At 38.1% G+C, this 281,396-nt stretch overlaps 2 protein-coding genes across 13 annotated transcripts; both read right to left on the bottom strand.

Moving 5' to 3' along the window:
* Positions 1–10,287: 10,287 nt before the first annotated feature.
* On the bottom strand, positions 10,288–63,736 carry CGNL1 (cingulin like 1). 5 transcript variants are annotated; one of them, XM_032194903.1, is made up of 19 exons: positions 63,688–63,736; positions 47,726–49,334; positions 46,955–47,049; positions 45,904–45,997; positions 44,758–44,859; positions 43,677–43,825; positions 43,044–43,179; positions 42,182–42,394; positions 27,357–27,563; positions 27,051–27,155; positions 24,799–24,951; positions 24,190–24,360; positions 22,486–22,647; positions 21,594–21,683; positions 15,768–15,851; positions 13,786–13,910; positions 13,185–13,293; positions 12,141–12,304; positions 10,288–11,535 (listed from the first exon to the last, which is right to left on the bottom strand). In XM_032194903.1, exons 2-19 carry the CDS (start codon positions 49,313–49,315, stop codon positions 11,394–11,396), a joined length of 3,891 nt encoding a protein of 1,296 aa, XP_032050794.1. In that variant the 5' UTR covers positions 49,316–49,334; positions 63,688–63,736; the 3' UTR covers positions 10,288–11,393. The 5 variants fall into 5 exon arrangements, with proteins under 5 accessions (XP_032050794.1, XP_032050796.1, XP_032050791.1 ...); XM_032194905.1 differs by lacking the exon at positions 63,688–63,736 and adding an exon at positions 63,352–63,389; XM_032194900.1 differs by lacking the exon at positions 63,688–63,736 and adding an exon at positions 62,858–62,914.
* A 38,837-nt stretch (positions 63,737–102,573) lies between these two features.
* Positions 102,574–259,328, bottom strand: TCF12 (transcription factor 12). Of its 8 annotated transcripts, none has more exons than XM_032194529.1 (22): positions 259,308–259,328; positions 258,197–258,291; positions 257,381–257,453; positions 215,527–215,600; positions 212,673–212,741; positions 202,426–202,528; positions 169,110–169,174; positions 152,262–152,397; positions 149,124–149,176; positions 131,141–131,246; positions 129,815–129,954; positions 129,339–129,483; positions 127,864–127,928; positions 123,528–123,606; positions 118,841–118,914; positions 117,780–117,851; positions 116,860–117,066; positions 110,884–110,998; positions 109,866–110,037; positions 108,326–108,558; positions 105,014–105,167; positions 102,574–102,887 (listed from the first exon to the last, which is right to left on the bottom strand). In XM_032194529.1, the coding sequence occupies exons 2-21, from the start codon at positions 258,269–258,271 to the stop codon at positions 105,025–105,027; spliced, it is 2,199 nt and encodes a 732-aa protein (XP_032050420.1). In that variant the 5' UTR covers positions 258,272–258,291; positions 259,308–259,328; the 3' UTR covers positions 102,574–102,887; positions 105,014–105,024. The 8 variants fall into 8 exon arrangements, with proteins under 8 accessions (XP_032050420.1, XP_032050418.1, XP_032050421.1 ...); XM_032194527.1 differs by having other exon boundaries at positions 259,189–259,323; XM_032194530.1 differs by having other exon boundaries at positions 108,326–108,555; positions 259,189–259,323.
* Between the last annotated feature and the right edge of the window lie 22,068 nt (positions 259,329–281,396).

Here is a 281,396-nt window from a genome sequence, read left to right as displayed (position 1 = left end):
CATTTTAGTATAAAGGTGATCCTTTGATAGCAACAGAGGGACCTAGAAAAATAGCAAGTTGGAACACATAATTGGAAATTTGGCTGAAGTTTTGACCCCAGTGGGAACCTGACATTAACTTCCTCATCCCTAGGGTGGATTTTTGCAGTGCAGGACAAGCACAAACAGGTACAGACTAACATCAACACTAAGGATATCTGAAGTAAGTTTGGTGGTTGTTGCTGTTTTATTTTATTTACTTCCTATTAGCCCAGTTCCAGAGCCTCCTTGAGCATATATTGACAACCACATAGTTTTAAGATAATTTGGAATCTACTTGTGCTGGCACAGGTCAATTGTCTTTCATTTCCCTGATCTACAGAACCTATACAAAGTCTTCAGTTTTTAACCTTTTCTGGCTGATGTAGTTCACTATTTTTCTATTAATACCACACGTGCTCGGTGTATTTTCCACAGATTTCATCAAGTTCTCTGCAAGATTTTCAGCCTCTGGTTGGATTGCTCTTTGTCCGATAGTACCAGAAATAGCTGAACTATATAGGTCAGTTTTCTTGTCTACCTTTAAGTTACCCTAATTTGGTACCAGCAACAACTCTGCAACATCAACACAAAGGTTATAGTGCAATGACTTACCCTGTTATGTAGATATAATTTGGAATTCCAGTGTTTCTGTAGCCAGACATGGTCTAGACATTTGTAATTGCTTTGACTGAAAATTTAGCTGTCTTTTGGTCAACACCATCTGATCATTTTAATGTAAAATCTTCAAAAAAGATTAACTTTTAGCTTTGTGGAAATTCTGAGTTTTCCTTTGGACAAGAAGAGCATGATTTTGTACAGAACTCCATGATACAAACAGGGGAACCTGTTCAAGTAGAAACTGTGATCTCAATCACCTATTAAACATGACAAATTCCTGATGACATCGCTAGTGTAAAACCTGTAAATAAATCATACTCATTTCACCACAGTTCATTACTGTCTTGTGTGAATTCTAGAAAAGTGGAATAACTTTTAGGGTCCACACAGAGAAATGGCGACCCCTCAAAATTCACTAGCCTGCAGAGGTCATGTTCTGCACATCACAAGCAGTATCTTTGCAAATGGACCGGTCACTGGTGTTGATCCATATTCCAGTAAACAAACATCAAACAGGTCTTGGTTTCTGTGAAAGGGAGAGATACTAGGATCGTGTTGTGTCAGATGAAAAAGGGGGAAACTTCTGAGAAAGATCACAACAAAATATCCCCTAACAAAAGCTCAAACACACCTACTCATACTTTTATTACTTTGCTGATACCTTTCTAGGTCAGTGCCTGAAGTTAGATGGAATGAACTCAGATCTAAAGTGATACTGGAAATCATTGTTTGAAAGTACCTTGAAGTGTTGAGGCAAAAGACAACTCAGTTTCCGAGACATTCTGGTCACTAACTACCTCACATTGTCTCTCAGATCATCATTTGCTGTTATACAGAGTAGTACAGATGCTCAGACTGCATCAGAGCTGTCGAACTTGTCAGTGGCCAGGATTTCCTGTTTCAGAGAGAGAGACGTAAGAACTCCACAAGAGACAGATATTAATTATCTTCCCATTCCCTCCAAATATTTCCCTGGATTTCTAATCATTACAAATTAACTTACTTTCTGAACTATAGGTTTAGTAAAGCCTACTAAAGTAGGCTTTTGTTTGACATTCCTTACTCCCTTCTAGTGATTGTCTCCTTGTCAGTGTTACAAGACAGAGTAGAGTACATGTTGATCAATGCTCTTTCTGTCCTTCACATCACATAATGTCATCACATAATACAAACCTCTGAACAAGTTCAGTATATCCAGGTGCTCTTCAAATTAAGTTCTCCAGACCCGGGACTGTCATCAGTTTTCTGTGAATCTGTTCTAGTGATGCAATAGTATATTTGAGTACTTCTTACAGCAGCAGCACTTTTATAGGAAAGCATCACACCCCTTTTCACTTTAGTCACTTCACACACCTTAATATCTTAAATGCTATTTTGACTATAGTTCTTTACTGAAAAGGATCATTGTCGAGCAGATCACTTTCTGTAGGGCATACTTTTCAGAATGGCAGCCTGGCTTTGTTCTGTCCTGTGCTACATTGGTGGAGAATTGATAACCAAAGAGAATGTTAAATATCCAAGGAAGATTATTAAATAATATCCTCCAGCTTGCAAGAAATCTGTGCTACGGCTGGAGTTCAATCGCAAGTTTCCTGAGCTTCAACATACACTTCAGCTTCTCTAGACCTCCTTTAGGTTCATTTATATATGAACCCTCTTTGCAGAGGGAGTATAACAGTCAGCTCCACATGAGCTAGTGTATACTATTAGACCATAATTAACAGAAGTCATCAAAGAGGATGCAATACCTCATCTGGAATGACAGTCACAGCAGGACTTCCTAGCTGCTTAGCAGTGCTAAGGGATGACTTTTACCACCTCATTATACTGAAGGATGTCAGCAACAAAATAAGGCAGCAGTGCCACTGGGCAAATTATGACTGCCGCTGGTAGTGGTCACCAGCATCACGGATCCAAGCGTGAGATTCTTTGCAACAAAATCCTGTATTTTGGTAAATGCATACAGTCACAGTACAGAGAGTGCATTATGTCATTAAATACAATTCATGATGTATTAAAATATACCTACAAACTGGGATTAAGATTTGCATTGGCAGGACGTTTGGGACTATTACTGCCTGCTCTCTGCTGCCACCTGCGGGGTGTGCTCCCCTACTCTCAGCTTCCTTTCCTCTGAGGTTTATGGCTCTTCTCCTTGTTGATGAGAACAATTCATCTGAAGCATCTTGCAGTCTTGACTGCAGTTCCCATGTTTAAGACTTCTCTCTGGAAAACTTACATCGAAACTTTCCCTGTTCCGTGGCGTTTTGTTTCATTTTTCTCAAGAGCCAAGAATGTCAATCTCTGCTGAGCAATGAAAAGTTTCAGAGGAGCAGCAAAGTTAATGAGTACCAACCTCCCTTTTTTCCTCCATATTATTTCTAAATTTGTAGAAGTTATAAATGTGATGAGAACCATTGCACTGACTAGATAAAGTGCCAATCAGAGCTATAAATGTGCTGCTTTTATGTGATTCTCTGCACTGCTGCAGTGTTCTCGAAGGGCCTTACAGGTGGTCTGGGGCAGCAAACAGCTGTGCACACTCAGGTTGTGATCAGCAGCACGTCACTGCCTGTATGCTTTGGGAAAGTGCACTTGCAGTTTGTGTCATAGGTATCACCAGTACGTCCCATGGCTAGTTGGTATCCTTATGCTCTTGAGAAGAAAAACTAAAACTGCAAGATTTATAGGAGTTTGTGAAATCAGTCTGATGTTCCCGGCTAAGCAGGTGTAGGAGGTAGGGGTTTAATTACTCAGCGGGTAGACCTACTCTACCCAGGAGTTACTCATCCTGCGTGGTAGGCCTGACACTGTACAAAACAAATCTAGGCAGACTTCCTGCCCCACTGAGCTTCCAGGTGCTCACTTGCCTTCTGCCACCTGCACTACCCCCTACCCTTCAAATAAAACTGCTAATATCCTTCATTTGATGGCACACAGACATCAACAGATGCTGCAGTTTACATATGGGATCCTGAGGCTTATGTCATAAGCACATGACTTCTTGGAAACAGCGCTGCTGAAGCTCTGCAGTAAAATTCCTCCAGGTGAATACAAACATTGCAACAAGAGGCTAGGTAAGTGGTAGTTACATGACTCCAAAAAGCTCATTATTTTGCTCAAACAAGCTGAATGGTAGGTGCTTAAGGCCACACCCACAGTGCATCAGGACATCTCCAATACTACTGCTCTGATGTCAGGCTGGATCACAGATACTGCCTGCCTCTCATTTCATGTGTGGACACAAGCTAAAAGCCTAAGTAAAATAAAATCCTATACGTGTAGTCAAGATTCCTGCCATGAAATGGGGGCAAGTCTGATGAAAAGCCAGTTTTGTCTTTGAAACAATGCCTTTATGGAACCTATTGCAAACACACTTATTGATATATACTTGTCTTTAAATGGCAACTGTCTCATTTTAAAAACAAATAGTTGAGTCTGTAAGCATATTGAGCTGGTCTGTTATATATGTGCAAACTTAGTTACCTTTCTCCTGCAGAGAGGATATGAAGGACTCTAGCTTAATGAGTAGGTATTTCCCAATGCCACTATTGGTCACTTTCTTAGCAGAGAATCTAGCAAGAAGCAGGGGAAATTCAGGGGAAAGGTGGTTGATAAAGTATACCATAGCATGCATACAGGAGATTTATTGGGCACACACCTGTATAGACTCCCTTCCCCTCATACGGGTAGGGGCTGTAGTGGCCCTATTTCTTACTCATTCTTTTCTCTTCTCTGCTTATCCCACTGTCCCACTGTGCTTGTTAAGTTAAGTCCATTTGAAAAAATTTCATAGCCAAAGGATGCCAGGTGAACTGACGATATGAGTTCTCCTGATCTTTAGAGGAGGCTCGAGCTTTTGAGGAGGCTCAGGCTGTCTTAGATGTCCTGACAAATATTTATCTGTGTGCACAGTCATATAGCACCACATAGACCACAGCCTTCCATTGTGACTCTTAGCAATGCTTAAGAAGTTCACAGCTGGGAGAGATATTTTGATCTGAATTGTGAATCTGATCTTATTGTTAAAATAGCTGGATACCACACACAATATGTACTGAAATAACACGGCACAGTAAGCTGTGTTTAAAGTAAACATAGCTCAATTCAGGAAGCATCCTTGCTTTGGTTGGCTAAGGTTACAGCTTTTACATCATTTTATTAGACTTACTTTATTTTTTTCCTTCCCTCTTTTCATAACCATTCTGCCTGTAACACAATAAACCATTTTGTTTTTGTCTGAAGAAAAACAAACTTGAAACTGCCCCTAAAGCAAGGAAATCTAGACATAGGGCTTTACCTCTGCAGCAAAGACATTCCACAGATCCTGCTGGTTTTTGCACAGCCAGCACAAGAAGACCTTCAGTCTCAAATGTGTGGCAAGTGATATAGTTCCCTACTTCGGGAGCATTGCAGCATAAGAGTCTGCAGGGCAAAGGGCTAAACAGCACAGCAAGCAGATTTGCTGGAAAATCAGATTCACTGAACAATAAGATTCTTGGCATTTCCTCCTAATATTTTTATCCATGAAGCTTCAACCTAAACACAGTATAAAGTTTTCAAGGAGGTCTACTGTTGTGTGTCATCTTCTAGGCATGTTTACAAAAATACAAAGAGGTCAAAGAGTGAACCAGTGAACCAGCAGCTCGAATTGATTAGAAACCAAAATCCTCCTGGCTCCCAGTGTTCCACCCCAACTGTTAAACCATGCTGTCTTTTCTGGACGGTTCAGCTTCCTTTCTTTTCCTTTTGATAAGTATTTGAAAGACAAATGAAGAGGATTGTTGGGACTCTTTTACATACACAATATCCAAGAATCTGCCTTGGCTAAAAGTGCTCTTCCCCAGAAAGGATTTATACTAACTATAGTGTGACAGTAGCTACTGAATTGCAAGCAGGCACCAAAACAACTGATACAGCACTCGCAGAGATGCACACCTAGCTCTCTGCCTTCAGTATGTATGTGTGCATTTGCTTTTGCATGCTACATCTGTTTACATGTATATGCAATTAGTCCTTTTTACTTAAACAGGATTTGCTCTACTTTAACCAAAAGACTCGAAGAACAAAATTAAAAGTATACCAAGCTCAATCTCATCTACAGTACAGAAATCACATGCTGGCAACTTCACTCAAGTCAAGTTCTAGTTCTCAGTTCTTATCTCCCAGGAAAACAAAGGCCAGCCTGAGCTGAGGATAGCTAACTCTGTGGGTCTGTTAAGTGAATTTTTAATCAACATCTCAACTCTCATACGCAGAGTAGAACTGCTTTCTAGAAAAGTTAATGCTCATTTCTGGCACAGACTGAGTTTCAGAGGGCTGAGTCCCAAACAGTCTCCTTTTTCTTTCCACTTCATGGGCAGCAATGCTTTCCTTACCTTGCCCAGAAAAGCAAAGCAGGAAACACATCCATCTTCAAACAAAAGCCAAACTCAAGAAAAAGCACAGAATTACACATACAATTTCTTTTTGAAAAAAAAAAAAAAAAAAAAAGATAAGATACAAAGAGTGCTGTGCAAATTAGGTGCTTCTGATAGTGGCAGGTACCTCGGCTTCCCAAGGTCTGAAGGAGTTCTGCTTTGCAGAAATACCCACACTGCACAGCAGTATGCAGTTAATCAGTCTCCATTAACAGTGAATCCACAGAAATATACACATAGGTTAAAAAAAAAAAAAATGCTGCTCTGTTTTCAGCACTATCATTCAACTTACCTGTACTTTCTCGAGAATCTTTACTGCAAATGCATACAGGAAATAGATATTTCCTAATGATATTTCAGTACACTCCCTACAGTCCCTTAATCTTGAAACTTCACAGGGTTTTCCCTGGAAATAAAATCTTATATCCATCCAACTTGTTAGGTATCTGTTGGTTTACGTTGGCTTAAGTGATTTATTTCTAGTACCATTTTTTTTTAAGGGGAGTAAATGGAAGGTCAAAATCCAACGGACCAGAACTGCATCTTGCATTGATCTTTTTCACCATCTATATTTTCTCCTTTACTTCACATTATGCTGTTGTTAGGTTTCATCCTATTCAGACTGCATGCAACTAAATAAAATAACTGCTTGATGCTAGCAAATGTATATATATATATTTTGTATATGTAAATGTATATATATATATATATATATATATATATACACATGGGGTTACAAAGCTATATCATTATTCACAAAGCTGCTGAAGAAAGAGAAGTGTAGAGAAAGCATAGAAAAAACTCGTTACCTGTAGTGAGTCCCTTCTCTGCACTTGCCCGTAAGTGTTCCTACTGTTTCCTGTTGGCAACTTGGAGACCTTAAACTTTCATCATCCACCTGTGCTCAGAATTTAACTCATTTTTATTCCTTGCCTGTTTTTCTGCTAATATCATAAAGCTTCAGAATCTGAATAAAACAGCAAATTGTTGTTAGAAGTAGAGAAAAGATTGGATGTTTCCTCTTACACAATGCACGCAGACCCTTGCTGACCTCACATGAAGTTCACTGGTACTAAGCAGTAAAGAGCTGTCACACTTCTGTGGAGGTAGGTGAGCCCAGTTTGCTACTGCCTTTGACCTTGTCTGTTGAAATTTACTCCCTTTCTTCTCCTAAGTGCTTCCTTTCTTACACGTTAAGAGAAAAACATCTACTATTAAAAACCTTCCTGTTAACATTTCTGTATCTTTTTCTCAATAACCCAGTTCTCAGGAATAAGTTTTGAAATAACAAACAAGTTTTCCCCACTATATCACAGTTGGGTCGGTAGGTCAAACATATTACCTAATCAGCCCCTTTTACAAATAAGAACAACTTAAATGTGTAAAACCCCAACAATCTCTACAGAATGTTGCTCTTTCAGCAAAGTCTTTGAATATTCTGCAGTGTTACTTGATAGCTGCAGTTGGTAGAAATGAAGCAGCTGAAATGTGTTGCTTCAGTCGCAGGATCAAAAAAGCTTCAATAAGCTAAAAGCATCAACATTTAATTACTGAAATATGTTGTGTAAAGCAGAAAAGGCCAAAACGCTGCAACTACTGCACTGCGTAGCTCACTCAGCAAAGCATACAGCTGGTCTGTAAAAAATGAGGAATGCACATGGCTTTTAGAGTAGTTTAGAAAATCAGTTGTAAATCAGAACAGATTATTTATCTAGGAAAAAAGGAAGTTGAAAAGAATGAGTATAAATCAGAAGAATAAGGCAGATTAATCAACAAGTTATAGTCTCATCACCGGGAGATTGTACAGGACAGACGACTGCCTGATAATTGAACCACCAAAAGCAACTAATAATGTTGAATTATGAAAGGATTTGTACAGTATAGGGTTTTCCTTAAATCAGGTGAGACGCAGGAAAGCAGGTACAGAGGACAGCATGAGGAAGAAGACTTTTTCCTTTTTCTTTTTCCATACAAGAAAAAGAGACAATCTCAAAAAAACCTTAATTCTTTAATGAAAAGAGATGACTTCCAAATTCAAAGGCACTAAAAATCCATTACACATGAAGAATACCCTTGATTTCATTACTTGGATAGCGAGTAAAAAGTTTGTGGAGGGCAGAATAATTTTGTTTGCTTCTTTGGTTTTGCATTTACATATTTTGCATTGTATATCAATTGCCACTGAAAGGTCTTGGAGCAGTTGTTAAATTCTAGTGACTTAAAACAAAATAAATCACTCCTGTAGAAGTCAACTATTCTCCAAACTACAAAAGTAGAGCCTCATGCTTTTCTAGGCCTACCATAGTCCAACATCCAGAATTCACGCAGGCAGAATAGAACTTTAATGGGAGGAAATATTTTTATAGGAGGTTTCTCTCTCACCACATACCAGTAGTCATAATCTCAGTGGGATATGAAAGGCCATTAATTCCACAGAGGACACAATGTGCAATGCTCATCACAGATTACTTACACTTGAAAGAGAAGTATTCACTGTATCAGGCATCAAGTTAGGTTCACATCAAAAATGATCAGGCTTAGGTCTGTTCGTTATAAGATACTATGGTATTGTCGAAGATTATTACAGCTAATAATTCAAGTAATTATTTTGTAATACACCAAAAGCTCTGATGTTGTACAGTGTTCTAGGAACTGTTTCAAATCCATGGTTCTTCACATATTCTCCTATTTCCAGCTTTTATGGTTCAAGAGCCTTGATGATTTTGATCAAAATCTGCCATGAGATGAACTGAATAAAACACACTTCCTTGAACTATAACTAATACTTTTTGTAGCAATCAAGATCAAGACCCTGTCCTGACCATAGCTACAATGTTTATCATGCACAAAATGCAGGTCAGTGAATGGATGATGGTAGTTGCATTTTGGTAACAAATGATCTGACAAGTAAAAAAAGGCACTTCAAATACAGAGGTGACAAAGCATAACTTCCAGAACAGAATACAGTAGGATTGTCTGACCTCCTTGGAAAGACTCTTTAAATAAACCAGCCCAAATTACCAATGGGATCCACTTCAGAGAGCATCATGTATTGAAACAGAACAAGAGATTTTTTTTTTTTTTTTTGTGAATGAGTTGAAATGCCCTTTCCAATGTTTTAAAATTTTCTTTGATTTTAGGCATATCATTAGAGGAAATGCCATTTCCAAGTCTAAAGGAAAAAGCAAAGGACAGTTCTTTTGATGATGACATAGCAGGGAGTGGCAAGGTGTAACAGGCAGGATCTCTCCTGAAGCCCTTTCAAGAGCATTAGTGTTTCTCAGATAATTATATTCTTGTTCTATTTTAAACTTACACATCTTCCATATGAAATTCAGTTGTCATATTGAGCTAAATGTACCATACAAAGAACAGCGGCAGCTGTCTTACTCTTTATTTGAAGTGAATTTTTCTTTTACAGTTTAGTGTAACTGGAGGTAGCTGCAATATTATGTGATTTTCTCCCAGTGGTTTGAAATAATAGTTATCTATGAACATTAGGACAGAGTACCAGAACAGAACTGAAAATTGGAATCACTTGATTAAAGTTAAGTCTACACAAACATGTTAATGAAACATAAAATAAATCACAGCAGGTTATACAATGATTGTCAATACAGTATAGTGCAGATCTTTCTGGAAGAAGAGCTGTTTTGACCTTGCCAAAATATTAAAGCTGATACTGCAGCAAAATTACACGACCATAACTACTCAGTTCCTGTTAGTTCCCATATATCTCAATCCATCAAAATCAATTTGAAGGGAATTATATGGCAACAGAGTCTGTAATCTGCTGTGTATGAATATATTTCTGATCTGCCAGGCAGGAGTTTCATTTCACATAATCATATGAAAATGGATGCTCCATTGTCAGAACTTTTGCCTTAAGCAAGGTTATCCGCCTTACTTTCAGAGCTGTTAAATTTGTCTTCTTCAGTAGATACTGCTGTGGGAGTAATGGAAGCTCCCAGGAACTCCAGGTTAAATATTTTTACAGTTACAATAACTAATAGTGGGCACATTCACTGAAAAAGTGTTCAGTTATACGTAACTGGGGACCAATACTAATAACAAGAGGGAACATAGCTATGGTTTATTAATAAAATAACATCGCAGTGCCTTTCCTTAAAATTATATTTTGCAAAGGAGCAAAAATGATGTAAGATAAACAACAAAAATATTTTTAGCAATAAAATGGAAAGCGCTTTTAAAATTAAATCTGCGATGCTTTTTTTTTTTTTAATTTCCCACAGTTTGTTCAACAGATGGATCATCCAAAATGCAGATATTTCTATAAATTGAAATACTAATATGTATCTGCATACATGGCCATACATTGCAATACGTTACAAATAGATGCTCAAGAACAGGTTAGAAAGAAAAATCAGATTACATACTTTTGTTTCCTGGATGCAATTTCTTGTAGGACTCCTCAGAGACTTTAAGATTAGCCTGTCCTCGTGCCCTCAAATGAGCAGGCATACAGTCCTGTGCGCCCCTTGCAGCATGGAGTCCATTTCAAGAAATGAAAAATGCCAAGTAGTAACTGACTTCATTCTCATCCCTCCCTCATATGGACAGAAAGCTTCCCAGACAGCTTACAAGAAAGTAGTAGGCAAGCCTCACTTGTCATGCACATGTGATGGCCCCTTTAAAGTCAACAGGCAGAATTAGCACTTGATCTTAACACATACACAATAAAACTTGCACTGTTTTTAAAATTAGAATGTACTTCCTGGCTCAGGAACAGTGAATCTGCTCTGTAATGCACAAAAATATATTCTTTTTCTTTTTGTTTTGTTAAAACCCAAATATAATATTCAGTATACATTTAGATATTTTACATATGAAACTGATTTATATAATTTTTGAAGCTTTACAAAGTAGTACTAAAGTAGTCAATAAAAAGATCAGATTTAAAATATTTACATTCTATACATCATTCCTTTGTACTTACAATTACTAAACAATTGTCCGTGGCTTCTTTAATTTTAGGGGAAAATATTTTAATAACTACAAGCTAATTTTAAATTACTTTCAAATGGCTCTTTACTTAAACCAAATTTTAGCAAAATCACATTTCCAATGTGAAACATTATCCCCGTGTTTTCAGTAGTAGTTATATATAACCAAGTTTTATAGCTGTTTTATAATGCAATCCTGTTTTCTATAATAAACAGAGGATATCTAAATAAGAAAATGGCACAGTACGAATGGAAACATTAAATTCGCAGGTCTTACATCCCTTTATGGCATTTGGCTTCTAGAATATTCAGTTTCTTGATAATTGAGGTTATTCTTCCACCAGTTTCAAGGAATCATAGATTCAATAGTTTAGTTTATTGTGTCATCATCTTTTGAAAAGTTATTTCCTGAAGGCACTTCACAGAGACTATCGCCATCCGTGCTGAACTCATCATCATCGTCATCATCATCAAAATCAGTCAGCATTTTACTTGGTGACTTCTTTCGTCTACTGAAACAAAAATACACACACTTGTGCTATTAAACTGCACATCTGTATGCAGAACACTTTTGCAAAGCACATAACATTGACAGGTAGTGTTTGCTTTTTTTAAAGGATGTCAGAGACTTGTGCTCTTATAAAGGCAGTTTAACATAGACCATGTCTTACATAAAAAAGAAACATGCAAGAGAATGAAGATCAGTCAATCATATTTTCAAGCAAGTCTAACTAAACTCACAGCTAGGGGAAACTGTACGCTTTGCACATGGCAGTGTTAAGTGATGCCCGAAGAAAACTAAACACAGGATAGCTGTTCCTCCCAAACATCAGCAGGAAATTTTTGTCACTACAAATGACAGGAGTGCAAAGTCCTACTACTTTTTTCTACTTTTTATCCCATGCCTCAGTGACTATACAGCAGACAGACCCTGAAAGGAACTGGAGAAAGTCTGTAGGATAAGGAAACATGGAAGAGTTTCACAGCTCTGCCTCAAACTCTGTCTGCTTGTAACAAACTTGAGGTCTGTTACAGGAAGCCTCCTGCTCGGAGACTAACGGAGCAAGAGATCAAGTAGCAAGTAACACAAATTGTACTGTCTGCCAAATCATCCTACCTTAGTTCCTTCTTTGCAGCATTAAGTTGTCCTTGCAATTGTTCATTTACGTCTAGTTGCTCTTCCAGTTCTCTCTGAAGTTTCTTTTTAGCACTTTCCAGTCTGTCTATTTCTTCTTCAGCTTCTTCAACTTGACGTTTCATTGCTTTCAAACGCAAACTCAACTGAAATATTTACATGTCAGCTGATTAGAGGACTATTTTAATAAAGAATTTTATTCTTCCAGCATCTATGAGAGGGAGAGTAAAGACACAACTTTGCCAGTGTAATGACACTGCAATAATATGCTTCAGAAATATTCAAAAGCCAACATTAAACTGAGAAAAGTTTTGATGGGATAGTTTTTGTTTGTTTGTTTGTTTTAAGAAAAAATAACAAGCAAATATTGCTGTGATAGAGTAAAACAGCAAGATGGCCAAGCAACTTTACCAGACAAATACTATAAAGAAATATATAATTTTAAGCCCAGAGAATTTTACAAGATTGTTCCCACAACAGATGTCTGCTTTTTGAAACACACTGTTCATTCTCTAGGCATGATATTTACTACTTGACTCAAATACTGAAACAAAATATGTTTTAAGCAATGAATCAACAAAGACCACAGAAATGGCACAACACTTTGTTATGAGAATATCTCTATATACGTAATACTTAGAGACTGTATGTAATAATAAACAGCTTCTTTCTTTAAACAAAATTTTATGGTCACAATATAGAATTTATAAATATAAATAAACAATATCATATAATATTTATATTGCATCCTATCACATACAGAAATTAAGCTATTGGCTTAATTTCTTAAAGCAATTACAGTATTGCTTCTGTAAGTGCTTCATTTTCATAATTTTAGAAATTAGTAACTTAGTACTAGGCAAAAGAACATGATGACAATGGAAACTGCATATCTCATTAATGGGAACTTCATAAAGAACAGAATAATCAGTATCTACCTATATTCTTCTGCAATATCTTGTACATACGATGATTTATGCAAATATCTGATATTATTCCTAGTAGCATATTAGTCTTTCCCTCTACCTGGTCCTTTTGGTCAGTCAATGAGAGATGTTCATCATCTACTTGCAACATTAACTCCTTCACTTTTCTCTCAAGTCTGCGGTTATTCAGTTGGAAATTAGCCCTATCCCTGGAAAAACAAACAGCGGACAACCTTGTAAGAAAAGAAGCTGAAATACTTCTAATCCTGCCAAGATAACTTCTTAGCAATATTATAAGAGTTAAATAAACACTCATGACCATTGTTTTGATTTACTGATGCCTTGCAATATTTAGATAAAGAATATATTCCTCCAAGATTAAACAATTAAGTGAATGTGACAACTGAAATGTTCAACTATAGTTAGTATTTCTAAGTTTGTTACTGATATCAGACATTGATACAATAATGAGGTATGTAAAAACATTATCAGTGTGCACAGTTTTAAATTTAATGCAATTTCTAGTCTGTTTTTTTTTTTTTTTTTTCCAAAAAGAAAACCTGCAACACTTACATGAAACAGTAACCACTTTGTTGTTTGTGAAAAAAAGTCAAATTAGTTGTATTAGATATAATATTAGCAAGAGGCCATATTAGCATACACAAACATACATGTTTTAATCTTAACAGAACTAGCTTTACCTCTCTTCATTTTCAAGACGTTCTTCTAGCTCTGTGATCCTTGCTTCCATTTGAGCAACAAGTCCCTCTTTACTGGATCGGTAAGAACCTTCCAGGTGAAGGATTCGGCTCTTTAAGTCCTTGTTCTATGATTGGAACATATATGATTACTACATACTTTTCATATTAAGAAATACCACCTTAACACAAAACAAATTGCTTCAGAAAAACAAAGTGAGTAGAAATTTTTTGATTTAGTAAATACAGAAGGAGAGCCAAGGAGATTTTACTGGAGGTCTAGGTAGCGAAGAGTCAACACATCCTCTATTTTATTGTTTTATTTAAAAGAGCTTAGTGCCAAGCTGGAGACAAAATGTTAGGCTTAAAGGGCCCCTTGAACTTCAGATGGTTCTAACCCCCTTCCACTTGCATTGTTCATACGCTAATATTTTTCAAATAGTTTTAGACCCGTCTTATTTTCCAAGCTTAATTCTTTTTTCAGATCTTGTATTCCACACCTATTGTATGGATAAAACACATAGACAAATAAATTATTTATATCCAATAGCACTTTACTGTATCAAATCTGCTCCTGTGTTGTTGTTGCTTTCCTTTCGATCCAATGTCTCTCCTACTAGCAAAGTAGTTTAAAATATATATATAATCTTTGAAAGGTGCAGGATTCATAAAAGCAGATTTTTTGCTCAGATTTGCACTTTAAATCTTTACAAGGCATGGGGGACCTAGCCCTGTTTTCAACGAGGATTTTATAAAGTCTCAAGGAAAAAGGAATAGGTACATGAAGACCAGAAAATAAAACTTTTTTTTTTTTTTTTAAATATACAAACTTCAAACTATGATCTCAAATCTCAAACACTAAAAAGCTATAATAGAAAAGTCACAGATAAAAATAGAAATGTGCATGGGACATACCAGTAGGTGGCATTCTTTCTTCTCAATTAATTAAAATAGGATTTACTTCACAGAATTTAAGCCACCAAGTTAGGAATTTGGTATAAACATGTTCTGTTTGGTATAAACATATTCCCATTACAATCTGTTTTCTGTTCTTGAGACTGTCAAGTAAAACTATCACTTGCTAAGATACCCTTCCTCTCTATCTCTGCTGTGGGCTGTGATAGTCTTGCTTTCAAAGACCACTGAGCTGCAGAATAGACATATTGCAAAAAGCTAAGTACACTTTCCATCACAGATATTGAAACATATGAATTCTGTTCCTTCCTAGACAAGGAATAGCAGTTCTCTATCAAATCTGTATCTTTTCTTTAAAAGGCATACCATTTTTTCACTTGTTTGCTCTTAAGGAAAAAAAAAAAAAAAGTGTTCAGCCAAAAGTTTGCTTGAAATTACAATCTACCTTCAACAGTGTTTCTGAAGTACTGTTAAGAGGTTGAAGGACAGCTCCTCCAAAAGCAGTCAAAGAGTTGATAGTTAAATTGGATAAGTGTATTTCACTTTCTACAGTCTTTTCTGCACATGTTCTTTTTTAAAGTTTCTGTGTTGATAACACATTTTTAATTTTACAAAAAAGTACACCAGACAACTGCCACATTTCCAATTTTTAATTTCTTTGACCCTCAAATTTATAGACAGAATTTGTGCAGTAGAAAGATGCCTGTACTTACTGCAATACAAAGGTCTATTAGATTGCATAAATAGATGAATGTATAGTACGAGTCTTTAGTATATAAAATATGTAAGCTGGGACAAACCTCAAACCAAAAAGGGGGTGTACAGAAAGAAGAAAGCATACTAAGGACAAAATTAATTTAGGATTATAATATTTTCTTTTGAGCATCACTGCTAAGGTACTCGTAGCTTTTAATCTATGCTTACTAACGCACACTTCCAGCAGTGCACTCTGGTGGGATAGTGCCAGCTACTGCATACTGCATTCTTTAAACACTTAGTTGAATTTCCTAATGAAGACAGCCATCTGGTTTGTTATCTTGTTAATATGATGGTATGGCAGCCATAATTACCTGTCTTTCCAATGAAATTTTGTCGCACTCCAAGTCTTGCTTTGTAGCTCTTTCCTGAAGTAGCTCTGTCCTCATTTGTTCAATCTATTGCAGAAAGAAAAGATGGAAATTTTAATAAAAGATTTAATTTATATATTTCTATACAATAATGTGTATATATGCGTGTATGTATATACTTATACATATGTAAGTGTGTATATAAACCACATATACCTACACAAAGAGAAAAATGTTGCTCTTTCTTAGAAATCAAGACATATAATGATTTCAAATGAAGTTTACATTTACTATCTTAGACAAAATTTTTCCCCTTGGAGAAGCCTGTGTTATTCTTAGTTGTTTTTCTAGGCATCTTCCAGACATATGGGTTACTGCTGCTGATATACATGTACATGTACATCATATATATGTATTATATACATACTTACATATATTCTGTAGCAGGGAACTCTAAAATATCACAGAGACAAGTCATGTGGCAGGGTGCTAAATTCCAGACTGTCACATCAGTGTTCAAACACCTTCTACAGTTGTTTTCCTCATACTTAAGTCTAAAGCACTGATTAGCATCTTACATTTAATCTGTTGACAAGTCTACTTTAAAGTTTGACCTTACTAAGCACATAAACTGGTATCCGCAGAAAAACTCTACAATTAGTTTTCTATGCCTGTGTAAATGAATAAATTAAAAAAGCTTTTTCAATAGGCTCTGATGCACACTGGATATTAACATCTTTCCCCCCATTTAAATGTTCAGTTGTATGTCTTGCATATAACAGGAAAGCACTGATTTCTGGATCTGGTGGGTGAAGTGTTGCTTGCTTATTTGTTTTAAAACAAATACCTTTTGCTACAGTTTTTGTAAATATTTCAGTTGCATATTCAATAACCAAAAGGAAAATATATTCTCCCCATGTAAGATGATTAAAAAAACCTACCTGTTCCATACAGAACCAACATACAAATACAGAATTTGTTTGCTATATCTCACTTTTGACTTGACTGAAAAAAAATAATCTGAAGATCAGAGAGAAACTCTAAACTGCCTGACACCTGTTATTGAAACTTCTGGAGTAACGGAAAAAGTCTGCAATGCTGAAATACTTTTTCTTCCCTCTCATTTCTGCTGAGATTGCCTTCAAGTCTTCACAAATGCCTTTGCAGGCACAGCTAATGTTACCAAAGCATTCGTGCTGTTCCCTGCACAATGTTTACTACAGTACGTATCACCTGGGGAACTCAGTGAATGTCTGTGTCAGCTACAGTAACAAAAAAATTAGCCAAGATTTCAGTGGCCACAGCATTCTACTCTAATTTACAACAGTTATGTAGGAACTTGCATAAACACATCACCAGTTAGATAGCTCTAAATTACGCATTTATTCCACTAAGCAAAAAAAAAATAAAAAAAAAATAAAAAAAAAGCAATGCTGAAAATATGAAGGTTAAATAAACAGAGCACACGAAATATTAGCCTAGGCTACCTTTTTTTTTTAAAAAAAAAAAAAAACAAAACCACTGTAGTATTAAAAGGCATATTAACAGTTAACAACATGTTTAAAAGAAGTAATTTACATTGCTTCTATAGCTTTGAAACCAATATACGAATACAAATAGTGGTGGTAATGCATGCAGTTGCATATGTTATGTCAGCATATTTTCAGAGCAGCAGAAGGCATTCCTGAAAACTAAGGTCATACCAGATACTGGGCTACAAATGTTAGCACATGGCTGTGCTCTGGCAACAGCTGGTTAATTTCCTAAAAGCTTTCATTGTTGCTCAGAAGCTGAGAGACACTGACTTCTCGTTTTCTTTAAATACACTAATTAAATATCAGCAAAGTTATTTGATGACAGAACACTTAAATCTTTACTCTCCTATGCTCTATGAAAATATCTTTAAAGGGGCAATTACTGGATCAAGTAACTTACAGATAACATAAACCCATCTTGTTTAAACAAGGATTTCAAAAAGAGCCTTAGTCAATCTGCAAGAGCTGTGGTGATACAATCCAGCATTTCACTTATGGGAGAGAATGAGCACCAACACATTCTGAAAGACTATTTCATGAATAAATGTAGCTCTTATACATTACTTATTCTATTTTGTATGTGTGTGTTTATTATATATTCATGTAGATAGATTAGATTACATTTGTAGGTAAACTCTCACATACGAGCTTATTTCCAAATACATATATTACATTTTTCCATGTATATGTTGATGTAGACACATATACAGAAAAAAAAAAGTAAGGGATTTTATAGACATTTATTCTACTGAAACTGCTTTAGCCAATGAAGACAGACACAGAAAAAGTGAAGCAAAATTTGCAGTAAAGTGAATGAATAATTAAAAACTGAAGAAAGGGTTTTTGTTATACTTAGGAACTCATTTAATGGACCACTCTGAAGTTCTATTGCGCTCTTACTGTGCTCGAAAGCTGTGACAAATTTGTGCAACCTTCCCCAGACCTCAAATTAAGGAATTATTTAGAGGACAATTATAATTCCAAGAAGATTGCTGCTGTTGTTGGACACATTATTTTAAAAGAAATTTCATTAAAAAAAAAGGGGTAGAGTGCAAAAGCACTGTATCTGATTAGGATCACAAAGCTAGGTGGAAAAATATAAAAGAGCTTGTTAAAAGAGAAGAGGAGCAGGACAGTTTTTGCTGGAGGAGATGGAAACTGTTTTCAGTTATCTCCTTGTACTTTTCTTTAGTAAACACATTATTAACAAGCACCAAGGAAAAATAGTTGTCTGCTACAATGAGCTCAAACATTTCACTTATTTCACAGCAGTTAAGACAGGCTCTAGTTATGCACCATGCAGAGCTTTGTGCTTCACGTTCTACCTTCAATATATTCTAATTATGTTAAAAGAATAAACTAGCTCTGTAGCTTAAGGCAACAGTTACCACAGCTGGATTTGAAGAATGCTAGCAACAAAGAATTGAGAGAAGCATCAGATTCTACAAAGTTTTATTGAGACATAACAGCATTTTGTGCCAACTTTAGGATTAGAAGCAGCTGTTAATTTCATTAACATAATTTGATTTTTAATATTTTAGATTTTATTACCATCTCACACTTGGTTCACAGCCTATGTTTCTTGTTAGTAGGAAAAAATAAAATATGTATATATATGTATGAATATATATGTGTATATATATATTAATCTAGTGTGTAAGCTCAGTTTGCAAGTATATAAAAAGTATTTAACAAGAGGCTAAAGGCAAACAAAACCTTTTGATCCTTCGTAATTGAAAAGCAACCTTCATTTCCCCTTTTTCATTTGTTTGCCTCCCACACCTGGTGCCAGCTAAGGAGCAGGTGTACAGCAAGCCATCCATGGGGAATGCTTTACTAAAAGAAAGTGGATGATCCAAGTCAATGCAACTTTATCTTCCTGAATTTGTTCTAAAATTGCCATGGAAACTAAGTAGCCCATATTTCACACTTCCAGGAAACAACTCTGAAGTTGATAGATTCATGTTTGCATTTCCACAAAATACATTCATTGATGAGGCTATCTTTAGTGTTTTTCAATTCTGTTTGCAAAAACAAAACGGTATTTCATTTCACTTGTTTGTGGACAAAAACATCAGGTATTAAGATACGTTCTGTTTCTGCTGCTTTCAGACTCTAGCTTTCTATGCATGTTTGTTAATGCTGCTCTTTCCAGACCTGCTAATAACTTATGTAAAAACCAATAGGATATGATCCACCTTTCTTGAAAAATCTCTTATGTTAAAGACTTCCTCCCAACAACAGAAAGGATCTAATGCTTTCTTCAGTAATGAGAAGGGTCCAAGAATAAGTTAGGACCAACTTCTACAAAGCTGAAGAAGATGCAACAGGGGATCAAGATCATGTTTCTGCAGTTACGATTTTTTTCAAAACGTAATAGCTACAAGATATTAAAGGTAAGATAAAGTTTTGCAATAAAAAGGATACTGAAGTATTGAAGACACGGATTAGAATTTTTATTTTCTTGGCATATTTCTTTTTAATATATTAGAGACTCACAGTGTTACTGTAAAGGACTAAAAGTTACTGAAAATCTCACCTTTAAGCTAAATCAATGCAGAAGTGAGCAAAGTTAGTGGCACTCACTCCAGAGAATTTTTAGTATGAGTATTTATTCACAGAGGTAGATGGAGACCATTTCTTTTCCACAAGCACTTTCCTATCTTATATAAACAAATTACAGCTGAAGAACAGGATTCCTTGTCTATCAGCAATGTCATAAGAAAAGCAGAAAGATGGAATGATGAATCCAGATCAGATGAATTTTCAGTGAAGCTCATGGATTTTTTTAAAGTAAGAAACCAGTAAAAATTGAAGTTTCCACAACACTGTGGTACTTCTTGAGAACGAGGTAGGGTAGATGAGAACACCTCATGCAGCCATTCCCAGATTCAAAAGGGTATTTAAATTAAGAAAGGGAATAACATTTCACAGTAAATGAAATGTGAACCATTAGCCTTGGCAGTGTTTATTCAAATGTTTAGCTTTATGTAAAATATAAGTAGTCATTTCAATTTGTTTTTAGTAGAAATTTGAGTATTATACTTCATTATCAGTATATTAAAAATATATTTAAAATTGAAAAAAAGTTACAGAAACACAGTTATTACCAAAACAAATCCATTATCATTTCTCATGTCATTATAAATGCTTAGCAGACCCTGAAATACTCTTTAGTAATTTGACTACTTAGTCATTCTGGCATTAAATCAAAACAAAGCAACCTTTGTAACTCATGCATGAAATGAGAAACTCCAGACCTCAAAATAAACATTTATTTTACTCATTATGTAACGCGTTTGTCACCCATCTGTATTTTAGGTTTCTATTTAGCTAGCAAATTAAGCTACTATGGTACTCACTAGTGCAGCTATCAGTAAGGTTCTTTTATCCCAGGCTTACAACACAGGCAAAAACTCTACCATAAAAGACTTCCCAATTTAACAATAGCATGACCCGAGATGATTATGCGTCCTTCACATTCTATTTCACCCACTAACTGAGTCTGTACAATACCAGTGAAATAATATCAAAAAAATAATATCTACTGCAGTCAAACAGAATCTCAGTAACCTGAGTACCAACAGAGCAGTATGGGTGCCTCAGTGTTTCAAGGACGCATGAAAGGAACTATAACTAACTTTAAAACTCTGTCTCAGTGGAAGAAACAATTCAATTTAAAAGACTGAAACTAAGATGTTATTTTCTATTCTCCCTCTGAAACTGAAGCTATTCTGTAGAATTTCAGCAATTATTTTTTCTACAGAAAGAAAGAAAAATGAAAACAGAATAAGACAATCATGGGTTGTACCTCAGTGCATATCGTCTCCCAGACTTCTAGGAAATCACTAATGAGATACGATACTTAATACAAAGCTACAGTAACAGACATGCTGTAATGAGTTATACATGTTTCATATCTTTCAGAATTACACTAAGCCACACTACATTTACTAGGCCCTCATATATAGGCCTAGTACAGGCTCAGATTAAGTTTATCTTCTACTTTACAGTGCTCTAACAGATTGAGCTAGCTCTATTTCAAAAATTGTGTGGGTAAAACACTACATACTTTTCAAAGAATGTACAGAATATGAATGTTTACAAGAATAAAAATAAGTCAGGGTTCTCTTTATGATATGAAATTACTTTTGTGGATGAATCCTGGGCAATTAATAACTCATGTGTTCCTTTTTTCCAGTTAAGAAAATAGGAAAAAATGTTCTGTGATGATATAGAGGAGTATATTTAATAGTGTTTATGAATCTTGAACAACGTAAACTCATTTGAGTACCTGTTCTCTGCATCTACTGATCCTCTCAGACAACAAATCCGAATTATTCTTTTCTTCATCAAGCTCAAGTTCCAGGTGAGATAATTTGTCCTAAATGGAACAAAGAAAAGTAATTTCAACATGCTATTCTCCCATCCTCTTTGGATGGCTACCAGGCCATTCTTCCTTAAACTTTAAGGACTCAAAACTGTTTGAAAGAATAGACTTGAAAAGGAAAATGTCTCTGAAGAAAAGTACTGAATCTAGGAAAAAAAAAAAGATGGTAGTAGATAAGACTTTAAAAGAAAATTGTTTCTCTGACAGAAGCAATAATATATATATAATTTTCTTAATCACTCCAAACAATTTCAAGAAAGTAAAAGCTTGTAATTAAAGACATGTTTCTAGTGACTGTTTTTAGACTTTTTAAGTTTTATCACACATTTGGAAGACAAATTTATTTCCATTAATCACAATGAGTAAAATGTATAAAAGCATTTGTTTATGAAAGTTAAACGACAGTTTAATTAACCTGAACAATTATGAACCTAACCCATAACAACACAATTAGAATAGCTATGTTATTTAGGCTCATTAAATGAATCAGTATTAAATGCTAAATAGAACTTACACTTCTAAAAACTTTTGAAGTTCTGAGGGGCCTATGAATGAAAATTTTAGAACTTTGCCTGATTAATGAAAATTAGTTTAAAAGCAATTTAAAGTAATGAAAGAACAAGTGCAATTTAGAACACACTATACTATGATGAATTTGCTAACAGATCTCCTTCAGAATATACCAAAAAAATCCTGCATTACTACTTCATGAATTTTCCACAATGTTATTTTGTTCCTTCTGACAGGATTCATATGAAATAACATTATTTTAATCAACTTTAATATGGTCTTTTACCTCCATTAATTTGATCTGTCTTGCCCGATCGTCTTTTAAGTGGTTTTTGACCTCCAGTTCATATTCCAAGCCTTTCACAGTCTGTTCCAGCAGCTGAGTTTTTGTTATTGCTTCATCTTGAGCTCTCTGGTGGTCTCTCAAGTTTTCTTCCATGAGACGCATCTGAAACAAAAAGATATCACGGTAACCCGCTACGTACTACATTTTCAATAAACAAGCATTGTCAGTAAAGGGGACTGACTACAATCACAACAGATCCAAAAGTGTAATTGGAATTGCAACAAATGACATGCTTTTCACAGTAATTTTTGTTGTATCCACAAGATGGCACCAAGAATATAAACATAGATTGAAGTATCAGTTCTAAAGAGATGTTTCAAACTACAGGTTTTACAGTCTCAATTCTGCATAGTGGTATATTTATTGATTTATTTATACCCAATTACAGCAAGCCCAAATTTTACAATTTTTTAAGTAGCTATATATTTGGAAATTTTGCAATATTATTTTTCTCCTTTTTAGACTACCAATATTTCAGCTTTTAAATATGTAGTTTATTCTGTCTGAGGTATGTCAGTAACAACATTAAACCAATGCCACAATTACTAACATACCTAGGTACGTTAGTTGTATCAGGACTATTTGCTGAGAACAAAAGTTTCTTATTCTAACAAGATCACGTACTCAATAAAGTTATCTGAAGTACCTTTATGGCACTTGAAAAAATGAAAGTAGTGGAAGAGTTTTTAGGTGAGACTGCATTCATTCCTTATTCTTGTAACTTAACAAGCGGCAATATTTTGTCCTCTATAGTTCTGATGATCTTTTAATCAAATAATGAAGGTTTAATTTTGTTGTTTTTCTTTGTAATGGGTCCTGTAGCTATAACAGAAAACACTAAAAGTATTTTTCCTAATTGTTAATAGTATGTATACATATATATATTCATATATATATATATATATATATATATATATTCACATACATATATTTCAAGCTTTCATTTATTCAACTGAAGAGACATGTTCTCAATGTCCCAATTTTATCTTTCACACTTCATTATGACTCTCCATCCTCTTACAAAAGCTCTCCATCACTGAATGGAATGTATGCAGATGACAATAATATACAGGAACCACACTTTATTCTATAACTTCTGCTTCTTCTCTTACTGTTCTTTTAAGCCAAATTTCAAACAAGTTTGTTAAGGGGAGAGTAATATAGCTGCTGTTTTGTTGTGGTGCTGTTTTTTTTGTTTGTTTGTTTTTGTTCTGTTTAATTAAAAACACTTCTATATTCCCATTTCCTTCAGTAGAGTAATATAGCTGCTGTTTTGTTGTGGTGCTGTTTTTTTTGTTTGTTTGTTTTTGTTCTGTTTAATTAAAAACACTTCTATATTCCCATTTCCTTCAGTAGCAGGCATTAAAAGAGCAGCAGGTCATCAATGGAATCCTTGTCATATCACTTAGAGACATTCATCCATTAAACACTGCAGTTATCTGTCATATCTAGGAAGCCATTTCCCTGGCAGTAACACACTGATCATCATTATGAAGAACAAAACACAAAAGCACATTGACTGAGATCAGTCCCTCCTGAGAAGTATACAAAAGCGTAGTAGCAAGCGGTCATTGTCTTGAAAATTATCTGAGCAGAATTTTAGGTCAAAGGTTAAAATTTGTCACTGAACTTATGAGTCATTACCTCATCCTGCATTCTCATGGTTGTCAGGCGTGATTTTTCTACCTCAAGGTTTTTCTCTTTCAATTGTCTCTGCACATCTGCAAGTTCCCTGCGATTTTTCTCCTTGTATTCATCAAGCTGGCTCTGAAGCTCCAGGGTTGATGTTCTTGAGACTTCTACTACTTCAGCCATCTGAGAAAAATGCACACTTTTTTTTTTTTCTCCTTAAAACAGTGCTACAAAAAGTTCTGTCATGATTAATACACCAAATGTTTTTTGTCTCCAGCTTCAAATAAACATTCCCAAAGAAATGAACTGTATAGTCACACTTCAGCATATCAATGTTAAGCTGTATGATTTACACACAGATGGTAAACTAAGGCTCTAATGCAGAAACAATTTGAAAATCAGCTGTCAGTCTCTGAAATACAGCTGATCAAGAACTGGCTTTGGTCTGTAGTATACATTAGATCTGTACGCAAATCTAGGATCTCATTTTGACAAAACAGAACTGTTTTACAACGGCATTTTAAGGTAAGTGTTCCAACTACCGTTCCAGCCCCGCGAGCTTGTATCAATAGTTTCTAGGTTGAAGAGACTAATAGCAGCCTCTTCAAAGTGAGCTCATACCTCTTCCTTTAACTTTTCAATGGTCTTGTTCAATTGCCATTGTTCATTTTCCATTTCACTCTTTATCTTCTTCAGCTGTTCCTTCTGGTGAATTTCATCTTTTAACTCTTGGATTAACTGCTGCCGTTCCTGTGAAATACATCGAATGTTCTCCTGCAGTAAATTAGAAGATACATATAATGAAAAAGGACCCTCTTTTTTATGGTTTTAAAGGAACATTATATAGCACTCCTGTGCAGCAGTAATACCACCCGCTCTTGTAACTTTAACACAAAGCTTAACTAAAAAAAAAAAAAAAAAAAATGTTGGAACCCTCACTTCTTCATTCTCCCTTCATAATAAAATACCTTAATGGCCCTACTGTAAACAGAAACTACAAGATTAAGAAAAGGGTTTGTTTTTTTACGAAGTCTGAGAGGTACAATTAAACTGACTGAAACCAGATTACAAATAGTTTAAATTGTTCCAAAAGAAAAACGTAAATAATTAAAATCACTGTAAGTTATAAAAAGCATTCCAAAACACAGTTTTAAATTTTAGTTTTATTATTGGAAATTTAGAGTTTTGCTGAATATCTAATATTGATGGTGCCTACTTCAGGTAGCTTTACACTTTAAAAACCTTTAAATGTGCAAACACATTAGCATTTCTGTAGGCAAGATAGATCAGAATCACAAATAAAATTGTATTGTTATAAGACAAAAGAAAGTACATGATCAAACATTAAAAGTTAGAGATTTCTTTAAATCTGTTCTCTTTCTTACCTGCCTATTAACAAAGGCACCTCTGATACAAATAGGAATTAATGGCAGGGGCCTAAGGAGCGTATGCATAAAACTAAAAAATGCTGAAGGCTAATAGATATTGTTTTACAAAGCCTAAATCTATGACAGAATTACTTTAGATTGCACCAAAGGATTTTAAGAACCTTGAAAAAGTTGAACTTTAGCACTTTGGTTCTAAAAGCTGCTGAATTCTTGGGACTGGGCTAACATGCCATATTAGAACAGGCTATAAAAACATCATGTGCCCCTCTCCATCAGCTTTTCACAGATCATTTAACTTTACTGTTTGTTTACACATCCTTGAGAAACAAGCCGGGCAGGCACAGATCAGTGAACTGTATTGCAGCAGAATAATGGTGCCAATGGGAAGTTTTTGCATTTGCAGTATGCTGAAAAGGCTTTAAACATCAGAGGTAATCTGATCAGTCTTTCTGTTCCAGAGTTATGAAAAAAAAAAAGTTACTTATATGAGAAAAAATAAATCTTCTGCTAACTAGGTCAATTACCAAAGTATAGAACTGAATAATGACAATATTTAAAGAAAATAATAATTAGGAGGCTTGACGCGAACAGTGGGTCACCTCGGTTTTCCTCAGGTCTTGCTAACTTTTGCCTGATTTCCAGATAATGTAGCAGACTGAGACCCCCAGGACTGAAATAATAGCTTTTTGTCTTTTGAGTTATACTCTGATGTCCTGAAAAGAAAAATTGTACTTCTCATGTATTGCATCTTCCTGTTTCCATCCTCATTTATTTTCACTGCTTATTATTAAGGATCAGAAAACAAATCTTAAGTACATTACTAAAAATTAGAGAATGCTGTGAAGTTTTAATCATAATTATTCTAATAGAAAATGCAATTCCTAGATACCAGACCTATTCCAGGGAAAGATTTCCATTTCACTGAGTTTGCTTTTAGTTAGTTCAACAATGAACTTACAGTAGCGACTCTGCTTCAGAATACCATGGGAATTGAATTTCAGGTGTCCATGTTCTCATTTTCCCACATCTGTTGAAATCTCTCATGCCCACATCTATCCTGTAAATCATCATCTTATCTCTTGAGCCAGCTGATGTACCATAAAAATCACAGGACTAAGCATTTCCTGGACCCTGTAAAGAACCTGTCACCTTCCAGAATCTCCTTCTGGTAGACTACCTTTTTCAGTGACTGGAGAAAGCAAAAGCTTTTAGTGTACGTATTATTATATCTTGGTGTATGTATGTATTATCATTTCTTACCAAAGAGCAACAACTTTTCAACTTACATTCAAATGGTTTGTATGTGCACTGTGAGCACAATCACACTCCTTGGGAAAGCGTATAGTGGCTAACAGTTCTCTGGGCTTGATTAATTCTAGATGTGTGTGCGCAGAAAGTTAGCGAGATGTCAGTGTAGAAAGCAATGGTGACTCAGGTAAATAGAAAATTGAAAATTTTAGTATTTCATATTGCTCTTGCTCTTACCTGCATATCTTCTAGCTGGCTTTCCAAAGATTTTTTTAACACCACCAAATCTTTTGCCTCGTTTTCAGCATGTTTCAAAGCTTCTTCTAATTGTTGCTTCTCTTCCTGCAATTACATAATTTGATACAGTTAGATACATACAAGACCTCTAATCTGACATCTAAAGACAAACAGACAACCAGTATTACTTAACAAGTGCATATAAAACTACAAAACATTCACTGGCTTCCTTATATGTCCCTTTTACACTTCCCTACATGACAACAGGAAGGAGACTACTTTAGGGGGCTTGTTTTCTCAGCTTACCTCACACCTCTTTATTTTTTCCTTCACTGAATCTTCTTCTCCTTTCATATTATCAAATTGTTTATGCAACTCTTCATTTTTACGCTCTAGCTCATCAACTCTTCTTTTCAACTGTTCATTTTCCTTCATCAGCTCCTTCACTTGATTTTCTGTACTATTTCGCATCTCTTCTGCAGTGTTTCTTTCACTAGCAAGGACAGCAGCATTCTAGTGAAAATAAATTATGCAATGTTTTTAAAAAAGCAAAATTAATGGATGGGATGTTCTTTTCCAACAGAAGTTTCACACAGCACCACAGTAGCTAGGATACAGCATTAAAACATCAAATAATCGAAATTAAAACCTGTATAATTACAAAAATGTATTTTCAAGATCACTGTAGGAGAACACACAAGGAAGGTGTTTTTTTCCTCTGGCATGGCTACATGCTAAAGTAACCGTACCCAAACAATCTCATGCCTGCCATTGCATATTTTTACTTAAACTACTTCTTTATTGCCTTCAATTACTTTAATGATCACATCCCAGTGTTTAGTATTTACAAGTAATCTGAAAAACTCAAACAGACATCAAGAGGCATGACATGTGGGCCTTGAAGAAATAACATATTGATGAAGAGTGTCTCTCCCACAGCAGCACAAAATTCAGACCGTCTTGCACCATTGCCCATTCCAAACACAAACGTACAGCACTTTACATTCAGCTATATCTGGAGCTGCACAGTGAATCAGCTTTGGGAACAGAAGCAACTTTAAGATACACATATGAACATGTATTTGTATATATGTATATAAATACACAAGTGTATTTATAAATAAAGAAATTATCTTGACTGAGATAAAAGGGTGGGTGCAGGTAGAGGTGTTACTGGAAGAAATGACCCAATCCACCTCAAAACATGGTTCCACAACAGGCAATGCCAGCACAGCACAGCAGACTGAGCAGGCACAAGCAAGCAGCAGAGACTGGAAATACCTTACAGTGGTGTTGGTGCAGCTCTATCTGCATATCTTACAACCCACACTTGGGGCTATGCTTATTCAGTAGTTCTACTTGGTTTCCAGTCACTGCCTGAGGATGGAAGGAGTTTAGCTATTGAGTTCACCTTGTATTCAAACAGATACACTTCGTATATTATTTCAGAAACAGAAATAAATACACAACACAAAGACAAAATTAAACTAAACAACTTATCACATTTTATCACATGTAGCTACAGACTTTTTGGCAGGGCAACTGCCTAAAGTTGCAGCATGCAACTTCTCAGAGTTAATTATCACCTCTGTCTTACCACTTACCCTCTCCTAAAACACACTCTCCCATTTAAGACTGTGCATTTCATTTGTTACTATTGTGGAAACTGTAAGTCAAGGTATGTATCTATATTGCCATACTACCTATGCTGTTATACTACACAGACCAGGCATGTACTTCTAAACCCCTAATTCTTTGCTCTTCATTGATTTATTAGTAAGAATCCCATAAAAAAAAAAAATGCTTTTTTCCTTTTTGCTCTTGAGCTTTCAGAGTCTGATACAAAGTGGTGACTCCATACAAAGATCTGGTTCTTGTGTACAGGCTCACCACCTACTGCATTAAGACTTTAAATAATAGTAAGAACACCAGAACAACCGTATGACTCAGTCTAGACCAGTATTTTCTCCAGTAGTGGCCACAGCAGCTGTTTACGGAAAAAATGAAACTGTAAGTAGAACCATCACACACTCCTACATCCCATTTTTACCTACATGAATGCATCATCCACTAATTTCTCTCATCTTTTCTGAATCCATTTATAACTTTGGCCTCTACATTATCTGGTGATTAGGTAATTACACGTTAATTACCAAGGCATAGCATTTTTGCACGTGAAGTCATGTTTATCCGAGTGAAAACAAATCCTCCAGGGTAGCTTAGTAAGACACTACTTTGTGAAATATTTTAGGAAAGCATGAAAATCTCTTTCAGTTATGTTACTTTTGATTATAGGTCCTGATTCTCCCCTCCTCCCTTCCAAAGGGATAAGCAAAAATCTGTAAAAGGGTGTTTACAAAGCGTGCCCTCACTAGGTTGTTTTCTAGCAAGCAACAGCTTTAAAAACATGCAAATTAGTTTGATAAAGCAGTAACTCAGAAAACACTCAGACTGTCTACAGGGTCAATGAACTTACACAAAAACGGGCAGCATAAGCAGGCTGACAAGTTCTAGTCCTTTGAAAATACTGAAAAAACTTGTTCTTCCGAGTATATGACAGTTAAAAGGCTATGAAATAGGTTTCTGCTGATGCTTTAAGTTCTCACATCCTTTTCAATAGCATTTATATATTAATTTAGTTTTTGCTTTTTGCATACAGCAAAGTTTTACTAATTAGCAAGCACTCTACCAGAGGCTCCTTTTTGTCTGATTTCCCCTTTCTGCAGCTGAGTGAAAGCAGCTGAGGCATGCTGGGGAGTTCAAGGAAAGGAATGTTGATTTGTCTGTTCTTTTTCATCCAAACGCCTACGCTGGGCTGTGCAGCGAGAGGACTGCAGCAGACACATGCTGTACCTGATCTATCATACCCTCATCTACTCTGTTTTGATCTGATTTCCCAACACAGGAAGCATTATTTTCCTAGAAGTACACACACAAAAAAAAAAAAAAAATAAAATAAAATAAAAACAGCCCCCTCAAATGTAGATACATGCACATATATTTTTAACCTAAGAGGTTCAAAATTAATTTCAGCCTACACTGATACTGTGATATCTAGAGATCTTTTCCCCGTTTCTTGCTGTATGCACTGAAGATACCCACTAAAATTAAACTGAACTGGTATTCTTCCTCCTTTTTCATGATGTATTTCAGTAAATTCCCAAGATTACCCATAAGCCTCATATAAAATCCTGGAAACCAATTTGATATATGTGTAAAATCTAAAGTTTGAGCAGCCTGTGTGGCCAGTACTCAACTGGCACATCTCCACAGAACTCCAATGACCTTGGCATTATTACAAGGGTTACACTTTCACATGAACATACTATTCCCAAACAAACTCTGACATGTTAACTCACACATACTTTTTCAAAATGTTAGGAAAACTCTTAGTATATATGGGGAGCTTTACTGCATTGTAGTCAGTGTCATTTTTCTTACATATCTTTTGGGGAAAGACATTTTCTTCAAAATTCAACTATCACAATACATTATTTTTCAATATCTTTTCAACTAGTTTGAGATAAGCCTGAGAAGGAAAACAGAAGCATTTACCCTACCCTATTTTTACCTTACACTACTGTACATGTAAGGCATGAAACAGCACCTTTGGGATAACATTCATTAACACGCTATTAAAAAATCGACAATAATAGCATTTTCAATTTGATAGTGAAATTTAAATGAAGTCAACCTATACAAATAGAATTTAGATGGTCTTTGAGTAGAAAATGCACATGTAGCACCACTTCTCCAAACCACAGATGGGTTTAGATATGAAAAAAAGCCTATGGCTATATCAATGAATTAAGCATGGATGCCAACAGTAGTCAAGACTTCAGAATTGTTATAATTAATATTTGGGGACATTGGTAAAGTTTTGTCAATCATTTTAACTGGAGTTTATACAAATTAAGCCTATGGTAACAGAACAGAGTAAAGGTCAGAAAGTACTCATTTAAGGGCAAAATGAAACATTAACAAACGTATTGTTAATATAACACGATCTTTTGTTCACTGGATTGTGGATGACCCTCCTCAGGGAGCTGAAATGGGATTATGTATGTAAACACATGCAGAGCCCAAAACAGATAAAACTGGTTAAGCAACATTCTTCAAAACAAAACCTGGAAGGAAATACTGTATATTCAGGAATATTTGCCATAAAAAAAAAAAAAAAAAAAAAAAGAGGAGGTGGAGGGTGTGGAGGGTGTTAAAAGTATTGAAGTGAGTTTTTTGGATCTTAAAATTATCACATCTCAGATCCAAGATTAGTTTCTTCCTTATGTTATGTTATATAAAACATGCTTATGATTCCTTATTCCCCCTTACTAATTTTTGCAGTATGTTTTAATAAACAAATTTCTTACTAATAAGTGTAATATCATTACATTTATGTAAGATAAAAACTCTACAGCATTTTCATTGTGTTTGCTTGCCTACATTTTCATCATCTTTCCTTCCAATTTGTCTATCCTCATTCAGTCTTTCAGGTCATTCAGTGTCTCCTACTCACTATGTTTAGGCTGTTTTGCACCCAGATCCCCACCTTTTCTGTCTTTGAAAGAACACCTTCAACTTAATACCTGTTACTTGTAGATTTCTTACACACATTCATACCTTCTTCTTATTCACATATCTGAACACATGAAACATTTTATTGTACTTTCTCATTTTATTATGCTTTCTCAAACTGCAGTTTTATTGTGTTTAAACTCATGATTTAAGACTGAGCAAGCCTTATCAGCAGATTTAAGCTAAAGACATTAGGTAAAAAGTTGGAAACGGATTGCAGACTTCTGAGGAAAAACTGGAAAGAAAAAGAGAAGAAGCCTATCTAGAAGAAAGTAAACAGTTGTAATGATGTCCCACAATGCAAAGTCCTCTGTGACTGCCTAAAGATAAACTACATCTGTATTATCATGGTTATGGGCACTCAGCTTCTTTAAAAGAAGGATTTAAAGGAAGGAAGCTTGAGAGGTAAAAGAGATTTAAGTGGTAATGATTTGATTCTTACATCTAATATCACACAGTAGTGAATATAAATCACAAGCTACACATGCAGAGTGCAAAATCATATGAGGTATCAGAAAATACCTTGACTTCAATAAGGCTTTTAACACTGTTTCCCACAGCATTCTCCTTGAGAAACTGGCTGCTCGTGGCTTGGACTGCTGTATGCTTCATTGGGTTAGAAACTGGCTGGTTAGCCGGGCCCAAAGAGTCGTGGTGAATGGAGCCAAGTCCAGTTGGAGGCCAGTCACTAGTGGTGTTCCCCAGGGCTCGGTACTGGGGCCGGTCCTCTTTAATATCTTCATCGATGATCTGGACGAGGGCATCGAGTGCACCCTCAGTAAGTTCGCAGATGACACCAAGTTAGGTGCGTGTGTCGATCTGCTTGAGGGTAGGAAGGCTCTGCAGGAGGATCTGGATAGGCTGCACCGATGGGCTGAGGTCAACTGCATGAAGTTCAACAAGGCCAAGTGCCGGGTCCTGCACCTGGGGCACAACAACCCCAAGCAGAGCTACAGGCTGGGAGAGGAATGGTTGGAAAGCTGCCAGGCAGAGAAGGACCTGGGAGTGATGGTGGATAGTCGGCTGAATATGAGCCAGCAGTGTGCTCAGGTGGCCAAGAAGGCCAACGGCATCCTAGCTGGTATCAGAAACAGTGTGACCAGCAGGGCTAGGGAGGTGATCGTCCCCCTGTACTCGGCTCTGGTGAGGCCGCACCTCGAGTACTGTGTTCAGTTTTGGGCCCCTCGCTACAAGAAGGACACTGAGGTGCTTGAGCGGGTGCAGAGAAGGGCGACGAAGCTGGTGAGGGGCCTGGAGAACAAGTCCTACGAGGAGCGGCTGAGGGAGCTGGGCTTGTTCAGCCTGGAGAAGAGGAGGCTCAGGGGCGACCTTATCGCTCTCTATAGGTACCTCAAGGGAGGCTGTAGCGAGGTGGGGGTTGGTTTGTTCTCCCACGTGCCTGGTGACAGGACGAGGGGGAATGGGCTAAAGTTGCGCCAGGGGAGGTTTAGGTTGGATGTTAGGAAGAACTTCTTTACTGAGAGGGTTGTGAGGCATTGGAACGGGCTGCCCAGGGAAGTGGTGGAGTCACCATCCCTGGAGGTCTTTAAAAGACGTTTAGATGTAGAGCTCAGTGATATGGCTTAGTGGAGGACTTATTAGTGTTAGGTCAGAGGTTGGACGAGATGATCTTGAAGGTCTCTTCCAACCTAGATTATTCTGGGGTTCTGTGAAAATACAGTACTAAGTACAAAATCTGCCACTGAAAAAAAACAAAAGCTCACATACTAGATGCTGTACTTGTTTCCTCTCACTATAGCAAAATACTGCATTTCTAAAACACCGGTGCATCACTGAACAGACATTACATTTGTAATAAAAACAGAAATTTACAGAACTACCTCGTGGACAAAGCTAAGGATTCTGAAAACTAGGAATGCAAGTTACACATTTCTGTTAAAATTCCTTGGGACGCACAGCCCATGTTTTATACAGGCAAACTTGTGCTTTTGTGGTTAAAGCCGGTTTCACTTCACCTCACAGTAAGGGAAGCAAGATATACTGGTAAACTTCAGTGTACTATTTCTAACACACATATCTCGATCAGGGTAACACCTCTTCATACACCGGCTAGTATGGCCTAATTTTAAATTTGCTTATCACGGTTTCTAAAATTTCTGAAATTAAACTAGATTAAGTCATCACGTAGACTGAGAGACTTATAAATGATTCTTTCAGTCACATAGTAGGATTAAAGGTAGCTATTCTAAATACTCGAAGTCTCATCAAGAAATTTTAACCTAAATGACAAGTGCATTTGAATGGATCTGTGGGTTTCACAGCAAAATGTCACTCACTGACCTTGCAGTTATGTGGAGAATTTAAGTTTGTGAAACAGTTGACATAATTTTGTGTCTGCTGAACAAGTTTTTATTAGTATGTACTGAATGGAGGAACAGACCAAAGTCTGAACAATGTTGATAAAATATGATGTTAGAATATTTCATTCAGGAATACAAAGTTACTTTTACTTGTAGCTGATGAGAATAAAATATGAGAATGCATGCACATGTGTACTGTTTGATTTGGTACGTATAACTGACTTATGAAGTTTAACCTGGCTTAGGTCTGCTTTTCTGAGCCCACACAGTCACAGCCACTAGAGTTCATATGCATTACACGTTCAGGTTTCAGCATTTGGCCTAAGAAGTTACTCTCCATAAGGGAACTTCAGCAGTGGAATTCAATTCTCTCACTTCTTTCAGGTGTTTTGCCTGACAAAAAAATGAGTTTAATAAAGTTTTCTTGTGTGTCCTTTCATATAATTGTATGCATGTGCAGAAATATTTTTAAATATATTAAAATTAGTCAAGACAAAGTATAAATAAAGCAATAAATATTTGTGTAACAAAAGAGTCAGAACACTTTTGTTAAAGCAAATGCATTTATGTACCATCCTACTCTCAATTTTAGTGAAAGCAGTAAAAAGAATCAGAGGTGGAGCTCAGCACAAAAGATACCAACATCCTTCCCACCACCTATTGCTATGTCAAACCTAAAGAAACTGGACAGAACACACAAACGTGGTTCTGGAGATTCAACTGAAATACTCTATTTCCATCTAAGTAGAGAAAAAAAGCTCTTTGATAGGAATGCAGAAAATGTTCTGTGGCTCCACACCTTGTTTTCTACCACACCCTTAACACTGGCAAAAACATGAGTGGTTGTGTAACTGATCATTTAAAAAATGGTTTTGGCTGACTTAGGTGTTTCAGCTGGTGAAATTCCCCTTCAGCAGTGACTGTGCAGTGCAGGGCCTTTAGAGACCTTTTAACACAATATGGAAGGGGCTAATGAGGGGAAGCTAAGTGTCTCATTCACAGCTTATTAAAACTGTTATATTTTGTCTACATTCAATGTTGATTAGGCACAACTTAGCCAATTTTTCTGACTACACTTAAATTTCAAACAATTTTATATTTTATAAAATTTCAAAATTTTATATTTTGAATAAAATTCAGCTGAGTAAAACTGAATTCAACCAATTAACTGTTCATTCTCTAATCACCATACTTGAAGTACAAATCTAAAGAATCAATCTCCATACAAAATGAGCTACAGCACAAATAAAGGTTTTCTAATGGAAATAACAGGCTTTCAGATACTCTTTTCATATCTATACGTTATACATGTGGAATCAAAGTAAATGACACGATAATCTTCCAAAGCCTTCTGAAAAAAAGGGAATGCTGTGGCTGCTCCCTTCACTTTGTTCCTGGTGTGGAACATTTAATGTATCAGGGAAGATATTCTCTGTTGAAAACACAAAAACTTGTGGGCCACCTTTTCAGGTTGGTGCTGGATAAGTTATTAAGCTTCTTGAACTACGTGTAGAAAGATTTACGTGACTTCACAGATTCAGATCTACCCAGTTCCCTCAGGTGATGCTGAAGGAGATGCAGAGAAATCAATCTACTTCCTTTTGTCCTTTCCTCTCCTTTTTGTGTGTAAATCAATCAAGTTTAAATAAAACAACTAGACACTGTTTTTTTCTAGCTAACACAGTGTTGTTTTCAAAAGAAAAAAAAAACAAAACTAAACAACCATACCCCAAAATATATAACCAAGGGAAAAGACATATTGAAAAGGGGTCTAAGCAAGAATGAGCTTAGGGACACAGGGACAGCCTTTTGATTGTTAATTCTTATTACCTCTTCAGTAAAGAAAACTTCTGAAATGTGTGTTGTTCAGGTATGGTCATCTATTTTTTAAAGCTCGTGAATGTAAATAACAGGTCTTTAATTCTATTTGTAGTTCTGTTTGTAGTTCAGGTATTTTTCCCACTTCGGCAATTCTTTTTACCGAAGGCACTATTTCTTATAATAGTTGCAGGTCCCTCAGATGAATGATATAGTAACACTGTTTAGCAATAATAATAAAATCTCTTAACTCTTAAAATGGAATGTGAAAGCCATAAAAGCAAAATGGAGTTTTATGGCTACCAGAAAGTAAAAAATGTGGAAGAGACTAAATTGTCTAACTGGCTTTACTTGCTACTTTTCTACCTTGAACGGATTATATTCATTCTTTCCATAATTTTAAAAGGAGGTTTAGCCTACTTGTAATACATGGCTCGGCCTCTGGAATTTAACTAACATTAGTTACATATTAAAAGGGTCAGTGTTGTGTTTCAGTGTGGTTTTATCTCACAGTGAGCTACACTGCAACCAACCTGAATCCTTAACTGTACTTCAAGACATTACTCAGTAAGGAAATGTACAAATTTATAAACAGGGTCAGACTATTTTTCCTTTCATTTCAGCTAAAGTCATTCTATTAATTGGATAAAAATCATTCACCTGTGACAGTTTTGAGACAAGACTTTCCTTCTTGCCAGGCCGTTTTCACTGATCTAAACGGTATAATATCCTTAACACTATTTCCAAAACTATTTAATTTTAATTTATAAGATGTAATGAAAGATTTAAAGGCCTACATTATAAAACTGAGAATTAAACTCCTTTTTACAGAGAACATGCTAAACAAGATTTCCCAATTCAAGCACAACCTAATGTTTACACAGTTACAATATCCAGAGCCAGGAAAGCATTAACCTTTCAACAAACAGCTATACCCATCTCCTATTATCCTCTTAGCTATGTATCATGACATACTCAGACTGGCTTATACTAGCAGCTTTTTTCAAGGTCAGAAATTGTTGCAAAGACTAGAGTAAACATTAACTGGTTAGGTGTTCATATTTTGCTACACTGAGTGGACTTGCATAGTCCAACACTTCACACACGTACATAAAGAAATATACACTTTTACAGGGCAAACCACCGGAATATACATACACTGTCTTCTGCTGGTAAGGATTATAGATTCTCTTGATGGCATTAAGAAGTATCTGACCCCACAGGCTCTCACCAACTTGCAAAAAGAAAAGAAAAATGAAACAAAACAAAACAAAACCTACCCGTTCCCAATCCAGACTAATTGAAACGGTCCTGACCAAATCAGATTCACAATGCTATCAAATGACTACTATAGATAAAACAGATTTTTCCTCCACTGTGTTTAGATATGAAGCAATACAGCTCAGAGAACTTTACAGGACAGTTTTGGTCAGAGGCTTTCTTGACTCTACATACAGTGGAAAAACATCCATCTTTGGCATGCTTTACAGGCATGTTTTTTATTCTTGTTGACAACACAGCCAGTATTCCACAATTTGTTTTGCATTTCATTTAATGGATGACTAAAAACATGCATGATGCTACCACCAAACAACTTCCTTTCCATGCACAGCACAGACACAGCAAAACAACTCAAATCTGTCTCCCAGATTTTCCATGTATCATTTCCATGTATCAGGGTGCTTCCAATACTCATCCCTATTTCAGGAGTGCCTGCACCCTTCCATCTACCATAACACTTCTGGCTGTGCATTCTCCTTTTTCTCACCATCCCAACTGTTTGCAGAACCACACTGGAAATTGATCAAAAACGTACCAGGCTTTTAGAGGGCTAGAAAAGGAAGGCTGAAAATGAAAGAGTGGGAAGGGGGGAAGCCAGGTCACAGAAGAGGAAATACTGACTTGGACCAGTTGCTCCACTATCCTTTGACTCTGCATACAGTTTAGAGCTGTTAATAACTGGCCTCTATCAGCTGGATTCTACCATATAAACCAAACCCAGCATTATCTCAACATGGCAAACGCTGCCTCAGGCAAGCAAAGGAAAGAAAAATCCACCAGTGGTATCTGCAATCCTAGCCAATCTTCTCTCATTTTTTTTCCAATTGTTATGCAGATTGTCTGAGGTGAGCAGGTGAGACTTGGACATAATGTTGAGGGTGCAGACTAGAGATGAGTCATGGATACATGAATACAAGGGCACAACAACGTTCTTATGTCCAAGTAATTCCTGTTATATAATTTGTTCTGTTGCTATCAGTAAGATGTGTTTACAGAGCTATTTATTATAACCCCAAGATTTCACCCTAGCATGGCACCAGTTAGTTGGGAACCTATTATTTTTATATGAAGAGCTTGAAATAATTTTACGTGTGTACCATTTGACAGTTTATATAAATTAAATTTACTTATCACTTTATGAACCGAAGCATCTCTGTGATGCTCCACCATCATCTGATGTCTTCTTTTTACCCTGAGTCACTTGGACAACCACCATGTGGTGTTTGTATAGCATTATTCCAAAAGAGGTTCTGAGAGTATAATAAATTTAACTATGTTTTATTTTACATTTATACTGCATATGCCAAGCCAAGAAGGGTATACATGGTATATGTCAGTATCATTCATGACAATCTAGTTTCTCTTAAGCTTCATTAAAGCTAATAAATTCTTCCACGTAGAGCAGAATATATTATCAGGTCAGGTAGAAAAGATATTCTATTCACTTTCATTTCAAAGTTCCTTACAGCTCTGTGCTAAATTTGCCTAAACTCACAACCACTCATACAGATGGATGAAAAAAAAAAAAAAAAAAAAAAAAAAAAAAACACAACAAAGCTGTCTCTCATCTGTGACATGCAGAATTTTATGATTTTGTGTCTTTACCTATTTTAAAGGAGTAGCATTTAGTTTGTAACCTGGGAAGAAAATAACCATGTCTTTTGCTGTTCCTACCACATGCTCTGCTAAAATTCCTTCTTCTCTTTAATCATATCACAGCTTAACACATATGCGTCAGTTAAAGCTCACATGACCGCAAGCTTCACTGCATTCTTAAATGTGTTGATAAAGGAATCTGCTTCTAAAGGTTGAGAGTCTGTTCTAGCACTCTGTGAATGAGGTCAGAAGTATTACAAACCCTGAAGAAATCAGTCAAGGTCAGCCCTAGACTGTTGTAAGGCAGTCGTAACGTGATCACTACAGCTTTTTTGGAACAACATAATTTGTGCAGCCTGCTTTTCAAATTCCACCGTTCTGTGTAGTTTGCAACTGTACTTCCCTGAGCTGGTTGCAGTTTGCTACAACTTTCTACCTACAGTGTTACATTCCAGAAGTTATTTCCAAATTTTACTGAAACAGTGGCCCTTCATCCACTGACTCAGCACTCCTGGTTAAGTAGTACAATTCTGTCCTATGGTGTTGGAGGTTCAGATTAAATATAAATTTTTGTACTACATTACAATGGTGGAGATTCATACTCATTTATTCTCTAGCACTTGAAGTGATGAAGTCATCTCTTGTTATTTAGAAATATATTATTTTTTAAATTTTCTTACTAAATTAAAGATATGTTATTCTACACAGGTGTGTTAAGGAAGCGGAAAACTTTTACTAAATGGAAATAGTCTGATCTCAGTCTTAATAAACATGCAATGAAGATAGGAACGATCACAGCTATTTCAAAAAGACCACAAGCAGAAGGCATAACACAAAAATGAGTTACCTTGGTAAATTGTATCAAACAAAATGAAGATCTTAAGATCTATGGCTTTATGTAACTATCTCTATGGAAAAGCAAACAAACAAAATCAAGAAAATACCATATCACTGAGCACGAGACAGAATTGCACATGACAAATATTCCCCTCCCCCCCCAAATTCTCTCATCAGATAACCACGAGTATGTTTCTAACATGATTTTAAACAGATCTGGAAGTCATTCTAATCACACAGAATGAATATACTCTGCACCATTGGCCAACCAACCTGATACCTGCAGTAGCTGAAAAATTCTGCTGATTTAACACTGGCACAAAAATTACTTTGTTTTTCCCTGCAAATATTTTATTTTAGGCCTAAGGTACATCACAAAACAATTTCATTCAGTGTACCAATTTATGTAATATAGAAGTAACATAGGAACTAACAACCTGGTACATATAGGCTTCAATATACTCCCATCTACTAAATATTGGTATCATTTTCTGCATAAGATACACTATTTACAAACACTATTTACACACTAGTTTTCCTCATTAAATAAAACAGAACGGCACTTTTCACTTATCTTTGATGTAAACATCTTGTATTCCACCATCCAATATAAATCTTTCCATCTTGTAATAATGTTAAAAAAAAAAGTACTTAACATATCAATCAGCTTCAATTCTATAACCCATGATTTTCACATAGTGCTTGGTATTCCAGATGAATTATAAAACCAATAATTAATACCTTATGTAAGATCACGGCAGATCACTCATCCATCTCCCTACAGGGATCAGTTTTACTTTTCTGATAGATAATTTATCAAACACAATGAATAATCTCAGTCAGCAGGCATACAGATAGTACTGGGTTTCAAAAATAATTAAGGATACTAAAACCTTCCCATTAAGCATGATTGAAGTTTTTCTTAGAATAAAACCCAAAGATGACATAAAGTAGAACTGCAAGAGCAAAACTTGTGCTTAGAGAAACATTAATGAATTAAATTTAACTTTTGAACATCTGATTATATATTATTATAGACTATAACATGCCAGCAAAAAAAAAAATCTGAAGGAAACGCTATTTAAAACTATCTAAGCTACAACAACCCAGCCATTGAGCCATTTCCCAGACTGTTATTGTTATGCCTAACAGACTACTCTTTCATTTCTTGTCGATCGTAATTACAGTTCCATAATTGAAATACAGTAAATCACCAAGCAGTAACTTTGAAAGATGGTTCACTGAGGTTAAGCTGTCACTACAATTACTGTATAATAATAATAGAAAAGTTAATTTAAATGTTCTAGTTCTCCCTCAAAGGAAAAAAAAAAGAATTTGTTTCAAGCTCAGATGAGTCAAATATCTTCATGATGATGTAAACAAAAGAGAAACAACACGTTTAAGCAAAGTCAAACAATCTCAAGTAGAAGTCTTAGGCTGCATATACAAACCAGTGCATATAAATTTCTCTAACTGCTGAACAAAACAGGACATTTTAAAACAATTTTAAGAATACTCTCTCTCTGAATTCAGGTGTGCATTATCTATCCAGCATCTTCTACACAAGATCCTATTTTGCTCATAAAGCACACAAAGCTTTGGAAACTTCTTTCAAGTTTCCAGGTTAATTTTAGTTCAGTTCTACACTATGCTTACAGCCATAACTAGCACAGTAGCTGCAACTCACCCAACACCACTGAGGTGGGAGAAAAAGGTATAAATTAGCCCGAACACTTCTAAGCATAAAATTGGGCCTCCAATGTTGATACATTGGTCAAGCACAGCTTGCTTTCAGAAACTTTGTCAAATATTTTACACAAATAAAATGAAAGAAAGTGATAAAGACAAATAATTATCATTGTAAAAATAATTTCACAAGACTCGTTCCTTTACAAAAAAAAAAAAAAAAAAACAACACACCTGTTCCTAGCTGCTGTCTTCTGCTATGATAACTTCACAAAGGACATATATTGAAAAACAGTACCAGATAAGCACTTCAGAAAACTACTACATTTCTGCTCACAAAGACTCCCTGCTGATGGTGGAATGGAATTCATTCAGTCCCTTTTCTCCCTTGCTGGTTTGAAACACCCACTCCCCGCTGTTTCCCTTGTGCTGACACACATTTGGCCACCCAGTAAACAAGATTAATCCAATAAACAAAATAAAACAAAATAATACTACTAAGTAGTTAAAGGGGCAGGGTGGGACAATGCAACCAAGGAACAGAATGTGACACAAGGAGCTGATGGTAGGAACAGTAGGCTGTAAAGAACTGCAGATAACTGCTTGAAGATTCAAAACTGTGATTTCACCAGCATCACTGGCAAGACATTCTGGTGCTCTTTGAGGCATCCTCAGGGTTTTGATGATGCCATTCTACCCAAGACAAGCAAGTGCCCATCTGTACCATAATCTTGTCCATTCTCTCCTAAAGTATGCAATGAGGCAACATTAAGCATGTCAAAAAAACATGTTAAACAGTAGAAACTTTGAAGAAAGGGTCACAAATTATTCAATGCTTTGATTTTTTGTTGCAGCTAAAGTGTATGAAATAAAACTCGTTATCAGCAGCAAAGAATCTCCTAGCCCAAATATACCTATTTATTTTGCTAAAAATATTAGGATCTGAAAGCATCTACTATGGGACATCTGTGATATGTATTTTTCCCTGTAAAGATTAATTGTAATCACTTCTTTCACCTTTGTTGCTTTCTCCAGGCTCTGCTGCAGATCGAGCAGTTCTTTATCATGTTGCTCTTTAAGTTTATCCATCTCCATGTCATGGCTAGATACTTCTTCTTTTAGTGCTCCTTTTAAAGCAGTAAGCTCTCGCTCTCTCTTTCTCAAAATTTCTTCTTGTTGTTCTTTTGCTATTAATACTTCTTGCAGATCCTGCTTCATTTGCATCAGCTCCTAAAGATCATTAAAATCAAAAATAAACACAGTTGTCTTATAGATGGCTCTGATGACTGTTCTTTTTGTTTCAGAGAGGGAAGGCAATTAAGAATAAGCTTCCCAGGCCAGCTTCATTTCTTATGACCTTTCTTATTTCTTATTGTTTGCAACCTTATTACAGAATGCTAAAAATCTACTAGAACCCAAGATTACTAAAAATGCAACACAATGACCCATTATATAAAACATCAAGTTATGTATCTGATGCTACAGAACTGTAAAAAGACTAATGCTACACTTTTCAGTTAGTCTTGATGTTAGTACCCTCAGCCTATATGTATACTCTCCTTTCTCTTCTCTCAGTTCTTCTTGTTGGCAGCTGGATTTAAGAACTTACCCCACCCCTTTTATTCATTGTTTCTGTCTTTTAAACAGGTATTTTTGAAACTGTTCCATACTTCAATTCAATATATGGCATTTATAACATGCCATGGCACCAAATGCATTTCCCATTTCTCCTGCTGTCATCAAGTTTTGAAATTACAACCTTGACTAAAAAGAACCAAATAGTTAGAATTTGGGCTTTATTTTTGGATCACACATGGACTTACTTTAATTTGAAGTTACACTAAGTAAGTTATCCTACTTCTAGTATTTTATAACTAACCTCAATCAGAACCTCTTTCTCCCCTTCATCGGTATGTTTTGCATTATCCAGTTCATCATGCATTTCAGAGAGCTGGTCTTGAAGATCTCTGATCTCAGTCTGGTGTTGTTCCTGTTCCATCTTCACTTGAAAAAGCCTCATCAGGAAAAATGAGAGAGGATTTTTTCTTTTAATGGCAGAAATAATGATTGGTTCTTCCAAGTACTAAAAAGATACAAGTATCTATTCTCATGTTGCCCAAAGGGAATGGGATATATGAGGCAGAACAATGAAATGGCAGAGGTGGAAAAATAAAAACTCTTTTAAAGTAGATATTTAAATAGAAACTTGCATTATATTTTAAACCTGGTACAATATTCTTGACTAAATCACTCTACGTTTTCTGTATTTTAGAGTTTAAAACTACATACTATGACTATGAAATATTAAAAGCAACTTGCAATAAGAAGACGCCTATAAATCATCAATCTTTCCCTTCAAGATATTCAAAAATACGCTATTTTTAAACAGTAGAAACATTTTCTACAATAGCAAACGTCCCTGTCTGATTCCTGCAGACCCAGGTACGTTTAAACTAAAAAGTTTAAGTAAAGGTATAAATTCCAATTAATAAGTTCTCAAAAATGCACTCACTCCTCTAGGTTCTGCCGGAGTTCCTTCTCGTTTTCTTCCAGCTTCTTTTTTAAGGCATCTCTTTCACATATACTTTCATCAAGTTGGAACTGAAGATCTTTCAGGCTTGCTCGTGTAGCATCTCTCTCCTCTTTTGTGTTTTGCTGATTCTATTTTTTGTACATCAAAAGTTAAGCAAGATAATATACTAAGCATAAAAAAATAAATTAAAGACTATTTTATTATATGAAAGGAGCCATTTCAAGGCTTTGATATTTTTCTTTTGCAGAAGTATTTATTGTTATGAATATTAAAATCTTGAAACTGTTACTAAAACACACTAACCACAGCTTTTCAATTTTTGTGACAAATGTGAAGTTTCCTCATCGGTTTCAAGTACATTGACTTTTATTAGGACTCAAAATGCAAACTGAAAGAAACCAGTCTGTCCTACCCATGTCTTCAGAGCATGGCTATACTTAATTACTTTGGATTCAGCACTGAAGTAATGCTTTAATTAATAAACAGCTTCTGAGTAATACGTTTTGTCTCCCACCCCATATAGGTCTCCCAGTGAACAGATTAAAATCTCCCTCAGCAGATACCTAAGAAACTTTACGTATGTCTGCCTAGTATTTATATTCATGGCGCCAAATTTCTTCTCAAGTACTACTAAGAAGGAAGTGATTTCCTAGAAAGGGTAACTGTTATGAACAATGACACTTCAAAAATCTGTAAAAGCATAGGTACATCTGGACAAAAAGAATACAAAACAGAACAGCTTCTATTATTATACCCAGACACATTTGGCCACTCACAGAGGAATATTAACAGGTTTTTCCTAAAACTTACTGGCTTTCATACAGAACATTTTAGAACACATGCACTGCACATTGCAACAAGCACTGAAAAAAATATTATGATTACGTAAGCAACAACAGTTTACAAAACATTCCTCATATTTAAATCTCAAACAGAAAATTCACTGGAAAATTGGACAAAAGATACCCTTTTCTAATACAAAAAATCAACTTGTTGATCAGTTGTCACTTACTTAGAAAAGTATATTTGACAAAAACTTTATAACAAAAAAGGGCAATACCCTGATTTCTAGATCCAGTTTTTTCTGTAATTCTTCCACTTTCCTTTCAAGCTCTGTTTTTTGCTCCACCAACGCTTTTACTTCAGCTGAAGAATCAGAAACCTGCAATTAAATAGAGATACTTATTCCCACAAAGCCAAGACATTCTTTGACAATTTCCTTTTAAAATCTAAAGTGAAACTACAGGCAACACTAATAAAGTGTGGCATCAACTGCCTGAGCTCATCTTGGACTTTTCATACGGGTCAAACCAAGCTAACATTTTCAAAAGAACCACAACTTGATTTTCATTAAAATTCTTAATAATGGCTCAAGGTAGGTTGCCAACAACACAGAGAATATTACAAACCTAAAAATATTTAAATAAGTCAACACCTAAATTAAATCACTAGTAGCTGGGGACAAATTTCACTGAGATACCACCACACAAAACAGACATCAAAGGGATGCATGCTCATGTGTCAAAACAGATTTTCAAATTAATTTTCTGTAACTTCTAAAAATGTGTTTTGTATTTTCATTTTCACTAATTATAGCCCAGAATGAAATAATCACCAAAAGCAAGCATTTAGCCTTTCTTATGCTATCACTTCAACAACTGGACATTTCTTCCCATTGCTTTAGAACTGAAAAAGCAGTGTACCACATGGCAGGAAACAAAAACATTTTAAGAAGGCAACTGTCAAATGATATTAGTGTAATATAGCTTTTAAACAATATCCTAGCTTACTGGTTTTCAAAATTGCACATTAAAACACTCTCTATTTAGGTATCTATTTACATCATTATAATGAGAAGATGTTCCAAGATTATTCTTAAAAGCTACACAGGTTGGCTTTTTCTTCGATCCAACAACCTTTTGATGTCTGAGAGATTTATTGTTAAGTTTGCATCTCTTTTTTCTTGTAATAATTGAACCCCGAGACAGTCCTCATGGCAGACTCCTTTACATTCTTTTTTAAATTGTCAAGAAAAATCTTTCCTATAAGGCACTTCAGTGCATGATTAACATTAAGCTACACCACTGGGAAACTACAAGAATGGTCTCATTCAAGTCAGTGAGGGGATTCAAACTTTCAAAGCACTGTTTGAACACTGCATCACTATGAAATAAGCCCAAACATTAAAAAATAAATAAAAATTTACCGGTGTCTTTCCAGCAGCTCTTGACTTTAATGTCTGAATTTTCTCAAAAACCAAGTTGACTTTTCTCTTTGTTGCATCATCATTATCAGCACTTCTAAAACACAGAGAAGTAAGCAATGATGTGATCAAAGGCACTATTTCATTAACATCAAAACAAATTCAAAATAAGCGTCCAAACTGTTGAAAATCACAACCATAAAAATCTACTATAAAAATAAGTCAAACTATCTCAACTATGATTTCATTAAATCTTCTGAAGAAAGGTTGTTAACAATTTAAATTTCAAATATTTTCTTTAAAAGTATCACTGAACTCTTTAATTGCAGCTCTCTTCTACACGACCATAGCTGTGGAAAGACAGGTATTCAGCATATATATTACTCAACAAACATACAGAAATTAAAAGTAATTACTACTAGGTTTTTCAAGTCCTGACTACTGCACCATTAAAACATTAAACAGCTGCCAAAAACTCTTAAACAGCTGCCAAAAACTGCTACATCTGTACAGTTGTACCTATGACAGTTCAGCAATGCAAAGACATTTGAGTGCATCATAGGTATTTTAATTCATTTGTCCTTCCTTCCTCACCTTTTAATAAGTTATCATTAGAAAATATCAAGTAACAAAGTTCCTGGTGGAGAAGGTATTCTGTGCACAGCAAGAGAATTTCTGTAAATTCTTAAAATATATTTTTTTCTGTTTTATAAAGCACAAGCCTAAACTCCCATCAGGCATTATTTGAGTTCTTCATGAACATCTGTATCACATAAGTTTAACAGCTTAAGTATTTAAAAGTCAAAACATATTCTGAATCACAGATTTCAAGTGCTTTTAATCAAATCTTGAACAATATCTTATGTAAGATATATCCTGACTAGCTAGGTATTTTGAGATCCTATAATGCCTTAAAAGACACAGTTGAGATACAAAACTATGAAACAGTCGTTCCATTTAGCTTTGATTTTACAATTTCAGATTTTAAATGTAATACAAAATAAATGTTGAGAAAACATAACCTCCCCTCTAAAAGTTAATTATGCTTACTGACCCTTCTTTAAGGTAATTGTAAAGTATCTGTTTAGCAGTCTCTTCATTTGTTTGCTGTGCAATATCTTGCTGGCCTTTTAAGAGATCAGGAGTTGCCTAAAAGGACAAAATACAATGTCAAAAAGTATAACCCTATCAGAGTTGTAAATACAACCTTTCCAGTTGAAATTCTCCATTCTGTTCTATTATCACAGAATTTCTAGGTTGGAAGAGACCTCAAGATCATTGAGTCCAACCTCTACCTAACGCTAACAATCCCCACTAAACCATATCCCTAAGCTCTACGTCTAAACGTCTTTTAAAGACTTCCAGGGATGGTGACTCCACCACTTCCCTGGGCAGCCTGTTCCAGTGTCCAACAACCCTTTCGGTAAAGGAAGCAGCTTATGTACTGTGGACCTCAAGTTCTCTAAGAATCATTGGAGTTTTAGCATACTGCATGAAGGAAGCATACACTACACCAAAAGATAGAACATTATTTTGTATAAAGTTCCACAGATTTCAGCATTCTGCTTCAGAAATATTACAACATTATTTACAATAATCTTCCTTGATCCCACCATCTTCCTTCATCCAGGCAAGAATAAGATTGTTTTTCAAAACACATTTTCTATAGCCTCACCTACAGGAATAATTTTTGTATTTACTAATTAGAAATAGTACCTTACTGGATTTTGTTCTAATAAACAATAGAAACACATGCGTCTAATGATACAAGAACTTTAGTATGTTACAATGCAAAACATAACTTAAAGAGTAAATTCAAAATTACCTGTGTATTAGGGACAGATGAAAATGTCTTTACAGAAATCTTCTTGGCTCCTGAATCTGATGGAATTGTGATACGGTTTGGCAACAACAGAGTAGAAGTTACTGTTTTAACTTCCTCTCTCTTATTCTGTCCTGGGAGCGTGGATGACCTAAACGTGAAGCTCTCAGTATTAGCTCCATTTTGTTTATGATACTGCAAAGAACTGAAATGACTGTTCTGAGAGTCTTTATCAGGCATTTGCAGTTTTCCAATACTTCGAGCAGAAATTTTCATGTCTTTGGAAGGTGGCTTTTGCTCTCTGGATAACTGCTTGTGAAGGCAAACTTTAGATGGTCTTAGCAAGTGCTCAGCTGATTTACCCAAGCTTTTACTGAATTCACCTAAATTATTTGAGTTTATATCAAACCCTAATGGCAAGGCACTGTCAACACTTCTTGATCTTTTACGATCATCTGGATGAATTCTATTCCTTTTTCCTGACCTACCTCTTCTGTGAGGATCAACTTTCTTGTCAAACTTCTCAATTAGCTGATCTACTCCTGGAAGGGAACCGGTGTCAATATCACGGCCAGTTCCAGGTAAAAATGGGATGTATCTTCTGTTTTCATGCCGATTAACATTGTCTGCATAGATTGCATACTCTTGGTCATCAAGTAAAAATCTGTACAAGGAATTTGCAGAAGTGGGAGTAGCTGATGAGGACGATGATCTTCGTGAGTCATCTAACACCGGCCCAGCTGAATCTTGTCTGCGGAAGGGAAGAACATCTGGTCTAGGTTTTCTAGTTTCCGGATAAGCAATAGGACTAGCACACGGGGATCCTCCTGTAGATGAAAACGATTCTGAAACATGCACTTCACTTGGGCTGATAGTGCTACTGGGACAATCTAACACCTGCTTATTTTGGTCTTCTATGTCTACTGCCCTGTTTAAATGTACTTTTTTGGAATTTGCTGTGGCTGACTCTGCAAGATATGTATTTGTTTTCTGTAGGGACACGACTTTAGATGAGGAAATCCAAGGCTTTGCTTCAGTTTTATCTTCTTTTGCAAAAGATGTAGATTTACTGCACATGGAAGACTGGTAACTATCCAAGCTCAAGTTATTCTTCTCAGGATCATAAGGCTGTAAAAGCTCAGGATGTCTTTGAAAGTTCAACAAATTGGAGGATTTTGGCAATCCATCTCTAAAATCCGATAGTCCGTTTTCCTTTTCATCCAGATTGGTTATCTTGAGGCTTTTAAACATACAGGGTTGAACAAGCTGTGTTGCAGGAAACTGTGTGTGTTCACTGTTTCTGTCCTCCAGTTTAAAAGCAGTATTGGATTCTGTGGATGGCTTGCTTGCAGTCTGAGAAATAACCTTCTGATCTTTTCCAGAAGGAGGAGGATTTTCTGACAAACATCCTTCTGTATTGTTTAGTACTATGTAAGGATGTCCATCAATTCCTTGAACTCTAATACTGACACCATAAGATCCCGTCTTAGAATTCTGTGCATTCCTATTCTTCTGAGTCTCCTCACTCGCAAGTTCAAGAGTAACTTCATAGTCCTGCTGCATGTGCTTAAAACCAGGAAAATACGGCTCCATGACTGCCTGAGGATTGCAGCTGAATAGAAAAAAGTTACCAAAATCAATTGTTTTAAATACTTTAAATTATTTCATTAATTGCTTTAATCAGTCATTCAGTACAACTCTGAAGACAATAAAATTAATCTATAAGCTATACAAGGCCCAAAGCATATGCATTGTTAAACAAACAACTGACTGACCAGTTCTGGGTGAAAGATACTGTTATTTTATGAATGTAAATGTTACGAAATAACAACAGTTAAGATTACCTATGCAGACTTGGTGCTGGTTGCTTTGGAATCAAATGACTTCACATATAACCAATCCTAGTGCAAATTTTTATTTTATTTTTTTGATTCAAGACAGCTTTTATTTTGGGTATTGCCGTTTTATGTACTCAAAGATTGTTCCCTTCACAAGCCAATGTTGATTTTGTAGCCAAAAGTTAGCATCAGCTGTATGAATATGTAAACATAATCCCAGGAAAGCAAAACACAAGCAGGCAGTTTTAGGTTGTGAGTTTTATGTACCTAAAGCACTGCAAGAGAAGTCAATATCCTCATGCCTTAGAGTTCCATTTGTATGTACTTTGTACTTTGCTTTCAACAGTTGTTTTCAGAAGTGGAAAGGTCACTGTTTCCCCTAACTTTGTCACCCCATGGCAACTTTATGTCACTCTATCCCATTTCACAGCAAAAAAATATGCTTCTAAAGACATTTGAAAATAAACTTTTTCATCTCTCAGTCATCCACAACTGTAAACTTTGCTACAAATAATTTAACAGTCTTCTAGCTGTGGGCTTGTTTCAGAGAACAAGCTGATATTTTAAAATAAATACTTTGCTATGCAACAAAAATGGGAAAATAATGCTTGTATTTCCAAGGTTGGTAGTATATTTTTCTCAGGAGCAACAGGAATGTGAAGTCCAGGCTGTATGTGCCAAAACTGTTTCAGTTCTAGAAAACAATAAAATTAAATGCTACCTGCACTTTTAATACTAAACTCCATTCATTCCTTTCTGTAAGAGCTGCTTTTGTGTGTATTTTTACTTCACTGTCTGTTGTGTATTATGAGTGTTTTAGTAGTTACCAGTAGCAGAGGCAATGCAGACACAGAAAGAGCTGTGTCTTTAGAAGAATGGAACTCCAGACTCTGTCAGACTGATGCAAAACCTGAAAGGAATAAACTTTTGAACTGAGCTGGAGAGCTGAGTAATCACTGAAGCTTGACAAAACCAAGATTACTAAATGACAATGAATAATAATCAAAGGGAAACTGAAACAACAGGATGTCTCATTGAAAAAAGAACAAGCCTCTGCAGCAAGTTTCACCCACCTATGCATCTGAGTGCGAATCGTCTCCCTCAGATATTCTAAACAACAGCAGATTTTTTGTTGTTTTTCCTGAGAGTGTATTAGAAAGTTTGGTTGAATATTAATAGTATGCTAGTTTCTAACCATTTCTTCTTTCTCCCCTCAAAAACCTTTTCTTCTCCCAATAAAAACAACTCCAGCTCTTCCTCAATAGCAGGCTCACTTCATCTGAAAGTACAATGAAATATGCTACTCTAATTACAATGCTACATAATAATTGATTATTTTGATGCAGGACATAAAGAGCATTCTTCACTATTGAAGTTTTTCTTAGATACAAAAAGATGTAGTGAGCTATGTAGTGAGTTATCACAGGGGTTAAGATCACTTAGTAAAGGGAAATAAATTGAAACTACAAATTTGATCTCTATTTAAGACTTCTTCGAGTAAGAAGAGAAACATAATGAAGGGAAAAGCAAACATGAGCCAGCAAAGACTACAAGAAGTGGAGAAATGAAGGAGGGAGAACACAGAAAGGAAACCACAAGTACCAATACATTTCATTATCTTGGGCTTCTGGTCTTTGTATTTTTCCATATCACTTGACTTTCCTTTATGATTACTTGTAACAGCTCACATTAATTACAGTGTTTCTGTGTATAAGCAGAGACAAAATGACAAAGTAAAAATAGCAAGAGCTTATTCTAAACACACAGAAGTCAATGAAGTCATCTCCATTGATTTGGTGGGTTTTTGACCAGAGCACTGAAATCAGCTACTCAGCTGCACTGATGCTAGCTATGAAAACAATGGAGGAAAAAAGGAACAGGACAATACAGATCAGCAACTCAGCATATACACTATAGAGGAACCAAGCTATGCTGATCTAATAAATGGTAACTGGAGATTGGAGACGAAACCAGGGTCTCCGCTCCATTCTTTAACCTGTTGAGATCCATCTACATTTATCAATGCCTCAAAATTGTTCTTTGTTTGCTCAAGGCAACAAAAACATAAGTATTTTTTAAAGTTCAAAAGTTTTTATCAAATAAAGTTAGCACTTTGAAGCTTTTATGCTTTCCATTTTTATATACAAAGTCTCTTTGGGAAGAGACTTTATCAGGGAGTACAGTGACACAGGGCAAGGGGTTTCTAAACTAAATGACTAGATAGCTTAGACTAGATAAGGAAGAAATTCTTCACTCAGAGGGCAGCGAGGCACTGGAACAGGTTTCCCAGTGAAGCTGTGGATGTCCCATCCCTGGGGCAAATAGTGGAAACAGCAGTTAGGTTAACAATCTAGTTAAAAGTAACCAGTAGTATTTTTTTTGTCTCTTATAGACTACAAAGAAATAAGTGCTTTTGTCTTGTTTGTGAGTATTAAAATACTTCACTTTATTATATAAAATGATAAAACCTTGTGGAAAACGAAGTTTAGAAACATATTTAAATAAAATATTTTATTTTTTCATAACTGAAAAACATATATACAAGAAAGTAAGACAGCTGGCCCAATCATTCAAATATCTGAAGGCTTAACTTAGAGTTCCTGTTTTATTAAACATCCAACCAGTGAATGAACTACCTAATATCAAAATGTTATTTTACAATACGTGAAAACATTGTTTTTTCAATATTATAAACTTTTTTTTTTTTTAATTAAAAAAAGTCTAGCATGTTTACTAATACACACCCTTTCCAAAGAAAACTTAAAACCTCTAATGATGTTAATTGTGTAATTATAGTCACAGTCATTTTTACGCACACATTACATAGTTGGCATCCCAGACTTTGGCAGGCTTACAGCAATAGATTAGGATGAGAGGACTGACGCTGTGACTCCACCATCTGTCTACCCCACTCCTCTGATGGACGTCACCATCTCCCAAACAGGAACTCCTGAACCATTTGTGTGTGCACACCTCTGCCATGAAAATTTGCAGCTTGGCACACTAGGTGAATGCAATCAGCCTGGTTTTCTGTACTACAAATGAAATACATTCTGACCTGACAGAGGGGAGTGGCAGGCAGCTGGGGGCACTGACAGCTAAAACTGTCTAGTTTTAATCTTCTTTAAGGCTGCCAAAGCTCTCAAATGTTATGACAGAACAGTCTGTTTACTCTTAAGCTTATGAAGAGAGGTTAGATATTTTAACAGTACTTAAGAAGAGATTTTTCCTATTTGTGTGGCTGCTTATTTCATTGCAGCTACTTATCAAAAACAGAAAGTGTTTTCTTATTATTTAGGGAGACACAAATTTTGAGTCCAGGTTTTCTGCCACACTAATACTTTCAATTTTGTATTATATAACCTTGTCAGTAATTATTTGCAGTACCAAAGGATTTTTAAAAAAGAATACAAAATGAGAGACTTTCGTTTCTTTCCAGAAAACAGAGTTAATGATTATGCATAAATTGTTAATTCAGTAGGACACTGTCATATTATTTTACAAAACCAGTTCTCCTGTATGTCACAACAGCATCTACAAATTAATCAGGACATATGAAATAACTGCTTCAAGAAATTATTTTATTCTGAAAATATTCCACTTGCTAAAATGACAGAGAATATAGTCAAGGACATGCAATCGCCATTATCTTTCAGAGATGAAAAGTTGCAGTTCAGAACAGGGAAAGGATATTTACATCTGCCTGGTAACTTTATGTGCTCCTCACACCAAGTCAAACTATTGAGCAACAAAGTTTTACCTGTAAACTTGCAAACACTCCAGAAAAGAGTCTAGTTTTCTCCAGTTACACCATATACACTTAAGCAGCTGGATTTATTGATCAACAAGCTCGATAAAGCCACTTGCATCTCAAGCAAGTCCAAAAGAACAGAGAATTAAAGATGCAGGAATCACAGTCAGACACAAGCAAAGCAAATCTGCTCCATGCATTATGTTTTACACGTGTCATTAGAGAGGATTCACTGTATTTCCCAAGTCATTACCTTTAGTTCAGATTTCAGCAGAAGAGTCATTTTCAATCAAGTATCTCCTTGCAAAGTTCAGAACACATTGCTGTGAAGGATGCTTACTCCATTTCAACGTTGTGTTTCAGCAGCTGCCTTAGAACAACACAGGCCATGACACTCTACCCCATAAGAGCTGCTGTTCTGGCATCCCGTTATCTCAGCTGTACAAACCCCGTTCTTTTTATGACAAAGCCAACAGCCATGCAGCTGCACAGTGACCCAGACCAGCTTTACTGATCCGGAAAGAAAAAAGGCAGTTTTCTATCAGATCAGCAAGTGAGGGAATAATGAGATCACCTATTCTGGCAACAACATGGCCTTGGTGCAGCTCAAGCTTAACACTTCTGCAAACAAACAAAAAAGTAGCACTCAAAGCTGTTCAGGCCTTTCAGTTTTTACGATTTCTTTTTAAAAGAAACCTTTGTAAAGACTTTTAAACGATCATTTTAAATACTGGCCTCAGTTGGTATGAAAGCCCCATATTTTATCATTTCTGAGAAATGGTCTCATTTTTCTTAACAACTTATTTTTGCCAAAAATGGAAACATTGCTGTTCAGAAAGGGAACTTGTCGGGAGAGGGCCTAATGCCTGAAAATCCAATACTCTCAATGTTCTTCTGTAGCAGTTTGTTCTTCAGTGTTACAATACTTTGCAAAGTACCACAGGAGAGGAACACTGAAGATTTAACTGTCAAAAACATTTTTTATACTGCCTCCAAAACATGTCCTTTCACAGCTGATGCCACCTATTTTAATGCTAGCTACCAGGAGTTATTTGAGACCAATGTTACAAAATAAAACCCCTGTAATTTGGAACCCCTACTGTTCTCCCTGCCAACACAAAGAGAAAAGAGTGCTTTTGAGAAGTGTATTTCTGTGCCAGAGATGCCTGTTTGCTCCAGCAGCTCTGCAGCCTTCCTAACGTTACCACATCACAAAGGCATGGAAATGTGTCCGCTCATCCATTTCGGTTCTCCTCTAGACAAATCTAGAAGACAGATTTATCTAAAACCATGGTTTCCCAATCTTGTTAAATGCCATGCTCTGCATGTGAAGCTTGCTCTTCTGTTTCCTGTCTCCTACAGCCTCCGTACTAAGCATGCCCGTAGCATATCCACAAGAAAGCACCTCTCAGTTTCTGTTTCCAGCAGGCGAGCCGACAAGCTGCACTGGATAGACGGGGGGGGGGCTCCTGGGACACAACCCAGGGATGCTGACTGGCATGTGGGTGCACACTGCTACTGCTCCCACCACCAGATACATTCCCTGCCCCTGTCTAAGAGCCACAGATCTTTCACAGGTACTGTGTTGCAGTACGTGTGCGCTCCTTTTGCACACATCCAGTGAAGAAATATGGGAGAATAAAAGGGATCTCTCTCTCTTCTCCACTTTTCCCATTGCACTAGGACTCCTCCCTGGTTCTCTCGATGACAGAAATACACAAACTCCAATATTATAAGCCCGAGACTCCTAAAACTGAATCAGCTAAAGATTTTTCATTAAAGGAGGATTAGGGCATACCATTATCTTCTTTGTAGAGGAATGAATTTAGCTAAATGCCCTTGCCCTTGAGTTATTTGGCTTTTCACTAATTCTTGCTCTTGGATGAAAGAAAATCTTAAAGCTATAGAATGACTTTTGAAAACCTTGAACTTACACAGCCCTACCCATAAAAAAAAAAAAAAAGAGGGACGTAACAGTTGATGGATGCTTAGTTCAGATTTTTCACACATGCACAGCAAAAAGACAGGAAGGAACTGTAAAATATGTACTCCAGCTTTACAGAACACTGAGTTTGCTCTCCAGCTGACAGTTCAGAAAGCACCATCAACATCAGACAAAGACAAAGTGGGTGTTTGGTCAATACAGTGCTATGAAAAAAGGACAGGAAATAACTTGGGGAGAGAAGAGGAAGGAAAACTTGCATACTGTGAAGGTACAGCAAAGGAAGCAGACAGGATAATTCATGGAAAGACCAAAACTGTAATGTTTTTACACTTGGTGGAACACAATCTCATAAATACACATTGCAAGCATGAGGGGAAACTACATCACTGTCAATGCTGCCTAAAATCTGAGACTTTCTGCAAGAGGAAAATGGGCCTGGGCTGCCGTCTGTTCCTTTTAGTCTATAGGGAAAATAACTCTGGTGTAGCTGAGTGTTCCTTGGTCCCCTGCTTACAGGAGAGTGGAAGGGAGAAAAGAGAAATTTGAAAGTTCTAGATTTGGGACTACAAAATGAGATAGTGAAACACAGTTCTGTGTTTCTGTGCAAACTGATAATATTCAAAATAATTTGCACACTTCTGACCTTAAAAACAGCAATAACAAAACTTCTTTCTCTGAAAATAATTCCAGCCTCCAAACCAGGAAACAAATAGGTTTGTACCTACAGTCCAGCCAGGAAAACTGACCCACAGAGAAGTGCGGGGGACAGAAGGAAGTATGCTATCACTGCAATACATTTTAGTGTGTGGGGGGAATTCCAATGTTTCTGAATCAATTACTTTCATTTTTGTTCCACGGAAAATATTCTCTGTCCAGATTTCAGACAGAACTAGGGATGCCATGCCAGACTTCCCTACAGGAGGAAAAACTCAAAATAACACTTTTCTTCCACAGCTGTTAGTGGAAGCAAGCAGCTGCGGGTAGGCTAGCAAGGACTGCAAGTATTACTTTATAAATGTATCCTGGAAAGCAGTATAGTACATTGGTAAGTCTAAGATCTGCTGCCTTAGAAATAGGGATTTCAGTTTCACAATTCCACCCAAATATTAATTCAGATGCTCAACCGATAAACCAGAATATTAACAGCCACCCCTTCAAGGACCAGAGAAGAGCTGTATTTAAGAAAGATTGTGAACAGAAAAAAATGAGTAATAGCAGTTAGAGCAAAGGCTGGGCCTAACAACACTGTTCCTTTGCTTACCACTTGGTTCATACTCCCTCTGGCTGAAAAATGTTGTATGTGAGGAAGTCTCGATGTCTCAAATGTACAACATATTGTTTGTCCTTTGAAAGTATGTGACAGATCAGCTAAATGCTTGAACTGTGTGACAACTAGCAGGTTTTGTTTGTTTATTTATTTATTTATTTTCAAAAGGAAAATCTGCTTCAGTGGCTGTGAGTCAACAACAAGATATTTTGGCAGATCCTCAGGTCTCATAAATTGTCAAAGTTTGAATGAAGAAAAGGAAATAGCATATAGCCCAATTTCTTAATCTGCTATGCCTGAACTCAATTAGTCATAATTTCACAGGATTTATCCCCAAAAGAAATATGATATGACCTGAAAACCACCTTGCTTGCTGAACAGAAATCAAAGCCTTGATTTTTCTTAACGACAATAAATACTAAGAGAACTCCAAATTCCTCTATTTTCACTATTATAAACTGTATTACCACCGCAAAACAAATTCTGTATTATTAATTAAAAAGCTGTATTTTTCTTTACTGAGATAATAAGTTTCGAGATTCTCCCAAACCCTAAGCAATCAATCAGAAACTAGAAACACATTAAAATGCTACTAATGCAGAAGACAACAACCCATATCTGAAGTATGGTTTCAGGAAATCAATTCATGCCTGCTGTCTCAGCTTGTCCCAGGTCACGTACAATATGGTATTCAGTAAAATCACTGGAGGAAGATGGAGCATTACACTTGTTTTTTTAATAGTCATGTTTGTAAAAGCTTTATATAGGCCTAAGTGTATTTTTACCGCTATAGCGTTTTGTGTCCCACAGAGGCTTAGAGCTGTACAAACTTCTTTGCCAGTAGCACTGAATCCAATCTACTGGGGCTATCAGCTTGCCAAGTATCCTGACACCACTGCAGTACAATTAACTTTTATAAACTTTAAATTCAGAGAGAAAGCAAACAACAAAACCTTGTAAATACTTATCTCAGAGTTGATACGACTACACTCAAATTTTCCTTGTTTTTATGACAAACTCACAACAGAAAAGGTTAAAAAAAGTCAGGAAATTGAACTTTTATATAGTCTCTTCTAGTTTATCAAATTGAGTGCTCATATCTATAGAAGAATTGACAGGAACAACAGATGAGTAACACAAGGATACTTATAGATTCTAAAAGCAGTTTGTGATTTCAAATACAAAAGCTGGTTTGTATCCAAACATCTGATGTGATCAGGCTCACTCCACAAGAGATTGTATGTTGTTTCACTACATTTTCCTCCAATTGTCAGTGTTAGAAACTTTGTATTTTGTTCCAAAGGAAATTATCTTATTACATCCCAATGACACCATTATTGTTTAAATAGAAGAGGGTATCCTGTTGATAGCTTGTACAGTCTCAGGCAAAAATCTCAGCTCTGTTAAAATTAAAGTGTCTTTTAGAAGGCCCTTCTCAAAACATTAAAAGAGAGCAACCTTCATTAAAAAGTTTTGCCAATGCTTCAAGAACATAAAATTATTTTTAATATTCCTTTAAAAAAGTGTTCCCCTACTCCAAAATTATTCCTTGTCTTTAGATGTCACATATCACAAGATCACCTTCAGTATTTTCACACAAAAATGTAACGTTCGCTGTACAGCAATACAACTGATCTACAACAGATGCAACCAGCGTAACCTTGATTTCATAAGCACAGCTTATTTCTAAATAAAATTAAGGAGGCACAATACTAGTAAAACTGCACACAGAGACCAAGATGTACTAACTAACCTATATGAAGACACACACAAAAAGCTTTGTCTCTAAGAAGATATTCATAAGCATTTAAGTACAAAAACTACATATCAGGTAGGCTTTAGGAGTCAAATTTTACTCAGCCAACACAGGGCCACAGCTTCACCTGTATACGAGCCGGTTATGGCTCCCATATTTCTATTGTTAAGCTTTGTCTTAATTACATTGTATTCTTTAGACACTTGGCTTCATACCCATCTAGCTTCTTTCAACTAACTCAACCATGCATTTTAGAATTTAAATACACAGTCAGAACTGTGGGTGCTGAGCCCAGCCACCACAAGACAACAAGATGATATCATCGCGCTCGGTCATAGAGGCATAGGCAGAGCCTAGGGAGCTCCACGGCGAGCTGGACTGCTCCGCCAGGACCACATCACTTACAGGCCTACAGAGCCCACACGGCCAGAGCTGCCCAGTGCAGACCGTGCTCCTCCGCTGAGCTCAGGCTTCACCCGCTCCCACAACCCTCCGCTCTTCTCGTCCTTCCGCTGGAGGGTGTGAAGCTGGGAGGGAATGAGAGGTGGGCCTGCTTCTTTATGAGGGTTAAAGTGTTTGTGGAACTGTAACATAGCATTACATACCGATTGTTCGTGTAAATAAAGGCTGCTGCTGTTGCACCAATTAGGGGAACAAATATCAGACATTTGTTCCATAGCTTTTTGTTTGTTTAAACAGCTAATGGTCTGCAAAGGACTGTGTGAAGGCAAACCCCAACCCATTCACAGCTTCTAAAGGCCTACCAAAATATTCTGAGCTCGATTCACATAACCTCTATATCAAAGCTCAAATTTTACCCTCTTTCATGTTACGCTTTCTGTTGAATCAGATCACAAATCAGTACCCACTTTTGAGAGATTTTATATGAATAAAACACATTTTCCCCTTTCACTGAACTTCAACAGCTCTTAGAGGTAGCATTCAATAGAATCGCTTATACGCTATCTGCAAGTGTCTGTCACTTTATGATGAAATGTCACTTTATGCACGCACACGTGCACACCCACAGAAATGGTATGTGCACGCACATACATATGAAAGCGTAACCAAAGCCAGCCCAGCCAACCAGTCCCCTGCTCATAGTATATTCATAGTTTCCAGAATGCCATTTTAGCTCCATTAAAATGGTGTAAGTAATTTACATATAACTGAAGAGTTATTAAGCTCTGCAAATGCCTGGAGCCAAGCTCTTGTCATGCTCAGACTGCTTAGAGGCATGAGGCTATCTGAATGGTAACGCTCCTGGCAGTGCTCCTGGCGTGCTGGCCCCACACAGCAGAGACCCTCAAAGAAGGGGCAGTGGCAGTAATAAATGAGGCATCTTCCAGTCTTACCAGTCTTGCCGGTGGTTTGGGTTGTTTTTTGTTGTTTTTTTGTTTGTTTGTTTGTTTTTTGTTTGTTTGTTTGTTTTTGTTTTTTTAAGTGGAAGTGCTTTCTAAAATATTTTTCCAATCACCTCTATTCCTCACTGCTCTCTGATTTTAACAAAATAAAAAGAACATGAGAAAATTATTACAGAACTTTCAGTTTAGATCTGTTACTGTCAATGGGGTTACTGGCTCTTGGAAATACAAAAGATGGATTAATTTCATTTAAAAAGCATAGTTCATCCTGGCTAAAAAATTAGTTAAAGGCATACAAAGAAAAACTACACTAGGTACTTAAAATGGTTGGCTGTGGATTTTGTCATTCATTCTGTTTCACATAAACCAGAAGGATTTAAGGCTACACTTGGATAAACTCCTTCAAGGAGGCTGCCAGCACTGTTGGCAGAGATGGTTCAAGGTCACAGCAAACACACTGAGCTCTAATCCCAAACAGTAGTGACTCCATGACTACCACTTCACTAGATCTACCACACATATATTCCTAACATGTTAATTTTTCAGGCTTAAACATTAAATTGTCATACTCGGATATACTGAAAAATGTTACCATTTAGGTTTAACTAACTCTGAGAATGGAGGTCAAAGCAGTTTCTGAAAGGTGTTAATGTTTCCAGATAAACATGCCTGAAACAATCACTCCATGAATACAAAAAGTACTTTCCCTCAAGCAATTTTAAAGCAAAACAACCAACACAGCATTCAAGACATGCAAAAACCACCGGTGAAATGCCAAACCTAAGCTGAGTATGCATCAAGACCACCATATTCCCCAGGACACTGTTAGAAATTCCAGTATCTTCACCACATCCTGGCCATTCAAGACACAGTTGGTCATTAAGCCTGCTTTATCTGAACACCAAGACGGTATGCAGCTCTATAATTTCTGCTGCTGTTCAGCATAGACATAGTGCAGAGGTGGGAAAAATGTCCCCACAATTTTAGTGTCCATTGTCATTTTTCAGAAACCTGCTAGCATCAGTGATCTTGACTAGATTGCTACTACATATTAAGACAAATAGACACTACGTGTCTATTAAGACACGTAGACCTGTCTTACTACCCTAGGCTGAACATCATTTGACATAATCAGGTTTGCATACATGACAACAAAACACACAATTTCAGCTTTCAACATAGTAAAAATGGCAGATAATATCATCAAAATCACTACAACTATGGCTTTAAAAAAGCAGAAGTGGTAAAACACCAGGCTGCACAACGAATCTATGCTGGACTACTTCTGGTTAATTTCTAACATCAGCAGAATTATTAGGCCCCCAAATCCTTAAGGCAGCTATTTTTAAATTAATAACCTGTCCACTGTAGTCCAGGCTTAATAAATTCATTGCAACAAAGCTCTGCAGGTATGTTCATCTCACATTGCTCCACAACAATTTAAAAATTCAAGTTTGAGGTCACACCATTTCACCTACACATTTCAGGTGACACTGCACACTCCAGACAAACCAGTTTCACCAATACTGCCAGAAAGATCAACTTCCTATTACGCAATACATAAGAAACAAAATATTGTTACAAATTCTTTGTTTCTGCTCTGGCATCCTTTTAGTGAGGTAAAATTCCCCGCACAGGAGTTTTACCTCAGTACCTCACTCCACCACTGCATCAGGTAACATTTTTACCACAAATTAAATTCCACACCCGCCATGCATACCCCATCAGAGGAACCCTAAGTGCATTCTCAGACATGTTACCAGTGACAGTGAGAATCTAAACAACGCAATTAACAGAAATTATACTAAGTTGGTCTGCTTGAAGGCAATTCAGGCAGTCTAAAACAGTCTGTTTGGGATATCATCGCAAATTCTGTGAGCACATAGATTAGCAATGATTACCCCGGCTTTTTCATTACTTTCATAACATAATGGATATTAGCAAAAAATAATCCTTTCCAGTGTGCATTTGCTCTGAAGTGGGCTTAGAAACAGTCATCAAATGCAACTTAAGGTATATGTAAATGAATTATATATTTTTTTAATCAATGATTAATACATTTGAAAAACATCCCTATACCTTAAAAAGCATATGCAGAATACCAGTTGATTATAAGAAATCTCAGTATTAACCTGAAAAAAATCTTATAATAATGATTATATTCTATTACGTGAAAGATAATCCATCTTACTATCTTACATCAATTTTAAATCTGAAGTAGAAATATTGCTTTCTAATATTACTGAGTTTTCTGTTAAAAACTTGTGAACAGCTGCACAGATAATATTATACTCTGCTTAAGACCATAGATGCAAATATTGCTGTTTCTCAGGCAAACAATAATATGCAATAAAAAGTATTTTAATTGCCACTCATAACATGACACACTTTTTTAATCCCTTGGTATAACATTCTGCTTACCACACTACCAATGGTACACCCCAATACCGCATGCAAGTTTTCTTTCCTTTTATAATCTTTTCACAAAAATGACTGGAGTTCTTACACTCCAGCACTCCAGTAAAAGAAAAAAAATAAAGGCAAAAAAAAAAAAAAAAGTATTAGCTACACTGTATACCTTTATGCTAATCAACAGTAATCACACCTGGTTTAGTACTCACTGTGTGCATAGGGGGATTTATTCTGAGTGACAGAAAAAAGAGAATTTAAGAAAAGAATGGCATTTATAGACAAAATAATTGCTAGCAAAACAAATTTTCATAAAGCACTTTAAAAAAGGTAATCAGTGCTTTATCTTTGCCATTTTCATACAGCTTTTATCAAAGTTTTAAAGGTCTGTTAAAACCAGCCTTATAAGTGAACCGTAACGGTGAGATGTGACACCATTTGTTGTCAAAAACAGCATCAGACACTGAATCCCCCAAATTCTCACGAGTATCTGCCGTACAGATCCCACAAATCATTACACCCCAGGGGGCTTCTGGCTCATCTACAGGATTCACCTTGTGTGAACGCATGCAAGGAGCTCTTCAGATAAACAAAACCACCTTCCAGGAGAGGTTTCCACTATTTCTACCTTGATAATTGCTCCAACTGTACTGCAGGGAGTTTTTAAAAATATTTTGCCTCCAAAAAAATAAAAAATCGACAGCTCGACACTCACGCAAGCTTATGTGGAAAAGTGGAAAACAGAAGGAAGACAAAAGCTGTACAACTATTCTTTCGTCAGCTGGAGCTGCTAATCCAAACTCACCACAAAGTTTTATCGCAGTCCTGATCTCCCCGTGAAGTTGTCATCGCACGGGAGGGACGCGAGCTGTATCAGAGGCGAGGTGAATTGGGAAGCAGGGCGAGATGGCTGCACCGCCGCTCGCAGCCCTTCCCACGGAGCCGAGCACACCCGGCGCGGACACACCCTGTCCCCAAAATACGCTGGGCCGGGGCGTGAAAGGGAGCCGAAGGAGCCCGAGTGACCCCGGCTGAGGAATGCCAGGAATCCCCCGAGGAATGCGGGCGGCCCCCGGCCCCCCTCAGCGCCCCCTCAGCCCACCTGAGGGCAGGGCTCCCGCTGCCCCCCCGCTGCCTCACGGCCGGGCAGGGCTCGGCGCCCTCGGCCTGCGGGGGACGGCAGCGGAGCCCCCACGCGGTGCCGGCCCCGTGAGGAGATCCCTGAGGAGAGATCCCTGAGGAGATCCGCGCGGCCGCCGCCCCCCTCCCCGAGCTCCCCGGGCCGCCTCCTCTCCTCACCCGTCCCGAGGCGCTGCCCTCCGCGCGGGATCCCCGGCAGCTCCGTGTCGCGCTCGCCGCCCGCCCGCCCCCTCGGCGGGGGAGGGGGCCGGGGCCGGGGCCGGGGCCGGGGCCGGGCCGGGCGGAGCCCCGCGGGGGCGCTCCCTCAGGTGAGCGAGGGGCGGCCTCGGGCGCGCGCGGCTGTTTCCCGCCCACGGGCGGCCGTTGGGCTCCCTGAGGGGAGCGCGGGCCTGCCTCAGGCCGGAGCCGCCCGCAGCGCAGCGCACCTACGGATTGCGCAGGGCGGAAAACAAAACGCAAAAACAAACAAACAGAACCACGCGCGGCTGCTCCTACTTCGTTCAGGCTGCGGGGAACGGTGCCGGGACGAAAAGGGGCGGCTGGGGCAGTCCGCTGCAGCTGCAGCCCAGCGCCGGGCCCAGGTACCGCCTGCTGGGGCCGCTCTCCCCCCGCAGCGGGAGGAGCTGAGGCGGCTCCGGGCAGGGCCGGGCGGGTGGAGGTGAGAGGGAAGGGCCGAGGGGCCGGGCCGGAGCAGGCAGCGAGAGCACGGGCACCGCCACCTCGGGGCACGCCGAGGCTGCCTTGTTTTGGGTGATTTTCACGATGTCTTCGGTGAGACTGGAAATAGCCCAGAAAGGTCTGCGCAGATTTCCAGAACATTCTACACATGGAGCGAGAAGCGAAGCGCTGCCTCGCTGTGGTGTGTCCCCCTTCGCCCGGGTGTGAAGGAAGGCTCAGTGCTAAGGACCCGAGTTTGTAAGTGTTGTTCAAAAAAAACTAACAAACAAGAAAACCTCAAGTGACCATAAGCAACTCACAAGTCGGGCCTCGGTTAGTATTTTACGCTATCAGAAATTTGCTCTCAAGATTTGAACCCCCTAAACCAAGCAGCATTGTCAGGAGAAAAAAAAAAAAAAAAAAAGTTATAGCAAATGTACAGGGAAAGAAAAATAAAATAGGTCTATGTCAAGAATAGACAGAGAAATACAGGGCAGCGAATGCAAAAAAAAAAAAAAAATCAGTATTTAAGTCATGAAAACCACTTACAGACTTATTCTGCTGGAGGAGCATGGATAGGCATGTGTCTTTCAAATGCAGCTGTACAGATGAGTGCTCTTCGCATTTACACCACAGCTGCTCTGCTGTTACATATATGTCAAAAAAAAAAAAAAAAACGCCTAGTTAGCAAATGCCTACAATGCAAACTTCAAGGAATCGCATGGATTTGTGGTAGAGGATGCCCCTGTCTTAGGATGTGTAAAGAGAAGAGGTTTAATGAGAAAAGTGACTACTCGCAATACAACATTAATAAAGGCATTTCTGGGGCACCTGATGCAGTTTTAGGTTCTGTACTGGAAAAAAAAAAAAAAAAAGCTGAAGTTCACACAAATCTACAACACATTAAAAAACAAGTGCACTTTGAGAAGGTAAAAAAATACATTCTAATATTCTAAGTCTGTATTTGTACCTGCAAGAACAGCAAAATTAGATAAAGCAAAAATAAGTTGATAAAGAAGTAGCAATATGACAGCAGTAGCTTGTAATAAAATACTATACTGATGGTTGATCAGTAGACAGAACTATCAACTGTGGTAATGGGAAAAATTCTAAACAATTTTCTAAAGAACTAACTAATGAGGCGTTTGCAGACATTTAAATGTTTTCCTTTGCTAAGAGGATGGAAGTATTAGGGTGACAGGGTCTATACAGACTGCTGTTGTGGAAAAATGCGTCTATACATAATGTGCTAAATTCATTCTTCAAACTGCTTGTTGAAAGGAAAGCCATAGTTGTACTATTTCAGATTTTTCTGCTCATGATGTATTAAGTTGATCTGACAAAATGCATATGAGCCAGAACTTGTTGCCACCTTGTTTTGTTTTGTTTTGTGTTTTTTAATGTATTTTGGCACTTGCTTTTCATACATATTTTTTCACATAACCAGAGCCCATTACTAATACTGGAGCTTTTTAAGTAAAAGGTTTATATAGTTTGCTTAGCTCCTTTCACTGCTGTTTTCAAAATGTACACAAGGTTTACCTTCCAACCCCCCTCTAATTGGTAAAACTGAGAATCAAAGAATGGGAAAGAAACAAAAGTAATTAAACCGTTTTCCTCAGAGTTACATGAACTACGTGGCAGATGTCAGTCAGCTGAGCTCACAGATCCGCGTACATATGTCTGTATTTTATTAGAATTAAAGTGTGAAGAAATAGGCTGACAGTTTGTTCAGTGTCTTACTATAGTTTTGTAATGTGTGACGGAACTGTATAGGCAAGAAAATGCTTCAGTAAAGAGGTGCGTACACCTATAATTTTCAGGTTATTGTTAGAAGTTAATTAAAACAGGTGCTAATCAACAGTGTTATACAATAACACATTTCCATTGCACTGAGAAGCAAACCAGAAAACAGCATAAAATATTATTTTCTAGCTAAAACAACCAAGTTATGATGACTAATAGCCATTATTATGGAGTCTATAATAATTTTTTTTTTTCATGATACATTACATATCAGCTAGCAGCTCAGGAGGCAATGCAGTTGCTATGTGGAATGCTCAGTATTAAAGTGCTTACGAAATTATCCTTCTGTTCTGCATTTCTGAGTTTCATGGAAGTTGTTTCATGTTACATATTTTGTATTTTAAAAAGTCAAAGATGGGACCAGCACAACTGCTAAAACTCCCATTTAGACTGTGAGCACCCCAGACTGAAAAAGAGAGCTTTCACTGGATTTTAACTCAAAATTCTATCCTAAACTTTATATGCCCTTGCGGAAAGATTAATCTGAACTTTTAAATGTCCATGAAAACTATAGTTTCAGTCAAACGTTTTGCCAAGCAGTTACTTACAGATCTTTGGCATACTCCAAACATGAGTTATAGGGCCACTTGGTGTAGTAATGCTGCAAAAGCATTATGACTTTGTTCAGTAAGAGCTATAGTCCAGCTGGAATGCTGCAAAAAGACAAGATTGTCTGGCGAGGTAAGAATTTTTTGAAGGAATGCATACAAATACAGTAATCAGGTAAAATTGCACCAAAGGTGGAGTTAGGTCATACACAGAATACCATCTCAGTGCAGGCTACCATTTCCTTTCCCACCCTCAGCCACTTACTTTTTTCTTCCTCTCCTTTAAATAAAGGCTTTGGTCCTTGTTTACAAAAATGGCTCAACACTATGATTAATGTCTCTCAGTACAGGCAGTGTATTATCAAGCAGTTGTGAAATACAATACAAAATGGAGTATGCAGCTAAAGCAAAAACAAACAGTAATGCTGTAGCAGCTTGTGCTGTAGATTAATTCCAGCTGCTAGCTACTCCAGCACACCTCGGGTATTGTATAGCACTCACTAAATTCAGCTCTCTTCTCTACAGTCAGACTGTATTTAAGTTTGGTTTTACAGGGCCATGCTTGGTTCCAAGTAATATGCACCTCTCTCTCTTACCATTAGACTACACATTGAACTGAACTATGACTTTTTGTTAGCCTTCTGATTTCCTCAGGAAAGGATCTGATTCAATAACCACAGTATATAAGTACTTTGAAGCAACGTTTCTGGCTTATCTTTTACAATATGTATTACAATTTTCTCATCATAAAAGTCTAGATGTCTGTTGCTTAAGAAGTAACAAAATTATCCCTGTTATTAAGTGTATTCAATATTAAATAGATATTTTCACCTATTCCTTGTTTCAAGAAACAGTCGTCAAAATTCATGTCTTCTTTCTAATCCCTAACATTACTTTCACTGACTTAATATTTTATCTTAAGCAGAATGTTTGCAGAGTTGATTTTAAAATTATATCTATATTTATTCTCAGCCATGTATACAAATCTAAGGCACTTTTGCATGAAATGAGCATGCGACAGTATTCTTTTATAAAAACTAGACCACTTTGGTTAGCACAGAACACTGAGGAACAGCTGTATTTAAAATATTAAATTTACCCTGGTATAAATTTAATTCCAGAGGAGAATTTGGGTTGTTTGAAGAAATTTAATTTTACACTTTTACCAGATGGTTTTTAATGTATGCTCTCTGCTTCCTGATGATTAAAGAGAGGCCATTCTTCTTTTCCCACCTTTCTTATTTTTCCCCCTCTTTCCTTGGTGGTGAGTTTATTATTATTATTATTATTATTGTTGTTGTTTTCCCTGTCTTTTACATGTGTCGTTTCCTATTTTGCTCTAAGCAGCTGTCAGGGTACTACTGATGCAACCCAGACCACTAGGTTCCCTCTGCCTCTAACCCAGGCACGTGATGTGGAGAGGTGTGCAACAGTATTCTAAAAAAGCCTGAATAATCCCAGCCATTATGGCAGCTATACAAAAACATGTGTATATTGCAGGACTTTCTTAAGAGGAGAGTAAAACGTGGCAAATAAGACGTCTGAAATTATAGATGAAATTGTAGAACAGGAGATTAATGTTTTCAGATGTTTTCAGAGGGGAAAATGCAAGTTTTTAATTTATGTTAGTTAATCCCTGGTGAGGAAAAAGTTAGGAAGTAAAGATTTAACCTGTAACTTGTCATCTATAGAATTTTATTTAATTTTAGTTAGTTGAAGTCCATGAATACTCTTCCTACTGTACACAAGACTGTACAATCGTTAACCTTATGCACCTAAACATAGTATCTCACTCTTGATTTCTAAGGGTGCAAGGTCAGTGGAAGGTGAAAAGAAAACAGTTAACTTTAACAGCTGTTGACAGGAAAATACAGCACGAAGTTTGATCCTGTGATAGTTTCAATTCTAATTACTAGACTATATGTTAATTTTTACATTAAATGAATAACCAGTATTGATATGAACTTCAGCTGAAGTTTTTCAACACCTCTATATCTAGCCATCATGAGGCTTTCTGAACTTCCATTCTTCTCTGACTGCTTTTGGCTATTTGTACCTTTCTTCCCTTATACCTTAAAGATGGGTGGGTGGACCCACTAGCCTCATTCAAGCAATCCTAGTAAAGACAAAAGACTTTTTTTTTCTAAGAAAAGCCTGTAGAAATCCTAGATACTACAAAGCGCATGTACATTAAAGTTCCAGAAACCACTGTAACTGTTACCTGCTCTCCTGTTGTGTACAGAGCCCTGTTTGGACAAGGTCAGCCTTCCTGCAGTCAGCTGTGCCCATGCTACAGAAACTTTTTTTTTAAGCAGGTAGCATAGATGGGGTTTCCATTTTGCACAAATATGCAAAGTTAATAATTTAATAGCATTATCAGTGTCTTTATATGAAGAAAGTTTAAATGCAGCATTGTTTCAGTCATTGCAATCATAAATATTGGTTACTTCATCATTGAATTAGCTAATGCTAATTGAATGGCTACAATACTCTTTATGGGTGTAGCTCTCAAAAACTATTGGTCTTATCTGCTTTATAATAATGCCCTCAGTATTAGGACATCTTACTTGGCATTCCTGAGCTCCAAGCAGATACACATCCATACCTCAAAATGGTTTTCAACTTAAGTAGACAGAAGATTTAGTAACAAAAAAAAAAAGAAAACAGAATGTACTATGTTGAAGTAAAAATGTATCATAGCAAGACAATGCAAAGACTTTCTGAGGAATTTAACAGTTTTGTCCATAAAACAAAAAATAATACTCATGTGCCTAATGTTGAGAAAATATAATCATTTAAAGTTTAGTCTAACATAAATATTTTCAAAATTAAGGTCTATATTCTTAAGTCTGGCATCCAAATATTACATTCTGGAGAATGAACATACTCTGTGTTTCTCAGAAATACAAGTTTCTAATTGTATTTTTATCTTTATTTAAGTAACTTTATTTTGTTTGCAATTTATATAGATTATTTTGTTTTAGGGTGTGCAGGCATTTAAAAACATAACTAGCATATCAAGGAAATTAGAATATAAATTAAAAATTACTACTGTCATATTTTAAAACGTACTGTAGCTATAGGAGTATGAAGTTAAATTTACATAATATATGTATATGAATTAGTCCTGTAAGTCACATGAGGATTTGCGTCATATTCAGCTATCTTAAAGATGTGATCTGCCTTTGATAAGAGCTAGGACCAATATCCAGACAAGACTCTCAATTTCCACTGAAATTAAATTATTTCAATAGAGAGGTAAAACGTTAACTATATTCTTTAGATTCAAGTAACTTTTGGAACGGAGAGAAAATTACCTATACTCCATGTAAAAATATGTTGCTAAAATCATTCACTCCCCCCCCCCTCCCATAGGCATTCATTAATATTTTAATTACTTCTTTTTGTTCCCCGACTTCTGGACAAAAATAAGGAAATATTTTCAAGCCTATGGAAGTCTATGGAAGCATCTGACTCAAAACCTTTTGACCTAACTATTTTGGTATGTCGGCAAGAATACTTTTATGATGTTGTGCAATAGCACCACCTGGTGGGTGTAATCGTTTTAACCATTCTGTTCCTTCGACAAACATCTTATTTAGGGGAAAAATTTAGGGGAAATTTTAAGGGGAAATTTAGGGGAAAAGATAAAAACATCTTATTTAGGGGAGAAAAAAAAAGACCAAAAAAAAGCATTATTTTTAATATTCTTAAGATTATTATTTTTTTTAGTCTCTAGCTACTCCTTTTAATCAGGTGAAGGAAGACAATATAGGCAGTTTTATTAATCAATATTTCAGAGCAGATACAACATTTCAGAGATGCCCAATATAAGAAATATTAAGGATCAACTCACAAGGATATTGGTCCTCCTATTTTAGAGGTTACACATCATTCCTGATTCTCATGCAGTATCTTAACTACCAATGCACTGAAGATGAGAAAATATCAGCATCTTTGTAAATTTAGGCAAAACCAGGAAGACATACTAATAAATATAGGTCTCAGAGGATTGGAATTTTCAACCTTTATAGGTTTTTCTTGTCAGGTCTTATGCAGAAGACTGCTCAAGCATGTACTTAAAATTCCTTCTTCAATCCCACTCATTTCAATATGACATGAACAGTTATTCCAACTTTAACATGGAAAAATACTGGAAGCCCCTTGCTTTTTTCTTTTTTTTTCAAGAAAAAATAAAACGAGGTAATGACATACAATTTTTATTTTTATTTTTTTACTCACTTGGACAGTGAAAGCCATAGCAGAATAAAGTCTACTGTCTCCTAACTGAAAACAATATATTCTGTATATATTTGAAAAATTAATAAGCAACAGATGAAAGATTTTATCTATTAAAAAAAAAAAAAGAGTTACACTGCAATAACAACAAATAATACCACCATAGTGTCAGATTCACCGTGTTCAGAGCTGCTGGAAGGGTTTGCGTGAAATTGAAAGGTTGCTGAAGGGAAGTATATAAAAATCTTAGAGACACACTAGCCTCCCTCTCCTCAATTTGTACTTCCAGGAAGGACTTGTAATGTGCTTTATGAGAATTGTTAACCAAACCTACAAATAAAGCAAGACATAAGTATTTGTACAGTAGAATGTACATTTGTATAAGCATTTTATGGATATTTTTTTTTTCAGTTTTGATTGTGATCTGAAATAATTACCTATTTTGTACAACTCTTACAAAAAGTATTCTGTGAACTAAAACCAGGAAAAAGCAAATGACCAGACTCAGGGAAATTAATTCTTCTTGGCCTTGACTGTGGTTTATTCCTTGCCTTCTTTTGAAACAAATACCAACCTGTGTTTCCATTTCAGATCCCACAATCATCCGTCGTCTAGAGAAGAACTTTACAGCCTAATTGTGAGTCAGCCCAGAACATTTAAGGTATCCTCAAATCCAGAGGCTTCAGTGATGAAGTAGAATCTATCTTTGACACTCATGCAAAGTCTGCTTGTCTTTACCGGGGCTTCAAACACTCATAAAGATCTGTTCATAAAGATATGACGCTACGCTGAGAAACTGAACCGATACTCCAGTTTTCAGTTAATACTGTCTACTGTTGGCATAAGTTTGTCTGGTTAAATAGCATTTTGTGACTGTAGAGGGTGCTCTTAAAGTACTAGTGATGGTAGTAATATACTGCAATCAGTTTCTCTTTCTGCAAAGTTTATCAATGGTAGGATGTTTACATTTAGCAAAGAAAATTGTTACACAGCTAGTCTTATTTTGTATGTAGGCAAGAGTCACTGTCCACATCTGTATCCAAATACATCCCTGGAATTTTTTCTGGAGTTAGTTTATTTTTGCAAGTATGTTTTTGCCAAACAATGATAGTATCTTCTGAGAAAACTATTGATGCTGTCTTAAACAAGTTGAAAGAAATACTAAATAGAGTGTATTTTTAGATGCAAGGCCATTCAAACCTGGATAAGAACTTAAAGTTCTAAAGAAGTCATTTAAATATTCACAAAACTTCTTTAGTTAAGTGAAGTTGATGCTCCCACATTGTGCTATCTGGAATTCTGTTGGGAAGAATTTCACTTTATTTTATTTTACTTTGGTTGGTGGATTTACTTCGTAGTTTGTTTGATTGTTCCACCATTCTTCCAAGATATGTTTTTTATATCCCTTTAACTGATTTACCAGGGAAAAGTATCCTAGATGCAAAGTTTGTCCTGCTGTTTTTTTCTTCGACCTTTTATATATATATATGTATACATATATATACACACACACAAGTATACATTTACATTTTAATATAGAATTCTAAGTTCCCCTCATTACAGCCAATGAACTAGTTAATTCAATACGCTTGAGAAATGTTACCTCTTTACGGAGAGGGTAGAGCCTGCAAACATGTAAAGATAAGAATTTGACTTCAATAATAAGAATTGCATTAAGCTAGCTTTAGAGTTAAGTTAATCTTTCTGAGGTCTGGACCTTTTCTGTGAGACCATGACTAGGTTGCAAGCTTCTGCCAGCACTGCCCTGTCAGTCATGTAGGTGATGCGGTGTGATCTTTGCCATGACTGTTTCAAAAAAAAAAAAAAAAAAAAAAAGGACTATACTGTTAACATACACTTAGAACAGCTAAACTACTCTTTCTGTTGTATAGGCAATTATGCTTGGAGGAGATGAAACATATGCTGCAGAAATACAGCGTTCCTAATCTATTTTTTTCCTAATTACTTCCCTTCTTATATTGGATTTGTATATCTATCCTGAGAAGGTACTTTTAGATATGGCCTTAGCTAATTAAACTTTTACAGGTGGTCACTCATTTGAGACCATGTCAGCAGAAGATATTTGTTATAGTTACAGTGTCACAAAGGCTTTTACTCTTTGCATTTTTTTTTTATTTTATTTAAAAAAAAAAAAAAAAGGCTCTACTATAAGCTCTGTTTAGAGCACACAAGTCAGTGCAGCTTGTTTTGTCTAGGGAATCCCTCTAAGCTTTTTTGAATAACTTCAGCAGCATCTACTTTAGGGAGACTTTGCCAAGATTACTACATTAGGAAACCTTTCAAATGCAAACCAAGCCTAACAAATGTTTGCTGGCTTCTAATGAGGTCTTGGCCTGTTGCAATCCAGTTTCCACATCAAATTCATCGCTCTATCAACTTGCGTGTTAGGGCATGTCCCTTAACATGTTTGAGTATTACATCATAGAAATGGGACTTTAGGACTGTGACTGCAGGCTTGCCACGTGAATAGTCAAGTGAAATTCTGTCTTTGTGACAGCTGGCAATATTAACTACCCCATGTATCAGGTAAGTCTCCTCTATAGAGGAAATGACAGTGTCTGAGGTCCTGTGTTGGAAAATACTCCTAATACAAGTCATGCAAATGCAACTGCAGGGAACACAAAGATGGACTGAAGACAGGGAGTTTGTCTTACATGGCTTACCTTCCTTAGGATTTAGTACTAATTTGAAGAAACAGATGTCTAGGCTTCCCCCAGCTTTGATGAGTGTACTATTAAGATAAATAGTCATGCTTTGTTCTCGTTCCATTGAAGTATTTCTAATGGGCAATGTTTTCACTTCTGTGGGAGTATCTAGAAGGGTATCACCTAAACATCCCATATACTGGGTTTCTCAAAACAGGAAGTTAGAAATGCAAATCTAGTGCCCTCAAGTAAGAGACAAGACTTGAACGAGACTTATTCTAATCACTGAGCTACTAGATAAAATATTTGTGATAAAAGGTTGGCATGCATTTCTAATTGTAGGAGAGTTCAGAAATATATTTTGGAGATTTTCACATCTCTACAACTCACATTAAAGGACTTGAATGTCAGAAACATATGGAACTCAAGACCCATCACCCTTTCTTCAGTCTGTAAGAATGGCCAGTCTGGGTATAACCTATCAGTTCTGGTCATTTCTGTGGTAGGCCCTCTGTCACCCAGTGCAGAAAGAGGTGATGCCATTTAACTGTGGAGTAAAGCATTACGATACCAAAGTCTCTCCTTACTTAACCTGTAGCCACTCACAAAAGTTACCCAACTATCTAAATTGAACTTACCTTTACTGGTTCCTTTTTTTTAAATAGTCTACAATTTTAGAAGAACGTAAGAGCTCAGACAAAGATCTCGCATTGTACAGTACTTACATATTTTAAGCAGTGAAAGCTGTAAATGATGCATATGTTGGAATGATAATAAGACAAATGGAACCTTTCACTGGGAGAATGCAAACCAGAAGACAGATAGCTTGTTTTGCTTTGGGCAAGGCATGAAGGCAAACATTTAAAATGGAGAAACTCCTCTTTCCTTCTGTGGCCCCTCTGAGCCATTACATTAATTACTTGGAACTATTTACCTACTTCCCTTCATCTAGGCCCCAGGTGTAGACACTCTGGATACTGAAAATGAGTTTCACTCTTTTCACTAGGATGAAAAAAAGAGTATGTGGAAGCACTCTTATCTTTTCCTTTCTGAAATCCATGAACGTGAGGTCATATGGCATCCTAACATATATATCTTATACTTGCTTGTTTTTTTGTTGTTGTTGTTTTTTTTTGTTTTGTTTTGTTTTTTTAAACAACCCATAATAAAATACAAGAGTGGTAGGGGGGTCAGTGATGTTTCTCTTTCAGAGTACAATGAAAATATTTGTTTAGTGTTGTTGAAACAGCAGGGGCAGCTGGCAGTGTCTTCACATTTGTGTGTCTTCTAACACTTCACTAAAGAGATATCCCTAACCTTTGTAGAAAGACAAATATCTACTTTTGCAAATTTCCTAACCTGTACTTTTCATGCAGTGCCTCTGACAGTGTTCTCTTGTGATCAGAACGTTAGCCTGTCTTTAAAATATGTCCTTAAATTACAACCAGACAGATCCAGGCATACAGTTTTGCATATGTGAAGCCAGAGTATTAAAGGAGGCATTATTTATTTAGAAAATAAACAGTCAATCACATTAGAAAATTAAAAAAAAAAAAAAAGAGTCACCACAGCAGAGGTTCAAAACCTTAATTTCTAAATTAGCAGCAAAGAGATCTAAGATTCTTTTTGGTAAGCTGTCTCAAAGCTCTTGCTCAGAGTTCCCCTTCCATCTTCTCTCAAGGAGGAAAAAAAAATGAATTACACCTCTTCTTGTGCTCTTACAGAGAGGTTTTTCTACTATTGATTGTTTTGGAATACAAACAACAGACTGTGGGACACTGACTGTATACATATCTTTAGATAATGAATAACAGAATCCGTGGCTATTTGCACAAAGTGTATTCAACTTCTCCCTTACCAATAAAGAATATCAGTCAATCCCAGGGTAGGCTAGGTCATCTAGGGGTGGCTACTGGGGCTGGCTCCCTCCTGTCACAGCTGTCTGGCAGTGGGCCCACCCTCAGGAACAGCCAGCTGGCTGTGCTGTGTGTTTCAGTTTCCTCCAAGTTTTCATATGGACTTGTAAAGCTGTTGAGCTTATTTTTCCTGATCAGCTTATTTGTTGTCAATCCAGAGAGTTTTCCCATTGCCGTGACTGCTGCTGATGCAGTCACTTTGCACTTAGAGTTTTCTCCATGGCTTCTCTGTCATTTCTGCTGGTCTGCACTGGCTCTTCAGAAAGATCAGATCTGTTTTGTAGATTTTGTTAGGTTTCAGGTCAGTTTAGCACTTCTCTGTTCTGATCTTATCACTTGCCCAGATGCACAAGTTTCTCTTCTCAATCTGCTATCTTCATTAGAGCAACAAATGGCCTCTAGCAGACTGAGACTTTGAGAAAAAAGAAACCTTCCTTCACTTTCTCTTGTATTCCAATAGCATACCTGCCAAACTATATAAACTGTTATAGGGTAACCCTTCATTTAGAAGATATTCTTAGAGCACAGACACCTGCATTCATCATTAATGATATATACAAAACTTCATTTTAGTCAGACGTATAAAACTTCTATGTAGAACTGTGACCAATAGCAAAGCAAATAGAATTAACTTATTCTACATTAATCTTCTGGTGTCAAAAGAAAGGTGTAAGTAGCATCTGTCACAAAACAAAACTTAGAATTCCAAAAACATAGATCAACACATTCAAAGGTTTTCAGAAGCAGTATTAGGAGTACCTCACTATAAAGAGTGAGTAATCTCAGAATAAAGAGATGACTTCCCAGACATTTGTCTTCCCTCAAATTAAAAATACAATGCATGACTAGAGTACATAAAGACTTTCTTTATATTCCCAACTAATAATCAACGTTTTTTCCTCAAGAGAAAGATATTTGGCAAATACAAGAAGATATTGTAATTAATTTAGTTATTTTGCTATATTTTAATCTCACTAGATTAATATACTGTTGCATTTAGTTACCCAGATGAGTGAAAGAGATATCTTGTAAAACTTTATTTTTTTATCCAATCCTTTTTTACTATATGCTGTCTTCTTTTTCAGTAGGACAGTGCTAATATATTTATGATGATATTCATTGCTTTATGCAACCTCATGATCTTAGTTACTTACAGTCTCAGCTCAGTAGCACCAGGTTTCACACATCTGTTGCGTGAAAGTCTCTCCATCTTGTCTTTAATCACTCTTAACTTCTGGACTTTTTCTGTGATTGCAGTATCCTTACTGAGATGGGAATTTGAATGAGGAAAAACGGTCCATTTCCAGGGGAGATGAATTGAAGACCCTGTCATGTGTCACTGGTGGCATCTCTGTGCTGGGTTACTGGTAAGTGCAGAAGAGATCATTACTCCAGCTTCAACCACTCTTCTCAGATTAAAACAATGGTAGTCACAGGGATAGCAAAAGACATTCAGCTGTTTGAACAGCTGTTTCTGTTCACTTCTGAAGAAAGGCAGTCAAATCAGGTGCAGTCATGCCTGCTGGCTAGGTTGGTATAACAACCACTTAGTCATATAAACCATGGCCATCATCACATCTTCACGTTGCAGACTTCATTGTAAAGGCACTAACAAATTTCATTCAAGTGCTATTCAAATCTGTACCAGTTAATAGAGTCATCTCATTCAGTGTGAATTATTTGGTATTGAGCTAGACTCAAATTCATCTTCTTTAACAGCACACAATGATTTATTTATGCCCTATGACTAAGTTTTTCAGAACCTTCTTAAATCTTGTTGCAGCTTGTCAGGAGCTTCTTCCATGGGTGTAGTCCATGTTAACATACTAAAATTTGCTGGCAGGTAAATTTATTATGACTGAAGTCAAGCTGGCATCTGAGCTTGTGTCTAACTCAGGATGTGCAGGATTACTTAGACACTTGAAGCTACTAGTACTATTCCTGCATAAGCAACTTCTTGAAATGGGGCCTCATCACCTGTAAGGATGAACAGCTGCTGAGCTGGAAAAAAGTAAACAAATCCTCTGGTATGGAAATCTGTTTTACATTCCCTACTTAATGTGTAATACTCAACTAATTCTGCCTATACTGCGTGCACACATTCTGATTCTAATTCCCGTTAAATGATGTCCTGAAGTGTTGAAGTGGAGAAGTCTATAAAGTTCTGAAAAAGATAATTATTTTAAAATATGTTTTCCTTGAAAGTGATTACATTAAGCATGAAATCTGTGTGATTCTTCCTCTTTCTGATTTTTGGTACAAATGGAATTAGGCGGATTGTAAAGAATGTTACTGAATTCTTCTGTGTGTTAAAAAAGGAAGTTGGAATTTTTGAGGGATGTGAAGTGTTATCACTGTCACAATATTGGGGGAGAGGGAGGCTAAAGAGCTGAGACATGCTTTCCAATAAATACAGTGCTCTTCAGGCACAAAGACTTGGGAAGGAAACAATTCTTTCTAATTAGGAAAGTAATTTTAAGCAGAAAAAGATGTAAAAGCTTAAGGACTGTTCTTGTCAGAGAGAGATGTTTCTGAGAAGAATTAGGGCAATAGAGGATTATTGTTTTGTTAAGCCTTTGATTGAGATCTCAGACTTTCATCAGTTCTGTAACAATACAGGCAAGAGATCTAAGGCTCAAACACATCTCCAGAAAGGAGATCTTGGAAAAAGAAAATAGAAATAAACCCAGACTTGGATTTGGCTGGTGGGTATTTATAACTCACAGCTGAGAGCCAAGGGGAAGTTTTTCCATGATCACCCCATTATTTAAAAAAAATGGTCAGGAAGAAATTTTGCTTTTGTTTCCCCCCAAAAAAAAACAAAACAAAACAAAAACTCTTAGTTATTTGAAAAATTCCAAACCAGAACATAAAAGATCCTTTAGAGGAAAACTCTGGAGTTGTCATTTAAAGGCCACTCTGACTATAATCAAGATTAGAGCTTTTAATGAAGGCAAGGCTCATTTATCTTATCAGATCCTAACATAATGGTCTAGCATGTGATATTATTCTATATAAGTTACATAACACTTTTTGTTTAAGCACACGCTTTTCCTTCAGTAGCATGAACAACATTTTTAACCTGTTCAAATCCTTAAGAAATGTAAACAGATTTGAAGAGGAAAAATGGTTATTTATTAACAAAAGGGAAAAAAACAAATATACAAAAACAACCATGTCACAGAAAGTTGTTGTTAAGATGAAAGCAAGACAGGAAACTAATAAAGAGGATCAGAGAACCTAGAAATAAATGTTGACAGACTTGTGCATGGGCAGTTTAAAATCACATACTATTAAGCATTAGCTTTTTGATTAAGTGTTTGCACACAAGATTGCTTTTCCCTAGTAAATGCTAGAGATTATCCACAACTCATTTGTGTTTGCAGGTTTTCTGTGAGTATGTGTGGGTACATCTTACCATTTATCAGCCACCATGCACAGAGGTCACAAGTCCCCTGCCTCATTAAAAGACAGTGAGCCAATTGAAAAACAACTCCGTTCTCCCTTGGGGCATCTGAACATATGGTGCAGGAGTAGTATGGTTAATTTTGAAACAGTCAGATCTGGGAAGAGGCTAAACAGTTGGACAAAAAGTGGGTAATGTAACTAGATACTCAGAGAGATAACTCTTGTCAGCCAATTTTCCTGTTTTGTCAACAGAATTGGTAGGCTACAGCTTCAAGCTTCTCAGGGTGTCTTATGAACTGAGAAGTAAAGACAGTAAGTTACAGTGCTAAAAGCTATAGTGGAACAATAAAAACAGAAATGTGACCCTGCTCCCATGTGGAAATGTCTCAGAGCTTCATAAAATCAACAGCAACTGAATATACAGTGCTGGCATACAAAGATGCAGAACATGATGTAGGAGCATTGTAGCATCAGCATGTTTGTTACAGTCAGAAAACACAATGACAGAAGAGAAATTTGTTGATTGACTCCTTACAGATCTGCCACCTTAAATGTTAATAAATTGCACAATGCAGGCTTTTAACATTTGCCATTCCACAACTTACAGACATTGACTGAGTAGGAAGGGTGCTGGCTGGTATAACGTTTTTTGCAACGACATGAAAATATGTTGCCAATTCCTGTTATTCAGATTACTTTTTTCTAGGACCTTTTTTTTTTTTTTTCTTTTTTTTTACATGCAAATATTCAAAAAAAAAGTTAAACTTCTTGCTGCCCTATTAATCCTTCTTTTATGCTAGGAAGCTGCTGTTGTGTCATGAACACGTTTTGTCCATGAGAATGTCTTTGAGCTATCATTCTGTATATCCTTTTCCAAGCTAAGGAACTGCAATACTTTCATCCAGCTTTAAAAATAAAATAGTCACTAAAACTTTTATACTCGAATGCAGACCTTAAGGATTTTGTTTAGAATGGTCCTCTAGGGAACACAGTGAAAACAATATCTCTTGAGACAACAATGGAGAAGCTTTCATCAGCACTGAGAATGCAGCTATTCATTGCTTCTGCAGCCAAATAAATGCTCTCTGGTTGGAAGTGCCTTATATTCAATCAAAAAAAAAATTTTTTTTTTTTTTTTGATTCTTCCCCTCCCCACCATGTCATGGTGATGAATATTTAATTGATTCTGTTTAACTGAAAGACAAAAAAGTTAGCCAACACAGAATACAACTTCAAATAAAAGGATACTTTAGTATGAGACTGTGTCACGATGCAGTAATGTAAATAATGTTGTAGAATGGAGAGCAGCACTTTTCAGTCTGTTTAATACTACAAATTAAAACTTTTCCATGAAGAAAAGGTCAAAACAAAATGTTAAAGAGTACACCTTAAAACTAACTTCTGTGTCAGATATATAAACTCATTACTTTTTGTTACATTCTTAACTAACAAGCTGGAATGAGGTTTCAGAAAACTCTTCTTACAATATTTGCACCATGAAAGCATAATATCCAAAACGAAAGTATTTCTGCTACTGGAGAAGGGTGAGGGGAGGCAATGGACAGAGGAGACATTGGAATGGAATAAACTAAACATCTTTTTCTCCACCTTCACGAGCTGCACAGAGTGCTGAAAGGGAAAGAGAGCCACATACAGTTCCTTCCTTCCACAACACAACAAGAAGGAGAGTGCCTGACTTTGTTGTCCAGCTCCAGAAATAGATGTGTTTTCAACTTCTATGCACAAAGGTATGAGTGCATATACAGATGTAGCTGTATGTATTTGTACTCCACTTATTTCCACATGCTCATACTCAATGGTGAAAGCCTACCTGTAACTTTGTCAGTCACCCGTAGCCTGCAAGCAGTTCAAACACAGCTTCAGAGCCAGAGTTACGCTTTGTCATGAGGAGAACAGCAGTGATAATGCACGGATAGACTAAATCCCTGAGAAAGGGCAACATAGCTAGGAGTATTAAGCCTGGCATCACTGGATTGTACTGATCAAGTTGTGTGCCGGCATAGAGAAGACACCTGGAAGCCATTTCCTGCTTGTGAACTGATCTCCCTCCCCCTTCCTCTCAAATATAAGTACATGCAATGTGGCTTTTGGCCACAGTGAATTTTTTGGATTTGTAGTGTCAGGAAGGTTTGCTTTAAAGGCACAAACCCAGCCCTTTCCTTAAATATAAAACTTCAAAAGACCATTATTTTTTTTCTTTTGATGCTTTTTTTTTTTTCTTCCCCTCAGTCTCTTTTTGACTTCAGATTTTTCCAACTGAAAGTCTTTACAATTTCATCTTGGAACTAGCAAATGAACTTTAACAGAGTAAAGACTGCTTAGGTACTGACCTGAGCTTTCACACTGCCAATCCCAGAGCCACTGATTGTTGCTTTCTAGCTATACCTCACTAACACATAACAGGTTAAGGCTTTACCCCTACTCCCCCTTCTTTCTCAAATACTTGAAGTTTCCTTGGCTGTGCAAAGTAAGCACATATTTTGTCCATGAGAATGTTTTTGAGCAGTATCTCTTCTGTCAGTTAGGTTTCTCTTGTGCATTGTAATTCTTGCCAGGAGACATCTCCTACTTTTTTTTTCTCCCTTCCTCCACTGGAAACATTTCATTTGCCAGAATGATCTTTCTGTTTTAGCTATTGGGTAAGGTTTTGCCCACCTGAAATCACCAGGAGCCACCGAATTCAAAGATGCCAAAATTTTTACCTCCTGTCTTTTAAAACACTTTTCTATTAAACTGCTGCACTTAGAAAAAAAATAATAGCAGAGATGGAGCGCTTGTGTATTTCTGACGCAAGTTTATAACCACCAAATTATTTATTTGTCTTTTTGCTAAAAAGAATTTCAGGTTTCATAACTGAAGGCTAGCTAGAAATTCTTGAAAACAAATATTAAAGAGAAAGCCAAATTTTTGGAGGCCAGTAAAAATGGTTTTGTAAGATCTTATACAAATTTTAACTCTTAAATATTCTTCAAGATTTTGAAAAATTACATTTCCTTAAAGATGTCTTTTAAACGTACAATTCATCAATATCATTACATGATCATCCTATTGCAGCAGTTATTTTAATAATTGCTTTTCATCCCTTTACTGGTGAACCATACCTGCAAAGTCTGAATCCAGGCTTAGCCTTCAAGTCTTTCTGGGGAAGGTAGGACCTCACAGGAAAGTCACACTCTCACTCTTCAGAAGCATTAACGGTAACATAAAGCACAGTGAGGGATAGTACCTGCATAAGAAGCCAAACATGACACTAGCCAGCACAGCAGAACCCTCACCAGGTAGGGCCCTGTCCCACAGCAACAGAGCAGGGAAGGTTCAGGAGTAGCAGCAAGGGCTAATCAGATATCCAGATACCAAACACACCTATAGCATAGTTCAAGCAGGAACTGAAAGCCAAAGACTGAGCTTAAATGAAGCCCCTGAGGCCATGGGTGAGGTGGAAGCCCCAGGTGAGTCTGGTCAAGGCCATCATGTCCTATTAGTGCTCTCAGGGCCCTGACATAAGTCAGTGGAACATCCAATCTCATATTTTCATATGCAAGCAAAAAAAGGGAAGAATTATGATTGTGGTTTGACCTGTGCTGCATTTTCTGACCTCTGAGTGCCTGATTTCTCAACCATGACATTACAGTAATGCTATGTCTACCCATAGTTTATATAAACACAGAGTATGTTAAACAACTGACTTATGATGTGATACTTTTGTTCCCACTGAATTCTAGACCATCTGTGTACTAAAGAATTTCTGGACTTGGAAAGCAGGTCTGATCTCTTCAGTTCCTTCACTAAATAGTTGCAGATATTCCTGGAGTATTCTTCTGTATGTTCTTTGACATTTATATTTCATTCTTTTTTCTTCACTGCAATTAAGCATCTGATGGACTTGGACTTGAAAAGTGTTTGTCCATCTTAAACTTTCAAAAATCTCTACTTACATGTTTTTCAACTTATGAAAATTAATGCACACTTTTTTTCCAAAGACTGAAGAGTTGCTACAGCAAAGTTTCAGGTCACCTGATTTCTGAGGAACAGTTTGGTCTATGTTTATTGATAAGCAATGTTTTCTTTTTCATCTTTTCCAAACTGAAGAAATACATATTGCTATCTCATATTCTAGGACACAGAACAGGATATCAGCAGCACTACAACATGAAATTAAAACAGGTGCTGTATGTACCTCCTGGAACAACTCTTTTTCACTTGGTAAAGCGTCCGGTCAGTGAACTGTATCCCCCCACTTTACAGGTAACAAAATGTATGATTCTCCTGTTGGCAGACAGAACATTTGAAGCACTACCAATTTACACAAAGTTCTCTTTAAGTAAATATGGGCAGAAAGAGGCCATTTCAGTGCCTCACAGGAAGGGATTTGGTCCCAGCAGACTGTTTTGTCACTGACTGGAGCATAGTCAATGTCTTCCCTTGGTCTAGCTATTTCCAGAACTGACACTTTGTTTTGATTTTTATAAGGTAGAACGAATTAAAACAGCAGGTGCATAGCAACACCTTTTTAGAATGAGAAGTGTTTGATACTGGTAAATGTGTTTACCCAAGAGTAACATTGCTGATCTTTGGCTTTCCTCTCAGCCTGTACAATAAGTATATGATACAAAATAATTAACCCCCTAGCTTCTGATTAAAGAATTGCAAAAAGCGTGTATAAAATAAGAACACAAAAATCACAAGTCAGAGAAGTTATGGGAGACCATCAGGAAAAGAGGACTCAGTGTGGTCACTTGAATAATATCACTTTACTCTGCATTTCTTAATAGTAATGCCATCAACCTTGGAATAACTGGACATGGCCTGATAATAGAAAGGTGTATCTGAAAGGAAAGAAAAGCTACAAAGAACATACACAACATTAAATTGAAAGAAAAGTGTGGACACAGACACAAGCAAAATGCAATTCACATCCAGTGGAAAATTGAGGGTTCATTGAATGCAAGGGTTAATGAAGGGATTATGAGAATGAACTCCAGGCGCTTCAGTGGATTCAATTCCCCTAGTTTGTTGGGACAACAAAAAAGCTGCATATCTTTGTCTCCTGCAATCGCTTTGTTCATTACCCTCTTAAATCCCCAAAACAAACAGCAAACAACCCAAGTCCTCCTGACACCAGACATAGTCTTGCTATTATGAAGGTTCCACTTGTAAAAAATGCTCTTGTCTATTTCTGTGCTTTTTAACATTTTATCCTCTTACTAGGTTGAAGGTCAACAGAGCTCACAAAGAAAATATTGCAATTTGTTTCGCTAGCAAACAAGTAGTTTGCCAGAGACATGCTGCGTCAGACTGCAATAGTGCAGGCTTTATGTTTAACCCAAGTCTGATTTAGAATTCTGAAAAGGCATCTCAAGGCCTGTTGGAAATGTGTACTCTTTGAACCCACTTTAAGCACCCAGAACATCATCTACAGGGCCTTTGCTGCTTAGCGATTACAATTTACTTTTTGTATTTCTTAACATTTGTATTCCTATACATTATATCATATAAATATTCCTATACATTTTCGCTATACATTTGCTGCTAGAACAGGTTCAATGCATTTGTTTCTCTTTCAGCTACTGGGGCAAACCGTTACATTCCAATTTTTTCTCATATGTTACCAAGTAGAACAAATCCTTTTGCATTCCTCTCCACAACTCCAGCAGTTCTTTTGCTTACCTCAGGCCTGCTGTGTAATTCTATTCCCAGTTATTCACCAGTCTTTCCATCTTCATCCAGCTGCATCTTCAACTGAGGGAAAGAAAAGAATTTGGGTTATCACCTGATGCCTGGTAAGCTCCTCCCCACCTTTTCCTCATTCTACTTTTTTTTGGTATGGTACCAGAAATGCAGCCACCCTCCTGTAACATCTACCAGCCATTTCAGATATTCGTAGTCAAGTTCCTGATTTATTCATCAGTTTGTTTCAGGGAATCATTTTTGCATATTTAAAGATCCTCCCACAGAACCATTACAATCAGACAAGCAAAAGCAGACTGACAGTCATAACATGGAGTGGAACACGAGGAAGAACTTGGTGTAGGTCCTAGTCACTGAGACTTCCTTCCAGAGACTGAGTCCAACATGGGAAGTTGGTCTGTCTAGGTTGGTTCCAGTAGCGCAGATTCTTGTGTATAGTGGCAAGACTGCAAGGGGCAAGCTGTCAAACTAGTGTCTTGGGCAAGTGTCTCAGGTCCTTTCTGACGGAGAGATTGCCTGGATTTTGTCAGATCTCTGTTAGTGGCCATACCTGCCACCAAATCAAAAAACAAGCTCAATAAAGGAAGGAATGATTTAATGTCTAGGAATGGAGCAGGAAAGAGCATTAACTGGGCTTGACAAAGCATAATTCTAGCACAGGAAGAACATGTAGAAGTAATTTTGTTATTATCTTCAGTTAACCAACACATAATATAAATTCTCTGCATCACTGAATTTTCCAGTCTCTTCATGGCTGCTCTACCTGAACAGTATTTCATGTCTCTCATTCTGAATGATCAGACTCCACACTTTTTGATGGAAAACACCAGAGCTTAAAGAGAAATCCAACCCACATGACAGAAAGAGAAGGATTTCTAGAAGCTGTTTATTAAATACTATTTTTAAATAGTATTTTTTTAAATAGTAGTTGATCTCAGATATTAATGTCTTGATCTTGTTTCAGCTCTGTCCAAGCTGTTAATAGGCTGCATTCTGCAGAAGTGTCTCTTAATCTAGTAAATTCAGATGCATTGCGTATATGTTTTACAGGGGCAAACCTATGTATTTGAAGTCAGTGAGCTTAAACTGTGCAGCATAATTAGAGGAATGAGCCTCAGGTTGCTTTGTCAAAACATTCTTTAATTGCTGGATTTTAGGATTATTGGATTAGAAGATTAAATGGGATGCCTGGAAATCTTAATTTGGAGCATCAAGTAAAGTAAGGCTTCTCATGAATGAGCACAATGTCTCTATAAACCTCAGTTTAAATCAGCTGCTGTAGTAGTTGTTCAAAGATGTTTTCATGCTAGGACAATGGGATACTATATTTTCTTTGTTCCTTCATTTTCTCTCTCTCTTTTCTTTTCTTTTATTTTCTTTTTTTTTTTTTTCTTTTTTTACACAATTTTTAATTTTAAAGAACTTGTACTTTCTCCCTGAAAATCAATTACCAACTTTTGTGTAGCCATGGGTGCTACAGTCACTCTGGGCATGGTCTGTGAATCACTAAGCTTCCTTGTCCATATGTTATTAAAGGAATCCTGATACCAACCAGACATTCACCTTTCAGTGGATGTTAATCACTTAATTACATTGCGATCAGTAAGCACAGATATGATTTTTATGGCATTCTTTCATTTACAAGACAATCCTTCATCAGAGCATTCCACATTGGTTAAACAATATTTTGGGGTCTCAAAGATGGGGACCTACAGGCTTCCCCCCTTTTTTTTTATGTCAGTGCAGGAGTGGATTCACTAGCAAGTGCAGTCTCCACAAATGGAACACAGAAAGTTGCTTTATCATTCTAGTTTATCTCACTTTCAGGGGAGACACAGCACTTCACTCCTTAAAGTGTCTGTCGTAAAGCTTTCTACAGCTGCTTGTGCTCTCCCTGCTTGGTCCAACATTGTGCATACTTCAGCTGTAACGATGAAGAACACAAGCAAGAGTGTGTATATACGTTTGTGTTTAAGCAGAAAAGTAACGTCACAGTGATGTGTAGATTATCATCAAGGAAGGAAACTTTGGGCTCTGGTCCAAATCCTTCTTAAGAAAAATGCTATGAAGTTGGTCATGTCAACATTGAACACATATACCTGGTGAGTTGTGCTGAGAGTTCTGAACCTATAGTTTTAGAGTCCAGATGTTTCAACTGGGACAGTTAATGCACTAGCTATGTTGATCTTTCTTGAAGTGATTTCATAATTCTTAGAAAGATGACTTCAAATGAAAGAATTTCAGAAGTTATACTGTCACCAAGTTTTGCAAAGTAAACAGGAGTTTAGTTCACAAGCAATATGGAGGCAGCTGTGCTAGCCATATTCCCAAGCCATTAACAGAAAGCCATCAGCACTTCGAAGTACCATGTTCCTCTATCACTTAGTATTTGCATTCAAAATAAAAGCCAAAAAACTAAAGGTATCCCAGTGATGTAGATAATGACTGTCTGAACAGTAGGATCGGTATGATAAATCATATTCTTATTTTCTGGAGTAAAAGAAAAAATACTCTGATGCAATTTTGGTATCTTTTAAAATCAACTGGTATTTTTGTCACTGATTTTCACAAGGCCGGAATTTTGCCTTTTGGGTCTGACAGTCCTGTCAGGATTTAACTGAATTAACAGAATTGTATGTAGTGATAGCATCATATTTTCAAACTGACATTGTAGGAATAAAAAAAGATAACAGTTTATCACTTCCTTCTTTGGTGACGGATCTCTATCAAAAAGAAGCATTCTCACTAAATGCCCCAGTATTATTCCCAAAGAGCATAATACCAACCGCATGTGTTCTGGGGGGCAGTAGAACCACTGCTAACTTCATGTCAATTGATCGTTCCTGAGTACCACTGGCTCTAGAAAGCCAGTTGCCTTTTTTGGCTTTTTTTCCCCTTAAAAGACATAGAAGGCATAGTTCTGAAGATTTTTCTATTTATTTTTTTTTTTTTAGGCTTTTTAGGCTTTATTGCTATGACAATTCCTATGTTTCTGTGGCAATAACTCCATTCCAGAAGAATCAAATTTAAAAATGGATTCTTATAATGTAGCACCAAACACACCACAACATGATCTTCCTTCTTTCTCATGCATGTTAACTGTAAAAAGTTTCTTTGTCCAGAATGTGGCTCTGATTACATTTCTCTATCCAAAAATAAACACGGTGCAAAAAAGAAAGATACAGGCAGGGGAGGAAAGCCTGTTAGTGGGCCACCCTCAGGAAAACCTCACAAGATCTACCGTCTGTCTCTGCAAGCCATGGAAGAGCTGAGGAAGTGATCCCAGCTTGGTGGTCTTATTTTTAATTAAAACAAATGAGGCTCTTTCAGCTGCTGCAGATAAATATTTGATGAAAAGAGACAGGGACAGATGTCAAAAACTGCAGTAAATAAAGAGTAAGACCAGAAAAGCAAATGTTACAACAGCATTTTATATACGAAACAAAGCATGTTTACAAATTTCTGTCAAATATCTTTCCATCCAAGGCCTAATTTTACTAAGATCATTTTAAAAGCAGGAAAATTAATTGTTTGTAATCACTTTGCTGACATAGAATGAAAATACAAACACATGTATCTAAAGAAAAATTTAAAAGTCACGTTGTTGATCGGTGATTCAGGTCAGTAGCAGCTAGGTGAATCGGTATAATCCAAACAGTGAAAATGCAAACTCTAGAGTTAGGAATGAATGAAGATCAGAAATAATCTATTTGACTTTTTTATGTGGTTAAGAAGAAAAAGTAAAAAAGTTGATTGCAGTGCAAAAGAATATACAAGGAGATACTACAGAAGTATTCGGTCTAACAGTAGGCACAGGTGAAGACAGAGCAACATCCAGTAACATAAAACAAAAAAAAAATAAGTTCAGATGAGAAACAAATTTTAAACACTGAGGAAAAGTAACCTCAGATTGTAGTGGGCTTTCCATAATTCAATGTAGTACCTTGACCCATACCCTTGACTTCTAATAACTATGTATTGGTTGCACTGAGAGGTATGGAGCCCTGTAACAACTGTGCAAGGTGCTTTGTAGCTTGTATGGTCATTAACAATAAATGACCATAATAGCTCCTTTGGCCCACAGCATTTGTGAATAGGTAGTGTTCAGGATAACATGGTTTCTCAAGTCTCTTGAAGTTTTCTGAAATGGACACAAAACACCTAATCCATGAGTGATGCAAAATACCTGCCCATTTCCTTATTGCAAATTTCAGACAAAATCAGACATCAAGTCTCAAGTGCAAAACAATTTTAATTTGGATTCACAGTGACATATCAGATTTATGGTATTATGCTCCTTAGAATGTATAAAAATTACAGATTCATGGATGTCTGCTTTCTTATTTTTTTACCGTAAATCTTATATACTGAAGATCCCGCACGATTGACTGGCATGTCGTGAAGGGTGTAGGGCTCCTGAATTGTCCAAGTGGGGCAGTATCTCAAACTGAGCTACCTGATGTTTAGAAATCGAAACCAAATGACCTAATTTATTCCACTCAAAAGTTTTGTGAAATGATAAAAGAGAGGGGGGCAGTCAGGTCCCCCATTAGACTGTCTGAGAGATCTTCTTCATATCAGCCTAATGTTTAGGTCTCCAGTGATTTAAAAAAATTGAGATTTTCCATTTACTTTAACAGAGATAGGACTGGGCGCTTTAACAGAAATATACTGCCCAAATGTTGAATCTGTGTTCAATTACATATTTTATTATAAATCCAAAATATTTTGGCAGTGAAGAGACTCATTCATCAAGGTATCACTCTGGTTGCCAGAATTACCAAATTACTTTTTCTGATTATTACATGTTAAAAATACAAGATAACATGGCAAGCAATTTAATCAGATGAATAAAAGTTTAAGATAATCTGACCTATTACAAAGATACCTCATTACAACAATAATAAAATTTTCTCACCTTCATTTGAGGACGTGCCATGCTCATTTCTATTTGTTAAAGTAAATAGAAATAAAGGCCTCCAAATGTAGACAGGCAAGGCTAGGCTAGGCAGAAAGAAACAAAGTAAATACAACTTCTCCCTTCTGTTTTCAGCCAGTAGGAAGTACCTGTGATTGTGACAAACCCCGTACCACTCCACTTCCTGATTTTTAACAGTATAAACATAGCTTCTTCTTGGCTGTATAATCTGAGGAGTTCCTTTTTCCCTTCTGGCTTTTGGAATGATGAGGGAAGATGCCTGTGTGCAACATACTGCAGAGTTTTTAAAGGACAAAATTCATCATTCAGTACGCTTGCAATACCACCTTCATATACTGCAGCTACACCTTATTCGTATACACCCTGCAGGCTGGCAAGGTCTCCTCTTTTACTGCCCTCCCCAAAATAGCAGCTGCCTTCTGACTCTGCCTTAATATTCACAGTTTTTGTGATTCTACCCTTGAATGCATTCATGCAGCACTCCTTCCCCACTCTCACTTGCCACATTCACTTTTTACAGCCTAATGATGCCTGTTTAGTCCCTTGATGCAGCAGGAAGTAAAACATGTGAAACTAGGGGAATGAAAAACTGTTCCATAGTAATATGAAGAATCTAACATGGGAGGTGAAAATGTTTTCCATCACACTAGAAGGATTGGTAGGAGTTCAGCCACAAGCTAAATCAGTAGCTGATTCCTAGCCAAGTACATTATCTCTGTAGAGTGTGGGTGTGCACATATGTGGGTGCATTTTGTCTTTCATCATTCTAAATAAAATAATAACCTGATCTAAAGGCCAGTTCTAAAATGCATGAAAAAATGAATACGTAGGCTACATTTACAAATAAGCTACGGCCTATGATTTTGTGGGATGAAGTCACTGCAAAAATCAAAAAGGGATCCACTGTTCTAAAATACTTTTTCCAGAGCTTCTGAAGAGCTAAGAATGTTTGCATTTAATTAAAATGGAAGCAAAAATAATTTGTTACCAATACACAAAGAGAAAGGGAAGGCCTTGGGCAAGCAAACAATAGCTGGACAAACTTATTTGACATTTATTGACAAAGTATTTATGGATGTATAAAAAAAAAAAAAAAGTAGTGCTGCTAGGAGTTTGCTTTTTAAGTTTCTTGATAGTTAACAGGGCACTCAGTTACAGATAAGCAACTGGTGGCTGGTACTGAAATCATCATTGACTCTGTATTTCATGAACTAAAATGAAGCCAGAGTTCACTTCTGCCTTGTCTCTTAAGTAGCAGAAGCTATGGATGCTGAGGAGACCATAAAAGAATTTTACAGTTTTTTCCACAACAGTGTTTTTTTCAAATGGCAGTTGCATAATCCTACACCTCTTACCTACAAAGGAGTTTACAGATAAGATGTAAAGGAATTATTCAATAAGGAAAGGGACAGTATGACCGAAAATAAAAAAATAAAAATAAAATCCTGAAATAAAGATCAAATATAAAAAACTCAATAGCATCTTCACTGGGCACAAATTTACTTGTGATCTGATGGAACCAACCTGAACCCGACAAGCTCAGAGATAACAGTTTGTCAATTTCCCCTTTCAAAGGCACTGTGATAACTGAAAGATTCCAGATATATCACATGGAAATCAAACTTGCAGCAAACAGCAAACTTTCTGATAAAGGCCTAAGCCTAATTCCACTGAAGTCAATGACAAATCCCAGCAGCTTTCAATAGAACTTGAGCAAAGCTCAAGGTGAAAAACACCTCTAAGAACAGCTGCAGTCAACTAAGTCCCAAGTTAGAACAGAAAAACTGGGAGAGGATACTTCACATCAGAGGTACCTGTGGTGGGAGTTCACAAAGAGTGACTTGCAAGGATCTCTGATACTGAGCACTTCAGGAGACTGTTAAGGAAGCTGACAACATTCAGCAAGGTCAACACGTCCCCAGTTTGCATGGCATTACCATGTGCTGCTGAGAATTTTCATGGCACCCGACAATAGTTACCCTCTTTATCTAGTCTCAGGCAATCTACAGGCTATCAACACAAGCTGCAGCCAAACTGTTGTACTAGAGTGTAAACACAGTGTGGCTGATGAAGCAACTAATAAAATGAGCAGGCAGAAGGGGCAATGTTTTCTCTCTTTTCTAAGCGAGTGTAAGGAGTATAAAGAAGGGTAGAATGTCAAATTAAAGACATGGTCAGTGCAAGACATGAGGGAGGCATGGAATTGATATGCATGCTACCTCTGTATGTCTGAAACTGAATATGATTCTACAGCTAGACTGTGATTCAGCCTCAGATCAGCAAAGAATGACTATACTGGATTTACATATTGCAGTTGCAGATAAACACTCAAAATAGCCTTGTGCCAGTTCTGTGCTACTGGAGCTATGTCTAAGATGTATTGCCATATACACATGAAACTAAGCAATGTTTCTAAGGAAATTCCTTTCTATTTTTCAGAATGCAAAGGAAATGGATGGGAGACATGTTTGGTCTTCACAATCATCAATGATGCATTTTACTGAGTTTTCACTTCTGTGAAAAACTTTTGTGCTAGGTGAAATACAAGCAAAGAGGAGAGAATAATTTACCCCAATTCCTTGTTTAAAAAGTTTAAGAGAAGGCCCCATAATCATTCCCTTCCCTCTTATACAGATAAATTTTAGGCAGACAGAAATTAAAGGACTTACCACATTTATGCAGCACAGTCAGGATTTGAACTCAGAACTTTTAAGTCCAACCCCCCAGAGCCTCAACTACACATTCATTTTCTTCTTTGTATTCCCCACAGTCTTAGGCCATGTGGCCACTATTGGTAAAAATGAAAAACAGGTGCAAATCCATGAACAGATGGGAGACCAGCCCTGGCTGATCTCTGGAGGATAATACAGGGTTGCTTTCTGGCAAAGAGGATTCCAAAGAACCACAGTGGCAGCACCCCTGCCCTAAAACTGAAGCTGCTTTGCCACACAATAAACATTATTTCTACCAGCCCAGCAAGTGGGAGTATTGAGGCATGCACAGTCTGCTGTCTGTCAGCAAAGGACACTGCCTTACTGACCTCTCAGACTTGCAATATTGACATCTTTGTTTTTCAGGCATGCCTATAAAGATTGAAGGAGACTAATTGCAATTCCATTCTTTGTAGTAACTGCAGCCAACATTTCGCAGTTGCTGAAACATGAAATTTCTTCCCTTGAATAGACAACTTTGGAATGTCTGACCCTCCAAAAATGCCATTAGTCATATGCAGAATCAGTCTCTGGGAAAATCACTAGTGGTATGAAACAAATCAGCCAGGTAAGATGAATAATATATTTATTCTGGATCCATAAGACCAGATCCACTTTTGATTTCTAGTTCATGTGGAACTGATGGCTTAGTCTGTAATATGTGGCTAAATGGAGAACTTGAACTGCTTTCTGAGTGGGAAGGTGATAGAAGATAACTAACAGGGCAATTGCATGGCCCTAAACACAGGACATCTGGCTAAGATGCAAAGTCCTTCCCTGCCTTATGTGACCACAGATGTGATTCCTGTAGGTGACAAGAAACCTTTTTTTTCTTCATGTATCACATGCAGGTATACATCTACCAAAAGATTTAAAGAAGTCGTGGCATTCTTCAATTTCTATGGATCCACACAGAACACATCAAACCTGAGAATATAGCTTATGCAAGAGGACAGGGTTTCTTTTCCTCCTTGCAAAAATACTCTTTAGTGCTGTGTCTGAGGTTAGTTAATCTTGTTGAAGCTGCCTATTCAGCAAAAATGCACATCCACTTGTGCCAAGAAACTCAAATAGGACCTGCTTCTTTAAACTCCATTTAAATTGGGGGTACAAAACTTGATTTGCAACTTTAGATCAAAAAAAAATACTGCTAGTATACATGCATTCTGCTCATGCTGAACTGTAAATCAAAGTAGTTGGGAAAATCTATCTTATCCCAGTTTTGGTCAGGTTTTGAAGGAAAACATTCTTCACACATGACACTAATAGAATTTAACAGTAAAGACCACCCAGGACACTGGGAATCTCAAACTGCTTGGCCTCAGGTTGTCTGTTTTGTTCTTCTCAGCTTCACATGTGCTCTTTGAGAGACAAAAAAGAACGTTTGCTTCATTTTGAACTTGGATTTCTCTTTCAGCTCAACGTTCACGAAACCAGCCGGTCCCAGAGTTGGAATGTTCCAAATCCCCATTTGGAGCTGAGTACGTATGTTATGGAGTCAGTTGTGACACCACTTTATAGAGAACAGACAATGAGTTTTGGATCTTGTGAGTACCTTTCCTCCCTGTAAAGAAGAACCCTCCCCCCACTCTTTTGGAAACATCTCAGTCTGTATTGGAAACAGAGGATGTAATTTATTTTTATCGCTTTCCCTGTCAAACTGGCCAAGTGCCACAGGTTTCTGCTTTCAGATGTAGCAAGAGGCAGAGGAATCACAGTGCAGCGCCATTTATGTCAGTGGCTCCTCCTCTGTTTTCTTATCTTATTTTTGTGGCTACCTACTGAGTTATCTTATCACTCTTTATAATCCTGCAAAACTCTGCAACTTGACCCCTCCACAGAAAGAGCTGACCTGCTTAGACCTCCCTGCTCTCTACTCCTGCTCCCTTCCTTGCAGAGCAAGTTGCTCTGTGCTTTGTTACTTTACAGCTTCTTTCTTACTGCCTATCTTACCCCCTCACTCCTTTTCCTAGCTCATTACATTACATTACATTTCCTAGCTGAATGTGCACTCAGCTGTGTGGCCTCCTTGGAGTATGCTTAATTTCTCACTGTCCAGCCCGCTCTTTGATGTCTGATGAAGAAGGATACATCTTCTTTTCCATCTCTTCACATGTGCCTATTAATTACTCTCTTCAGAGAGGCTGTTTACTGACTATCACTCTGTTTACAATTGAATACAGCTAAACATTTGGTCTTCACAATTCCCCCTCTTCTACACCACCCACCCAGTTTCTTCCCAGTTGTTGCAAAATAGATGTCTCCAAATCACTTTATAAAATCACAGATGCAATATACTTACTTTCCCACACCCACCCTCCTGCTTTCAAACACTGCTTTCTCTTTACTTAGAGAGAAGTAAAGTAAGTCTTTATATTGGCGTTTCTGTCTCCAGTTCTCTAATAAAAACGCAGCAGTGAAGCTTAACAATTTGACCTGTTGCACATATCCTTACCTTGTGAATTGTGGAACACCCAGAAAGATCTGTGAGCTTCAGATTTCTGACCTGTGAAGAAAAAATATGAACTCAGTACAAAATACAAAAGTATGCCCACTCAAATGGGACTACGCGTAAACTGTACATATGGTTTCATGGGATCAAGGGCCTTTGGGCGGAGGGAATTTTAATAGGATGGGGTGACTAAAAATTACTCCAGCAAACATATAGAAGGGAAGAATTATATGGTTATAATACTGCAACTCAGATCTAAGATGAAAATTCCTTCAGATGTCCTTCTCATTGTTCCATATGGAGCTTAAAATATTACAGAATAATGTGAAATAAATTGAAAACATATGTGGGCTAAATTATGGTATTTTTTTTTTCTTCTAATGAACAGGTTATTGATAATCTTTTACCATTTGTATTTGTGAAAAGGAAAGAAGCAGGTACCTTAAAGAGTTTAGGAACTGATTTATGACAAGGTATATGAAGCACACCAAGTGTGGACATGACTAGGAAAGAGTGAGAGGAAGGCAGTCAGTAAGAGGGGCATGCACGGTCCACCAGTGGAACAACCTCCATATCCCCAAATCATTTAATCTGTGTCTTGGCATGGCATCCTTATCTGTACAGTTAGAGATGGTTACACAAGTTGCCTGTTGCTTTCTAATTTTAGTTCCTGTTTTTAGCACCTATTACTTTACAGAATTTAACCGTGGGAACCATCCTGAGAATTTGTGTTGAAATCTTTAAGGTTTTGCAGCAAAAATAACCTAGCCTTTCTGATAATTTGATTAAGAACTGTTGGTTTGTATATATCTCTTCTTTGATACTAATACTACAGAATTTTCCTGTCCATAAATTACTGCTTGCAAATGAGAATGGTAACAGTCTGTTATGGTATGTGTTTGTAGGGTCTTGAGTCAGGAATGTCCTTTTTCCCTGAAAATGGCCTGTTTGACCAAACTACTAGTTCAATAAGCTTATGTTCAATATGGGCTTACTAGATTTGGGTTGAATGAGACTTCCCATGTAATTACTCCTGCCAGCCCCTAAGGTGAGTGTAATGCTGCATGCTGGCACTGAGAAGGACTTGCTCTCCATTTTCCTGTCCCCACTGCTTGCTACTGCTCGCTGCAGAGGAAGAGCCAACTGCTGCTTTACCTGAACGAGGCGTGACAGAGGCAGCCTCAGCACTGGGCCTGGAAGGAACAGCAGTCAGCATGGATCAGGCTGGAAGTGAAGACGACTGGACCTAAAGCTGTAAGCCTGAAGGGACAAATCCTCCAAGATCGGCAAGGGTCCAGGCAAGAAGTGGCACAGGTATGAGGGGTAGAACTGCCTCTAACACCTGTGGAAACTAGAAGAAACCTAGTGTTGTTAAATATCACCATTGCTCTTCACACTGGCATGGTAGGCCTATGCTACATTAACCATTTCATTAGGTAAACAGCAGGGGCATGTACCAGGAAACTGAAAGTTTGAAGCTTTCTCATGACCAATGTTATTTAGAGACTATATTTAGAGGCAGTGGAATCGAGCTGGCGGGGTTGGGGGACAGGACAGAGGCAAGTGAAGGTGGTAGTCCAGGAAGAGCAATGGAAGCGTGCAGAGAACGCTCAGTTTGCACAACCTTAGAGTTAAAAAGCCAACAGTTACAGAAACAGTAGAATTAAGCAGTGTGCAGTTTTGCTTATTTTTCATCCATTATCCTGGATATGTAAAATAACTAAGCCACAAAAATAGACAGCAAAATACAGCAGACAGATGCTATTTTGGGCTTCATTCACACTTGTTTCCCTGATACCCCCGATGCTCCTATAAATGCCGTTTCTGTGTTTATATATATATATATCTATATAAAAATACTTTATATTGAGAGCTCTATTGATACGTTTTTTATACTCCTATATAACAGGATAATGACAGGCACAAATTTATATTGTGTATAGTTACTGTACTTGAATTTTATGACACATTTACTGTTCTTGTGTGCTAGAAAAGGAATGAGCATTTAAAAAACTTTGTGTGTAATTACACTTTCAGCTATTAATTAATCATATAAACAAATTAAATGGACATTTAATTAAATGTTACTCTTTTAAAGCTAGAAATAGAGCCCATGGACTTCAAATTGATACTGTGTGCATTTGTTTTAATTAGGTAGTGTTAAGAATGAATGGACTTTAGCTGTTATATTTATATTTAAATACATTAACGTTTCCATTTTTGTATCATACATAGGATCATTTGTGAACTCTCTTTTGCTAGGTACTATACAAACACAAGGTGGATCTGCAAGACTTACTTCCTTTCTTTGTCACCTTTAAAAGAAAATATTGTGATACCTTCTTCAGCTTTTGCAAGCATCCACTGACTGTTCTGATGCTCAATTTTTTTTGAGATCGGTACTTTTTGTTTTAGCAAACTGAGGTTCTAGTTTAAGTGAATGAGGCCAGTACAGTAAACATAAAGCCCACAAATGCCCCCAGATGACTCATCTGATTTTGAAAGCTGTGTTTCACTGGTCAGAGAACATCATTTGAGAGTAGTCTGTAGCACCTATTGTGGTCATGCAGCAAACAAAATTAAGCCAGGAAGAAGGGGATGAGATGCTGATAAGGGTATTTCTTTTTTGTGAGATTTATTTAAAAGCTTGTTCTAATATAAAAGTTGAAGGAAAAACAAACAAAAGCAAAAAGCTGATAGGAACACAATTTGAGCAGGAGCAAGTAGCACAGGAATAGTCTCACCAATTTGGAAATTATCTGCTCTGTTCTTTGAAATGTAGTAGATTGGAAGTTTGGACCTAAGCAAATGATCAGATATGGAAACTATTGGGCTATTTGATGTCTTTCTAATAAACACAAATTATGGCTAGTGGTTATTTCTGCTTCTGTGATAAGTTAATGCTTCCAGTACTGTTTATCTCTGCTCATTTAGGAGTGCTGGGGAGTAAAAGGCTGAGTGATGTTCTATTACTCAGACTTCTCATTCTACAGCTGGATTCTTAACTTTGTTTGGAGAACCTATTTTTGTAATGATTGCTACAGTTATTCATGTTGATCAAAGTTCTTTGGTCATATTTGAATATGAAACACCAAACTTTGACATTTCCACCACCAGTATTTCTTTTTCTTCTTTGCAGGGTGGATAGAGAGGACACAAGTAAGTGCACAATTTTATGTCAGAATTTCGGTGAGTGTAAGGAACCACTGAATTTCTTTGTATGTAAATAAGTGACCTAGCAAACTAGATCAATCTGCTCTGGCATTTCCCAAGTCTTAGCCATTAACATTTAGCAAAGGCAGACAGAAAAGGCCTCAGCAGACAAATAGGGACAAAAATCTATGTTACCAAGTTAGCAAGAAGATGGTGCATATTCATTTTGTACAAAAGTTTTACTATGATGCCCATTTACTTCCTCCTGGATTTTTTAAAGATGTGAATTGTTGAGTTTTCCAAAACAAATGTAAGTTAATATGTTATTCAGAGCTTTGAGGGAAAGAGAAATAGCGCAGAATTTGCTCCAGCTATATGATCTGCATTGATGCCTCTCACACTTTTCTGTAAATCCAGGACGAACAGGAGTCTGTCTAATGTTGACTGAATTTTAAGCTAATTGGAAATTACTTTCTCATCTGTTCAATCACATTTAGCAACAGTTACTTTTCTTACTGATGTAGTTTATATTTCATTCCTTTTTAAAAAATTACTATTTCGTTTAGATGATACTCTTAAAAAACAAACAAACAAACAAACAAAAAAAACAACAAAAAACCAGTGAATCTCTCCTGAAAATGAAACTGCTTTGATGTTCTTGTTCATCTGTTTAACTGAAATAACCAGACTTCCAAAATATTTAGCACAGCCACTGACTTCCTGAGCCCTCCAGGATCAGTTATGATCAACTTTTTGATAAGATTTCTATCTGGATTGGTATTTGATACCACTCTAAGATTTGTTTTTATTTTTTAAATCACTTCTTCTTTAACAGTATTAACAGACACTGTTAATTGCCTTGGAAAGTTTGAAAATTCAGGATTAAGAGAATTGATAGGGATTCCTTTTACAACCCAGGTGATTTGCAGTTTTGGAGCCTTAGGCCTGATCTGTGCAGTTTATGTCCAATACAAACATTCCCAGGTGGCTGCAATCAAACATCTAAACCAGCTGAAGTCATGCCGAACATGCACATGCAGTTGCTTGGGGTATCACTTGAACAGGACATTGGTGTTTTCACAAGGGGATAAACTCTCATGATTTTGCTATGGCATCCATGTTGATGGTGGGATTAACCATTCAGTAAAACAAATGTTGCTGAAACAGTACAAAACTTCCTGCAAATGGCACCTGACTTATCTGCAGTTTGACAGAGGAGACCCAGAGGGAAAAGAAAGGAGGATTGTTGCAGTCCCTGTTAGCGCCATTTCCCCCCACTCTGCAGGTCCCATGCTCTGCATGCGGCACCGCTTCAGCGACGCTGCCTTGCCGCAGTGGGCAGGCGAGCAGCAGGAGGCAGGGCAGCCTCTGCAGCGGTGTGCTGGGCTGCGAGGCTCCATCCCCAGGCTGGCGATGCCCTGGGACCTGGGCAGCTGCACAGTGGAGCTCAGCTCTGCCTGCGCCTTGCCTTAATCATCTCTGTTGGGCCTTCTTACATCCCATTCCGGAAATGCTGCTAGGCCTTAGAACTGGGACATGTTATTTCTTCCTTCTACAGGACATTCCAGTGTCAACAGGTTACCTATACTAGAATACATAAGGTGTGAGTGTTACCAATGAAAAGCAAAAGCAAACTTTACTTTCTAGTACCTAGGCTGTCTTTTAAAGAGATCTGTGTTTTAGTTTGCCAACATTTCCTGATGTTAATGGTGAAAACGTTAGCACTTCTATGAAGAATCTAGAATTGTATTTTTAACAGTTTTTACCTAGTGCTGGATAAAGAAAGGTGGAATCCATTTTAAGACTTTCCTGATGTTTTTTTTACAGTTTACAGGAGAACTTACCTGCTGTATTTCTGATGCTCAGAGATTCTTAGCATAATCTTATCTACTTAAGGGTATCCCAACATGCACCTCTTCCAGTCAAAAAGGAGAGCAAGTAATAAAATGCAGAAAAAGAAGGAAATGTAAAAAGAGGAATGAATGATCAGTGATCAGAAAATATATGCAAACAAGATAGCAGAAGTGCAGTGAAGAAAAGAAAGAAATGGAAAATGCCATTTTTACTCTCCGAAAATGTGAGACTTGCAAGACTCACTCAAAAATAAGAGAACAGGAGTGATGATGAATACTCAAAAAGGCTCTATTTAGAATTACTACTGGAGTAATTTAGAATTTAAGATTCTAAATTGAGCTGGGGAGGGCACCAGTGCGCCTCCTCAACAGCTACTAATAAAGGTTAACAACCAAAGGCCACTTACCTGGCTGGGCCTCATCTCCTGTATTTGCCTAGACCCACCAGGGATGTGCCTGCGATAGAAATTCTGACGTATTAGAAAGCCTTACCGCTTTAACTGCGCTGACAAGCCTTTTACAATCTGAACTAGAACATAACAAACATTGCAGAGAAAGGACGCTACCAAGCATGGGAAATGAGGCAGTACACAGTAGCCATGCGGACTGGCAAACACCACATTCAGTTAAACACCGTAAGTTATATATATGGCATTTCTATTTGCCTTTTTGTCTGATGAGTTTTTCCCAGGGATATTTACTTTAGAGGAGAGTTAAAGAAAAATGAAGATTCTACAGAACTGGAGTTGCTTTCTACTTGAATTTTGTAGCTTAAATAGTTGTTAATTAGAAGTTGCATGAAGATTTCACTGTCTGATTTTGTATGCTTTGACCATTGTATACTTCTGTTTTCTTTCATTTGCACTAGGAGGAAGGAAAAATGGTAGGAAATATGATCATTTTAATTTCAAGATTAAGCCACAGACATTTTTTCATGTAATCTGCACAGGTGCATGAAACAATTCAGAAGCAACTCAGCACTGTGAACTTCAATGTACAAAGCAGGCTTAGATCTTAGAAATCCATCTTAAGGACAGGCAAAGTAAAGGAGCAAGACACAGCAGTAGGCACGCACCTACAGGAGCGGCTTCTGCCCTATTTGCTATCTGCCTGTGCAATTCCTTTTGTGAACAGTGCAGGTTAGGTGCTGCTCCTCCTCAGCTCAGTGGGAATTTCTGCATTGGCTTCAAGGAGAACAGCAAGACCACTTCTCACACCTGCCACTCACACTGCGTGCTCTGAAAATGTATGTTAGGTTTTATTTGGATAAAGGCAGATGATGCTTTGCCAGTGTTTTTCAAGCAGCACATTACCTATGAGGAGAGAGAAATTTAAAAAACTCACTGATTTACCATGTTAAAAAAAGATGGCACATTTATTGCTACATAAATGTTATATACATAGTGTTTTCTGTTACATTGACAGAAATTTTTTGAACTTCTTGCTGCTGGTTGGAAAGGTTTATCAGCAATACCTTGAAATTTGACACAGGGTACAAATCTGCAATAAACCAACAATGGAAACTGGAGAACAAGATGAGAAGCAATTCATCTCGGACAATTAGCTCTTACAATACTCCATAGGTACTACACGGTATGCTAGAACCCTACTATGGTCTTACAATGCTATTGTAAATTTCTGATATTAATGAACAGGTTATGGTAAATAACCCTACATTTTTACTACCTAATATAGTAAAATAAAGTAAGAAACTTTTTACTGAAAACTTTTTCGATTTCAAAAATCTAGAAAGAGTAATATTTAGAATTCAAGAAATTTTCTTACAAGATTATTGTATAAAAGACTAGCTACAGTGAAAAATAAGCCAAATGTTTTTTTCTTTCTATTTTATGAAGGAAAGCTTCTGGGCATACTGCAAAGTCTAATATAGCCAAAAAGACAACAAGCTTAGAAGGAAAAAGGCCAGGCAGTGGCACGTGATCACTTTCACACGTCATAAGCAACAAATCTGTTTAGCTGATAAACACTGAAATGAAGAACAAGGCCACAGATATAATCAGGTGTTATTGATGGTATATGCAAATTAAAGTAATAGAAATGAGTCCACTAATTTCACAAACTGTTTTGTTAGGAACCATCCAAAACATGAGCTTAAATTCATTAGTTTATTTTAACAATCCAGCTTTTGTTCTTTCAAATTAAATGACTTCATAAAAATTATTGTTTTGTTCCTGGTTTGTGTGTGAACCAATTGCCAGTGATGAAAGATGCACTATATAACAATAGCTCAGACAACCTTGGCTTAGGAAATTTCCTCCCATGGTCATTGCAGTGGAAGACAGTTTCCATGGAAGTTCAAAGGGATTTTAACCATTTCAACACATTTGTGACAAAGGAATACTTATGGACACTGTTCTGGTGGATTAACATTTTAATGCTAATATGGCTTGGGAGGGGTCATTTGTTTGCACTTGATTCACATGGATTTTTTTCTCCACTGACAAGCCATACAAAAATGACAAGATAATTGATGTATACAGTAAGGAAAAGTTGGTGACCATTGCTCTTATATTCCATTAGTTAAATAAGCCCACCTTACTGGTGGTTATATCATCACACTACCTGCCACGGTGAATTTAGGATTTTACTATTCACCAAAATTGCAGCCTGAAAAAAATCTCCTTTGTATTTTAATGCATTTTGTGCTTACGTACAGCTAACACTTTACATGTACTATATGTAGTACTTACTGCTCGGAAAACAAAGCAACTCTAACAAAGTAGATTCTCCCCACCCAATTTACACTTCACGTTACAAGCTTTACTATGAAGCCTAGAAGCCTAAAAAGGTTTTGTTTATAATTAGAAAAAAAAACATTTGAGGAAAGTCTGAGGGAAAATAAAAATCAATTTTTAAATCTAAGAAATGTTATGGTCACAGTATTGCTCCTGCCTGCATGCAGCCTTCAGGAGGCCTCTTACTGGCTTTAACCATGGAGCTCAGCATGGAAGGGGAACTATGACCATAACTGTTCAGATTACCAGAGACCAAAAATAACATAAAAAAAGCTATACCAAGGAATAGTTTCCTATTGCATGGAAAACACTAGTCATATGGCAAAAGGAGAGGAAAGGACAACAAAAGACTTTTCCCTTCCTTTTTTAAGACACTAATAGGTATGCTGGGAATGCTACGGGTCGACGGTTGTCACTGCTTTGTTCTCTGAATGTGAACAGCTTTAGTAAATGCTGGCATCCAGCTGAAATTTTATCAGCTTTTAACATGTTAACTTTTCCCTTTATATGTAGACCTTTACAGTTCCATAACAATAAATAAAATTTGTAGTTACAATGCATTTGTCAATTCAGTTTAGGCACAAGGCAACTTCCACAATGAGTGGAGAGATCACAACAGTCTCTGATTGTGCAGAAGCGACACACTGCTTGCAACAGAATGATATGTTCAGAGTATTTCACGGGCTGAAATTCTATCTGAAGATCTTGTATCTTCAATCCTGATGCAGGTGTTGACCAGTAGCTTTGATCATAAGATTGCATTTGGGTTTCTTGCTTCAAGTGTTTTCTCCTGTCAGGTTTGTGTCTTCATATAACGTTAGTTGTCTGTGTCCTTGTGAAGAAAGGTCACCTTCTGTGTATCCTACCAATAATTCTGGAATTCTAGAAAGAGATTTGGAAGAACAAAAGAGTATTAGGAAAAGAAGCATAATATAACACTATTGAATGAATCTGAAATGTATTTTAGGGCATTTTCAGTCAGTTAAGCGCAAAAGAAAATCACACTTGAGGGGTCCGAAGTCTTTTTTCCCCAACGCATATCCACCACACACAGCAATTCCATAAAAGCTAACAGATCTCTGATCTCCTGGTGGGGAAGGTAAGGCAGCTCCATCTCCATCCTGCTCAATTATTGGCTATCTGCTGTGAACCAAATTTACATCAACAAACTAGTTTTAGCCATGCAGCTGAGCAGTTACTAAAACCTTCACATGCTAGAAACACGTTATAAAACAGGACACTTGTTACTTTTCTACTGTAAAAGCAGTTAAAAACCACAATTCCTGAGTTCAACAACTTAGTTTGGTTAAAAATATGTTATGTAACTGCTGTATGGTGGTTCTCTCAAACTAGTAAGGATGCCAAACTAGCATAAAGTAATCTAGACCACAAAGAAAAGCTAGATAATGGTCTGCTTTTCTGAGAGTTACTGAGCTTGAACAGCTTACTCTCAGAAAAACTGCATATTTAGACTCTTTGGGTATAGGAGAAAGCTTATTACCTGTGAAACTCAGAGGTAAGAAACTGCAGTTTCATTCAACTTTGACTCTTGTACTCATATTTGTAAAATATGCAAGAGACGGTACCTAATTTAAATCACTTCTGTTGAAGGTAGGCATTACCCTATACATAAGGAGCCTGTAACAATCTTCTCACGTCAACTTCATGCTTTAGTCATTCTGCAAAATTATTGCTATTTCATAGTGCTGTGTTTTTGGAAGTGCCTCATATGAAAGCAAAGATAGACTTCTGAAATATGGCAAAATTCATTTGAAACAAAATACAGAATCTGTAAATCAAGAATTATCTAACAAATCAAAAACAGCCTTTTGCTCTGGTATGAAAAAAAAAAATAAAGCAATTCATGTCACCTTATTTTCCTTAAAATATGCAAATAAATAAATAAATCCATTTAGCTGATGAAGAAAGAAGCTGCCTGTAAGAAAATAGGGGAAGTACTAACTCAAATAAGGCTGATTTAAATGCCATTCTGTTGCTTTGTAAAGAACACCATAATACACTTCCATGGGATACATTCTGGCAAGATACTCTCACCTGAAGCTGAAATAGAAATGAAACTGTCTATATAAACAACGACAGAAGCGCCCTCCCAAAGCATAAAATTTTCAGATGATTTTAGATGAAAATCAGGGCATCAAACAGCATTGAACCAGATCTGTGTTGGTAACTCTTTTGAAAGTGGCAACAGCACTACTGTTTTATAGACATGGAATATCTAACATTTCTCGTTAAAGACAAATTTTTCCCACTTAACAAAGAAAGATAAACACCACATAATAAAACCCAAATCAACAACTTCGGAAGGAAAAGCCTCATTCTTGTAAGGCCTCCCCGCCAGCCTGTTTTAAATGAGCCATCTCATACTGAACTATTTGGAGCATTTGGAAACACTGCTTTGTCTTGCAAAGCTGCTAGTATTGCTTTTTAAATCTTAATTCGTGATCTGTATTAGTGGAGATAGCTCAGGTAGCTCGCCATCTCTGTTGGGCAAGTGATAGGAGGGAAACTGACCGGCCCTAAGCCAGACAGCAAACCTCTCAGATGAGAAGTACCTCCAACTGCTTCTACCAGCCCTGGGACACAAGGCACGGATTTTTAAATGAACTGAGGTGATATTTAGACCACTTAAAGATGTATAATTCATCTCTATTACTCTTGGCTTATCTATCAGGCTGTTATCTATTCCTCTGATATCATGCCAAGAAGGCCACCTGAGCCAAGAGACATAACCATCAGTAAAAACAGATGAAAATGGACAGAATTCCACTAAAATTTCCTGGGTTTTTGTTTTATTATAAAACTACACAAATCTGCACGCTTTTGCTCCTGCTTAGAAATAGGGAAAGTATTTAGCAATATCAAGAAGTTTGTACTAATGACAGCTCAGTAGCTGAGAATAAACAACTAGATCTTCTGAATTTTAGCCAATAAAAAGCAACAAACAGAACAAATGTTACCAGAGCCACCCCGCTCTAGACAAGACGTACCTGGCTGGTGTTCACATATGACCCATAGGGTTGGTAGTTTCACTCAGGCCAGGGTGGCTTCCTGGGTGTGGTGTTGGCGGCTCTGCCGATACGGCAGAAACTTTTTCTTCTTCCCTTCTCTTAAGGCAGGCTGCTTTAGGATTTAGGTTTCGCTCTGTAACAGAAAAATGATTCTTAACATCCTGTATGCTGATACCAAAGGGAGTATCAACACATTAATCACTGCAGTAAAAATAGCACTGCAGCTTCCCTTTCCTGAGTACTTACAGCCCTGTGTTAAAGCCCAGGTGCCTAAAGCTGCAGACAAGTCCTACTGAAAGTCCAACTCATAGATTAGTATTTTAAAACAAATTAATAATAATACTAATAATAAACACAACAAAACACATAACTTACTACCTGCCTAGATACACCTTCAAAAATATTGAAGAACAAAAAATTGCCTCCCTTGTTACACAAAGTAGCTAGAAATACAAGCTGAGAAAAAAACGTCTGCAATTTACAATGAAATAAAGCACATTTTTGCATTTTATGTTGAAGTCATACCAACCCTTCCTACATCAACACTGCTTTTAGTAAAGCTAATGCTTCTTTCTTCACCTTAAGTATTAGCTCATTAGACAAGGCAGAATTTCTTAAGACACTAATCCTCTACATTCACCGCCCATCTTGGTTATCCATCATATTCTCCCCAATTCACTCATACAGCAAAAAGGTTATTATTTTTTTAAAACCTTATTTCCTCTCGCATTATAAAGCCACTACTTTATAATAGCCAGCTGTGGACTAACTATCAAAATATTTCCATCAGTATGTTTCTACTTCCCCAGTTACCTCCACAGATGTAGATTTGAATCTAGTTTTCAAATAATTTACAGCTTCTAAGAGTCACCTGTTTCTGTCCTTCAAAATGGCTTTTCATGAAATCAAAAGACAACAGACAAATCTCAGTGGCCAAAAAGACGCACGAAGGTACGTAATATATTCTGTCAACTGAAAGAAGTGATTTTTCTCCTCAGTGCATATTGAATTTAATCAGCATTTTGAAGTATTTTTCTTGTTCTCAGTGAATTGTGTTTTGCAGTTTAAGATGGTGAGTATGATTTTTAACTGTAAAGAAACTGCCAAAACAGAGCAGACAGCATGAGCTCGGTGCAGGAACTCTTAGATCTTCCCTTCTACAGCACTGATGCCCCACTAATAACTGCAGTCTGCTGACCCCTGTTCATCTTACAGGGTGTTTCTCTAGCTGATCTGACAGAGGCAATTGTACTTCCACTCAAACCATTATCAACAGCCTCCTACTGGAATTGCTAAGGATGATCACTCACAAAGAGTCTGCTGGGAAAAAAAAAAAAAGTAACTTCTCTGAACTACAGTTTTCTTCGTTTAAATGTGGCTGGCCTTTAAGTTTTAAAGAAGATGTAATTATATGGAAACTTTGAAAGGAAGTTAATTTACAGTGATTTAGGAAACGGAGATGAAAATGCTAGCCTACAGTTAAAGCTTAATATCTGAAATGTTTCATTTTGAATAGCACTAATCACAAAATGGGAATATGCTTTACCAGCAGAGAGAGGAAATTGTTTATGCTATTATATAATGCACTGGCAAAAGCTCTGGATACCACACAAAGCTCTGGTCACTGAGTTTTAGGATACTTAATTGAGCTTGGAGCAGGTGCAAAGAAAGACAAGAGAAAATGAGGAATGCAGCCTCTCACAAGAGGCACGGTGTGCTTGTGACAGTCTTCTTCAAATGCACAGAGAGTAAAGTACAAGGTGAGATATGAACATGAGGAAGGGAAAAATCTTGACTTAATTTGGACTTCATAGATAGTTTAACTGCCAATACATTTAGGAAAAGATTTCTAATACAGCCGTAAGGTATGGAAGTAACCAAGGCAAAAGTGATCTCATTTATTTTAATGCAGCACTTTGTATGGTTTGCATGGCCTGTAGAAGTAGGGAGTGGACCTGATGTTTTTAGTCCTTAAAACATGCCTCATTAATGTTCTTCCGACTTCTTCATAATAGTCAATCTTATCTTCCAGAGAAAGACAAGCATTTTCAGACCAAAAAAATCCCGAGGTCAAAGTCTCAGAGATGCAAAGACTAGCTGGTGCCACACAAAGCTCTGGTGACTTTAATCTCATTTGTCTGCAGCATAATCACAGTTTCTGCATGTAGCATGCAAGAACTCTGACTGGAGACGGCGCGTTTTAGTAACAGTTCCGTCAGTACAACTCTGCCTGAAAACCCTTTGCGCCTCACCCTCACCATGAAGTAGCTAAGCTTGCGTTAGGATGCTCACTCTGTAGCTTCCAACAGACTAAACAATTGCTTTTACCTACAGCAATCCACAAATTTGGAAATGAAAGTAACGTACACAAAAATAAATCACTGATATCCTTCAGTGACATCAGTGATTCAAAGATGTAGCACGCGAAGCAACTGACCACTGGCATCATCCCCATCTGAAAGAATTCCGAGTTCTTGATGTGCTTACACCCGTGAGGTACCAAAGGAAGATGGTTACTCTATAGTCCAAGGGAGCAAAGTAGAAGAATGCTCACCAGTTTCAGTGACAGCTACCTGAGGGACAGAGGTGTCTCACAATTGTAACACCTCTATCATTAAGTGAGATTAAAAGTCATCAGTAGCTTTACTAACAAATGAAAACAGAACAGTTGAAGATCTAACCGTGATTCCCAGAGGAAGCATTTTTCTTTACAGAAAGTGAACTGCAAAAAGAATTCTTCCTTCTGCAACTACTGATAAGCCTATTTCTTCCCTGGAAAAATCAAGAGATCATGGAAAGAAAATACATGCAAAACCAACCTCTATTTACTTCAAGCAGCTGCAGGTTTCCTCCCCAAACTATGCTTAATGCAAAAAGCTAAGTAAATGCAGTTAAATTCACTGCATTTTTAAATTTCAGTTGCATGGGGTTCATCTTAAATCGGATCTCTGATTTTTGATAAAGTTTCCGTACTACTAAATAAGTACTTTTTACAATTTAAAGCAAGACGTGTCAACGTTTTAATTAACTGATTTGCCTAGAAAACTTGGATAGCAAAATGGCTAGGAAAATACATACGAAAAAAGTATAAACCTAACACTCCCATCCTTCCTTTCTTTCTTTTCATTAAAAGCAATTTCTTGCTTTTCCTAAAGAACTTCAACATAGTTACAGAATAGCTAACGTGCCTTCAGTGATTTGCATTGAGTTGTGCAGATTACAAGAGACCAGCACCGTTCCATGAACAAAGCCACCCTGCAAATTGCCACAGCACAACAATGGGCTACTCACCTCTCACTTGTTGCTCTAGACTGAGGATGACTGCCACAGCCTGGTGAAGAATAAGCAGTTTTGTCTGTGGTTTTTCACTCTTCAGATGAAGCTGACACATTCGGCCAAGTTCTTTAAATGCCTCGTTAATATCTCGTACACGCAAACGTTCTCTAGCATTATTTGCCATTCTCCTCTCCTTTTCTCTTTCTATTTTCTGCTCTGGGTTTAAATCCTCATCTTCATTAGTACTGCTGCAAGAAAGTGTAAATAGAAGTATACTGAAATTTCACTTTTACTTCAAACAACTCACTGTGCTAGTTCAAAATTCTTAGCTGATGAAATTAAAACTTCTTCCCATTTATTCTATTGTATACTGAACTATAAATAAGCAAAAAAACGTTAGAAATTAATGCTTAAGTACTCAAAGTAATTCTTGTCACTCCTGTAATTTCCAGAAAATAAATGTTCAATGGCTTCTGCCTGAAGAATATCCACACAATATTGTCTACAGATGGCAAATGCTTCCAGGAAAGTACAGCGAACGTGTTGTCCCCTTGAAGCAAAAGAAATACCTTAACTACTGCTTTATTCAATTACTGACACATGTTCAAATAGTTAGAGATACTCAGCCATCTTTTCAGGTGAAGAATAAATCATTTTCAACCAGTAGCTTTTGCTGGTTTCCAATATATTAGCTTATACAAAAAGGTATTCAAGTAGTTTTCAATTTAATGCGCTTATTGAAAAACATTTTAATTTTGTTAAAGATCTACCTGGTCAGTTTGAAAACTTTTCTTTCTTTTAATGTCCAAGATAGAGCTGAACAGTTATATTCAGATTTTTTTTTCCATTTCACTTAAAATTATTATATTAAGTCATGTAGCTTTTTTTTCCCCCCCACATATGGGACTGTTCATTCAAGTCAAAAACTGCTACAAAGCCTCTTCTCCACTAAAATTAATATCCTAAAATGTCATTAAGCAGCTATGATGGTAGAGACTCCACTGCCTGTGGTTGCAAGGTTCAGATTGTTCATTGGTATCTCAAATTTCAATGCTTGTATCAGGCCTATCAGGCAGATCCAGAAGCATTTTACCTGGTGTGAGTTCCAGTTTTTTTGGTCTGTGGTTTGAGAAGGGAAAAAGAGTTCTGAAATTGTACGTACATGTCATATTCACCCCAGTCCACAGTTTATCAGGCCGCTGTTCTCCACAGCTACTTGCTCCCACTTAGAAGAGGAGCCCTGGCCTAGGTACAAGGATTACATGTCTTGGACGCTTCCATCCTCTACACTGGCCGGGACTGTCTCAATCTTTTATGCTAGTTATCTCTATAGGCAAGGCACTTACACAACGGAATGCATAATTATCAGGTGATTTTCCTGGAAAAAAAATCTTCTATTCAAATAGATACAATTACTGTAAGCTGTCTTTTTATTTCATATGCACAGAGGTAATGCAAAAGCTTTAAAATAAACTTACTAAACTTAAAGACAATCTACAACTTACACAGAGCGTTAATTAAGCACCAAATCCATTAGCTCACGTCAGTGACCCACCTTGTTCTGCCTCTAGATGAAACCTTGATATCCTTCTGGGAGGACTCATCATCTGATTTCATGTCATCCGATGAGGGGGGTTCATGTATATTTTCATCCTTCTCCTTATGTTCAGACTTGATTTCTGTTGGACCTATAGCCACAGACTGGCTCTGCAAGCCACCTGACAACGCTGCAAGCAAACAGATCAGTGTGACTATCAAAGGAGTGGAGTATTTCTCCCTGTCACAGAACCTCAAGCAGATATTGCAGATGGCAGGCCAGAACACAGCAAGGAAGCCAACACAAGGAACCATGCTCTGGTAACAGAAATAAAAGAGAGAGCCTGGTAACACTGCTGTATTTGGACACATGTCACGAGGTTGTAAAGGAATTGTAATAATCAAGAGTAGCTTGACCAGAGAAAGACACTGTAAAATACAGAAGGTCATTCTGCAAAGTAAGAAAATTTGCACCTCGGGTCTGGGCTGCAAATCTAAGGGCACAGCTGCACTGACAGAGGCTTGGGGCTAGGCCAAATCTGCAATACACATCCCTAAATGGAGCAAGCATGTTAATGAATAAGCTGACTTCTGTTTCCTATAGCTTACTTCTTTAGGCTAAAAATTGAGCGAACTGTAAACAGCTGTGTGGAGAGACTTCCTTTTATTGGTCAGATTGAAATCAGTCATCAGCTCACTCTGCAACCCTCCTGGCTGATTTGGAAATGGCTGCCACGCTGCAAATGGCATTACGGCATCTCAAGCTATAAGGCAGCTGGAACGCAAAGCGTTCTACTGAAACTATACAGGGACCAGTCCAACACAGGGATGCCCTCCACGTTTTTGCAGTAATCCCTAACAGAGGTAGTTTATAGGATTTAAAATTGAAATTAATTCTCATTTCTCAATGAGAAATTAACTACTTATGTTCCTATCCCCCCCTTTCTGTATTGATTCACATTTACCAAGATCTACAGCCTCCCTGTCTCCAGATTAATCCTGACACCAATGAGCATTTAATATTGTTGGAGAGTTACCTCTGTAGCTTTCTTGTGTTTTATGATTTAGTTCTGTGCTCTGAGCAGAAACTGAACTGGGAAGAACTGAATGGTTGCTGTTGAGGCTGACACTTTCTTCCCGATGAGTCCCAACCTAAAGAAAAACAAAGCAAACATTTCAATTAAATACGTGATTCAAAGAAACAGTCCCAAATGAAAGTTTAAAAGACCAAGTATTTGCTGGATTAGAGACCAGAGTTCAAGTTTTACCTCAGTAAGGGTGAGATTTAGTTGAAAGATGCTGTTACACTAAACCACTTGATTACAGCATATTGGATTAAGCTGTGCTTCAAACAATGACCAACACCTGTCTGGAATAATGTAGCAACCTAACAATTTTTTTCAGTATTATCCCACAGATCACTGCAGAACTTTATTCTTGATTTATACCTGATTATAAGATTTGATTAACATTAGATTGCTTTAAGCTATTATGACCATCAACTGCAGTACTCCTAAATTTTTGATCCTTTAATGAAAATCACAAGGAATAGTAATTTTCACTGCTTGTGAACGTGTGCATGTATACATATATGTACACACACACTTAAATATAGAAACACACATTTAAAAAAGAAAACAACATCTCCTCACTTCCTGATTACTAAAACAGGAGTAGGAAAAAAATGCATCTAATTTCAAAATATTACTTTATTCACTTTAATATTTTTCCTCAGCTAAACATATTGGGTCTAGTTCCATAACTGAATCTTATCATATGAAAATAATCCAGGCATCTAACTATTCTTACCACCCGCTGCACATAATATATAATTTCTTTCATAATACAACAATTAAATTTTTAAGAAGTATTGAGAAGAAATCGTAAAAAAATCTCAATCTTACAAGAACTTTAATAAATTATACTTATGTAATGTAGCCATGAGTGCAAATACATGGCTTGAAGAGGCAAATTTATTTTAAAAAAAGCAACAATCCTGCTGCTCAATACAGAATACTGTTATCGATGCAAGCATCCATTAAAAGAATACCATTCTTTAGTCTGAAAATGGAAGAGGTAAAGACAAACTGCCTGAATTTAAATAAATTGGAATATGGGCCATTTAAAGCTTTTGATTCCTAAAGAGACAAAAGTCCTTTAAATATTTATAACATAACCAACATAATGCAATTAAACAGTTAAAAAAAAAAAAAAAAGAACAAAGATGAGGGATTCTACTATTATTTGTATAGTTACAAGAATTGGCTACAGATGAAGCTTTTTATTGGAACAGTAGCAAACATGTCAACTAGAAGATTAAGCCTTTAATTAAATAGGTTTATTGCCTGGAGTTACACATGAGAACCACTGTTTTTCAATAAATCCTTCAATCCTAGTAAACTGCTGAGCTTTGAATCCCTCTTGAGTAATTAATGCAGCTTTTACCTTTCATGTCTTAGTATGGATTTTACCCAGAGAGAGATAAATACCCTTATGCAAGTTTATCCTTTGTTTAATACACACTCGTTCCTGTAAGCTAACACACACGAACAAGAAAGGAAGGGGGGGGGGAACGGGACCACCCCCTCCCAGCCCTGCCAACCCACAACTCGGATCAGGTCATTCCGGGCTGCTACAGATTCTGCAGTTCTGAGGAAAACCTCGCACACTGCAGGGTATCTGAGCTTTTTAAAGTACGTTTTATCTTCCGTTATGCCCCAAGCTTTGTTTGCGGGACTTTCTAAGGGACACGATCCTCCCAGCTCTCGTGAGCGTCTGGAGCTGCCCAGAGGAAGGAGCAGGACCGGACTCTGGCAGCCTGCGCGAGAAACCCTTCCGAGGGGAAGGTGAACTCGCACTCCCCGCAGCTTCCAAAGCCCAGCCTTTTGCTAGCTCTGCCCCTCAGGTTGTGTTTTATTTTGTTCCTCCGGTCACGCTTAAGTCCCAACACATGAGGGTGCTTTTATTCAAGCTAGGAACTATTCATCACTTTGAGGGCAGTTTCCCCCCCACCTCCAAAACCTTAATCTGGGGGGAGGGGGGCATACGGCAAAAATTTCTTAAAGCTGCGCACAAACCTAACAGCTGCCAGAACGCTGGCAACTCGCAAATCTAGAGCTAATCTAGAAGTGACAGAGTAACAAATCATTTCGGATAGAGGCAGAAAACAGATCAGAAATAAAAACTGAATTCAAGCCCATGTCGCGGCTCTTTGGAAGAGCTTTACAAATTCCAAGCGCGCAGCTTAGATCGATGAGGTTTATAGGGGAACCTGAGAGCTACAACGCCACCGACCTGAGCACCACATCCATTTATTTATTTATTTATTTATTTATTTTTATCTCCCATCTCCGACGTCCTAGATCCTGCCCCCCATGGTGGCCCTGCCCTGCTCCCCCGGTGCCCGTTTGCCCCTGCAGCAGCCCCGGGCGGCACCGAGGCCCCGCAGCCCCTGCTGCGACCCCCGGGCCCTGCGGGGAAGGCACGCTCGAAGCCACGTCCCCGTCCTGCACGAAGCAGCACGGCTTGCAGAAAGCCTGGCAGCACAGCAGACAACCTGCAGACGCTCGGACACAACATTTAAGAAGTGCACGACTTCTTCCAGTTGAGTTAAGCAGTAAGATTTGGGATCTAAACCGGAAAATGGGTGTTTTGGACAATTAAATAAAAACTGGACAGAACTCAGCGACTGCTGAGACCCTGCTGCACGGAGAACTCAGTGACGTGGCAAAATGAAATCCTTTCTCCTGTTACCGTCAGCTCTGCAGCTCGTGCTTCTGTTTGATTACTGATTTTGAACTTAGCGATAAAAGCTTTTGTGAACTGGCAAAAAGCATCAGTCACGGTCATGAACATCATTTGAACTACAGCAAATACCAGGAAGACGAGCAAAAGGGCTCTGGAACCCGGGTTTTTACACTTGGGGCAGCTCTAAGAGAAATACGAGCGCTGGAGGCACGAGCAGAGGCCGGTGTGGGCGAAGCAGCTGAACTGCCCCTGGTGCCTTTCCGCTACAGCACATAGGGGCAGGCGGAGGGAGAGCACCACTTCGCTTAGATTCCTGTTGTACCTGGAAAAAAAACCCCTCTAACTTGAGGATTGAGTTTCATCCTTAACTGAGTTTCCAGGCCCTTTATTTATTTATTTTTAATCAATTCAGGCTGTTCTTTTTCCACTGTATTGCAGTGACAAATAAAAAGCAGCTTGAGTAAGAACAAAAAGAGTATTACTACTTAACTTTCCAATAATACATGAAATAAAATACAAATCAACTTCAAAGGCCACTTAGCAAATATTTGATGAGTTTGAGATATTAAAAATCTATTTGAATAAGTCTAATGGACAGCCCAGCAAAAAAGAAAACAAGACCATTCAGAGTGAACAGGAAATGAAGTCAACTAGAGTTTTAAAATAAATCTGGCTCAAAAATTAAGCAAATGTTAAAATAAAACCATGTCTGGTTACACTAATTACATAAAAAGGAGTTAAATTACTCATTTCCTAGCTCCTTCTGCCAAGATCATCTTCTTCAAGGGAAATTAAATTTATTTTTCTATTTTTTCTTGTTGCTAAAGAACAAAAGTGTTTTGTATAAAGATATCTCCCCCTCAAACAAGGAAGTTTCATTTATTGCTAACTCCCACTAAACACTTAGTGACCAAAAAGCCCTACAAGCACATCAAATAAACCAAAACAGGGAACAAAGCTTATCGATGTTGAAATTTCTGTTGGCCAATACTAAGTATTTTCTAAAACTTCATGGCATGTACTCTAAAATAAAGAGGAATTTAATTTCTGAAAAAAATCTTTTACAGGTCTGTTTGTGAGTCAAATTTTCTGCTCTTCTACATTTTCAATCTCAAGAAAAGCAAGTACTAGAACAACTGCACTTGGAAATGAATTGAGAACTGAATACTTGGAGAATTACACCTCATACTTCTGGGGCATCACCGCAATGCAGTTGTCCCTAATAAAACCAGTTACTGCTCCAGCCAGCTGTGCCAGCCTCTGCTCTGTACATAATTCAGGACTCCATCCTAAATCGTGCTGCGATCCTGTGATTGCAAATGATGTCAAAGGGCGCTCTTTGGGGACTGGGAAAGGCCACAACAGGATGCCTTTTCGTGGAGCCAATTTTTCTGATGTAACAAAATTAAGGTTAATCCAAGAAATTCTTTAGCTGACTCACATTTTAAGACAAAACAGATCTGCAAGTTTGTTTCACCCAGTAAGGATACATACAAAAGCAATTTTATTTTTTTTCAGTTTCCTAAATAAGTGTATTTCTGACACGCAGCAAGCATCCTTCAATTAAACTGCAGATCAATCACTACATGAAAACCAAGTCTACACTACATTTAAATTACACAACTACATTAAACTACAGCAGGCCAAGGAGCCTTGATTTGTTTTGGAGAGTCATTTCCTACTGTCACCTATTTTAATCAAAACTGAGTTGATAAAAAAAAAAAAATGATCACAGCTTAGTCTAAAACAGAAACAGAGATTTATGTACATTTGGGCATTATGTATATCTGACTTAGCAGCAGCGTGAGGAGGTTTCACAAGCCAGAGAACAATTTTGTCACTGCAAGTTTCAGTCACTCATTTTACCCCACACCATTAAAACCTAGGAAAAAAAGGTTTTCTTTTGTATGACTAAATTTCAGAATACTGCAAAAACTTTCCCTTTAATAGCATTCATTAAATACTAACTATGAGGCAGCACTAAAAAAATTCTGAAGTATTTACATATCATTTCCTTCATTACTAAAAGCAACTGTGAACTTGTATTGAAACCTAAAGCTGGATATGCCATTGGAAAGTACCTCCTTTCCCAAACGTCCCCAAACACACACAGCTTATAGAAAGTAGCCAGTTCTTTTTGATGTTTACTGCAGTGGTTCTGAAATTAATATAAATGGATGTGTGACGTGCGAATAGGAGAGCCTGGAACTAATTCTGTTTTATAGAATACAAACCCTTCAGCAATTGGGGTACCTAATTATTTTGATGATAGGTGAAATTTTGCCTTGATCACACAGTACCCAGCTGTGAATATGTTTTATAACAGAAAATTTCACAGCATGTAACTGGTCTTTAAAATTACACTGTAAACATGCAAACACATGGCACCACTAAAATAAGCATGTTTTTAAAAAGCGTTTTTTCCAGTAAGCATTCTGAGAAAGGCTGAATGAAAAAGAAGAAAAATGTAAGTAAGCAGCTCTACAAAGAAATTTCATTTACTATGTAACTCTTTTAACGTATTTCTGATCTATGGAAAGATTAACTAAATTTTTCCAAAATAGCTCACATTTTTAAAGAAACTAAAAGAGATGGACTGAATTATTTAACTCTTCTTAGGGATTAATCTAAAAGTTGCTTCCTCTTCATTGTTACTTACACTACAGCTGTGCTCAAACTCCTTTTCATTTAGAAAAAAAAGTTTAAATTTTGTGCCTGCACACACTATGGTTCCACATTCCAACAGCTTCCTCCCAGTCCTCTGCCAGCATCTGCTATTGAAGACTAGTTCCAATTTACAATAAACAGCTTTTCCAGACCAGAACACTTGAAATTCAGTCCTTCTTGACTGCTTTTCCCATTCAATCTCCCTATTCACCATTTCAAGGAGAAAACTGTTCTGCCAATTATTACACATCTGGAAAAAATGCATGTATAAGCTGAAATGCTCTCAGCAGAAAGTTTCAGCTTTCTGCATATGGTCACAGCAGGATTTTATGGGCCACTGACCAGGCCAAAGTCTAAGTTTTCCCATCTTTCTCTTCCCCCTCATTTCTGCCCACCCCTCACCCAACCCTCTAATTGGAAACCCATAGCAGGTGCAGGTTGCCTGCCACCTTTTCCTCTGTGAGGATCACTAGTAGTTTTTTTCTTGATAGATATTAATCTAACAGTACAGTTTTTAACTCAACAGGCTCCACGATAACTTAAAAGCATCAGCTGTAATTGCCCGGCACAATTATATACACGTTTAAGAACATCTTTACCATTGATGCTTGTCTGTTGGTTGTTACAAGGCTAGATGCTCCATAATTTGAGTTCAGGCTCCCAATTGGCCCATTGTGGGATGGTCCCAGTAAGCTATGTATGTCTCCATGGCCACCTGATAGACTTGTTGAAGGCCCCACAGCATGATTTCGTAGTACATGAATGGCATCATCGAGTCTGTCCAAGCGATCCTCCATTCGAGACTGCTGTTAGGATTGAAGAGGAACACCAACAGTCATTACTGAACAAATCTGCAGATTCATTACACTGGAACAGTTTCTACCTTGGAGACATTAAAGACAGAAGATGAAATGCAGTATCAAAAGACTTCAAAAGCACCTACCAGCACTACAAACAAACAGGAAAAAGAAAAGGTATCTGGAGATTTTGCTTGAGATAGCATTCATTCCACAAATAGGTGGCAGCTTTTAAAGTGAAGCTTATTATAAGGTTAATGTTACTTAGCTTCTATTACATGGCATGAACAAGAAAAAAGGAAGTACTACAAAACAAGCTGTCTAATACAGGACAAGAAATAATGATCATAAAATCAGCCTCACCACATTGGTAACAATTAGGAGAGGCTGTGGCTTTTTGAGAAGCTGTATTACAAAAAGACTGGACAAAAGTTATTGTTTTTCCTAAAGCTGATCTTTGAACAGATTAGATATCTCAGAAATAAAACCAAATTCTATATGCTACTGCAGAACAGGTCTCTGTCTTAGATTTACGTTTATTTAAAGAGACCAAAAAAAAGCAAAGCAAAACATTCTGACATTGCAGCTCTCTAGAAACTGAAAGAGCAGAATGCTGGAGTCAAAAGATGGGTCATATGCTACACTAATTCAAGTTTTAATGGGGAATCTGAAGGAAGCATTAATTGAAACACAAAAAGGCACCATCTAAAGTGAAATAGTACCTCACAGACATCCTTTAAGAAGGACATTGCATCTTGCAAATGCTCGTGAAGTTGCTGTTCAACTCGATTTTTCTGGCAAAGTCAAGACAGAACAGGAAGCAAAGCACAGGTTAAGATTAATTCAAAAAAGAGGTGAGGAAACAGCTGATGTGCATGTCAGCAATAAATTGTTAGTCAAGTTAATGCAACAGAAATCTGATTATATCAAGATAAGAAAAGGCTAATATTTAACACTGCAGTTATGTTAGGATTCTAAGATGTACATATCAATTACATTTAATTGCAAAAATATTGAGAACTGATTTAGCTTAAATTTATTCTTGTTAGACAGGAAAAAAAAAAAAGAAATTGTATCTGTGGAAACTAGAAATATTAACAGGTGTGTAAAACCTCTCAGTGTTCTCTCGAAATTTTCCCCTTTTCTTCCCAATGCTGTATCAGAAATTTAAGATATTAGTCAGTAACTTAAATCCCCTGCTGAATCTTCAAATCCATCATAGTTTACAATACTGTAGATTATTTCCTGTTTTGTTTTTTTTTCTGAAAAATGTTTCACTAGTTAATAAATGAACATTCCTCAATAATAATAATAATAATAATAATAATAATAATAATAATAATAATAATAATAATAATAATAATAATAATAATAATAATATACTAATACTTTAATGACAGTGTAATGAAAACAAGCCCAAGGGATTACCATTTCAAGGAGAGTGGGGGAAGGACAAGTAAATGCGAAGGCATGAAGTCTTTATCTTTTCTGCAGACTGAACTTTAGATAAGAATTAGCTATGGATTTGTGAAAAGGTACCAGAATCTCATAACAGTGCTTTAGCACCAGCTGTCCTCAGCACAGAAGCCTCATGCCCAAGGAACAGATGGTGAAAGACACACCCTGCACGTCTTATATTGTTCAACTGAACAGGCCATTTGTTAGCAAAGAATTCATTTGTAATGCTATCCTACTGCTTCCTTTAATGATATGCAGGATTTATACAAAAAGAAGCCTTCAACTCTTAAGTAAGAAGTACTATGCTGCTTTCAACAACTCTTACCAAGGAGTGTAGAGAGTTTTCATAGTTTGGAGATGAGGGGGCTTGTCCTCCACTCCTAGACCACTGACTGGCACCTGTCAAAATCGTCTAGGTTAAGTCACAGATTTATGCAGCATAAGCAGGAAACAGATGCTATATTTCTTAACATAATTAAAACCAACATATTCTGCATAAAGGTAAGCCAACATATGGGTTTACAGAGGAGAACAAATTCCTTCATTCTGCCTTATTAAGGGATAATTATTTTTTTTATCCTGGCATCTGTAGGCTTAGACACATGATTGATGACAAAGCAGTGACATCTTCAAACTACTTCAACGTTAAAAAAAACAGAGTAAACAAATGCACATAGTACTTTAAATACCTGTCTTTTGCAAATCTCACCACAAGAAGACTGCTGATTTCTTTTTTTCTTCAGATTATGTTCAGTATATGTAAGCATATCTTTAACAGCCTTACAATTTACATTAAAAATATGTAATGAAATCAAATGGACACAGAATCAAGAATAACTGGAAAAACATTTTCATGTGACACCCCTCTACGAAAGAGGAAAACTTAAAACTAGATCTAAAAGCTCCTCTATCTTGTTTACTTTTCTTTTGTACAATTTCTACTTCTCCATTTAGAAAAATAAATTTCAGTTCATAATGCATTCCAAGTTTAAAAGAGTAAAAGCACACACAAGTTATTTCCATTCCTTACTTCAGATATACTCAAGGCAAATTGGAACAGATTTCATTTCGGTTTAAGAATCATCGTGCAAAGCCGTAATTATATACGTTACCTATACACTGCAATTTCAAATACATATCAATTCTAATCTGAAAAAAAACTTATCATGTAAAATTTAGATATAATTACATGTGAAACACAATAACTAACAAAGCAGTACTTTTAAACAAAGCTTGAAGTAGTACGATATGTATTTTTCTCACCAACTAATAATGCATCTTTTATAAAGATACTACATGAAATTCTATGTCCATTAGAGACAGCTTCCTTTCAGCCATACAAATGTAATAATAAAGCAATTACATTAATAAATTATGGACATACAATCCAAAGCAGCTCATTAAAGGAAGAGCCTGTGGGCTTGTTCTTTCAATAACAGCCAGAACTCTATGTCTGGAAAACTGGGAAAAGGTTTAATAACATTACAGTTCCTTTGTTCAGAGAGCTGCAAGTAGTTACCTTTTAAAGAAAGCGGTTTCCTTAGGAGAAGGAATAAAGCTTGCATGGCCATTAAAATACTCAAATGTTTCTTTTCCAATTAAAAAATAAAAATAACATGTCTCCAGTTTCATAGAAGACCAAAGCTGCTGTAACTGCGCTCAAATTCTCTTAAAATACAACTACTTCAGTGAGTAAAGTTATAATTACAAATTTTCACTTCGCACAGCTACTCGGGGTCTGGATGTACAGTCTCCCTCTGCATTATTGTCACTCCTGAACTTGGAAATATTGCCTGGAGTCCAGCTTATTTTTGCAAAGTAGTAATGAAATAGCTTAAGAATACACTGGCTCACTGCAATGTTTGAATTGTTATTTGGTTAAAATCTCATCTTTAGAGACAAGACCACAGTTACGGCTTTAATGAGCGCTTGCTGCTAACAGCACTGGGTATGCTACTTCCTACAGCAAAGCATCCGCTGAATATTAAGCAGAAAGGCAAACTGTTAAGAGCAGAAAACAAGTGACAACAGTAAGCCTGTGCACCTAGCTTGATGGTGATTTTTTTTTAATGGAAAAAGGTACGATTTCCTTAAGGAAAACACAGAGGAAAACTGAGTGGGACTTATCACAACAAAAACAGAAATCCAAACCAAACCCCAAACTCAAACGAACAACCCGAAGGCAACCTGCAGTTTCTCATCACACCTCTAGTAACGCCAGTGCGCTTTGCAAGCAGTGGCAGATTCTGTTTCCATGTCTGTGCAGGTTGCCAGATGGCACTGATTTCCTGCTTTCCTCATTCCACTCCCCCTCACAGAAGTTTGTGCATGAAATCCACCAATTATGTTAAAAAGCATCCTGGCACCACAAGCCCTGCAATTAACAACTGCAGCTTTTAGCGCAGCACCAACATAGCAGCATGAAAAAAAAACAAATAAGCCGGGCAAGTGTTAGGATTTACAGGGGTCATCGATAGTAATCACTGTAGTATTGTTCAACCCCTCAGAATCTGCCCAGCCCTAATCCCCTTGCTCCCCTTTCAAACAAACACGCAGCAGAGGCGGCAAGGGGCTGCTTCTGCATCCTCCGAACTGCCCCAACCCCTCTGAATACCTCTGATCCTGGGAGAAGATTCTTAGAATACCACGGCTCCCACCATCCCAATTTGTATATAAACTTCACATACGCATCACTGAAACTTGCATAGTTTTAACGATCGTGTAGAAGTTAAGCTCTAAGCCTGCTTATGTAAAATTAGAAATTAAATGAGGATACTTGGGGTTTTTCATCCTGTTGTCCTCAAGGCTTTTACTTCAATTAATAAAAAAAAAATGTTAGTCCTGATGCATGCTAAGAAAAAGTCAGTAACAAAACTGCCAAATACTACAACATCAGCTCATACACTTAAATGTCTCACTAAGCTGCTACCTCCCTACTGTAATTTACAGTTGAGGAATAGATGAAGCAAGACTTAGTCAAAGCAAAAATACTGGGAATGCCAGGTAAACAAAGAACCAACTGTAAAATCAGGAAAATCACCATGAAGAACAAAATGCTCCAAACTATATTATTTTAGTATACATAGGACATTTGTTTTACCTGCAACAACTTTTTGGGTCAGGACAGAAAATGGCTACCGGGAGTATAAATAACAATAGATATAGTAGTAATTACTTTACACTGTGCTTCACTGTGTTCTTAGCGACTCATTTGAGAATAAAGATAAAAGTCCAGATTCATAAATGAGGGTAATTAACTACTGGAGCAATTTACCAAAGGCTTGATAAATTCTGTATCACTGAAATTAAAGGCGGCAGAGAAGAGGGGAGGGTGTGTAACAGTAAAGCAGATGTTAAGTTTGTGGCTGAGAAGGATTTCAGTATTTGCTTTTATAAACTACTGTCTTAGCCACCAGAATCCAGAGTAAAGAATGCAAATCAATGTGCAAATTGTTGAGTTTTATGTTTGATGGAGGTTCCAACAAAGGCATCAACAGACAAAGGGAAACCCCACATTTTAGAGACCTCAAAACCCGCACTCTAAAAATATAATTTAGGTAGCTCTTTCATGCTCTAATTTGCGTGTGGTATCAAGTCAGGGAACTTAAACTGGGAGCTTCAAATTGCAAATACTTTGTGGCTAGAAGAAAAGTTCCAACATTTCAGACCTATTTACAACATTTGCTTTCATGCTAGCAAGAAAAGAATAATTTTTTTCTGGTCTGACCTGCCTTTTCAGCACAACAAGGATACACAAGACATTTTTGTCAACAGTAATCACTAAATCAAAAACCCCATTAATCCCATCATTACTCAATTTAACATGGATTTTCCAGTTACAGGAAAAATGCCCAAAGCAGCTGTTCAGGTATGCCATGTCAGATATTCACTAATCCATTAAGTCCACAGAAAACCAGAACAGTCCTCGTTAAACACTGGCGAAATACAAACGATGCAAGTTTTGAGTGATGTTATATACACAGATACGCATATTCATACATGTATGCATACGATGGTACTTTGCATGCAATAACTTTACTGATTTATTCATCTAGATTACGTAAGTTTTCTGCTAAACTCAGTGTACATCTTTCACTACAAGTTAATTCTATTAAAAAGAAAAAAAACAACTCCTGCAGAACAGTGACCAACAGGCAGGCACCCGTAGGAATATGCTAAGCAACAGAGAATGGGAAATGTTTTATAAACTTTAAATTGAACTATAGGAAAGAACAGGGTTAAAGTTACATCATCTTGCTTGTAATTCTAGTTCTTTGTTAAACAACAAATTTAAGTCAATGGAGCTTTCACAGTCCTCTCTGTATGGAGAACAGCTGTTCAACTTTTACTAGACAGCTGAGGCCACAGTGTCTGTGAAAGCTGCACTACCCACTAATAGCTGTAGGCAGCTGCCCACAGTTCATCTCCACGCTGGAATGCTTCTTTCCACATTCACACCAGTAACACACAAAGCACAGGTGACAGAGGTGGCTGCAATACAGCACATTTATTTTGAAAAATGCCAGAAATTCTTCTCCTGTAGAATAAAAGCATTCATGAAAGATATGAATGAAAAGCTATCCTGTGTAAAAGATGGATGCTCTCACAGACTACTCTATTTTTCAGAGAGGGAACAAACACCTGCTGTGTTTCTCAATGCAAGTTGCCACAGTTTTTACATCTAGTTTCAAAAACTAACAACAGCAACAGAAACAACAAATAACTCATTGCTTTCTCTCCAATGGTACATATCTGTCCAGACATTATCATAGCTATGATGGTATACGGTTACTCAATGTTTTCAAAGATTGTTTTAGTAGAGCTAATTTTCAAAGCCAGTTGCCAGGATTTAAGCGAATGCTCATAACAAAATATTTACAAATCTAGATCCAGTGCAACAGAAAAATAAACAAAATATAGAAATAATTACTCAAGGAAGCTACTGCTGATTTCATGGTGATTCCAAGGAGGCTGTGTTCAAAAAAAACAAGTTATTGACAAATAATCTCTACCTGTAAGAGGCGATGGTGACCCAACTGGTGTTGATGGATTTGATGGAAAACTACTGCTGGTATGATCAGGAGAATAAATCTAAGAACAGAAAAGATGGTTTTATATCAGTACATGTCAGAATACACAGTACAAGACCTGTGCTTTACTACGTTCTGAAAACATCTAGAGAACTTTAAGGTAGTTGTCAAAATAATCATAGCCCATATTTGATAATGACACAAAATTAGATGTAGAGCTTAGTGATATGATTTAGCGGAGGACTTGCTAGTGTTAGGTCAGAGGTTGGACTCGATGATCTTGAGGTCTCTTCCAACCTAGAAAATCTGTGATTCTGTAAAAATCGGACTTCCTTCTACTTTACCAATAGCATAAACTACAGCTTTTTTTTTTTTTTTTTTTTTTTTTTTTAAATCACAGAAGGGGAATTATAAATGAGTTAACAGTATACAGATAATTACAACAAACAGACCTTCACAAAATGAGGAAAAAAAACTTCCCTTAAGAGAGACAAGATTTTATCAGTCACATTCATCTAAAAATTAAAATTAATTCTTCACAAGAGAAAATGGGGGGAAAGCACTCAGCCCTCATTACTACTGGTGCCTCTCAAATAAAAGGCACCCGAAATGTTGTTGCTGTTTCTACATATTGCAGCACATACAATTTTTCTCTCTTATTTCTGTATCAATTGCTCCCTTAAGATACTAAATCTCCAACTGCAACAATTTATTCCTTGCTATTAATGTCATAAAAAGTCCTGATAAAAATACAAGACACAACATTCAAAGTTTTAATCTGAAAATTTCAAGTCTCCAGAAAATCATATTGCAAAGGGAATTAAATAGGTTTAGAAGCTAGCTTTGGACTTTAGAACATATTTTTTATGGGTTACCAGTTCAAACCTGTTTTACTTGAGCAGAGACCGGAATTTGTTAGTCATCAGATGGCAGTTTAAAAAAAAAAAAAAAAAAAAAAAAATCTTCACTGGCAGTGTGGCTGATGTCTCTTCACACAGACAATATGACAGTTCAACATTTAGCTGACAATAAACCGGGACTTGGTTAAGTTGCATATTGTATTTTGTGAAGTGACAGAACCAGGACCCAGAAAATCACCTGCTTTGTCCTGGCCTATCACACATTAGAAAAGACCATCAACTCCCTAATGGCAACACCTCATCCCTTTCACGCATGCTACAAAAATCATACTTAGGAGAACAAACTACATCACTATAAAAGAAACCCTGGTCAGGCACTCAGTGCCAGTCTGAGAACTGTCGAGCTCCACAGACGAACAAAAAGATATTGAAAAAATAAAATTCTGTCAGAATAACAGAGGAGCTCACGCTCTGTTTGGAACTGATTGTTTTCCAGCACTTCACCTGCCCTTTTTATGTCGCTGTATTTTATAAGCAGCAGCAGCAGCCGCAGTAGAAGAAGCCACAAATAAAACCCGAAGTCAGAATTCATCCCGCATGCAGTCCCTGGCTGCCGTACTGTTAAATGACCAATGATGAACAACCCTGACACCTTCTGCCAGGCTTAAACGGTAACATGACTCATTTTACTGCAACAAATGAGACTCCTCCTCCCATCAGTCATGGTCCATTCCAATCAGCAGGGTGCCAATATGCCAGGGTCTAATGAAAAGGCGCTTAGACAAAAGCCACACAATTGAGAGCCTGCAGAGCCAAACCTCAGAGCTGTTAGTCCAATTTTTTAAACACTACAGTGTACATTTCAGTTAGGCTTTGTTATGCTAATGTTATTGAGTCTAAAGCAACAAAGAAACTTAATTCATGAATTACTTTTAGAAGTCAACTTCCCTACATTTTCTTTTCTTTTGTTAGGGGACCAGTGGCTATTTAACTACCCGATGGTACAAAGGCCTTTACCCTGGTTCTGAGGTAGGAATCAAAACATAAGTTATCACAAAGAGCTCTGATATCATCAACAAAGTTAAACAGTCCTCCTGTTTGATCTCCTCTAAATTAAAGACCAAGTGTTTTGATTTGGCATTAGGCAATGAAATAAACCAGATGTTTCTCCTGCCATATAACCCTCCATGGGCACAATCTTAAAGGGTTATTGTCTGGCAAATGTTCAGGGAAACACATTAGAAATGGCACGAATACCCAGATTTTCCTTTCTTTCTATCTATACTAGTTCATTATCCAAACTAATGCATAATCCACAGGGCTTTGGGAACTTTGTGTAAATACTTTCATGTACAATTCTCTTTCTTGCCTACCCTGAGATTAAGACCACAATTATCCAGGCTTAAACCTAAAATAAAAGAACCTTTGCAAATGTATTATCTGGCCTTACATGTTTAATCACATACTATTCTGTATGGTCTTTAATACCTAAACTGAAGAACAAATGTCGTATCCTCTGATGTTTCGCACATGAAAGGCCTATTGTAAGATGTGCACCAACAGCATTTTAGAACTAGAAATTCCTCTCGGCAGTTGCAGCGGTCGCGCTCCAAATCCTAGCAGAAAGCCGGACCGTGCCTTCTCCAGCAGAAGCCCGGCCAAGTGCAGCATTTAACTGAAACTTTGTCCGACCGGACAAGCACCCGCGGCTTGCTACCCACCGGGCTGCAGGGCAGGGGCAGGGGAGCTCCCTCCGCCCCGCAGCGGGGCCGGGCGCGCTGCCCTCCCTCCTGAAGGAGCCCAGGAAGCGTGCTGGGGGCGTGCGTGTTGGGGCGCGGGGGGAGCAGATGGATGAGGCGAGGGATTTGAAGTGTGCAGACTATGGCATGCACTGATAGAGCAGATGGAATGCATCACCATCAGCTCCGACAGAAATGATTTATGGAATGACCTGGCTGCTCCTGCCAAGCAGCAACACGGGATGACAGAAACAAGTTTCTATGACAACCAAAGCCCACCCACCAGTTAGATTAAACATTTCTGCCCTGACTTCCACTCCCAATACATTTAGAATTCTTCTCAAAACACAGCCTAGATTTCTCAAGCTAGGGACTTGGGCAAAGATACCTGGGGATCTTTCAAATAGGAAAACAATAAAAAGACAAGAAAAAAATGTTAAAGAAAGGAGAGCAATGGAAAACATCACCAAGTCCCACAGGTCTTGCTGGCCGACATGTCAAACTTAACACAAATTTTGGTCAGGCTGCAGAACAACAGACATCCTAAAACATCTGTAGAGTAATGGACAGCCTAAAGTGTGAAAGCATTGCATTTCCAGGAGCCAAACTGATCCCAGTTCTTTTCTGACAGGTCTCAAACACACAAAAAGGAGTATTAGCTGCCCTCTGTGCTGTGTGTTGTTGTATACTTGCTGAAGCCCCGAAAGCAACAGAGACAACATTTTTCTCCTTGAAGCCAGCAGGTCACAGTTCTCCTACCCAATATGGACATTACAGCCATTATCAGATCTGGTGATCTTTTAACATTTGACCCTTTGAGGGATGCAGAGTAATAGGATCTGCACGACTATGCACATTTCCATTTGCTGGTAGGAGGTAAGAGAAGCAGAATGCAACCCAGGAACGGTCTGTTGGGGCTGCATAGAAGTCACTTATTTCTTTTGAATCAGTCTATTTTCTAAGCACAAGTAGTACAAAGCGCTTCCCCAGTCACCACTTATAAGTCTGAAAATTCTCATATAATAAGAATCACGTCAGATACCGAATACAAGACCTATTTTCAAAACAATCTGTATCAATTAATTACCTTTTCATAGAAATTATTTCTTCATTTAACTGTATTAATACAGAAGTAATCACTGTAAATACACATATGTAAACACAGCATTACACTGTTAGCAGATCGGAGACACTTGCAATGTTTTACATGACTCCAGCAAGGGTTAAAATTCAAACTTTATGCACATGTAGCATTTTAAAACCTGTTCCATAAGTTATAGTTATACAAGACAGCATTCAAAACCTCTCAGTTTTATAAGGCCACTGAGAATGCATTTTGAACCTTGAGGCAAGATATGCTGTAAGAGTAACATTAGAAATATATATATATGACTAACTAGAACTCTATAGCAAAGAAAATTGAAATCTAAACTTTTTTATTATTATCTTTTACTTCGTATAAACAACTTTCTTTTTTCAGGAGACCAAAAAATCTAGGACAAATGCTGTTTAAAAATTAAGTCAAAACTTGTCTTCTACAAATAAAAGCATTGGTTTTCACTTGCCTTCTTGTGGATGATTATCTTGTATATGACAGTACATTATCTTCACACGTGGCCCGCCTCTCCCCCCGAATTTGATATTACAAAATGAACACAAATAATGAAAGCTATGATCAAAATACATCATTTCAGATCTGAACATTTAACTTTTACTCACAGATGCCAATGCCTTTCCAAGCGCATCACCTGTCTGTGAGCTTCCAGCACCATTTCCTCTGTTTCCTGTAACATGGAAAGCAAACCAACACTTATTTTTCAAGCTGAAAATCTCTTTCCTTCTTATTTTATTCATCACATACAGTTGAACAACCACTGTTTAAATGGAGATTCTGAGGAAGCCAGTGTGAACAGAAGCAGTTCTCATTGTACTTCAAAAATTTCATTAAAACAATACATATGCTCTCCTCTTAAAAGTCAAACACAGTATCACCATAATAACTTAAGCACCAACAAGTATACGTGGTTAGAAAAAAGACCAAAATTGCCATCTAAGATCACAGACTGATTTCAATGAAATGTGAAGAGAAAATAGAAATACTAATTATATCATTGCAGCTTATTCTTAAACTGCTATCGCTGAAGTGCTGTACATTTCATTAACTCTAGAAGCTGAATGCCCTGAATAGCTCCTTGCACATCTCCTTGTTCCCTTGCTCTAGTTCCCTATATTATACTCTCATGTTTATTTTAGAAAATCCCTGAAAAGATCTTAACCACCAAGCTTCTGCCACTCCTGTCATTAGTTGCACGTCAGCAGCTTGATGTGCCCTTTTGCTCCAAACACCAAAACAAGAGAATGTCTGAAGACCTAAACACATTATAAACATTATAAACACAGGAAGGACCTGAATCCTTTGAAATCTGTATAAGATAGACCCTCTAAAGTGAATCTCGTTTCTGCAATAATCAACTTCTAATGTCAAAAAAAACTTATTTGATGTGAATGTGAACCATTCAAGACAGAAACCGAATCATCCAACACTTGCCATTTAAAATGTATTCCCAAATCCAAGCCAATACAGTCACACTAACTAAATTCTGCTTAGTTAAAATGAAGCCTAGTGCAAATCCCATCAAACTGAAAAAGGTCACCTACAACCATTTAATTTCTACATCTGTATCTAAATAGATGTAGTGCATCATTACATCTACAATCTTCAGAGGGAAAAAAAAAAAGAAAAGAACAAAAGGCACATTGTGAATACAGGAGGCATACATTTCATTTCATCTAACTCTTCCCAAGCTGATCAAAAGGATGAGGAAGGAGGGAGATAAAAACACGTCATATTTAAGAAAGTACAAGGAACAGCTCATCATACTATATTCCGTACTTTCTAGGCAAGCATGGAAGAGGTTAAACCAGCCACCATACTGGCTACTCAGTAATCTCCAAATCAGTTAAGGGAGGAATTTATGATACAGTTTATAAAGCTCCCTGAAGCCCAAAGAAACAGCCTTCCTGCCTTTCTCCAGCACAGTACATTGGGGAAATGGCAGCTCTGAAAACTGTAACACCAGTACTACTTATATGAACATAATTTATTAACTTGGTGCATGTTGCAGTCCTAAATTTCATTTTCTTGTACATTAAAAAAAAAAAGCAGGAAGAACAATGCAGGAAGAATTTTTTACCCAGAATATTATCTGATCCGTTGACAGGTGGAGTGTGTGAGGCAGCTACATAAGGTGAACTGCTGGTACTGCCACGATGGAAGCTAGACATTGGAGGAAGACTGGCATTTATATCTGTAGGTGAGACTGAATGCGGGGGATAGCTCTAGAGAAAAGAGAAACAGACATAAAACATTAACTTGTCTTTAAATAAATGTTGATATTTTAAGATATTAAATACACAACAGCCAGCCCTTTATTAAAGAAAGGGACTTATCCATCCTCTGAACAGACCAGTACACAGACACAACTTGTACTTAGACAACAAGCATAAATGAAAGAACGCTATTCTGGCATATTAAGTCAGAGTAATGACTTTTCTTTCTGACAACTGAGTTTTTAACTGATATTCATGAGGAGCAAACGAAAAACAAATTCCTGTAAATGAGATCTCCATATACAAGCACGACTACATTAACCCACGCTGCAGAACTTACCAAACGGTCATGTGTGTGCAGGCTGCCATAACTGCTGGACTGGGACATGTGGGACGAGGAGCCTCCCAGCATTCCACCGTAGCCAGGCTGGCTCATGCCATTGGATGAACTCCAGAGGTCAGAAGAGTTGTGGGTCCCATCTTTTTTTTTTTTTTTTTTTTTTTTTTAATACATACACACATATTTAATAACAAAGAAAAAAAAAGAATACATTTCATGAAGAGTGGTATTGAATTCTTTCTTTTACAAAATTATTTTAAAGCAATACATGGTTCAGCTACTCAGATGAACATCAGCAGGAAAATGGTGGCTAATTTATACCGTGTCTCCTATTTTTCTATCGCCACACTGTTCCTATATTTATAAAAAACAAAACAAAAAAACAGCAGAGGCTTTATAGCTGAAATGCAATCCAACCACAGCTGAGAAAATACCAAGTACTTCTGCTAATTACGCAGACCTTCAGTAGGGCCAGATTTATATCAAGAGTGTTGATAAAAATTCCAGACTAGAAGAAATAATAAAAAGGGGGTGGAAGGGAGAGAAGTTTGGCTAAGCAGTGCTCATCATAAACATACAGTGCAAAACATCTATTAATCTAAAACAAGGAACTTACAGTCTAAAATACCTTAGTACCATAAAAATATGAAAACATTTCATAATAGCAGATTTAAGCAACTGAAATTACTACATTACGTAAGCCTTAAACCCAAGCATATCAATGCAGCTTTCCTTCTGCAGTACAAACTGAAGTGCTCTGTAAATTCCCGTACTTAGAGGCCATGCTTTCAATATGCTCCAAAACCCCATCAGACTGCAGCATGAGCTACTTGTATGACGTGAGGCCAAGGAAATGAATTCTGCTCTCATTTTGTTCAATTCAATCCCCGCCCTCCCCCCCCCCCCCCCCCCTTTTTTTTTTGCATGCTGGATACACAAGCATTTGAGCAGTTGGACTGTTAGCTGATATTCTACAGTCAAATTCCGGAACAGTCAAGAAGCCCTCACCTCATTTTTCTCTATCACTCCAGTGTGCTGCTCTGAAGCCCCTACAAATCAAAGGATGGGGGATTCTGTCCATCTGGCCTGGTGTATAATCCCCTTAAATTTCAGTCCGCAATTAATGTCATGAGAAAAACTTTAAATCAACAGACAGCTCCCTTCATCTAACTGTTTTAGAAGTATATAAAACTTCGCCGTAAGATCTAGAACAGTATATATCACCTTTAAGTTTCCCCACTCATTCTGTGTAGCAGTGGCTAACTTCAGATTCCTGCCTAAAGGACAAGTTATACCTTACCCATATACTTAAATCTTTTTACTTACCTTGCATAAAGAAAGTGCTAGCAAACATACTGCTTGGTGGCTTAGGAGACGGGTAACTTGGAGATTCTCTGTTGAAATCATCAGAACTTGGGGATGGTGCATACACCTAAATATAGGAAAGCAGTAAAAGCATTTTAGTAATATTTGGGTGTCATACATTAAGAAACCCAGAACAGCATACACACACAGAAAACTAAATAAAAAAAAGAACAGTGTAGCAAGCTGCAGCATTTGTTGCCCTTGTTTTATTTGCTTTTTAGCAAGTTGCCACAGTACAGTGGAACTACAGTAGAATGATCCCAACAACACGCTTTCTGGTGTGCCAACTCAGCCAGGTGGCCTGATAAAAGCTTGAATGCTGATTTTGCTTTCTAAGTGCATGACTCGCACAGACTTGTTGCTCAAGATAAAAAAAAAAAAAAAAAAAAAAAAAGCAGCAAGATAAAACAACTGGGCCCCAAACAAATTTACTTTAAAACAACTCAATGCCTGTTTGAATATTTAACTAGCTGGCATCCCAACAATCAGAAAGAGAAAGAACATCCAGTGACAAATGGAAGGACTTTTAACGCAACTGTTTTACCAACCATTCAAAAACTTGCACCCCTTTGTAAAGTCATCAAAAATAAATGTAAAGCAAGACTTGCAGAATAATCTTCTAACTGCAACACCAAGCTAGTTTTTTTTTTCATGCTGGCCTAGCATTAAAGAAAGCCAGCGGCATTCTTTTTTTCAGTGTAACAACACACTGGAATGACTAATCTCGACCTGCAAACAATTTTCTTAACAAATTAAAAATTTTAAGAAGCCAAATACGCAGAACGCTTAAAAGTTTCCACTGTAGTGACCCTAAATATATGTATGTGTGCACGCGCGTGTAAAGCACATTCAGGACTAATTCTAATCAACAAAGCCGGCATTCAGGCTCAAGGACTCGACCCACAGTCCTGTTTTCTCTAAGCAATGCTCTTTCTCCGTAACAGTAACGTGGTCAATATACCAAATACTGCAATATGACTAGCATAAGCTGAAAAGATGTATTAAAAGGGGCAAATTAATAAAAATGGTAGCACCAAACATCCAAGTGCAACACAGAACCCAAATCTTTTTTTGCTACAAAGTAAAAAATGCAGGACTTCTATTGGTAAATCGTTCACCTTACTTGTAAACACAATGCTTCAGATAAAATAAACACCCTTTATTAAGAATAATTTTAAAACTTCACAACCCAGAGAGCACACGGTGCCCTAACACTCAGCAGTGCACATTCCTATCCTTTCCGATGCAAATACAACCCTACATCTGCATCTGCAACGTTCACCTCTCTCCTTTCTTTGCGGTACCCGGTGTTTACCAAGCAAGAGAAGGGAGAGGAAAAACAAGCCAGCCAACAAAAAAGCCAAGTCTGCTAAAAGAGAACTATTGTTCCCTGCAAGGGTGAATGTTCTGATACGGATATTTAGAAAGTGAAGTGGGTAAGTCCCTGCCTTCATTTGCATACCAATACCCCTCCTCCCTACTCCCAAATGCTTTCCTAGCCTGCTGTTGTCAGACCAAATGGCTGGGCATGTGCCTGCAGACAGCACTCCTTTATATTAGGGGGCTGCTTTACCACTCTCCGAGACTCGTTTTACATCAACAGAATTTCAATAAAACCCATCAAGCTGCAGTACGATGGCATCAGCGCAAGGGCACAGGGAACTAAGCTAGGGCACGTTTGCCGATACAAACCGCGCAGTGAAACCAGCAGGTAACGAGACAGCTGATAAAAAGGAGTCAAGTGCAAAACTTGGGACTTTTAGCTGCTGCATGTTTGTTTTTAAATTTGAATTTTGAATCAAAATAGAGGGGGAAAAAAAAAAAAAAGAAAAGCTATTTTAGGAAAGAAAGCCTTTCCGAGGAGCTTTTGTTCAATATTTTACTTGCAAATTTTAGATTTCTCGAATAAGTGTAAAATAGAGATGCTCATCAAATCTGAGTGACAGAATGACAATACGTTATAAGCAACGTTAGCAGTACATATGTATTTACTATATATGATGAATGCATGTATATTCCCTGCCTCTGACATATTTTAACAGAAATGTCACTCTGTCAAATTGTAAATACTCACAGTCGTAAGACTGCAAACATATTAGGCAAAATTGGGCTTAATTTACAAGTTCTGCTGTGCAGAATAACGCAGCATATGCTACAGCTGACGGAAAATCTATCACTGTCACAGGACAGCAGTGGAAACAAAGCTTTATGACATTTAGCACTGACAAGAAGATGTACACTGATAAATGTGAAATAATCTACAATTAGGAATTATACTTTTAAACCACGGCATCAATGAGGTTTGTAAATGTAAGCTTCAGACTGAAATTTCAACATTTTACATTAATTTGATTTCCAACAACTGATCAAACGCCACCTCAAAAGGCAAATTGAACTGAAAACCTTGTACAAACATATCATTTACAGATATGTACGTACAAGCCATTAACATAACAAAAATGTTATGAATTGTGTCAAAGAAAGAGAAGCCCTTTCAAACAGCTACATGAAAGTCCTCGCACAGACACACAACTTTATAGAGTTTCTGCTTGTTTTGGTATCTTAACTATAGATTGCAAAAACATCGCTGCGATGTTATGAAGCTGCACTTGTGCCAGTCTAGATCTTTCAGATCAAAGAGCTCTTGCGGCAAAACACAACTGATGTGGTCTCAAAGACTTCATCAGCTCCAGATGTGGGGAAATAGCCAGCCAATTCCACAAAAGGAGCAAGTCTCTTTTAGTTACAATCAGAACTACCCACAAATTAAAACCAGGCCTCTGATGTCATCTGATCACCTGCAGATGAGCGCCAGGTTTTTTTCTGGTTAATGACCTAATCATAATTTTTTATGTTGTGTTACTACAAACAAAATCTAAAAGCAAAGGAGAGGATTTACTAAGATTAACCTGAAGTCCATCAGATGAAAAATAACTTTTTTTTTTTTTTTTTTTTTGATTCACAAAGTTGATGATAAAAAAAATGCCACCCTATTTTGAAGTGTGGAAGCGATGTGTTCGGCTGACCAGCTCGCTGGCTCCCCAAGCCCCACTGTGGTTAGGGGCAGTCCAGCAGAACGCAGCCCGCCGGGGGCCTGGCGAGCAGCTCCGCAGCGAGGCAGCCGGTGCCCTACTTAAAGGGCTTCTCTTCCGCGACAGCTGAGTAAGGCAGTTATAAATATGACGTGGCTGCTCAAGACAGCCTCTTCTAGCTATTAAACTGATAACAGTGACATCCAGGAGGCATCAAGCCAGTTTTTCCTGGCTGACATTCCCCCAAAGACAAGGAATACTGTTAAAAGGTCACCCTGTCTCCTTGGAAGCCGGCGCTCCCCAGCAGGTAGGAGAGGAGCCCACCTTCTAATCCCCTTACATGCACTACACCCCAAGGCACAGGCTGTGCCTCTCGACTGACAAGCACAACGCTCTCGATTATGAATGGGAAATTCCCTTCCAATAAACACATGCCAAGAAGAGTTTTTTAAATGACTTATCAAGTGGAGGACTCGACTCTTTTTGGAGCTGTGCTAGAATATACATTAATCCTCACAGCGCAGTACTTCTGGAGGGTGCATGGCCTCCGCAGAGGGAAGTAGGACAACCAAGCTGTGGAGAACATCAAATCGTAGACCCACTTCTGCCTCTTCCGCACCCGGCACCATTTCACATTTCTCCAGTGGGAACGGCAGGATGATGACAAAGATTTTTTTTTAGGGTGGGGAGCTGACTTCCAGAACGTAGCACTGAGCAGGCTGGAGCTGTACGACAGCAGGTTAGGCAAAGCCAACGCACCGTCCAGTTCTCCAATCTGCCTTTGTTCTCAACACATTCAATGAACGCTGCCGCAGAACTTAGCCCCAACCTCACGTGTCTAAGAGAAGTCAAAGGATTACACAACGTGCTTCTATTTACAAGTGCCAGTAACACAAATATTAACTTGAAGATTTGGGGTTAGCAAATTTTACTTGAAGTAAAGCTTCCAAGTCTCATTCTATAAATGCATTTAACAAATACAACACTTTGAGTGTTCCTGTTGGCATACTCCTTCTCAGGCAATTCTCCCTTAATCTGTTTCAAATTCTTAAATATTTATCAATGTTTAATATTAATGTTAAAAGCAGATTAAAAAACAGCAACGAGGCTATCAAAGCTTACTTTTGATGAACTCATGCTATCTCAGGACCAAGTCTCCCAAGGTGCATACTATTTGTGAAATTATAAGCTATGTTATTCATTTAATTCTATTTATTAACAATTCTTGGAAGTCCCGGGCAATATTTAGCAAGCTGCAAGAGAGACAATTTTTTGAATCCAGTAGAAATGGATAACCTTCCCTGTAGCTTGTAAACTCCGCTAACTAGCCCAGCTACATTCCATCAGCATCAGTCATGCACTAAGCAAGTGTGTGCCGATGAATGATTTGTACATGTGGCAAAATTTTACAGTGTATTATCTGCAGGTTTTGCCACAAAAGCTAATTCTGCTGAAAGGCAGCTCTGGGAAAAAAAGAGACTTGTTTTCATGTTTATTATATTTCTGACAGAACCACGTACTAAAACTTCAGGAACGTAACTACTTTTCCCTTCACTACTTTACAGAGACAGAAATTGCCAAAAGCACAGCTGAATTTTTTAGTTGATATTTAAGCAAGATGATAGAATGGAGAGAAGCTCTAATATAGAAACAAGATCAGTACACCACATCCTAAATCCTGCTTTTTGTTTCCAATACCAGGTGTAAAGGCTCATATATTTTAAAACCTCTTCTCACCACCCAGAAAGAAAATAAAACAGTCCTCAATGAGAACAGAGCATCTGTCTCGCCTGCAAATCCAACCATAATTTTTAAGGATGGTATAAAATTCAAACTCCTTGAAGCAGCTAAACTGAATTCCATCTTAAATAAATGTTTACGCAGTTTAGGCGTGCTATACATGCCTATTTGGGTATTTTTGAAATGCAGAACCCTACTGCAACGATACAGGCTTCCTAGCTTCTTCCCCAGCAAGTGATAATTTTGAAGTCATGTTAAAATGTGATAGGCCAACTTATCTAAAATCCCAAAGTCGGGATACAGAAACGTTTTGTTCTTTTGATTTTATTTTTTAAATTGTAGCGTGAGGACAGGGGGAGGAAAAAAAAAATTAAGGCGACAGGAACACCACCAAAAATAAATGTGTATGTAATGCTTGAAGATTCGTTCTCCATTTACTAGAACAGCAAAAACCTCTTCCCCACGCTTTTCTAACTACACTGTTACTAAAGAATGCATACAAATAAGTCTTCAAAAATTCCTATTAAAAACAGATTTTCAAAGAAACAACAACAACAAAGTTGAAACAAATTAGCTCGTTTCTTAACCTGTTCCCTGTATTTCACAAAGCTTTTGTAGCTGCGCTAGGAATCCCCCTCACCACCAGTGATCACAGGAAGATAGAGCAGTGGGGATACAATCCTATCTTCTGTATTTGATGATTTTTTCCCTGACCTCGCTAGTACTGTCACTTTCTGGACTTGTGACAGACTGCTGCACTTCTACAAATGGACCTCAACATGAATGTCATTTCGGAAAGCAAATCCATGGAACAAATGGGTGTGCTCGCATTTTGAGAAAAATAGATCCGTCCAATCCAGCACCTGAGCCCATCCCTCGCTGCTTTCATTTGCCCAAGGAAAGGGACACAACCTATGCTCCACAGCACCGACACGGCTTGCTGCAGACAAGACCCCCTTCTGGCAGGGGCCCACTGCTCAGTACGGTGGCAGTTTAACCCAGTGGAGCAGGGAAAACTCTCGGCTGATGCACTGAACTCGTGGTACATTTTCGGAGGAGTGGGGAGGGGAGGGGAAAAGGGAAGGGTGAGGAACAGAAGAAATCCAGCTGACCAGCGTTTCCTACCTCTCCTTATTCATTGTCCACAGCAGCGTACCCCTAGAGATTTTCCAGATGATCTTCTATTTATCCTGACTTACAAATGTTAGCTTTGACCTTGTCTAAGTTGCTGTGGGCAGCATATGGCACAGAACAGATTTAATTGTACTTTTCTCCCTGTATACTAACTGGCCCAATACTAATAAAAGCAGAATTGAATAATAATTCTTAGCACCTGGTCGCTCAAAAATTTACAAACTGAAAACATTTTCCATTGCTGTTAGGAGATGTGGTATGTTATTTATTGCATTACAGCAACAGAGAGGCATGCTGTCATGTCACCTAAGCGTTTTCCAAATTATTAAATACTTTTCTTGATGTTATAACTCTGGCAGCGATGGCTACAGGACAGCTTCTTCACTAAGGAGTACTCAATACACATCCACATAGTTGCACCTGTGTGTATTTGTCCGTATCTACACGTCACACACATGTATATACACAGACATGTCTATAAATAACCTTTTGCTCTCAAAATTTTCAATACACAAGCTAGCTTACAAAAAAACAGAATCACAAACCATTACAAATATTAAAAAGTTGCATTTTGTGATTTTTTTTCTGCACTTTTTAATAGGTATTGCAGAAATTCACTGCAAAAGATGCAGTAGCTCCATCTTCGTAAAGGGATCATTGAAATCTCAGCTTATGCTGAGAAAAAGCGATGTTTACTCACCACTAAAACACCCACAGACTGGTATATCACATTAACCTGTACAACACGCGGCACACAACTGCGATGTGTAACACTCAAATTTATTCTCATGTGAAATAGCCATAGATGATATAATACATAAGTAATGCAGTATCTGAAATTGATTTATTTTGGTGATAAGTGATATTAGTGCAATCTATCTTGAAATAATTTCAGAGTAAGATCATCAGATCCCTGAAAAAAGGACGTTTAGAAAATAACCGATTTCCTTCTAAACTTGTAGGTGAGCTGAAAAAAATAGAAAAACTTGCATTTCAATCTATATTCTTTATGCGCAAACAAGATACAAAATTTATATTAAATATCTTTATGCCATTTCATTTTACAAAATGTAAACAAAGATGATCAGTTAATGAAGTTTCCTTAATTATTTCACTTATTATTCAAATTTTTAAAAATAATGATTTAGATTTGTGCTGTTATTTATTTATTTTTTTTAATTACGGTTGGATAATTTGTTTTCTTGTCTACAGCACAGCTCTGGTAGAAATGAAAGTGGAGGCAAGGTGAAAGTGAAGAACAGATAAATATGATTTTTGCCACAATTTTCAAAATTTGTCAAAGCTCCATAATAAAATTGTATAAACCTTCCATAAGCTACAAATATTTTCTATATATCAACAGGTGAAGGAGGATGAGAAAAAAAAAATCGGGTTTAATTTTCTACTTTAATAGAAGTACTTTGTTTTCCTTTATGTAACAGATTAAGTTTTTTTTTTTTTTTCCTTTCTAAATTGGTAAGGATTCTTGAAACATATTTTTAGTAACTTGTTACACAGAACAGTAAGATTTTACGATTTTACTCCCTGATGAGGCATTTCCATTAAAACACGACTGCTCACTTTCAAGTGTCCCTCCTAAAACACACAAATTAAAAAAAAAAAAAAAAAAAAAAAAGAACCTCCCCTAACAGTTTTTTTTGTTCGTTTGTTTGTTTTTTTAAAATCAGACTTAATTTTTAAAATTTAACTTTATTTACGTGCCAGTGCACAACATGTATTGTGGTGCTTGAGTAGTTATTCTTTTGTTTAATGTTAGGCTTTCTTCTGTCTTACAAATTAAAAAAAGTTCTAAAGGAACAAAACATTCAGTAAGGAGCATAAACACACCACGTATTTTTAACACGTCATTTCCCACTTGTTTTGCCTGTAAAGTGAATCAGGTTTTGTACACATCAGTAGGTACCAAGGAATGTCAGTACCCAAAATTGAGTAATTGAAATAATCTCAAAACCTCAAGCAATGAGGCACATACTATCAACTACTAACTGACTGAACAGTATAATTGAAGGCCGTAAAAATTAAGTTATATAGCGTTTCCATTACAGAAAGTTTCACGTACAGATTTGGCGTGTACACTGTGTGCTTAAAAAAAAAACAAACAGACAAAAATCTCCCCTCAGCTTCATATATCCTCCTTCTAGATACTTAAATTAATAATTTGTTCCAACTTGCAGGATTCCTGGGAAAGAGAACACTAAAAGTCACCAAGAAGTTAAAAAAAATAATAAATAAAACCTTGGGCAACATGATATAGGATCATCATATGATTTGTCATCTATTTACTAACTCTTCAAGCTCATAAAGGTCACCTCTGACCCGTAACAGGCACATGCTATCAATTTTCAAGCCGTGCTCGCCTACAGTACCAGCACTTCCATCCACTATATGCCTGGAAATACTTAATAAGATCAAAGCCTTCTTTCCTGCTACAAGAACAAAGAGAAATGTTGTAATAGAGTGATCTGTGCTCTAGAAAGAATAAAATCAAAACTCCATGCAAGTTATATTCCCTTTGCTTCAGGGGTATTGTACAGTTAATTTTACTTAAGCCTTATATATATCTTCACATAAAACTTCAAACGGACCGTTTGAGCGTCGGAGCAGACATGAAAGAAAAATAATTTCATATTTGAGAGACAGCTGGCATCGGGACCAAAGGAAATGAAACGGAGCCCGCGCGCCCTGCCTCAGCCCCCTCATCGCCCCGCCGCTCCCTCGCGGCTCCCCGCGCAGCTCGCAGCACCCCCGGCTCCGGTAGCGCCGCACAAAAAGTTTGCTACCGGAGACAAAGCTCGCGGCGGGGCCGCCGGAGGAGAGGGACGAGCCCGGAACGCCGCGAGCTGCCCGGCAGCGGCTCCCCTCGGGCTGCCCGCAGCGCCCCCTCAGCTCCTCTCCCCGGGGGCCAGGGGAGCTCCGCGGCCTCCGGGCGCCGGCTGCGGGGGCCCGGGGCCGCCCTGAGGGGCCGGGGGCGCCCCCGAGCCCGGGCCGGAGGCGGAGGGCGCCGGGCGGGCCCGGCCGCGGCTCCCGGCGCCCGGTCCTGAGGCGGCGGCGGCGCCCCCCCGGGTCGCTCCCCCCCACAGCCCTCCCCGCCCCGCCGCGGGCTGCCCGGCCGGGGAGCGGGAACAAAGGCGGGCGCCTTACCGTCTTGCCGTTGTAGTAGTACATGAGGGAGCTGCTGCCCACGCCCGGCACGGGGTAGGCGCAGTACATGGCGAGGCTGGCGCGGCGCCGGGCTGCAGCCCAAGTGCGCCGCCTCCCGCCTCCCGCCGCCGCATCCGCCCGCCGCCCGCCCGCGGCTCCCCTCCGCCGCGCACGTGGAGCCGCTGCGAGGCGGCGCATGCAAAGCAGGGCCGAACCATCGCGCCCGGCCCGCGGGGGGGGGGCGGCCGCTGCCTGCAGCCTGCCCCCGGCCCCAACGAGCTCCCGCCGCCGGGCGTCGCCTCAGGCGGCAGCGGGCGGCGGGGAGGCGGCCGCGGGCGGCAGCTGCTGAGGGGGCGGCGGGCGCCAGGGAGGGGGAAAGCGGGCGGAAAACTTCGGGTCGCGGCACGAGCAGGGGAGACGGGCAGCGGCACAACGCAGCTTGGCTCGGGACACGGCCAGCGCGGTGCTGTGGGGGCACAGAGCAGGGACTGAGCACAGCCGCCCTGCCGCAGGGAGCAGCCTGCAGGGCCTGAAGGTTCCAGCTGCCGGAGCACCCTGGCGGTGTGACTGCCAGGACCACGGAGCGGTGCAGGGCAGCGAGGCACAGCCCAGCTCCCCTCCAGCACCACCGGCGCAGCAGCAGCCAGGCCCGCAGGAGGGCTGGCGGCTTCCTTCTGCCCCCAGGGCCCACAGAGCCCCAGTTCAGGCCCTGGAGAAGCCCTAAGAAGCGTTGATTTGCACCGCACAGTGCCCTGCCCTACAGCTTCTCGCTAGTGTTCGGGACTCTGCAGATGAGACCTGCTAACACAGCTTCAGATCTCTGCACGTGCTGCTTCTCAAAGTGCACTGGGCTCATACCACTGATTTAGACAAGTGTAGAACTTAGGAAAAAAAACCCTAAACACTGGAAAATGCACTTCCAGCTTTCAAAGGAGTGGAGAAGTAAGGACACCCCCCTCACTTCTTTTTTTTTTTCTTTTTTTCCCCCTAAAATAAATCAAGCACACAAACTTTTAAATCATTAAGATACACTTCCAGGTGACTACATCCAGTTCTTTCAAGTAAAGGCTGTCGTCAACACCTTTGTAATTGCTACTGTTCCTCCACATACACATGCTCAATGTTCAAAATAGGTGTATTGGAGAAGAAGAGCATGATAAAGACCCCCCTCCGCGACTAAGCATTACCCACCTGTATTAAAAATAGCTGGGTAAAAACATACAGTAGGAAAACTACCTCCTCTATGTGGCACTCAGTGTGCACACTTCACATTACAACCATCCAATACCTGTACAGAGCAATTGTAATGAAAAGTGCATAGGTAATGGTAACTGGTAATATTTACTAACACAATTAACATTTACCAGTACAGAGGAATTATTGACGTTGTTCGCCATCACATGGCTAAGACGACAACAACAAGGACAACAATAAAACTGAGTAATGCCACTGCAAATGCTGTTTGTAGACATACTAGTTTAATGGCTGGTACCTCCGTAACGACTCAATAAACGAATTTGTTCCTGGTATTACTTCCCCACAAATCAAACGGATACCAATTTCATTTTACTGAAAAGCGAATTAGTTGTCCTACCCTCAGTGACATCAATGTGAATAAAATCTTCGTGTCCAATACTTGAAATTCATCACTGTACTTGTTCTACATTTGCTATGCCATTATTCCTCACAGTACTTTGTTAGGTCAGTTCATGTTACGGGTTCAAATCATAATTCAAGCATATCAAACTAACCCTCAGATGTTTACTTAGAGCAGAATATATGAAAAACAGACCTAAAATGGACTAATTTGAAAAGCTGGGCACAAAACTGTGATATCATTACCACTAACTATGTATTTGTAGGAACTACAACCAGATAACAATTCCAAGAACTTCTGAAGTCCCAAGTAAATTTGGGTTTTGTGGTCGCATTTTTTTTTTAATCCCCATTTAAGCTAAGCAACAGCTGCTCCGAAATTTGTTTTCTTAAGGGACATTACAGTGAAATGAATCGGGGCTGGATCAGTGATACTATACTCAGTACAGTTGTTTACTCCATTTTCCTTGGTGACAAGTCAAGGGTTAATCTGATGACTCAGCCTGACAAAACAAGTCAGCTGGAGACAGGGCCAATTTTTTAAACTTGATTTCAGACAGACATGCCGTCAGCAGAGGAGTGCTGAACTGACATGCACTTTGTAGCCCGAATTGTTTCCACTCATGACCCTGTACTGTGTGTCAAAAACAATAAGCTGCCTGTTTCTAAAGTATATAAAGAGATTATGAAATCTGATGCAAAGTGAAATACTGTCCTAATAATAAACCAAGCTACCTGTATCAGAATAAAGATTTTAACAATAAGAGGTTTTGTGAATGAACTGTATGTTCTTCCTAAAATCAATCTTTTATGTGAAACACATTTTTGTCCAATTTGTCAGAGCCACAAAGCAAATACACAGTAAGCATATGTAACCCAGCACTTGAGTCTAAAAAAAAAAAAAAAACAAACATAATTGCTCCAGATCACTGAAAATTATCCTCATACCACATAAAAGGTAATTATGTAAGTGCCTCAATGGACAAGAGCCATCCTCTGGTCAAATATATGCCATAACAACACTGCAGTATCATAATACTTGAAAAATGTTACTGCTTTTTAATCACAGCTTTATTATTTCAAATGGGTCTGTTCAAACACAAGCAGCAAAAACTTTTACAATGATTTTGAGTCAGACATAATTCAAAGTTCCCTTTTCACCAAAAGAAGCAACTGTGATGTGTAAGTCTTGAGTTTCCTCACAGAGAGCTGGCATAAATCTTTCTGAAAAACAGTAACCTAATACAATCCCAAACCTGCTATTGATGAGGACGCCAATTCTGTTCTTCTTCCTAATTTGTTTCATTTCTGAGGGGCTAGGTTAGCCTTCTTTCCAAAGGCAGCAGGCTAAGACAACTGCCCTAAAAGGCTCTCCCTTTATCCCCAACTCTGCGCAGGGTTGGAAGTTTTTATCAACTTCAACCACGTTTGAAAAAGGCACAGATGTTTCAGAAGTGATTAAGCTCTTATCAGCGCTATGAAAACCTGAAACTGAGACAGAGGAGACTGACCCCAACCAACGCCTCCCTGAAGTAAAGACAAGGAATGGGGAATAAAGGATAAAAGACAAATTCTTGGAAAGCCATCTGATACTGAACAACCAGTTACTAACTAAAATACACACACATACCTATGTATCTGTATGTATGTATGTGTGTATAACATATAAATATCAACTTTGAGCTACTAGCGATATTTCAGAAAAAAATTCTAGGCATCTCAGGACTCCTAGCAGGATGCATTTCACAGCCAAACATTTATTAGGATTAACCAAAGCAAGGCCGGTGTCAGCGTGATCTGTAAGCGCACACCGAGCACAGCGCAGCTCTCCTAACAGACAAGACCGAAAGCCTCAGGAAGCAGCCCTTACTGCTCTAAGTGGAAATCACGTTGTTAATTACACGGTAACAAAGCAAGAAAACTACGAACAAATACAAGTGTAACTGAGATGAAATCCTACCCATTGCTTTTATGTAGCTATACTGCAAGGTTTTTTGATTTTTTTTTTTATTTGATTTTAGGAAAAACTTCCCGTTAGCTGTAAGTTAAAAATAAAATAAAATAAAATAAAGTACGAGCACTGCCCCTGCTCAGCCCCCTGCGCTGTGGGCCCGAGCTCTCCTCAGCCCGCGGCCGAGCCCCGAGCCCCTCCCAGCGGCCGCCGGGCGCGGCGCACGGCGGGGGCGCCCCCTGCTGGCAGAGCCGCCGCAGCGCCCCCTGCGCGGCCCCCGAGGCGGCTCCGCCCCCGGCGCTGCGCGGGCTGGGGGCAGCCCCGGCCGCGCCGCCATTTGCTGCCCGCCCGGGGCTCTCTCAGCCTGCGGGCTGGCGGCCGTGCCGGCTCCCCCCGAGGGAAGGGGAGGACAAAAAGCCGCTCTCCTGAGCTGTGTGTGTGAAGTGCCACGCTCTAGTCTGTGGTAACGGGAGCGTTCGTCTTCCCGGTGAAGCACAAGTTGGAGCAGCCCCGCGCAACTTCTCAGCAGTTCACAAGCTGCTGCTCTGTCACGCCGCCCCTCAGAAAGCAGCCTCACCGCCGGGCGCTGCCTTTACATTCTCCTGTGCAAATCTACACTACTTTAGGAGTATCTACTGTGCTCTTTTTGGTATGTTGTGGAAGTGTAAAGAAAACTAAAAAATCTACCAGTAAATCCACCCTGCGTATGAGGGATTTTCACAGAGAAGATGTCTCAGTAAAGCAACCTCGCAGTGGCCTACGCCACAGCCCGGCAGCAGGACAGCAGCCCTGGAGCCAGCACGTGCCCACAGTCAGGAGCTGCTGTGAAGAGAGGGGCACACACATCACGTCCCTCACCTCACCTCATGCAGCGAGAACGCCACCTGAGCTCACAGCACGACAGCCATGGGCAGCTTAGCTGTTCAGCGCCAGCAGACCGGTTTTCACTTCACGTGCACAGCAAAGGGCGGGTGGGATGCTCTAATCTTAACTCACTGCTCTTTTCAGATCTATTTCAACTAAGTCCGTTCCCTAAAAGCATCAGACTTTGAATCTGATGGCCAAAGAATAAGCATCAAGCAGAAGGAAGACTGACTCACAAGGAAGAAACCACAAGTTCTGCTTTGCATTATCCATAGGGATTCATTTGCTCACTTTCGTTATTTAAAATGCCTTATAAAACACAGCACAGCATCAGAGGCAAGGGTCGGGGTTACTCCTGTCCCCGCGTGTTACATGCTGAAGACAAGATGGACAGCTGAATACATCACTCGACTGCACCAGGCAACTCAGAAGTGCTCTGAACAAACTCTAAATACCACTTTTTACATTTTGGCACCATTTCTCACCGACATGTTCTGTGGGAATAAATCTTATGAAGAAAATTAAACAATTAGACTCAACGTCACACTCAGTTCAACACCATCCAGGCAGGATGCTCCAAAGGTTTTACTCAGACATACTACTCAGAAAAGAGACCCTGATTTCATAAAACTATTCCAAGGATGTTGATTTACACCAAGCTATTTCAATACATACTGAACTTGTTCATTGTGAAGATAGTTCTCTAAAGCAAGTCTGCTCACCTTAGATTGTATTAAAAATACAACATTCGCTAAATATTAAAATCTCAAAAACTGGGTTTCAGATAAACAGACAACCAGATCACTTCCACCCCCTACTTCAGGTACTCTCTTTTAACCCTAGGGAGGAGCGCAAGTAGGAGGGATTACAAAAGGGAATAAGACCAATTATTTATTTATTTATTATTATTTTGTACTTCTCAAGCTCATTCTTTAAAAGGCTAGTATATTAGAAAAGAGGCCCTTTAGTTTGTCAGAGGTAATTCTACATACAAAAACCAAGTTTCCTCTCTCTGTGCTTAGTAAAGAGTTCAAATTTAGGAGAGAGATCTCTGCCCATGGAAAATGTTCATTTGACAATCTGATTAAATAAGTGGCAATCAAAAGTTTAATATTAACTGATAGCCTTGGGTGCTATGGAAAATCTAAAATACTCAAAATAGTTATTAGAAATGGCACTACACAGAAAACATTTGTCACAGAATTTTCTGTAACAAAAAAAAAAATCAACACACGAGTATTTCTACTCTCTGATGTAAGACCAATTAAGTGGCAAAGGAATAATGACAAATATATACGATATTTCTCTTACAATTATGACACAACAGCTATTGCTCATGGTGCTAATGATAAATATTAATCTGAAATATTTTTTGACAACGCACGTAAACAGTACCATGCTTCTGCTCATAGCACATTGGTAATTTGATTACAAACTCGTTGCACATTTCCAAGCAAGCCTTACTGTTCTCCCTCTGCAGATCAAGAAGTTCTTTGAAAGCACTGACTATGCTCTCTATAGGTGACGCGTGCCCCACCAATTAGTTACAATTGGTTTTGAGTCACATGATGTTATGATGTTATTACTGTTTCTTGGCTTAGTTAGGACAACTCCTACAGTCTGAGAAATTCTCAGAAATACTGCAAGAGTTTAGAACCTCTGAGAATGCAACTGCCACTGAAAAAAAAAATACATTTTATCTGTTAGTAAAAAATCAGCGGCTCAAAAATCTCGGTTCAAGTTTGAGCTAATTAAGAAAGTAAATCACTGATTTTTAGTTTTTATCCTTCTCCCAAAGCTTTATATTTAGTAGTTAATAGTTCAACACAAACACTTGCATGTCAGCATCAAAAATGTTTTGGGGCAATGACTCACCACTTAGCCAACTTAAGATAGCAGAACTTAAAAATACACTCCTTTGGTGCAATTAGTTTTCACAGTAAAAGGACAAATCCGGATTCCAAGTCGCATTCCAGAAGGTAACTAAACAATTAATTACCACTTCTCTATGTAACTAGTTTTACTTTGGGCCTGATAGAAACACATGACGAATGGTAAGTCTGAAAGCAAGCAATTTCAGAAAATAGGGTGCATACCCAAGAGAAAAAGAAACAAAGTAGAATTAAAGAAATCATCGTATCTCTGAAGATTGCTACTGAATTAGTTACCTAGACAATTACTAGACTACCCATTGCCATAGTCGCCCCATACTAACACACAACCATTAGAGAAAACTGTAAAACATTTATAAAAAAATCCAGATCCTTTTATCGTGTCACATTAAGAATCCACTATCTTTCTTGTGACCTCCATACTATAATTACACTTCTCTGCACTACCTATCAGCTAAAACAATTTTATCTTTGCCACCATACATTGATTTCTTACCAAAGTCTAGTTAAAATAAGTAAAGGCAACACTTGAATAATTATCAACTCAATTTAAGTTTCCTATGATGGCCAGTAAATTTTAGTTTTGTGCCGCATGCTAAACAAAACATCTCAGAGCACTTTTTTCCATAATCTGTCATCTTCCTTCATGGCTCTATTCTAATAGAATATTTTCTATTCACCGAAAGCATTTAAACGGAGAAACATAGAAATCTTTGATTCTTCACAGAAACTGTGCTTCACTGCTCCGACTGGTACAGTGTTAATACAAATAAAATTTAATCAGCATTTTGTTGTCTTCATTCAGAAGAAAAATTAAATGAAAAACATTTGAAAAATACTGCTTCTTAAAATTAATGCCTAGTAAGAGAAATGAGATAAATTTTTCATTCACTAAAATGATCTCTTTACCTGGCTAATGCTACTAAATATTAAACATGTAATGCAAGTTTTATTACTCTCCTAGAATTACAGTAATAAATTACATGGAAACTGCACTGCTACATGTTTTAGCTTCTCTGACATTTTTAATATATTTTTGTTAATCTAGCAGAAATCATCTGCTAGACTGTAAAGCCACCCTACATAACACACAACTGTTAAAATGTAAATTGCCAAACTATTTTTAGCTGCTGCTGAAGGAGGGAAAGAAAGGAGAGAAAAAAAGGCAGAAGAAGAATATTCCTGGCCTCGGGAATAATGATTTGAGGCATTGTGTTCATTTTGTTTATCAAGCAGCTATTCAGCCTCTAGTGGGGCCCAAGTGCTTATGCAAGCAAAAGCTTTTAAGAGTGCCTGCAGCTGCAATCCTGGCTTCCAGGTAGGCTGCAGGTTCAGAGCACAGCTGCCCCAGGCGATCTGCGCTATCTCAGCTCCATCTGGAAGTGCGGTTAAAATAGGATTTCAGATCCCGGTTTCCGTATGCATCACCGTGAGCAGGGGGAGGGAGAAGGGCAAGAGAGGGAGGAGAGACCGGGGGAGATGCAAGGGCTGGAAGACACCGTCCATGCCTCAGCCTTAATACCGAATAAAAAGCTCAGAGCCATTTCGCTCCCGCTCTGCTCCTGCTGCCCGTGCCGTGCGCTATTCAGCCTATCCGGCTTTGAGTTATGACTCATCCAAGTGCACCTGCGCCCATGTGTTAAGTACTGCCAAATAAAAGCCCAACATCCATTTACACAACAAAGAGATGTACCCCGCAAGGCAGCAGCGCTTCCCCCTCCCCTCCTGTTTGTTCTGAGCAGGGAGAAAAATAATTCTGTCCTTCACTTCACTGGGGATTTTTCACTTCACGTGGATCTTTAAATGCAGATTCATTTATAAACAATTTTCTTCCTTTTAAGAATAAAGCATATTTAATACCACAAAACACCCCTATAGCATTAGATTATCACAGCCATTAATGATTTTTCCACCAAAACCCTTCCAACCTTTTTCATCAAAGCCCTTTATTCTCGAAGGATAAATTTTCAAGCGAAGAGGGATCAACAAACTAGTTGCTTGAAAGCTTTCCTGATGCTAGGCTGAAGTTAGGAAAGGCTTAATGAAGGCTTTAAAATCCACCAGGGCTTCACAATGAACATCTGACTCGGTGATTTATGCATATTAATAACCTCAGTCCTACTGAGGCAAGCTGAGCTGTACATGTCCTCCGAATCTTAATGTCTTCAGCTCCACTGGGATTATTACAAATGTAAATTTCTAAGATTCTCAGCTATTAATCTCTGTCTGTCCTCCTGTTCAGCAACATAATGACTAATTAAACATCAAAAGACCTGTACAGGAGATCTTCTTTGACAGCTCCTGGCCCAGCTCTCTTCCCAAGAGAGGAATTCAAATGACAGGGACAAGTGGGTAGGAGCATATGAGCAAGCTACAAATCACCGCTATGAAATCTAAAAATTACACATCAAATGTGTATTTAGTCTTCGAGAACCACTCCCAATTGCCTACCCTAGCTGTTCGTGTCCAGTGGATACCCTCCCTAACGATAAATTGAATAATTAGTGCGTCAGGTACATAAAACCCAGCCTGAGCCCACTTTACTTAGTATAAGTAAAAAATGTCATACTTACAGAAGAAGGCAAACCTGGGGGCACCTTTCTTACTTTCTTTGTCTGCAGAGGATCTGTACATAGAGAAACGACACATTTGATCAAGCATCTATGCTGCAGATGGAAAATAACTATCCACTCCATACAGTTTTTCTTTCCACAACAGATTTCTTTTTAAATCCATGCTTTGTTTTTAATTTTGTGCCAATTAAATTTGTATCTCTCATCAATGCAAGAAGGTGCTTAAATAGGTAACATACAAGCGATCTTTTCTAATATAAAGCTTTCCTAAACAATTACTTTCAAATCCTAAGAACACTAACATTGCAGGATATGTTGATGCCATCATACACTTGGTAAGAAACAAAGTAAGATTTTGAGATAACTACGAAGAAAACCGGACTGATTAGCAATAAACATTCTCTCCCCTTCTGCATTTCAAAGACAGAACTATGAAAAAGGAATTTATGAAACATTATGTGCTAAAAATACAAACATGATGTACATTTCTATAGCATTTAGTCTATAGAAAGGTTGTAAATAATAGGATATGCAATGACCTAAATACTTAAGTAGAAGTTAATGCAACTCATTTTTTTTCATGTTACATTAAAGATAGATACGTAACCAGCCTCCTTCTATCAATAATAATTTTAACAACACAAAAGTAGTCAGCAATTTCACTATCTAAATCAAGAACCTGAACTAGTTTAGTTTGCTGCTAATGAAATTAATCTGAATGCTTACTATACGTGCAAATTAGAAGTTAACGGATGTTCTGTACTGGGTATCTGGCAATGTTATCATTTCTACAGTTGACTGATTGAGTCTTCAATTAAAATACAGAACTCCTATTTTTCTGTTTTCATTCAGAAGAGTATAATAACAGTTTCAGTTTCAGATATGACAAGATAAAAACTAATTACTCATTCCCATGTGTAATAAACCCACACAACTACTGGAAAAATATTTGCTGAATATCTTCACTCAGATCATGCCATAGGAGGTGTTTGAAAAGAAAGAAAAAACACTTCTGCGAGAGGTATTTACACTGCACACAAAGCATGACCTAGAAGGGCACACTGATTGATTTCAGCAATCTTAAAGTAGCAAATATATAGAAAGTTTGTTAAAAACCCTGGACAAGCCCTAGTTCAACTTTTATTTAAATCATTAGCCAGCAGTTCTACACCATTTAACTACACCACTTAAAAAAATAGCAGAAAGTATTTCAGGCCTGCTTTCTCTAGCTGCTGGAAATGAGACTCGAGATACAAGTTCACTTTTCTGGGACTTGGGAAAAAACTTGAAATTCATAAATTTGTAAGCCCCACCTTCCCATGTCCCAGTTACAGCCTGGCAGAGTCAGCCTCGACAGAAAGAGGAATGTTACACTACTGGTAGTTTGAAAAGGGTAATATACCTCGAGTTTCTCCTTCAACAAAAAATAAACATGAGCGCTACTCTGAGAACACCATGCTTACCTTCATTATGTCTGATTTAATACCTGGAACTTCATCTCTATACAATTTGCACAAGAAATTGTAAGTTAATCACTGAGGGAGAATCCTAAACCAGGTTGTCTAATTTATATTACATCCTTGAATACGTGGTTGTTTCATACACCTCCTCAACTTTTCTTCCCACTTAACGTCACTCTGTCCAGCCTTCAAAGTCATGGCGTAACAGACACCCTGCTGCCCATAACCATAGCAAGTTACTATTACATCAGTTTCTCACTACAACTGATTCAATGGAGGCTAATAACAACTAATTGTTGTTATTGTATTATAACAAGTCTTTTCTATGGAAGTTTAACCAACCTTCCAAAAAGCAAACAAAATATTTCACTTAACTTTCACTGAGTATTTCACTGAACTTTCCTTAGATTGTTCCTCTTCTAAAACAGACTTGACGAATGTCTGCATTTGGTTCTCATATTCTAAGGAACATGAATCCTTTCAAGCATTTGTAAAGAAAGGCAACCCCAGATTAAACGGTGGTTGTCTTGACAACATGTTAAATAAACTACATGAAAATGTATTTATATGTACATATAGGTAAAGTTCCAAAGTCACATTTTTATAATTATAGATTTAAAAAAAAAAAATCCAAGCATGTTCAGGACTATTTTAATGTCCAAAGAGTTTGCAGTTTCTAGTTAATACTCAAGTTACTTCAAGAAACAATTTGCATTTGATAAAAATGAAATTTTGGGTAAAGTATGGTTTAAGTTATATGGTTCCAACAAGCAAAATGTTCATAACAAATGTAAGTGCTATACAGAATAAAGGACATTCAAAAAACACGCAGAACTAGAGCAATCACAATAACATAAAATGCCAACATTGAAATATGGTAGCTTTTAAACTGGAATATCAAGTTACAGTCTCTTTTTGTACTTTAAAAAAAAAAAAAAAAAAACTACCGTGCATACCCAATTATTTAGGATACTCCTACAGCAGAAATGATAGAACAGCTGGCTCATTCTTGATTCCCTAATTCAACAAAAAGACTTTAGAGCTATGAAATATTACCAGTGACTACGATTGAGAAGGAAAGCTTTATTTATCAAAAAGTATCTCCAGAATACAAATCCTGTTATAGTATAACGACTTCAAGCAAGTTCTTGCCCGCTTATTTGCAAGGTAGTTGGATTTTAGAGTAAACCACTAGTCTCCAGTTTCTAAGAACTTTAAAGGCATGTTGAACCAATTACAATGAACTATGTATTGCCCTAAATAAAGTTACTTTTAGCATATAAAAGGATAATTGTTTCCCCTTTGTGTCTTTCCCCTACTAAATAATGGTAATGACCTCAAGGTCAGGCATTTCCAGGAGTTAATGATGGCATGGGTTAAGGGCACTCAGCTGGTCATCAACTCCTATCCATCTGTCATTATTGCTTTTGCAATTAAGGTTTTTATTGGAGTTTCTTGTTTGTTTTATAAGCAATACTGATCAGTATAGAATTCTCACCAGCATCTCAAAGAAAATTTCTGTAATTCTGCTTTCTCTCTCTTATACAGCAGTTTGCTGTAATTTGAATTGCTCAGTAAAGAGCAATTACCGGTATACAAACTGAGCTGTCACAGAAAATAATAAAGTCTGCAGAAACGCATCACGAATGAAAGTTTAAAAACTGTCTGTATTACTCACCAAGAGCTGGTGAGTCATGAAGTGGTCTTCGGCGCTGATTTGTACCAGAGAAAGGGTAGTAGGCTGTTCCAGGTTTTCCCGAGGATGACAGCTGACCTGGGCTTCCAAGACCCATATCTGACCGAAGCAGGCTAGACTGCAAAATACACAGACAGAAGTAAAATTAAGCTCTGTAATAGTTAAGTTGTTAATATACCAGGCTAACAAACTATTCACTGTACATACTCTGCTTGCCATTTATAGGCATTTACTGGGTTTTCAGTGAAGGCCTTTGAATTCAAAGGAGTAAACTTCTTAAAATTAGCATTTAGAAAATACACTGCTGTGTAATTCAGAAAGGTGGAGAGAGTTTTGCTGTGAGCCTCCAAACAACAGAACCATTTCTGTTTATGAGGTCTGAAAGAAACAATTCATACTTAAATTACAAATAAAAATTGTAATACTTTGTTTAGTTTGCAATGTCACACCATGTACTATACAATATAAACGTAATTGATAAAAACTGCTGAAAGTTTATGGTTTAACATTGGGTTTTAGCACATACTTAGAAATTCAAAGCTATATTACATTCATAAAAACACGGAAGAATCATCCCAAAATATCAAACAAACAAAAGAGATAACAGATTAACGCACAGAATATAAAACATTATGACATTTTAAAAACTTCAACAACGTAGTTGAATGCTTTTTGTTTCCTTTTCATGCAGTAAATACGAACACATTCTGAACCGTTAACAAGTGCATTATGTACTATTTGGCCTCACAGTATTTGGATTTCTGTGAAACTGAAACGAACGCAGGTGATTTATGGGAACCCAGTTTTTTCCATGGTCAGTAACATACTTAGCCTTGTTTTAGTTGAAAAATCCCCTAAGCTTTTTCACCTAAGGGGTGAAACTCAAAGAAGTGTTTGTACAGGGAATATAATGCTACCAAGCAGTAAAAAGGCATTCACTGCAGCTTTAGCACTGGATGCTGCATACAACTTTCCTCCTACACCAACATGCATTCGGTATTACACACAGCTCAAGTCTCTTTACTTTGCTTTTTATATATTTAGGAAAATCAGATGGTGTTTTATGGCCACCATGGAACCAACAGTCTTCAGATCCAAATAATTTGCTTCTCATTTCTTCATACTAGGTCACTCTGCAGCCCAGTCCTCGCACTGTGGGTGAGGTAGAAGACGTGGCTGTTGGATGGCAGTATTACAATTGTGTTTGCCGGCATTCAAACTGTGCTAACATTTCAATTACTAGATGATGCAAGACAAAAACTTATGGGATTAACATTTACACCAACATAAACCAGAAGTGTCACCTCCTTTCAGCCAAGCCAACTTTCCTCGTCCTCTCAAACCACTCTTGAAGACAAAGTTGCTGCACACGGCAGGTTCCCCAGGCCATCAGACAGGCACATCTACAGGCTGGGTAGCGGCAGCAACTGCTTCAACACCGCGGCTTCCTAGGGCTGCAGCAGCTCTCTGAAACGTGAGCAGGCACCATTGCTGCCAATTCGCCTCACCTTCCATATTAAGGCCTGAATAGGAAACCTCTATCCTGTGAAAAGCACTGCTTTCAAGCCAACACCGTCTAAAAGAAAATATGAAACTAATTCTGTTCTTATCCTAAGAATTAACCAAAAAGTAAAACTCGACCTTCAGCCCAGGAACATCCAGGACTGAAGGAAAGCTTCTTTGCACGGCCCTTGGGGAAGAAGCACTGTGATAGTTATTTCATGTTGCAGAAAGAAGGCCCCACTGACAGCAGTAGAAAAGCTGAGGCTGGAAGGGACCTCTGGAGGTCACCTCGTCCAGCCCCTGCTTGCTCAGAGCAGCTGTCAAACACAATTAGGAACTACAGCCCACTCGCACTGAAGACAACGCTCCCCGCTCCCTTCCAGCATCTTCCCAGCACTAGCAGGGACTTTGGAAATACAATGGGATCCGTACAGACACCTCCAAGAAAGAAGAAGGAGAGCTTAGTTCCTATATTCACAAGGGGCAGGCAAGGACAGGGATGGACACAACAAAAAACAGTAGAAAGTCTTCAATTCACTTCCACCAAGCCATTCCAAAAGACACGTATCTGTGCCTTTTCCCAGCTTCACCTCCAGGCTTCACCTCGTACTATTTGCGACCCTTGCTTTTGTTCTATGTATTCCAGTTCTTGACATTTTCACATTTCCATTGGAACCCGAATTTCAAAGAAATATGGCTTCTACGAAGATAAAATAAGTGCGTAGGTAATATACATATCCAGTACATCCGAAACTGTGCAACCCCAGCCTATAACCTACTTCATTACAAATTTTTATTCCCCCTCTCCCTCTTGGAAGACAAAAAAGGACAAAAACCCCAACCAAACAAAAAAGGCTGAACCAATTAAACGAAAACACCACCAAAAAAAGCATAACCTTTGTCTGCCATTCCCACCATCAAATGAGGCATCTGTTTAAAATTTCGTAATTATTCCTCAGTCTTCCCGAACAAAATAAAAATAGATGTCATTAGTTCATCTTATTGATTTTTCTGCCTGTCTGAACCAATTGAGAAGCAATATTGATTAGGACTGATCCTTTCCTAAGGGCATCTGATAAAGAAAGGAATACAAAATACCACTGAGGATAGCCAAAAAGCTTTGTATTATCAGCACCAGGCTTCTTCTGCCTAACTGCCTGGGGTCCCTGCGCAGAGGCGGATCGCTTCCACACGTCGGCTGCGACGTTCCCCATAGAGAACGCTCTCACCCCGCCGAACCTCATCTGCCAGGCACGGATCCAATTACTACAGAATAATCAATGACTGGTTATTCTGAACACTGCCCAGTCCTGTTTGGATTACGATTATAAACAAACGGGCATCATTCCTAAAAACAAATAAATAAATAAAAAGCCTCTTCAGATTTTATAAGACATTTCCAACTTCAAAATAGACAGGAACTTATTTAAAGCAGCATTTTTCCCTAGGGAATGTGTATTCAATAACCAATCCAAAGAAAAAAATAAAAAAGGCTTTTATTACAATAAACTACGAACACAACAACCCTAATTCTAAAGAGGCTGGAACAGAGAAAAGAGGTAAACATGACTGCTTTACTTTTCAAGTTTATCTCTTGCAGCAAAATAACAACAAACAATTTTGACAGCCTCAGGGGAAATAGCATGACCTGAGTCCAAAAATAAAAGACTTTTTTTTTTTTCTCCAAACAAAAACCACAAGGGCCAATATCTAGACAAATGCTTTGAAGGGGTGCCTTTCCTGAAAAGTATTCTCAGAAAAATGAACTGCAGAGAAGTCAGGAAAAAAACGCTGTAACGGTGAGGTGGTGGAAGAAGAATCCTATCTTCATATGATGGTGGGGCAACATGACTCTGTCTGGGTGTATTTATGCGTCTTAGTCACAGAAATCCAGCATTGCAGCTGCCCTTGCCTGTATGCAAATTTAGCTTCCATTCAAACTAACCAGATACATCAAAATGGTATGGCTGGAGTACAAAAAAGAGCATGCTCCTTGCTCAAGCTATTTTAATTAATTTATTATTATAAATTCATTCTTCCAAAGAAATAAGAAATCAGAATAAGAGAAAGTTTGACTACTTTGGAAGTTGTCTTTTATGTAGCCCAACTCTTCCAACCTCTAGGATCCCAGTGATACAACCTGCTGCCAAAACACCCCTCCGCCTACAATGAACTTGCAGGACACCAGCCAGCACAATTCCAGCACGTTGGTAAGCAGTTCTCTGATTTTCTTGCTTCAACATATAAAAACAAATGTGGGCATCTCCTTATACAACACTCCTTGAAGCTCTCAAATGCTTGGAAAACCCAGATACATGAAAGCAAACTACATGAACGTTTTTAATGAACCCTCTCCATAGGCTTCACTACTGCATGGAAGGCTTTGCCATTTCAAAAAATCTGTCTGTTCTAGGCACTTGGCCCTGTGATTCCCTCAAGCAATCAGCATTTCTGGTAGTCTAAATCTTGCTAACCTTTTTTTTTTTTTTTTTTTAAACGCAAGCACATTAGGAAATAATTAATGTAGCTATAGCCAAGTTATGCACTAGTGCAATCCAACTACAACTGCATGCCTTTACATTATTATTTTCTATCAAAATAATAATATGGTTGAGAATAAAAGCATTGGATTATTCTTTGCAAGCAGATATGACAGGGACTTTGTGTTGGCTTTGTGCTGTAGAAGTGAACGAAGAGTTGCAACTTACAAACAAGCTTAGGTCTTCACACCTCCTCCTTCCCCTGCACCCCCAAAAACCTGCCAACTCGTTAGCATTTTTCCTAGCTTTTGGAACTGGCTTCCTTTTCAACAAGTTTATGGAAGTAGTCCCAGTAGTCAGGCTGCCTCTACTTAAGGGGGGCACACAACCAAGGTACTTACTTAACCCAAGTGTTTAGGTAACAACTGGGGCTTGGCTACATTACTTCATTACAGTAAAAGAACAGAACAGCTCTCATCTCAACCTAATCCCCACATTTCTTGACTACCCTGCAGAAGGCAACTACACCAATTCTGTGAAAGAGAGACACGCTATGACATGCTTGTAGACAAAGTCCCTCAGCATTTCCCAGAATTACACAGAACAGGCAGCAAGTGCACTCCTTGCCTTCCTATACACATCAAATCCTGCACCGGCACAGCAGAAGTTTGATGTTCTATTGCTTTTATTCAGCAAGCCATTTGGGTGAAGACTTAAAGAACATATATGACGTGTCTTAGTATTTTATATGTCTTGTCTTATGGATAAATCTGACAATTTGCATGGACTAGTTTCAAAGAAAGCAGCAAAATGGAGAAGTCAAACTCCACTAAACTTGCAAGGTCCCCCGCTAAGTTGTGCACGTGGTTACTGCAACGTCAAAGGAAAAGCTAGCACGAAAGTAAAACACTGAAATAATTGCTCTGTGAAATACTGGTACGGTACAGAGCTTTGGGCTGCAGAAAGACCATTCATCCAAGTTTCATGTCATCCAGTTTAAGCAATAAATATAACCAAGATACAAAATGTTGAATTGCACTTCACTCAACTCTGCAATCTTTGGCAACTGTAATGAATATGCACTTCAAGATAGAGCTGAACTTGGGAAAAAACTGACATATGATGTAAATTCATTTTAAATTTAAATTCTGGAGATATGTTTGCAATTATCAGCGTGTTACTAAAGAATCTCATCCTGAGAATATCATCAAATAGTAATGTGAAATACAGTGTTACCATTTTGAGAACAAAGGGACCCTGAATGAGTAATCAATAGCAACTGGCAGAAAATGAGGCATTAATTATGATCCTCTCTAGTGTTTTGTCTCAAACAAGGTTTCATTAAATATATTGTGCTAACCTGTACCTCTCCAAGCCATTACCAATAGATTTGATCAGATACATTTTTGGTCTGATTCAGGAGTAGCAACATATCAGAATTAAGAAAAAAATTGTCTGAAGTGTTATATGATACCTTAGGCATTTTTTCTTGATCAATTTGAAGGAAATCAGGGGTTGTAAATAAAACATCCCAGGAGAGGATTCTCTAACAACGTGTCGATAATTGCAAACATATTTCTCATTTTAAAAAAATATTCAGATCTTATAATCTTAATGTAGTCTCTTGAAAATTTAATTATCACCTCCTATACCTAAAGTATCATGCAGGTTTGAGAAGATAATGACAGTCATCCATCAACTGCATCCTGCCAGTGTAATCAGGCTAATCTAGCTCGCTGGAGTAAAAAACAGCTACCTAGGGTACTGAACACCAAAGTGATGCAACATCGTAAACAAAATAACAGAGATTTAGCTTAACTGTCTTCCTAATTAACATTAACTCCGAAAAATATCAAGGTATCAATATATTGCTTGTTGATACATTGCAATAATATATCAATAAAGGTTTTTCTGGATCATCAGGATCTAGATACGCACATTATTCTGTGCATATGCCTAAGCAAAATCTGCTAGCACGGCTAATTCTGTTTGTGTGCATGCAGTGTTACCGGGACTGAGCACGGGGACGGGGAGGGGGAAGAGAATATCATGGGCAGAAGTTATATACGACTCCAACGATGTTCGTTTAGGCAGTGGGAGAGATAAAGATCAAATGCAAAGGGATGGAAACTGTGTGTTTCTTTGGCATCCAAATGGCTTTAAAGCACCCAATTAATACAAGGATGTAGAACGAATACCTTTTTTCCCCTCCTATGTGACAGCGGTTCCCCCGCACTGACACCACATATTGGCAAGACTACAAATTCTGTCTTCCTCTTGTAAAAGCAGCGCCCTGCTGATGTTGGTGTCCAATCCCCGAGGTTACGCTGGCTCAGCTTGTCTTTGCTCATTCCCCGGGGCAAGGTATTTTTGCGTTGCTCACTGAATTCTAGGAAGGCATTACTAAGCATTGTGATTACAGGTCAGGCTCCCCTCCCTTTGCCTTTGAATCTCTTTGCTACATTATGAAAACAGTAATTTGAACAGCTTCCTTACTGTGATTATACAGAAGCAGAAGGTTTGTGGAGAACTGCAAAATGTCAGAAAAGAAGCAGCTGAGGGTTTATTCATCTATTCTTTAATTTTATTTATTTATTTTTTGGTACCAGCCTTCTTGCCTTTTTCTATGATTACAACATACAAGCATGAAAAATCAATATTATAATAAAAGCTTCTATGCTGAATCTTATTTACAGAAGCCAAACTAAAAAGGATACTGTAAAGCTCAAAGTATCCTTGCATCTGCTTCTCCCCCTGCATTTTCAGCAAAATTCTTATAAAAGATTCTATACGATTAGTATAGTTTTGTGTATATGGCGTGGAAGCTGTGTTATCTCCTCTCCCACACAAACAAGAGAAAAACATCTCAGACACCAGAAAGTCAGAAAACGTGTAAAATAGCAATGTCGTTAATACAGCAACCAGATAACTGTTAGGACTTAACATGGAAGACCTGTATGCTTTCACATATGATCAAGCCAAAGTTAATCCCTATTAAGCCAGGGGTTACCAAATGGACGGTCAAACCCTGTGAATATCTATCTTAGGCTACAGGCCCGCTCTCTCCCCAACTCCTGAATGAATGTCGTCCTTCTCCCCCTGCTATTTAGAGTCCCGTGGCATTAGGAGCACTATCACCTTGAAAAGCACTCTGTGACACACCTGAACAGAGATGGATGGCTTAGTTCCACGGAAGTGGAATCAAAATGGCAAATCTGCACATCTTCTTCCCATCCCATCCACTGCCTGCCTCAGGCTCAAGCTCCAGTCTTTGTGAGCCCATCCCAGGCAGTAAATGCCAAGTCACACACTGCTTAAACTATTCTGAACTCCCCTGCCCAGTTGCTTTCAGGGCCTGTGTTCATCTTGAGAGCAGTAATCTGTGAAGCTAAAGAGTTTGAGATGGGACTTGCTCTCTGAAGAAAGAAAAAGTAAATGGGGGCTCAAGAGGTTAGACAGAAAGAATAAACACGGCAAGAAAATCCAAAGGGCACTCCAGCTCATTAAATCGAGGAACGGCTGGGAGAAGACAAGTGAGCTCATCTTTTCCCAATCCTGCAATTATACCATAAACGCATAATTGAGAAGCACCCAACTTTGGCAGTAAGACAAGCTAAAGGCAAATAGCATCTGACAAAAAAATACGTATATGTACTTAACTGGATGCTTCTTTCCTCCTTATGCAGCAACATAGAAAATATTACACATATTGATGTAGAGGATATTAATCACCTCAAACACAATCAAACTATCAAAAATTAAAAGGAAGGAAGAAAATTTGCCGATCATGAATAGTGTGAGAAAGAAAGGCAAACACAAGTAACAGTTTGTCTGCTTTAAAACATTCAAAATGATTCCTCCCTGAACTGTTCCCTTTTTATAAATAGCATCCCCCCCACCTATAACTGATTCCCAACACCTGCTACCCACTTCCTTCGAGGGGATGTCTTCCCTGATTAACTTCAGGTGGTCACCTCTAGCTCTGGAAAAAGAAATTACATTTGTGTCCAGTACATTTTTTAGGTTCTGCCTATGAGGCTCCCTATCTGCTGATATTTTCCCAGTAGCACAAGAAATAATTCAGTTCTAATAAATCATAATCAAGAGAAAATTAATATCACTTGATTTTACTTGAGAAGTAAAATGGAGCAAAATTAAACTCACATTTGGACATCCCACCTGCCCTTAAACATGTATATCCCATCTCATATCCTTTTAAGACAACATCAGCTAGCAGAACCCAGAGCTGCTGCTTCAGTTCACATTGTGTCTGCCTTTCCTTCAGAAGCCACGTTTCTAGGAAACTGATAGTTCAGCTGTAAAAATCTGTTTGGGGGAGACACTTGATATCAAAGGTGTCAGAGAGGAGGAGATTAAAAGGAGAAAATTTACAAAATAAAATCAGTTTGTCAGCTTTAAAGTTATTCTGGTGTTAAAAAAAAAACACAACACTAAGTTTTGTTTTCAATGCTTCCGTACCTCTGTATTACTTGGATTTAAACAGACATTACCGTCTGTAAATGGTTCCTTAAACTATATGAGTTAAGAAAACAAGTAACTAGCACTACTGCTTGTAGTCTTGTAAGATCCCACAAATAGGAAAGGTCCAGCTCATCAAGTACTTCTCTGCCTCTTGGGAAGATCCATCCAAAGCAGCTTCAAACACACTGCCAACACAGCGAGTGGGAAAAGCTTTCTTATGGCTGTTTAATAGACATGTTGATTTAAAAAAAAAAAAAAGTAAAAGCATGTTGTATACACAGCTGATGCAATTCGATAGCTTTCATTAGCACTAAATTCTATTTTTTTTAATTATGAAATGGTAGCCCCTCTGCAGCACCTGTGCTTTCTCATTAGCTTAAAGTGTGCATATTTTCTTATTATAAACACTCGTACTGATACGTATATTCTATACATTTTTTCAATATCTAATAAAAACAACTAGTAACTCATTCTACCAGTAGCTATTCCAAAACAGCAAAAAACAGACGGGATCTGATACACACAATGTGCTTAACATCCTTCAGAGAGGATTATTCATATTCTAGCATCCCTTTTCCTAGAATATTATTTTCCTTTACGTTCTACTGCCTAGGTGTGGTCTAAATATGCCTACTACTCTTATTCCTGAGACAGTTATTTAAATTTCTATTAATTTAAACCCTTTAATTTAGTTCACACACACACATATACATATATATATAAATCTTTTCAATAACACTACAGTACCATAGGAGCAGATGGTGCAGCCTCAACACAGAGTAACCATCTGATTATTTCTCTCAAGGAAGCTGAAGAGGGACGGAAGTGTTACAGACAAGCAATTAAAAAAAAAAAAAAAAGTTTCAGGTTATGAACAGAGTTCCTGCAGAAAGAAATGAAAACTCCTGAAACTCTGTTAGTGAGCATGAGAAGACAGCGCTTGCACATGCAAACTTCAGACGTGCATCAGGTTACCAGGAAGAAACTAAGAAGCTCTCACTAGGAGGATGAAGATCCACCTAACCTATCTGTTCTGCACACTTGTCCATTACTTTTCATCTTCTAACAAGATCACCAGTGTTCAGTATTCCTTAACATATAATGCCAAGGTGAAGCGTGTTAGCGGACTGGTAGAACAGCCCTTGTATTGGAGTAATGAATTGTTAGAAACTTGGCAAACAAAATTCAGAAGCAATTGCAAAGAGCATTCACACTGTTATTTGAGAGCTACACCTGCAGATGGAGGAAGATTTGTTTGGAGACCTTCATACACATGTAAAGAACAGACATTTTAAACTGTGATTTGGCCCAGACACATTTTTCTTCCTTGACTCACACATTTGAAGTAACATCGCAGCCATCAGATACCACTAAAATGCTATTCTATCCCAGTATTCACACTCACTCATTTCTTTCACTCTTGCTCATTCCAAGTTTTGTTCTTGCACAATGCCTATTTCAAATTTCATTCTTCATAAAGTTTATTTTTCCATTTTTGTCAGTAAACCTGATTTTTGACTCACATATTTTGACTCTGAACTTCTGATATGCTTATTTTTGTCTCGTGCTTCCACATGTTCCATACTACTTGATGCTTTACTAAAAAAGTTAAATCATCTGCATTTTACTATATACATGTCTTATAATTACATACTTTACGAATATATTAAAAATACTTCTCAGTTTGTGCTAGTCACAACTTTATTCATTTTCTTTAAGCAGCAAGTTAGCATCTACATCCTTCTAAGGATACTTGCTTGCATATCCCTCACCACTTCATCAGTAACACAAATTGGCTTTTTTGCCTACGCACATTAGGAGGGAGCTCTTATGTTCTCTCCAGACAACTTACATTTCCCATCACAATAACTAGGCAGTGAGTGGCAATGCTGGAAAACTTTCAGTACACCGCTTACTTTCCTAGTCACAATTTACATCACACAGGCTCTCCAGTTTGTGACTTACGCACAACTTTGCTCAATGGTGCTTCTTCCCATTAACTAGATTTTTTATTTTTTTTTTTTATTTTTAAATAATACAACAGCTTACATCATCTATGGATTTAGAATTAAATATTCACATACCAAAGGCAATCACAGGTTATGTGGAACAAACGTGAGAACATCACATTCTCAGGTAGTCTTTTATTCTTTAAGTTTTCTCATTTTTATTGTGGTTGAAATTCCTCTCTACATTAATTTTGCCTCGACAGTAATGTTACTTTCTGGAGTTGCTCAACTTTTGTAACACTTCCTCTTCATGCAAGATAGCTATTGGAATGTCCTGTGAGACACTACTTTGCGCAGCACTATACATGTAGTAATACAATGTTTGTATTATTCTTGTTTGTATTGCTCTTTAGGCATGTATTCTGCTCAAATGGCTTTAAACTCTTTGAATTTGAAGGAGGCAAATTACTTTCTATGCAAATACGAAGTAACATATACTTGCAAACATTACTTTTGCCAAAGTGATCCATTTAATTGTCCAAAAATAGGTTTTAAACGCATTTTTTGGTTTATTTCAAAAGTTATTATAGTGCATTTGATAAGAACCATCAAAATTTTATTTTATTTTTTTTTAATCTTTTTTTTGGTACAAAACTAAAACAACCTTTTTGGTGTGTGAAGGATGTTAAATACGATAAACTTCCAATCATGAAAAACTATATTTGTTCTTTAATACATTGCTAAAACTTGCAGACAAGATGCAAACCTCTTTAAGTCTCATTCAGTTGTGAAGAAAGTTATTCTGAAATAAACACAGAAAGGTCATGAATTTTTGTAAAAACAAAACAACCCCAAAACTGCCAACAGGATGAAGTGCCATTGCTCAGCCCTATACTATATTAAATTCTGTAATGCTTTTTAGCACAAGTGAGTCAGGCATATATAAATTTAGCTCTGAGTGGTATCCAGATGATGAGAATGTTTCTATGTTGAATCATAGCAAAGGTGAAAGATGGATAAGTTTGTTCCAAGTCAACTTGCAATGATACAATAAGCTAACTTCTTCTCCAAGGTACTACTCAAGTAACAGCATATATTTAATTCAATTTATGAAACACAAAACATGCTCTAAAGATGCACAAAGGCTACTCTCTCTCTCAATATTCTGTTGAAGCATTTATTTTGTTCCTGATAAACGAGAAAGTGGGAAGTCCTGAAAAGCAGTCTGAAATAAGTCTTATTATGTTTACTTTAAATATATTCCCATAAGGAACACTAAATATGGTGTTAATGTGCATAAAAAGTTTCTGTCATCCTGCAAAATTCAGGCTAATTTAATAATGCTTGATGTGCCTTACATCATGTTCCAATGATGCAATAATACGCTGCTAAATGAGTCACCTCGCAGCAGCCTCACAGAAACAGCAGAGCTGATGGCTACTGAAGGGAAAATGGTGCAGCAATATTACTGGAAACATTGATGGAACTTTTTTTTATTATTCATGCAAAAACACAGATTCTAAAGTAGCCCTATTTATTACCAATAGACACAAAACTTATAATAATAGTAACAGACAGAAATGAGTTAAAAAGCTATCTGCTACTACTGAATTAAATACGTTTATAATATACACCATAACATAAATACTTCATATACTCTTTACATAGTACTCTATATTTCACATTGCATGAGATATATGGTAGTGTATGTGTATTTCATACGCTATAGAGCAGTACACATTTCATGCAGTATTATGTATATAATTTTACATATATTAAGTGAAATGTATTTAAGGCAAGTATAACCCACAACTCCTTCTAGCAGTCACATAATTTACAGGTTTATTGTCAATTAAGTTTTCTAAGTGAGTTTTATAACATTCAAAGTGTCCCATCATCACATAAAATATACACACTAGTGTAAATTTGTCTACGAAGAAGATATGCTTCAAACAAAAACAGGTGAATGCTGCCTCTTGGGCTCCTAACATCTACCGTATTTAGCATTCAATTTTCTCTCGCATTGGATACTACGTGAACTTGAAATTACCATGAAGGAACTGAAAACGTGTTATTTGCGCATGTTCAAAAATCTATAATGTCTACTTCTTATGCATGATTTTTTAGAATTAAAATAGAACATTAAGGGGAAGTCACAAACAATTTACTCTCTTCAGCCTAGTGATGCCCATCTCCTTACACCTCCACTACAGTCAGTGGCGAGAGGGAGAAATCCATCCGGCACAGAAGACCGGCCACTGCTGGGTTAAAGGAGTCTGTCTGCCAATTGGGCTGGGAACTGCGAGACATCAGGCTCGTGAGGATGGTTTGTTACTGTGATCTTCACAAAAGCTATTAGAAAAGTTAGTCTAACAGTTACACAAGTATTCCCCATTTACATCATTTTCATTTAAAATATTACGCAGATTCTTGGCATCCTTACGGATCAGAGCTGTCAAAGCAAAGTGCAATGACAGCTGGAGAACTTTTGGATGATACTGTAAACACAGTCATGTGTTCAAGATCTAAAGTCTAATCTCATTCCTTTTACATAAGCTACAGTGTTCAGTATTGTAGTTACATAGCAAAGAAAACCCTCTTTATAAAAGAAGCTTTCTGAAAAGTTAATCTATAACCAGTTTAACATTTGTTAAAGGATGCCCTTCGCAAATCTTCAATTATACAGCCAGCAGAAACGGTGGAATTGCATGCAAAAACCACCAACAAGCCTCCAGCCTCCAATTCAAACACAAATATAGATGTTGTGTCAAGTCACATAGCACACATTTCATTCTGGTAGCAAAACACGGCCTTTATATTTCTTCTAAAAGCTGTCAATTCTTGGTGCAAGTACACATTTTTAACCTTCATCTAAACAACGTCTGTGTAAGCCTTAATTCATCATGTTACCCATCCGTTCAACGTGCACATACGCTATGAATCATTAGAAAGAAGCCAAACAGAAGCAGTACTAGTTGGAAAGGTGCAGGATGTAGGGGTGACCTGGCAGAAGGAGAGAGCATGCGGTAAGGTACAAATGAAGGCAAAGAAGAAAGAGAATTCAGAACCTGATGGCAAAGCCCCAGACAAGCACAAGTTATAATGTAGGACGCAGACATACACCATTAACCATTAAACACACTAAATTGCATAAACATAGCTTAAGACAAATAAAACTCCTTACTCTACAGTGTTACTTGCATGAACGGGTCCAGTGTAAAATCCTACCCAGTGATGTTTCTTTTTCACTTGTTTAAAACACCTGATGGAAATGTATTTTGCAAGTATGTACTCCCTGCCTGATAAAATATTTTTCAGTTAGCCATATTCACATCCTCGCTACTGTTATAACAGTAGCACCATTATTTGGCAGCAGAAGTTTCATGAAAACACTTTCTATATACTTGATTTCACACCAAAACTTCTGGAAGTGCCTAAGTTGTTTTGACTTCTAAGCTACACTGAAAATTGATCAAACTTAAGCTCCTACCTCCAAAGTACTGAAACTTTCTTGTTGAGATTATACATGCATACATATATATATGTATAAAACAGAAATCCCAACACTTCCTAGTTAGCAAATGATTTCAAGCAGCCAGGTATGACTGGTAAGATGAAATTAAACTAATTTTAAATTGAATTAAAATTGAATTGAAAGTTAATTCCACCTACATTTCCATGATCCTAAATATAAAACCAAGTGACATTTACCTACAATGACATTTTCCCATATACTAAGAATGTTTAAGAATAAACTGCAGGAGCAGAAATAGTAGGGAGCATATCAAAGTAATAAACAGAAATAAAATTGATGTTAATAGAAACAAATATGTGTAAGATTTTGACTTTGAAATAACTACATGTAAAAAATATATTAAATGGTGCTAAATATAAGCAATTAGGAGATACAAAAGCACTTTCCTCAGTGAGAACCTAAACAACAGAAATTTCACTCGTTACCACAAATCAAAAGAGAATTTTATGCAAAGTTAACATAAATCTGCTTTGCAATACAGAACATGAACTTAATGAAGGAGTAATGTGGAAATGAGTTTGCTTCCAAACTAATGTCAAGTTTAAAACATTACGTTTAAGAATAATACATATGGAGTTATTTGAACAACGCTAATAACATTAATACAATATTTCACTGTCTAGATTGGCAATAATATCAAGTCCCTAACTCAAACTGAAGAGCTACACCACTTTTTGCGACTTCTTGATACTGAAAGCTCACCTATATAGTTGCAAAGGGGTCTTGGTTTGTCACAGCTACAACAGCTGTGAGGATGATCATTCCTTAATAGGGGAAGCTGTGGCAGGACCTGCATTACCACAAGGTGCTGCCCATTCACACTTCCCAAACCATCAGTGGAGAGACTTGAAAACGAAATGGCAAATTCAAATCCTGTTTCATCTTCCAGAAGAATGATGTTATCAAAGACATCGGTTGATGACTCAGAGTCAGAAGAAAGTTTTCTTAATTTAACAACCATATCAAAACCACAAAGTGTTATTACACTGGATAACTTAAGTGTTAAAAATTGAAAGCCCAACAGTTTTCCTTAAAAGATGCACACCAGCTCCGGTAGGAGTAACACAGCTCCCTAGTGGACTATATTCAGTGACTGTGTTTTTTGAGAAACAAAAAGATGAAAAAGTAAGCCATCCAGTCATTTCAGTCAGAAAGACACGGTCTATACTAGCAGCAAAAATGCAAATTGCATATTGGAAAGCCACTTCTTGCTTAGGAGAGCAGTTGCCTGGAAGACACGGGGAAGAGCTGGAAGCAACACAGAAGAAACCACAACTCAGAAGGAGCACTGATCCCTGGTGGACAGTGTGTAAGCTCTATCCCTCCAGAACATTCTGTTCTTATTCCTAGTCCAAGCCCATGACAAACTTCCTCCTGTCTCTTCATAATGTGCTGGAAAACAACCAGACAAGGGTCTAACTTGTCAAGGCAGAACTGATTGTAATCCTCCACTACGTCAAAATAATTTAGGAAGAAAATATTATGTGCATAATTTTATTGCCAACAGCACCCAAATCAGTTAAATTCATGATGACAGTGAAGTCTAAAATACACTTATATTCTCCTTTTCTTGGCAGTCTGGGACAATGAGCCTGGTAGATGTGTCTAAGCTCAACTATTTCGTACTTCAAAGTCTACTGATGCACAGAAATCTGTTCAGGTGAAATTTAAAACCAAAACAAACCAACAATAACCACCAAAAAAAAAGAAAAAAAAAAGGCGGCAAGGCAGAGATTTTCAAACTGCTAATTCTGAACACCGACTTTTGGATGCACTCCCCAAGATACTTGAAAATAATTCTCAGTAGTGACATCTTCCTCGTGATTCCCACGGTTCAAGCACAAAATCTGCTCTCTCACTGCATTGCAGCAAGTATCCTACTTGGAAGCAAGCAGCAGAGCAAATAGCATGGTTTTCTGACTCTTCTCTTGTCTGCTCTCCACAGGTCCGTGCAACTGAAATAGGAACTCTTTCTGTTACTGTTCGGATGTGGAAATGGAAGTGTAAATTGAAGTGTCTAGTCTCTACTATATCAGTAGATTTATCATTCACAAGTGAGAAATATCTCTTTTATTCAGAAAAATAATAGTAGTAATACAAACTGAAATTAAAATGAAACATGAACAATTATTCAAAAATAGTCAATTTAATGACATTCCTCCTCCCTCCCCCCAATAGGTAAAGAAATAAAAGCAATAAATAAATAAATAAATAAATAAACAGCGAGTCTCTCTTATGCAACTGATTTGTTGTCCCTCCTGGCAAAATGGTAGTCTTTGCAGCTTATTCCTCTGTATCCAAAGAGAGCTTACAGATGAGCCTCTGTCAGAGAGACCACCAAAAAAGATAGGCTCCCGTTAGACATTTCTATCAGACAACACATTTAGACGCATCTCCAGAACTCCTCAGATTTACAAATGCATTTATATTAAATTAAGTCTCATTCTTGTATCTATTCCATAACAATGCCTTGTTTCAACAAGGAAGACTGGTTGAATTAATGTCATTAGTGCATTACCGACTTGATTGTGACAAGACACAGTGCCAATTCTTCTCTTTGAGATGAATTATCTCTACCACCACCATGTTCTGACACTATGATGTTAAGAATCAGGAGAGCAACAGCTGTTAAAAACACTGTCACTTCCAAAAATCTCTCATTAAAAACATAGGATTTCACTCTCATGGATACAGAAATAGTTCTACTTTCACAAAGTAAGACAGTCTCCTCTAAGTGTATGCATATACGTACAAGATAATTGGACAACACAGAACCCAGAAAATTCATTCTGCAATTCATGGAACATGTTCTTGCTTACATCTGGTAATCTCAACTTTAATTGAAATTATTCCATTTGCTTTCAATCACCACCATACTTACTTGACAGCCTGGTAATCCCGTATCTCTACCATACAGTGGAAATGGACCTCTATCTGAGGCTTTTCCTATAAAAGAAAGACATGTGAAATTAGAATCTTTTTAAAGTTTATTGTGCATACATAAACTAAGTTCAGTATAAATGTATATTCTAGAAAATCTGCTAGCAGAGTAATGTTACAAAAATTAAGTTACATGAATACAAGTAGGCTTCTAGATCTGTGCTGATCACAAACAGCACCACTGTAGTAGACGACATACTTACCAGATTCCATTTCTTACATAGCCAATCAGTAAGAATGAACTACTGCAATTTTTTTGGTTGTTGCTAAGATACCCCATCACTGTGTTGAAATAATAAGGGCAAAGGCTCAATACAACTTTACTTCCAATATCAATGAGCAAAGGTTGGAACACTTTTAGACATTTCTCCTTCCTTCACAGAACTAACACACAGACAGTACCACCTTAGGTGATTCATAACCTAAGCAATAAAATTTAAAAAATACATAGCCACAAGAAAAAGGAACAAAACCAAATTCAGAATGAAAAACACATGCTAAACTTAAACCATAGTTGAATCATTGAGCTCTCAATACTCACAACCCCTTAAATCTTCAAAAATCTCATCACATGTAAATGAAATTTGTAGCTGCCCTCAGATGTTGCTAGATTATAAAACATTAGTAATATGTTTGCCAATTTGGAAAAACTACTTAGTGCTGTATTTGTTGATTGGGCCACCGAACTGAAATGTATGTGTATTAAAGTACAGTGTGAAAGCTCTCCAGTAGAGCTCACAGCTTTATCAATCTTCACTTTTTTTTTCTTTTTTCTTTTTTTTTTTTTTTTTTTTTTTTAATCTCTCCACTCAATCATGTCAGAAATCAGGCAGTCATCAAATATGCATGTAATAGAATATAGCAACTGCATGGAACGCCCTCAATTATGACACTGAACCTAAGAACCCCCCCAGCATCTTACCCAAAGGCAAGCATTAATAAACCATGCTACCTATCTGTTCAAAGCTGCAAAATATTTGAAAGATTTCAAAACGAATGCCATCTTAGCCAAGGAGGAATTCCCTTTTCCTGGATACGTGTGGCTATGTATGCTGTCCAGTCCTCCTAAGAAGAGCAAGCAGCCTTTCTTAGACACGTCCACTTCAGCGGTAAATAGCTCTGTCCTACTGCATTTGCACTTCTGGAACAGGGCCTCATTTTCTTTTCCCAATTTTCTATCTTATTGCCAGAAATTCCTGTCATCTCATAAGTGGGAATACTAAAGTTTACTGTTTACTTAAAACTGTTTACTGTTTGCTTAAAAAGTACAGCTTGGGTAAGTGAATTTGGCGCTCTCAGAGCAACATCTCTGCAGGACTCTGATCTCGCTAACTACAGGTGGGCTGGTCAACAACGGCTTGCTGGAAAACACGGCAGTACTGGAACAAAGGGAAGGAAAAAGTGAACATTTTTCTGCTGCAGCAATTTGCCTCTAACAACTACCGGGCACCAAGCAAATAAAATACCTAGCATGCGAAATTATATGAGTAGCATGAATCATGCTGTTCAGATTAACCGAACTCAGCATTTTCTTTCCAGAAAATGAGAATCTTATATCACATGATAAACAACTTTGACTGCAGTATGCAGTATTCCAGGCAGGTTTTAAAGCAAGTATTTGTACAAGAGTCAATTTCAGAGATTAGAAAAAGAATGATTTAAATTATCATTTGCATAACAAGCCAGAAATTGCTAGATAAGAACACCCAAAATCACGTTATTTCAATTTTACCACTTTAAAAGTTTGGTAATTCCATTCTAAAGAAAGGAGCTGCCTCTAATACCCCTAGCTATGATCAGTTTGGTTCTAAGAAATAATCCAGAGATATCAAGGCTCCCTGATGCTGCGCTGCCTAAATATTTATCAAGAATTACTGCTAGAGCAAGTTAACATTTAACCTGTGCTCCAACAGCTAGCCTTTCCAATTATGAGTGTGGAAAGCAACCTAGGATCGAGTACAAGACTGTATCCCAAGCAAACGCCCAGTACAAGCACTCAGGTACAACTCCAGCCTGCAGCAGTCCTGTGCCATCATTGCAGAAACGAAAGCTCTGCCCTTCTTACAAGGCAGCACTGCTTCACTTGTCACCAGGTTACATACATGTGGGCTGTGTATGCCAGAGTTTTGCTTTCCATCCAGATTTGAATTATACAGACACTGTTAAGCTGTCTGTATATACAACCAACTCAAAATAATTGAGTTGGTTACATACACAAATCTTAATCTGCCCAGGTCAGCTCACAAATCATTTGACTCAGTAACTTGGCATCCATTTGCCTTTTTATTTTTTTCTAGTAAATTTCTTGCTTTTTCAACAACCCAAACTTCCATGATCTAATTGCTACCTTACAGACCAGCTTACAGACCAGCAACTACAGATTTAAAAGAAACTAAATCAAGAAAATCCCACTAAGCATTATAACCACACATCTCCTAACTTTATCAGCTTAAAACCTTGACACATTCAGTACCAATTCCAGCATTAATAGGCATTTAGTAAATAATTGTTTTTCTCTTGTTTAAATACAATATGCTCACAACTTCATACGGCTTTTGAATACTGCACAAGGAGCTGCAGTCCACCATAAATCTATCTGTGGAACAGCTGTGCAGCCTAAATACTCTTAACACCGAATGAACTGAAACAGCAAGATGCAAAGTGACAGTCAACTGCAGACAGCACTACATTAACTCAGCTGAGGGCTGCTCCGAGTGAATGTGCTATAAATGCCTGCCAGTAGTGAAACGGCATTCACCCACTGTTTCTAGATAATGCTTGGTTTACGAGAGGATGACAGAACGTAACTCTGCAAAAAATTACTTCGATTCCCACAGAATTAACCCGTTAGAGACTACAGAGCTGTGCACTTCACAAGAACGGATTTGCTCAGCAGCATGTAAAGTGCCAACGTTTTTTAAACGAAGCCACGTCTGCCATCCAGTACAAAATGAATGCCACAGTGACCACAGCTGGCAGCTGCTCCATTTGTCAGGCAAGAAGCACGTCTACCCACCTTGCACAGAGAACAAGTTTTCAGTGATTTCTGAAACAAATCTTAAATCACGCTTCTTCCTCATTTCATCGCTGATCACACTTAACTGGCCCAGCAGACAGCCTGCCCCAAAGCCACTTTCTAACAGAATATTCTCAATACCTTGGAGGATCCCCCCCTATCGGGTGCATGTTTTTGTTTCTGCACTGAAGTATTTCATACAAACACATGCCCGCATGTCTCAGGTCTATGTTGGCAACAGCTTCCTGGCTGCAAGGATAAAGAGAAGGCCAGCTTTTCAAACACCCAAAAGAATTTCATCGTTATCATTCACTACCTTGAATCTTAAAAAATTCCCACATGGCTAAAATGTTACCAAGTTGGTGTTGGGAGACTCAGAGAAATCCATTTTTACAGTGCTTTCCCCCACCTCCCTGCCCAGTAACTGAGTGTCTTTGTTACCCACAGAATTAACACATTCAAATCATTTCTCGTATTCAGATCCACAACAAGCAGGAAATTGCAGGAACTGTACTGGCAGGTGCATATGGATGACGTAAGAAAAATGTTCAACACAATATTTAAATACAGTTTCCACACTTCATATTATTCCCAACTCACCACAAAATGGAAATGAAGTATGAAAAATATATAGAATACCATCCTTACTGCTACAGTACAGACACAGTTTTTGATTTTTTTTTTTTTAGCATTAAATAAAATTCTGACTCAAGAATTATTTCCGTAAGGTGATAAAATTTGATTTAAAAAAAAGCACAAAAACAGCCTCACTCCTAACGTTTTGTTTCCTGCCTTCTTCTTAGAGGTAAGAAGGACTGACACTTGCAGCCAAAAATTACTACTACATATCTAGACATTTCCCCCAGCACTGGAGGAATCATTTCTTCATTTTCTACAGGCCTCCTCATTCTTAGAGGATTTCACACTTCCAATATCTATATTCCATCTACAATCTTTTCCCTAGTATTTTAAAAGCACACATTCCACGTCCATACACAAGGATTACAGGCTTTTTTTTTCCCCTTACAATGCTTGTGACCGAAGCTCACAGAAATGAAACAGATCTGAAGCAATGCAATTTGAAGAAGGTGCTTACAACAAATGACCTCCTATTCTCGTCACAACAATTTGTTCAAGTGTTATTGGCTAACGTGTGCCAAGCACGCTGCTGGCGACACTGAAGATGTTTAACAAGGCAGTGCCAACAAGTGCAGCTGCTGGACTAGCAGCACCCTCCTCCTGTTCATCCCAAGCCAAATTACTCACTCGGCTATGAACAATGAAGCAGCAACACAGGAAAATGCTAAGTGCTAGTGAGATTAGTGATAAACTACAGGATCCCTGCAGAGGTCAGTGATTAGCAGGTCCCTGCTTGTAATCACTTTCCTAACCCAGCCTTTATCTCATCACACGCTCCATCTTAACTAAGGCTTCTTGTGACTGGAAGCAACTTCCCAATCAATAATCCTTGAACTCTTGGCAAACACATCCACGCTGTCTTACCTTTTCATAAAGTAAACCTACAACACATCAATTGCCTGAAAATGTTCAAAGTTTGTATTGGGAGTTAAGATTAATAAGCCTTCCATGTGTAACAAAATCACTTCACTGGAAACTCTCGTAATAAAGTAGCAGATCAGAGGAAAAGTACAAACATTTTTAGCCAGGAATGCCATGCCAAAGTGCTGATTAGCATTGCAGTCTATACAGGTAATGGTAAGACTGTCAGTCTACATGTTTCAGAAGAATGGATAAGCAAACTGCATGCTTATCAGACTTTAACTAGGGGAAATGTATGTTTTAGATTTTTCCCCCCCTTTTCTCCTTGCTGTAACACCTTCTGAAACCAAGTTTCCCAGAAGGGACGTGATAGGGTTTAGCAAAGCTTGTTTTTAATACTACAGATTTGCCCCTTACTTCTTTCTTTGCTCAAAATTTTGAAGGTCCGTGATCCTACAGAACAACTGTAACATTCCACAAGAAGTAAAAGATTATGGCTTGCAGTGAGATTTATTCAATTCACATGCCCAGTCTCAGATCTGCCAGAAGTTCCCTGTGATTCTCCATGCCATACATTCTCTTTTGTAAGACAGCTTTATCCTTGTATTATGCAGTTCTATTACTATCTTGTCGTATTTGGAGCAAATATTTTTATACCTACATGATGCAAAGGACGGAGAATCTGAAGCTGGAGTTACCTGGAGTCAACTTCCCATTGTAACAGCTGGAATTCAGGAACAACGCTTTAGATAGCAAAAACTAAATTACTGCTTTCATTGACATTTGGAAAGGACCATTTGGAAAAAAACATTTTTTTCACTGTGCTTTCCAAGGATTAGAAAAGTTCAGACGTTTTTATACTTAAAATTGTGAGGGCGTTTGCAGATGTCTTTCACTCTAAGAACTGTACTGATTGAACTGACCAGGCAGTAAGTCTGGGTACTTGAGGCAGTAAGCACAGAAACCAAGGGATTTCTCACAACTTCTTTAATGCAATAATTTCAAAAGAAATAATGCCAGTGTGTGAAGTGGCATTAAAGAACCTGCCGCACAAAGACATGCCTTTGACACTTTTATCCCATTGATTTGTAAGTACTTCTAAGAGAAGATGGAATACTTTGTCAGTTTGAAAAGTACTGCACAGATCTTATGCTACAAAAACAATTTATTAACGCTCATATGTACTTCAAATACACAGGAGCTAAAGGTAGACTAAATCACACATGGTATTTGGACTGACCCTGTGAACTAGTAATTCATATGCTCATGTCAAACTGAGAAGGTTTGTCCCATCAGTGGCTGATGTATGCAGGCTCCTTCCTCAGCACCTCTCCTATCCCCCCACTCACGAGGCTGACGCTGTGCTAAATAACAAATCAAACCTTTGCAATGCTGTAAGGGACTGAAGTCTGGCAAGAAGATACACATGAGTAACTGAAGACAAGGGGGAAAAGAGGGAGTATAAACCTCTTAAATGAAGAAAGCTTTCTTCTTCTCCCCTGAGCATGTGTGCTATCTGTGAACCAAATAATTCTTGAATAGCTGTTCAACATACATGTATCTACTTTCAATTCTCCACGACTAGACTTACCCTAAGCCTTATCTTAAATAATGTTACCGCTCTATTAACCTGTAAATACACTGTTCATAGACATATAATCCAGTGGGAGAAACACACTAACCATTACTACACTAAAATGCTAAAATTTTACTCAAAATTAAGGAAATTGGGAACGTACGATACCTAGAAGACCATAACCAAATGGTGTACGCGCATGAATGTTCCCCAGAAGTGACAGGAAGGTGTTTTGTACCCACCTCATCTGCCACCCCATGTATTCCAGAATATCCAAACATCTGCGTGCTGTCTACTGAAGTACTTCTCCCTTTGCTGTCTTCATCTCATTCCTAAGGATTTAAAGTTCTCAGGCACCTACCAAAGTTACCACCTACAGCTAACCTGAAACACATTCCCTTCTCTCCTGGTATGGAAAAAAAATTAATCAGGTTCCACCACTGACTTTGAACATCAGGTAGGTTCTTAAGTCTAAAGCGAAGAGGACTTAAAAATATATATTTATTCATTTATTTTTAATTGGGTATTAATAGAGAACCCACAACTCACAACAGAATGCTACACCTGTTTTTGATTAAAAGATTTTGGTAACACTACATGCTACAAATTGCTAAATTTCCTTTACTTTTTTTTAAAAAAAACGTAAAAGTTACTTTTGGAGGTATCTATAGTTCCTCTCACATCCAAGATCTATTCATTCTCATTGAACTTGACAAATTAGCTTTGTCAACGAAGATTTTCTCTCCCCCCATTCTCTCTCCATAAACACATGCACGAACACGGTAAGCATTTATAACTGTCTTCCATACGACAAGGGGCAAACACATACAGTAGCACACTGTTGTACAAAAGTTTTGAAAGTACTTATTTGGATGACTTGCTCAACTTATCGATGCTTCACCCATCACAAGCAATAAATCCAATCCAATCACAGAGGTGTATAAGTTAGGTATTCCTAGATCGTGGTCTCCAGATTAACAGCAGCTGCTGGATTGCAAAACAAAACAAAACTAAAACTAAAAAAGAAGAGCAGAAAAACAACAACAAAGCACTCATGCTAAAATCGCATGCAGTTTTCTTAAGAAATCCAACTCTTTCCCCAGTACTACTGTTTCACGAGAACAAGTTCTACAGGCACCACAAAGCAAATTATCTGTTAAAACAGGAGGAGCAAAGACTGTTTGAAATCGTATCAAACAGTTGAAGGAAAACATGTGCTCACTGTTTATTTTTGGAGGTGAGACAAGTAGCATGCTTGATAGAGAAAGAAAAAAAACATTTCCATTAGATATCATAACACTCGTGGGAATGTGCCTGAAGAAATGTTAACAATAATATCCCAGGTCCAGACATAGCCAAGGTGAAAGCAAGTCCCCTATTTAACAACACCAAGGAACTTGGTGTGCTGCTCAAAGTACTGAAGAATACAACTTCATACACGGCAGATTTTTGTAAAGTACCTGACTTGATACACTAAAATATTTTTACCAAAAAAGCCCGACTCAGTAAAGACATTATTATTTTAAAATAATAATACATTAAGGGATTAACAGTCAGGCAACAGAAAAGGCTTTAGAAAAAAATTGTGAACAGAGAACCATCACTAAATATTTCTCAGTGACTTGAGCATGACTCAGAACTCGTCTTCGTATTTAGTGGTGATGTTTCGGGGGTATGTGTCAGGGCGTGTGCACACGGTTTTTTTTTTTTGTTTGTTTGTTTGTTTTGTTTATCTTGATGTTTTAAATGAGTTCCTGTAAATTCAGAGGTGGTTGGCAGAATAAAACAACTGAAGACTGATACAGAGTGTTGTGAACTGCATTGTAGGAAGCAAGGTGCCCTTCTATTCAGCCAAGTGCAAAAAGACACCCACAGGACAGAGCCACGGGCCTCCAGCCTCCTGTTTTCTAACTAGATTTACCTTGGGGAGGAGGGTGCCTGCAGGAAGTTGCCATGTTCCAGCATTTCCCTAATCCTTCCTGTTGGCAAGCCTCAGAAGCCTTCACCAGGCACACCAGCTTTCACAAATCCCACAGGGAATCTGCCCAGGCATTGAACAGGAAAGCTCAAATGGTTAACTTGGGGTTAGGAACATGTGGTAATGGTATCTTTAAGCAGGGCTTGTTTCACCTGCAGAAGAAATGGTATCAGAGAGACCTGATAGCAACGGCCTCCATACCTAACTAGGAGCTTCCAAGACAGGCAGACAGCTCCTTCACTGAAGTACAGTGCTGGGAGGACAAGAAAACCCACACAAATGAAAACAAGGAGCAGTTCAGCTTGCTATAAACTCAGAGGTGCTATGCATACTCCACCCTTACAGGATTTCAACGCGTGACTGAAAAAAGCCCTGAGGAACCTGATCTGACCTCAGACTTGACCGTGCTTTGAACAGGACAAGGATCTGGAGCCCTGCTGAGCCCCCTTTCAATCTGAATAATTCTGTGATTTTATGGTTGCTGCGATCACCTTCTCTTTGCTGAAATCTACAGTATTGCTGCCTTCAGCACAGCACTTTCCACCATGGTTTCTTTAAATACCTAGATTCAAAGACATCACATAGACCAGGATGATCTTCCAAAGCAAGTATTCTAGTATTAAAACAACAAGGTAAAGAAGTCAGCAAGAAGGATTCCCACTGGCTTCGCTAGATACTGAAATGGGCCTTGCCGTGACATACCCATTGTGGAAGTCATCTCATTCACTCCGGAACCCTTGATTCTGAAATCCTGCAACAGGCAAATCCTTCCAACGTCCTCTCACTCAAGTCAAATTACTTCTGCTCCTCCAATTCCTGTTCTCAGCCCCCCCCCCCCCCGACAACGACTTTATACTTCTGTTCCTGTATTACTTTTTCTTTACCTCAAATCCCATACTTATTTTTTCCTCAACAATACAACGTAAGCAAACCAAACTAATTTTAAGACTTCCAATTGAACTGAATTAATTCCCTTCCTTCATTACCTCATACAACTTACTCACTGACTGCAAACGCAGTGGTGGATTAAAGCAGACTGTGTATTGAACTGTACCAACTGGCAGCTCCGTGCTCCTTTTCTGCCTTGAGAGCTCTCAAATATCCGTTCTCTGCAGCAAGTTTGGTCATTTTTGCTATGCTGTGTGGAACAACAAATGACACTGAATAATGACCTAAACTATTGTGCTCAGAGCAAGCCATCTGAAAAGGAAAGGCAACAGACAGGACTACAACTGTTATGATACATGTAGGCCTCTCCATTTTTAGATTAAAAATTGCACAGTAAAACACGGACTGAGAGGCATTCCACGCTACAATTATATTTTACAACTCTCACTACTTCTACATTAAGTTAATTCACATGTGTATTCTAATACAAAACCGAAGTAGTACTGAGGTCATTTAAATTGTTGCACTTTTACTTTTAGGGTTATATTCACAAAGTCTATTTTAAGAACTGCTTTGGAAGCAACTGATGTTTTATGCAGCGAGCTGCTATTTTCCCAGATGAATAGAATATCCATTCTTTGGCTCACAGTTTCCATGACACTAAAAACAAAACACTCATCGGCACCAACTTTGTGTTTGATGGTAAATGCAGCTGCAGCTCACAACGGCTCGCCGTGTACCTCAGCCCGCCTCTAGTGAACAGAGGCACCGTATTTCCCCAACGCAATTTCATTGTTTTACAGACAAGCCCTTTCTTGCCAACCTCAAACATTTCAAACCCTGCTGGTGTTCTGTCTCGAAATGAGGAGTTACTCAGTTCTGCAAGTAGTGATACTAATGTGAAGTTTTCCAAATTACTGAACAAAGTATCAAAACCTTGGGTAACAGGAGCTGTTGCCCCTAAAGTAACGAGGGAATTTTTAGCCTAAGAATGACAAAACTCCCACTACTGCAATTCAAACTCACTTGCTTCAAGTGAAATGCTGAATGAAAATATTGAGGGGACCATTCTAAATCTGGTAAATGGAACAAGTCACCTGGCAGTTCAGCAACTGGGAACAGAGCTCAGCCTTCAGTCCTGCTGCTTTCCCCCACAGGAGCTCTGAAGTGCACACACATCTTCAGAATGAAGGACGCCATGAGGAGACAGGCTGCTTCTTTGGAGAAGACTCCTATGAGCTAAAAATCTAATCCTACCCCACATCGTACAGCTCTTCATCCGCTGTAGATTTATCTCAAGTACATTGTGACTCATCTTTTCACACCGTGTAGCACAAACCTTGACTCAATCACAGTTGTTTGATTCTAAAAACCATGTTGAAAACAGGAGCTAAACAATTCTCCATATTTATTAGAAGTATTTTTAGGCACCAATTCAGTAAAGCAATTAAGCACTTACGTACTTAGAAATATATGAATGAACTAAATTCAGCAGGGACAGCTCATATAATTTAAACTATCCACTTCTGAGAATACTGGTGGACTGCCGACTGATTAGAGAAATCTGGCAGGAAAATAGGATGTGTCATCTCATTAAGTCTACTGAAGGTACTTCTAAAAAAAATTCAATGTAACATATCAATAACAACCATTTTACAATTTAAGGGAAGTGCTATTTTATTTAAGACAGAAACTAATTGCTTTAAAAACTTACAGACCAAAATCCTTTTCCATTTTTGCCATAAAACACAATGGTAATGTACCCTCCTCAAGCAAGGAAACAGAGTCCTGGTCACAGCATTGTGTGTTCAAGGACAAGAAAGTGGACAAAATTTCCACCTGTAATATTGAAATATGGCAAAGAGAACTTTCCAAAGAGAGGAAGGAGCAGGCATGGGGGCATCCTCAGCCCATGCACTGCCCCACCTGCCTTCCCAGACTGCTATCCCCATGTGGGGCAGGAGCCTGTCACGGGCACTGCAAGAGATGCAGGGTCCCATGGAAAGCATCCCCACCGTTACACAAATAAAGCAACGGGAGCTCTAAGCTAGAGGCACTTCCTCATTTCCTCCTCTCAAGAGGAAAAGACTCCCCCAAACCCGCCCCAACCATGGTCTGCAAAAGTATGTAACAGTGAGAGCTATTAAGTGGCAGAAAGGCTGTAGCAACACTCATTAACGAATTAGATCAGCAAACCAAAAAAATAAAGCTCCTCACACCCAAACCTCTGACTGCAGCTTGAGGCTGAGCAGGCCCCTCAGGATCAGCGTCACGGCGGCTTCCTTTCAGAGCCCAGGGGCAGGCACAACCCAGCTCTGCCCCGTACGTTGCTGTAGATAGCCCTTCTGCTGAAGGCCTGCTGGACTTCTGCAACACCTTTACACTAAAGCATTAACAGGACTGGATCATCAGTGTGCTCCCTACAGGCCTACAACCCTACAAACGTCAGAGAAGTGATGCCTGCTTTTGGAGCTTTTCCAGAAGGTAAATAAAAACCACACACACACACAGTTTTCTCATTGCTAATGCAGTACTTGCAGATTCCCAGAATATTGCTGCCTGTGTAACTACTAGCTGTAAATCCTACTAACTGGAGTGTAACTATGATGCAGGTAGTCATTACCGTAACCTAGGAAGAACAGCCATGCTATTTTGTAAACACAGTCCTGTAGAAATTCCTTGGTGGGTCAGCAACTACCAATACAGAACGTACAGACTGTCTTTAAAGTTTCAGTTTTATTAAGTGTTGGGTGAGGCTTGGACTCTTACTTTCCTTGTGAAGCCAACAGAGAGACGAGAAGTCCAGAAGCTGGTAGGAAGTCAACTTCCTTTACTGGTCCTGGAAAGAATTTCCTTATCTACAGGTTTTAATTCTTCAAATTTACAGCAACACTGGTACATATTTCCCTACCCTCGTTTCCAAACAGTGAGCCATAAATTAGAGGGATCCAATAGCCAACTGGCATACTAGGTATGATGCTGTGCTTCTCCTAATTCCAGTATGGAAGAAGGTAGCGGTGTTGATTTTTTTTAAATGTTGAAAACCTATTTTGTGTTTTCCTGGGATTGCCCATCCACAACTGCAGTGGTAAATGAGACTTCATAATAAGAATATAACCAATAATTTAAGTCCATAGAAAACTGCCACCTGGCTGTGATTACCACACATTGAACCTGTTATGCAGGAGGAAGATGAATGAACCCAGAGCTTTTTGCAGTATGATGTGCAGCATCAAAAACTAAAAGAAACCCTGTACTTAAGCTAACTCAGATTTTAAAAGGTCCACAGTCAATGATCCTTTTTATTCCTCCGTCCTCAAAAGGAGACACTTCCTGGCTGTTTACCTGCTGAAACTCTGGATGATGATTAGAGGCATCAAACTGGGATGCCAACCTGTGAAGTCAGCAGTGGGGCACGTAGACTGGACAGACACACAGTATCGATGAACACAGCCAGTATCCCTCTTCCCAAGTCAGGAATCACGTGTCAGGAACCACATCCTCTCCATCTGCTTAGGTACTTACCTCAAAAGCTAATTAAATAATTAACAAATTCATACCCATGTGATAGCGGTTCAAAGGAAAAAAAAAAAAAAAAAAAAAAAAAACAAACAAACAAAAAAACCTATTTTGGATAAGGAAGGTCAACTAGTAAAGGTTCCCAGACTGCTGTTTTAAATGACTGTCCCGAACAGATATTCAAAAGATGCCTGCTTTTCAGGCAGCAAACCACCTGATATTACTTGGAGTGTAACTCAATCACAAGCACACAGGAACACGAAGCCACCCTGTGTAGCTCTATCTGAAATCCTAAATGTGGATTTATGGCCCTGATCCTTCACACAGCCACATACGTGCTTACCAGAATTATGCGTGCCTCAAGTCTCACGGATGGTGAAGTATTTGTAAAATTCAGAGACAAAACTTAGGCACACAAGTCATTCAAATGCAAAACATCAGACTTGTGCAAATGTTATGAAGTGTAAACAAAAACTAGTACAATTCCCACTGTATCAGATAATCAGTGAAATAAACTATTTTAACAGCATTTTAGTTGCTTACATCATAAAAGACTTCAGATTTTTTTCCCCCTTCTAAAAGAAAACAGAGTACCATCAGAGCATCACTGAAGTAGCAGAATGCCAATTAGAGAAGCGCTCATTTTGCTTAAGATAAAAAATCCATCATTATTCAGTAAAATAACAGAATTGGTTCAAAGAGCTTTTTTTACATTATCTTAAAGCCCTAATTATTTCTGGAACTGGAGATACACTGAAATATTTTGAGAAGTGAAGCCAGTTCAGGTATTATTTGAACAATCGTGTGTGTGAGTGTGCACATGGAACAACTCCACCTATGTTTTAGCATATCCCAAACAGTTCACCTGTGCATATGCAGTTCCACGGAGATTTTACTCATCTGAATAAGACCCATTCTTTGTTTACTACTTTTTAGTCTTTTTTTTTTTCTTCCTCCCCCAATTGCAGGCAGGAAATAAAAAGAAAAGCAACTCTTTTATGTAAAGTAAATCCATCTGGATGTTTGCTGCATCCTATATTATAAACTTGTGATCCCCAACCAGAATGAGTTATAGTGAAGCTGCAGGCAAAATTGTCTCCATATACCACAATCCATTATCCCTGTCAAGTTAATGTTCCATGTTGAGCCATATGGCGTGGGTACGCACTCAACAAAGGAAATTCCTTAAACTTGTTATAATCAGCACTTACAGTCGTCCAAAAAAACTGACATAAACAGCTTTATTGTGTTTTGTGCATTTCAGTTGATATCCATGACAAAAAGAGGAAGCTTCAGGAAAAAGAGGGAAGGGAGGGGGGTGGGGGGGGTAAAGTTGCAGTAGTAAAAGGGGGGGAGGGAGAGAGACTGTACATTTCATAATTACACATTTTCCTTAGCAAGTGATTTTCAATTACAATGAAGCTCAAGGCTTCTGACACTGATACACTGAACCAGATTAACAAATAAATGAGAACCCTACCTCGATACCTTATATTCAGCGCACAGAAGAAATGCTACAGTTTCTAAGTGCCTGACTCACATACAGATTCTCAATTAAAAAAAATTCTATCATTTTTATTCCTGACTTTGGAGAAAAGGTTTTCCTTCAGCTGTTGTATAATTACTACAAATTTAACAATCCTTCATTAACAATACAGCAATTTAACTAAAATATCTTTCTATGCATTAAGCATAGGTCACAGCTGAATTAAGGACTCCCAGAAGCCTCTGCTACCTGGCACAACCCATCACATCAAGCCTAAGTCAAGGTACAAGTAGAGCAGAACTTCATTCCAGCCCCCGCAGTGACAACAATAAAACGCTGAGAAAACACACTATCAAATACTGAACTCAGCATCAATTTCTGTTAATTACAGCCTTGTCAGCAACGTGATTATTCAAACAGCTCATGCAAATGTTAATGAGTCCTTATTTGCATATTTATTTTTTCCTTTGTTGAAATGTCATTGATTATTACATTCTACAATGATGAATGCTGCTGATGATGTGCTCTGATATGTAATTAGTCATTAAGTGGAATGAATAGATCAATTATGAAAAAGGAGTGAGATTAAGAAATATCAAACAAGACCGCCCAATGTAACTATAGAATTTTTTTTAAAGGAACTAAAATAATTTCTTGGCATTTAAAGTGCAACATCAGTAGTTTTCAATAAATAAACTACTACTTTTCGGAGGTTAAATAAGATCTTCCACATGCACTGCTACTTTGATAATCTAATTACAATAGCAAAGTGCTTTTGTAAAGCACTAAGAATTCTGCAAAGTAATGTACAGGTTTGGGGGGCTGGTCCCTCCTCGGTTTTTGTTCTTCTGTGGGTGTTTTGTGCTCCCCCCCAAGCACAACACAGACTATCTGGTTTTTTACCAGAACCAAAAAGAACGCGGGGACTTGCAGCAACTCCACTTTGTTCTGAAGGCAAAGGCTCGGCTGCTTTTCACGACTGCTTGCTCTAACTATCCACCAGCGCTCGCTATTTGCGGATGAAGGGGAAATAGGAGAGAAGAGGAAGGAAGGAAAAAAAAAAAAAAAAAAAGCCAACAAAAAACCACATTACTGCAGACCAGATGGGAACATTCCACATGACCAAACCAATCAATCACCTCGGTGGGGCGCAGGTGCAGCACAGCCGTGGAGCAACACACCATTTCACAGTCTATCGGGCACAAACACATGGTCACCAATCAATGGCACCCCGAGGACCTGGGGGGGCTCTCTCGAGCCTTACTGGTCCATGCCTGATGACTTCATAATCACACATCATTTCATTCACTGGAGGATACGAACCAGCATTCTAATAACCTTCCCTGGAACCCGCCACGTCGCGCATATTAATAGAGCGCCGGGAGAGCTGCGGCTGCCTTCCTGCTGCAGCCCGAGCAGGGCGGGCGAGGAGGAGGCAACCTGGAGCTGAGAACTTCTGCTTCAGACCGGGATCAGTGGCAGCACCGCTCCTCTCGCTGAAATAAGCTGTGTATAACGCTCACGCCTTCCGCACGGCGACTGTTAAACAATAGGAGGCGAGCCGAGAAAAAGGACATAGCAGGAGGAAAATCAATGCAATAACGGGCTTCTGCATTTGGTGATGTGGTAGATAAAATTCTGCAACGAGCAGAACCCCCATTAATGAAAAAATCAAAGTTAAAACTATAACAAAAATGTATATGCTTTCCAATGTGTCTAATGAAAGAAAGGGTTTAATTTCTTTTTGAAGCAAACATTACAGATGAGGTTAAAAACAAATAAAGAGAATTACACAATTTGACTTGTTCAGGCCGTATTTAGACTTGAATCCGAGCACTGTTTTTGACTAGATTTTGGGATAATTTGAAAATCACAAATGTTTGTTTGCATTTGTATTCCTGATGAGCATAATACACGTTACCGAGAAAAGGATGTGGAGGGATTTCGGCCAGAGTTTATCACACTGTAACACGACATACTGTCACTGTTAAAAAGATACTCAGGAAACAGATGTGATAGAGTGCATCGCCTCTTGCCATTACATTTTGGTTTGGGGCTGGAAGTCCCATGAGTTACAACTGAAATGTAAAAAAAATATTATTATTAATATGCTGTTTTCAGGTGTAGAATTCTGCAAGCACCCAGGTAGTTTGGACTCGGCCATGGGATATCAAAGCCAAGAGCCTTGGTTTTGTTTGTATTAAGTTGAGTATAGAAACAGCAGAGACTGAATTATACATCCAAATCATGCAAGTTTGATGTGCAAACCACACCAACTTTTATGCTTACAGGCATAAATTGCTGAGGACTACTTGCAGAAATAACTGAGTCCTCTAGTCCAAAAACTGCACGTGCCAAAAAGGCAGATTCACACTCACTGCTGTCGGACAGCAGAACACACAAGGGTTAAAGAACAAACACGAGTAACATCAAAGGAATATTCACCTCCTTTTGCAGAATATATGTTGGCCAGCAGCAGTTCAGGAAGTGTTCCCTCTCACCAGAATACAAAACCCATTAATCAATAAATCATTAAATTAAGGGCCTGATGCCCAGTTCTATTCTGGGCACTTACAGAATGCTAATTACTGGCGTATCTGGGGGAACATACAGCATTAAGACCAGAATATATTATTTAGTACAGTAAGTATTAGATTAAATTCAGCTTTTTATTTTCAAAGCCAGTGGAAAAAAAATTAAAAATGCAATCTAATGAATTAAGTACTAATATTAGTCACACTTCATATGCAACACGAGGGCAAGCTGATGGTTGCGCTACAAGACTTGACATTGCCTTTTCAAAGGCAGAAACCTAACAGCTGGAGACATTCACAACAGAAAGGACTAGGAGAAGTTTGACAAAATCTCATCCAAAACAAACAAACAAAAAAAAAAAAACACACCACGCTTGGGAAAGCTTGAAGTTACCTGCCAACATTAAGCACCAGGGAGAACAAGGGGACAGCTAGCACAAGTGTGCAGGCCACTCTGCACCTCGCACCTGCTTGCCCTGTGTGAAACACTGCCTGAGCAAACCCAAGGAAGCACATGCAAACTGTAAATCCCTGTGCTTCTGTGTCAGCAGTCATAGGTACGCCAGATATTAAACCTCCTGTGGTCATTAGACGAAACTGAGCCTCTTTTCTCACATACTACCGTGGGAAAGGAGTGAGGTTTTACTTTAGCATGTGATATTATACCTAAAAAAGCTAAGACAAGGTGATGGCTCAGCTCAACACGTGGAAACCAGAGCATAAAAGATAAGACTTCAAGAGAAACTTCTAAAGAAAGAGTTCTGTAAGATAGCAAAAGGTACTAGTACTTGCTAGCAAGAGGATTTCTTCAAAGAAAAAAAAAAAAAGCATGAAATGCACCAGAAAAAAAATTAAGTGAACTTCTGAAAACAATTTAAAAGAAACGCATGGCACAAGTACCAGGGATCCAAATGTTCAGGATATACAAATTATAGCATAGACTGTAAGGACATCAAGAAAACAAAAAAGGATTTAAACTAGTTTATTCAGTAAATGAGGGAGTTGGATTGGAATTTTAATCTGTAAGCTAAACAATACACAGTACCGAGACATTTCCTAGAGCAAAGGGCTCCTGTGAAGATGTGCTTATACTATGATTCTTATCCCTGAAATATACAGAAACAAAATTGAAAAAAACATGATATATAACTCATAAGTGTATCATATATACATTAATAAAAAATATTTTTAAGATGTTGCTTTCATTTATTTACTCAGTAAAACTAGAGAAGCAGCAGCACTGTGTTTGGAAAACAGAGACACAAGTTAATGAGTAAAACAGTTACCAAAGATGTCATCATGGGAGCACAATGGTAACTGGCTATACAGTTAACATGAAATAGCTTTCCGTAAGAAGCATTCACTTACAACACCAGAAATACAGCAAAATTAGTATTTCTAATAGAGGTAGAAGTGTGCCAGAACTAGCTTATGACAGTTGATAGCTAAGACAAAGAATTTTACAATTTTGTGATAACAAACGGGTTAATAAGACAAGGTCAACGTATATATTACCATTTTAAGTGAAAGATTATCATTTGCTGGGTATTTAAAAAAAAAAAAGCTTTACAAAACACATACAGCAATTAAAATAACAAAACCAAACCATAGCTACAATTACATACACATTTCCCTCAGTAAATTCAAATCTTAAATATTCACATCCCAAGAAAATCTGTAACATTACTAAGAATGTCCTTTAACTACTATAGAAATGCACAAACCCAGCTAAAACTAATGCTATTAAGTTTAGAGACAAGCTACTGCTTCACTGGTCCCTTTTACCTTATCACCTACACCAACATTACTCAACTTCATCCATGGTCAACAGAAGCTACTCATTTTCTGTTTTCCTTAACTGCATTCCTTATGGTCAGCTGTTAGTATCAATCTGTCTGATTTCCATTCAAGCCCCACAGATATTTTCTAGATTCATTAGAAAATATGTATTAAACCTTGGGCAGGCATAACTGGCTTTGACTTCAAAATAAGTATTTCTATTACTCATCACACTGCACACTTTCAGGTATTACACACAATTTTCATACCAATACAATTTCTTCAGTGTGACACAGATGACACATACTCAAGAGTTGTCACTAAGTAGCAGATAGTAAAAGTAGCAGATACTAAAAAAAAAAAAAAAAAAAAAGCTAAAAAAAATTAAGAAGCTAATAAAAGCAAAAACTTTTAATGAGAAAGAAACATTCTGGAAAAGGACTAAGAAAGCATCCTCCATCAGTTAAAGTTTCATTGCAAAGAAAAGTTGAAATTACACAGACTAATATAAAAAAACTAAAAAGTACAAGGAGCATATTTTTAATGTTTTATTAAAATGTATACTGAGCTGGTTCTTAAAAAGAGCTGTTACCTTTTATATTCTCAACAAAAAGAAGGATTTTTACATTACAATATATATGGTACCTATGCTACTCAGAGATGTTCTCTATTTGAAAGCTGTTCTTGGTGAAGATTTTTTTTTATTTTTTTTTTGGAATACTATCCTTGTAGAAAACAAACACAAACAGTAATAGCCCTGAAAAAAATAGGGAGGAAAAAAAGTCTGTGGAAAAATGTTTATTTAGATTTGTATTCCAAACCTGAAAATAAATGACCAGCTCTTCTGGCAATGCCTATTTAAGCAAATAAATAAATAAATAAATAAATAAATAAATAAATAAATAAATAAATAAGAAGGGTAACAGGACAGAAAGGAGAAAGGCAGCACAAGTTAGGAAAGGATTTTCTGCATGCTAAAGTGGATGAAATACTGCCATCCAGTAATGCACGGTTACATTTCTGTCCCCTTTTTAAGTCACTGCAACAGTCTAGTCAAGAAGAACAGGAGGATTTTCTTATAGGGAGGGAGTAACGAAGTCAAACAGCTATCTCTTCCTCCAGAACATCATGACAATAGATATTGAACGTGCTACAGAGGCAGTTAGAGACCCTGTTCTTCAGCAATCACATAGGAATAAAACAACAACACATACATATCGTCAAAAAGACAATGAAAAGCAAAGAGGAAGGAAGGACAGGAAAACAAATAGGATAAATAAGAAGAAAAAAGAAGAAAACTCGACATTTATTTGCTCTTTCCTAAGCCTTGCTGCTGACATACTGTTTCTAAAAATTTGCAAACATAGTGAAGATGCATCTTACCATAACAAAAGTCAGTGTATCTAGTGTTAGACCACTGAATGGGAAAGCTGAAGAACTGGATATTAATTTAAGTTTACCTGCTACAGATTTAGATCCATTGAAAAAACAATTAAATGCTACAAACATCAGGCTACATTTTAAAGATCTTCCTAGTATGGTCCCCCAGGCTCCCTATACCAAAGTAACGGAACACTTTATGGGAACTGTTGACCAGATACCTGTTTAGCATCTTGATACTTCAGTTTGTATCACCAGCCACCACTAACCCCATCTTACAGGCCAATGCAACCCAAGAATATCCAAACGGAGACACAGTCAGAAAAGCCATGAAAATTAGTACCTTTTTTTTTTTTTTCCCCCTCTCTTTTCTGTGTGTTTTGTTTTCGCGACAGAAAAAGAGAAAAAAGTCAGGAACACATATATGAGATAGCATCCTGCAGTTACAATCACTTGACATGATTCTTGTAACAAATTAAGCAGAAAAAAGTTTTAAATGATAGTGGCTTTTTAAAGCCAAGCTGATCCTCTTTGTGCCTTACTTCTGATTTTGGTCAGCAGTAACCTTGGCATATGTACTCATATGATGCATCTCCTCTTCACATTTTACTCCTAAACATAAAAATAAAATGTGAAGAAGTTTGGATTTAGTACTTTCTAAACTGGTCACACAACAGTAAGCTCAGATGGCTAGCCCAACCAAACATCCCTAGGGAGACAGAGTTACCCTTGAGGCTTTGTGAGCAGAAAATCTTGAGGCAAAGTGATTCATCATGTGTGGCAAGATGACTGTGACATCTACAGCTTCTTGCCTTGAGCAGCATGGTACATGCTACAAGGGATCGCACACATTCTGAAAAGCATCCACAGCACATCTCTGAAGCCTCAGTAAAAAAAGACACGCTTTAAATAACAAAATAGTGGACACTACAAAAAAGCCCAAGTAAATTTGTTTTTTCTAGTGGGAAAGTATGAAGTCCCCCTTCAGCATATGTGAACCCATGCTGCTGTTCTAACCACAAAAATAAGCAATTGTTGTTTTTTGGTTTTATATTTGTTTTTACCCCTTTTGCAGTCAAACTTACTCTTTCAGTCTCCTCCAGTGTTACTAAGCCATAGCCTTGCACATTTGTTTAGCCACTGGCCATCAATAAATAATCATTTTTCCCGTTTCAAGCTTTCATTATCCCCTAGTTTTTCTAACACAGAACACATTATTACACCTCCATTGCAACATGAGAACAAACAGCTTTGATCTTCCAAACCCAGCGTGCAGTCATCTGTCCTTCCAAGCAGGACACTCACCGTTCTACACGGCCCCTGCTCAGAACAGGCACTTAATGACCACTTCTAGGTGCAAAAACACTTAAGCCAGAACAGAAGCAAGACTTATCTACGTAACCCGCCAACAGCACTGACCAATAACAGGGGTACAGAGAAAAAAAACCTTGAACATGAAGAATGCCAGATATGCTCTGAATTTCACGTCAGATGTTACGTCCAAGTAAGTGCCATGCAGCAACAAGAGTACACTACCACCAGATTTACAAATATTTTCGTTATATTTAAGATGAAGGAAATAAACAGAAAATGTACCTACTAAGAGCAATACATCCGCACAAAAATAAAAAAGGCCTTTAAAAGTTAGAAAAAGGAAGAAAGCAGGAAAGCAAAGCCAGGAAAAATGCTGAAGGGCACCTGCCTGCTGGAACCGCTGCAATGGAAGCAGCGTACGGATCCAGGGGACAAACTGTGCAGGTTTAACTGCACAGTACAGCTACCACAAGAATTACACTGTACAGATGTGAGGATACACGATTCTGTCCAGAATATACACATATACTGAACAGAAGTATTTATTGCTGTTGTGCACGTGGCTTCGTGCCAGATAGCTGTCAAACAACACAACAACATCGTACAGTTGTTCGGCACTCCAGACTGAAATCATTGTGAAACATGCACTGTTTAGAAATGGTCACTGAAAAAATAAAAGCAGCGAACAAAAAATTAAAGGAAACGCACCCAAGCACCACAAAGACAAGCCCATCATCATCCCTCCTCCTACCACCCTCCATTATCAATAAAATACCGCCCCAAGCCGAGTGCCACTGGGCAAGAAGAACGCAGCAGCACGAGGTGAACCGAGAGAGGCATGGTCTAGGAAATCCAGATTGTGCTCTCCCAGCTTACCAATCTGAGTGCAGAAACGGGATACAAACTCAGATGCCTGAAAAAAAGAACTGGCATGTGGACTTCTCCGCTTTGTTATTTATGAATGAATATTTTAAACACTAGTAACTCCAGTGACATTTATCTTAAGAACATCAATCCCAGAAGATGTAAGGAACAGTTGTTCCAGCGATGGTAAAGTATCTGAACAGATTATTTACCACAGAACACAGCACTCCACCCCCCAAAAAAAATAAAAAAATCTCTCTCCTGTCATTGGGAGGAAATATTTGATTCACTTCAGGCAAAAGGATGACATTTCCAAGTCCAAATACAGACAGAACTATCACAGAAAATAAGCAAGAGTATAGTTTCTGATCCTCCGTAGCTGCATGAATTTCACTATCTTCCATACTTGAAGCTCTGTAACAACACAACATAATGACCTGGAAATAAAAATGCCTCTAAAATTAAAGAAAAACAAAAACTGGATAAAGTTACGAATATGAAAAAAATCTCCTTTTTTTGACCAGCAGATAGAACATTACGGTGTTCTAAATGATTTCGACGGTCTAACAAGCAGATGAGCTTCTGCAAACTCCTCAGCAGTGTGAAGACAATGTGATCAGAATATTCTTTGCAATATTTTGTAAGACAATGATACTTTTAAGATGAAGGACATTTCAAAGTTTGATTCTGTAATGAACTTCATTTTCTTAAATTTCTATTAAAGCAGGCCAATCTGCCTGTAGCTTATCTTTTCACTGGGAAATACCTGAGGACTCCAAATAAGTAAATAAAATCTGAGGTGACAGCTTGTAATGGACTTGCAATTTGTGAAACAAGTAAATGATGCCATAGGAAAAAGATTTGACTCTAGGTACAAAATACTATTTACCTGAGATAAATAGTGAAGAAAAACTTTCCTTTGCCCTCATTATGCGGAAAATGTACTTAAAACTGTAGTACCATGATAAAAGAACGTACAAGTACACTTTCGTATCTCTGCAGAACTTTTTAAACATGCCATGAATGTATTTATGCTGCAGTCATACACTCAGGTATTCAACATACACCCCGGGGATCAGTCTTGAAGTTATAACTCCAGCAGCGTTACCAAGTCATGCCTTACTCTTGAGTCCTTGGCCTTCTCTGCCCCTTTAACCAGAGGAGAAATTTTAAGACATTTTATTTGTACTGCATTTGTGCCTAAGTGCCAAGTTTAGTGTACAGGGCCTTATCACACTGGGAAGCAAACTAAATTTTGTTACAGCTGTTGTGATGATAGCACTGTTTTTGCACATGGGTTGTACAATCCCAATTCCTTAGATGAGAAGTCTGACTAACCACAGAGCATATTACTTGGGATTTTGCCTGCAGGATTCGCTAGTACAATGAGAACATGTTTTCCACGCTTCCTGTAGGATTTTTTTTTCCCCTTGTCTGTATACTAGGCACAAAGAAACATTCCCAGGAAAACAACAGGAACCATAAATCCCAGCCATCAAATCTCAGGTGTTGTCTGACAGACAGGCAGCAGGTAGGTGAGAGGACAGGAGACAGGAAGCCCAGAGAGCCCCTGCAGGTGCCTGGCACAAGCTGGCAGCAGGGCAGAGAAGGAGGGCAGGTGGTGGCGGAAGAAGGGAGCAGGTACTGCGAGCAGACTTCCCCACAGAAGCACGTGGGTGGTTTGTAAGGGCAGCCTGAAATACACAGATGAAAGGAACAGACACACAGCTTCCATCACCTGTTCAACAGCTGAGAAAATGCGTGGTGATGTGATTCGGTTATCACAACTGCATCGTGGCCATTGCTGTCCAGCAGCGCAATGCCCTTCAAGTCATAGGATCACAGAATATCCTGAGCTGGAAGGGACCTACACGAAGCATCGAGTCCAAGCCCTGGAGCTCCAGCCACCTGAGGACAAGACTACAGACCACAATCGGATTGACAGGCATTTCCAAGAGGAAAAATGCTTCTTGTGGACAACATTAAGGAAGAACAGAAGAAAAAAACTCCAAGGAGTAAAAAGCAAGACTCTGTACAGATAAAAAATTTGCAGGACACGTGACAGAAACCACAAGCTTATCATTTGCTCTCCTTCAGCAGGAGACTGGGAGGCAGTGAGCAGCTGAGGCACAGCCTATGCTTGAAGAGCCCCACGTGGAAAAAGGTACGTATGCAAGCTGTTCCTGAGAGCTTTCCTCAACAGAAGGTCAGCCAACAGATCGCACTTGCACCCAGTATTGGAATGGGCACATTAGTAAGAACTTCAAAGGAAGACCTGTTTGTAGCAAACATACAAGATGATTCTGTGCTCTTGGTTCTCAGCTATCTTTACGACTTATGAAGAGCTCATGGCCAGAGCTCAGCAGTTCTAACGAAGACAGTAGAGTCCATCTCAACTTGCTTCTAAAGCAAATGCTGTCATTTCTTTCCCCTTTCAATTAATTTTTATTTATTTATTTATTCACTGTTGAACATAAGGCTACTGGTTTCTTCAAAGGAATCCCAGCAGCAGGAATCCCATCCGTTTCTTTAAGCCTGTATATTCACCTGTATCCTGGTGATACAGAGAAGGATAACGAGGCTTAGAGTTCTCAAATAACCAAGCCCGTGGTCCTCAAAGCGACCCTGCATCTGGATGCCTAAGAAATGACTGCGCGGAATTTCCAGCTGCCTTCCTGGGATACGGACACGCATTAGAGTGACAGGAGCCAAGCACCCATTTGAAAGCACCAGTGCTGTTCGCCTTTAGATAACCATGAAGAGCCAGCAACCAGCAAAGCCTCGCACATAAAGCAAGATCTCGTTGTCGCTTAACACAAATGACACTGATGCATGAAGAAGAGCTGCATGTTTCTCTGGTCTTCAGCACGTTTCTGTTGTATGAAAATCTTGCACTTGCTTTTCAGAAAGCAAACTTTGGTGCAATACTGAGCTGAAGTGGAGGCTTCCAGATACTCCATCTGAAGCATTGCACACCTACACTGGTCTGTAAGTCTAGAGAAAAGTGCAGTGGCCCCTCACAAAACAAAGAGTATTACAGGCCGTATACCAAAGGGTATGTAAAAAAATCAAATTGTATCTGTTGAGCAATGGCTTGGTCAATTTGATCCTTTTTGCTTTTCGCTCTGAGGTATCTATGTATCTAAACAAAGGCAGGTTTCCAGCAGCAACAAACATTTGACTCACAAAAACCAAGTCTCTAAGGAAAACTATTAACAACTTTAAATATTAATGCAAATACTGTAATGCTCCAAATCACAAAAGCCACTTGTTTTGGCACAAGCAGCCTAGTTACAGCATTGTGGTTGATCAGTTCAGAATTTAATCGCTGGACACAGGCGGCTGAATTTGTTCAAAACTGGACTGCTAGCAACTGACAGGCTACAGCTACATGCACGCAAGAATGAAAAAATAATGGCATGAAATAGAGAGCAAGTAAATGATTTGTATGCACCTGGCGATGAACAAACATCTTCATTGCAAGACAAAGACAAGCCATGAAAAATTACAAAATTATCTTTTAATCACCAATGAGCGTTCTACAGTCTCCTATTTGAACAGGATAATAGTTATTATGTAGATCCCTAAGCAAGTGCCTCATGGGGAAGTTACATCACCAGTACAGGAAAGAATCCTCCCCTCCTCCCTCATCCCTAGAAAGGAGCTTGGCGCCTTCAGACAGACTGAAATTTAAAATCCTACGGCTTCACCCAGCTGATCCCATGCACTGGAACACATCTACAAGAGCCCAGGGATGGCAAGAACCACAGGAGAGAAATATGCCCTTTCAGCATTTCATGCACTGATGAGCCTTGTAACAGATAAACATACCCTACAGGAGCTCAACTGACATGTTATAACAAAGAGGAAATGCAACACTTAAAATTTTCATCAGATTACTATTTATTCCCCTTTTCAGAGTCTGAGTACACTGTGAATAAATCAACGTTCAATGTATCAGATTGTGTTAGCTAAAACCCACGTTTCTCAGTATAATTTTCTCTAAACTGAAATATTTCAACGTTTAAAAACCATGGACTCGCATATTGAAATTCCCAGACCAGCAATTCAGAAACAGTTAGTATGACAAAAATGCTAGTTTCAGCTGTAAATGAAACCTTCCCAAAGATGACATTTCATCTTCCTCTGACACAACACCAGGGCGCAGTTTTTTCCCGTTACTGTACCATACACACAGTGCCACTGCCAACCAGAACCCCAAGCTCTGTTTGGGGAGATGCTGGAGACCTGCAGAGTCTCGGGGTCCCGGTCCTGGCAGCATCCAGTGAAGAGGCACCACCAACTCTCCCTAGCACAGCATTAAACAGTACAAAGGATTTTCAAGGACAGATTTCCTCACTTTCCTGCAAGAAAACCTGTTTATTTCCCCTTGACCCACAGCATTGCAGACTAAGCTTGCAAACGACTCCCACGCTGATTGAGAGATTTTCTCATCTGCTAAACTTGCACAATACCAACCCTACTCGGTACGGATAAACCACCTGAGCGCTTGGGCACGGTTGCAAATGCAGCACACAGCTGCCGGGGAGCCAGCTCTGCAGCTGCCCACCCCTCACCTTCCTGCCCTCGATTCCTGGCCGCTGCTGACGGCAGCCCGGGGCCCACCAGCGGCCGCAGCTGAGGTGAGGCCGGCCGGGCAGGGAGGCAGCTGCGGCCACGCACGTACCTGGCACTGCCACACCTGAGCACCACCTGAGGAGGCTCGCTCCTGCCCCACTGCCACAGCTGCTGCCTGGGAGGAAGACGGAGATCTCCAGGGGGAGAGGGTGCGAACGGACACCTGCTACAGCCAAACACAAAGGACACGGCGCTCTGCTGCGTCTGCGGGAAGCCTTGAGGTATTAGTGTATTTAAAGAAGTGTTAGGAAAGCGATTTGATTGAAATATTACTGTAAACAGAAGGGGAAATTAAGCTTAACACACACTCTTGTGAGCAAAAACCCAAGGGTAGGAATGCCCCGCACTTAGCACTGTCACTAAATGACTGTGTAATTTAATTTCCCAGAAACCCATTAGCTTTCACAAAAGGAAAATGAAGAGCAGATGAGAGCAATTCTTCGGTGTGAGCAGAATTTATTTAATGTAATACCTGGGGAAAAAAAAATAATAATCTGAAACTGAACCAACAGATATGAAACATCACAACTCTATAAAGCTGCAGACTAGGGCCGCGCAGGCTGCTCCGTGCCGGCAGCACGCAGGACGCCACGGCTGAGCTTTTACAGGTACAGCACGAGGAGCTGCGGCTGCTCCACACGCTCAGCCACAGGCACAACCCAGCTGGCTGCACGGAAACCCCAGAGCAAAGGAACACACACTGCCCTGGCATTAAGGGGAAAGAGTAAAGGGGACAGCCTGAACAACTTTAAAATACCTTCCCTCAACTTATTTGTGGAGCTTTTATATATTCAGATTTGAACTAAATAATACGTATAATCTGGAAGAAGGAAGACATCAGCAAAATTTAACTTCAAACATTAAGCTTTCATCATAAGCAACAAAATACTACAAGATTCACAGTTGATTTTGGCAAGTCTAGAACACTATATAAAAAACAGTGCCAAGCAAGCAGTTAAGCACACTGACATGACCCCAAAATAAAGCAGACGTTCTTAGAAGGAAAATTAAACATCAGCCTTACATTTACCAATTCATTTTATGTAATACTTCGGACAAAAGCTAATTTGCGATGAAGACATGCCTATCTGAAGCAACAAAACAGTTTTACTGGGGTGAAGCAATGGCAAGATTTACCTCCGGAAAAGGAGCCATGATGAATTACATACAGATGAATCTGCATAAAAATAGCCCAGGCGATTTTTCCCTACTATTTTCTTCTTCTACAGATCAACTGAGGATACTTATATAAGCCGAGAATGGAAGCATGTTCAGTTCTCATATTTTTAGCTTCAATAATCAAGGCATTAAGTGATTTAATAAAACATAAATATAATGCCATGAAATTGACTGATGCCACTTACTGTGAAGCAAAATTAAAAGAACTTTTCCAGCAGAGGAAGTTTACAGCCTATTGGCTTGTGGTGCGCCTGTGTCTTACAGCGGGAGACTTGTACCCCTAACTATCATACCCACGGATGACCTTGACATTGCTGCATCTTCAAGAAAAACTTTTTGCTGTACTCTTGGCTGCAGTAATATTTGACAGATAATTATGCACAATGTGAAGCTTATTAGCTATTGTTTTTCAAGCTGTGTTCATCATACTGCCCTTCTCCTGTAAAACAGAATGAACTGAAGCACTTGTTGTAATCTTTATCATGTCTTTATTTTGTCTATTTCTTCTTTCAACATTTGCCTTTCTTCCTAGTGAATTGTTTGAATGATACAAAATATTCTTCTGATCATTTTCCAAGTTAACACTAATGTAATAAGTTAATACTGATGTGTATAAATTACTTCACATCAATCTTGCCATTACTCATGTCTCTAGAGATCATTTCCATTATGATGCTTTTTTTTTTTTCCATATGTTAAATTAGTGATGACTACAGAAGATGATTCAAAGAAACGTATTTGGGACAAACACACAGTCTGCCAACTCACTGTTTGCACCTGCCCTCTCCCTTCCTGAAAGGTAGTTAAAACAGGATTCTTAGCAAAAAAATGTAATGGCATCATTCTTAACATTTGCCATTTTAGTAATTATTTACCTCTGCTGGTTTCCTTCTATTGCCTTCACCAAGATAAAATCATTTCATCTTCGGCTCTCTACAATTTCAAAATTCTTTTTACTGAAATGCTACTGAGTTAAAAAACAAAATAAAACAAAAACAAAAAACACACACACACACAAAAAAAAACAAAAACAAAAAACAAACAAACAAAAAACCCACAAACCTAGCACTTCAAAAGATTGGTTACCGTCTTAACTGAGAAAGAACTCAGATTCATACCTTCTTATAATTGCATTTTACAGTCCAAAACCATCTCCTTTTACTGAAAACCATTCCCAAAATTCAGGTTTAAATACTTGCATCACCCTTTCAGCACAGTATCAATACTTGGAAGCTCACCGAGGTTTCAAGTATTTACCACATTGCTTCAATAAAGTACTTGTCACTCCACCCAAGCCAACTGGAGTGCTTACCTTACAAGTCAAGCAAGAGATTTTACAATAAAAATTAGACATAGTAACTTCACTAGTTTGAAAGATGCACTGACAGAGAGACAACCGTTCTTACACGCCTGAAGAATGAGTCAAGCAAGTCAATTAACTTATCAGCAATGCTAAATCCAAACCCATCAAAATCCAGGTATTGATTGCTCATTATATGAATAACCCACAAAATTAGTCTTTAGTCTTAGAGTAATTCAAAAAAACACCTTTGAAACTTTTGTGGAATCTGGCCTCAACCCATCAAGCACCTTCCTTCCGCCACCCTTCACATGGCAAAACCTGAACCACTTATGACACTAATTATTGTAACAAGCTTCTACTCCCTCCGTCATAAATACTGCCTGAGGTTCGCCTTCATTCCCCTGCACTGTCAGGTCCTCCATACTCTTCACAGTGGTCAAAGAAATAATCATGGCCATAGCTAGCATGAAGCAGAAGGCAGCTTGTTAGGAAGAGGCGCAGAGTCACCACCTCATTAGAATATTAACGAGGTAAGTGCTACAACATCAATGGATGGTATGAAATACCCCGTTACCTACAACCTCTAGAGCTGGATCCACTAGCGCCAGTGAGTAGGTAAGGTCAGGAAGTTGCAAATGATCTAAAATACTCCGTATGTGCCAGTCCCACACATTGAGTTTCTAATTATGACAGTTGCAAATTATCTCAGTTGACCGATCTTCTAAAATTCAATCCAATTAAACCGTAGAACAAGTAGATAACTAATGGGAAAACAAGGAAGTACACTTGAAAGAAAACTTGAAAGAATAATCTATTGCTTTGAGTTGAAAGAGAATTCTGTATTTTAAATTCAAGCTTATATTCAACCACCACCTTTTCACTCACCATCAACTAATTTTTTCCTGACTTGTCATCACGTACAGGCCTGTGGAACTGCTCAGTACCTAGGAAAGGGACATGGAGCACAGCATGCAAGTGCTTTGCTTTTATTCTTCCTATTCCTCATGGAAAGGCACAAACGCACAACAAAAGTCGCCCACTTCTAATTTTCAGGAACAACTAACACAAAAACACTTGAAAGCTATATTCAGGAGCAATCTGTTTCCTTTCTTCTTAAGCAAAAGCAGAAGAGTTCAATATAACAAAGTTTGGGGAACAGCGCAACAGAGGATACAATATCATATGCTTGAAGGGTCCTAGTAAAAACTGACCTCTGCAAGTACAGAGGACTAAAAGGCAGCATAATTACAGACGAAGGAATCCGGTCTCCTCGCTAATAGTTTTCTAGAATGTAATTAAACCGGAAAGTGTTGAATAAGCAAAGATTATCAAGTCTGGATGGAGCTGCAATACAACCAATATATCTTAGCCTGATTTCCTACGTATCGCTATGGATACTAACAGACTATGCTGGTGCCAAGAGAATTCAGTGGTTTTACTTAAAATACAAGCAACAGCCCTTCCTTTTTCATACTAACAAATCAACAGGATAATTCTGGAATTCATTAGTGAAGAACACTAACCAATCCAACATAATAGCTTCACTTCCTCTGCAAAACACTTCAAAAATATCTAAATGAATATGGAAATGCATCTTTCTGTGGCAAATTGTTCATTATTGAATCATTATCAACTCTTGTTAGACAAAATTTCTCTCTTTTGCAATGTACAAGATCATTAAAATGTTTGAGAGCTCCATCATGAAAGACAGTGGCACTTTATAATCCGCTATCTCTTCAGGCAAATATGCTTACGGCTGAACATAATACACAAAATAACAACATCCCCTTGACACACAATTCTTTCTTTTAATGGTGCTCTTAAGCGTTGACAGCAATGGTGAAATATGTTGTTGCTCGCTCTCTTTTTTTATATATATAAGTAGTTTTGTTTGTTTGTTTGTTTTAACTATTTCAGAGATGCATTTCAGTCATGATTATACGTTGAGGAGTGTGTCTTAGGCCTTCAGTGTAGGACCCCAGGCACTCCACCACTCCCATTAGCCTACTGAGCTATTTCCTGTAAGGTCATCAAGTGTATATTCTAGGCCTCCAGCTCCTTTCAGCCTCTGAAGACTCAATGAAGATCAAAGCACTTATCTAGTAACTAACAAAATGGATGTTTTCATTCTGTTGAAGGAAATGTGTCTCCAGCTCAATATGAGCTGTATAACTTTTTTTGTCTGAAATAACTAAGGAGGAAATTTTTTCTTCTCAGTGATGGAAAAAAAAAAAAACAACAGATCCAGCTACTAAATATGAAACTACTCCTCACTGTTTTTATGGAGCTTTTATTATTCCTCTCTCCAAACTTTCACCTTCACATACTTCACCAAAATTCATAATGTCAAAGTACAATATACAAAGCTGCATACTATGCTGTAACTTGACTAAAATTAACTGTTTTGCTACGACAAGGCAAAAAAATAATGGGCAAAATACTTTTAAATTAAGCTTTTAGAGTTTTGAGTTGCTAAACTTCTTAGAGGTATAGAATAAAAGCTTTCTCTAATTCTTTGCTGCATAGAGGAAGCAAGTGCTATTGCTTCAGCAAAACAAAATCCTTCAGAACAGCTAGCCATAAAGCATTACAATACCATTTCAGTTAACAGCTGCTGTAGGCAAGCGATTGACATACACACATCTTGCAATTCATTAATTCTCCCTACAAAGCAATCTCAATGGAGGCTTCTTTGCAAATCTCTACTAATGATGTAATTTTATTATGCCTAATGGAATCACCTAGTCATCTCTTCAATAAAATGTAAAAACTAGGAGGATATAGTTGCACCACAGATTTTCTTTTTCTATTTAAAGCATTATGGGTTAGAAATTATTCAAAAGGCAAGAACAAATAGCTTGCTTTTGGTAATATAACACACAAATCAAACTGTGGTACTTATTTTTGTAAAACAAAATCAGTACCAGCTCCAAAGTCTCGAGCCATTCCATACATGCTACCGATCAAAATATTGGAAAGGCAATTGAGATATCTTGTCTTTTTAGTCTCCTGTATTAAAAAAAAAAAAAAAAAAAAAAAAAGACAACATTTGAAATAGCGTTGAGGTGGGCAGCGAAGAAAACTTAAAAAACGGAGACTACATTTTAACCTTACTTCAGATATAAGTATCATTGATCAATTGACATTAACTCTTTCCATATACAGACGACAGAGACACTCATTTTAAAATTACACATTTTCAGGTTCATGTAGGAAGTTTCAATGAAATTCCGTTTCAGCAGTAGCTTCACTTTGCCTCCATTTCAGAGAAAATTAAAGTAGTAAACAAAGATTGAGTGAAGTAGAAAGATTTCCAAAAGAAATTGCAGACCACCAGGATTTGGATTTAGGTAATCCACTTAGATTACCATGGCTATGTCTTAAAAGGACAATACTAAGATCACAAAATAGGTCATGTCTGCAAGAAGCAGAATATATAAGTGAAACAATTTCAAATTTACAAATTCAAAACCAACATTCAGAACCACCCCTACGTTAAAAATACAAGAAAGACTGTCCCAAGACCACATTTTGCCCAACAGTACATATTTTGCAACTGACAGTTTTATGCCCCAAACTGGAATAAGGGTCACGAGTTTCAGACAACCATTAGTACATTAATACGTTTCAGGTAACAGTAGAATCCAAGCAAAGAAGCACTGAAAAGACATTATCTAAAATATATGAAAAAACAATATCTAAGCCAACCATCTAATACATGCTTTTGGGGGGTGCTTGCTTGCTTTTCCTGTTTCAATAGCAGAAAAAAAAAAAAAAGTTGGGCACCCAAAGACCTGGAAACAACAACAATTTTTGCCCAGCTAAATAGGAGTTTGAAAGTATTTCTTAAAAGTGACAATGTTTCTAAGAAAACAAATAAAAAAAAATTAATTAGAAAACGTAAAAAGAGTTTATGTAAAAGACTTAAAAAGTTGGTGGTTCTCTTTTTTTGAGGTGCGAAAAATAAAGATTACTATTGGTGTCTTTGCAGCAAAAGTTAGAAAAACAGTTTTAAAATCACTTTGATTTCACTAGAGAAATGCAAAAATCAAAGTAAAATATATTAACTTTCTAGATCAACTTGAGAATATGTAGATAGTTCTTTCTTCTAGAACATCAGATAACGGTCTTTATGATGAATTTGCCCAACATTCAAATAATTCAACAGGAAAGTCAGTGTTGCTGTGAGAAACAAAGCAACTTCCAGATGCTTGACATGTCAGGCCTAGACAAGGGGATGAAAAATGTCTCTTTCTGACCAAAGAGGCTTTGAGGGGATACTCGTAAAGAATTACCTACTTACCCATCAGATTTGAGTTCATGAAAGGTGTCGGGGACAATCCTTCATGGGGCCCTAATCGACTGTCATTCAAGTGATCACTGTAATGAGGACTGTCTGCAAAACCCTAGAGAAAAAAAGACCAGAGTATTAAACAGATTATTTGGCAGCCCTGCTAATTGAGTGTAATGACACTTCCCTAATTAAATGTGCAGAGTCACAATTGGTCATTCATCACAAAAGTTGGCTTTGAGGTCTATCGCTCAGAAATCACTCTCTGCCCACATTTTACTTTCCATCCCTCTTTTCATTCTCTCCATCAAAAATAAATCACCGTTTCTTAGCAAGTTGTGTCCTCATAGAACGTATTCCTAAAAATTGAATAATACTGAGATATATTGATATTTGAATCCTCTTAGTGTTACGTCACTAAGCGTTGTGAGAGTAAAATTGGTCTGAAGAAGTCACAACTCACTTTCTTTTTTCTTTTTTCTTTTTTTTTTTTTTAAATGTTTGTTTGCATTAACAAAACACCACAGTAAGAAGTTCATAATGAGCCACAGATGTTAGGAAAAAACGTTGGTGCAAATGCATAGAAATTCCATAGTTTCAGATTCACACACATTTGAACACTATCACATTGCTGAACAGCACAGCTCACTGACAACAGGTTTACTTTCAAATACTGATCAAATAATTTTGCTATCTAATTTTCAAAGCAGCATTCAAACTGAAACACTGTTTTGCGCTTCTCTAACATTGAGATAGCCAACTTAAAAGGCTGGAATGACCCTTAGGCAGTCTGGAAACACTGGTAAAAGAGACAGATAGAAAACACAGAAGCACGAGGATATGCATATTATTTAATTAAACCAATTACTTAAATTTTCTTTTGTACAGTTCAAAATGCTTTCAGCTTTTGTGTATAAAGGCATGAATATGGTATTTGCCACGTAAGACTGCTCAGATGTGCACTGAATCACTTACACCGTATCAAAACCTGACAGACTTCGCACTGAAAATTGCACCTCCTTTGTAACCGAAGTTTTGAACCACATTTTGTAAACCTTAGCTTACAATTCCTGATCATTCATTCCTTTAAGCCTCTTTAGACTAAAATCTAGAGAGAAATCCAAAGCTGGGGCCTAATTAAGGGACAGAGGAAAATTGCTCACAGCTCCTAGAAGCCATCCCAAGTCCCCCAGGACTATAAAATCATCAATCACTGAACATTTATCATTTTTTCAGACCGCAGGCTCCCATTCAAGACAACATTAATGGGGCTGAAACAGGCCTCACTATCTTTGCAGGCGTGCTGTCAGTTCAACCAAAGGGCTGGTAACTGAGGGCTAAATAACTGTCACATCACCACCAACTGCTCACGGATGCGTGTCACAACTCTCCCCGCTATTCTGCTTTAAAAGTAATCATCCGGGAGTCCCAGCTCCCAAATGAATCTTCAGCTGACTTTATCTACTTCAGAATCAGCGATACACAAGTGATAGGCATTCAGGAGCAGCCTTCGTGACATTTACAGCTTGGTTATGACCACAAGGGTGTCCTCTGGTGAGCGCGACCCGGCCCGTCTGTCAGGCAGGCAGCGTGCGGCAGCAGCTGCCGAGGAAATGGGGAGCCAGAGCGGCTCCTAGCTAAGGTCACCACATGGGGTTGGTTTTAAGTTGAAAGGAAACAAAAAAGAAATTCAACCTGCTGAATAAAGGAACAAAAGGGTGCAAACAGAGAACTTTATTTTATTTAAAAAACAAAGCACACAAAAAGAAAACCCAACAAAGTAAGGACAGTATTAATGAGGGGTGAAAGAATCCCTATCCCAAGCATTCGTGAAGCAGTGCCTAGATGAGCCCCAGAGACCGAAGTCTTCAGGAGATCTTTATTGACAAAATAAATATTTAAACTACTGAATATATTACAAGAGTAAGACTCATTTCACACACGGTTACACATCATGCAACACACTCAACCTAGCACACAGGATTAATAACGCTCTCCCCCAGGTTCATATTGCACGTTCCCTCAGTCCCCTCAAAAACAGTGGGATTCGAGAACTGGGGGGATGAGAGACCAGAACGCTCACCCTCCTACCATCGGGCTTCCTTCAGCCAACCCTTTCCAGCACGCTCTTTTCATACACCTTCTCTGTTCCCCAGAACACACTGGTGTGCAATTATCCAAGCGTCCAAGCTGTATTTCTACACCCGTGGACAAATCAACCACTTCAGCCACCTGAAAAAAGCGCTAAGATGTCCTTTGCAAGGCTAAAAGCCACAGAAAACATAGGAAATGTTCCAAGATGAGGAAAAAAATGTACTAATGCATATGCAAGCACTACAGATAGAATAGGTTTTCAGTCTTTGTCATGCATTGCAGAATGCACACTCGTGCTGAGTGTCGCCTCTCCTCCACCTTCACACGGGAACCCACGTACAGAGGTCTGAACTTGGCCTCCATCCGTGACACCAGGTCCTCAGCCTTCGCAGTGAGTTACGAGCTATCAGCTCAAGCAGCAGTTTTTTGGTCAGCACTAGAAATGCTGCATCGATTCCCACATATAGCCCACCCACAGGAATACAAAATAATCACAACCATGCACAGCTTTGATTTACCAAACTTCTTTTCCACTTCACAAAAGCAAATTAAGCCAAATGAGAAGAGTGCTAAGGACAATGATCTAAATTAGAGTTATTTCAGAGCATTCTTCACATTCAAGCTGTACTTCAAATAAAACTGCATTCCTGATACCATTTCTTGCTTTTACATCTGTACTGTTTACTTACATAATGAATAGCATGAAGTCCTACTGGAAAGAACTTTAGTCAAGCAGAGATGAGACTTTTAGAGGCTTCCAATAGCTTCTTTTCCAAAAAGCTACTGGAAGCTTTTAGTAGTACAGTTGGAGCTTAAACATTTAAGAAATATGATAATGCAAACTGAAAACATATTTACTGCTTAAAAGAAGAATGCAGTTGAGAGCTTTAAAAGGTCTGTCTGCTATGGCAATAAAGACAGTGATTTATTCAAAGGTACATCCCACCTGTATGACTACATTTCAGAGGAAATACTGTGCAGCTGGCAACTGAATGGATCCCTCATGGGAACGGCAACAGGTGGTGGGGTAGAGGGAGTTATGTAAACCTGTTCCAGAGCCCTCTTTTCAAATTATCATAGAATCATAGAATATCCTGAGTCGGAAGGGACCCATAAGGATCATCAAGCCCAACTCCTGACACCACACGGCTCTACCCAAAATTTTAGACCATGTGACTAAGTGCACAGTCCAAACGCTTCTTAAATTCTGAAAGGCTTAGTGCTGTGACTTCTGTGAATTATGCTTTAAAAAAAAAAAAAAAAAAAAAATCAGTAATATGTAGTCCCCAAATGTGAAAAAGGATAGCCTAGGGTGTTTCCATTTCATCCTCTCTTTCTGAGGCAGGAAAGAAATTCCAGTACATTGCAATTTTGAAGATTATTGTACCTGCCTCCAGAAGTGGACTCAGTTGATCACAGTGTGACTGATAAAAGCTTCAAGCATAAACAGGAGCTAACTAGTTATGCCAAAAGCTCTTTTCCCTCTGGGAAGCACTACTCAGTGATCTATACTCTGACCTCGCTCTCCTCGAGCAGGTTGGTGATCCCATCCTTTGGGCCACGGGTGGCCTTCCTGCTACTTCCCGTTAGCTGTGAGGCAGGTTTGACATAGGAAAGCTGGAGGGCACCTTTCCATTCCCAGCACACACCCTCATTTCTGCCACCTTCATTCCTCAGCAAGCGTACCGATCAGCATGCATCAGAAGGCACAGTTTGAGTATTTAGCAAATAGCTGGTGAAAAGTCTGCAAAATAGACTTATTAGACAATTTATTTTCTTTTATGACCACGCTATTACAAAGGGACAGCAGACAGCTCAGACAGGGCATTTTTCTACCTACACAAAGAAAACTGGTTTTGAGTACGACCGTTTGTATGCCATAGCTGTAAACTCCAAACCATACTGTTTGTTCCAACTTGTTACACGAGTAATACCCAAAACAGCTTTACCCTTTACAAAGGGAGACAAAACTTCTGTTTTATTACAGTCCCAATTCAGCCTAATGGACGCTAATGCCAACCGTTCCCTTACAGCATTTTCTAACACTGAGACTGTTCATTTTGCCTGTTGCAAAATGCCTGTTAGCCTCTCCCAAACTTCAGGCTCACTCTATGTCTGCATTCAGAAAGACAAAAATCAGAAATGTCTGCAAACAAAAGCAACAAGTATCATAAACTAATAATGCCTGGCATGAAATGCAGCTGGAGGACTATTACTAATTAGTGCTGCAATTTAATTGCAGAGTGTAGGCACTCTCAAGGTTGAATGCTCTAACATTTTATTCATTTTTTACATTTCATTGGATTATATTGAAGTTCTCTAATCATTCCAGTAACTGAACTCTATCAATTAAAACACACAAAATATAATCACTTGTAATACTTTTCATTCCCACCTTTTCTGCGTAAGACTCCTCAAGTGATTTAGGCTTTGCCTGTTACCAAGAGGATTTTCCATCTACACAGGTGCTAGTACAGCTACACCAACTGAAAATCTGAGACCATTTACAAAGATCTTATGTGATAGCATACAAGACACCTGAAAATTATCTTATAGAATTAACTGTTCTAGTAAACCTGAAAGAGGAAATGAAAACAAACCAACAACAGAGAAACAACATTCCATACCAGGCACGTTTATCCTAGTAACCCGTAAGTAACCCCGACACAATGAGTCTCTGCCTCATTACCATGACCATAAGGTCAGTACTTCATGATTAAAGGTGTACGAAAACTCCGTTAAAATTGCTAAAGCATATGCTGAAAGACAATTCATGTTCGTTTACACAAGGCCGAATAACAACTAACTTCAATCTGCTTGGAAAAGAAGAACACAGACACAGATTCATCCCCTCCCTTTTCATTCTACCTCGAACAGAAAACTACTCTCCTTTAATCATTATTGTCCAAAGTCACACCACAGTTTGTCCATGCATAAGCAAAACCACACTCCTAACACTAGCTCAAGCTGTGGACTTGTTCAGTTATATTATATACATGTAACTACTTTTTAATATATATTTATGTATAGACATACTTTTTTTTTCTTTAAGTAATGCATAACATCCTATTTTTATTTCACAGTTTTCCTTTGAAAAATGAAGGAGGCACTGTAACGACAAGGTAGCTTTTAGGCAGCACAGCACATGATTTTCCTATGCATTTATTGATTTCCTTAAATAATTTATTCCTGTATTGTAAGTACTGCACAGCCTTTTATTTTGTTCAAGTCCACCATACTAGAGAAAACAGGCTTAATTTGTTCTTCTTCCCTTATCCTCAACGCCTCTCTCCAATCCAAGTACTTGTACCTGGGAACAAACCAAAAATCAGACCCAGCTGGAGCTCATAAGCAAGCTGCTAGACCAGTAAGTGACTATTTGCAACTTAGCAACTTAAAATACAGATCAATTATCTCCACTAAAGTTAAGATACTTAAAATTCCACTAAAAGGAATGGTTAACTTCACAGTTCGACTTGGTTACAGACTAAAAGATTAAATTTAATGAATACTGCTTCTGATTCCTTACAATCCAAGAGAAGCCACCTGAATGTATAATATGTAAATGAACAATAGATCTACTGCTGAAATCCACTTTAGTTTGGGTTATCTGCTCTTCCAACTGATTTGAGTTCTAAAATAAACTAAAGCAAAAAAAAAAAAAAAAAAAAAAAAGGGGAAAAAGGGATGGGGTGTTACAGAGATGTTGAGACAGCAAGAGACAGACACACTGTACTGTACCTGTGAGCTTTGTGCTTGTGATCACTGAGAGAAAATGAGATAAGCAGCTTCTGGAAGACATACCAATGTGTCCTACCTACTTTGAAAGGTTATGGTCTATGTGATCATGTAGGTTTATAGAAATAAACAAACATTTTGGAAAGAAAAGTCATCAAAACTAGGTATTTGTCAGTGGCTCCAAGAGGAAAGACTACAGAGCCAAAACCTTGCTGAGTCTACTGTGAATTAGCTGTGAACACACTGCTAAGAATGAACATTACAAAAAAGAAAGAAGTTAAAAATAAATCCAAAGAAAAATAAAAACAAAAAATATATATTCTCAGAAAGGAGTGCTTCAAGGATTCAGAGAAGTCAGAACTCACCCTGGAAGCATAAAAGTTCTTATACCATAACAGGTACCCACTACAAGAGAGCTTCAATTTATATTATCCTCATGATGGTATACTATATGGTGGTTTAAGTTTTCATTCCGATTCACCAAAAACTGAGATACAAACAATAATATCAATTTCATCTTAAAACTTAAGTTATTTACATGTAGACTATTAACTTGGATGCTGCAACCGCAACTGCGCTTCATGTTGCACAATTCTATGGGCCAGAGTAAAGAGACTTCTCTGTGAACATGCGAAACTTGTGACTGAACACAACACACTGAACAAGGTATCTGTTCTCCAATAATCAGCGTTTTCTCCAGTTCTAAATCCATTTCCAGGAAATTAACACAATGAATAACGGATCTGATTTTAAACAACTAAACCAAACAGCCAATTACACCTCTCGGAACTCTTGTGAGACAAGTATCAATGCAACATGCAATAAGACATTTCTTTGGCCACACAGAAAGCTCATTTGAAATCATATTCCAACACTAATTTCCATATAATAGGGAGATGCAATAAATAAAAAAAACAACACAACACTCCTACAGTAATAACTTATGACTGAAAACAGATTTCTCTAGCTCTTATCTAAACTATAAATCAGGAAATAAAATAACACAAGTGAGGCCAACGTACTGGCATGAACAAGCTTGAAAATAATACTTAAGAAACCTATCTAGAGAGTGTGCTTAAAATTCTGGAACCTGTTTTAAATAGAGCTGCCCATAAGTTAAATTACAAAGTAAGCTGCATTTGTGGAAAGATCCTGTGCACTAAATACGGGATATTGAATTTAGGCTTTGGTTTCACACTGTATCATCTGCTTACTTATAGAATACATCAGGAAAAGCAAATAATCAGCAGAACCACCACCAATCTCCCTCCCCCAACAACAACAATAAAAAATAAATTAAAAAAAAGAAACCAGAGGACAAAAAGGACACAAGTACAACAGACTTGATAACACTTACTGTATTTCTGTGTCCCTCTTGTCTTGTTTTGCTATTTAACAGCTTCCTTTCTTGTAATGTACCTGAGATTAAGAGGTATAAAATACTATTTCAAAACCTGCTATCTCATTACTATTGTTTTTTTGACTTCTTTGCAAATTAAAAGTACTACTGGTGGGGGGGTGTAAAAAGAATAGAATGGGCAAATAATATTTTCGGCTCCAGTGTATATCTAAGTCTTTTACATACATGTGGGGCATAACCTGTTGAACGGTGCTACATTATTATCTATGTCTAGCAGCGGTACCTTGAATGGTTCAACTCCGACTTCAAATAGATATATAAGAGTTACGCAACTCAACAGGAGAGGAGAATAGACTGCATACTCAGTGCTGAAACTTGATTTTATGCTAAAACAGGTCAAAATGTACATTTACAGCGTTTATTGCAATATAAATGCTGGAAAATACTTCAAGCACCCATGGTAGAAGTTTTGTAACAAAAATATCGCTGCTAATTTATTTTAAAAAGTTAAAATTACCACATATGTATGTATCAGAAAAAAATGAAAAAATATATAGCAAAGAAATGTCTTATTTAAAAAAAAATATATGTATTTTTCTCTTTTGGAAAGAGCAATTTAAACAGATGAAAACCTTGTTCCTTTTTTCATTTTCCGAAGAGTGTTAAAACAAAATCAAAAATATGAAAGAAAATCCCAGAGCATCATGCTTCAGAAAATAAAAGCCACTATTAACCATGCTACAATAGAAAGAAAAACTTCATTAAAAGATTATATTTATCCAAAAAGAATAAATATACCAACTTGTTGCTAGGTTATGCAAATCAATGACAACTCCCAGACAAAGTAGAAAGCCGGAATTTTGGAAGCATCTCACACCAGGAAAACAAAATTTTCAAGAGCTATAGGGCAAGACATTATCATGTAACAATCAAACTGCTACTTGCTCCAGTACCTCTGAATTGGCTTCGAAGAGCTCAGCAGAGCAAGGCTTTAAAAAGCAGCTTTCCAATTCTCTGCAGCATATGCTAAGAGACAGCTACCCTTCTAATGCAAGGGATTATGAACACATACAAAAATCTCTAGCACTACATCGCTCAGATAAGGGAGAGGCTTGCATACATTAATCAAAAGACAGCAATCTGAAAACCACCACAGTTGCCCAGATCAAGGTAAAATCAAGATTGAATAGTCAGAAAAAAAGAAAGCACCCCAACTGATGGCAAATTTGACACAGTATTGTAAATGGACTTCATTACAATCATTCAAGATTAAAGCAGACATCAGCATTCTGTAGAATTCGACTGACCTGCTAATTAGCTCCCCTGAATTATTCCTCTAAAAATAAAGCTTTCCTACTTTTTATTTTCCACTATAGATATATTTTCAAGTGGTTCATTTTTCTAGCAAAACATTCACTCTATGCAGGAGATTTTGCACACAGATGTCACTGATTCATACCTTTTCACGAATTCAAGATCATCACAGCCGATTCTAAATATACAAATACCCACTAATCCTCCAGTGCTAGAATATTTAGCGTTATTAGGCATTGAAAAACAAGGCTATTATATAAGGTTTTCTCAAGTCTACAGTGATTCTCAGACTTTCCAACTTTAATGCTAGTTCAAAACACTACCAAAAGAGACAGCCAAGTAAACTAAAATGTTATGGGATGTGAGAAGGATTTTTGTGAATTTATTACTGATCAATAGATTAAAAGACAAAACACCCCACCCCGAGCACAGGAATATCGCCCAGTTTTCATAGTGAAAGGAAGTTACCAATGTGTTTTCCCCATTTCCCCCAAAAAAACTGTACTCAGATCAACATTCTTCAACAGCTGCATGAATAAATAGAAAAGACTGGGTAAACAGAGAGATGGTAAAATTTATTGATAACAAAAAATGTTTTCAAACATCCTTACTAAATATTAGTGCAGAATTACAAAGCAAGTTCTCTACAAAATTTGCAATGAAATAGTAAATAATGTTTGGTGTAAACACAAAAGAAACATGAGAAATGTGCTTAAAGAAATAATTGTGACAGTACAAGGTGGGAACTACTGCAGAGTATAAGGAAAAAATCTTGGTATCCCATATAGTTTTTGAAACAATGTCACTTCAGAGCTCAGTGACAGTCAAAAAGTGCAAGACTTAGGAACAAGTAAGAAAAGAACAGAGAAGTATTTTTGTCATGCAGAAACGGACAGCATACCCTCATGTTGACTAGCACATGCAGCAGTAATCAACCCAATTCTAAGTTATGCAGAAAAATTCAGAGATTGGTACCAAGAACTAACCTAACCAGAAGCTAGGTAAAGTTACTGTATGAGAGACCAGTAGATTATGATTGCTCAGTTTGGTGGAGGAGACACATGACTGGAATGTACAACAAAGATGTTCATGAAAAAAAAAAAAAAAAAAAAAAAAAAATGAAGTATGTAAGTAACAACTAATCACCACTCATCAAAACACAGGAACATGGTAGAAGTCAGTTAAATCACTGGTCAGCACACAACCATCAGTATTTTTGCCACAGAATGTCTGCTATTTTTGCCAAAACTATAATCACGATCAAAAAAATTCACAACTCTCAGAGAACAAGTCCACCAGTAGCTATAAGAACAATGTCTATAAGATTGGCTCTGTCCAGACAGTCTCCTAAATCCCTAAGTGCTGGGCTTCACCAGGATTGTACATCAGTAAAGGCGGCAAAATAATTGCCCTGCATTTATACTCTTTCCTTAAGCATTACTACAAACAGACCTTTAGCAGGAGGGGAGAAAGGAGATCAGAGGAAGATCTCCCTTTACCCAGTCTTCCACCATCTTACTTAATGATCCTGTGAAAGGTACGCAATTAACTACCATTAATTCCCAACCTATTATGTGCCTCTGGACATTCCAGCCAGCATTTTGCCAACGATTTAAACTATTAAACAATTCCGTCGCTGTACTGTGACTTCTAAGGAAAAACTCCAGTAGCCAGCTGCAGGCAGATTTAAAATAAATAAATAAATAAATAAACAAGTCACCACACACACAATATAAAGAAGAGAAATCGGTACCTCTTGCGGTTTCAACTTCTCTATGTCCGTGGAGAGGTCTGAGCTTTTTCCATGAAGACTGCCATTTTCCTGTAAACAAGGAAGTCGTAAGAACAATTACGACAAGATGAACATTCTATACTGAAATTAGGAGAAAGCACTGCATTCTGAAGCATTAGAGCCAAACATATTAGCAAGATCATTTTGACTTATTTAAATACTAAATGTTAGTCATCAGAAGATGTAACGGAGAAACATAAAAGGTAAAGTCCATCACTTGCCCTGCTGACTGTGAAATATTATGATCTATATTCCTGCAATACAGACCCCCGCACTCATTTTTATCTATTCTGGTCAGCATATGAAGCAGTAGCCAGAAGTTACCTATATTCAGAATTCTAAATAAGTATCGTTGTGAGCCTCGTTAGTTGAAAGAAAACCAAGAAATAAATGACAATAAGTCTTACCCAAAACATATGCACACAAACTTGGTTTAGACTCATAAATGAAGTCTGGTGCTTTTCCTGGGATTACAATGCAAAAGACCATTTCCTGTGTTCTACTTTTTTTTTTTTTTTTTTTCCTCCAGAAAAACCTGGCCATGGAATGAATTGATTTGTACCTCTTTATCATTACAAATCCTATATCCAGACAACACACAATTCTATTGTTCATGACCTTTTAGGGGAAAACACAAGAATAGCGTTTTCCTTTAAGAGGAATTCAATTTTTCCTTAAACAAAGCTGTTATTTAAATGACATCCCGGACAACCATTCTTTATTGTTTCATGCAGGGCTCTACAGAAAGTTTGCTTTTCCTGTCCCATTATCTAGCTTCAAGGTGTACTGAAAACCCAGACAAAGAACTAAATACCCTCTGAATTGCTTCGGATATCCATTTCACATCAATGCTGCAAAAAATCTATTCCAATCCTGTGGGACACGCCCTTCTTATTACTACTCTGTGTTTGAAGATGATATACTCCATAAAACCAAGGAGATTTTTTGCAGTCTTTCAAAAACAAGCCTCCTAAGACAACCAACCACATAGGGCCCAAAGGACAACCTAAACCTACCGTCGCCCACCAGCTGGTGTCTGATCTGCCAGGAGCCATTGCCATACCAGCTCCACAGCTGCCAACAGCTCGCAGATAAGGTCATTCCATGAAGAAATTTATGGACATGTTCCATGCTAACCTAAGGCTTGCCCTTATGTTTATATATTTTAGCAAGCTTTCTGAAAAAAGGTAGTGTAGAAAAACATCTGTAAAAATATTCAATGAACAGGAGTCTGTCATTAACTTCAGTACTTTTTCCTCACGCAGGATTTTTGTTGTCTTTAAGATTAAAAAAGAAAAATCCCCTAATGAAGTGAAAGAAACTTTACCACCTCAACATTACAAGTACACTAACAGTTTAAGAAACAGCCTTTTTTATTGAGCAGGATTACTTCACTTTCAACAACATTGCGTAATTGCTTGCTGAGAGGACTTTTTTTTTTTTAATATAAATTATTTTAAGTCCAAAGTTATAAATGCTGGGAGTAGGGAGATACCTGACAAATGCGAAAATTTAACTTTTTTCTTTTTTTTTTTACTTGAATCCTTCCACAGGGATCAAGACAAGTTTATATTGACAACTGTTTTACTTTTTTTAATGATAGATGCAACAACTTTAATACATGATTTCTGGTGGTTTTATTTTTGGACAGTGTATTAATTTCCCAGTTGTGAACTTGAATCATAACTCAAATTCCGGTTAGGTCAGCTTGACTCATTACTGATTAATATTGATCAGCAATTTCATAGATGAGTGTCAAAGCACTGAACACTTACAGTAAGAATACCAAATAGTAAAAGCTGTATAATAAGATTCCATTGCAAATGAAGATAAGGCATCTAAAGGCTGCGCTTCCTGCCTCAAGTTATTCAGGATGTTTTTAAGGATACCCAATTTCTACATTGCACAGAAATACTTCTGCAACACAGTTATTTTTTTCCACCCATTTGCCGTAGATTATTTATTGAAGATCAATGGGGAAAAATAAAACTTCATAGAGAGTCTTCCTAATGTTCTCCTCCGAAGTCAGATGCAGGTTTTTGCAATATCCACCTGGACAAGACCTTGTAGCCCACCCACTACATTCCACAGCAGGAGAAAGCTGCTAACAGCTCTCTGGGTCGACAGTAGTGAATTCAGAACAGATTATTTAGATCAGGGTTAACTATTATGCTGTGCATTTCTATTAATTCATTAGGTATTTAGCTCACTAGCTCTTTAGGGAGTATGTATTCGTAAAATGAAAACTGAGTAGATAAAAGGTAATGTGATTTACTACAGGAAAAGCTGGCTTTTAACCACTGAGTTGGGTTTTAACAAGACGGTATTATTGTCAGATACAAGATACTACCAAAAAACTTGGGATCCGTATGTGGGGTGGATGAAGCTACAACAGGAACAGAAGAAAGCCATTGAAAAAGTGAAGCCTTTCTCCAACACCATAACGCAGCACATACTTCAACTGGGTAATGTCAATGGAAAGGCTAGAGCTCCGTGTACTTTGCCAATGCATCTCTGCTCCTGAATAAGTAACATGACTTCTATTTTCATTTTCTGATGATACGGTAAATAAAATGCATGCTGATCATGCAAGTATACAGGTATGTACGGTTTATTTTCATAAATACTAAACATACAAATCTTTTAGCCTTAGAAATCTGAATTGCTATTGCGGCATTTCAAAGTCATTAGAATCTCTGAAGAGATGCTAACCTTTTTAAAGGAGCTTACCCTTAAAAACATGGTCAGATCATCTGCTGATTTTCTCTGTACATTCTCATAAACTTAATTATCAATTATAATGTCGGAACCTTACCCTTGAAGATTCATATGAAGGACTTGGCTGACCACTTGTTCCCCATGATGTGGCACCTGTTCGCTCATCCATACCTAGCAATAAAAAGAAAAGCACAAACCTATAATAAGAGATAGCAAAGTCAGCTATGTTCTCTGATGTAACCTGAAAGCAAATTCCATCTTTTAAGATAATATTTCTAAAAGCAAAATTTAACATGAACAATTTCCTTGATAACGAAGCTGGCTACAAAGCAAGCTACTCATTTACACACCTGCAGTTGCTGAAAACAGGAGCAAAAAAAGTTAAGATTTGCAGATCTGCAGTGCCAGCCCTACATAACCTGTAAGAAGTTACCCAAGTAACAACACAAGCTCAGCCACATTAGGCTGGCTTTTTGCACAGCTTGATTTACCCTGCATCTTTAGCACAGAATATTGTAGTACGTACTGTGAAATGTACACTTGTTATTACTCTTCGCTCTCATGTCTTACTTGAGTATTGTAAAGCCTGTGAAATTATTTTCCCTATTTGGTCTTCACATTACATGCAAGATATTTTAGCATAAGGGAGAAAAAGGCAAGACAGAGTGCTTTATATTTCAATTGCCTAATAAAAAAAGAAAAACCACAAAGACTCATGATGTCTGCTCTTCTAAAAGAGGAATCTTTTTTAATTCTGTAACGGTTCTTTTAGAATCAGTTCTCTTTATGCAAATCAAGGTTACAGCTCAAAAGAGAAAGGGGAAGGAAAAAATAGGGAGAGCTTTAAAATCAGTATCAGAATATATATCCTGTGTATTATCTAGCCAACAATACTGTTGCCAGCACTTGCTTCAAGTACTTTCTATTCAACATTAACTGGCTAAACTATCTTTTAAACCACATTCCAAAACAACTAATTGCCATAGTACTCCTACAGTAAATTCATTCACACAGGGTAAGATGACTATTCTAGCAATTGCATCACTGATCATATACAGAGAGAGCACAAGACTTTTTATTTTTGAAGGAACAATTCCATTCTAAATGTACTTTGGCCTACAAAACACAACTAATTACTTTTTTCTCCCCCTCTCAACCAGACTTATCCCATAAAGGGTTCTGAAAATACAGCATAAATGCCTAATATGTTATGTAGTATAAATCACGAAGCTTTATAGCAACACAATTTAGAAAAAAGACTTCAGTTCAAGTTACTTCACACCATCATTCTTAAGTCCAAACTTTATATTGCAAATTTGTTTTCACTAATGTATCTCAGACTGGCCACATTACAAAATAAAATGCAAGAAAATACAAGCTGGTATTTAAGTAGCTACTTATGCAGTGATAGCATTCTAATCATTATTTCCTTAAGGAACATGCTTTATGAAGTTATAAAATACTGTTTTAACAAAGACAGCCTGCACAAGGCATGTTAAACTGAAAGTACAGTCCAATCACCCAGATGAAAACTATGGACTTCTTTCTTGTACTGCAGGAAGAACCCTCAAGGCTGGAGAACGCTCTTTGTAAATGCAAAAATTTCCCTATATTGAGCCAAGTTCGTGGAAGTTTGCTGCATTTTGCAGCTGACAGCATTGTTGTTGTTTTATTGTAATTGATCCAGGAGCTGAGTAAAAAGTCGTGGCTGGCAGTGACAAAGGCGAAAGTAATCTTTTGGCACAAGTGACTCTTCTCTGCCAGAAACAACAGCACCAGTAATCCTATGATAATCACAACAAGTCCTCCATTGCTTTAGTTGCAGAAGACATATAGTAGGAGGAAGAAAAAAATCTTACCCTCACAGAAGTGTGAAAGTTTAAGATGATACATAATAATCTATAGAGGAAACAAGTCAGGAGATAATGGTTATGCATGGAGTGTTTAGACCCCCTAATCAGGAAAACGTGTTACTTGTTTAAAAATTAAAAACTTGTGTCAGTGAGACACAAGGACTTATGTTAAGGTTCTGCTAATTAGCATATGCACAGCTAAAAATTCCCATATTTTCATTCTACCGTTTGAATTATGCATATAGATTGATCAAACATCTCTAAAACAAAAATATAATATTTTAAGGTTGGAAGGAAAATTATGTTTTAACTTCTTCACAAAATTCCTTTTTCTAAAAAAGCCCGTACAGTTAGCTGGAGTAGTCAAGAGTATCAAAACTTTTTTTTAGAACCAGGTGTTTCTCCTATTTTTTCATGGGTCATTTTTTCTTTTTCTAAAAGCCAAAAGTAGGCTTACAGCTAGATCAACTGTTTAATACGAATTTGCATGTGAGGTATACACATTCTCACTTTAAACCTCCTTGAAGATTGCACGGAATTATTTCATATACCACATAAAGAACACATACGCTGTGACTTACTGCTACAAGATGTTTTGATTTCACTTGGAACGATACCCCTGCTGCCCCCTGGCCCCCCAGGCAAAATAGCACATGCCAGACGAATTAAGAACTGGCTACCCAACAATTCCCAGCCAGGAAATCAGATACATATTTATGCTGGTGCTTAAGGAACCTGTTCTGCTTTTTACACTATTTTTTTTCCCCCACTGATGATATAGACAAGAAAAAATCTCTGACTCTGCAAGAGTCAGAGACCCAGATCAACTCTAGCAGGCTGGGCATAAACTAACAATATTGCATACTTCAGTATAGCCAAAGGTATTTATGCATGAATGAACCAGAAGCGTAAGATAAACCTTCCAGATGTGGGTGGGAAGGTGGACACAGAGTATAAAATAGGAGCAGTAATCCCAAAAGAACATAGGAATCACCCTTGGTAATATCAATTTAACATGTCTCAAAGGAATGGTGCCACTGAAGGGGCTCAAGCATTTTCCTGGGAAAGCCAAGACAGGGCCAAACCGGGCAGACCGTCACCTTTGTAGAACCCCTGCCACGAGGGAAGCTGGTGACCAATCCCAGCATCTACTAATTCATCAAGGAAGTCAGCGGAGACAGAGAAGATATAAGTGTTCAGAGAGCACTGAAAAATGTGTCACACGTGGAAACGCTCCAGTATCTCGATCTGTTTACGTAATCCAAAGAAGAGGCATGTAAGGGTCTAATAATACAGATATTTATATATATAATGCAGATATATGCAGTTCAGCAAGCAGAAGTATAACAAGGTTCTACCCCTTCCTCTTTTTTTTCCTCCTTTAAAGCGCACTAGGCAGTGAGGATAGTAAGGCACTGAAAATGACTCGTGCTGATTTCATAGCCTTCAACCAAAATCAGTTCCTGCTGTAGTAGATATGCCATAATTTAACCAGGGAATAATTCAGTGATTTTTGTAGTTGCTGCAGATGATTCAGCCAGCAGTTGGTGGCCTGGTTCTGGCTCACAAAGCAATTCTGTCTCATGCTCTACCTCTGCCTCCCCTGCCCTCAGTCGCCCTGGAAGTGGTCTCTGCAGCTCTGCAACCTGCAAGCGCAGCCCAGGCCCCAGGAAAGGCTGCCTGTTCCTCCATCCCCTCAGCAAGATCAGGCCAAACAGGTGCAAGAATACACTCCAGCTTTATAAATTGAAGTCTAAAAATATTTTTAAGGTTTGGGTTAATGTCACTGTTAAGATGGCAGTGTGAGCATTTCAAGCTCTTTTAGAAGAGAGGTTGAAGAAGCCTGTTGTGTTACTCCTTCAACATATGTATTCATCCTGAAGAAACAGGTCCAAACATTCATTTAATAAAAAAATTGATTTTACAAATAAACTGAAATGAAAGTTGGTGTTCTTGCTGGTTTAAGACAAAGAAGACCGTATTTAAACTTGTTTCAAGAGACTTGAGCTCTAATGTATGTGTAAGCAAGATAATATACTTTATAGGGTTACCATCTGCTCAAAAAATGATTTGACCCCAAAAAAATCACATTGTAGATTGTTATACTAGGTACTCAAGCTATGAGTTTCTATCTTTTATAGCTTCTTTATCCAATTTTGTTTCACAGTAATGATATTCCTTCAGATCAGATTCAGCAACTGAAATCAATTGCAAAAATACCTAGAGCACAAACTGTAAAAGCACAGATTGTATTTTGCATCTTAGACACCCAAGCAAACCGATCTGTTCTTAGACCCCATACTGCACCAGTCTATTGTGAAGTATGATACAAATTATGACCTGAAATATAATTTTAGACTCTGATAAGTGGACACAAAAGGAAATCAGTTTTCCTTTGTCAAAGCAATCTCAATTAAAAATTTTAAGTCTCAATAGGTTAGAGTAGTTCTCAGCCTCTTCTTGTTGATCCCAAATAGAAAACAGTTCTCATTTTATGGTAGACCTAATATTTCTAATAGAATATACACAATTTTATTCTTTTAAGAACACGCTTAGACTTCGTAAGCCAGATAAACACGAAAATATACTTCCACATATTGCCATAAAAATTACTTAAAACCAAAAGCAGCTTAGACAATACATGTCATTTGGTGATCTTAAAATAAACAAAGCATGAATCAAATGGAGAGGAGAAATGAAACCTAGGCAAACTAAGAGCAGCATAGACACTTAAGTGCCATTTCGATAAATTCAGATGCAACACTAATTCGGTAGAAGGCAAAACACTTTCGTTTCAAATGCTACAGAGCTTTCTCTATACCCCCCACGCCAAAAAGGAAAGGCAAGGGGAAACATTTCAAGCATGAAAATATATTCATGAGAAACTTCAAATCTCCATCTGTAATGATCAGAGGTGAACCAATGATAACTGAAAGCTAAACAGAACACCCCAATTTAAGTGGAGTTCAGTACTCTTTCTCATTCATAGTTCTTGGAGAAAAATGGAGGAGATCCCATTATGGTACACTTAGTCCCACCCTTGACAAAGAGTTTCAAACAATTCCAGCCTTGTACCTCAACCAGAGGGTTGCTCAAACATCTGTCTCAAAATTGACTTGTGCTCTGAATGTAACAGCTTTATTTTGATTGTTTTGTTTTGATCAAAGTGAGATTTTCCTGACCAGATCCTGCAGTTCTCTCCAACCCTTCAAATCAGAAAGGAAATTTTCCCATTGCTAACGCAATAACCAGTATTTCTACTTACTAAAGAACCAGTGGGGGTAGTAAAAAAGTATCCCTTTTTGTACCTTTTGTTCAGGAGAATAAGTTAGGGTAAAAACTACCTTGAATCTTGAACCAAAATCACCTGGTACGAACTCCAGACTCCACAAGTCCTTTTGGAAACTTCCTGGGATCATTTTATGATGCATGACCCCCCTGTATTGAACCACAGAGTCTGAGGTTGAACAACTAATCCATTTTGTGGTCTAAAAGTGAGGTTCTCCTATGCTTGACTGCTTCAATATCCTAACCTACCTACCCAGTCAGGTTTACAAGCGTGAGAGTAAAGCTTGTTTGCTACCAAGGTTTAATAACAGAAATCCAAAAGCACACTGAGGCACTACAGAGATTGATGCTACCCTGAATCGGCATCACATATCTTAATTATGACCTATAAAATATTAGCTTCCATTTTTATTTGCAAAGATCAGTTTGTAAGATCAGTTTCCAACACCAACAGTAATCATGAATAGTAGTAAATAAATTAATTTGCATGTTTGAAACATTGTTTATCCTGAAGAATCCAAGAGCATACGATTGCTTACCTTACACTGCAACGAAAAAGCTCCTGCTATACAAGTTATTTTGGAAGTTATTTTAAGAATAAGAGGTTAACTACACAAAGTTAATTTCCATCCCCAGAATAAGCAACCACAATTAAAACTTCAGAACAAAGTTAATCAAATGGGAGTAATGGACAGCAAGTATACAACTTGCCTGGGTAATAACCAAAGCTTGGACCAAGAGTAGTATTGACAGGTGTTAAAAATGAGTTATAACCTCAAAACTATCAGCAATTTGAATTCTCTTTATGGAAAACTTTAAAAAAATATGTACTGCAGTGGAGAAAATTTGCAAGACCAGTATATTCTCAGGTCAGAAGACAAAGTCAGTGTACATTGCAACTTTTGCTAACAACAAAATACTTACACTGTGTAAAGTCAGAAGAAATTGGTAAAAAAAAAAAAAAATCTGGTTCTAGAAAAACTGGTGTAAAGCTTCAATTTATTTTAACAATGTCTATTCAAATTGTAACTTGGTACCAGCAATACAGCTGTCTAACTATCAAGTATGTTTTTGCTTTTTTTTTCCCTCCACTCATTACCTAATATAATTTGATATAGGATGTAAAAGAAAAAAAGCAATTACTACTTTTAACTTAATTTCACAAACAATCCTATTCATTCCTTGTAATAATGCCCATGTATTCTCTACATAAAGGAACATTAGTTTATTACTTTCTGTAGTAACAGCACTCTCAAAATGTCATTTGTTGTCTATTTTCCCTTCTTTATATTGTACACTTCCTAGACTCTAAATCAAGTCATTGAACAAACCAAATGCCTTGACATAACCTAGACACTTCAGATACAACACAACCTGCTTGAGACAGAATTGGAATTGGCATTTCCCACCCAAACTGTCCTATAACAGAAAATGGCATACTGCTACACCCTTCTTACCAGAAAAAAAAAAATAAAAATTAAAAAAAAAAAATCAGGTTCAGTTCAAAGAGGAGGGCATATTTAGTGTATGTAATACAATGTCAGTAAAACATTTGTTATTTCTGTTAACTCAAACAGTACAAACACAAGCCAGTAGAAAAACTATAAATAACAGCATTTAAACTAGAGAGAAAAAAAAAGCAATTTCTTTACAAAGCCCCAGAGGTACTTCGTGAACTAAGGAGTAAAGCTAATCTTTGCCCGTGACTGTAAGTACTACCATTTACTACAACAAACCTTAACACAATTCTTCCATCCAATTTAAGCCTAGATTTCTGAAAGAAAAATAAAAATTCTGTTATTTACAGATTATATCCTGCATATAAATAATAGTTACATGTTTGTGCACACAGACTATGTTTTGCAACTTCCTTGGTTGCAAAGGTGAACAAAGCAAACAAGCTCAGAGATCAAGCTTTGAGCAGGGCTACAAGCCAGAGCTCACAGAAAACACACACACAGTTAACTGCTAGCAAATTCAATTGCATCACGCTGCTGAGTCTCCTCCCTGTATCGAACCATGCAGGGGCAGATTGAACAGCTCCAACAAGCAAGTCTGTCTGAAGATACTAGCTATCAGAATGATCTATTCTACTGGCAAATTTGCCTGTGGTTACTTCAGTTATGTCTCAACAGCTTTATATAACCACATACCCTTTAAAATATACGTATTTATATACAAAACAAATCATGGCCAGCGTCACAAGATTGAGCACACCAGGCCAAAAATACTCAAATATAGTCCCAGAGCCAGCAGCTACTGTTACCGGTTGTGTTACATTTCCCAAAACTGCCAGTTGGAGCAACAGAGCATAAAACAATCCAAGTTACCCAGCGTACAACTGAGATGCTAATTCTAATGAGCAAAGCGAGAACTCCAAGTGTGACAGCTTTTCTAAAAGTAAGTCTAAAACAGTCAAGAAGAAGTACGTTCGGTCCTTCATTGTATCACACGGCATCCAGCAAGCTTTGATCCCCCTGAAAGCGTATCAGTAAACAGACTAAATCGTGAACACAAAGAGCAAAGGCGCTGTTCTTGGAGCGGTACAAACCAAGATCAACTTGAGGTCAGTTTCTTTTCACGCTGTAGATTATTGTCACACATTTTTAAACAAGCACAATTAAAATACAATTTCAATTACCCAATTGCAACAAATTAGAAGTGATCTGCTGATATTTAGAAGATCAATAATGCATTAATTAACAATCAGATGTTTGAAGGAAAGAAGAAAAAACAATTTAAGAGCAAAGGAGAAGCCATGCTGAAAAGTACTCACATTTGTACAGAATAGCATGCTTTCCATTTCCTAGTTCACGTAGATGAGCCAAATGGAAAATATCAGACAAAACATTGTCACCTCAGAGATTCAGTATTTTGAGCTTTAAGTAAGATGACAGGTACAGAATATAACACCACAAAGAAGAGGCCAACACAATCCCAAATTTACACTTCTGTGATTTGAAATAATTACAGACATGCAGTCACAATCACAGAAATCTGGGTCTGATCTTTAGAAGATCTAAACCAAGTCCTTTTCCTAAAAGCATGTGGAGGAAAACTTAGATTAAAATACTGTGTACCTTAGGAAAGTATAAGTTCTTTGGCTATCCAAAACTTCTGTGATCTGAGGACCATCTGTTAACAGCAGCACAGCATCTTATACCGAACGAAGCAGCATGCTAACGTCTTCAGCTTTTCATACAACAAAAAAAGCAGAATACAAAGAAACTAAAGAGGTTTTCATATTTACCTCAGATAGGCATATATTAGAAAAAAAGAACATTTATAACATTTATCACAACTACTTGCTCTGAAGAGCACATCTAACAGACTCACTCTCAGAGAGGGCTTAACTCTCGTTACTGAACAGGAGCGCAGTTACGCAGCAGAGCTGTCTGCACCCAGGTCCAGCACGGAACCTTCCCAACAGAATTCTGTTCCTGACGACTCAGCTGGGCACTGCTTTCTGTTATACGAACATGCCAGCATTAATCACCATCTTGTAACTCTAAAAACGAAGTTTAGCTGTTCAGTATTTAAAGAGTGAAGAAGGGTTAATGGATAAACACAAGCACTGCACGTATCTGCTCATCTAAGCCAGAGAAGTGGTAGGCTAGCTCTACAGCACATGTGAACAAACAAAAGGAAAAATATAGGATATACCAACTTAGGTAATTACTACAATCTGGCTCATTTAGCACCCTTCTTCTTTCACAAAACAAAAATAAAATCAAGATTTTTTTTTTTTTTTTTAATCCAAGCAAGAAGCTTTTGCAAGGTTAGAACTTCACTGTTGGCCCTGCAGCACAATGAAGTCCTGATGGCTGCTTGATAATAGCATCTATTAATCTGCCTGAGCAAAATGTTGCTGCTTCTGTCTACTATTTCAGGCATGGAGGAGAAAAAAATAAAAATAGGCTTTAAGTTAACTATTAAAAGCTTTCAGAAGTCCTCTCCTCCTGCATTTATACAGTCCAGAACTTTAGCTGATGAAGTCAGCACTGCCCTACCAGTATCCAATATTACTTTCTTCCAGTATGGATCTTGTACCAGTACTTCCTCCTCCATAAGCTCCCTGGAATGGAGTCCAACTCTTGCCAAACGTTCTCCTTTCACAGAGGCTCAAAGCCAACAATTCTCAATAATTCGGTTACTTCCAAAAGTCATTGTCAGATTCCAGTCTGAAACAACTACAAAGATCTGGCACAGCCTGTGCTGCCAGCAGGGCTCTCAGACACTTAATCAACTAAACAAACTAAAAACCCCACTTTTTCTTTCCTCAGCTTAGAAATATACACTTCTTCCAACTTGTTTGACAGGGATTTTATTGCCTTTTTTGAGGCACATTCTCAAGGTAATGTTATCCATCAAAGGAGAGAGATAAATCCGTCTTGAAACTTCATAGATATAATTATATCTGCCCAAATATTTGCCAAATCAAGCTCCTTGCTGCTTGGGATGTTCGCTGCCTGCTGAGTCAGGCAGGCAGGCTTTGTGTTGACAGCTCCCTTAGTATGAGTGGCATTAAATGATGGCATCCCCACAATGATAGAAAGCTGATGCGATGCAGCGCAGTCTCCTACATCAACAGACAAGCTGGAAGGATGATTGCTCTCTGATGTTAATGGGCCTTGCACCAGTACACAGCAGTACTTCAGCAGAGATGTCTGAGGGAGCCTCGTTACCTTCAATCCCTGAAAACATTTGTTTCCGTTCATTGTGTGATTTCACTAGCTCCTTTTATTAAAATGCTGTTCCTCGCATTTAACAAAGATGAATCGCCTCAGTAGTAAGCTGCCTGATACTTGCATTCACTGCTTTCTTCCTTCATAGCTACCAGGTATTTAAGCAACCTACTGATTTCTGCTGTACTTCCAGATCATCCAAGTTTTAACATTTTTCTACTAACACAGCCACGTTGCTACAGCACTGAAGTCTGAAAGGATTACCTTCCGAAAACAAAATTACACCTTTAGAGGATCAGTAACACAGAAGTAACAATTCTAGAAGAGTCAGAACTCCATGCTCAGCACTGTGGTATTTAAATGACTAGGAGTAATTACAACAATTTAACATTGTTAATTAGAAGAAACATCCACATATCCCAAACTGAACGAAGTATTATCACTCTAGCTACAAAAACAACTTACTTTTCTATCCCCAAAATAACTACTAAATCTGATGGGATCTGATTCTAGAAATACCTAAAGTTTCTAGCGAAGAGGCTAAGATTTCTCTACCTTGAGTTCTTACCCAAGAGACAGACTTACTTATTTTTCTCCATTTTGAAGACTTGACTACCCTTCTTTCTGTTTCTCCTTGTAGCTTTTCATTCCGTACTCCACAGCTCAGCTGGGCTGTGCAGCATTTCTTGATTGCTTAAATCCTAAATACCGTACTTTCTACAGAAATGAGTTTTCAATGCTTTTCTTGGAACAAGTTTTATATGAGCTGAAATAGCATTAATAAAATGCACTTTAGAAACCACACACACTTTAGAAGCAGAATTTAATGGAGAAGTTAGAACTGGAATTTATATTCAAATAACCCAATTTTTAATTGGCTTCACTTTTTAACACTACACCTGGAACTTACATACCTGTTATTGTTAACAGATTTTTTTTTTTTTTTAAATAAATGAGGACAAGTAGCACTTTGAATAAACAAAAATTTTGCTGCAGCTTCTCAAAGTATGCTGTTACAGCAGTTCTGTAGGTTATAGCTGGAAAATGCTGAAAGCTGACAAAATGCAGAAGACAGCCTTTCTGTGGTGAAAAGCATCCTTACCTTATTATGTAATTATCCTTCCTAAGGTAATAATACAGCATTAAACACTTCCAAACATTAACTTGCATGTTCTCTAGTCAAGCCACAAGTAGCAATCAATAACCAATTATTTTCTTATATTTCTCCTCCCAGAATGTTTTGAAGTCTTTCATTCTATGAAGGCATAAAACATTCACACAATTTCACTCCTATAACGCTTGCACCTCAAAATTAAAACCAGATTTCTAGGGGTATTTAACGAGAACACAGAAAAAATGGTTTTACATTAAAATTAAGACAAATACTGTACAGTTTACTATTACAGGTAAGCAAGAATAAGAACTGAAAGGATACTGAAAAACCTACAATTCCTTAGCGCTGCAGAAAGGAGGTAACCATCAGTCTTCTAAGCACGGCTTCCAACCAGAGCTGTTAGGCATGTGCAACCAATATTAACATGAGATCTCCTCATGCAAAGTAAGCCTTCAAACAGTAACGTTTACCAACTTCTCACAAGGGATTTTGATAGAGGAACCATTGCCAAACAACAGCTTATGAGTCAAGTTTTCTGTATGCAAACACAAGCCTGTCTTACTAACAGCTAAGGGCTGGCTGCCACCCAAAGCAGGCCATGCTGCTTCCCTTAACACTTCGCTGTCCCCACTGCCCATATCCCTGCGTACGTTTCTTCCGTCCCCATACTGGTACCAATGCTCTGTAGGTTCAGAAAGACGCTAGGAGAAAACAAGCATGAAAAACAAACCTGGTTAGTTTCTGGCCAGGTTAGCTGACAGAAGTAGCTCACCACAGGGCCAGAAGAACACCAGTGCTGGCAGAAGAGAAGGGGAGAGAGCACAAGAGTAAGGCAAGGCCAAAAGTCAGGGTTGTGGGAAGGGCCAGGGAAGCAAGCCCTTCGCTTCTTTCAGCATTTGCTAATGTGAGACTGACTATTCAAACTGTTTTGAAACCGATCTGAAACCAGAGTGATTGCTTGGGTGCAGGGGGCAGGGGCAAGACCTCACTGTGGAGTGATGCATGAAATTCTACTTTAGGACTACCGGCTTTATCAGGCCATCTTACCACAGCAGTGAATAGTGTGTCAGAAAATAACTAAGTGCACGTTGGAATTACCAAACATCTGATGTTTTTATTTTTTTTTTTTCATTTGTTTGTTTTTAAATAAAGGTTGCAGAACTGCTCAGTGTTAGGGAACAAACAGACTACCCAAAGGTTCGGCATCACCAGAACACTCACTCTCATACTTTTCTGTTCACTTGCTAGAATTTTTGCCAAAATATAGAAGTAAGTTACTTCAGGGTAAAGAGCAACCAAAACCAGGAATTTTCCTTCCATTTCTTCTGCAATTAAAGACAAAAAAAAAAAATAAAATAAAGCACTTTATTCAAAAATGTAAGTACTTTGTTAATTTCAGCCAAAACAAGTCTCGGGCTCCTTGTACCAAACAAGCAGTATTTATGAATTCTTATAGCCCATTTTCTCTTTTGTGTTTTATGACCTAAGTACTGCCAAAACAAGCCAATTTAAAACACCACCTCTCCAGGTGGTGGCTTCAAGTTTAAGTTTTCTTGGCCTTAAATCATGCGCTCAGTTCTCTTTATGTTACTGCTTATGTTTTATGTCTGACAACAACTTTCAGACTTTGCTTCACTTTGTACTTTACTTTTGCATACTCCAACACTCCAATACAATAAAATCTGTTTAAAGTGCTCAGCTTTCGCTAAGCCAGTGAAATTAGAATGTGACCATTCTTAAGGATTGTCAAATATTTTTACAGAAGACAGACTACTCACTTTCGGTTTAATACTCAAAATATCCATAATGAAAGAACAGCTTGTGCCTTTTGAAAGGGACAACCATGACTTTGTATCTGGAAAGGAATTTATTGTATTCCAATCACAGAGAACATAACTACCTTTAAAAATGGTTTTTGTTTTTTGTTTTTTATAGACTCCATTATTTGAGGGTTCTAAAGGCATCAAGTGTCTCTCCACACAGCTTATGTTTGAAAAATTACTGACGTAAGTTCAGAAAAAAGACACTGACCTGCTAGATAGCATTCTGAAGATTCACTCACATAACGCATGAGGCAATTCAGACTAAATATCGTACATAGCTTTGAAAGAAGTTTTCACTGACTAAGCATGCAGAACATACTTCTTCAGAAGAAGCAGGCTCATACTTGTAAGAAAATGAAGGAATACTTCTAAAATGAAGTGAATTCATAACTGAACTCTTCAAGTTAATGCAAACGGATGTGAACGGAAGGTCTAGACAGTGTTCATGTCCTTTTGTGCCTTTCCACAGACCTACCAGGGATTTCCCTCAGACAGCCACACCAACACGTTCACAAGTACTTTACAGAGTTTTCAAAAGTGATATGAAAGCCCAGCAAATTAAACAAATGCACACTGAGGCACCTGACAGGATGCATGTGAACTGAATAGAAAAACTCAAGTACAAAAAGCTTCAGTAGCAATTCTTCTTTATTTCACTACATATATCTTAAGATACAAAGCTTAAAAGGAAGTACACTCATATCACACTCAGGTATGTATATTGGCAATTTGGACTTAAAAAAAAAAAAAAAAAAAAAAAACCACACGTATTACTGATTATAATACCAACTTCAGTATTAAAGAACACAGATTGCCTTCAGGATTTTAATTCCTTGGTTGGTTATACTTTAAAAAGCAAGAAGTAAGTTTCAAGCTGCATCCATTTACCTTTTCAACTTCACTGAATTTTTAAACATCCTTGTTTAAGCCTTGAATAAGACATTAACCCTGAATCACTTACCAAGAAACCGTAACACTGTATATGTTTCAGCCCCTAAGATCTCTTTAGCATGGTTTTCGTTTTCCTGAAGAACTGAAAGTATAACAGTATCTTAATGCTGAACCCATTATGGGAGAAACAAGTGGGGAAAAAAAATACCATGAAATCCTGTATCTAATAGACTACAAAACAACATATAAAAGACAGCATGGAGAAATAATCTCTACCTGCTTTCTGTTAAGAGAGTTCAAAGTGAAACAAAATATCACGCGTGGTGGGACCTCTTAAGATCTGTGAAGCCTCTAAATTGTCCCAGCCCTAGTTCGGTTTTTAAGATTTCTTTAAGCTTGAAGACACCAATGCATCCTATTCCTACAGGATGTCAATCAAACAGCATAACTCTTTCATTGTAAAACCAGAGTTTAGCACTTCACAAAGAGTCTGATAATATAGATGAAGCTAAGCTACTTCATTTCCTTTTCCACTAGCAATGAAATACATTTGAAGACTAAATTCTATATTCACTGCACTTGATTAAATCCAGAGTAATACCATCTACAATGCTAGCCACAGACAAATAACAGAAGAATTTGATGTGATGCCTGTACTGATCTAGTGCTGTGCTTAACATGTTTTCAAGTAAGACTCAACTACATCTCAACCACATCCCTCATTCTAATAGTAAGCTTTAGAAAAATTCTTGTAAGCCTCATAACGAAATTTCTACTGAACAGAAAATCAAAAAAATAAAAATAGAAGGACACATCTCTCCCTCAAACAGGTATATCAGACTCGGTATTTGGTCTAACAGAAATCCTACAAATATAACTGTGTACTTATTAGGTGTATGTCATTTTTTACACAAGAAAAATCACTCAGCCAGACATTTTCAAAACAGCTCCAAAATTAGTCTGTAACTGCAGCAATCTTAACTCAGTTAAGCTTCCAGACTGCAGCCAGTTCACAGCAGGTCTGAGTAGCTCAGTTGTTAACAGCAGCCGAGAGCTCCAAATTAAATCATATCAAGCAGCTCATAGCACACGTACAAGTAGTTCATCCTAAAAACATACTAAAAGAATATAAAACAACGTTTCCACTGACAGAATTTATTGAAACAACAGAAGTTTCAAGAACAAATCTAGAAATCAACTTCATGAACACCCTGAAACTACAAAATGCATTGAAGTTTAACGCTCTGTCTGAAATGAGTGCTCACAAGTATGGCTGTAGCCCTGAAAGGTTGGAAAGACAGAATATACTACTGATGAGAGATAGGGTAAAGGTAAGAACCACCAGCTTTAGGTAGCTTTTTACTATTTTTTTCTTCTTTCTTTGGTGGTGTCAGCCTCATTTGAAAGGGAAATCTCTCAGCAGAACACATTGCATTTGAGAAGTAAATGAAATAAAAGTAATTCAAGGTCACCAGCAGTATAAAGATGAAGAATGAACCACCTGTAGAGGTCAGTATTCTAAAAGTGTATCAGCAAAAATGAAGCTGCATACGTCAAGTTCCCTATTTAGGATGAGCCGTGAGTTCATGCTGTTGAACAGGCAATAATCTAACGCGCTATACACATGCGCATATTCTTCCTTGTCCTCCTGACAAACAGCACAGGAATGATTTTGCTTTAATGTAACGTGGAGGCAGATGAAAACCACCTATAATTAAGAAAGTAACTGTTTCATCACAGGAGTAGTACTTGAGTAAACTGTTTTTCTGCGGCAGAAGAGATCCACCACTGCGATCGGCTGTTTAACAAATTTAATGTCAAGAACTCCTACACAGAACTGCTTATAAAAAATCACAGATACTCTAAGTCTACTATAGTTCAAAAAATTTAAAATACGTACTGTACTACAATTCAAATTTCTTATTATTAAAACATGAAAAACTGGTCAGACGTAAAAGAAAATGTATTATTAATACACTACACAGTGAAAAGGATAATGAGAATTAATATAATTGTATCTGTCCTCTGAAAGCATGAGACACACCAGACACGATATCAGTTTTAATCTAAACTTTCTGTTGATGTCAGCAAGAAACTAGAACAGAAAACACCTGCTACATAAAACAATTTATTTCTCTGACATACATTTAATTCTGCTATGTTGACCCAGACATTTCAGAGGCAGTTGCTCCTTGAATGAAGGAGCAACAACTCAATTTTAAGTTATAAAACTGAAAGTTCTTACATTCTTAGGAAAAAAGCCAAAAAAATAAAAATCTAATGAGGCTCCAACCAACTCACTGTTTTTTAAATACTTAACCTCATTATCTCATATTTGTTTGCTGTTGTATTTGATTTTAGGATATGCTACAGATGATTACTTCCTGTCTGCCAATACTTCCCTTTGGGACACTGTTTTCACTGAGGTTCTCCAAGTTTTCATCCTCTCCAGTACATACCCAGGTACTGTACGTGGATCCGGCTGTCCGCTATACAAACAGTTCAGACTCCATCTAATTACTCACACAACACACGCCAGCAGTAATGGTCAATGGGTTGATCTAACAAAGCATTTGTTTTGGAACCTGCTTTGGAACAAGTCATATTCTTGCATGTTTGATTTTTTTTGCATTAAAAACAAGGAATCCATCTACTAATCCAGAACACTCACATTATCAATTACGCAGACAAAGAAGCCAGGAGGTTCTTTGAATAACAAAACCTTTGAATAAGATCTTATCAGCAGAACTCCCTGCACCAAAGAACCCTGTACTCTTCAGCCTATTTACTTAAGAGTATGAAGGAATTACTTTAGTACATGACCAGAGTATTTGATGTGTCATTCTGTTCACATGCATAAGTGGGGGTATCAAATAACAGAGAAACTATCTCAGAGCAAAGCCTTATTTGCTGTCACCATTGCAAATACCGAAACAGGCTCATCCTCAAGTTTTTCAGCCTACAAACTACTTTGAATTGTCTACCAGTTTAGAACACCATTATAGTTAAGAAATTACGCAATATATTTCCATGTCACTGCCAGGATCATCATAGGCAGTGACAGAAACCATTTCCCTACAACTTCAGGACCTTCTAATATTAGGACACTCTCATTTCTGATCTTCAAGGGTATCAGGATTTTCAACAACTTCTTTGGGATCCTATCTTACAAATGAAGTTTCCTGTAAGCAGACCTAGATCAAACTCATGAAGTTGTTATGGAACTGCTGAATCTTAAAGAGATTTAAGATTTATAAAAAGAATTTTCTAATGCATACTTGCTCAAATACCACCTTAAGTCAAACTACTGTAATGTTACAGTTTCTTTTTGACATGGCAAAATCATATACAGGGATGAAAACTTGATGAAGCAGTATCTAGGTATATACTTAATGGTTATAAACAGCAGATAAGATTTTTAAGACTAGCTAAAAGAAATATTGAAGTTCTCAGAGAAATAAACTGAGATTTGAGTCTTCACAGGTTATGAAAAATTTTATAAGAGCCTTAATCAGCACTATGACTATTTTGAGAGGCCAGTTTAAAGTATTGAAAAAACAACTTTCTTCTCTCAAGTGGGCTTAAAATGTGTGTCCAACGCCCATACCACTGGAAGAAGAGTACAAGTGAAAGTCATTTGAAGTTTCTTCAACTGAATGTCTTAAACTGAAAAATACTTGCAGCCACTGTGCTAGAAATGGCACAAACCTCAGACAGAAGGCGCAATTTCCTTGTCAACAGATTTTCACGGCATGGCCACATCTGTAATATGTGGTAGCAAAGGCAGACAAGCAAGGAAAAAAAAAGAGGAAAACATAAAAACCTGAAATGGCTCCACAGTCCAGAAAGCAAATATAAGCATGTGTATATGAACTACTTGACCAAATAAATCACAAAATGATTTGCTTCTTCTTTTAGTCATTCAAGTTAAAATAGTCTGGGTAAAAACAGAAAGGAAAAATAAAGATCTCTGAAAATCACGAGTAATTCTAAACCTGCAGGAGATATTTTTCTATTACAATTAGACAGCAACGTTAAAAATACAAAACCAACACCACGAGCCAAACAGAGCACATTTCAGTAGGTTTGATGCCCATTGAGACGATCTGGCATTTAACCATGGAGATCCATCTTAAAGTCACCAATTTCTCTGAAAATGCTGTGGGTTCCAGCACAGTGCCACCAAGAAACTTTCATTGCTATGTTTGTCTCAGCACTTTGAAAGAGTGCACCTGCCCCAGCATCTTCTCTACAGAAGCAGCTCTAGACTGATACAAAGAGGTAAATTTTGCTGAAACCAATCAAGTGCCACCTCTACCAAAGACTGAGAAAAGCTGACTGCCTTCACAATGAAGTAAAATTCTGTTACTCTTTTCACTGTTTTCCCAAATGCATACAAAGAATTTTCTAACTCAGATGTAGCAAGAAACATCTGAAAGGAGTTAAGAGTAAAAAGAGTTTTACAAAAACAATTTAAAAACATTTAAGCAAAGTTACTTTAAACACACATTAAATCTGAATTTAGAATCTACAGATACTGTGAGCTGATTTTTTTTTTCATTTCTAAGTTACAGTCAACAGGCATTCTCTGGCATACTAGGAAAAATCTCACTTGAGAAATCAATAGCTGCATCACTGCAGGATTTCTTCTGACTTTTTAGCTAGAAATTTCAGGAGAAGCAATTTACTCATAGCAGAAGTCATAAACTAGAAGACTATCAGACTTTTTTTTTTTTTTTTTTTTAAAAAAAAAGAAACACACTTCAACATACTAAAAAGAAAAGAACTCTGCAACAAGACTCCTCCAGTGACTGATGAAATACTGATGAAGTGATTGAAGAATCAAGTGACACTGACACGTAATTCCAGAAAAAGAGTTAGTTTTTTAAATATTCCCACTGAATGTTAGCATTTGGGCAACAGAATCAGCAAAATGTTCACAATACAATTGTCCAGATAAACACAGCTACCTATGATTGAGAAACACAATCAACTGCAAGTTTTCATTACCTGCTACAGCAGTGTATTAGTGTTTAATAAAGCATAACATTGCATATTTTAATATATGTATGTGAAAGGCTTGGGGAGACAACAAACCGTGTACACTGAGATGTTGAAGGGTAAGATTAAGGGAGAGAAAGCAGAAGAGGTTTTCATCCAGCATTTCAGATGCCTGACACTAACATCCAATCCTTTAAAAGGAGACACAGGGGAAAGTACAACTTGGTTTTTACTTCAAGGTTGACAGATCTGCATTGAATCATACTTATGGGAATTGGAAATTTATTTCAGAAATTGTTTCATTTTAAACACTGATACCAAAACTAACCAAACCAAAATTTTTTTTTAAAAAAGCAGGTATGCAAAAGCAGCATTTTCTTATACTTTTCAGTCAGATATTCAAATCTGATCAATATAAGACCGAATAACTAGATGATGTAGCAATACTTCACAGAGTATGTCCTCAACCCTGCAATCAGGAATTAAATATTAGTTGCAGCAGTGCTTACATTCTTCATACCATTTCATCCAAGAACAGGATCCTAACTGTTCTCTGGCACCCTTATACTACAATGGCAAATAGATGTTTGGATGTTCACAGCACTGGTATGACCTTCATATGATCAGCTTGAACTGCTGCATCATGACATTTCAAAAACTAGCTATCAGTTAAAGAACTGAAGTAAAATCTGCAGTTTTTCCTTAATTTAACTCTCTGAAGCAGCCTTTAGGGGCACAGAGAAGTCAATCTGCAAAACAGTCACTTCCGCATCACATTTCTAAACAATCTGAAACCTAGCAGAGATCAAGGAGCTGATTATTCACAGCTTTCAGTACACAAAATTGTGCAATATTACAGAGCTCTGTAATATTACAGACAGGTCGCAGTGCCTAGAACGACTACATTGCGCAATTCAAAAGGTAAAGAAGATGTAATCTTGTCCACAGGTTTATAGCCAAATCATGAAGCTTAGACTTTGCTTCTTACAGGAAACTATTCCATTGAACTGCCGGGGAAAGAAAAAAAAAAAAAAAAAAAAAAGCTCTACTTAATAGCAAATAAGAATTATAATCTTCCAATAAACAATGCCTAAAACAGCGATCAGAAATAGTCCCTATGGTTCCTCTGTAACGATGAGTACCTCTCTACCCTAGCAAACAACACTCAGCATGAACAACATAAAAAGTTTCTCACCAGTTAAAGCCCAGTCTGAAAGAGCTATTTAAGCCCTGTTACTTTCAGCTGGGACAGTCTCTAGATGCTGAGTCTCTAGATCTCCACATAGAGCATTTATTAAAGGAATAAACAATAACATGACTCTATACAGATTTTTATGTGGACTTGCTGTTTTCAGTGGACACATGCTGGCTTATGCTATCATAATTGTTTTTAATATGATAGTAACTGTAGCATTTGTCTTGGAAAGCACAGGCATGATAAAATATCTAAAATGGTAAGTAAAGATCAGTCTTGATTATACTGATGGATGTAAGTTTACCTACAAACTAACAGTTACCTGCACCATATCTGTGCCACTGTAGTACAATTTTAAGTATTAAATGCAGCTTCTGCATGGAAAACGTTTTCAATGAATGTATTAAGCTTATATAGTTCTCTTCTACTTTTACATCTACAGCATCTGTCTTTTGAACCAAAACGGGAAAAGGTAAGAATCGCTTCACCAGATATTTTTTCACACAAATGTAAAGGTCCCAGCTAGACTAATAAATAGGAAACATCAGATTTTATTATTGACTGATAGAAACAAAATTATAAATGCAGGATAGGAACTACTGACTGCATTACAAATGAGAGGACTTCTTGGGAGTGAGATGGGCTGGGTGGGAGAACAAACAAGTAAAGGATAAAGAAAAATAAAAGCCAGATATAAACAAAGTGAGAATATTTGAACACCAAAGAGTAGGTACATGTATGTATCACTTTAAGAGAACCTGACAAAGATAAAATGTTTTCTAATAAGCAGCATATGCACACGCACAGACACACAGAGCTCCCTGCCCTTTCCTCTTCCTGACCATTTCAGCGAACGCGCCATGGGAACATTTCAGGCGAACAGCCCTGCCTCTGAGCATGCAGGCATGTGGCCCACAAACAACTTGCACTAGGCAGGGCTCCCTGCGAGCTCAGAGCCTGCAGCTATGCCACCAGGTGGGAGCTGCTACACGGATGCTGGGCTTCCTCCTAACTGAAATATGGGGAGAGTCAGCCTCTATTTGTTCCCACCCAAGCAAGACTACTTATTCGGATGACAAATAAGGAAGATGGTCACGTTACAACCTCGAATAGATTTGGCTTTAAGAAGAAAAACAAAACAAAACACACACACACCTCACACGTTTAAGTCAAGAGCAGAAAGGAAAATTAGAGCAGACTTGACTAGGATAGATGGAAAGGAAAGGGACAACTGTCCTCAAAAGCAGACTCCACTCTGTGATTCAGGTGCCACAATAACATTCCCTTTCCAACTTAAAAGGAGCTGATCATGTTACAGATCAAGTTAACAGTAGCAGGCAATGTCAGGTTATGAATGCCACAACCTCACCGAAAGCAGAAGAGTATTTAAGCATGATATTGCCATTACCTTACTTAAATCTTACCAAGTCACACATGCAGAAGTCTGCTCCTTTTAAAGAAGCTAATATATTAATAGTAAATGGATTAATTAATGGACTACAAAGAAACAATATCATAAATTAATTCTGATACATCTCAGCAAAGTTGCTGAAAAAGGAAAAAAAAAAAAAAAAAAAAAGAGAGAGAAAAGATAATAAAAAAAGAGATCAGCATTCTAGAAGTATCCCTGGGGGAAAGCAGCAGCCGATCATGGCACACATTACCTCTGCCCCTTGTTCATCCATCTGCTGCACCCCAAGGAATGCCACAGGGAAAGCAAACATGTGGAGCACAGCTAATAACAGCAATTCTGTCCATATTAGAAACTAATTATCACCCTTTCCTATCAGGATCAGTGCTTCCAGAATTATAAGCAATTTACCCTACTAAACGCAGTCTAGAATTTAACACTCAATAACTCTGTAGCTTAATTTTAAAAAAAGCTGATTTGGAGCTATATATAATACAGATGATATTTTATTTTCCTTCTAGACAACCTGCTCTCCTGCAATGGAAGGCTTTTTTTTCTTTTTGGTGAAGGAATGAAGAGAAAAAAGAACTCCGCTTAAACACAACCCTGTGCATTTTTAACTCTCAGCTCAAAACTGCACAATAGCTGTGATTAAGTCTATGCAAATGTAGCTGAAACAAAAACATTGGTTTTCTTTTGTATTAGCAATCCTCTGGAAATAACAGCATGAAATCTCATTGCTGCTCCCTAACAAATATATTACTTTTCATTAGACACACAGACCATAAAACTACAAAATGAGATAAAAAGCTGTGAATAGCATTTTATATACTGACCTTGCAAACAGAAATCAGTTTCTCCTTGCTCTACTTTTGTTCTACAAAACTAAAAATTAACAACTTAAAGAACTGCTGAGATCCCTCTGCGTTACACTCCTTTGTAAGAGAGTTATTATTTCCTGCAAAGTGTTTGGACCACTTTTGTGCAAAATTAGTGCCTCAAATAGGTGATATTAATTAAAACAATCAAACGAAGAAACGAGTAACAGGTAACACCGAGGAAAATTACGCTATGAGTGCTAAGACATGACTGAAGAGCATCAGGTATGGATCAAAACAGTGCTTCTCTCACAGCGATCTTCAGTCCTGTTTGTTTTCTGTCTACTCTGAGTCAAGTACTTCTTCAGCCCTTCTAACCCCAAAGTTTTGTACTGCAGCCTAGCAAGACCAAAGTACCCTTGTCCAAATTCATTCCATGCCCCTCCTGGTTAGCCAGCAGGTGCTACTTTTTGAAGCAGACAAGGTCAACATTCCCCTAAGGATTTGAGCAAAATGCCTCCTTGAGCAAGCAGGCTGGGATTCGAACGCTGGGTCTGCTCGCTTGAGATTGCACATGCTGGCTCAATGCCTTGAGGTAGCAATGTCAAGAACTGTTAAAGAAAGCTTTACAGAGAAGTCTCAAGGATGTAAATGGAAAGTATTCAAATTAAAATCACAGTCAAACTATTTTGTTTGTACCTTTGAAGAAGAGATATGGATATTACCCTATAAAAGGTTTTTAGAAGCAAAACACTCCCCAAAATATTTAATTCAAAAGCAAGTACAGCTCAGAGCCAGATGCTGTAAGTATATAGCAGCGCATTGCCTTTTGTACCCAGCCAAATGCAAGACCAGCATGCTTCTTAAGTATTTATAAAGCTACAACTAAATCTTTTATTTTTATTAAAATCAAGAACACTCGAGACGGTATTTATTATCAACGATACCCTTCGGCATGAAGGGATACAAAGAACAAACCTGACACAAAACACCAGCAACTTGACCTAATAAGATTACAGTACATTACAAGGTGCTCATAAGCATTTTCTATAAATGAAATGCAAAGCCTGATGACTTCATATGATCCAGAAGACCAGCCTAAGCTCCTAACGAAGGTATTGTGACAAAGCTTAGTACCTGAAACGCCAACCAAAGAGAATTTTTGATGTAAGAGAAAACTTTACGTGGGTTATAAAAGCCATTTTCAAGTGACTAGTTTTAGGGTAGAACTAGAATTCTAGCTACTATGATCCATGTAAAGGTTTTAACATATATAATAATAGGGTTATTCTAGTGGAGAATATTATTTCTCCCTACAAATCTCACTTGAGAGAGTATTTACAGTATAATAGCATTTGACTGCAAAAATCTAAGCCATGTACATCAAACACACTTGTAAAAAAATCAGTAATATTATATGCATGTCTGACCCTGCACAAACGAGTCTATTTTTCTTTAAGGCAGTGAAAGAGGGATGATATTATGATCTTCTAAGGGAAAAGCAAGCTGGCATAACAAGTGAATATCAAGAACAGTATCCATTAATTTATTCAGTAATAGCTGGAAAAAGAGGAGAAAAACCAAAATGCAACAGCCCTACACTCCAATCACACAAGCTTTCTACCAATACACAGCAGCAGGTACTGTAGTGAAACAATAAGTATCAATAATAATATAATAAATAAGCAAATTCAGTTTCATTTTTCCCCTCACTCTTGCAATTTTGAATCTTTCAGCATGCTTAACCCCACCGCTATCACACACACAGAGCCATTCTTTATCACAGTCACTTACATTCCTCCAGAAAAGAAAACAATCCTATAGAACATAACCTAAACTAATAATGACACCAATTTCCCAGAGTAAATTTATCAGCAGGGAGAAACTGCCTATGAACTTCTCCACTAACACCCTAGTCTTAGCTAGATGCCATAACTAAATTTACATTAAAATAACTGTATAGCTGTACTTCAGCATACAAGAACTACTGTATTGCTTAGTATATCATTATTAGTTGTCTCCATACTCAATTATATATACATAAAGTATAAAACAAAAGGCAACATCATCTGACTTCACACCTGCTTGTCTGTCCATTCCAAGTACCAATTAAGTTAATATCAGTTAAGGTTTTTAATTTTCTCAGCCCCAAATCGTAGAAACACAGATAAATTCTGTTCTATTTAGAAGAGGTACCAGGAGGTACCTGTGCACGTACCATGTATATAGTACACTAAGGAAGAAGACCTAAAATAAGAATACTTGTACTCAAGCCGATTAACCTTTCTTGCTAACATCTTCATTAAAAAGGATCTCTTCTATAATGTGAAGTACTTAAAAAGGTTTTTGTTTTTCTCGATTAAAAAAAAAGTTCTGCAAAAAATACTCTTTTTTAATTAGCATTTGAAAGACACGCAGACCTTTCAGTAGATCAAAAGCCTACAGCTAGTGCCCATTTCCAGTATCTCTCATATTAAAAGCAGATTTTTAAGCAGAACTCCTTTCTGAAAGACTATTGTGTCCTTAAACACTCACAACTTGTCCCGGGACATGACATAAAACCAAAAGGCAAACATGACAATTAATTCAAAAGTTTCCCGTTCCCAGCTCCAGTTACATTTTACAGACAATATGCTTTTAAAGACACATCATTATTGAATTCCACTTCACACAAACCAACACAAGTCTCCCTAGAACTATTTTCATGACCTCTAATACTAGGGAACACTAAGGGAAGTCAAAAACACAAAAAAGAAAATCAAAAGAGCAAGAAGGCCAACATGCATTACATCCTGGCAATTGGCTTTCTCTAAAGCCAAACACAGCTAAGCTCAAACCACCACGTGCACAGTACTGGCTGCATGAGCAAACAGCTGCCTGACAACTTGACTCCTGTTGGTCTCATGCAGGAAGAAGATCAGGCAGGGCACTTGAGCAAGGACTTGTTCACTGCTAGATTTATCTGCACAGATGGAGCCATTATGCCAATAACCTTTGTTCACTGACACTTTTTTTTTTTTTTTTACACACAGAAATCCACAGTTACCTTCCCTCAGAGGAAAGGGTTAAGGCAGAGAGATAATTTGCAAACACAGCAATATTCCCCAAATGGCTGATACGATGAGAATTTATATAGAAGTTTGCTAAAGGAACAGTAAGAACTGCCAGCAATCATCTTCAATACAGGCATAGTACGGAACGGTAAATCCAGCATCCAAACCAAATTCCAACAATGATAACCACTTCTATAACAGTAATGATACTACCGAGTGTACTAAACTAAGTATGACATTCACCAGCTTGTAGGGACTTTTACAACGTCAGGTACTTCTCCAGTCTATCATTCAAATGAAAATCCCCAATTAAACCAGGTATTTAGGTGTCTGACTTCTAACCATACAAATGATATTGCTGACACGTTCACTGGTCTAAAGACAAAAACTTTTGTTGAACTGAATTAAATGTCAATGAATCTGTTCAGGAAAACAAAGAAAAAACTAACTGCCCAAACTCTACTGAGAATACTAACACTACATTATCTGGCAAAATTTAAAAGAACTTGAAAGCCTCACCATCATATTATACTTCAGTGATAGTGCTGCAGATCATCTAGGTGGAAGTAACAAAACTAACAAAAAGTAGCAATTTCACTGAAGTAGCAAATGCTGAAATTCCATGTGTCTACAAATAATCAAATCACAAAGACTGGAAACGTTTTGGATAACCAAAAAGGAGACATTATTTCTCCTGAGAAAAGAGATTATATGAGAACTAAAGATTTGGCAACCCAAATCACAGCCTCAGGCCATTTGCATGCTGTGATAGAACAGTACCAAGGAGAAAGGGTGGCTAATGCTTCAGTCTGAATCCCAACAGGACAGAAGATGCTTCTAGTGCTTCTTCACTCCTAGTTGTTCATTGTGACTACTTTCAGAAGAGTAAGTATGCCTTAAATTAAGTGGGTGATCTGTTTTAACAGAGCAGATGCCACTACCAAATCGATGTTTCACAAAGCCACCTTGTCTTTGAAAATCCTGGGCATCAGATAACTGGGAAATCAGTCATTCCATATCTCAGTAACATCTTTTCAGAGCACATGCAACATGAAGTTGACAAGGAGATTTTAAAAGAAGTAAAATAATATTTCTAAGTTGTTACATAACGAAGCAGAAATTATTATTAGGATGACCCAAACTCCTTAAGAAGTACTTTTAATATTTTAATTCCAAATGCACGGCAATTCTATACCTTGTGTACTTCAAGGATCATAGCACCAAAAGGGCTGGAAACTTCCTATTTTTAAAATATGCCTGCATTTAAGTTAATCATGAAGCTTCTGAAGAAAAAGAAGTAGACAAAAAACATGTTTAAAAGCCTATTTTAGCCTCCCAAGATTGCATGATCTCAAAAAACACTGAACTCGTCACTGATTCGGGGGGTGATTACAGACAACGCTGTGCTTCCCATTACATTTTCTGTTGCATGTTTTCAGAAATACATGTGGTAAGAAATGTTGTGACAAGTAATTTTTTTGAAAAGAAAAAGGTTTGTAACTACTGAAAGGCCTGATATGTTACAATCTTAGTTTGAGGGATTCTGGAAGAATACACATAGGGTGAATGTAAGTATACATAAAATATGAATCAAAATACACATCAGGATTCACTATTCATAATATTTACTGCTCCATGTATCATGTACCCATTCCTTGTCTAATCCACTAAAAAAGTAGAAAGCCTCTTCTGCAAGACATCATCATAACAAGAATCACAGCACCAGGAAAAACAATGAAATCGTAAGTCCCTGAATTGTCCCTGGGCATTTTGTCCATCAAGATGTGTTAGAAAGATTAACTACAAGTGAAAAACAACACAGAACACAGCATTCAGGGCTGGCATTCATTTGGTTCGTACTGTATAAATGCCTGGAGAAATCACATGCTCCCAGAATCAGTTAACTATATTAACGACACAGATAAAAGCAAGTCTAAGACAATACAAGTGACCAAATCAAAGTCAAAAAATATTAAGCTTCAGCTGAACACCCAAATTCTAATCTACCTTATGCAAAATAAAGTTAACTTCACTGGATTTCTCACCACCCAACTGCAATTATATTAGGAAAATTTGAGTTAAGACATTAATACTTAATATGAGAAGCAAAATCATTACAAAAACAATGGAACATACACACTGCACATAGCAGCAAATGAAGTAGCTAAGAATCCCTTAAAGTTTCTTGCATTTCAAGCAGGTGGCACGGTGAATAACCTAACTCCAGCAACAGTTACATCTGAATCAATAATCCATACTCTCCCCTAAGATACCTCTACATCCTGATTCCCCCAGCTTCATGTGTCTGTTCAGATGCCAGCCTCAGTGCCAACCTCCTAATTCTCACTAAAAATATTGTCAACTTTAAAGTGTGTCAAATCAGCTGAACCACAAAAACATGAGAAAGTAGACAAAAAAATAATAAAAACACATAGCTCAAAACAAGTATCACATTTAGATGTTGTTGAAATGTAAGCTATAAATTAGGGTGAATCCTAAAGGAATGCACAATCATTAAATTGGTTCCCACTCTCTCCCCCTCAGTGTTTTCCTAAAACATCATTCCTAACAGCTGTATCAAAAATTCTATTTAAAAGAAAAGAAGGGAGAATAAAGTTATAGTTTCTTGAATATTAGTTTTCATCTCAATCTGGTGTACTTCACCGAAGTTTATACGATATAAATCAGTTTTCCCTCAAAGCTAGAGCCAAATACAACACGCTGCAGTTTGGCAAAGCATATTAGTTTAACTTCATGTCACAACGGACTGTTCCAAGGCATTATCTTGTTGTTAAAGGGTATTTACATTCAATGCAGGTTTTACTAGTCAAACGTAGTCCAGATCAAAGCCCTCTATTCAGCACACAATAAAGAATTTATTTCCAAAATATCTGCTGCACTTCAAGCCTTTCCCTTTGACATGGATTGACTCATCAGTAACTACTTAAACCTCACCTCACATACCAAAATCATGATATAGGAATTGTGTATTGCACAGAAGGCTCTGTTTAACAGTACACAACTCTTTTTACGACAGAAGAAATAAACAAGTTAAAAAGCACTTGAGGGAAAGGAGAAATTAATGTTTTGAAACTAAGTTCTTTGTGATCATTAGGTTAGATCAAATTTGTTTTGCTACTTTAAAATACATGCTGTTGTAGCACAATCAGCTTTTCCACCTCTGTTAAAGCGTAGGTTCTGTCTACATCCCAAAGGGTATTTATTAAGTATTCAGCATACAAGCACGGTAGCAAATGTAGTCACATTTAACACAGCCTCATTTCTTGTTTCAGTCACAATACGTTTTGTCAAGAAAAACACTTGATTACTGAATCTTTTTAGACGACTTGTTACCATATCCATGATTATTAGATCATGGCCATAGGCTAGACACTGGTACATATATCTAGCTGTCAAAGTGAATTTAATCCATTAAACACAAAGGATAGCTATGGACAGGGCTGTTTTCTGTTTATGTACCAGGAAAACGTTTTAGGCTAGTAATTTTCTTCCTTAAAGAAATGTAGGCAAATATCTCTCCCCATGCTTTCCTACTTGGATTAGCTTCAAATAAAATTTGCAAAAATGAGAAGCATATGTAATTCGTGAAGGTGTGCAGAAACAGCTTTGAAATAACAAGAGGCCTTTTTTTCTAGAACATTGCTACAAGTCCTACACTGAAATTTGCATTTCCCATTTTCAAACAACATTGAGAACAGATGTAGATACAGTAAAAACTAAACTGAAAAAGAAAAACCCAAAAATTACCAATGTAAATAAAAAATAAAATGAAGTTCATGAAGCCATATTAATTATACACAAAAGGAGAGAGTAGAAATTTAAAATACATGCAAGCTACTTTAACACTGCTTAAGTCATACGGAATTATTCTGATTAATCTATTATTCCAAGTCAACTATCTCCGTGAACTGAGGAAGTTTTCAATGTAGAAGGGTGTTTTCATTAGCCCTCACTGTACAGCTGAGGAAACCTACAAATAGGGGGAGAGAAGAGGGACACAGGAACTATGCAGTAAGATATGAACAGAAATTTTGTTGCTTAGCTGTGTCCTTGAAAGCTCATTGTTATTCTCTTTTCATTAAGTAATATTACAAATTTGGCAAAAGATTTAGATGGAGATATTGACTGGTTTAGCTTATATAATTATAAAAAAATAAAAACAACGTAACTAATCAAGTGTTTTCATGAAAAATACTAAGATTAAAAATATTTTTAGAAACTCACATTTTGTTCATGATTTCGGTACTTCATACCCTTAGAATTTAACTGATCTGATAAAACAGAGTAGCTGGAAACAAAACCAGTGGATATTGAAGAGTATTGATTATGTCAAGATGGAAGCTTGTTACATGAATTACACGAACTACTCATTTGGTTTTAGAATCAGTCAGCCAATTAAAAAAAAAAAAAAATCAGAGTTAAAATTTCAAGAGATAACTACCCAGCTATTCACACTGAAATCATTTTAAATGTATCTTTGCTAAGCCTGATGAAATAAGGCCAGTGTTAATACATACATACATATTCAGAATGAGTTTATCTCAGTGCGTTTTAGTTAACCTATTGCCACAATACCAAAAACGGTGCCTACTCATCAGTATTGACTGACTCGAGGCTAAGAGGCACATAAATAGAACTTCTGTTGGAGCCCTGAAAGAGCTTTTTCCCCAATTGTGACTTGAGACCCAACTGGCAAAACACTTCAAGGGAACCCGGGTTATTAATGTTATGTTTGTTCCCAAGGATGGCTAGAGAGCAGCAGTATACACCTGCTGACAGAGCATTAAATTTGCTTAAAAAGGGGAAAACAAAGAACAGACACCTTGCAGAGTAATCCCCTTGGATCACATTCTCAGCATAATCAATACTGACCTCTCCTTGCTACAGTATCCGGTCAGCTCGCCAAGGTCACTTACACCATGACTTGTCTGTCCAGGTTATACCAGCGCATGCAAAAACCCGAAGTACCAAGACACGTCTAAACTGCTTAGAGCAGCAACTCAGTAACGCTTCCCAAGGCCAGGCCAAGCCAAGCTGGAGCTATGCTTCTTTCCTACTCTGAGAAAGGGGAAAGAGTGGGCAAGGATTAACAAACAAAAACAAACTGAAGATTATGAGTATGGCATGTACGCAACTGCTACAAAAGGCAAAAAGTGATTTTCAACTATTATTTCATTCGTAATTTTATTTGGAAGGAAAAAATAAGATGTTTGCTTAGTTCTCATTTGAATATGCATTCAAGCTAAATATTCCATGTAAGAATCGTTCACAGCATAAAGTTTTAAAAAGCTTTAGCTTGATGAACAAGGGTTTAACCAACTATTAGCTGCAAAAACAGCAATTCACATATTTAAAGAAATCTGTTCTTCCCATTCTTTCTACTGCAGTTCTGTGCTGATACGGACAAGGTACTTTCAGATCAACACACCAAGCACTTCAGGAGATGCAACAGCTCTGCCAAGAATTCTGCCTTCAGAAGGACTTGCATTGCTATGGCAACAGCATGTTCCTCAGTCTCGAGTCAGAGACAACCTATGACACATACATGAGAGATGTCCAAACTCTGACTGATTCCCCACTGCAGCACAAGCCACATTACCATATACATGCCAATCTTCACTTGCAGCAATATAAGGTATGGAGCAGGGATTTCTGATGGTAGTTCATAGAGCACTTAAGTTACCTAGAAGTAAGTAGCAGCATTAAGGAGGAAAATGCCATTTGCTTTGCAAAACAAATACAGACCATTCAAAGGCCAAAAGGAATATAACCATTACAGAATAAAAACCACGTTACAGAGCATCTTCCGTATTCAGGCCTCTACCTCCTCCTCACTCCCAATTCCCCCTAACAAGATGGGGAAAAAAACAAAAATGGAAATACAAGTGCATGGGGAGTAAGTAGACGACTGAAGCTGCCATTCAGTGCTCAGCAAGTATCTTGAAAACAAAAGTGGATTTAATTCGTATGAAGGACATACACAGATATAAACTCTGGTTGTACTGTATCACTCTACAGATGTAACTTAGAATTCTCCACCACCTGCCCAGAAACGAATTCATGCACACACAGCCTCAACGAGTCTTTATTTTTTTTTTTTTCCCCTAACATCAAGTTTTAAGACTCTGCACTACCTTACATTCCTGATACCTGCCAGACTTTGTATACAACTACACAGGAACTAGCCAGTTATTCAAGACATTAAAAAGGATAAGAAGGAAGTGTAAGTTACATATCCACTTCTGCACTTTCGTTACATGACAGTTTACAAAAAGTAGACTAAAACCAGCCTGTTGTGGCTCACCAAAGATCATTCATCCCAGATGGACAGACACATCTTTCCTGTAATACAAGGAGAAGTGTAACAACATGATCGCGTTCTTCACATCCGTGGCAAACCTAAAATAGCTGAGCAAACTAAGATTTACCTCTGGTGCTCATAGTAAGCACTACAAAAAAAAATCTACTTTTATTTTATAGAATCAAAACTTCACTTAAGTTTTGATGGAAGAAAGAAGATGAGGTGAACCTTTGCAGAACTTCACTACAGCCCACTTTAAAGGAGTTGGCTTACAAAGAGGAAAAAAATCAAGTCCCTTCTGTTGACTTACAAAGGCCTGAAAGACACATGGGAGAATATGCTCTGGAGAGGGTAAGGTCTCACATCCTTTAAAGCCTCCCTCTACTTCCTTTTGAAGTATCAGGTGATATCTAACTCACTTTACTCAAGAAGTAATATGATACATCATTTTAAGAAATCAAAGTAAACTAATGAACAACGAACAGGAAAAAAGACTTCTTTTTGGTACGATGTTTGTCTGTTCTAAGCTAAATTTATTCAGTTGGTAAGTTTTGTTTTGTTTTTTAAATTCAGCATTTTACAAGCACACGAAAGAAAAATATTTTATTTGGACATTCCTGCCACAAGAATATTGACTCAGTTCACATTCCTTTTTTTTGGTGTGCTTTTCACTATCCTGTTGGAAGGACAGTGAATACAGTATCAGAGATATTTTCAAGGTTACCAAATAAAAAGCCAAAATAAATACTACCAAAATAAAAGTCTTACACAGACCAGAGAATGCATGTGTATAATCATAAGTAATGTCAGAAATAAAGTGACATCGATGTGCATTTATTTTATAAATCAAACTAAGGGGAAAGATATTTGATTTACTGTATTACTCGATCACCCTGGCATCTAAGCACTACAAGCGCTAATCTTGCAAAGACATCCTACAAAATATAGCCACTGGAACTGCTGTAGTAAGCACCACGCATCATTTGTAGGAATATACAAAAGCTTTTCATTACTCCAAAACTCGGTCATCTTCATTAAATCATCATCTCTTCATAAAAGCCTTAGCCTCATTTAGCATTCAGAAGATGAAAGAGCAGCTACTCTCCTTATGGATTACTTCTCTATTACAAGAAAATGTTTTGCATGTCGAAAGCAAACATTAAAGGATTAAATGATATCGTCATTTCAGCTCTTGTTTATTTGCAGTGGGCAGTGAATGGAATTGCGAAGAAACGATCAGTGATTATTTTAAGCTGTGTTCTTTACGAAGGATTATGACTCATGATGTCGCTGCATGAAGAAACTGGAATAGGTAGAGGTGTCGCACTGAAAATCATCAAAACGTCACAATATAGAGAACGTCCAACAAGCAAAGCTGTCTGCTTTAAACATTTCAGAGTAGCCAGAACAGCAGCTTCCATTCAAATAAAAAATTAAACAGTGAATTTCAGTCTCCTACAGAAAACTAAAAACACTTGGAAATTTTCTGAGGTACGTTCATCTCCCCAGCATCACACTAACACTAATGCAACAGAAATAGAAAATTCAAGAGACATTTGATTACAAGATGCAAAAGTACCTACAGCATGCAAAGAGGATGAAGTCCTCCTTGACTTCACCCTGGATTCACCTGTACTTTTTAGGCTTTAACCATGTTTCCCAACTTAACTAGATAAAACCAAGTCTGTAAAGCAACATTACTTTAAATGAGATTCTTTACAGTTTGCTGACACATTATATTCTAACAAGTATGAATCACACTAAGATTTATGTTTGGCTAAGTCTTCTGTCCGGTTCCATTCTAATTGCCTCATTCGAGTAGAAGAACAGTTTATCTTGTACTTCTGTATAGATGTTAAAAATAGAAAACACCCATCTGCACACAGTTTTGCTTTTAGATAAGTCCTGGAACCACTCAATGCACTGAAGACTGTAAAACCTGAACAAGGTAGAAGACAGGAGGATTAAAAATCAATTCCTGCTTCAAAGACAATGATATACATGTTAAAAATTAACTACATATTTTGGTCATGGTCTGAAATTAATAAAAACAGATACTGGGTAATGCTACAGACCAAGCTCTTCTTTGCATCGAATTAAGTGTAAACTTTGGTTTATACTGCACTACGTTGCATCACACTCCGAACATGCACATCAGTCAGCACGTGTACAAAATGTACGCAGCTAGAAACAACCGAATCTGCGGTGTTTTACTAGATTAGTTTTCCCAACAGCTAGTCCTGTCTATTTATCTTAATATTTAAAAGGGGGGGGGGGGGGGGGGGGGGGAATATATTAAAACGTTATTTTCACAAAAAACAAGGCTCAGAACACGCTTCCGCATAACAAGTTTCTCTATTACCACTGCTTCAGCCTCATCAACAGCAAAGAGTTCTGAGACAAGACAAACGCTGTACTGCAGTTTTGTGCAAAGGAAAGCAGAACAGTGAAAGCAAGCAGTTCAACTTGCTATGAGAACTCCACACTATTTTTGACTTCTCAAGACAGAGAAATTTTGTGTAACACCAAAATTTAGTACACTTCTTACCTTCTTTTTTAAATGCAATTCTACAGCATGAGCAGTTTTTTAAAGTTCCCCATAGTGCTACTATGGAAGTATAAAACCTCCCTGTCCACCAAGATAAACCTTACTTTTAGGGTTTTAGTAGCACTCCTAGAGAGTACTACACTACTAACTGGTCTGTAAAGGAAACCCTTTTTATCAAGTCTCTTCCTCTTCCACCTTCCATCCCAAGCACTTCTTTAAAAGGAACACCAGCAACGGTGCCTTCAACCTGATCTATCATGACTTTTTTCCTGCATTACATCACTAAGAACATGAACATTGTTTTCTTGGCAGCGATTTCAGCTCCTTCATACACACACAGACCACAAATAAAATAAAATCACATCCCTTGCACAGAGGACTAACAAAGTCCTAAAGATTGGTTGGGTACATTTTAGCCTGATTATCCTTTGAAAACAGTGGGACATTATTAAATATAACAAAAGCTGCTCTTTCTGATCATTCTTGGTATTCAGTTAACATCTTCACCAAAGAAGTATGCCCTTTATGTTTTTGAATGTTGTGTTTACAAACATAGCTTTGTTTCACCAATGAAAAAAACAAGGCTTTCATTCAAGACATTAAAAAAAATTATCATTATCTCATCTTAGACTCATAATAGGAAAAAAAAAGCACGATCCTACAACCATTGGTAAATAACCGATTGTAGCATTTTAAAAAGTCTACAAGTGCTTCCAAATCATCAGGTTCAGGCATTCAATAAAACTCTGAACTTCTAGACTCTCATACTAAGAAAGAAAAAACAAACTGAAGTGGACATTACTTCTTAAGACAGACATAAGAAGATTAAAAATATACATCCTTCCTTAGAACAGTAATTGTGCACTGAAATAATACTTTTTCTTTTCTTATAATGCTTAATACCAAAACCAGTGATTAAGATGTATCCCATAATACTAGTTAAGAGTATTCACTAATAAATCTGCATCAAATAATTCACATGCAGAAGTTAACAATGCCTTTTTTTTTTCCCCTTTATTTCCTACTTCAGTGACTCCTCCCAGGACTGATCAAATTTTGCTATATACTTCTGAAGATGTGTAAAAAGTACTTTCTGAAGAAGTAACGTGCTACATTAAATTAGACAGGGGCTCTAAAAGAGGTCTTTAGAGACCATAATTTATATCGAATAAATTAATTTATTGAAACTGAATTTTCAAACTTAATAACTTAATATTTATTTTGAAGGAAATTTAAGATAGGAGGTTTAGTATATCATATAGATTACATCAGGCTCTATAGGTAATTTGAGAAGCTTTACAAAGTCTTTAAAAATATCCAACCCTCCTAATCCCAAACAGTATAGTCCTTCCAAATTACAGTTAAAAAAAAAAAAAGTAATATATATCTTTGTCAATACAAGCCAGCTCTTGTTCTTCTGTTCATAAATAAAATTTTCAGCTGTAAATATTTACACTCTGCCTTTAGAAAATTCAAAGGAAGAAAGCTTATATATGAAGTTTATAGTGTAATATACACTAGATTCATAGAAATGAATCTAACAGTATCTATAGTCTCAACTATGGATAAAACAGAACTGAGACAAACAGCTGTCACACTGATTTGATAGCAAAATTACTAAGGGGCTAAGTCCTCTTGGTGTGACAGCTGGAAAGAAGTTATGGGAAAGGGGAACTTGATCATTTTTATGTACGACTAACAAATCTTTAACATCAAATTCTCTTCTCAAAGACCAAAGAAAGAAAATCCCACAAATCAACCAACGCTCAAAAAAACTTAGCAGCATCTACACCAGTTCTCCAGTAATTCAGGAACTAAGTACAAGTTCAACTGTGATTACAGAGCACACAAATATGTAAGAATCTCAACTAAACAACTCTTTAAAGGAAAAAAAAAAAAAAAAAAAAAAAAAAAAAACACTCAGGTAACATGCAATTTCTCCTCTGACCCTTTTCAGGACTCTTACTCCACTTGACCCACATCTTTTGCCTTCGTGTTTACATTTCTGTCAATACTGCTGTCCAAATAAATCCAAAATATAACAGGCCACTTCAAATCACATTCCTTCCACCACGTCATAAAGACCACTCTCCAAACCATCTGGATACTTCTCATCACTTACTAACGACTAGGTCATTAAAATTTGGCAGATCAAAGAGCTACTAGCTGGGCTGGGAGGAGGTGTCCCACACCGGGTACTTCCACATCAGGAAAGGGTAAGGTCTGAGTCCTGAGGTTCTCAAGTCAGACGGAAATAACACCGCAGCCATCTTCCTTGTGTTGTGACACAGCAATGTTTATACACGTACTGGAAGTCATATGCTACGCTTGTTAACACAGTTGTCACAGCACTGCTCTCGTCCAGAGAAAACTGCTGGAAATACCAAATTCATTTTTTGAAGGAACGCTTTCTACATGCCAATACAGCAAGTTGTAGTCTCCCTTATTAACAAGGTCAAGTATCTCTCTAAACAGAAGACAGGCCAAATGCTACTAAAATCCCAGAATTAGTTACTGGGAAGACAGCAAGGCATTTCTGACCAACTGATGTTATCATCGCCTTAAGTGATAACAGCCATGTTTTCAAAAACATAGCTAACAGCAATAGATTGGCAGACACCTACTTAGCCCGTCAACAGGCTAGACTCAGAACACCTACCTTTCTAGGAACTTTATTCTTTTTTGTTGTTGTTGCTTTAAAAAAAATCACAAAAAACAGTGTGACCATAAACACCTTTGTGAGAGATTGTCTGTTTGAAGCTGGGTTATCTGTTCCCTCCGTTTGTCCAGCATTTTTTATTTGGCACTCCTCAGACCCAGGATGAACTACCAGGTTACTAGACCCGCTGGTTCACTTTTAAGGGAGCTGACAGACAAGCTAGATATTAAAAACAATTTCAAAGCTACATAGCTGCATGATCTAATGTTTATTTTAACAGGGCACTCTAGATTTTTGGCATTAACACACAGTAAGCTTACTTTGTTTCAAATAGCAAACAAAAAAAACAGGATTGCAACACACTTTTGATGACAAAACCAGAAATACAGATCAAATCTCTCAAATACTTCTATTTCATCTTTTTCATTGATAAAATGTCACGTCAAATATTACTGCAGGACCAGACTGTGGTACTATGCAGAATCTCTTGTCAACACCTTAATTCAGGGATAAGGAGCAGGCACTAGGAATTTCCTGTGCCTCAAAAGGAGACTGTACCAGAAACACATTGTGTATCAGGGAATTGATCCTTATTACAAATTAACGTATTGATAAAAACAAAAATAAAATACTATACTCTGAAAGGCTAGGAGCACTTTTCATACCCAGAAGTTTTATCTTCCTGCAGTTTTCTCCTTGACTATAAATTGATTATCACATCTCCGAGTACCTACCATATTCAACGCTTGCTGCAGATGAATGTACGCAGCATTTTAAACATTGCCTACTGAGCTAACTCCCAAGACTTGGGTTTTGTGTAGTTTGTTTGTTTTAGGAAGGAACTGCTGACGCAATACTAAAAACAAGAGAACTGACAAACAGTAACCAAGTCTCATTAGTTTTGGGAACACTGTTTGGTAATAACGTAACAGACCTGCTAAAGCTGAACTGCCACTGAGTGCAGCCTCAAGACAGAAGGGACACTCGGGTTAATGGCAGGCCATCAACTTCAATGGCCTTAGCATCCAGCCAGTAATCAGTGGACTATCGCAGTACATTCCTCACTAACCGTGTAGATTAGTAGACAAGTGGAAAGGGCAACCTCATGAATTTGCAAATGAGGGAACCAAACTGATAGAGACAGGTATCTAAACAGATTTGTCCTGAAGGGGCTTTTTGCATATAAACCCAGCATGGGAAATGTCTAAACACGCACAAGATTTGTGCCCAAAGCTGTCCATGCACAAATGCATGTACTCATTTTTCAAGTACTTCAGAAGAATCTTACAGGCAGCAGAACCATCACATTTTGACTACTCAGCTCTTGAACTGTTCCTCTTAAACTCTTAACTCCTCATTTTTCGTTAGACATCCACATTACCTCACTTCACAGTTTTTGGGCTGATAACTCACACGCGTGCACACATCCACACAAAAATAGTGCTATTGCTAGCACGAGGAAGCTACATGAATTAAAGATAGTAAGCCATATATGAGAACATTGTCTCCGATATTATTATTATTTTTTTTTTTTTTTAAACATCTACGAAGTTCTGTGCGGAAGTAGTAAAATGGGTTTATTGTAGGGTACCACACCTGAGGAAAAAATAAATCAATCACATGGAAAAAATGAAAAGTAAGTCAAACCTGCTGGGAAACACGTGAAAAACAAAATATTATTGTCTACAGCAGGCATTTGAATATTCTACCTGGATTTTAATCAAGCTCGTGTAAAAAGTAAAAAGAATAGGGCAAAATGGCTAACTATCCAGGTCTGTATGGGCATACACAGTATTATTTTGACAGAAACAAAAGAAAGCAACATTTCAACATGAATAATAAATGCTGCTATTAATCATAGTAGCAACATGGAAATTCTTCATCTGAAATAAAATCTGCAAGAAGGCCCAACTAATTACATTAAAAACCTGATAAAGAGTACCTCTGACCTTTGCCTTCTGCCTTTACGATTTCTAAGACGGAAATCGCTTTATCTTCTTCCTCCTCCCAAACCAAAAAGGCAAGTTCTGTTTTAAACAACATGCAGTTTTAACAGCAACAACAAGGAATAGTTTGTGGCTTAACTCAGACCTACATATCAGGTTACTTTTCCAATATATTTGTTTTCACTAGTAGTCTGACCAAGTTATTTGACTTCAACAGCAGCTTTCATGACTTATTGTCATAAGATACTGTCGTACATCAGATCAGTTCACCTATCTCATCTGCAGCTTTCACTCATAACCGAGTGACCAGTAGAAAGCCAGCTTCCCCAACACCGAAAATTCCTGAAGACTTTCTCTCTTTCAATCAAAACACAACATTCACATATTAATCCACTCAAGCATTTTCTTACAAACTGTAGCTGTCACAATAGCTGCTTTAGTTATGCAATCCAGTGACCTGTACTTTACACCATAAACACCAGAAACACTGCTGATTTACACCAGATCAAGCTTGTTACTTCAGACTTCGTACTGTACACCATAATATTCTCCACACTTCACAAAGCCACACCTTAAATACAAACACAACTTAACCATCCTTAAACAGTAACTAATTTGTTCTTTTATGCTTGGGGGGCAGTGGGGGAGAGGAGGAGAGAAGATAATGAATATTCCTTTCCAATTTAGATTTCCTAGAAATGTACAGATTTAAATGCCATTCAGACAAGCAACTGATTTTCAACTACTTAATTGGGGCCATCTCAAGCTGCATCTCAAAGCACTGATAGCTTTGGGAGGGAAGAGTTGTTTTCTGGATAATGATTATTACTACTTATAAAGTTTAAATGAGGAAAAAGGAGGCTCTACAGTATCAAGAAATAAACTCCAACTAGGAAGAGGAAACCACTTTCCTTTCGTATGCAAAGATGTCATTAAAAACAACAATCAAAAAGTGGAGTTTAACAGGAAAGATATTGAAGCAAGTTGCACAGCTGCACCTACTGTCAAAATCACAAAGTCTGTGTAGGAGAAGAGGTAGCATCACCCTGTAGTCAAAGAAGAAATCTGTGCATGCTGTGCATTTTGTTAACAGATAGTTCTAAGGAATAAATACTTTCTCCTTTCATGTTTCGCTTTAAAAAGCGGCCTCTGGCAGTTAAAAAATAAGAAAAATAAAAAAATTTAAAAAGCGTTCAAACATCCTATAAGCTACAGAATACTTGAAATTAAACCGAGATCACAATTAAATCAGAGTGCTGGAAATGCCTGTACTTCATCAGCGAGCTCATCAAGGTCTTTCTGTAACAGTCAACACTGACTCAGAACACAATATAGAAGTTTGTCACTTCTCACTCCTGCAGAGCAATCCCCCTAGGTCAAGGCTTCGGTTGCTGTAACATTACAAGAATTAGGGTATATAATTCCACCAAGCAGTAAATCTCTACAACTAGAAATGTTTTGAATTAAAACCCATGGCTATATACCATTATCTTCTCCAAAGGGAATTCATTTGAGGTTGTAGCTTATGAGACAGCTGCAGCATATTGCTCATGATCAGTATCTGTGCTGATATACTGTATCACTAAAGGAATTCAAGGAAATTTACTCTCTCTCACCAAAAGCTAAGTATTTGGCATTCTCTCTTTTCCTGATCCAGCCAAGAAAAGCACGGGAAACATCATTCTACCTGTTCAGGAAGAGCAAGGTATAGGAGGGGATGGAGGGTTGAGCTCTGCACAGTAAGTTTTAGCTGTCTGGACATCCTTTAAAACACATTTTTGAAAAATAAGTCTAGAATATTTGCTTGAAAAAGAAAAAAAGATTAACTATGATGCATATTATAGGAATTGCTGTCTTACTTTTGCCAGTAATTTAAACTTAATTGTAAAGAGCAAGTGGAAACCACTTACATATTTCAGGAGAAAGAAGTAAAATACTTCCTCAGATGTCATATTTATTACGTGATTTTATTAATCAAGTGTGGTAGATACTCTCTGAAGAGTCTGCAAAATTACACAACTCAAGTTTTAAAATACATTTAAAAATAAAAAATTCTAATGTGTCACTAAAATTCAAGGTATCCTTTGAACTCTCAAAGGAACTATTCTGACACCGTAGGAAGTGAACAGGCAATGGTACTGCACAACCTCAAGGAGCAACTTCATTCCTCTATCAGCATTCTAAAAATGTTTTAATTAGCCTTAACTGAAAACACAACCATCACTTCCTTGTGTTTATAAAAACAAAAATATCACTTTGTTGTATTCCTACAAAATACGTATATATAGAATGGAAAATAAAGGAACTTTCTGATAATGTGGTTTGCTGTTAGTTCTTAAATTTCTCTTTCGGAAACATTAATAAATATAAATACACCCTGACAAAGAATAATATAATAAAAAGCATCTTTTAAAATATTACTCTTATTTTGTATTACAGGCTCAGCTAAAATGTCTCTGAAAACAGACATCAAGTGTACTTCAACGAAAACAGCAGGCAACAAAATGCAACACGTAACAACAGCTATTTGTTTACATGATGCACCGATATAGGTTCAATGCAAGAAAAACGTCAAAATTTTGACAACTACACAGCACTGGAAAATTGTATTACTGTGTACTGAACTAGGCTCCCAGAGGAGAAAGCAGAAGAGAACACAAAAATACATGCATCTTCTTCTTTACGTCTTATTTTGTTGAACTAGACACATGATGCTATGATCAACAAGGACTTGTACATGTGCCAGTAAACAGCTTCTGACAAATCACTACAATAATACAGTAGAATAATTCAGATCTAACTTAGATCTAGGAACTAGTGGTATCTAGCTAGTAATTCTTAAAAATCTAAGCCTTGGGTTGGGGTGTGCATTTGTTTTGCTTGTTTCTTTTTAAGAAGTTAGTCGCTACATCGTACATGCTCCTTAAGAACTGCATTCTAGAATATATCCTTGCATCAGGAGTACTTTGTTACCTGGTATTTTCCTTGAGTGTTTTCCCCTTTTATAAAGGTGCTAGGAAATACTTATTGAACAGGTGGGCTTTTATCAAACAGCAACAAAGAAAGCCTTCGTTTGAAATGCAATACATCAATAAACAATTTGCATGTCAGTACGACTAGAGATACTTAACACTTCGCTGTACTAGAACGCGTAGGCTAAGGCACAGAGGAAAACTGGTTAAAGTTAAGAACAAGATATATTACGAAGTCAGATCGAAACAGGACATCTCCAATTTTAAATGAGAATACGTAGAAGTGAAAGATTACCATCCAAGCACATTAAAAGTAACCTGAAACATCAAATCCTGGTTACATGACTTCTAAGTATCTCAGATGCACCTTACCTGATCCACTGAACTGACTGCTTCCCAGCGTGGTTGGTCTGGTTTTCCCGCTATTAACAGGTGGGGAAAACATCTGCAAAACAAGAAGATGTGTATAAGCTGGCTTTGAACCCCCGTGTGGTCCGCAGACGTAAAACAAAGTTCATAGGAAATGATTATTTGATTCCTATTTCTATTAGAAAATAAACAGAATGTAGGCTGCACATTCAGAGCCGTAAAGGCAAAGTATTCCTTTCAATTTATTTGTACCATTACACTCTTTTGTGCACGAACACAGCTTAAAATAAAAAATAAAGGCCTAATACTACCATGACAATTTAAAATATCTATTCAACTTAAATTTTACTACTAAAAATATATTTCTTGCGGATTTATGAAATTAAAGTCACTAGATAAAGCCAACTCTTGAAAGGTAGCAGTTTTCGCTTACATCCATAAGTCAAGCATTCTTCAAGATCTGTTAAAACAGAAGTATCAAAAAGAAAACACCTATAATTTTCTGAGACCGAGCTACTTACAGACATTAAGCGTTCTTTTGGTTTAAAGACAAACAAAAACAAACCACGAGGAAGAAGGCATATCGGTGCCACGTGCCAGCTTAACAAATGTTAATTATTAGATTATGCCATCAGTGGGTCAGCCTGATTTTAACCAGTTAAACCAATTGACCCAGCTGGTATTACGGTGTTAAATCTGGAAGTCTAGACGTGACATCAAAGTTCAGGTGTCCAACTTGGCTGAGACGAAGGCAGCCCAGCCCCTTACTCCTCCGTTTAGCACGGCGCAGCGACAAGAAGCCCCGGAAGCATGTCCTACCGCGCTGAAGTCCAGCAAGTCGCTCAGCTCCTTGTCGGTTCCTATCGCGGCCATCCTCTGCTGCTGGGAATTCATCTTCAAGCTCCGATCGCGTCCTGGGGCACGGGAGAAGGGGCACAGGGAGCGTTCGCCTCGGCAGCAGCCCGGGGGCAGCCCCCGGCACCGGCCGCACCGACGGGGTCAGCGCCGGCCCCGAACCGCCCAACTCCTGCCAAGTGTCCCGGGGCTCATCCCCCTCCCTCCCTCCCTCTCCCTCCCTCCCTCTCCCGGCCCGAGGGCGGACACGCAGCGGGGAGCGCTCAGCGAGCCGCGAGCGCGGCCAACAATGGGGCTGCAGCGGGGGCGGCGGCGCGGGGCCGGCGGGGCCTCGGCACAGCCATGGCCGCCCGAGCGGGACCGCCGGCTCCCGGCCCCCCCCCGCCTCCTCCTCCTCCTCCTCCTCCCCCCGCGCCGCCGGGGGGGCGGGAGCGGAATGCGCGTGCGGCGGGAGGGAGGGAGGGAGGGGAGGGGAGGCAGGGAGGGGGCGTGCGCGCGCTCGCGGCGGGAGGAGGAGGAGGAGGAGGGGGTGCGGGGGGGGGTGGGCGCCTTCCCTTGTGCCCGGCGGGCGGCGCGGGGGAGCGGCGGCCCCGCTCCCTGCAACTTGCGGCCGCCGCCGCGCTCCCCTCAGGGCCGCCGCGAGCCCCGCGCCGCCCAGCGCGGCCCCGCCGCCGCCGCCGCCCGCGAGAGGGGGGGCTCCGGGAGGGGGGGGGGCTCGGCGCCGCCCGGCCCCGCCGCCGCCCCCCGGGCTCACCCCCCCGTACACCCCCACCACCCCCCTCAGCCCCGGTGGCGGCCCGGTCCCCCCGCCCCGGGCGGCCCCGCTGCCTCCCCCCCTCCCTCCCTCCCTCCTCGCCCGGCCGCCGCCGCCTCAGCCCCGCCGCGCTCCCGGCCGCCGCCGCTCCCCCGGCCCGGCCGCCGGCCGCCAACTTGTGTCGGGCCCCCCCCGGCGGTACCTGGTGCCCCCCGGGCGCTGCGCTGCGCGGGGCCGGGCGGGCGGCGGCGAGCCGAGCGCTCCCCCCCCCCGCTGGAAGGAACTTGTGGGCTCCCCTCAGGCAGACATTTTTTTGCTTACGGAGCCTCAGCACCACGTTCGCGGCCCCGGCTCCGTATCCCTCCGCGCCGAGCGCCGCCGCCGCCGCCTTAACCCTTGCCGCGCCGCGCCGGGGGCGGGACGAAGGAGCCGCCGGCCCCAAGCAGCGCCCGGCGACGACGACGACGACGACGACGGCGGCGGGGCAGGGGCCGGGGGGGCGGCGCGGGGCGGCCTCCCGGTAACGCAGCCGCCCCCCCCCCCCTCCCCCGGTGCCCTGCGGAGCTGGGCAGCCCTCGAGGCGCGGCACGTGCCGTGCGGGGCTGTGTGAGGCGCATCCTCTGCGGGGGGGCGGCCCCGTGAGCGCCCCGAGCTCGGAGCGGGCCCCGGCCGCCCCCTCCCCAACCCCGCTGCAGGGCGAGGCGGCGCGGGGCGCAGCCCCCGGGGCTCGGCACGGAGCGGCCCCTGCCCCTGCCCCTGCCCCGCGGGGAGCCCCCCGGGCCGGGCAGCTGCTGGGCCCGGTGCTCGCTGCCGCCGCCCGTCTCCCGAGCCTGCAGAGCCCCCAGGTGGCACCTCCTCGCCACCACCTGGCTGCCGGCCCGCTCCGCGCCGCGCAGCGCTGCTGGGGTTTGACCCCAGTCACTGAGGGCGACCTGCCCTGAGGGAAGAACTGAAAGCGATAAAGAAAAGAAGCTACTGACACGGTACTCCTTTGGAGCAAGGGGACTGGGAACACGCAATGGCAGGGAAAAAGGCTTCCTAAAATCCTGGAGAACCTCAAACACTTGAGGGACACAGCAAGCGTGCTGCCCGCAAGCCTTCCTGCCTGCCCGGCGGGCAGCACAGCCCCCGGGGGGCTCCCCAGCCCCATGCCCACCCCCAGACCCCAGCCGTGACATCTTACGGAGGAAGGGGGGGGGGAGACCAAACTTATCCCCCCCTGGGCAAAATGGCGGCTCTGGAGCCTTCGGGCCTCTTCCTCCATTTTGCTGCCATAGATGCCAGTTCTGGATGATCATCTGGCCTTGGGATTCTGTGAATATTCATAGATCTGCCACCTAGAAATGCAGGAAGCAATTTGTATTAAAATATCAACACAATGCCTTCCATTCTCTGTGCCCCTGAGGAACATAAATATGTACTTTTCCCTTTGTAGTGTAAATAAGACTTCATCCAACGACAGGGATCATTGTATATTTCACAAGGACTCATCTGACACATTTGTGTTACAAGGAAGACCCCTTATTTATATACAGTGAAAATATTTTTGTTTCTCTCCAAGGACTACATTTGAAAACTCACCGGTATTGGTACTTAGTATCAATTGCTCCAGCAGCTACCCTCACAAGCATTGATTAGTAAACAGACTAAATGGAATGAATTGGAAGCAACAATGCCAACAGTTACTTGTACTGATGTGTAACTGTATTAAAATTAAAACTTAATTTCAAAAATTAGAACTTTTTATTTGCCCTCAGACCTAGGGTTTTACAGTTCACATTTGTAGGCTTTTATTTGTAGTTACAAAGTTTGAGTGGAAGATAATGCATCCACATAATCCATGATGTATGCTTTATATATATATATAGATATGTATGTATCTCCAGAAGGCATTTCCTTTGGTCCAAATGTCACTTTCTGATGCAGCTGCTGGCACCACGCATGCTCATTACCAAAACTCACTTCATAGCAGCCATTCTTCTGCACTGCAGCTCTACGGAGTTGACAACCCTCTTTGAAAAATTTCATTTTCAGACACCTGCAACGATCAGAACACAAAGTTTGCAGAAATTATGCCAGACAGCAAGTACCCAAGGCCTGATGGAAGGTATGCTTTGGCCCAAAACATACTATGAGCCTGACCTAATCTGACCTAATTTTACCTATTTTTTTCTGGATACCAAACATCTTCTGCCATGCTGGCCAGATCTGGAACCTTTAACCTATTCAGTTTGTAACCCCTCTTTAGTCAAAATTGATCAAAATAACAAGGACACTCAAACATGAAGGAACAATATTCTACATCCATGTAATACTGTCTTTCACCTATTCTCAATCTCCAACCCCTTTTTCAAGCTGCTGCTTACCTACTAGCCTTTCTTCTCTGCCAGTCCCTCTAAATTCCTCCTATTCCTTGCAAGGGATAATAGGTTAAAATAACCAATTAATGCATTACGTCATCCTTATCCTATCATAGGTACATAGAGATAAGGAAACAGAAACCAATGTGGTCAACATTAAAAAAGAAGAAAAAGAAAAAATAAAAGTTCTCTGCTTTGAGCTAACTGCAGACTTTTTGAGAAAATACAGCCAAGTGAGACTTTACAAACATTTCAAAACATCTAATGGAAAGCCATCGGAAACCTGCTGGCTCAGACAACTACTAGTTTTCATTCACAACAAAGAAAATACCTCTGGTTCTGTTCCTGCTTCAATCCATAGTTGTGGTACACAACTCATACAAAAATGAAGAGCTTTCAGCTTTGTTATGACACTACAGGACTTTTCCTTGCTCATGGAAAGTTGAAGTGCCAGTGCCTTCTGCAACTGTTCTACCCTTTTTTCTTTCACTTCTTCAAACATACTAGGTTTTCAGTACCTGGGGAGCAATGGATAGGACGGATGGCAGAGAAATATAGGAGCAATCAAAAATGCCAATCATTTTCTAGTGATTTCACTAGCAAGAACTCCAACAATCAGGGCTGAATTTCTGCAAACGCTTTCCTGTAATACTATCATCAATGAATTTTCTATTGCAATTAACACACCTTTTAGTTTTACAGATGAGTACCCTTCCCTTTGCGAATTTTCAGGTGTGTCACGAAGTAGTGCAGGGGGCAGGCATTTGAAACCCTTCATAGAAAGGCACCAGTGAACTCTGGGCTCTGGCAGAGCACACAGCACAACTGTAAATCTGTACGCTAACAGCCCTGACAGATGATCCACCAACATCAATATGGTCAGCTACCAACCACAGCACTCGGGGAATTGCTAGGTGCCAGATGGCGATGGCAGCATTCTTCTGCATGCTTCAACGTGGCCATGAAAGCAATGAAGAATTGCATCCAGGACATAAAAAAATTAAGAGGAATATAAAAACCGAATCACTTGAGCACAAAACCCTAAATATAATCACATACACACGCTGCTTCCAGTCTTCATGAATTGATTTCCATCCACTCCTTATAGGAAAAATATTTGATACAGCAGACAGCTGTTGTGCTTTCAGGGATGTAAGAAAATGTATTCTGTATTATTATTTAATGTATCGTGCCTGTGTGAATAAAATCATTAAGCTTGCATGTCTCCTTTTGTTTTATTTATTCTTATTTTTACACACATTGCATTAATTCACCACTGCCACCCAAAATGTATGAGCTCCTAGGGTGTTCCCCACCAGCATTTGACCCACAATGGAGGTTTTACTGGCACAGCTCCTTCAAATTAAACATGCACGCACCCAACCTGCATCCACAGCCAGCCGTTTATCCATGAAAAACGCTATTGCTCAGCAAATCCATAGCCCTGGAGAGAAGTCAGCAAACCTCCTTCTCTGCTCCACAGGCAAACTCTTACCCTCACCTAAGCCACCGAATCCTTTCTACTGCTTCCAGTAGGCTCCCCAGGACAGGCAGCAGTGCCCACGTGGAGTCAGTACTAAGGACAACACAACCTTGTGTCCTGCACTAATGCAGGCAAAGCGCTTGTGCTAGGGGTCGCCTGGGATCTGATTCCATCAGAACTAAAGATTTCCGTCACTGGTGCTTCAAGTGAAGCTCCTGGGGACGCACTGTGCTCTTCCTACACCTCCTCCTGAAGTAAACTTTGGAAAAAGCATCCTACAAATGAGCTAACACTGCCATGCCCAAGCCTCCTGGTCGCAGTGCTGCTGTCAGCACGGCCCACCTTACTGATAACTCGGGTTGCTGCCTCCCATATTTGCCTGATGGTAATTAAAATTATATAACGTACACATTATATAACGTTCCCCAACAGGAAAGACTTGGGACGTTTGCAGGAAGCGGTCACGGTGGAACCGCTGACCAAGTACCGCTGCTTGTTTGTTGGTCTGGGGGCGGACAGGGCGGGCAGCTTCACTCCTGTTAAGTCGAAAACTGCGTCTGTGGGGGCTGCGATCAACGTGCTGCTGCCGCTCACAAAGCGCCCACCGGCGAGGACTTGTGGCTAAGCGGGTAAAGCTCGAGCTCGCCCCGCAGGACGCTGTGAGGAGAGGGAACTCCTCCAGAAAGCCGCCAGGAGAAGCCCCCGAGAGGGGCGCCCCGAAATGGCCGCGCCCGCTCCCCGCGGCAGGGCAGGGCCGGGCCGGGCGGAGCGGAAAGTTGGGACGGGGCCCCGGGCCGGGCCGGGCCGGGCCTCCCTTCCCCGGGGCCGGGCGCCGGGCAGGGCGAGGCAGCCGCCACAAGTTGGCCGCGGCCGCCCGGGCTCCCCTCAGCGGGGCGGCTCCCCGAAGTTGCGCGGCCGAACAATGCGTGAGGACTATTTGTCCTTCCGCCGGCCGGCGGCGGCGGGGCCGCTCCCCCCCTCCCCGCCCCGCCGCCCAGCCAGCGGGAGGGGCCGGGGCCGCTCCCCGCCTCGCCTCAGGCTGCCGGGGCGGGCCGCGCCGCCTCAGCCCCTGCCGAGGAAGGGCCCGTTAGGGCGGCTGCTCGGGGGAGCCGTCCCGCAGCCCCGTCCCGCCGTGCCCGGGCCCTGGGTTCGCCGCCGCCTCACGGGGAAAGCGGGGCAGGCGGCACCGCGCCCCCTCGGGAGCCCCCGGCGAACTCAGCGCCCCGCTCACAGCCCTGACCGAGGCGGTGCCTCGCTGCGGGCACCGCCAACTCTTCACAAAGAGTGATTTTAAGTTCGTGCATGAGGCGGTTTAGGCACTTACCTTGTTCGTGCCAACCTCTTAAAATCACCTAAAAACAGCTAACAACTTTAAAAGCGACATAACGTTTTCTTGCTTTAATAGCACCTTATTATCTGAAGCGAAATGCAGGGTCGCGAGGTGGCTCACACTACTTTAATCTGCAAGTATGCTGTGTACGACTTGGGAGAGAAAAATCAGTGTTATACAGAGCTTCACCTAAACACCTAAACAATCAGAGCAGATAGCCCTGGAGAACTAAGCTCCTCTTCTTAAGAGTTCTTGACCTTTTTGCTGAGCAACCCTCAGCACAGCCACACCAATTCTTTCCGAGCTGAGTATGACTGCAGCGATGCAGCGGTGTTGGAAAGGCCCTGGCAGAATCAGGAGAGCCGGTGCCGCCAGCCTGGCGGACAGCTGGGCACGACGGCACTGCTGCAGCACGGACAGAGAGCCCTGGCTAAAACAGCGCAGGGCTGCACTGCTGCACCGCTTCAAAGTGTCTCAGTTTAAGAAAACTCGTTTATAAACTCAGAAGACAGACTGCAACAGAAACAGACTCGTGTACCTGAAATTATAAAGGGAGTTACTTGCAGCAAGGAAGTTAATATAAACTTTTAAGTTTCTTATGTAAACTGCGTGCCCTTCACTACGCATTTTATGTTAGATTGCATCATGCAGTTCACTGTGAGCAGTTTTGAAATATCCCCAGGCTAAGGGTTACTGCTGCAAGCAATTGGGGCAAAGCATCTTTCACAGCAAAAGATGTTGGTTAGGTAGTTCAGAATGGAGTTAACTGACAGGCAGGACAAAACAGAGAAGGAGGCTGAAGGTGGCAGTACTTCAGGAAACAATTAGCAAGACAACTACACGGTGTTCACATGGATGGATGCATTTCCCCAATAAATCATAAACTTAGTAGCTAATTTGAACCCAGTAAAATGAGGAGATCTCATTCACACAGTAGGAATGGAAACAGGGCTTAGAGCAGAAAGATGCTGTTGGTACAACTACTGATGGAGAGACTAGCGTGAGCCCAGCCATTGTTACTGACCAAAGAACTCAAGCACAGGATACAAAGCCAGGGGAACGTAACCTTGGGTAGTTCGCCTTCTTGCGGAACAACTTCTGGTATTCTGCCTGCCACTAGGAGCTGGAACCAGCTATCTGTTTTACATAGGTTTTTCTGAACATTTACCATCTCCTAAGTTTCACAGCAGCTAGAAAATAACTTCCTTTAATGGAATCAAAAGCCATATAACTCAGATAAAGTTTTACATTCTAAAACCACTTTAAAGACCGTTAACTGAAGTCTTACTGCAGCTATCCATCAACCAGTCCCAGATGGGCCTCTCTCATGCATGAGATTCCCACTGAACACTAATTCCCTCCCTGGCACAGAAGGGAGCAGGTTCTATCCCTTGTACAACTAATGGACCATTAGATTATGCATTCTGGGGAACTAAGGGATGACAGAGAAGAAAGATCAAATTTACAGAGGAAAATCACAGCTTTGGAGACTGTTAGGAACTCTTTATACCATCCACATACACAGCCACATTTTGAAAAAGCTTAATTTCTTTTATCTGCAGAATAATCATACACTGTGATTAGTATTGTATTGTCATTTTTGTTGTTGCTACATTTGCTTGTTTTTTTTTTTGTTTCTTTGTTTTAAACTTTTAGGAGGAACAAAGTTCAAAGATTAAGTTCTATATTGAAGACTACTGCAGCCTTGTCTTAGTTGGACTCTAATATGAAGAAAAATGAATATTCAAGTATTTTCATCCTCATATGTTACTGTGATTATTTTGTTCAAAAACATTATCTTCAGAGCACAGATTAATTTCATTTTTTTGAATACAATTATGAGTAGTTTCCCTCTTACATGTATGCATAATTTCATACTAATTTTAATATAAATATTTGTTAGAAATAAGGGACAATCCTACAAGTGATCTGTTCATAGAACTACCAACTGACTTCATTTAATGTTCTTTTTACATTTATCATTTAGGGTTGAACTCCACAAAATACATCTCACTCCCCATAATTTGTCCTTACGTGGCTATTAACATACTTGTGAAAGAGGATTGAGGCGTTGACTCAGTCATTCAACACCCGTAGTTAGCCAAGATCCAGAAAATCCTGGTTTTCTGAGTGAAAGAAACAGCTTCAGAAAATGTAACACCCAGAAAGGGTTACTGTGTATAGCACACTGCTGTTTGAGCATGCAGTATTCCCATGGCAGACATTCAAGGCCAAGTAACTTTGACGATGGTACCCATGCTTTTGATATACTAGTTTACATTATCTCAGCTGCTCCCCTCTTTTATCATATGTAGGTGAGGCATCTTGTGCATTCACATGGTTTTAGCATTGTCACATGTAGATACTTCTTACAACTGCATAGCTTCCAGATGCTGCAGAACAGTACAGCATCCTATTTAACACAACAGAAATCTTACGAGTTTACACTAAAAGTTGAAACTAACATAGAAAGTTATACGTGCTACACCATGCAGAAGGTAGTTCCATACAGCTCTTGCTAGTCTAGAGATAAACTATACTTCACAGAAATTGAATTTTCTAGTTTTTAAGGTAGGGTTCTTTGTTTGTGGGAGGGGGGGAGGGGAGACCTTTATTTATTTTCTTAACAGCATATTTGTGCTTTCTGTTCTCCTATACTTATACAGCACTAGTTATAACCTTCAGAGACATCATAAATCATAGGTAATTCTACCCTAGCTGCAGGTCCTGGAGAGCTGGTGTGTGTCAAACATAAGCTTCTGAATGAAATATGACCTTTAATCAAGTTTCAACAGCTTGTAAGAACAGAGAACATAGGAAAGGCCATGTTGCTCACACCAAAGGTCCACCTAGTCCAGTAGCTTATCTCCAAAACAAAAACCCAGTATAGCATCTGTTCTTTTTAGTTAGAAAACACTGCCTTTTCCTGGTATGGCAGTGTTTCCAGAGTAAAGAAAAAATAGCCAGACTGGGAAGCTCAGGGAAGTATAAAAGAACCAGGCATGAGCAAAGTCATGCTGTATCTGGCGTATTTCCACTTCTGCCAATAAGAAATTTAAGATTTCTTGAGCAAAAAGTTACATATGGTTATCATGCTTAATGGCTATTAAGGGCATATCCTTTATGAAATTATTTGGCTTATTTTGAATTGTTTTAACTGCTCAGCAGTTGTCCATGTAGAGAGATCATGGAAAAAGTCAACAAGTAATGCAACCTTTAAAAACTGTCCATGGGGCAAACACATCCCAAGAAGGCAATTCTTTTAAAGTCAGTACAGGAGATCCATGTCTTGAGGGGGAAGACTTGTGCTTGTTTTTCATGAAATACAGGATAAACATATCGCCACTGAAAGCTCTAAGAGCAAAGTTAAATTTCTCATGAAGTCTGAAATTTCGGTCAGTCATGTTATGTTCCCTACGTCACTTTATCTTTAGTTGTAAAATTAAGGTCTTACAATATGGAGCATACTGTGATTAGTCCAGGGTCTTGTGGTTAGTTTGCTCCTTACTACATGCAAGCTGTTTGACCATCAGGTTGTTGCCTCTTGGTAGCAGGGCAGATCAAGCCAAGTGGTTAAAGGTCAGTCTCTATCTGCATTTACCTTAGAAGGACTTGGGGTCTTCTACCCAGTTGTTTATTTTCATGAAACCTGCAGGGATTTATTTTTTTTGAGATAAGTACCGTCTGTTAAGCTTGATGAAAATTGGAAAATATACTCGAAAGTTGTTGCAGAGACAGGTACACAAACAGATGAACTGGTAGTGAGAAAACATAATTAACATAATAAATATAATTTCAATTTAAAAAAATGAAAGCAGTAAAAAAATGTACTTGCCATAATATTCTTACTGAAGTCTATGAATATGAAGCCACTGTTGTCAAAGGAGGACAACAGTATAGCTTGCACCATTCTCCATCTGGAACATTTCCAGTACAAACATGAATCCCTGTCAAAATAATTCGTATTAAATAAGGAATTTTTTTTAAGTTCTCTAAGAAAAAAAATAAATCAAACTTGAAATTTTTCTTTCCTAACATTGTTTTGGATCAACTCATTCTTTTTCAAGCTCCACAAAAAAATCCAAATTAGTTGCATTGCTCACAGCAAGTCCCAAAGTTTATATTCATTGTTGATGGTGACTGAAGTGATAGTTTTTAGAGACCTGAGCAGCTGTATTGCCATCAGGGTCCTGGCTCAGATCTGAAAACTGGGGGATTGCTGAGCCCAAGCTGAAGTTCAGAACATACTTTTATCTCTGTGAGGCAAGAATTATAGTAGAGCTTGGATTATAATTTTTTTTCAGCATTAGACTCAGTTTAAGATTATTATTTTTTTTAATGAAAGCATGATACAAAAATCAGTATCATGATCCCTGTTCTTACTTTTAATGTTAAGGAAAATCCTTTTACATCATGAATAAAGGACTTGGAGCAGAATCTTGCCTTCCTGAATGATCCCTAAGTTTTATATTTCTATTCAGTGGAATTTTATGATTATTTTTTGTCTCTGAGCTTTCAGCTTTACCAGTAATTAAGTAACTGCATAGGTCCATTGAATTTTTTTTATCTCAGTTGCCTCACACGTAAAAGAGTAGACAAGAACCTCTGTTACAGGGTTGCCAAGAGGAAAACTTAAACTGTAAGATCTTCAAATGAAACAGAAAGAAGTCTGTAAGTAATTTAACATTTAAAATTAGCAGAATGTAATATTTCACATACCTACATAACTGTACGTGAAGTTTAGATTATGGGATAGATGTACATACAGAAAACCGTAGGTGATTTATACAAGTTACCATTAGGGCTATGCTACCTTTAATTAAAAACCAACAAACACCTTTTAATGTTCATCTGAATGAAATAAACAAACAAAAACCCACACAACTCATTACTGTTATTTCATAAACAGAGCTTTAAAGAGATATTGTCGTACAACTTCTTTCACTATCTTTTCAAACTTAATTAAAAATGTATTTTAAAATTACTTCCCATAAAAGTATCACTAGATGTACATGTATATATATGATGTGTGTTTCTGAAGTTATTTTTTGGGTATAGTACAGCTATGATTCTACTCTCTGTGAAAGCAAGGATTATATAAATATTTTTTTTTTTTTGTATGTGAAGAACATGAATTTAACTTCCAGCGCAAAATTTTACTTAAAAAGTTTATATTACCTAATTTCTCTTAAACTGATTTAAAATGTATTAATTTTATTAGGAAAGTTTTCTGTAGTTACACCTGCTATCTAATAATATTACAATTTTATAAAACACATCTGCATCTGCAACTCAGGATCTATACAGCCTTTAAATTCTCCTTAAGTCAAATAACCGAAGAGGAACTATTAGACTATCAGTTAAGTGAGATCACTTGTTTGGGGAAGTGCTGATTGTTGGGCATTTTGTTTTTATGCTTCAGCTGTGTATTTGTATATTACATTTACGATAGTTAAGCTGGAAAGGTAAAATAGCATGAGGTATCAATATCTAAAAATAATTACTTCCTGCTCAGTTTGTGAGACAAGGCTGTTTCTTTAACAACTCGATGAACAAGAAGGAAGACTTATATTTTATAGACTTTTCCAGCTACGGAGAAAATATTTTGCTATAAAATAGCACAAATTATTACTTAGTTACATTTGACACCTTCAGAATGTATTTTTCACCTCTTCATTACAGGATCAATTCCTAAACTGCCCAGCAGAGTGTTAACAAGTCCACAAGTGTTGTATCTTGAGTAGACGCAAGTCTGGGAAGAAGGCTGTAGAATAGCTGAAGAAAGAAGTCTCCAGCTTTTACTTTCCATAGGAGAGGCTTTATTTTGACTGATAAGAGCACAGTTTAAGAAACTTGCAAGAATTTTCTCAAGACAAAGTTGATGCAGCTCTAGCAGCCATGACACCAGAGAATACCAGACCTGTTACCTGCATATCACGACGTTCATGATACTGGTCTTGTGACCTGCTTTGTGCCACCTTCTTGGTCTGACCTAGGTCTGTTCTACCTAGCATTGCTGGTTATCTCCACATGTCATTGGGCTCGTTGACCTTCTGAGGTCTGTTCCAACATGAATTATCTCATGACCTTGTGATCCTATGATTCTTCATATTAATTGCTTTAACATTTTAAGCCCTTACACTAGCAGAGAAATCGTGCTTGAAAAACTGCTATGGTAGGATCACAACATTTTCTCACAAAGGATGGTATCACCACGGCCTTTCAACCTACAGTCAACTTTCAAAAAGGTTAGCAGGAAGGTAACAGACTCTCAAATGTAGAAAAAACAATAAAAAACACAACAAAATGATTTGTTTAGTATGATGTAAAGCCAAATTAAAACTAGGACAGAAAGCTTTTGGGGGAATAGACACACAGTAAATAAAAGTGGCTGCTGCCACTACCACCCTGCAGGCCTTACAAGATATCATAGAAAGTGTCAATGTGATTTATTTTTATGAATTATTCCTATGGGCATTATATATGCATTCTGAAAAGATGAAAAGGACTTGTGTCTTTAGAGACACTGCATTAAGAATCACCATAGTCTAGCTTGATTTTTTTAAATAAAAGATTCTGCTCGCTGAAGATAAATCAGTGTAATAGAATATTGCATACAAATTGCATCACAAAGCTATTTGTTAGGCTAAATATATTTTTAAAAGCCAATAAAGTTAGAAATTAGAGACAAGGCAATAAGCAAAAATGTTTTCTAGTTTTCAAACAGTATACTCAGAAACGTATTTCTTATACTGCCTGATTTAATTTTTTTAACTCTTCAAGAATTGAGGAAGCCACTTCCACTGTTGCCCACTCTTTTTTAAGGAGACTACCAGTCTATCAGTTACCTGTACAGGTATCTATTTCAAGAAAATACGTAACTTCAAAAGCAAATCCATATCTCAAAAGCCCTATTTCCAGGACTGAAGGTGGAAGACATAAAAATTATCCATATTCCCACTTTATACATAAAGCAGATATCTATTTCTAAATCAGCAATATCTGACATGACTCATTTTGAAGGTCACTAGTTAATGTAATACTGGACACATAAAGAGAGAGCTACCAGAACTTTTTCATTTTTCTCTTACTTTTTATTTCCCCTCCCGTGTCTTCTAGTGCGCTGGGTTTAGGGTAGAGTCTTGCTTCTTAGTATCACTTTGTTACCTTCATCATTAAATTTAATTTTTTTTATGGTAGATCACTTACACATGAGAATATAGCTGCACTTGTGTGTTAGTTATATACACATCTACATACGCATTCATATGCGCATTAACTATAGCATATGGTATTTGAAAAGTTACATTATAAAATAGTTGTTTAAAACATTGTTGTTTTTTTTAATCAAAATTTGTTTTTAACATATGTGTCATGTACTTATTTGAGTATGAAGCCTCTATAAAATAATTTTAGTTTTAATTAAGATAACTTTCTAAAAATACTCAGAGACACAAAGGCAAAATAAATCAGGAAAATAGAAACTATAACATTCAGGAAGCATCTATAAGACAATTTATCATTATACTTATACATTATATATTTATAAATTATTATTATAAAGGGACTACAAAAGCTCACGAGTATTTAGGATGCAATGTATCAGAAAAGAAATCAAATTCATAAGTGACTGAGCAAATGTAGCAAGATGAGGCTGATCCTACATATCTTAGAAAGCTATTATTTATGTCTAAAGGCCGTTCTAAAGTATACTGGGAATCCGGAGAATGGAAAGCAGGGGTAACTCTTCTCCCATTTTATCTACATCTGCATTCTCATTATTTTGCTAATGGTAAAAATCTGTTGACTTCGGCATCATGACACAAAGTCTCCACATTGTGTATTGGGACCTGGAGTGCAGTAATAGGCCTTAATTAGCCTGACCAGCCTCACCTGAAGCCTCCCACAGCCTTTTACCACAGGCTCCATTTAAGCTCTGGTTGGGGGGCATTTAATTCTTCCTGAACTGTGTCTTAGGCATGTCTGTTCTTAAACCTGTTCTTGAAGGCATGCCTTGGTGGATTTTGGACTCTGACCTGCCTACTGCTCACTGGCCTGTGGAGAGGCTCCGTACCCATCCTGCTCTCCTTCCCTGTCTCTGGTGCTGTGGCACTGTCGTGTTGGTAAGGTTCTTACCCAGTCTGTGCTGTGGCCACCTCTAACTCCTGACTTGCTTTTCCTTAAAGAATAGCTCTGCTCTTATTGCTCCTTGATGCTGTGCATAAACTGCTTTCCCACTAGAGGAATGATTAAAAGAATTCCTGTAAAACTAGGACTGTGGGAAGTATAGATAAGTAACTGAAGTCTTTGGTACCCTCAGGGGGAGGGTAAGTTTCAGCAGGACCAATGGGCACTTTCTGGGCTTACAAATTGCATTTTATTCCCCAGAATCTTCGATAGCTCTGGAGTCTATGCAGACCAGTATGCAAGTACACAGTATGTGATACCACCCAGGAAGTCACTATAAACAGTAAAAGATAACGTATGCTTATTATAGCAGCTATCTCTTTATAATATTTTAGAAGACAAGCAGTGGGGCAATTATTGTAAAAGAACTAATGCAATAGGTATTTCAAGACAGGCTCATATTAGCCATGAACAAAGTCTTGACCATTGTGTTACGGTCTTGTTGGGAGACAAGGAAATTAATACTGTGTTTTTTTAATAAAACACGAACTTCTCCATATTATGTCTCAAAGAGTTTCAGGGAGGATTAAGGTTTATTTTGTCCATCTACTGCTCAGATGAATTTCTAATGCTTTAAAATGCTAAGTACTACTCAAAAATCTTGTGTCCACACAAAGGCAGTCTCATGGAGTGATTTATTGGTGAAGTGTTAGGAACGAGCCATAACTTTATGTAGTGACATTTTTCTATAATAATACAAGAGCTGGTCAAACAGCTTGCCACTGAGGTTTATTAAGTCTGCAGAAAGCACTTTCTTTGAAGTGTTTGCTTCAACTAACATAGCTTCAAGTCCAGTTTAGAGTTTGTCTGCTACAGTGAGTGGGAGAAAAATACTTTTTCCTGCCTTAGCTCTCTGCCATGAGCACCAACAGTGTCAACTATGCTACAAGTGTTAGTGGCTGTGCCTTCAGCAGCTGTGGAGGTACTTTGCCATTCTACCTTCATCCCCAACGTCAGATCAAGGAATGATGACTCTACATTGGGGTCCTCTCTATAGAGGCCCCAGTCCGTTTCATTTCTTGTATGTTATGACAACTACTTTCTCTTCTATAGGCTAAGAGGCTTAGATGTCTAACTGAGTTTACAGCCAGTTCCAGATCCAAATGCTTCTGCACTGGGCAAGTGAGTGCCCTGTCTCACATACGCCAAGCTGAGTATCAGATTAGTTACTTAATGAAGTGTCACTAGAGGGGGGAAAGAAAAAGGCAGCTGACATTGTTATGAAAATGACCAATGTGTTGAATTTCAGTTTAGTCCAAAAGGCTATGTGAGGCTTGTATCAATAAGACCCTACTGTATAATTCAAGCTTTCATCTAGAGAGTAGCCTAAACAAATGGTACAAGAACACAAGGAGACTCTGACTTATGTAAGTGGTGGTAATACCTGAAGGCATTCCCTCCTTCAGTTTTGACTTCATGATCCGAAGTATGCAAGGTTTGTAGGAGTGGTGATACAATCATTAGTTTGAGGGTTACCTTAAAACTTTGCACTACCTGGCTTGCATCTGAAGGATCATAAGAGTCCGTATCTGAATGTTACAATGAAAAACCAACTACAATATTTTCATACACCCTTCTGCAGACTTCACCAGTTTTGTGGTTCATGAGAATTAATAGAAATTGTGCTCTCTAGAAAAGATGTGTTTATTTGCTGAAGCCATAAAGATGCAGCAAGAAACTATAGAAGGAGAGGCCCAAGGCTAAAATAGCACGTGTTTTTCAAGCAAGAGAAGAAATCAATTGACAGCACTGTATGGGGGAATCTTGCAGTCTCTTCTTCAACCCTGTTTGGTTTAAGCAAGTGCTGGTGAACATCATTTTCAAGAAGTTAAAATTGTCTATCAGTTAAAAAAAAAAACATCACTTTTCACCATGGTTTAGAAAAAAAAGCTGGGCTTCCTAACAGTTTGGAAAAAATAATCTGGTAACTTATTGGATTCAAGCAAGAATTCATGTAACATTCCAGATCTCCTCTGAGTGTTTTGAGCAGCATATGGCTTTAAAATTAAGTCTGACTTTTTTTTAATGGCTCACATTTCAGTAGAAGAACTGTGGGTGGCATCAGGTGTTTAAGTTTTGCACTACTTGACAGATGTTTAATTTACTTTCTTGGGGGAGGAAAGTGAAATTTTCAACCAAATCACTAGATGCCACTTTAGCTGCAGATCACCGTTCTTCGTGGCATTTTACGAAGCATTGGTAACTTAATTTCAAGGGGACGGTCTCTGGATTTCTGAAATTTGTACTACTCAACTACTGTGCAGGATGCAACAGCCCCTCAGCAATAACTGCTGATCTTAATAGGGAAAGCGACTTCCAAACCCTACTGTAGGGAGATGAGGGCGAACGTAGTCCTGGGGGTTATTGCAGAGTAGACAGGATTAGAGCATTCCCCAGGTTGACAGCATCTGTTACAGCCAAAGTTACAAGAGCTCACCACTCTCACTCCTTCAATTCCTATCACCCCCCTACCTAGGGAGGTACTCATCACAGCAAATAACTGTGTACACATTTTAACAAGATTTCATGGTTGTTTGTGTTAAGGAATGTCTTTGTCCAGGAAGATGAAGGAGGAAGGCTACTGTTTAGGCTGATTGCTGTCTTTCATGCTACTCTTCATCAGTTGTTGGTTCATTATAGGCACTGTTAACCTATGCTCAGGATGGTCAGCATGAACATTCTTCCTGTCAGTGTGACTGAATTTTTATGCCATGGTTTCTTACCCATGTATGTGTTGTTCTGGAGCTAGGTTTTATCTCTAGATGCTATTAAACAATTATATTTCAAATGGATCAGGCACATACCTACTTGCTTTAAGCAGAGTAAGACCAAACTCTTCTCAGTGGTGCCCAGTGAAAGAACCATAGGCAATAAAATGAAATGCATGAAACCTAACAAATCACACAAATATTTCACATCTATCCTGACCTGAGTGCATTTAAGGACAGATCTAAAGAAATTGGCTAACTTCCATGTGAAGATTCTGGAACTGCCCTAAATAAGAGACCACATCTCTCCTGTTCTGCTCTGCACAGTGAGCAGCAGAGGTGACAGGGCTAGCTGCCTTGCCACTGGCAGAACAGTCTGCCAGAACTCTTTCCCCTCCTGCCAGCAAATGGACAGGTGTTAACTATGAAGTCTATAACTCTCCATGAGTTGCATAGCAGAGGTACTGTAGAGAAGGTTCTCTTTGGAGTTAGTGGGGTGGTTTTACTGTTTCAGAACTTTGGAAGGGAAGATATATCTTCCTCTTGTTGCACTGCATTTGTAGGTATTACTGGTTTACAGTGGGGTAACTTTAAAGAATGAGATCACAAGCACCCTGGTCAAAAACATTCTTTGTCTTTGTACATTCTAAATAAACTGTTTAAAATTCAGCTTCCTTAGATTCTGTTTTCTCTCACTAAAATGTCAGGGATCAAGTGTCATTTTAGATGTGTTAGAAATTAATTTATTTCCCTCCTCTTCAAAAGCTAACCATACCAAAACACTTGGCTTACCTTCAAACACAGCAGTATTAAAGGAAAAGCAAACTGCAGAATAAACAGGTTAGCAACGGCTGGAATTTAAAATGGTTGATACTTTAAAATGATTAGGGGACTGTTTTTATGTTTGTGGAAATGGAACAGGTAGAGCAGAGAGACTGTGAAAATCAAGTTTGTACTATGACTGGTTGGACTCATGAAATGTGATTAGATTATTAGCAATAAAATTTGCACAGATCAAGGAGTTAAACATTTTTACAGATGCCCTAGCTGTACTGGCTTGAAGGAGTGCACTTGCTGAACAAAGAATCCACAAACAAAATAACTCACTCAAAAATGTAAATGCAGAAAACTAGGGATTTGATGTTATGATTCCAAATGTGAATAGAATGTCCATGTTTCCTTGAGCTTTAAGAACTGCTTTCATGGAAGGTTCTAAAAAAAAAAAAAAAAAACAAAAAAAAAAAAACAAAAAAAAAAAACAAAAAAAAAAAAAAAAAACAAAAAACACACAACTTCTAAGCAAGTTGTTCAGTAACTTATAATGACATTGTAACTAACTGTACATATTAAATGTTTTAAATGTTAGTCTCAAAAGTGACTATGTATTTAGCCAGCTCTATCACTATAAAGTTAGAGGCATTAATACACCAGGATCCCCCTTCCCTATGCCCCAAGAACAATCACCTTTTTTGTCTGCGCAGTATAGCAAGCTCCTTGATCCATTTCCTTTTCTGGCTGCTGTTTCCACTGTTCCACTTTGATAGCTGACTGAAGTTGATGGCCAAGCCTGGTTCATACTGTAAGACTGGTGCTGTTCATAACTCCTCATTTCTGAATTGTCTCCTAATGTGTATACAATATCATTACACACATGTAATTCTGGAAGTGATAAATGTGTAAAGCATGAAAAAGGCTTGTTTTTTTTTTTCTTTTGTGGAAAATCAAATCCTTAGGTGTTAATTCACAGCAGAATTTCTTTGCACAGCATGGCTAAAACAGGTGAAGAGGACTGTTTTGTAGGTCGATATTTCTACCACAAGAAACAGGGAGAAAAATCAGTTGACAATGCTTACCAGTGGAAAGTTCTCAATCAATTGATCTATTGATGCTGTATGATACCAGTCAGTTTTAAATTGAGGTAAGAACAGTCATATTAGTTAATGCACAAATGGTGTGGGTCTAGGAGCAGAGATTATCGGCAATAGCAATTGTGCTCTCCAGACAATAGGAAGCCTGGTTTGCCTGGCCATCTGGTCTGCACTCTATAGCTACAGCTGTGTTAGCTAGCTCAGAGGAGGAGCTGCAGCTGTGTAATGAATATATACACTGTAGGAGGGTGTGACATTTACAGCAAAGATGAGGACTGATAAAGAAGTAGGACTGGACAGGGACACCTTTACGTTTGGGATGTCCTTTCAAATCCTGCTATGATTCAATGCTGGACATTTATTTCAGGTCTCTAAATATTTTAAGGAAGAGAGATAATTTGTAACTTTGCTGTAGTGTGAATAAATACCAATATTAGGAATTAATATACAAATACCCAAGTTCAATCTGCCTAAATATGTAGCTATATAAGCATGGATTTTTTCTGCCAAGCAGAATGATCAGAAGTCTTTGGTTTGATAGCTTACTACTTAAGAATTAAGACTTTGTTTTAAATAGCACGGAAATGTTAACACCTTAAGCACAATTCATGGATAGAAATCAAATTCAGAATTAGAGACTGTCTGGGTAGAACAACAAAGTGTCATCAACAAAACATCTTCATCAATGTAGGAGCACTTCATAGAAGTTATAACTTCTTGGTAATTACACTCTGGTAGGAGAAAAACAGAATTTTTAAAGGGACTTTTTTTTACGTTTCCATAAATATACTGATGTTAGAGACATTCTGCCTACTGTCACTGCTACAGAGATGGTGAATAACAAATTTGAACAAAATTGTCTAATGATATAGCTTTCTCTAGAGGGTGATGTTTGGCTGTCATGGGTAAAGGTATTTGTGATGGCTCATACCTATAGAGAAGTATTAACCTGCTCACCAGTTATTAGCAGACAGGAGCTAACACACAGCTGCCACTGCACACAGGACCAGCAGGAACTTAGCCTGTAACTGGGTGAACAAAGAATTGCTGGAAGATTTCCTTGTTATTGGCTTGTGAGAGAAATATACCTCAGATAGTAGGTACTGCCTTGGAAAAACATTCAGCTTAGAAGCCCTAGGATAAGGAATTAGTCACATTCCTGGTTGCTTTTCCTGTGCCCAGGAGATGTGTGCGACAAGCACAGACAAGTGTGAAAAGCTTTGATTAAAAAAAAAATCCAGAGATAACATTCATCTGAAGATTTTGTGTCCCTGGAGCAAGGAAGGAAAGCATTATTCTCTAGCATTCCTTAAAACACTCAAATGAAATGGGTATTAATCTGTCTACAAAGATATTCTCAGAAATCTAATTCTATTAAGTGCTAGGGCCTTAAGAAGTACTATGAGAGTTAATACCCTATGCCAGCAAGAAATATTTGTTCTCAGTGAAAAAAATGGGCCATAGTAAATCCTTAGATGTAAGTGTGGAGGTAAGCAGCAGGCATTTGTTTCTAGTTTGTGTTTATCTTGTTTCACTGCAAATTTTAATGCATCTCTTGCAAATGAATACGGAACATTTCATTTGCTGATCTTCTGCATTAATGTGGTCAATATAATTGGAGTTGAAGCGAGCTGTTTGCCAGACTTCCTAACTGCTGCCAAGAAAAACTTGGGTGTCATTTTAGAAAAATCCATGGGTGGAGGAGGAGGAGATCATGACCATCTGTCTTTGCATCAAAGGCTAAATCATTACGGGGAAAAATAACTTCTCTGTGTTTGCCAGCCACGTTTCCCCTTCAAAGTAAGTTCAGTTAGTAACTTTTGAAGACAAACACTCAAAACTGACTTGTGGGCTCAAACAGTTCGTGGAAGGAAGTCGGGGGAAAAAATCAAGGATCAAACTGTGCAGTTTGGAAGTGAATGAGATAGCAGGAGAATAATATTAAAGCAATACTGTGCAGTCCCCTTGGAATCTTCCTGAATGGTTTCTGTTGCATCCTTTTCAGTTAAATTAACGTTTAACAAAAGGACAATAGGCAGCATTTGAGAGATGTGACAGTAAATATGCACCTGGACCTACTTGAGCATTAGAACTTCTGTTGTCAGACAGGATAATAGTCTGAAAAATAAACATTCTCCAAAAAAAATTGTAAAGAAGCTGAGGCAAATCTATAGCATAGTTAATACTTGGGTCTTTTGATTTGGTTAGTTTCTAATTGAATTCACTGCAAAATTAAAATCTTGGCACCATGGTAAAAGTGTATTTTAAGGAGTTAAACTCCAAATGTCTGTGAAAAGCCATCAGTCCTTTAAACCAGGAGTCACTATTGCAGGAGTTCTCTGGCCTCCTTTCACAGTAGTCACTGTGACATAAAGGTCTCTATGATGAGAGTGAAATAACTAACCGAAAATGGCAGTAACCATGGGAGTTCTGTTTAGACTGCCACTTCCAGCATTGCTGCTGCTCCAGCTCAGTCTGCTATAGTAACCGCTTTAGTTCCATAAGTCCCAACTTTGAGCATAGTCTCTCATCAAAATATTTGCATTTTGTAGGGTATGATATGTAAGTCCAGACACTTAGTTAAAAATATTGCTCCAGTTTCTCCGAACAGGAATCCTTCATACTGTCAGTCTTCAAAGGGAAGATTTACAGTTCTTATCGGGAGTTCGGGGTTTTTCTTTGTATTGAGAATCTGAATTCTCTCCTTTGAAGATAAGAAAACTCTGCTATCGCAGACTTTATCTGAATACGAATGGGTCCCTGGATTTGATAAACTGTTTAGGACTACCAGGATCAAATCCTAAAAATGCGCACATAGAGTTCAAAAGGTGAATTAATTTCCCTTCTGCTTTCTATTCTTGATTCCTGTCTTGCCTGATAGTAAGTATGAATATTATAAAATGCAACTTCTTAATACGTGATTTTTTTTAGTTACACTTTGTTTCAGAATTTCAAAATAAAAAAAAAAAAATTAAAGGCAGATCAGGGTGTGACTTATGAGCAATAGCATATTTTTCCACTTTTAATTTAAAAATCAGGCACAAGTGATTTTTGATATGTAATCAGATACCAATAGGATGTTGAAATAGAACAAACACAATTTTCATTTGCAGTGCGATTTGAACAGAGCCATAGCATTCCATCACATCTGGAGATTTTGAAGAGAGGTACATATCACAAGGTTCTTTCTAAAAGCAAGTACAAAGTATTACTTCGGCTTCAGGTAACAAAATGCCAGCATGGAAATAAACAGAAAAATCTAACTGCCTAACTATGTTTTTAAGAGGTACTGACAATTCAGATATATTAGCCTTTTATATTATCCAAGTTAAATGACATTGAAAAAAATTTAATTTGCAAGTTCCCTATAAAAATGTCAAAACTAGGTTGCTGTAATGATTTGGGTGAGTTTGCTAAGATGTTTACATGAAGCTTCTTGCTTGAACAGTATGTTCATCTTTTTAAGCCTTTTGTCTTCAATTTTGAGTTAACACTGCAACAGGACTTGTGCTTTAAAAAAAAAAAAAGTAAAATCTAGTAATTGAGAGTTCCTGTGACCCTTGCATAGCCCCAGTGCTAAAGAATTAATGGTTAATTACATACTGTTTCTGAATATTCTCCTAATTTAAAAATACAACAAAAACACAGTAGATATCTTTATGCCCCATCACTGTGTAATACCGTACACACAGTCAACAACTAGTTGACCATGAATAGTAAAATTTTACTGTCTGAGCTGAATAATAGGATATCCTGTAAAGCAGGAGTGTTAGAAATCTGCATCAAGGATTGAATTGGAAGATTGCCAGAAGTTCAAGGGCCACATTTATTTTGCATAAAATGGAGCAGATGGTAGCTGACTTCATCTTTGATACCATAGTGCGGTCCACAGAGATTATAAATCCCAGCATGAAACATTCAATTTTTTGCTTACATTGAGCAGGTGATGAAGGAAGATAAAACATAACTTGCAGATATTTTGAAGCACCTACTTTAAAAATAGGCTTTATGCTGCATTATTCTCATCTAGGTTTTTCTAACAGGACTTCTGCTTTTAGCTCCCCCCAACTAATAGCATGCAATTGATTTGTAACTACAACTGTTTGGCAGTTCCTTGGCGACATTTCTGGAGCTTTGCCTACACTGGCACAGAAATGCACCCCGTTTTTTTTCTTTGCTACTTTACATAAACATTTATAAATCTTACACCACTAAATCTGATCTATCTGATGCCATTCACATGCATAACCAGATCAACCAATAGATCAAAGGCTGTAAGTCAGTATTTGAAATTCTTAGACACTCTCCAAGAGCTTATGGGACATTAACATATTGCTAAGGAAGGGATGTCTAAGATTGTCCCTGAGGACCATCATCTAATAGCTTTTTAACATGCCACGAGTGTCTGAGATTATCAGCTTTTTTTTTGTTGTTGAGAAAATGAGAGATTTAGAGCCTAATTGAACAAATCTTA

The sequence above is a fragment of the Aythya fuligula genome, chromosome 11 (genome assembly GCF_009819795.1).
Source record: "Aythya fuligula isolate bAytFul2 chromosome 11, bAytFul2.pri, whole genome shotgun sequence".
NCBI classification, from domain to species: Eukaryota; Metazoa; Chordata; class Aves; order Anseriformes; family Anatidae; genus Aythya; species Aythya fuligula.
This window is presented reverse-complemented; position numbering and strand designations above follow the sequence as displayed.

What these genes read in the sequence shown, in the direction of transcription:
- CGNL1 (XM_032194900.1), bottom strand. Translation starts at nt 62,901, where the DNA reads ATGACAACTTCACGGGGAGATCAGGACTGCGATAAAACTTTGTG. An exon ending in GACTGCGATAAAACTTTGTG is followed by an intron (nt 49,335 to 62,857) that starts GTGAGTTTGGAT and finishes TTTTCTATTCAG; the next exon opens with CTGCAATCCTCAGGCAGTCA. An exon ending in GCCAGCTAGAAGATATGCAG is followed by an intron (nt 24,952 to 27,050) that starts GTAAGAGCAAGA and finishes AATTTACTGCAG; the next exon opens with GAGAACATTCGATGTATTTC.
- TCF12 (XM_032194529.1), bottom strand. Translation starts at nt 258,271, where the DNA reads ATGAATTCCCAGCAGCAGAGGATGGCCGCGATAGGAACCGACAAGGAG. An exon ending in AAAACTCTCTACACTCCTTG is followed by an intron (nt 117,852 to 118,840) that starts GTAAGAGTTGTT and finishes TGACTTTGCCAG; the next exon opens with AAAAATCGAGTTGAACAGCA. An exon ending in TCTAGAGCAACAAGTGAGAG is followed by an intron (nt 105,168 to 108,325) that starts GTGAGTAGCCCA and finishes TTTCTGTTACAG; the next exon opens with AGCGAAACCTAAATCCTAAA.